This window comes from Haemorhous mexicanus, chromosome 2 (genome assembly GCF_027477595.1).
Source record: "Haemorhous mexicanus isolate bHaeMex1 chromosome 2, bHaeMex1.pri, whole genome shotgun sequence".
Lineage (NCBI taxonomy): Eukaryota > Metazoa > Chordata > Aves > Passeriformes > Fringillidae > Haemorhous > Haemorhous mexicanus.
In genome coordinates this window covers 296013-529597 of record NC_082342.1, presented here as the reverse complement: position 1 = coordinate 529597, position 233585 = coordinate 296013, and the positions used below count along the sequence as shown (strand labels likewise).

General features: G+C 53.6%; 13 protein-coding genes and 1 long non-coding RNA gene across 33 annotated transcripts; 9 read left to right on the top strand and 5 right to left on the bottom strand.

Annotated features, from left to right (window-relative positions):
* Nucleotides 1–19421: 19421 nt before the first annotated feature.
* On the top strand, nucleotides 19422–21280 carry TPBGL (trophoblast glycoprotein like). Its single transcript, XM_059870929.1, has one exon. It carries the CDS (start codon nucleotides 19422–19424, stop codon nucleotides 20487–20489), a length of 1068 nt encoding a protein of 355 aa, XP_059726912.1. The 3' UTR covers nucleotides 20490–21280.
* Nucleotides 21281–26248: 4968 nt separating this feature from the next.
* Nucleotides 26249–56347, bottom strand: PGM2L1 (phosphoglucomutase 2 like 1). Of its 4 annotated transcripts, none has more exons than XM_059870906.1 (14): nucleotides 55113–56347; nucleotides 43661–43828; nucleotides 40141–40247; nucleotides 38215–38299; nucleotides 37519–37602; nucleotides 35622–35815; nucleotides 34803–34992; nucleotides 34512–34609; nucleotides 33530–33710; nucleotides 31935–32028; nucleotides 31405–31534; nucleotides 30813–31002; nucleotides 30498–30631; nucleotides 26249–29666 (listed from the first exon to the last, which is right to left on the bottom strand). In XM_059870906.1, the coding sequence occupies exons 1-14, from the start codon at nucleotides 55131–55133 to the stop codon at nucleotides 29564–29566; spliced, it is 1779 nt and encodes a 592-aa protein (XP_059726889.1). In that variant the 5' UTR covers nucleotides 55134–56347; the 3' UTR covers nucleotides 26249–29563. The 4 variants fall into 4 exon arrangements, with proteins under 4 accessions (XP_059726889.1, XP_059726875.1, XP_059726884.1 ...); XM_059870892.1 differs by lacking the exon at nucleotides 55113–56347 and adding an exon at nucleotides 50274–50600; XM_059870901.1 differs by lacking the exon at nucleotides 55113–56347 and adding an exon at nucleotides 44113–44232.
* A 1231-nt stretch (nucleotides 56348–57578) lies between these two features.
* On the bottom strand, nucleotides 57579–58987 carry KCNE3 (potassium voltage-gated channel subfamily E regulatory subunit 3). Its single transcript, XM_059870917.1, has 2 exons — nucleotides 58829–58987; nucleotides 57579–57876 (listed from the first exon to the last, which is right to left on the bottom strand). The coding sequence occupies exons 1-2, from the start codon at nucleotides 58879–58881 to the stop codon at nucleotides 57579–57581; spliced, it is 351 nt and encodes a 116-aa protein (XP_059726900.1). The 5' UTR covers nucleotides 58882–58987.
* A 1657-nt stretch (nucleotides 58988–60644) lies between these two features.
* Nucleotides 60645–63286, bottom strand: LIPT2 (lipoyl(octanoyl) transferase 2). 2 transcript variants are annotated; one of them, XM_059870867.1, is made up of 2 exons: nucleotides 62577–63231; nucleotides 60645–61657 (listed from the first exon to the last, which is right to left on the bottom strand). In XM_059870867.1, exons 1-2 carry the CDS (start codon nucleotides 63070–63072, stop codon nucleotides 61425–61427), a joined length of 729 nt encoding a protein of 242 aa, XP_059726850.1. In that variant the 5' UTR covers nucleotides 63073–63231; the 3' UTR covers nucleotides 60645–61424. The 2 variants fall into 2 exon arrangements, with proteins under 2 accessions (XP_059726850.1, XP_059726861.1); XM_059870878.1 differs by having other exon boundaries at nucleotides 61569–61706; nucleotides 62577–63286.
* Nucleotides 63287–69144: 5858 nt separating this feature from the next.
* Nucleotides 69145–93952, top strand: POLD3 (DNA polymerase delta 3, accessory subunit). 2 transcript variants are annotated; one of them, XM_059870855.1, is made up of 12 exons: nucleotides 69145–69258; nucleotides 70324–70379; nucleotides 71852–71954; nucleotides 74951–74990; nucleotides 76409–76541; nucleotides 79246–79501; nucleotides 80643–80715; nucleotides 82503–82665; nucleotides 83945–84057; nucleotides 88221–88315; nucleotides 88400–88481; nucleotides 92330–93952. In XM_059870855.1, exons 1-12 carry the CDS (start codon nucleotides 69196–69198, stop codon nucleotides 92533–92535), a joined length of 1383 nt encoding a protein of 460 aa, XP_059726838.1. In that variant the 5' UTR covers nucleotides 69145–69195; the 3' UTR covers nucleotides 92536–93952. The 2 variants fall into 2 exon arrangements, with proteins under 2 accessions (XP_059726838.1, XP_059726833.1); XM_059870850.1 differs by having other exon boundaries at nucleotides 88218–88315.
* Nucleotides 93953–104965: 11013 nt separating this feature from the next.
* On the bottom strand, nucleotides 104966–126837 carry CHRDL2 (chordin like 2). Its single transcript, XM_059870838.1, is given in 11 exon segments — nucleotides 104966–105955; nucleotides 107594–107686; nucleotides 110956–111138; nucleotides 114088–114282; nucleotides 115219–115387; nucleotides 117165–117220; nucleotides 117563–117656; nucleotides 119122–119264; nucleotides 120024–120195; nucleotides 121410–121522; nucleotides 126725–126837. Coding segments are annotated over 11 exon segments (1380 nt in total). The 5' UTR covers nucleotides 126807–126837; the 3' UTR covers nucleotides 104966–105875.
* A 6711-nt stretch (nucleotides 126838–133548) lies between these two features.
* On the top strand, nucleotides 133549–154550 carry RNF169 (ring finger protein 169). Its single transcript, XM_059870764.1, has 6 exons — nucleotides 133549–133879; nucleotides 141946–142022; nucleotides 146440–146586; nucleotides 147263–147375; nucleotides 147991–148090; nucleotides 149812–154550. The coding sequence occupies exons 1-6, from the start codon at nucleotides 133549–133551 to the stop codon at nucleotides 151015–151017; spliced, it is 1974 nt and encodes a 657-aa protein (XP_059726747.1). The 3' UTR covers nucleotides 151018–154550.
* A 785-nt stretch (nucleotides 154551–155335) lies between these two features.
* On the top strand, nucleotides 155336–159021 carry SPCS2 (signal peptidase complex subunit 2). 2 transcript variants are annotated; one of them, XM_059870817.1, is made up of 5 exons: nucleotides 155336–155546; nucleotides 156785–156915; nucleotides 157186–157346; nucleotides 158327–158461; nucleotides 158763–159021. In XM_059870817.1, exons 1-5 carry the CDS (start codon nucleotides 155351–155353, stop codon nucleotides 158947–158949), a joined length of 810 nt encoding a protein of 269 aa, XP_059726800.1. In that variant the 5' UTR covers nucleotides 155336–155350; the 3' UTR covers nucleotides 158950–159021. The 2 variants fall into 2 exon arrangements, with proteins under 2 accessions (XP_059726800.1, XP_059726807.1); XM_059870824.1 differs by having other exon boundaries at nucleotides 155367–155546; nucleotides 156832–156915.
* Nucleotides 159022–159715: 694 nt separating this feature from the next.
* NEU3 (neuraminidase 3) lies at nucleotides 159716–163032 on the top strand. 4 transcript variants are annotated; one of them, XM_059870776.1, is made up of 4 exons: nucleotides 159716–160083; nucleotides 161003–161058; nucleotides 161148–161390; nucleotides 161480–163032. In XM_059870776.1, exons 1-4 carry the CDS (start codon nucleotides 159774–159776, stop codon nucleotides 162419–162421), a joined length of 1551 nt encoding a protein of 516 aa, XP_059726759.1. In that variant the 5' UTR covers nucleotides 159716–159773; the 3' UTR covers nucleotides 162422–163032. The 4 variants fall into 4 exon arrangements, with proteins under 4 accessions (XP_059726759.1, XP_059726766.1, XP_059726784.1 ...); XM_059870783.1 differs by having other exon boundaries at nucleotides 159718–160083; nucleotides 161151–161390; XM_059870801.1 differs by lacking the exon at nucleotides 159716–160083 and adding an exon at nucleotides 160208–160255 and having other exon boundaries at nucleotides 161151–161390.
* A 54-nt stretch (nucleotides 163033–163086) lies between these two features.
* Nucleotides 163087–168966, top strand: P4HA3 (prolyl 4-hydroxylase subunit alpha 3). The gene is made up of 14 exons (XM_059870194.1): nucleotides 163087–163128; nucleotides 163769–164121; nucleotides 164545–164687; nucleotides 164942–165156; nucleotides 165622–165771; nucleotides 165869–165920; nucleotides 166110–166267; nucleotides 166350–166526; nucleotides 167009–167073; nucleotides 167222–167381; nucleotides 167798–167860; nucleotides 168119–168187; nucleotides 168390–168486; nucleotides 168683–168966. Exons 1-14 carry the CDS (start codon nucleotides 163087–163089, stop codon nucleotides 168751–168753), a joined length of 1815 nt encoding a protein of 604 aa, XP_059726177.1. The 3' UTR covers nucleotides 168754–168966.
* Nucleotides 168967–169286: 320 nt separating this feature from the next.
* Nucleotides 169287–190359, top strand: LOC132340027 (uncharacterized). The gene is made up of 2 exons (XR_009489791.1): nucleotides 169287–169788; nucleotides 189987–190359. It is a non-coding gene; the product is annotated as an uncharacterized LOC132340027 (long non-coding RNA).
* PPME1 (protein phosphatase methylesterase 1) lies at nucleotides 172833–191809 on the bottom strand. The gene is made up of 14 exons (XM_059870730.1): nucleotides 191637–191809; nucleotides 185392–185485; nucleotides 183734–183826; nucleotides 182652–182709; nucleotides 182099–182150; nucleotides 180168–180322; nucleotides 179346–179436; nucleotides 178923–178988; nucleotides 178584–178716; nucleotides 178005–178134; nucleotides 177500–177544; nucleotides 176642–176706; nucleotides 175551–175618; nucleotides 172833–174901 (listed from the first exon to the last, which is right to left on the bottom strand). Exons 1-14 carry the CDS (start codon nucleotides 191732–191734, stop codon nucleotides 174883–174885), a joined length of 1167 nt encoding a protein of 388 aa, XP_059726713.1. The 5' UTR covers nucleotides 191735–191809; the 3' UTR covers nucleotides 172833–174882.
* A 209-nt stretch (nucleotides 191810–192018) lies between these two features.
* Nucleotides 192019–229258, top strand: C2CD3 (C2 domain containing 3 centriole elongation regulator). 11 transcript variants are annotated; one of them, XM_059870698.1, is made up of 32 exons: nucleotides 192019–192155; nucleotides 192950–193107; nucleotides 193676–193869; nucleotides 194588–194805; nucleotides 195337–195469; nucleotides 196149–196277; nucleotides 197409–197565; nucleotides 197962–198116; nucleotides 198795–199001; nucleotides 199412–199524; nucleotides 200115–200233; nucleotides 201050–201172; nucleotides 201890–202336; nucleotides 202612–202763; nucleotides 204033–204276; nucleotides 204983–205166; nucleotides 206491–206671; nucleotides 207673–207845; nucleotides 209101–209221; nucleotides 210387–210655; nucleotides 211022–211111; nucleotides 212171–212779; nucleotides 213531–213842; nucleotides 214794–214932; nucleotides 215593–215657; nucleotides 216344–216549; nucleotides 217269–217369; nucleotides 218174–218437; nucleotides 220675–220883; nucleotides 221649–222801; nucleotides 223422–223524; nucleotides 228577–229258. In XM_059870698.1, the coding sequence occupies exons 1-32, from the start codon at nucleotides 192140–192142 to the stop codon at nucleotides 228709–228711; spliced, it is 6879 nt and encodes a 2292-aa protein (XP_059726681.1). In that variant the 5' UTR covers nucleotides 192019–192139; the 3' UTR covers nucleotides 228712–229258. The 11 variants fall into 11 exon arrangements, with proteins under 11 accessions (XP_059726681.1, XP_059726649.1, XP_059726661.1 ...); XM_059870666.1 differs by lacking the exon at nucleotides 192019–192155 and adding an exon at nucleotides 192238–192544 and having other exon boundaries at nucleotides 198846–199001; XM_059870678.1 differs by lacking the exon at nucleotides 192019–192155 and adding an exon at nucleotides 192238–192544 and having other exon boundaries at nucleotides 201908–202336; nucleotides 218222–218437.
* A 1388-nt stretch (nucleotides 229259–230646) lies between these two features.
* On the top strand, nucleotides 230647–233002 carry LOC132340021 (putative mitochondrial transporter UCP3). The gene is made up of 7 exons (XM_059870745.1): nucleotides 230647–230711; nucleotides 231017–231155; nucleotides 231274–231484; nucleotides 231674–231871; nucleotides 232043–232144; nucleotides 232228–232408; nucleotides 232565–233002. The coding sequence occupies exons 2-7, from the start codon at nucleotides 231030–231032 to the stop codon at nucleotides 232668–232670; spliced, it is 924 nt and encodes a 307-aa protein (XP_059726728.1). The 5' UTR covers nucleotides 230647–230711; nucleotides 231017–231029; the 3' UTR covers nucleotides 232671–233002.
* Nucleotides 233003–233585: the final 583 nt, after the last annotated feature.

Below are 233585 nucleotides of genomic sequence, written 5' to 3'. Positions count from 1 at the left end.
AATGCTGCATCACACAAACACGAGGAGCTGCTCAGGTTCGGAAATAACCTGCCTGAATCCCTAATGAGGGCACTGAGTTTTGCAGCCCTGGCAGGAGCTGGTGCACAGGTGCCCAGTTGGTCTCTGGTTATTTCTGCTGCTGCAGAGCCGAGGAGCAGCTCAGGGGACCCAACCCCATCCTGTGCAGGTGCTGCAGGGACAGTCAGGGAGGTCAGGGAGGTCCCAGAGGGGTGGAGAAGCACCTGCAGCCAGCTGGAGCTACCAGGAGGCAGTTTTGGCCATTGGTGGTGGGTCACAGATCCTGGGAATCCAGCTGCTCCTGGGACTTCAGGATGGATCACAGCTCCAGACCCAGGAGAGGACTGAGGACAGGACAAGGGCGTGCCTGCACTGAGGTTCCTGCAGAAAAGTGAGGAAAAAATTGGGAGAAAACTCTGAGGATGTCCCCCAGAAATTCATCCATGCCTGCCACCTGCCAGGCCAAGCTGAGCCTGGCTTTCCATGGAATGGAGAGCAGGGATAGACAATAAAGGGGCTTAACCCAAGGGGGAGCAGCTCGTGGTGCTTTGGCAGAAGAAGTGTGTGCTCAGGGAAAGGCTGGCTAATCAAAAGGAACACGCAGCTAAAAATCCTGTTGATGACTTCCTGTTGTGTCCCGATATCCTTGGTGAAATCAAGGTCTTTGCTCCTCTTTTTTTTTTTTTTCCCTTCTCCAGCAAGTGGAAAGTACAAATATCAGTAAACAGGAGCCCATTTAACACCAGACTTTTAGCAATGGCTAAGCCTCTGTCCAGCTCTTAAATTCTGATAATGATCTGCTCCCCAAAGGCCTGCTTGCCAAAATAATCCAGCCCTTTTCTCCAATAAAGCACAGCCTTTAGGCAGCTTTAAGGGTGGTGGGGACAGAAATAGGACCAATTTGTTTCATGCCTGGAGGGATACTTCTTTTCTGGCAAATGAATGTCAGGAAGGCAGTGTGTGAAAATACAATTTTCCTGCATGTGGGCAGCTCTCCCTTCCCAGGCAACACCCCCACACTTCCCGGCCCAGTGCTTGGATGACAAACTGTCTGGAGCACTTTTGGAGCAGGTACAACGTCATATTTATGCAGAATTGAGCCAGGATGGGTTTCTCCACAGCTCAAGGCAGAGTTCCTGGTATCACAGAAGGGTTTTGCTTGAAAAAGACCTCAAAGCTCATTTCATTCCCACCCCTGCCATGGGCAGGGACACCTTCCACTACCCCAGGCTGCTCCAGCAGCTCCACCTCCTTCTGCTGCTGGCCCCAGGGCTGGAAAAGATGTCCTGGAGGAGCTTTTTCCCATGCACAAGGCCATTACAAGCCTCCTGTTCCCAAAAGTGTCCCATGCCAGGCAAGGCCCCGAGTGCAGGATAAGATTTCTCTGACTGTAGGGTTTTGATTCCCCCCTGGAGGAAGAAAACTTCCCCATCCCCATCTGACTGGCACACGCTGGCAGATCAGAACAATAGCCAAAGTCAGAAATAAATGGGTTGAATAATTCAGTGGGCTCTGGAACACGGGAATGGCAGAGAGCATCGTCAGGAATAGGAAAGCACAGCTAATAAAAGCAAGAGACAGAGGGAAATTTATTAAACATTTTTCAGACAAGAACATTTTGCCGCTCGCAGAAAAAAATATTAAGCTGGAAATGAGGGAAATTTTGTTCACAGATGGGCTCTTTGATAGGAACTATATAAAAAGCTGAAGAAACATTTGATTAAAGATTGGGAGAGGAAAGCTTTCCGAAAAACAAGCAAGCTTAATTTCAATTTTCTGAGGGCCAGATCCATTCCTTTGGGTCCTGCCTGTGGAAAGAAGCCCGGGTCTGGTGACTTTTGGGGTGCAATGAATTCCTCCCCCCTGACCCTGGAGCCTCAGTCCCATCTGGCACAGAGGTTTCAGCTCAGTCCCTCGGTGATTTTGGAGCCCTTCTGATGCTTTCTGGCACTTTGCCACTGCCCAGGGGCAGAGCACTGCTGTCCCCTGGGTGCAAACTTGTCGAGGACTTGTTAACAGGAAAATCCCTCATTAAGTGCAAGGAACATGGAGATCCTTCTTGAAGTGCCAGGGATTTACTGGCAGACACAGCTCTGCGTTGCAGCAAAGCTTCTCCATGTCTCTGTGAGCTGTTACCCCCATTTCTCCTCTTGCTTGTCCTTTTCTCACCCACAACCCTTCCTCTGATCCTGCAAGTCTCTAAATTTACTTCTAGTTCCTGCTCTCACATCAGAATGGGTCATTTCTATCACTCTTGCCCTCCCTGTTTGCAAACTCCACAGCTTGTGACATTTAAAAACTAAACAAAGCAGGCTAAAAGCTTCTGGTCTTTGCAGGAATAATGATTGCAAGGGTGATCAAACTAATCGATGCTTGCAAGCAAATATGTGTGAATAATCCCAAGTGCTTGCTGGCAGCCTTGCCAAAGCAAACCAGAGCAGGCACGGGCTGGAAACAAAGAGGTGGTACAATGGGAACAGCTAAATGCCTGGCATAAAATCACCAAAACCCAGGAAAATGCCTCCCTCAGGAGCAACAGCTTCACCTGAGCAGTGAGAGGAATGGAGGAGCTCCGTCTCAGCTGGGGCCACGAGCTTTCCAGGAGGCTGTGGTTTGTGGAGCAGGGATGAGTGGGAGGTTTAATTGGTTGTGGATTTATTATTTGGGCTGGCCTGAATGAAAATGAGAATTCCTGTCCCAGCAGCCTCTTTTCCTTTTTATTTTCCTGACTAAGTGCCTAGCTAGCTGGGAGGAAACAGGGCTCTCAATGAAACCAAGCCTTTGCCACCACAGTTAGATATCAGTGTAATCTTCCGGGCCATAAATCCAAATTTAATCTGACATGAGAGTACAACTGCAGTCCTTGTGAATTCACCTTCCTTGGTTACACGTGTATATAGAGGGCTGCCTGATTTATCCAGCCAGGAGGAGCTGCTCCGTGTTTCTTTTAACAGCTGAGGCTTTATCTACCAATTCCTGCTCCCCTGTGTCCATTCCTGAGCAGCTGATTAGAATTTATTGAGATCTGTACTCCACCTCAAAGCAGATCCACTTCCCCTTACAGTTCTTTCCCTTTTACCAAGGGAAATGTGAATATTCATCAGCCCCGGATGTAGAGACATCAGAAAAAATAAGAAATTGCCACTCTGAGGCCTTTTTTCATTGCTTTTATTTTTTTCAATGCCACTTTTCTGCTAAACCAAGAGTAACATCTCTTTCACACGACTGTGCTGTTCTGCAAAGCAGAGGGAAGGACTGATCACACCCAAACCTGGAGCTTAATTCCCTGGATCCCACCAAGAGGGAGGGGAATTAGGTGCAAACCATCCCGAGATGGGGATTTTAACTTCAAGGGGCCACTTTACAACATTTTGGAAAGCAAATTAATCAATTGTCTGTGTCAGTCTGCTGGCAGAGAGTCGCCATTTGGGGCTGATGTATGACCGAGGTGCAAAAGTTGCACTCCCTCAGCCCCATTCCCTCAGCGCCATTCCCTCAGCCCCATTCCCTCAAACTCTGAGCCCCATTCCCTCAAACTCTGAGCCCCATTCCCTCACAATCTCAGCCCCATTCCCTCACAATCTCAGCCCCATTCCATCATTCCTTCAGCACCATTCCCTCACAATCTCAGCCCCATTCCCTCACAGTCTCAGCCCCATTCCTTTAGGCCCATTTCCTTCACACCCTCAGCCCCACTTCCTCATTCCCTCAGCCCCATTCCCTCACACCTTCAGGCCCATTCCCTCAGCCCCATTTCCCTCACAGTTTCAGCCCCATTCCCTCACAATCTCAGCCCTATTCCCTCACAGTTTCAGCCCCATCCCCTCACAGTCTCAGCACCATTCCCTCACAATCTCCGCCCCATTCCCTCACAATCTCCGCCCCATTCCCTCACAGTTTCAGCCCCATTCCCTCACAGTCTCAGCCCCATTCCCTCAGCCCCATTCCCTCACAATCTGAGTCCCGTTCCCTCACAAATCTCAGCCCCATTCCCTCACAGTCTCAGTCCCATTGCCCTCTCAGTCTCATCCCCATTCCCTCACAGTCTCAGCCCCATTCCCTCACAGTCTCAGGCCCATTCCTTTAGGCCCATTTCCCTCACACTCTCAGCCCCACTTCCTCATTCCCTCAGCCCCATTCCTTCACATTCTCAGTCCCATTCCCTCACAATCTCAGCCCCATTCCCTCACATTCTCAGTCCCATTCCCTCACAGTCTCAGCCCCATTTCCTCACAATCTCAGCCCAATTCCCCTCACACCTTCAGGCCCATTCCCTCAGCCCCATTCCCTCACAGTCTCAGCCCCATCCCCTCACAGTCTCAGCCCCATTCCCTCACAGTCTCAGCCCCATTCCCTCACATCTCAGCCCCATTCCCCTCACAATCTCAGCCCCACTCCCTCAGCCCCATTCCCTCACAATCTCAGCCCCATTCCCTCACACTCTCAGTCCCATTGCCCTCTCAGTCTCAGCCCCATTCCCTCACTCCCTCAGCCCCATTCCCTCAGCCCCATTCCCTCACATTTTCAGCCCCATTCCCCTCACAATCTCAGCCCTATTCTCTCAGCCCCATTCCCTCACAATCTCAGCCCCATCCCCTCACAGTCTCAGCCCCATTCCATCATTCCTTCAGCCCCATTTCCTCACAATTTTAGCCCCACACTCTCAGCCCCATTCCCTCACAATCTCAGCCCCATTCCCTCACATTCCCAGCCCCATTCCCTCACATTCCCAGCCCCATTCCCTCACATTCCCAGCCCCATTCCCTCACTGTCTCAGTCCCATTCCCCTCACAATCTCAGCCCAATTCCCTCATTCCACCAGCCCCATTCCCTCACACCCTCAGCCCCACTCCCTCAGCCCCATTCCCTCACAATCTCAGCCCCATTCCCTCACAATCTCAGCCCCATTCCCTCACAATCTCAGCCCCATTCCCTCACTGTCTCAGCCCCATTCCCTCACATTCCCAGCCCCATTCCCTCACAATCTCAGCCCCATTCCCTCACAGCCCCTCGCTTTGGGGGCCATAGCTCCAGCTCCCCTGTCACTGTTGGAGCAGCCCTTCCAAAACCCACCATCTTCTTCACTTATCTTTGCTAACTTTAGATTAAATACAGGAGCAAAGTAACATCAAAGTATTATCTCAAGTGTTAATTGCCTTTTGAGGGGACAGTCCTGTTTCTGTGGCCATCCATAATCTCAGCGTGTCCTTTGATTTTTCCAGCTTGCATCTCCAGTCTCCGGCCACCTGCCTCATCTTTCCTTTTCCCCCTTCCTCCTTCCCCTCCTTTTCCATCAGCAGCACGCAGCAAGCACGTTTAATTCCTGCACCCACGTGCCTGTCACACGGCGTGGTGCAGCCAATTGCCCTTGGATGTGGGATCCCAGGGCATTTAACTGCCAGAGGGCAGGGTTAGGCGGGATATGGAGAAGGAATTCCTCCCTGTGAGGGTGGGCAGGCCCTGGCACAGGTGCCCAGAGCAGCTGTGGCTGCCCCTGGATCCCTGGCAGTGCCCAGGGCCAGGTTGGACAGGGCTTGGAGCACCCAGATTTAGTGGAATTGTCCCTGCCCATGGCAGGGGTGGAATGGATGTGCTGTGTCCCTCCCATCCCAAACCAGTGTGGCATTCCCTGATTTCTCTCCCAGAAGGGCCGCCCCAGTGCAGCTCTCAGGCAGAGCACAGTACATCATCCCCACTCCCGGACACTTTCCAGCAGGAGCCATTCTCTGGGCACTTCCCAACAAGTCCCCTGCAGCCCATCCTGCATCCTCCCCGCAGTGCTCGCTGCTACTGCCATTGCCCAGCACTTCACTTCCTCGTTAGGATCTGTTAACTCATTTAATTCTCTCTCAGGACAGAAAGTGCTCATGTTTAATGAACTCTCTGCAGAGCCAGAGCTGTCTGGGGAGATTTAAAACAAACCTCCAGCAGCTGGTCAGGGTGTGATTAATGTTGCTGTGGCCTCCAGAGGAGCCAAACTGAGGGGACAGAACTCCAATGCTCCCACACAGGGTTGCACGCCTTGCCCTGGTGAACAAAGCTCTTTCCTTCCCAAAATCCTGGACAGCTGCTGGTGAGGGATGCAGTCAGCAAGGACATCCATCACCTCTGCTGTTGTCAGAGGGTCAGGGTCAGGGTGAGGGTCAGGGTGAGGGTCAGGGTTAGGATTTCCAAGCAGAAATGGTGACCTAGAAGCTGGGCATGAACTCACCCAGGAACTGGCCCACAAGGATTTTCAAGCCTCTGGAAAGGCAGACTGGCTGCTGTGGCATTCCTGACCCACAAAAGCCTTTTTCTATGGAAGGGAGGATACTCTGGGGTGTACACCTGAGTCACGGTGCCATGGGATGGACAACGGGAGGGAATTCCTACCTAGACACTCTTATTTCTACTGCCTAAACTCCTGGAGGTATAAAGACAACCCAAAGATGCCTTTTCTTTGTTCCCCTTTTCACTTTTTCTGCCAGTAAGTAAGTAGTTAAATCTCTGCATCCTCCACGACTCCCTAATCCATCTGTCAGGAAGAAAGCAGTGCCCATGCCCCTCTCTGGGGTCCGGAGTAGCAAGCCCCTCTGCTGTGGGACTGTCACTGAGGCAGGGAGGAGCTGGGGTCACTGCAAGCAGCTCCACGCCTCTGATTCCCCCAAGGAAAGCTCTGACAGCCCCGCAGCCATCAAGGAGCACAAAATAATTTGGCAATGATCCTGTGTCACCAGCAAAGATAACGAAGTTGCAGTCAGCTCCTGACAGATAATGCAGGGAAATTCATTTAACAAGTCATGGCTGCTAACACATCTAACTTCCCCAGCACCTGGGGCACGCTCCGTGCCTCTCCGTGTGCACACCAGACCCTGAGCAGCTTTATTCCCTTTTTTTAATGCCGAAGCTTTTCCCCAGCTCTTCCTTTGTGCACTACAAATTCTGTACAGCAACAGATCACGGCCGAGCTCTGCTGTTTGACATCCACAGTGCTGAGGGAATTGTAGCAGTCAGCTGGAAGCACTGGAATATTGCCTGGGACACAGTTGCTGTCCAGTATGTGGCGGTCAGAATTTGGCCCTTTTGCTGCAGGGGGTGAGGCTCTCAGAGTCCTCCTCCGAGACCGTGCAACTGCCCCTGGATTTCCAGAGAGGTCATCAGACTTTACCAGCAGTGGCATTTACCCAGCGCCCCGCCAGGGGAATGCTGAAGCTCCAGAATGTCACGCTGCGATGCTGAGGCTGTAAAAGCACGGCTTTCCCCCAGATAGATCATATTTCTGTGTCACAAGCTAGCAAAGTTGTTTAACTCTGCAGTGCCTGGCAGCAGGGTCACCTTCCCACAGCACCAGCAGCAAAGCCAAGTGCAGGCATCCCTGCCTTTCCTCTCCTGACCCCAAAGGGGTTTTTCACCCATTCTTGTGCAGGAGCCATAATTTCCTTCAATCCACTTACCTCCCCCTCACTATCTCTGCCTCGGCTGTCTGGCAGAGCTGGGGGTGCTCACCTGGAGAGGAGAAGGCTCCAGGGAGAGCTCAGAGCCCTTGCAAGGACTAAAGGGGCTCCAAAGAGATCTGGACAGGGATTGAGACAAGGGATGGAGGGACAGGACACAGGGAATGGCTCCCACTGCCAGAGGGCACGACTGGATGGGATATTGGGATGGAATTCCTGGCTGTGAGGGAGGGGAGGCCCTGGCACAGGCTTGGAGCAACCAGGGATAGTGTAGGGTGTCCCTGCCCATGGCAGGGTTGGAACAAGGTGATTTTTAGGGTCTCTTCCAACCTAAGCCCAGGCAGTTTTACAGAGACCAATGCAGCACCTCCCAGCCTGTGGGAGCATCCTCTGTGCAGAGGGGGCTGTTCCCTCCATGCTGCCCAGAGAGGTGGTCTGCACCTGGCATTTCTGCATGCCCAGGAGCCCTGAGGAGCCATCACTGGGGATGGAGGCGCATTTCCCAGCAGGCACACACACAGATCAATCCCTCCGGCTGCTGCTGGGGCCGTCAGGCTGATGCAGCACTTTCATCCCCACTGTGAATTGCTCCCTTCCTCCTCATCTCTCTTTATAATATGCAGGTCTTCCCCCCCCAGTTGCTTATTCATGCCTTAATGCCACTTGATTTCCAGTGGGCTCTCAGAGCCCTTTCAGTGCATGCTCTGCAACGCTGCTGGGATTTTCTGCACTCCCTAAACAACCTCTGCCCGCCTTTCCTGCAGAGACACCTCACTGAGCCAGGGTTACACAGCTTACCCCCTCGGATTTGCCATCCAGCTGAACGTGGCCATTGTCAAAGTGGAATGGGAATAGCAGCAAAGCCTTTGGAATATATAAACAGGCTGAGTGAGCCCCTCTTGGTCGCTGCTCAAAGGCAGGGACACCTCCCAGCAGACCAGCTTGAGCAAGGTCTTGCCCAGGTCCACAGCCTCCCTGAGCAACCTGCTCCACTATCTCACCACCCCCACAGTAAAGAATTTCTTCGGAATATCCAGCCTGAGCTTCCACTCTCTCAGTTTGTACCCACTGACTGCAGCTCCTGCAGAGTTGGGAGAGTTTTTAAGCAGAGCTGGGGCTGGCAGAGTCCTCTCTGCCTGACCCAGCTGCAAACGAGGCACCCCCACCCCTGCCCTGCCTTCTGCATGTCTGCTCTGCACAAAGCCCTTTTCATCTCCCAGAGGTGTTTCCTGGAGGGATCCTGCTCCTTAATCCTCTACCTTTCCCTGCTCCTTTCCAGCAGATGTTCCACTGACTTCCTGTCCTGGATGAGAGGGAAGGAGGGATCACAAACCCTCCCATGGATATTGACACTGGTATTTGCTGATCCTTTTAACAGGCACTCTTTCCTTGAGCCATTTGCTGTCCAAGGGATTTTTTTAGCTGTTGCTGTGAGGTCTGGTGCACCTCCAGCTTTCACTTCACTAAAATTCCTCCTGTGGGAGCAAGGACTGAGCCTTTGCACGTGCCCATGGGTGTTGTTCCTTTTCTGGGGCTGACCAGGGATGGATGAAGATAAAACTCCTACAGAGGCAGCCAAAAGGCCTGTCTAGACTAATGTGATCTTCCAGCCTACTCAGTGAGGCTGTTTTTCCATGCCCAAAGCACAGATATTTTAACTTGCTCCTTAATTTGCTCCTTAAAGCAGTTAGCAGAATTCCAATCATCAATCAGTCCTGGCAGCCTATCCAGAAGGCATGGCCAGGAGCTGTGCATTAATTGTGAATGCTTTGCTGAATTTACTGCATGGCAGCACCGAATTTTTCACTCTGAGATGAAGCATGAATGTGCTGCTTGGCACAATCAATACTCTTCTGGGTTGCTAGGAAATTATCAGGGACTCGGTGCCCATGCCTGGGGTATTACCACCCTCCCTGGAAGGCACAGAAATGTGTCAGCCCCTTCCCTGCACTGGAGCATCTGTGGGTCAGGCTGGGCATCTCCAGCTGAGACAAAGGAGTCATTATCCCACTCAGCATTCCTCAGGCCACTCCTGGAATACTGTGCTCAGGTTTGGCCCATGCTGTACAGAAAAGGGGTGGGACAGGGCCCAGAGAAAGGCCCCAGAGATGACCCAAGGACCCAAGGGAAAGCTGCCAGGTGAGGAAAGGCTGAGCCCCGGGTTTTTCCAGCCTTGAGAAAAGAAGAACATGATCACCATATTCTGGGGTGGCTGCTGAGAAGATGGAGATTCCCTTGGACAGAAAAGATGAGAAGCAAGGGGTGCAGGTTTTTTCCCTGGGGATATTCCAGCTGGCACAAGAGATATTTTTTCCCAGTGAGAAGAATCAGCCATTGGAATAATCTCCCCAGAGAAGCAGAGGAGATTCCTCTGGACACTTTCAAGATTCATCTGTAAAGGTGCTGGGCTGTCTTGTCCCAGAAAGGTTGGACCAGCTGATCCCTGAGGCCCCTTCCCACCTGATATTGCAGGGTGTCCTGCACAACCTTTCCCTGACCTCTGAATCAGCTCCAGGGAGGCAGCCCAGGCTGGGGCCAGCAGGGAGACCCTCAGCATGTGCCAGCCAGCCAGCCGCTGTCCCCAGAGATGCCACGGCTTGGTTACAGCTTGCTGCACAGGGGCTGTGGTGTCTCTCCCACCCAGATCCATGGCAGGATGCTTGGGCAGCTCTCCATGCCCCTGGAGAGATCCTGGAGGAGGCAGGACACGTGCCGTGGCACTTGTGCTGTCAGGAGCTCTAAAAACAGTCTATAAACTACTGAGAGGTGAATCCAGTCCCTGTGTGGGTTATTCAGGAGGGCTTGAGAGAAGTTCCATCGTGGCTGGGTGAAGAGATAGAGAAGTTCCAGACATTTCTTGGTCAGAGTTGCAGGCGTGTTGGTTTTTTAGAACAGACAACAAAAACCTCTCACTTCCCAGAGAATTTTTTAAGGGATCACAGGTGACACTGCTGTGTCCCAAACACATGGGCTGATGCTGTTTTATCCTTGGAGCAGCTGCCAATCCATGCTGCTCCAGTGGGAGATGCTCACAGGAGATCGAGAGGCATCACTCCCTTTTCATCAGCCTTAGCTGGTCAGCTTATTAAATTTTGTTTATCTTAACTGAGCTGAGTTCAGCTTCAATTAAAATTATCCCAAGACTTTGCTCAGCCCTGAACCACCTTGCGAGTCCCCACGGATGTCCAGAGCCTCCTGATGGTGTCACTATGTCCCAGAGGGAGCTGTGTGCTCCTCTGCAGCCCCATCACAGGTCTGCTCTCACAGAAAAGCCTGGCCAAAGTCCACGACCTCTTGCTTTGCCCCAAAACTCCGGCCATCAGAGCCTGAGGATTTTGCTGGTCCCATTTCCAGCACTTCAACACTTTGCTGCTCAGCCTAACGGGACAGAGCAGGCATTTTTCATTCATTACACTAAACAGAGCCTTAATCCAGGCCCTTAAATCTGTCTAGATTTTGAAATAATTACAAGCAGCCTCCTAAGTTGTACGAAGTTTGATTTAAGCCTTAATGTAATGGTTTATCTGGAGAGCAGGAAGTAAGCTGCACTGCCAATTAGGAGCCATCTGTTTTCCCCTAATCTTTTGCAGGCCTCAGACCAGTAAACAAGAGCCACCACAGCTGGACCATCACTGGTGCCAGGCGGAAACAACCCACCAGGGCTGCCTCTGGGGAGCGTGTCCTGGGGTCCTCATGGATGAGTGACCCCTTCCAGCCCTGGGGACAGGGATGGGTCAGGGACCAGCATGGGTCAGTGCGGGACGGGAGGGAGAGCTTCCTCAGCAGAGAGGACAGAGATCGTTGCTTTGAGCAGGACCTGGCACGCTGGTACCTGGAAAAAAGCTTCTCTCCAGGGCACAGGGGTGGGACAGCAGGGGCTGGGCAGATTCCTCGTGCTGAAACAGCTTCCCACCCCCATCCTTAGAGCAGCCCAATCCAGCCTGGAGAGGTGATTGCAGCTGGGAGAGGAGCAGGCTGCCCAAGGCCAAACAATTCCCTGCCCAGAACAAGACACCAGGGACAGCCATGTGTCCCCAAGAGTGAACACAGGGACGTGGCTTTCCCTGCTGCCATTCCCTGCGTGCAACAGCCTCTGGCTGAGGATGGAGCTGGCAAGGGAGCTGGCTCTGCCCCTGGGCCAGCTGGTCCCACGGGGCATCACCAGAGCCAAGCACTTCCAGCAGCTCTGAAATTAATAACAGCTCTGGGCAGGAGCACACCAGGCTTGTTCACCCCTAAGGCCTTCTCCATGTAGTGTTTTTTTACAAAAACCTCTGTTCTAAGCCCAGCATCTGGGGAGCTCTTTGGGGCTGCTGAGAGGTACCTGCCCTCCCTGGTGCAGGGGCCCTGCACAGGTGAGTCTCCCTCAGCTCCCAGGGCAGCAGCAGCAGGGAGATCCCCGGGAAGGTGACTCAGAAATTGCCTTTGAAAAGTCAGAAGCTGGGGGCTCTCCCTGCCCCCCCTCCACGCAGCAGCCTCCGAGCAGCCCTTTGCTTCTCAGAAGATTTCACTGCAACCTTGATGAGGCTTGTTGGGGTTTTACACACCAGCCATCAAACTACCATAAAACAGCAATTAGAGAAGGATCATTTACCAGATGTTATCACCTGCCTTGTCTGCATTTTCTGCAGCATTTTGCTCGGGTGCCACCTGTGCTGCCCTGCCCAGGGTGGCAGAGTAAAACCCCCCAGCGTGAGGAGCAGCACAGGGAGAGGACCCACGGCTCTGCCCCAGCCCAGCCTTGGAGCTCTTTTGCCTGTTTTGGGCTTCAGTTCGTGAATCTCCTAAAGTGCAGTTTGAGCCAGCAGATTGCTGTGCTTCGTAAAAGAAGATGGGATGCATTTTTCTGGCTGGGTTTTTGCTGCTGTTGCAGCCAGCAGTGCCCAGCCAAGCCCCGGTGCTTTACAGCCCTCACTAATGCACCGGTGCTTCCCAAAGCACACTATTTACAGCCGTGCCACAGCAGGGAAGCTGGAAGGTCCCCGCGGCGGGTTATTTATCATCCTGCTGTGCACTGGGCTCTGCTTCTCCCCCTGAGCATCCCCTCTGCAGGCAGGACTTTGAAACATCCCAGTGAGCTCTGCTGTGACTCAGAAATTGTTACCAAGGCATGGGGGTTTTCAGTCCCTCGGGGATTCAGGAAGAATTCCCCACAAAGCTCCCGGCTGGGGCCAGGTTCCCTGCAGAGGAGCTGCTGGATGCTGCACATCCCCCCTCCCACCAAACCCCAGGTAGATCCAAACCCCATCAAATGAGGGAAAAAGGCTGAGCTATAATGTAGGGTTTTGGGGGACTGTGGGACACCCAGGTCTTGTGCTCCTCTTTGCAGAGGTCTCACACTGCTTCTCCTTGTCTCCCAGGAGGCCACATTTGCCCAGAGCAGGACTGGGACTGGTGAGGGTCACCCCCAGTCACCTTCTGCAAAAAGGAGCCTTGCCAAGGCTGTGCCTGCCGTTTTTTCCCCCTCTAGACTCAGGAGATTATGTCACCTGAATAATGCAAAACCAGGTCCTATCACAGTGCTTCAGCAGCTGGAGGACAGAAATTCCCTGAGGAATTCTCCGTCCTGCCCTCACCATGCCCACAGAGGAGCTCTGGGTTCAGCTCTGCCACCCGGCTTCAAAACCAGGACTTCACAGCTCCGAGCTCAGGGTGTCTGTGAGCATTAATTTAGTATTCTCCAGGTGCTGTGCATGTCCCAGGTGAGCGTGTAATCTGTCAGATCTCCATTATTAATTGTCAGCTCCAGTGTGAGGAATTGTGACCCTCCCCCAGTTCCAAGCTTGGGGAAATTTATATTTTTCCATTTGCTCGGTGTAGTAACGAGCTCAGCTGGCTGGCAGTGAAAAACACCCAGGGAAGCACATGCTGGAGCAGTGGGGAGAGCTCAGCAGCCCGGCAGCTGCCTGCTCTCTGACTGCATCACCCCCTTGGCTTCCACTTGGCTGGAGGATTTGGGATGCTCGAGCAGCTCTCATCAGCCACCACCTGGGAATAAAGCTTGGCCCTGAGTGGGCTCTGGGAGAAGGTCAGCTGCCCCAGGGGCTCCACTGCCCTCCTGCTCAGCCTCCTCTCAGCACCAACGTAGCCCAAACCCACACCTCCTACTCTGCAAGCGGATTTGACACCCTGAAAAGCAGGAAATAGCAGCTCTCCAAAGAAAGGCAGGAAGATAAACAGGCCTGAAGGGTTCAGGAAGGAGGGTGGGAGAGGGGGATCAGTGATGGACAGAGGTGCCTGGCCCCTGCACTCCAGCAATCCGGTTTATTATCTTTTTGGAATGTATCTTCATGGCCTAGGTTGTCTTATTAAACAGATGCACTCTTGCCATCACAGACTGGCCCTGGTGTTGGGGATGGCTGGGGGAGATCCAGGAAATACAATGCACATGGCATTTTATGGGGATGTTTTTCTTCTGCTTTTAGCAGCTCAAAGACACAAATCACAGAATCCCAGAATGGTTTGGGTGGGAAGGGGCCTTAAAGCTCATCCAGTCCCACCCCCTGCCATGGGCAGGGACACCTTCCACTGTCCCAGGCTGCTCTAAGCCCTATCCAGCCCAGCCGTGGACACTGCCAGGGATCCAGGGGCAGCCACAGCTGCTCTGGGCACCCTGTTCTCCTCTCCAGGAGGATGGTGGACCCTGGGATATATCATTAAGGCTGGTACCAGGAAGGTTTGCTTTATTTGGGGTTGTGAGGTCCCTTTGGAAGCAGAACGGGACCCCCCTGCTGGGCAAACCCTGCCTGACTCTGACCAGCCCTTCCTTCAACTCCCAGCACAAGCCTCCTACTGAGATGACCCCATGTCACATCCATACATTCATTTAATCCCCTTGTCTCTCTGCACATCAGGTGGGTGTCCATGCCACCCCTTGGGACTGTCTGTGGACAACAGGGACAATCCCCCCCAGCCTGGGAATGGGGCCACCTTCAGCCACAGGGCAGTGAGTTTTGGGGACCATATCCAGCCAGCATGGCTCAACACTTCAGCTGCATCCAAGGGTGATAAAACCTCCCAGGTCAGGGGCACTCCCGAGCTGTGTGCCAGGGAGAGGACTCTGACTCCTTGGGAGGGTCAGCCCATGCAGGCAGAGGAGCACCACAGCCAAAAACGCTGACGCAGGCGAATCCAGCACGCCATCGGGAGGAAGACTCTGCCCTCCGGACTATTTTTGGTTTGTTTTTGCCAACTCTGGAGCCACTGATCTATGATATTGTCACTGCTGTGACTAAGGGCTCTGCAGTTGGAGTAGCATCAAGCAGGGCTTGGAGAGAGGGATGCGCGTGGCTCTCGGGGGACCGGTAATGGGAGAGAGCCCTTCACCTCCTGTTTACACTTTAATGCCCATCCAGGTTATCCATTATTTATTGCCAATGTATTTATAGAGCATTTCCAGCACACACGGGGCTCTGCGGGCGCTGGGGAGAGGGTGCCCTCTCCTTTGGATGCCGTGGTTTGAGCAGAGCACTTAAACACCCCCGGGCTCTGCACCCAGGAGGGGCCATCCCTCCCCTCCTGCATCCCGCGGCTTTGCCACGAGGGATTTGTTGTTTCCCTCCTGGGCTGGGGAGGCGTTTTCCCCCTTGGGCCCCGGGCACAGCAAAGCCAAGCCTGGCTTGGCCTCCCAAAGCACTGTTCCCTCGGAAGGGAAGCCAGCACAGCCCAGCATTGCAGAGTTCCACTTATTTAGGATGGAAAAACCACCCTGGTGACTCCAGGGGGTCCTGATTCACTGCCTCCCCTTGCCCCCTCCACCACTGCAGGAAGCAGCTCCTGGCTCTGCAGGGCTGTGAGCACGAGGAGCAGCCCCCTGGCCCTGCCCACCTGCAGCTGCCCTGGCCAGTCTGCAAGGTTTAAATGCAAAAGCCCTGATACCATCTGAAAACATGCACCAAGCAGCTCAGCCGTGTCCAGTTCCAGCCAGCTCCCTGGATTAGCTCAGGGAATCCATCAGAGGGGCCGGAGCAGTGGCACCGACGGTGCCTGGGCCACCGAAAGGAGCCATCCCATTCCCTAAGTGACAGATGGGGCCTGGCTGGTGCCAGCTGGGACACACGGACACGGGAGCTGTGGAGAGGGAAGAGGAGGCGGTGTGGAGCACCCAGCCAGCAGTGGGCCTCTGCCAATCCCAGGGATGAGCTCTTCCTGCAGGGATAACCATGGCCAGCCACAACCCACACGGATGTGCTGTCCCCATCTGCTTTTGTCAGCCCAGCCTGGCCTGCCTTTCATTTCCCACTTTCTATCTGCTGGTGCTGGGGAAGGCAATTCCTGCCAGGTGACAGGGAAACAGGCTGGCCGTGGGACCAGGCAGGCCCAGCCTGACCTCCAGCCCCAGCACCATCCCTGGAGCAAGACACAAAATCTGGGAGTTGGCCTCCATCACCCTGAGCCTGGGGACTCTCCTATCTTGGCTTAAAAGCAGATTTGTAATCCCAAGAGGGTGTGAGCAAGGGAGGGAAAGAAATCACCTAGGACAAGGCAAAACCAGGACTTCAGTGCCAAACCTCTCCAAATACAGATGGAAGAATTTTTTTTTAAGTGAAAGAAATGTCATTTCCTACAGTTTTATGTGGGAAATGTCGAAAAAAATTATTCCTTATTTTCCAGCATTTTTCCAAACATGCTCCTGCAGGGAAATGAGCAGTTCCAGTGTCACAAGTGTGGGTTTTAAAGGGATGCTGCTGCCAGCACTGGCTGAGCAAAGGTCAGTGGCTGGGTTCAAATGCTGCAGTATTGGCATGGACACCTCCCACTGTCCCAGGGTGCTCAAGTCCTGTCCAACCTGGCCTTGGGCACTTCCAGGGATCCAGGGGCAGCCACAGCTGTTCTGGACACCTGGGCCGGGGCCTCAGCACCTTCACAGGGAACAATTCCTTCCTAATATTAAATCTAAACCTATTCTGTCAAATTGAAGCCATTCCTTGCGTCCTGTCCCTCCATGCCTTGTCCCCAGGCCATCTCCAGCTCTCCTGGAGCCCCTTCAGGCCCTGGAGGGGCTCTGAGCTCTCCCTGGAGCCTTCTCCTCTCCAGGTGAGCACCCCCAGGTGCTGCTGCTGTGTCCCCAGGGCTGAGGCAGCTCTGCAGGTGGGGTCTCACCTGGGCACAGGGGCAAAATCCCCTCCCCTGCTAGAAACTGTCAAGTTGTTCACTCATCAGCACCCCCCAGGTCCTTCTCCTCAGGGCTGCTCTCCATCCATTCTCTGCCCAGAGGAGGATGAGGAGAGCCTTCAGCCTCAGTCTGCAGCAGCAGGAAACACAGAGGGATGGAGAGGGAAGGAACTATGCCTTCTACCACTAGAAGGAACCAGCCAAAGCATTCACTGCCTTTTTGCTCCAGCCTTCACTAAAAAGCCATCTGCAAACAAGAGCAGCACCAGCAGCAAAACAGCCAGTGTGGGACACGGTGGGAGAGGACCCAGAGCTGTGCTTGCACATCCCCAGGGTGCAAGACCCAAAATAACCCGGGCCACCACTGATGAGGGGGAAAGAGAAGCAATGTCACAGAGCAGGTGGCCTGACAGAGGTTACCAGATGTGGCACAAGCCATCAATTCTCCTTGGAAGCACCCGGAAGATAACGAGGCAATGAGTGACGGTCTGTATGGAACTGTAGAACAAATCACATCAGCCTGACCTAATCTCATCCTGAGACACGGCAATGGCAGACGCAATCTCCCAGCCCTTAACCACAGGAAGTTTTCAATGCTGCCTCAAATGCAGAATTATGGTCAGGGGGGATGGTGGAGGAGGCTCTCAAATCAATCCAAGCCCGCCAAGGGTTTGAAGGTCTGTACACAGCGTGTTTGAGGGGCTCCAGGATGCAGCATGACAGCCAGGAATGAGTAACACCAGCCTGGTGGTGGGTGTGGGACCTGGGGGGCTGCTGCACACACTGGCACTGCCCTGGCTCCCCGAAGGCTCACAGCTCTGCTGAGCTGCAACTGCGGCTTCACCACCCCCAGCCAGCCCTGGGGGAGTCCAGGGTGTCTGCAGCAGGCAAGGAATTCACCATGGTGCCACCAGGCAGGAGCCCCCACGTCCCCAAAGTCACCCTGCTGCAGAACAGCCCTGGAACACCCTTCCCCTCCAAACCTTGGAGCATCTCCACCCTTCAAAGTCGAAGGGGTCAGCTGCAGAGAGCCTCATGCTCTGCCACAACCCCTAGCATCACTCAGCCGCCGTGTTTTATGGCTTTTGGATGGGGAGGGAAGGTGCCTGCCTTTTTTCATGGCAGCTCCTTGTCGAGGAGCCCGGAGAAGGACTGAGAGGTGCCGGGATCTTCGCAGCCCGGCTGGCAAGACTTGCCAGGACCTGCTTCACCTGGCCTGACCTCACCCACCCGCTGCCGTGTCTTCCAGAGTGCCATCAGTTCTTTATATATAGCAATTAAATGTGATAAATGGGCTGCAAAGCGCTATTTTGGGAGAGAGGAGGCTCCATCTGGGAGTGCTGCAGTGCTGGCTCAGCACGACCCACTGCACACCTGGCTCTCCCCACTCATCCGCCGTGGATGCTGCCCCACACTTCAGGATGTGATGGCACACAGCTATCTGGCATGTTCCCAGGTCTGCTTCTCTCCCCCACCCTTCCACGAGCTCCCTTGGTTTCTCTGGCCGCTGTTAGACACCGTCACTTTAAATACCCAGTTTGCCCAATTTCTGGGAGTGCAGCACAGGGTGGTCAGCAGCAGCATCCACGATTCACCTGGTCCCTGTAAAATTCAGGAGAGCTTCTGGAGAAAGGAACCCCAGTAAGAGGGGAAATACTTTGGAGAAAAGGTCAGGATGAGAGATAAGGACAGGGAGGAGGAGAAAAATCAACATCCACGAGACCCCCATCCCTGGAAGTGTCCAAGGCCAGGCTGGACGGGGCTTGGAGCAACCTGGGACAGTGGAAGGTGTCCCTGCCACAGCAGGAGGTGACACTGGATGCACTCCAAAGTCCCTTCCCACCCAAACCATTCTGGGACTCTGTGTGCCCAGGATGGGGTTTATTTAATGTGACCCCAGCTCAGGTCCATGGAGGAATTTAGGCACTGAAGGGGATCCAACTGCTGCTGCATCTGGCTCTGAACACAGCGCTCCCAGTTCCTGGCTGGGCATCGCTCCAGCATCCGAAAATCCCGTGCCCACCCCAACACCACCCTCCGTGCCCAGAGGCTTGTGATCCCCCAGTGCCCCGCAGCCCCGGGATGCCGGTGGGGACCAAGCAGGCTTGGAAGCAGGGGGAGATAACCCTGCAATGCTCAGGGATGCTGCGGGGTGCCCGGTTTGTGGGGAAGGTCGGGGAATGGGGACCGGGGCTGGAAGGGGAGTGGGACAGCCCCTCGATTCTGCGCGGCTGGAGGCGAGCTGAGACAACCGCCCAGCTCCTCCCTGGAATGAAAGGGGTCGGAGGTAATTCCCCGAATCCTCCCTGAGGTGGAGAGCCCCCGTGACAGCCCCCACTCCCTCCCCAGGGCTGGGGGGGCACCCCGCAGCAGCCCCCCAACGCCCACCTTGCTGGGAAAGGACCGGGACAGCCTCCAAATCCTCCCCGGGCTTGGCGGGGACCGCGGCATCTCCTGATCCCTCCTCGGGTCGCAAGGGGGCCGGGGCAGCCCCGTCCAGCCCCCAGGGCCCCGCAGCGGCGGGGGCTCGGTGGGTTCGGTGCCGAGCCCGGCTCAGCCCAGCCCGGCTCAGCTCCCCCCGACGGCCGCCGCCCGCGGCGCTCCCCAGCCCAGCGCGCAGCGCCGGGCAGCCCCAACCTGTCCCCTTCTCTTCTTCCTCCTCCTCCTTCTCCTCCTCCTCGCTCTCCTCCCCTTCCACCCCCCCGGTCCGATTTGGGCAGCGGCGCGCCCGGCGCTGCCGGCAGAGCCGCCGTGTGCGGGCGCGGCGCCGGAGGCAGCTCGGCCCCGGGGGGGCTGCGGCGAGGCAGGCGCGACCCCCCCGCAGCCCCGGCCCCGCTGCATGCCCGCGGGGGCAGCATGGCCCGCAGGCAGGCGCGGCCGGCGGGCGGCGGGCGGCGCTGGCTGCCCTGGCTGGGGCTCGCCCTGCTGCCGCTGGCCGTGCCCCCCGCCGCCGCCCCCGCCGCCTGCCCGTCCGCCTGCTACTGCGTGGCCACCCCGGAGCTGGTGCAGTGCCGCTACGAGAGGCTGGAGGAGCCGCCGAGGGAGCTGCCGGCCGCCGTCCAGAACCTCAGCATCGCCGGCAGCAACCTGAGCGTCCTGTCCCGCGCCGCCTTCGCCGCCCGCCCGCTGCGCGACCTCCGCCTGCTCCGCCTGCGCCACGACAACATCCACACCATCGAGGACATGGCCCTGCAGGGCCTGCCCGCGCTGCGCACCCTCGACCTGAGCCACAACCCGCTGCTCTCGGTGGCCGCCGGCGCCTTCGCCGGGGCGCCGCTGCTGCGCACGCTGCAGCTGAACCAGGCGCTGCTGGCGGCCCCGCTCGAGGAGCAGCTCGCCCTGGCCCTGCGCAACCTCAGCCTGCGGCGCCTGGAGCTGGCGGGCAACGCGCTGCAGGCGCTGCCGGCCGCCCTGCTGCCGCCCGGCCTGGAGGAGCTGGACCTGCGCAACAACTCGCTGCGGGGGCTGGCGGCCGCCGAGCTGCGCAGCCTGGACGCGCCCGAGCTGCGGGGGCTGCGCCTCAGCCTGGCCTCCAACCCGCTGAGCTGCGACTGCGGCCTGCGGCCCTTCCTGGGCTGGCTGCGCGCCGCCGCCGCCCGCGTGCTCGACGCGCGGAGCCTGCGCTGCGCGGGGCCGCCGGCGCTGCGCGGCACGGCGCTGCTCCGCCTGCGGCCCGAGGCGCTGGCCTGCGCCCGCGGCGACGGCGGCGAGCCCGCCGAGCTGGAGACCGCCTCCTACGTCTTCTTCGGCATCGTCCTGGCGCTCATCGGCGTCGTCTTCCTCATGGTGCTCTACCTGAACCGCCGCGGCATCAAGCGCTGGCTGCACAACCTGCGCGAGGCCTGCCGCGACCAGATGGAGGGCTACCACTACCGCTACGAGCAGGACGCCGACCCGCGCTGCGCCGGCACGCCCGGCCTCTGACCGCGCCCCGGCACCCGGCCCGGCCCCGGCACCACCGACCATCGGTGTGTGAGGACGAGCCGGCCTCGGGGTGCGCCAGAGCGGGGTGAGCCTCCCCGGAGGGCTCCGGACCGGCTCCCCCCTGCCGCGCCCTCTCCGACCCGACGGGTTCCCGCAGGGCGCCAGGCTGGACCGTTCCCCCATCGCGGTGCCCTCGGGCGGGGAGCACGCCCGGCTCGGCCCCGGAGCACCGGGAAGCTTCCACCGGGAAGCTCCGGCAGGCGGGATGCGCGGCTCGGCGCTCGCACCCGCGTGTTTGCTTGGCGCAGCCCGGGAAGCCGCGGGTAATACCTGGAACTGTCCTGGACGTTCCTGGAGCATCGACTTGACTTTGACCATGTACAGCTCTCTTTCCTATTAGATTTCTATTTGACAGGCGCAAAGTTTAACTCGATTTCTTTTTCTTTTTTTTCCCTTTTCGCTGGAAAGAGAACACGTCCAGCTGCTCCCCCCGGGTAGCGGCGTGCTTTTCCGAGCCCGTTTATCCATTAGGTTGTGTTCAGTGGCATTTCCAGCTCGTTCTAGGCACAAGGCGATGCAGCTGTAGGAAACGCCTCCGCCGGCTGCGTGCATGGTCCCCGGGGCACGCGGGGGCAGCCCTTTGACTGTAGAACGTAGCGTAGACCTGGCTGTCTCGGCACTTTGTAATTTAAAACGAGCCAAGCAGAAGCTCCCGCCCTAATTCCCCCGCCCGTGTTTGCTTTAGTGCCTGTTACTATATCCTAGAGCAAATATATTGAAAGCTGCACCCACTCCATCGTCTATTTTCTATACAGCTCCTTGCAAACGATTTCCGAATATCCCCGCGGCTGAGGCGGAGTAACTGTGGTCGGTTTGCCAGAGGAAGGGAGCTCTGGGCTCCTCTGCTTTCATCGGTGCTTAGGAACTTCTCTTGCTGAGCTGGTTTGGTGGCCAGGCATGCAGGGGGGGTTTGTGTGGCTTGTGCACAGATCTCAGGCTCTGCCAGTCCTGATCCTTCCCTGGCAGCAGCACAGGGTCTCGGGAAAATTATCCAGGTAACAGCTTTCTAAAGCAGTTTTTCTCTCGCGGGTGGTTTGGTACCTAATTCACGAGGTGCCGGCGCGCTGAGCATCTCCAGCTGCGGGGCTTCCCCAAAGGAAGCCGCAGCTTTTGGAGTGTGGCAATCTCAGAATGCCGAGTTTCGGTGCTGGGATGAAAACCGGAGCGTTGCGTTTTGAGGCGTCTGCGTTTGCCTTTCCCCACAGCGGGAGGCTGATGCGGGCAGGGCGAGGAGCGCGGCTGCCTCCAGCCGTGCCGGGTGTGCTCAGGAGCAGCTGGTGCCCGCTCTGCTGGCTCCGAAGTGAGACTTCTGTGGGAGTTGTGTTCCTCCAGCCCGGGTGCGTGTGCACTCAGCTGCCAGGTGGGAAGCACAGTTGTTTCCGTGCCTGGAAGCTCCGGGAGGGATGCAGCCTGGTGCGGGATCCTTTGCATTTTTCCCCTTTGAAATTCCTGCCCTTCAAATGCCGGTATCGAGGTGGGTCAGCTGGGAAAGGAGAGCGGGAGCAGAGCCTGCGGCTGGGCTGTGTTCGAGTGGGGATACAGCACTGGGAATCACAGTGATTTTCCTGGATGTTCTGAGCTGGTTCTGCTGAGCAGGGAGCTGATTTCCCTCTGTCCTGGCTCCTGGGGAATCCTGAGATCCCCACGCCTCAGCTCCTTGTGAAACTTGTTGCATTTTGAAGACCTTTTCCTGAGGTTTTCCCCCCACTGCAGGAGCTTGTTGGTTCCAATGCCACCTTGTCACTCCATGCAGCCAGCTACAAGGGGAGACATCTCATCCTGCCCTCACCTTCACCCACTTCCCCACCTCCCTTCCCCACCCCAGTGCAGCCAAACCGAGCCCCTGAGCAAAGCATGGGGCCAGCGGGGTGGGTTTGCACATCTGGCAGAGCACACCCCAGCTGTGACTCCAGCATCCCTTCATGGGGACAGAGATGGGGAGCCCTGGTGAGGGTGAGCATGGTGCAGGGAGAAGGAGGGTGTTGGAGCAGGGAGAAGCCTGGAGGAAGCAGGGAAAAGGAGGGTGTTGGAGCAGGGAGAAGCCCAGAGGAAGCAGGGAGAAGGGGGATGTTGGAGCAGGGAACAGAACACCAGTCTGGCAGCAGGCGCCAGGCTCTGGGATAGATAACAGGAAGGAAATCTCCTCCAGGCAAAAGGAGAAGTGGCCAAACACTCCCTGACCCCAAAGCCCTCTCTCTAAAGGGGTGGCTGGTGTGGGCAGCTGGTGGCTCCAGCTTTTCCTAAGGCCAGAGGGAGGGAGGTGGTGGCTTTTGGTGCCCAGGGATGAGGGCACTTCTCCTTTTGGCACCAAAAGGTTTGGACCATCCTGACCCTCCTGACTGAGTGCAGTGAGACCCCTCCAGGGATGGCAAGCCCCCAGGTGATGTGCAGGGGGTAGGATGGGGGTGGATAAAGCTAAAGCTGTGGGAGCACAGCTCCTGTGGCTTGTTAGCATCAATATTCCTCTGTGCAGCACATACCCCACACATGACAAAGGAGCAGGAGTAGGGAACCTCTGGATTAGGGCATTGTCACCAAGCTGAGACTCAAAATGTGCTTTTTGGGCTCTCAAAGAAGGCCCCGTGTTTGGAGAGCCCCAGCTGCCATCACATTTGCATGCAGTCCCTTTCCATGAAGGAATGTGGACCTCCCAGTGTCCCAAGCTCATGGCAGGAGCTGCTGCCCGAGCACAAAGTCACCCCAGCAGCTCCTGGAGCCGAGGGAAATGCAGGATAGAAACAGCAGCCGTGATGGGAACCAAGCAAAGCATGCTCAGAGCCCCCTGCAGTGGCTCATCACCGAAACAGAGGGGGAAAAAAGCCAAAAAACGTCTATTTATATGCCCTGCATATGAAATGCCACCGGTGCTTTGCAACCAGCACAGGCTTTGAGTTCTGCTTTTCCTTCCTTATTTTCCAAAGCTCAGATGTTCCCAGGGCTGCCCACCCACATCCCCCTCCCCAGCGGGCAGGCAGGAAGGTTTGGCTGGGGAGGGGGATGTGGGTGGGCAGCCCTGGCTGCACCCAGCCCTCAGAACATCCTGGGGGCATTCAGGAGCTCGTGTCACCAAACCAGGGTATCCCCTGGTGGCCCAAGGTGCTCTGTGGTGCCCAAGGCTGTAGGAAAGAGGCTGAGTGTGGTTCTTTAGTGCAGAAGAGGCCAAAACTCCCAGCGTGGTGATGGCAGCTGGATTTATCCAGGAGAAAGAGCTGGGCTGGAGCATCACCCTTGTCCTTGCTGAGCACAGGGCTGTGGTGCTCCTGTCCTGAGGCAGGGAAGAGAATCAGCCATGAGCTGCCTTGTCCTTACAGAAACACAAAATTAATGAGAATTAATTCTCCCCAAGCAACTTCACCCCTCACAGCCTACACACCAGGCTCCTAATCCTCACATTCCTTCCTCCCTCATTAACCCAAATTAACCCAAACCTTCAGAGGGAGGAAAAACAGCCTCTGCTTTTCATTGATTCCTTTAGGAAAAGCAAGACAGGGACACTACCCTCATACCTTGGGGAAACTGAGGCACAAACAGAGCAGGCTGGAGCTCCTGATAGCAGGGAAGGGTTTGCACAGGGGGATACCCCACAGAAATGGATTTCAGTCCTCAGCAGGGATCACTTGAAACACTGGTGGTGTGGGACCACCACACCCAGGACAGTGCTCTGTTTGTCCTTCCTCTGCTTCAGGGGTGGTTCTTCTCTGCCAAAGAAAGTGGGATTGTCAGTAAGGATTTCTCCTGTTTGCTTATGGATGTTTCTCATTAGCCAGGTTGGGATATTTCTGGGAGATGGGCAGTCCTTGCTGAGCACAGACCTGTCCCCGGAGCAAGGAGGGGCTGGAGGTGACACCACCAGGGATCAGGGACTCCTCCTGAGGGACAGGGGCTGGGGACACTCAGCTTGGCCAGGGGGCTCAGGGGGCAGGCCAAAGTCCCTGCGTGCTTTCCCCAAGCCTGGCTCCAGGCAGCCACTCAGGGAGCTGGCACAGCACTGTCCAGGCAGATGGGGAAGGACGTGTTTCCACTAATCTGCCCCAATCTGGATTATTTTTCCAAATAAACCTCTGTTCCCAGCTGTTTTAAGCAAGTTTTTGGCACGATGGGGACAGGTGGGATTCTGGGGAGGAGGGAGAAGCTGGCAGGGGTGGAGGAAATGGAGGGGATAACATCTGCTGGGTGTCCCTGTGCCAGCAGGCTCCCATCATCTGCACAGAGAGGGGGACTGAACATCTGAGGTGGTTTTGGCAGCACAGCACCAGACCCTGAGGCTGGGATCAGCCATGGGGCCTCAGGCCTTTGCTGAAGTTTCCTCCTGTAAAAAGCCAGTGGAACATAACTTGTGTTCAGGGCCTGGTGTCCCCCACCCAAAGCAGAGCTGGGACCCTCTGCAGCTCCTGTCAGGACCAAACAGCCAGAAGATAGCTCTGGTGCTGGCTGTCCAGCTGGCCCCCATCAGCCAGTTCTGAGGGTCTGGGAGCTCCCAGGGAGGCAGGCTCAGCGCAGGGCAGATGAGAGCAGGTCCCTGTCCTGCTAAGGACACACAGGCAGCCTGCAGAGCTGCTCCATCCTCCCAGCACGTGCCCCAGCCACTTGCCAGCCTGACATTTACAAATCCCTATTTTTAGATCATCTTCATCACTTCTAATTGTTCAGGCTGCCCAGCCTCAGAAATGCTGCTCTGCCTGGGTAGGATGGGTCCCTGAGCCCATTTCTCTCTCCCCTGTGCCTCAGTTTCCCTTTTGGCAAGCTGCAATTGAGGGGCTCCCCTTGACTCAGGGGACAGGTTTTGGGGCTGGTGGTCCCACCCCAGGCCCTCAGGTGGGATTTCAGGTGCTCCAGCAGGCTCCAGACAGCACTGCTCAGCTTTCCCAGAAGCAGAACAGGACAGCAGGGAGCACCCAGCCCTGCACCAGCCACATCGTCCCCCAGCAAGAAGCAGCTGAGCAGGGTGAATCCAGGAGGGACTGGCTCCAGAGAGGCCTCAGGAGGCAGAGGAGAGCCCAGCCCAGGGACAGCCCATGGAGGCTGGGCTCAGCCCATTGGTAGTTAATTTAGCTACTAAATTAACATGTAAATTGACAAGAACTGAATGCAAAGCCAGCACTGCTGCTTGCCAGGACTCATCAGCTTCCAGCAACCTGGGCTGCTCCCATCTCAATGTCCCTGGGTGCTGGTGCTCTGTCAGCAGCACAGAGGGACCCTGGAGCCCCCAGGAGCTGCTCTGCTCCTCCACATTGCTCCCATGAGCCCCACGGAGGCTGGACCAGCCCAGCCATGCTGTCCTGGAAGGAGTGTCTGTGTTCAGCAGGTGCCAGTCCTGGGCTCCCCCTCTCCCTGCTGAAGTGCACCCCAACCCTGAACTGCCAGGGTCCTGCCTGGCCCTTGGCTGTCCCCCACACTGAGCTGGGAGGAGGAGAGGGGCCCAGGGAGAGCAGCCTTGGCAGATAAAACATCATCAGGTACACAGGATCCCCTGGGATGAAGGCTGCAGCCAGCACTGAGGGGACACTCCAGCCCCCATCAGCCCCAGGGACACCCTCCACCATCAGGGACATCTCAGTGCCATCAAAAGGAGGAGGCTCTGAGCAGTCTCTTGTTCCCAGGCCTTATCCAAGTGACACGTGGATACCCCTCCAAGCCCAGCTCAGCTTCTTGGGCAAAAGTGTTTGGCTAAAGAAGACAAAGAAACCTGGAAACCTGGATTGAGACTACGAAGGGAATAGTTTATTACTTATAACACTTCATTCAGCTAAATCCACATAGCAGTACACAGAAAGTCTTCAGAAAAGTGCAAATTCTCACTCTGTATTTGTAATAGGCCCTAGCTTTACAGAACAGACATCAGGTAAACAGCAGTACAGATCCAGAACTCCCCAAGGTTCCAGGCAAGGGGAATGATGCAACTTGAGATACCTCAGTCACCTGTACAAAGCCATTCTTGAGCAGAGGGAATCAAGCTGGACTGCAACCACCCAGGCGCCACCATGCAAGGAGCCCCCTCTGAGTTGGGGAGAGGACAAAACAAAGTGATACCAGTTTTAAAAGGAGAGACCATCCAGGTGCTTCCTAAGGCAGCACACACATCCCACCCTGCCCAAGGGACAGACCCCATCGCTCCCCTCCTGGCTTCCACCAGTGTCACACAAACACTTCTGCGAGGAAACGGGAGCTGGAATCCCCAACACCCTCAGGAGCCAGGCAGGGAGGGCACACCAAGTGCTGAGCCAGGGAGCAACACCAGGGATGTGGGCATGCAGGTAACCAACCAGCAGAGCCCTGAACTCAGAGCTCCTGTCCCAGGCCCACAGGGATTAAACCTGCCACAGCTAGGGGACAAACCCCAGCCCTCTGGATTTCATCAAACACTGGCTGTATGACCACAGCTCCAGCCACTGCCCAGCTTTGACAAGGTGTGTTTTACCTGGGAGCACCTCAGAAACAACATCCACGGCGTCCTTTGATCTGTGACCTGCTTTCTACTCAAGTCAGAAAGGCCTTTGTTCTTATCTGGGAAGTGGGAAACAACAGCTGACAACTCGAGGAAGGCTGTGCACAAACCAAGTGAACTCTACCACGATGCATTACAAAGTTACAGGGCAAGGAAACGAGAATTCCAGTCCTTCACAGTAACAGAAGTAAGGGATGCGAGATCAGAGGGAGGAGATAAAGGAGTTCCACAAATGGAACAGTATAAATATATCCAACAGTTCCAATACAGTAGGAAAACAACAGTAGCAGCAGTTTCAAAACAGCAAATAGTTATTATACCCTGAAAGTACATTCAACACGCTGTGCCTGCTGCTGTCCTCCCAAAAGCATCACTACAGCTACAGCTCCCTGTCAGACCTACCCTGGGGAAAATCCCAGACACAAAACACCCCACAGCTGGGGTTTCTTCTTTAATTAAGGATAGTTAGACTAGGAACAGCTTCTAACAATGCTTCTTTGAAAACATTTTCTCCTTTTCTAGCACTTGCCTACTGACACAAAGCAGATGTCTGGGAAGCTGCAGATTCCTGCTCTTTGTAGGAGCACAACCATCACTCACAAGATGTGACTGCTACAATAACACACAGCTGGGCTCACCACACACACACACGCTGCTTTTTACAGTGTTTGTTCAAAATTATGTCCCACGTCACTTGTCCTCTTCACTGCCTGGAGAACAAAACCCTCAACACCTCAGGGTTTACTCTGCCAGTGGAAGGAATGGCAAAAGCTCCTTCGAGTTCAGTGCAGTGGGGATCCAGATCTGCACTGGATCTCCTTTCTGGGAGAGCTGAAGGCAAAGCAGGAGTCAGAAACACCTTCCCAGCCCTAGCCAGCACAGACAACAACAAAAGCATCCTCTGAGTGTATCTGGGTCTGCCTATTTCCCCCACCATGTCAGTCAAATGTACAATCAAGGTAAAAAAAAAAAAGAAAAAAAAAAACAAGCTTTTGGCATGAGATATATTTCACTCACTGGCAGAACAATTTGGAGATACTCTCTCTTAAAATAAAAAAATAAATAAATAGCAGTGACAGGTCAGAACTTGTGCAACACAGACCTTCTCTAGTACATGTACATTCATGGACACTGAAATACTTCTCCATGGACATAGTGCAAAGCTGCTGGCAGCAGGAAACCCCCAAACCTCAGGGCTCTCTGAAGCCATGGAGAGGCAACACACACAAACCCACCCCGTGCCATTCCTGTGGCATCCAGCTGCAAGGGCAGCAGCAGAGGGAGGATCAATCTGGGGAGGCAGCAAGAGTGGCAAAACACCAGCTGCAGCTCCAGGGCACCTTGGGCTCTTCCCCCATCATCTCCACATTGATAAAACCCAGCACTGAATTGCTGCTGCTTCTCTTCACTTGCTGCCAGTGACAGCAGGGAGCTTCCAGAACCAGCTCCCCTGTGCCAAAACAGGGCTTTTATTGCTCAAAATCCAATATAACCACAAGGAGAACTTGAGTACTGGTTTGGGTGGCTTTTTTGGAAAATGTGATTACAAGTCCCACTTGCTACTTGAGCAAAGGGAGAAAACAAATGAGAGAAGCAGCTAAAAATTTACCCTTGAATAACAGTATTTGCAAAGTGCTATTCTAATAAATTACCTGACAGGACATGACAAAAAAAAAAATTAAGAAATCACAATTTAGTAACTGTGTTAATCTCATCTTCACTTTCTTCCTTGGTTTTGTTTTTTCTTTGTAATGCACAGACAATATAAATACAGGCCAGCAAAAACCAAAAAGTCACTGAGTAGCATTTAAATCAAGTAATGAATAGAGAAACCCAAGAAAGTGTAAGACTCTGCAGAGATGGGAGACAAAAAGTAGCTACAGAGCCTGTGGTAGTCAGGAGGGGAAATTTTACCAAGGAATGACCAAGTTCCTGCTCCTCTGGAAGCCTTGGAAGGCACCAGGCAATTCCAACCCCAAGCTGCAGCTCTTGCCACTACTGTTTCACTGCCAATTATTTTAAGACACACAGAGGAAAGCTACAATGCCCAAGAACACCTTTACCAACAGAAGAATTCTTTAGTAGCTGAAAAATGCCAACAGTTTGCCTAAACAAGAAAAGCTGAGCTCTGCTTCGATGCTTTTGGAAGTGCAGACCTGTATGGAAGGTCTCAGAGCTGCAGGGAAGAAGCAGCCTTTGCTGTCAGTCTGGAGTGATCACTCCTTTAAAACCTTTTCACACACAAAAAACGAGGTGCTTTAGGTACCTGAACTGAGTTTAAGACAGATGTAGCAGCTAAGCTCAGCTGCCTCAAAGGTACTGGGGCAGTTCATTTGCATTGGTGTGGGTCAATTGAACTTTTGGTCACAAGGACTGAAAACTGCAACAATAAATCCCACCCTTTCCTCTGACCTCCTCTCCTTATCCCAATTTGGTGAAAAGCCTGACAAAAGAAAGCTTCTTCTGCACAGAAAAAGAATGCAGCTGCTGAAAACACACACACAGACACAGAGATGAGACTGGTTCTGCTCCTGGGTCCTTTGTTCCAAAGCCTCCTCCAGCCCGGGCTCTATGCAGAGCGCCAGGTCAGCCCGTTCTTGGCAGGCTCCAGGAAATCCCCAATCAGAGCCTCGATCAGCTTCTGCAGCTCTTCCTCCAGCACACTTCTGTCACTGCAGGAAAGAGCAGGTCCAGGTCAGCGGGCTGGGAAATACCCAAAATTAAACAAACAGCGAGACTGACGGGGATGGACTTGCTGGGCTGTGTTTCCCACCCCTCCAGGTGTGGAGACTCCTGCTTTAACAAGCTCCTTTTCGGCATTACCCTGGCCTGGGCTGGAAGGGACTTTAAAAGACGGTGCCCAGAGCCCTCTAGTGGCCTTTTCCCTCCTTTAATTAAATTAATGTCAATTAATACTGCAGTAGTCAGGTGGTGAGGCCCGGGCACAGGTTGCCCAGAGCAGTGTCCAAGGCCAGGCTGGAGCAACCTGGGATGGTGGAAGGTGTCCCTGCCCACGGCACGGGGGTGGAACAAGGTGGTCTTTAAGGTCCCTTCCAACACAAAGCATTCCATGATTCCATAAGCATGAAGAGGAGGTTTCTGTGGTGTAACACACCCTGGAGTCCCCCCACACTTTCAAACTGGAAGTGGCTCAGCCCAGGTGAACAACATCTGGTGCTCTCCCGCAGCTCAGGGTAACACAGCAGATCCCCAAAGGCAGTGGGAGCTCACCTGGCTGCAAACACACCCAGCAGCAGCAGCACAACCCCAGCAGAGAGAGAACAGCCTGGTTGTGACACTGGTCCCACTGACAGGGTGAGGGTTGGTCACAGGCTGGACTCTGACCTCAGAGAGCTCTCCTAGCCTAAACAATTCCGTGATTTTGCCACCTGAGCACTTTTTAACCCTACGTAACTGGGTCTGTCAGAGAAGCCTGCTGCAGCAGATGCTGAGAACCCCTCCTGGTGTGCTGCTGAGGGCAGCAGCAGGGCTGGGACACTGACCTGTGCCCGGGCAGAGCACACATCTCAGCGTAGTACTTGATCTTGGGCTCGGTGCCGCTGGTGCGCAGCGTGGCCACGCAGCCGTTCTGGAAGGTGAACGTGATCATCTGGCTGCTCTTGCTCACTGGCAGCACCTGCAAAACAGCAGCAGCCCCTCACTGCCCCTGCAGCAGCCCCTGGGGGCTCAGGAGCTGCAGCAGCAGCGGGCTCAGCGAGTGCACAGCGGTCTGTGTCAGAGCAAGCGTTCCCCACCCGCCTCCTCCCAGTGCACTGGGGTTTGTGCCCCCCTCCCCTGCACAACCACTCAGAACTCACAGCCTTGTGGTCCAGCTGGCTGCTGTCGTAGCCCGTGGTGATGTCCCTGACGTGCAGGATGCTGTGAGCCCCGCAGCACCGGGGGTACGACTCGGGGCCCTCGAAGTTCCGCAGCCTCTCAAATATCCTTTTGATGGTGGCAGGCTCGTAGCACAGGAAGTAGGAGGTCTTGGAGATGTGATAGCCATAGCTGCAGGCAGATTGATGCTCTCATGGTGAGATTCAGAGCGTTTGGGCTCATTTGGTACCCAAAAGATCTCAGTACAGGGCTTCATTCTGACAAACCCCACTCTTGTTTAATTGCTGGGAGTGCATCCCTAGCCATTCCTTCCTGCTCTGTTACAGACCCCTTCTGGCAGTGGGAAGCCAATCCCTGAGTCCTGCCCCAAACCCCTCTCCAGCCCTCCTGGAGCCCCTTGTGATATCTGCTGTGATGGGCTCTAATCCACCCTACACCATAAAAACCCCAAAACAACAATGAGAAAGCATCTGAGGGACACAAACATCTGCTTATATTTAAATAAATATTCCTTAGATGATTCCCAGCTCCAAAACAGCAGAGTAGAATACTCCAATGAAAGCCACCACTCACATTTCATAAATGTCAACGAGTTTCTGTGCCAGGGTCAGGCCCTGGCCCTGCAGGTAAGTTGCCATCTCAGCAATGACCACAGCTGCACTCACTCCATCCTTATCCAGCACTGATGTGCCACACATAAAGCCTAGGAAGAAAAAAGGGATGGTGGAAAAGTAACCTGACAGATTATTATCACACTGATTTACCTGACTAAGCTCTAACCTTTGGTCCTGGAAAGGAAAATTGACCAGCACATGGAAGCTGCTTTATTGCTGCTTATGCAGCAGAAACACAATGATTTCTCATCTAATCTAATGATTTTGGGGGTTATAGGGCTGGAAAGATAAGCAAACACCAGAATCAGCAAGTCAGACACAATTTATTATGGGAGTTGGCAAGCCAATTTGATGAGAGCAAAATATCAGTGCTATTAGGATAAAAATCAAGTACTCTCTGTGTGTTTTATTTCCTAGCCAAGATCAGCCCCTCCTAGTCACACTGCCCCCTCAGTCCTCAAAGGCTTAAAGGGACAGCAGCACTCATACCAATAGACTCCTCAAATGCAAAGAGAACTTCTTTCCCGTTGTCTAGGAGATTCTTTACTCTGCTTCCAATCCATTTAAAACCAGGGAGTGTTTCCTAAAAAAGAGGGGAGAAAAAAGGAGGGCTTAAAACATGTATTTTCAATTTAGATTCAATTCAAAGAAAAAAGCATAGCCACTGTTCACTCCTGACTGGAAAAAAGAAACAAACAACAAAACCAAAACCCCAAAGAGAAAATATAAGTATGTATTTTGAATTTTAGGGTCAGTGGGAAAGACTGCTGCAGAGTCAAAACACTACAGCCTAAGGATGGTTTTTCTGATCTTTTTCCAAGTGATTTCCTTAAACTTCAATCTAATTAATTGACAAGCAGAATAGGGACAGTAAAGAAGCCTCAGACAAGTCATCTCCTCAGTGTTGTGAGGAGCCCAAGGCAAAGAGCCACTGGAAAGGATTTTCCTAGTGGATACTCAAGTAGGACACGAGTACCAAACCAAGGGAGAAGCGTGTCAGGGGCTGTGCTGCTCAGACCACATCAGATCAGCTGTGCTGCTGACAGATGAGACACAGTTATTCAGGAGGAAAAGCTGCAGAAGTACCAAAGTAACACTTGCAGCTGCTGGCAGGGGAGAGCACTGCTCTGGGGGTTTACATCAATCAGGCAGCAGCAGTGGAAAGCTTACAAACAGCTTTTCTTGGAGAGAAGGAAGTTACAAATAAAAAGGAAGGGGAGCTTTTAGAGAAGGCCAAGAGGTTCTGTAAATTCTTGGCTTCTCTTTTTCTTTCAGTCAAGTATGTCCTTTTTCAGTTAAAAAAAACCAAAACAAACAGTGTTTAGAGAGAGAACCAAATCCACCACAGGGAACTGACATTCACCCTGGTTAGGCCTATCTGGGCACTCACTCAAAATGGTTTTCAGAGTTGCTTTCAACTCTAAATTCCTCATTTTTTTGGCAAAATATTTATTCCTATTGCACATGGATTTAATTAAGACATGTGTAAACAAGGTCTGGCCTTTTGTATGTTTGTGCTACAATTTCAGGCACTGACCTCTCTTCTGGCTAAGATCCAAGAGAAATCAGATTTAATTTGGATGCAGGAATTAAGTTGTCAGTCTGGGGGGAGCACCCCAGTTTCTTTTTTAGCAAGTTCTTCACAAAGCTGTGCATTAAAGATCTGAACACAGGAGCTCCTCTGCCTGAAGTGAACCCAACACCAAAACCCAGTGGCACAGGGCACCTGCAGGGCCATTGTGTAACCTCCAGGTGCTTCTTACAACTCCCCATCAACACTCAGGGAGCAGGGCAGGCTGCACAAATCCCCCTCAGATAACCACAGCTAAGGCATGCCTGTTACCTGCAATCCAGGTGTTCATTCTATCCCTGGGACTGAGCTTTGCCCACGCTGATCCCCCCAGCCCAGAACACTGAGGAGACTGAAATCAGGCTTGTGTAGGTGAAAGAACACCCTCTGCAGGCTGGAATCCCTCAGAACTCCCAGCCAGAAGCCTGGAAGCCCCCTGATCCCCTTTTACTCTGAGAGGCCAGCAGCAGGAGGATGGGGTTGGGATGGAGGCAGCACCACAGCCCACACTCACCTCAAAGTGAAATCCCTCTTTGAGTGCAATTGCCCTCAAGATCTTGGAGGAGACCGTGGTTGCCAGCATGTAAACATTCCTCACATCAGCATCCTGGGAGCAGTTCTCCTTCCAGCAGGAGAACATCCACCAGCCAAACAAGGCTGCCAGCTCATTGCCTGAGAACACCTTCCAGCAGCCACTGTGGGGAGAGGCAAGGAGAGCATTTCTGCAGGCACTCAGCACCAGCAGGGGCAGGGAGAGGAGCTCTGCAGGCACTCAGCACCCAGAGAGGCAAGGAGAGGGCAGGGGGACAGGAATTCTGCAGTCACTGAACACGGGGTGTGAGCACAGCACTGACAAGCTGCTCTAGGCAAAGCCACCCTACTGACAGACTGCACACCTATCACACCTCCAGGATCTACAAGGCCAGGGCCCAAAGACAGCCCCAGGGTCTCCTCTCTGGCACAGCCTGGATCACCCAGCAGAGGAGAGCAGTCTAGAACTGGCCCACACAGAGCAGTCTAGGCAACCTGAGCACTGCAGCTTTTACTTACACAGCCACCAGGACTGGGGCCTGTCAGTGGGAGAAAAATAACTTCTGTTCAATATGAACAAGCAGGGGAAAGCAAAGGATTTAAATTGAAAATAAAAAAAAAACACCAAAAAACCCACTCCACCAAAGAAGCCCATGATAACTACCAAGGAAGGTTTGCCTGATGTAAATGAAAACACAGCAAACAAAATGAGTTTACTGCCTTCAGTAACCACTCAGTTTTCAGCTGAGCTTTATTTGGCCATTTACTATTACTCCAGTAAGTATTGAACCTACTCTTTGCTGGGTGAATTGATTTAAGATGCATTTGGAGTTGATACCAAAGGATAAAACTCAAAGGAAAAGGGAAAGTGGGGACTGAAGGTCTGTGCCTGGCCATCTGGGGATGTTCTGTGACTGCCAGCACCTTTTCTGCAGGAAGGCACAAGACAGGCTCCCACCACTCACTTTTCCTGCTGCTCTGCCACTGCCAGCCGATCTGCATCTGGATCAGTGGCCACTACTACTCTGGCACCCTCCTTCTCTGCAAGCCTCAGGGACAGCTCCTGGTGGGAGAAGGAGGGGACAAAAAGCACCAACATGTAAGAGTAAATACACCCACAGCCTCCCTGCTTACCCCTAACAGCCAGTGAAAGAAAAACCCCCACGGGTTTCCCACAGCTGAGAGCAGGCTCCCCCTGTTCTCTCCCTCAGCTTGCTCTCCCCCACAGAAACCAGATGAATTAGAAACCAGAATACCAGCACAGATTCTCCTTCCTCAGGATTGGGGCACTTGACAGTGGAGAAGTCGGGGTCTGGATCCTTCTGCTCAGGAACTGGGATGGGGGGCTGGAAGCCAAAGGCTCTGAAAGCCAGCTGCACGTAGTCATGGCCAACTCCGTGGAAAGAGGTGTGCACAAACTTCAGCCTGCTCTGCACGTTCAGCTCCCTGGGGAGGAAACACAGCCTCAGCAGGACCCCAGCTCTCCAGGACTGCTCTCAGGAGGGAAAGCAAAGCAAACCCAACTCCTCTGCACACTGCTGCATTCATTTCAAAGGAATCAAAGTGCTTATTTTGCACTAGAAATCGCTGGGTTAAAGCTGCTTCTCCTGGCAGATGAAGTATTTACCTTCTGCTGAGACAGATCAAAGTCTCCCAAGAATAAACTGTTGATTTATACATCAAACTCAGGCTCTTCCACCACCTTAAAATGTTATTCCAGATCTGCTGCATGCCATCCATCTTTTATTCTCATCTTCTGCCCCACCTTACCTTTAGACTGAATCTATTTCATGCACGTGCACCTCGCTTTTAGTCTGAATTTCTGCATTTTATTCAGAACTCTGAGTGTATTCACTTGCATTACATGGTTTCCACTGGGGTGCTTCACAGTAATTAATTCCCAAAGGCAGCTGCTTTACTCTCAACCAAATGGTTTACCCCTGAGGATGGTGACCCCCTGAGTTTGATGACACCTCAGAGAACACAGGGGAGTCTGTCTGCAGTCAGTTTTTCCCACATGCAACCCACAGCTTCCTTAAAAGCACAACCCAGGTGCCTTTTGCTTTATACCATACCTGTGATAGCAGATCTTGGTCAGGTCCTCCATGTAGCTGTCACAAATTTTCTGCAGAGGATCCTGCCTGAGGGGACTGGTGTCCACCAGATTTTCATTCCAGGAGCCACTCCAGGGCTCCACACACTCTTCTATGCATTTAATAATCTCCTTATCATGGGGAGAGGTGATCTGTGCTCCATTTTCCCAATAAACCTGGGGTAAGAGGAAGGGAAACAAGACCCAGTTTATTTGCAAAGATTGTGAACCTGGTAAATTCTGTTAGCTAAAGGATTCCACCTGCTTTCTGCCTAAGCCATACAGGGGACTCAGCATCTGACTGGCTTGATTCTCAAGACATTTGGAGTCATCCAGCACAAACCTCTGAGCTCACAACTGATAAATGAGCTAACACAGCAACACAGCCTGCTTCCACAACAGCTGGTGTTGAACTACCACCACTGAAGTACCAGGATGTGAGAAACCAAAAGCAGGCACTTGTAGCTGGGAGTGCTGTGCAGACTAACAGTGGGAAAACACCACCTTCCCCAAGGCTGGCATTCCTCTGGAAAAAGGAATACAGCTTGGGTTGGAAGCCAGAGCAAAGCAGATAAGCAGGGTGCCAAGGTCTGTGTTTTTCCACAGCTGAACAGCCCTAATCTCTCAGCTGGAAACACCCTCCAGAGTGGAAACTCCATATCTAACCCCAGCTATAATAAAGCCTTTGTTAAAGATTTAGAGGCCACTTTTCCCACACTCTGCTGCCAACAGCATGGCTGAGCTCACTGGGCACACTCTGCCTCTGCCTCCTCACCTCTGGGCTTGTCACCTCCAGCTCACACTGCCCAAAACCTTCAGAACCTGCTGAAATCCACAGGGGAAACTGCCAAAGATGAAACAGCTCTTGGGAAAGGCCAGGAAACACACACCAGGGTGCTGGCACAAGCAAACCAGGAAACACACACCAGGGTGCTGGCACAAGCAAACCAGGAAACACACACCAGGGTGCTGGCACAAGCAAACTCTGTTCACTTCTTCTCTACTGAAGAGCAGTAAACTGTTCTTCACTTCAGTAAACTGATATGTTTGTGAGTTTCTGATATGTTTGCATCAGAGGACACAAACATAGAATTGCTTCCTGACAAATGAAGCACCTGGGAAATTCCTGTGGCTCCTCTCCTTGCTCATTGCTCCAGCTCAGCAGAAACAAAGGCTGGTGAGGAGCTTCACAGCGTGTTCCAGGGAAGGCAGGAGCAGCTCCATCACCCCCAGGAGCTCTCTCTGCCCTCCCTCACACTGCCATCACTCACTGACCTGCCACAGGGCTTCTAGAACGCTCAGCTAAAGTTGAGTTTAGTTCAGCCTCTTACAGAGCTGAGGAAGGAAATGCTCAGTCAAAACACTGCACTTGCTGTTGTGGGTGGTTTTATTGTCCCAAGCTTGCCAAGTGAAGCCAGCCACCCCTCTTCAGTGCCCAGAAAACCAGGGCAAAAAACCAATAGTACCAATGCTACTGTGTTTTATTAATCCACTCTTCAACCATTCCCCCCTTCAGCACAGCCCCCTGCCGTGTGCATGGATCCACCTCAGTGCTGGCCTAGTTTTGAACTCAGCTTTCAGCCTCAGCAGCCATCACACAAATGGCTGGGGCACTTCTTCAGCTGCTGATGAGCCTCTGTGGAATGTCTCTGCAGACTGATGCTCAAGGCACACAAACTGTGCTCTTCTGCTCTCATCACAGCCAGCTTGTGCAAGGAGGAATTATCCACATAACTTCTCCCTCTAATGGACACACACACACACACACACAAAGGGGGGCCCTGGCACAGGCTGCCCCATCCCAGAGGGCTCCAGGGCCAGGCTGGGAGCAGCCTGGGCTAGGGGAAGGTGCCCTTGGAGGGGTTTCAGGGCTCACTCACCTTGTAGCCGTTGTCCTCCTTGCGGTTGTGGGAGGCTGTGATCATCACCCCAGCCACGGCCCCCAGCTGCTGCACGGCGTAGGGCTGCAAGGGAACCAGGCACAGCTCAGCCCAGCGCTGCCCCAGCCCCCAGGGGTGCCCCCAGCCCTGCCCCAGCACCCAGGGGTGCCCCCAGCCCTGCCCCAGCCCATCTGGAAGCCACTCGGGTGAACACCCTGCCTCCCGCAGCCCGCGGCACAAAGCCGCTGCTCCATGAAAACATTCTTGATATCCACTGCAGAAATGGAAGCCCACACACAGATTGCAGGAGCCCCTGGCAACAGAACAAAGGGATTCACAGAAAGGCTTGCTGGAAAAGGAGTCACAGGCTCCTCCAGGCATTCCAGCCCTCCCCTCAAAGCAAGCTCCACAGAGCACACTGCAGCTCGTGGAGAGCTCAAGGAACACAAGCAAGGATTTAAAGCCATGCAAGGAAAAGCTGCTGTGACCACAAGAGCCTGGTTTTGAGGCATTAAAAGCAGAGGCACTGAGGAATTTGGTGACATCCTTGTCACAGCCTCCTTGAGGAGCCAGGCGTACCAAACAGCCTCTGTTTTTCTGTTAAATAACAGAATTAAAGAAAACTGCTAGCTCTTTTTCAGTAAATTCAAATACTCCCATAACTGTGAGGTACAACAGGAGGAGAAGGTGACTCACCACAAAGGGGGTAGGGACATAGGTGGAGAAGAAGTACACCAGCACATCTTTTGCCAGCAGGACTGCTGCAGTGAGCTTTGCAAGCCTACCAACAGGAAAAAGAAAATATTCAGTCAGCCCAGCTCGCCAGGGCAGCCCAACAGCCAGATGGAATTCCTGCCACCTCCAGGCTCTTGTCTGGCTTATGCCTAGAGTGGTACCCCACAAATTGCACAGTCAGGTCGGAGCTCTCAGGCTGCAGAATGTGAGCCAGCACTTCCAGCTGCTGCCTGGACAGGGCAGGCACTGCAGCCCGCAGTCAAACAAGGCAGACATCCCACACACAGATATCCTCTGCTCAAGGACAGACCCAGCTCCCCAGAGAGCCTGGAGCACCAGCTGCCTGCAGCTGCAGGTTTGGGAAAGGGCTGGGAATCCCACACAGAGCTCCTGTGCCAGCCCTGCCCAGCAGCTTCACACCATGGCCAGCAAGAAGAGCTACCCCTAAAAAATATCCCTGCAAAGCAGCACCCCTCACTGCAGAGTGTTTAGGAACAGTGCCCAGGGATCTGATTCTCACTTTATTACACACTGGCCCCTCCAAGGAGCAGGGAAACTCATTCTCTTCCAGGTAACTGATACCAAACTGCTTCTGCACAGCTCAGGAGGTGAAGGGAGCTCTCAGAGGCAAAGCAGAGGAGACATTAAATGGTGTAAGCTCACCTTGCTCTCACAGACAGGCATTAACACTGATGTCCTTCTCTCCACCACCAGCAACCCACCTCCCACTGACTCAGAACTCCCCTGCAGCACCTGAGACCACCTGCAAGGGTCTGAGAGCTCAGCTGGGAGCTGAGGCCACTGACATTCTGCTTGCTTCACAGGACACAGCTGGGTGACCTGCCATCCCCCAGGCCCTGCTGCCCACAGTGCTGGGAAAGCCCTCTGCCCCCACTGGGAACACTCTTCTGGGGGAGACCAGCTGGATTTCAGCTCTGCAGGATCCCAGGGGAAGGGAGGAACACACAGTCAGGAACTGAGGTGCTGCTGGGACGTGTGAAACACCTCTGTGGCCATCCAGGCTCAGCCCCAGGCTCGGGGGGGCTGAAAAGGAACTTCACTCTTGCACCTCCCCATTTTCAGACTGTGCCAAACCCACAGAGTCTGGGGAAAAATGAGCCACAAACATCTCAGGGGAGAGGAGAGGAGAGACTCACTGCATTCTGTGCCCTACTGCACCAGGGACTTCTTCATCCCCAAAATTAAATACTACTACACTTAAAAACAAAAAAGAACTGTTAGTTACAGCAATAGCTACAATAATTAACTCCTCCTTACCAAAACACTAACTAGCTACTGGCTTGGCTTTGTGCACAGCATGCCATTACCCACGGAGGTTTTGCTCCCCAGGGAGCAAGGGACTGGGATTCCTTAGAGAATTCAGGAAGCAGTTCCCTCCCCTTTCCTTGCCAAGAGCACAGCTGGCCGTGGCTGGAAGCCCACATTTGGAGCATTCCAGGTAAAAATCCCCCAAAATGAAGATACAGCAGGCTGCAGGTGGAATTGCCCTCCCCCAGGCAAGCTCAAATCAGGTGAGACACCAGGGCATGACAGTGTAAAAGTGAACCAATCTCCAGGGGTTTCCAGCTGCATGTTCTGATTTTACCTTCATGTCCCAATCTGTCTCCAGGCACATTAAGCCCACTGTTCTTGTGCATTTAATCTGTAATTCCTCTGCTGGAGAGCAAGCAGCCTTACACTCCTCCTGTGCTGGCAAACAAAGGATTTAGTCCCAGCCTCTCCTCATTACTGCTCCAGTGGACTAAGGGAGAGAGGAAAGAGTGTGCCCAGCTCATCCCAAACCAAAAGAGAAAGTGCTGACAGGACAGAAAGCATTTAAAGCCACAATTTCATTTCTAGTCTTGCAGATGTAATCAATACTCATACTTCTTACTGCTGCAGTTGCTGGTGACCTGACCTCGTGTGTCATATCCAACAACAAAGCCCCTCTGCTTAAAGTCTGAAAAGTTCCTCTCCAGGTACTTGTAGATCCCCTGGAGAAAACAAAAACAATAAAGAAAAAAGGAGAATTAGCTGGGCTGCAGCACACACAAACAGGGTGATCTTGCACAAAGGATGGATCATGTCAGCAGGCAAAACCCAGCTCAAGCACATCAATAACAATAATCACAAACAGCAGCAGTGGTTTTCCCCCAGTGGTCACTGAAAGAAAGCAACCAGAGAAATTGTTGTGGGAAATAAAAGGGAGCAGGACAACAACAAACCCTCAGAAGCAAACACTCATTTTCAATCCATACTGTGCTCCATTTATTCACATCACCCTCTCAAGGCTGAATAGAGAAAAAAAACATATTTTGGGAGCTCTGTACCAGAATTAAACAGATTTTCAGCCCAAGCAGTACTTGGTGCAATCCTTCAGGATGCTTTTCTCTGGCTGTCTGGAAAGGCAGCCTGCCTCCTGCCCCAGAATTCAGCCAGGATCCCTTTTCTTAAACCCTTCAGAATCCCAGGCTGTCAAGGCTGGGAAAGGCCTCGGGGATCAGGTCCAAGCAGGCACTCCAAGGATGTGCCCCAAAGCACGACCTGGTTCACCCAGAGAGGGATTTATTTACTCTCAAAATAAAGAGAGCCCTTGGAATGGTGGCAGGGCTGCAGGCTGTGATCACCTGCTGCAGTCACCTTCACCCTGAACCCCAAACACACAAAGTGCTCACCCTGCCAAGGACTTCCACTCCCAGCTGCAAGGAGAGGAGAGAACAAGGGGAAAACTCTTCTAGTTGACCTGAACAACGCCTGAAGACACCAACAGCACATTTCTTATGGCAGACCCCTTATGTAGCTAAGATTGTGGATGAAGGAAAACAGGGATGTCCTCACTGTCTGCTATGGAGCAGTTTGCTCAAAATCAGCCCCTAAAGCTCGGCCACAGACTCCACAGCTGCACTTACAGCTTGGCACTTGCTATGCAAGCATGGCTATGAAAGCTGCAGGAAATAAAAGTAAATCAATGAAGGCCAGTGGGGAAGTGAATGCAGAGGCTCTCCACTGCCCAAACCCTCTGCTGAGCTCACACCAATCCTCCTCCAGGTGCCCCAAGGGCAGTTTGGAATTCCAGCACCTCTGGGGTTAACTCCTCTCTTGGAACAGCGTCTCAATTTAAAGAATTTCCATTTCCCCTGCACAAGACTCAGGCTTTGCTGGTGTCCCTAATTACTTCTGCTGCTAAACCTCCACCACTTCTGAAGGAGGCACAAGTGCATCGGGTGGTGATAATTAACGGCTCATTAGCAGGTGCCAGCACTCAGATCTAAGCCCGAATTCTCCTCAGGTGACTCGAGTACCACAGCTGCCTCTCCCACTGCGTGGTTCAGGTGATTCCTGATGCAAAATCCACGGAACAGAACGAGTCCACATCTACAGCATGGCCTGTCCCTAACGCTCAGGGCCAAAAGAGAAGGGAGGGAACAGTGATGGCATCGAGAATAACACAAAGATTTTTGGCTGGTGAAACCCAGAGAGCTAGGAACAGCTTTATAAAGCCCAGCATTTACACTTTTCATCTTTTACCTCTGGCTTTGCTTTTTAAGCAGCAGGAAACCCCTTGATGCACAGCTGGCTGGTCTTGTCACTGTGCAGATCAGTGACAGTTCCTTTCCCACTCACAAAAGCACCTGGACATGCATCAAAGCAGGAGAAAAGACAGGGAATCAGGGCTTGACGTGGAGCTTAAAACTTGCCATTTTCAGCAGAGTCCACAGCAACTGCTGAATATTCTGTGCCTTCCTGGATCTGACTTTTCATAATATCCATACAATCAAATCAAGTGAAGATCAAATGAAAAAAAAAAATCAGCTCAAATGAAGGACACAGAACACAGGTGCAACTCCACTACAGCTTATTTTAACTGGAGGAAGTATTAATTACCAGTCTGATATTTGACTGGCCAGTTATTCCTGTCCCAGGCAAGGGCAAAGCCAGAGCCTGGGCTGACCATGCTCACAGCAGGACTGCTCCTGCCCTCAGCTTCTGAGAGTGCTCAGAAAGGGCTGAAACCCGCTGCAGTTTACTTCAGAAACTGCACAAAGCTCCAGCCCACTCCCCAGAGGCCACGTGCCCCAGCCTGACCTGCAGCTCTAATAAACAACCAAAAATAGCAGCAAATGTGCAGAGGGAGCAGAGGCACACACCCCGGGCTGCAGCTCCCAAAAACCAGCAGTGCCCACCAGACTCAGCCTGCCAACACATCCCCTGCCCAGCCAAGGGAATTCTCCTCCCTCTGGGCCAGCAGCCCCACAAAGGGAGCAGCCCCCCAAAGCCCTCAGCAGCAGGGAAATCACCCCCAAACCCCTCCTCTGCTGCCAGGGAAACAGGGCTTTTCAGAGCAGCCTGGCTGCTTTTAACAATCCCACCCCTGGCAACAAAACTCTGACTTTTAGAGCCCTTTGATCAACCTGCTCCCTCTGCAGCCAGAGCCCAGCTGGAGCTGCTGATGCCACTGCAGCCCTGGGGCAGGGCAGGCTGGCACACCTGGAGCAGCAAGGGCTGCAGCATCCTTCCAGGTGTGTCCAGCTGGCAGGTCAGACACCTAAGGGAAGCTTTTTGTGAGGGCCAAGGAGATCCTGCAGACAGAGCTGCCAGAGAGAAGGAAGGCTGGGTTTCAAAGCAGCCCTTGGACACAAAGGCTCCACAAAGAGCACTGGAATTGGGCCTCTCCACCCCTCTGGGGGCTCCAGGTGTACAAGTCAGACAGCAGGATGTCAAGCAGCTCTGGGGAGTCCCAAGTTCCCAGCACAGCCCTCCACCCCAGGCCAACAAAGTGCAATTCCAGCCACGTGTCCTGAGGGAGGTGAGAGCATCAGCCTGCAAAGAGAAACCAGCTGAAGAGCTCAGGTGCACAGTACTAAACGAGAGGCTTTACCAACCCTTGCTAAACCATGCCATAAAACAACTTTGACCACACTTTTTATGGAAAGGGAGTGTATCTGTCAAAATAGGTAAAATTCACTACTTTTCTCATAACAAATATTTTATTGGTTTCCCAAGCATTAGTGCTCCAAATGTACCAGCTCATCCTATTTTCAGTATTCAAGGCAAGAGGGGGGCACAAATAAAGTGTTGGAGTGACTGGCTCAGCCCACAGATGCCCACAACTCGTGCTGCAAACAGAAGAACAGGCTGGTTGGGTCGGGGCTTCGCTCCCTTCCCTCGGGTTATTCCTGTGCTTTGTTTTTGAAACACCACAAGTGTTTACACATTACCCTGCAAGCTCTTCAGGCAGCTCAGGAGATTTCCAGCCGCAGGGCTGTGCAGCACAGGAGCCCTGGCCAAGCTCCAGCCCCAGCTGCCCAAGCCACCTCACCTGCTCCGAGCAGCGAGCCCTCCGTGCTCAGCCCGGCTGGGGGTTCCCAGCAGGATTCCCCCGGGACCGGGGCTGCCCCGAGCTCACCTGGGTGGACTGGATGACGGTGAGGTCGTTGATGTAGCAGAAGCCAGCCCCCATGGCCGAGCGCAGCCCGGCCGTGCCGAAGCTCAGCCGGCAGCACAGGCGCTCCCGCAGCTCCCGGTGCTTCCCGTCCTGCAGCAGCCGCTCGATCTGCTCCTTGGTCTTCTGGTTCTGCAAAACACAGCCGCGCCTCCCCTCAGCGCCAGGAGCCGGGCTGGGCAGGCTCCTCGCTTCCCGGAGATTCCTCGGGAAAAGCCCTCCCATCCTCAAACCTCCACCGCAACTCACTTCTCCCAATATCCCCACATTCAGGAGCTCCTGCTGCCACCGATGGGAGTGCCTGGGCACTAGGACACCTCCCAGCCCCTCTGTGCCTCTGGAAGAGCCTTTCCCAAGGCAGATAACACCATTCCATTCCCAACCTCTGCCCCCGGAGGATGGACAGAAACACAAACCTGGAAGCAGCATTCCCTTCCTCCCCACCCACAGGAAACAGGCACAGTAAAACCCTGGAAAGCACAGGATGCCTCGGGCTGGAAGGGACCTTGGGACCAGCCCATTCCATGGGCAGGGACAGCTTGCACTGGAGCAGGCTCCCAAGCCCCTCCAGAGGGGAGAGGCTGGATTCTCACCCACTGATGCCCCAGCTCAGGCAGGATTTCCCTAAACCCCCAGCCCAGCACAGCTCTGCTCTTTGTTCCTCAGCCACCCAGCTCACACTGAATCAATCTGGGCACCCAGCAACCCAGCCTGCCTGCTGGACAGGGCACTCCCAGATCCCACCCACGGCAGCGCTCACCCAGCTGGGAAAACAGCCCCTGCAGAGGGGCAAAACTCTGCTCTGGAGGCTCAAGGCTGCCACTGACATCTTCTATGAAAATCCTTCCGCTAGGATCTTTTCTCCTGAGAGGCTGGGAAGTTTCAGCTTCTCCATGTTTTGCTGCTTTGGAATGTGATTTGGAGAATTGTTTACCCAGCACGTGAATTGTTTTCACTTGATGACCAATGACAGCCACCTGTGTCGAGGCTGTGAGCAGCCACAAGGTTTCATTATTCATTCTTTTCCTTTCTAGCTTTCTTTTGGTATAGTTTTAGTATATCACCTTCTTCTAACACATCATAAAAGAACAAATCAGCCTTCTGAGATGTGGAGCCAAGGCTGTCACCTCTGCCCTCGTCCTGGGGACCCTCAAAGCCCAGCACACAAGGGCTCCTCCAAAGCAGAGCTGCCCCAGGCAGGGTGGCAAGGAAAGGTCAGCAAAGGCAGATGGCATCTGCAGGGCAGGGGTGAAGCTGCCCTGACATTTAAATCAGAGGTCAGGCAGCTCCAGCAGCACTGGGAAGCACTCTCCAGGGAGAGGCTCTGCAGGAGGACTGGCAAAGTGCTGGGAAAGCACCAGGACACGAGCTGGGCACCCTCACTGGGAGGGAAAAATAATCCATAAAATGCTTTGAGAAAGCTGAAATTACTCCTGTGGCCTGAACGCTGGACATGTGAATTTCAAACAACTTTTTATTTCTTATTTTTGTGTCTGCCTGCTCTGAAATAAAGGGCAAGCCACTGCTGTCCAGGCTCCTGGAGGGGCTGGCAGCCAAAGCAAGGCACTGCTCACTGCACAGGCCTAGAAAGTAACCCCAGCCATGGGCACAACAGGCACCAGCCTGCAGGAGCCAGAGTCTCTCCTCCAGCTGTTCACAGCAGCCAACCAGAACACAAAGGGCTGATGTGCAAAGAGTCTGAGCCTCAAAAACCTCACTTCACACCCGGACACTGCATGGCCTGGCTTTAAAACACAGTTTTTAAATCACACAGCATCCTCTGCAGCCTCTCAGGACACACTGCACTGCTCCCCTGCAGGAAGGCAGCAAAAATCACACATCCCAAAAAACTGGGGCTGGGCTCCAGCAACAGCACAAACACCCCTTTTAAAAACAGATCAGCAAGCCCTTCTGACTGAGGCTACCCAATTTCCTAAATAATAAAATCCCAGCCTGGCACCACCCTTACTCCTTGCCCAGCCTGCCCTCTTCCCCCAGGCTGGAATTTCACACCCCACGGGCCAGATCTCCCTCCCTGCAGCACCCAGCCTGGCTCTGGGCACCCTCGGCCACCCCCACCTGGGAACTCCACTACTGCTGGCACTTATCCCCACTGCAGACCCCCAAAATCCCAAAAAACCCCAAAAACAGGGGTTCTGCTGGCTTGCTTGGCAGTTCTGACATCAGGGCTCACAGGGGCTTTTGTGATGGCTCCTCAAAAGAGATTTGAGGCCAAGTTCACACCTCCAAACCCTACCATCAGCACCAAAATTTCTGCAGAAAATCCAGACTATGGCTTATTTGACCACCTTCCTCAAGCACTAGGAACACTTCAGCTCCATAACACATGTATAAATAAATATATGACACCTCTCTAATAGACATAGACATGTGCACAATCAATCTAGGCTGCCTAATATAAATGGGCATATAATAAAGGAATGACACCTACCCAACAGAAATGTGTATGCAATAAATAGGTGATACTGACCTAAATGTGTATTTATAACTAAATGATACTGACCTAATGTAAATGTGTCTATAATAAATAAATTATAGACTCAATGTAAATGTTTATATAATAAATGATACAGACTCAATATAAATGTGTATATTATAATAATAAAAAATAAATGACACTGACCCAATATAAATGTGTATATAATAAATAAATGATAAAAAATAAATGACACTGACCCAATATAAATGTGTATTTAATAAATAAATAACACTGACCCAATATAAATGTATATATAACTAAATATGATATATAATAAATTATAAACAATATGATGTCATAGATGATATCATATATAACTAAATTATACTGACCCAATATAAATGTGTATTTAATAAATAAATGATACTGACCCAATATAAATGTGTATATAACTAAATATGATATATAATAAATTATAAACAATATGATGTCATAGATTATATTATCATATATAACTAAATTATACTGACCCAATGTGTATTTAATAAATAAATGACACTGACCCAATATAAATGTGTATTTAATAAATAATACTGACCCAATATAAATGTATATATAACTAAATATGATATATAATAAATTATAAACAATATGATGTCATAGATTATATTATCATACATAACTAAATGATACTGACCCAATATACATGTGTATTTAATAAATAAATGATACTGACCCAATATAAATGTGTATTTAATAAATAAATGATAAAAAATAAATGACACTGACCCAATATAAATGTGTGTATAATAAATAAATAATACTGACCCAATATAAATGTATATATAACTAAATATGATATATAATAAATTATAAACAATATGATGTCATAGATGATATCATATCTAACTAAATTATACTGACCCAATATAAATGTGTATTTAATAAATAAATGATACTGACCCAATATAAATGTGTATTTAATAAATAATACTGACCCAATATAAATGTATATATAACTAAATATGATATATAATAAATTATAAACAATATGATGTCATAGATTATATTATCATATATAACTAAATGATACTGACCCAATATAAATGTGTATTTAATAAATAAATGATATTGACCCAATATAAATGTGTATTTAATAAATAAATGATAAAAAATAAATGACACTGACCCAATATAAATGTGTATATAATAAATTATACTGACCCAATATAAATGTGTATATAATAAATTATACTGACCCAATATAAATGTGTATATAACTAGATATATAATAACTAAATTATAAACAATATTATATATCATATATTATAATATATAACTGATGCTGACCCAATATAAATGTGCATATAATAAATGATACTGACCCAATATAAATCTGTATATAGTAACTAAATGATACTGACCTAATATAAACGTATATATAATAACACCAACCCAATATAAATATATGTATAATAACTAAATGACACCTACTCAATATAAATGCATCTATAATAAATAAACGATGCTGACCCAATATAAATATGTATATCATAACTAAATGACACTGACCCAATACAAATGTGTCTATAATGAATAAACGATGCTGACCCAATATAAATGTGTCTATAATGAATAAACGATGCTGACCCAATATAAATGTGTCTATAATGAATAAATAAGTGCTACTGCCCCACTGTACCTGAGGAGACCCACCTACTCCATCTCTCTGGTGTGTGCAGAGCACACATCTGTCAACGTTCAGCACAGCCTAGCAGGGCCAAGGCCCCCATCAGGAGCCACCAGCTCTCCCAGGAGAAGGTGGCCACCACAGCAGGAGGTGGCAGATAAGGGACAGTGGCCCTGGGAGAGGCAGCTGCTGCTGCTGGGGCACAAAGTATTATTAAGCAAAAAGAAAAATACATATATATATCCCCCCAAACTTTCAGCTTGCCACGTGCTGCACAGTCACCTGCTGAGGCAAAATCACTTTTTGTGGCTCATCAGGGTCCAGCATTTGGAACAAGTGGAGAAGTAAAGACAAGGGCATGAATGAGTATTTCTTATGGCTCCTTCACACCAAGCATGTTAATCACCTGCACTTAACCACCAGAGTCAGGTTTCAAAGCTAATACCCTGTCAAAATAATTTACTACTCACAGCAATTTATTTTTTTCTGTTTGCACACTCCATGCATGTGCAGCTGAAGGAAGGGGGAAAGCCTCCAGCTGGTTTGAGCTGCAGTGAATTTATCTGTGGCCTTCATTTCCCCACATTATCCTTAAAAATCCACTTAGAAGTCTTCACAAGCAAAAATATTGCAAGCCAAGTAACTGGAGCAAGTCACTGGTCTCAAACCATCAATCAATTCCCTCTTGGAAAGCATCTCCAAAGCCACCAAAATGAGGAGAACAGCCCAAAAGCACCTCACCAGCAAGGAGGAGAAAACGAGACAATGACACTGAGCCATGGATTAGGAAAATTTAGGGAGGCTGCAGTGAGAGGGGCCTGCACAAACAGGGAAGGGAACTTGAGGGACAAAGAGGAGAACAATGCCCGGGAGCTCTGCCTCCCCGTGAGCACAGCACCCAAACCCCAGAGGGCACAGAGCTCGGCCCTGCTAATTAATTAATTACAGCCAGCCATCTCCAATTAGACCCCAGGACAGGAGCCTCGCCCAGCTGGGAACCCAGTGCATGGATTTTTTCCTCTACCAGAGGCACCAAAAATCCCTGCAGCTGGGGAAGATGGGGGTGGCAGGGGGGCTCAAGGCTGACAAGCAGCAAAGGTTTGCTCTGCAGAGGCCCGTGCTGGGAGCTGGGGCAGCAATCCCTGCTCCTGCCACATTCCCTGGCTCCCCCCACCCCCTCTGGAAGCTCCCACATTTTCAGGGAAGACAAAACAACCTGTTAAAGGCAGCAAAAGCCTTTCACTGCGCCCACGAGAGGCTGTAAAAATAAAACATGTACTGGGGCTCGAGCTGGGCTATCAAAGGTGCTATCAGGAATGCTGTTTCCTTCCTGCCCTCCTTGCCTCCCCCGGGTGTTTTCACAGCAGCAGCGCTGGGTGCAGGAGGTGCAGATGGCACCTGTTAATTCCTGCAGGGCTGGCAGGAGAAAGCCACATTTCCAGGCAGGAGAGAGAGAGAGAGCTCGCTCCTCCCGGAGCCATCAGGTGGCACCTGCCTGCGGCTCTGCCCCTTGGATCCCGGCAGGGTGATCTGGAGAGGAAACAGAGCCAGCACACTGCCTGCCGTGGTGATAAAAATAAAGGCAAAAGAGGCTCAGGAGAGAGGAGCCTAAAAAAAAATGAAGGAAAAGCAGCCAGAAGCCCGAATCCCCGGAGCACCGGTAGTTCACCCTCCCCCACCACCAAGGTGTTTTTTTAAAGCCCAGGCCATGATGGTTGGACAAAACACAGCGAAAAAAACCACAGAAAACCCAAAGTGACCCTCCCAGCGCCAGGGCAGGCAGAGCACCCTCCAACACCGCGCTGCTGCCGTGGCTTGGGGCGCTTTAACCCGAATTAACCGAGCCGGGGCGGGACAGGGGAACGCCGGAACGCGGCTGTGCATTCCCGGGAGGGGAAAACCGGGCAGCCGAGGGAACGCTCTCACACAGCACTCCAACCAGCGGCTGAGCCAGCCCCGGCCGGGCAGGAGCAGGTGGGGCGGGCACGGTGCTCCAGGTGCGGGGAGGGCACCGTCCATCCAGCCCCATCCCTGCCCAGGTGAGTGCCAGGAGGGCACCATCCATCCATCCACCCCCATCCCTACCCAGGTGAGGATCAGGAGGGCACCATCCATCCATCCCCAGACCCATCCCTGCCCAGGTGAGTGCCAAGCACTTCCAGGTGCAGGGATGGCACCATCCATCCATGCCCATCCCTGCCCAGGTGAGCACCAGGACAGTACCCCAGGTACCCGGAAAGCCCCACCCATGCCCAGGTGAGCACCGGGACGGCCCCATCCTTGCCCAGGTGAGCACCGGGCAGTGCCCCAGGTGCCAGGACGGCCCCATCCGTGCCCACCCCTGCCGGTGCCGGAGCCGGGGCCGCGCTGAGCTTTGCCCGGGCGGTGCCGCAGCCCCGGGAGGGGCGCGAGCGGTGTCGCCGCTGTCGCCGTCGCCGCTCGCCCACCTTGTCCCAGCTGAGCCACTGCCACACCGCCTTGTCCAGCTGCGCGTCCCCGGTGCTGCGGGACACCAGCACGTTGGAGTTCACGTCCCCGGGCGCGCCGCAGTCGCCCATGGTGGCGGCGACCAGGAGGAAGAGGAGGATGAGGACGGAGAAGGCGCCGCTCCTTCACTCCGCCGCCGCACCGCGCATCGCCCGCGGGGGAGGAGAGGCGGAGGAGGCCGAGGGGCGGCCGGGGTGCCCGCGGGGCCGGTTTTTATCGCTGCCGGCGGCGATTAACGGGAGCAACGGCGATTAACGGGGAGCGCCCGCCCCCGCCGCCGCCGCCGCCCCGGGCCGCGCCCCGCCGCGCGGCACCACGGGAAATGCAGTCCCCGCCGCGCGGAGGGCGGCGCAGGGCACGCGGCGGGAACTACAACTCCCGGCAGCCTCCGGGAGCGGCACCGGGCCGGGGGCCGCGGGTTCGCGTCCCGCCTCCGCCGCGGGGCGAAAACAACGTCCCGAAAATGTCCCGTGTGGCCCCGGCCACCGCCGACCGGCACTGCCCGGCCCGAGGGACCGCCACAAAACCCCCGGGACCGCCCGGCAGTGCCCACAGCGGCCGGCGTTCCCCCCGGGAGGGTGGCGGATAGGGCGCTGCCCGGGGGGTGAGCCGCTTGCTGAGAAGCGTTTCCAGATGGCAATCCAAAGCCACTAGGAGGGGGATCGCAGCCCTCCCCGGCTGCACCAGCTCCTACTGGATTGCCTGGCCCTGAGCAGCAGGCTTGGAGGGACCCCATCCTTCTGAGCATCCTCATCCTGCTGGGCATCCTCATCCTGCTGGGCATCCTCATCCTGCTGAGCATCCTCATCCTCCTAAGCATCCTCATCCTCCTAAGCATCTTCATCCCTCAAAGCATCCTTATCCTGCTGAACATCCTCATCCTGCCGGGCATCCTCATCCAACAGAATATCACACCCTACAGGGCACCCCAATCCCACAGAGCACCCCAATCCCTCAGAGCATCCCCACCCCACAGCATGTCCTGGCTGAGGTTGCCATAGTGACAGCAGGCACTGCAGAGGGATAGAATCATGGAATCACAGATGGTTTTGGTTGAAAAATACCTTAAAGCTTATTTCATTCCCACCCCCTGCCATGGCAGGGACACCTCCCACTGTCCCAGGCTGCTCCCAGCCCCAGTGTCCAGCCTGGCCTTGGCCACTGCCAGGGATCCAGGGGCAGCCCCAGCTGCTCTGGGCACCTGTGCCAGGGCCTGCCCATCCTGCCAGGGAACAATTCCTCATTCCCAATATCCCATACAGCCCTGCCCTCTGGCAGTGGGAGCCATTCCCTGTGTCCTGTCCCTCCATGCCTTGTCCCCAGTCCCTCTCCAGCTCTTCTGGAGCCCCTTCAGGCCCTGGCAGGGCTCTGAGCTCTCCCTGGAGCCTGATGATTGGTTCCCAAATGTGGGAATGCCAAGGCAGCCCGTGGAGGGTGCTCTCAGCAGCTCCAGAGCAGGGCAACCATGGAAAAACATTGTGGTGAAACAGCTCAGACCCCCTGATGGAGACTGCCTGGGTTCCTCGTGGGAGATGGCAGCTGAGCCCAGTGTGTTGGAGGGCTCATCAGCCTCCAGAAGAGTTTTTTAAAGCTGAAACCTGTTCCCAGGTGGAAGGAGAGCCGAGGTCTCTGTGCTTTCCCCTGAGTGCCCAGGGCTCAGCAGAAGGGCTGCCAGGCATGGAAGGAGCCAGGCTGGCAGGAGAAGGGCTGCCAGGCATGGAAGGAGCCAGGCTGGCAGCTGCAGCTCGTGTGCTGGGAGCTGCCAGGAGCGTGGCAGGGCTCAGCAGGAGGGAATGGCAGCTCCAAAGGCAGGGCAGTGTCACACGGGGCTGTGGCACCCTGCAGGCATTGTCCTGCGGCCAGGGAAAGCTGCTCTGGGCTCCAGGGCAAACACAGGGCCACCTCGGGACCAGGGCAGTGCCAGTCCCAGCCCCAACCTCCCACTGTGCCAGGCTGCTCCAAGCCCCATCCAGCCTGGCCCTGGGCACTGCCAGGGCTCCAGGGGCAGCCTCTCTGGGCAAAGAATCCCTCCTAATTTCTAACCTAAATCAATTCTCTGTCGGTTTGAGGCAGACTTGTCCTGAAGCCTTGTAAAAAGTCCCTCTGTCTTTAGTGTAGTTCCCTCCAGGTGCTGCAAGGCCACACCCAGGTCACGCTGGAGCTCCTCTAGCCTGGGCTGACAACCTCCATTCCCAGCAGAGGGGCTCCATCCCTCTGACCACCCTGGGGCCTCCTCGGCGCTCTCTCAGCAGCTCCAGGTGCTGCTGCTGTGTCCCAGGGCTGGAGCAGCTCTGCAGGTGGGCTCTCACCTGAGTGGGGCACAGGGGCAGGATCCCCCTTCCTGCTGCCCACCGGGAGGGCTGAGGCACACGTCGGGATCAGAAGCAGGAGTTCCAGCCCGTCAGCATCCTCGGGGGCTGTCCCAGAGCCCGAAGCCAGCGCACAGCCCACGGGACCAGCCCGCGCCGTCCCACGGGAGGAGCCCGGCGGGAGCAGCTCTGGAGCACATCCTGGGGTTTCCGTGGCGATTTGCAGCGTTTGTTCCGCACGGTGCAGCAGCAGCCCGGGGCTCCCGAGCCATCCCAGCCGCTTTTCCCGGTGTGTGCAGAGAGCCGGGGCTGCGCGGGGTGCGGCGACCCCCGGGTGCTCCCGCAGCCGCGGCGGCCGAGCCCCTCAGCGCCGCCTCCGGGGCACCATTTTTGGTTCGTAATTTCGTTATTTCTGCCTCCTGAGCACCCTGCTGGCTCTCCCTGGCGATGACACAGCAAATCCCGGCTTTCCCTTCCCTGCAGAGCCGGGCACGGTGGGGAAGGCAGCGCGGCGCTCCGGGCAGGCAGCGAGGGCATCCCCCCCGGCTGGGCAGGGCCAGCGCTGCCTTTTGGGCTGGAATGGCCGGGTTTGAGCAGAGCCGGGTGGCAGCAGAGGGGCTGTGTCCTGAGGGAGGGCAGAGCACGGACACAGAGCACGGGCTGGCCGCTGGGAGGGATGCGACGGGGGCTGCCGGCTTTAGGAATTGGCTCTTGGAGTTCTGCAGCTGCCCCTGGCTCGGTGCTTCATGGTGTGAGCCCTGGGAAGGGCTGATCCCACAGGCTCTGGCACGGGCAGCACTCTCCTCAGGAGCACACCGCTCCAAACACGCTCCAAAAGCAGTTTGGAACCTGCAGCTCCGAGCTGCTGGAGCACCTCTGCTCTGCTCCCACCCAGGGAGGGCAGGAGCAGCTCCCTTCATTCCCAGATCCCCAAAATGCTCGGATTCCCAAAGCCAGCCTTCCCCATCTTGACCCCTCTGTCCCTGCAGAGCAGCCCTGGGGATGTGAGCCTGGCTCAGCCCTTCCCTGGGCAGCACACACCCCTCGGGGCTCTGCCAGCTCCCCGAGCACAGCTTCCCATTCCACCCAGGCTGTGCCACCCTCTGCCAGCTCTCCTGGAGGAGCAGCACCCCAGAGCACAGCTTCCCTGCCCAGCCAGGCTGTGCCACCCTTCCCCAGCTCTCCTGGAGGAGCAGCACCCCAGAGCACAGCTTCCCTGCCCAGCCAGGCTGTGCCACCCTTCCCCAGCCAGCAGGACCCGAGGCAGCCCTGCTGGCAGCCCCATTCCCTGAGCTGCTATCATTTCACCTGGTGCCTTCCTTATCAGCATCAAAGCAGCCCCAGAGCAGGCTCCTGAGGTTCCTGCTCCCCAACAATCCAGCCATTGATCCGCTAAGCCAAGGTCAGCCCAGCTTCCCACAGGTTTCCATGTCCTTTTCCATGCCCCAGACACCCTCTGACCCGTGATCCACTGCTGTGTGCCAACACAAAAAGTCTCCAATAAATCAGCCTCCCAGAGCCTTATTTTTTTCCCTAGCTGCATTGGTTAAACCCCAAATGTAGCCAGCTACAATTTGCTCGGTTGGATGTGGGGATTCAGCCAAGACCAGCACACTCCCAGCCCCTCTCTCTGTGCGCTGAGAGCATCCCCTTGCTGGTGACAAAAGCTCTGTGAGTGTGACCAGGAGTGCCCTGCTCCTGGGGCTGCAGCCCAGGGAGCCCATCAGCTCCGAGGAAGAACCTCTGAGCTCTGGCATGAGCATCTAAAGACTGGCAAAATCCTTCCCCTGGCTCCTGAGGCAAACCCATTTCAGGGGGCTCCCAAACCCATCCCTCCCTCACATCTCCCTGTTTCCCCAGCCCTCGGAGCAGCCCAGCACAATCTGCTGCTCTGGAGGTTTGTCAAGCTGCCCCACACCACGGATCCCATGGGGACACCAGGCTGGAGCCGGGGAGCCACGGGGACAAGGACAGGCAGAGCTCCCGCGGGCACAGGGGCGCCGGGGTGTCCCGGGAATGTGACACCGGGACCCTGAGGCGGCTGCCACAAGGTGGCACTGGCATCTTGTCACCCAGCCTGGCGGCATCCAGCCGGCCACCCCAGGCTGGGGGCACCGGGGGCGTCCCCCCTGCCCTGCCCTGCCCTGCCCTGCCCCGCCGCAGGCTCTGCTCCGGATTTACCGAACTTTCCCTCCGCTGGATGGACAGTGGAGCTGCCAGTGGATTGCAGATCGGGTGGGCAACCACTGCTGCAGGAGCTGTGTCTGCCAGGAGGGATTTTCACCCTCAGAATCTGCTGGATTAGGGATGAGCAGCAGTTTTTTTCCTTTCCCCCCAATTTTTATGGCATGCTATCCTTCAACAGGGTTTTCCCCCTTGGGCCACAGCATCAGAAGAGATTCCAGAGTCACCAGATGCATCCCTCTCTCCGAGAAGTGGGAAAAGCCAGAATTCCACCTCACTGGGGGGATTTTGGGGCACCACACTCACCATCCAGCCCCATCCCCACATCCCGGCCGTGGCTGCTCCACGGCTGATCCCGCTGGAGGGGCTGGTGTTGGAGGGGGACAAACCCCGGGCAGGCGGAGGGGAAGGACCAGCACAGCGTGTCTCTGTCCCTGCTGGCCCCGTTCCCCCGGTGTGTTTGCAGATAAAGGTTTATTTTCCTTTCCCAGCGCCGCAGGTGCCGGATGAACAGAGCGAAGCCTCCGCTTCCCGCTCGGGCCAGGTGCCCGAGGACGCCTGCACCCAGAGAGCCCTGCCTGCCCCAGGAATCCCGCTGGGATCAGCCCCAGGACGGGCTTCCCATTCCCCCTGCTCCGGGTTTGTGCCCAAGCCGAGGGCAGGCAGACCAGGAATGGTCGCTAGGCTGCTGGGTGCCGCTGCCGCCGGTGCCAAGGTTTCCAGCCCTACCCCAAACACACTCACATCCACTATTATTCCTTGGATTAGGGCTTGGCGTCACTCTTTGGGCTCAGGATTGCAACTGCGTTTGACCTTGGAATGCAGGCGGAAAGGCCCCCGTGGGCCAGCTAATCTAGCTGCAATTAAAGGCACTCATTATGCCATTATCAACAGGTTAGGGCGTGCGAGACGCTGGCGCTGCCCCACGGCCTGTTCTGAAGGACAGGGACGTTTACTGTCCTGGACACGGCCACCCCACAGGCCGGCTCCAAACGCAGCAGAGCCGGAGCCAAGGAGGCCAGCAGGACCCCAGAACATCCCCTTCCCGTCCCCGCTGCACCCTCACCCCATGGAAAACGCATTTGGCACTGCGGCACAAAAGGCCAAAGCTGCAGCTGACAGCAGGAAGGAAGCAGGAAAGACTCCGGCATGGCCATCCGGAGCCCGGAGAGGCTTTGGGAGATGCCTGGAGCCACGCGGCTCCGGCCGGGCTGCGGCGTGCCCGCGGCCCCGGCAGCGCCGCCCGCACGGCAGGGGGACAGAGGGACAGAGCGTCCGGCTGGGGATGGGGAATCGCTCCAGCCCGGGGGTCTGTCCCAGCCCGGGGATCTGTCCCAGCCCGGGGATCTGTCCCAGCCCGGGGGTTTGTCCCAGCCCGGGGATCTGTCCCATCCCAGGGATTTGTCCCATCCCAGGGGTTTGTCCCATCCCTCTCCATCCTGGGGATGTGTCCCATCCCTCTCCATCCCATGGGTGTGTCCCATCCCTCTCCATCTCGGGGGTTTGTCCCATCCCCTCTCCATCCCTGGGATGTGTCCCATCCCTCTCTATCCTGGGGATGTGTCCCATTCCTCTCCATCCCGGCTGTTTGTCCCATCCCTCTCCATCCCTGGAATGTGTCCCATCCCTCTCCATCCCTGGAATGTGTCCCATCCCTCTCCATCCCGGGGATGTGTCCCATCCCGGGGGTTTGTCCCATCTAGGGGCTGTGGTGCCCCCGGAATGCTGCCCTTGAACCCCCCATGTTTAGCCCTTTCAGCACTCCCGGGCTCTGGAATGCCGTGCCCCACGGGCTGCCCCAGACACCCCCTTTGCTCGGGAAGCAAACACGGTGCCCCGAGCCCAGCAGCTCCTTTAATTCCCTGCCAGAGCAGCAGGGCCCATCCAGCTCCAGCACCGCCGCCTTTCAGCCCCAGAACCACCCGCTGGCCACAGCCGCGGCTGCTGGGAGCCCCGGGAGGGCTGATCCGAGCGGGGAAACGGGGAAACCTTCTCCTCGAAGGCTCCTGCCAGCCCGCGGTGGGAAAGGAGCTGCCCTGCCAGCCCCATGGACGCGCTGGAGCCCAGGTGGGGCTGCAGGACCAGCGCCTGCTTGCAGGTCACATTCTTCCAGCTCTGGGGGGTTCCCAGCAGCTTTTGGGGGTTCCAAGGAGCTCGGGGTGCGTTCTCAGCAGCTGTATGGGGTTCCCAGCAGCTTTGGAGGGTTCCCAGCAGCTCTGGGGGTTCTCAGCAGCTTTGGAGGGTTCCCAGCAGCTTTGGAGGGTTCTCAGCAGCTGTATGGGGTTCCCAGCAGCTGTATGGGGCTCCCAGCAGCTCTGGGGGGTTCCCAGCAGCTTTGGGGGTTCTCAGCAGCTCCATGGGGTTCCCAGCAGCTCCATGGGGATCCCAGCAGCTCTGGGGGGTTCCCAGCAGCTCTGGGGGGTTCTCAGCAGCTTTGGGGCGTTCTCAGCAGCTCCATGGGGTTCCCAGCAACTCTATGGGGTTCCCAGCAGTTTTGGGGGGTTCTCAGCAGTTCTATGGGGTTCCCAGCAGTTCTATGGGGTTCCAAGCAGCTCTGGGAGGGTCCCAGCAGTTTTGGGGAGTTCCCAGCAGTTTTGGGGGGTTCTCAGCAGTTCTGTGGGGTTCCCAGCAGTGTTGGGGGTTCCCAGCAGCTCTGGGGGGCTCCCAGCAGCTCCGGGGCCAGCAGCACGGCCGCATCCCCCGGCGAGCAGGGCGTGCCCAGCACGGTGAGCCCGAGCCCGGCGGCTCCGGGGGACGGGGCGCGGGCCAGGCTCAGATCATGGAGACCCTGTTCTTGATGTAGACGTGGTAGGGGTCGCTGCGCTTGTCCACCCTGCGGGAGCGGGTGTAGCCCAGGATGAGGCTGCCCACGGTGGCGGCGAAGAGCGTCATGACGAACAGGATGTACATGTAGGCGTTGGCGTTGCGACGCGTGTCCCCTGTCACCGGGGGCTGCCCGGGGCAGGACCTGGCCCCGTGCAGGGTCTGGTTCAGGGCGCTCAGCACCGCCTGCAGGCTGCGCTGCCACGGCTCCGTGCCGTTCGTCCCGTCCATGCCCTCCCTCGGCCGGCTGCAGGGGAGGACAGCGGTGTCACGGGGGCTGCCCTCACAGCACAGGGGTTCCAGGGCACAGCACCGACCCCAAATTGCTCCTCTGCCGCAGAGCAGGGTGGCCAAGCCCTTTGCATTCCCAGCAGCCAGAGCCTTTGCATTCCCAGCAGCCCTCTCCCTAAATTTCAGTCCTTCCATGGAGGAGAGGAAGCTCCCGGGGCTCTGGGGCAGCTGCCTGCCCATCTCTCCTCCCCGGGGCTGGGGACCATGTGGGGACACTGCTGTCCCGAGGGTTCACAGCCTGCTTTCCCCAGGGATGTGTGGGGATGCTGGGCACATATCCTGCCCCCCTGCAGGGTGCAGAGCTGGCACAGCCCCCCACAGATCACTGCAAACCCATCTTGCTGCCCTAAACCTCCCTGGAGATTTCCCTTCCCTTTGGGTGCCAGCCCCGCTCTGACCTGCCATCCTTCCTTCGGTGCCCCCCTGCAGCCCCCCTGGGCTCCCTTGTGCACCCTCACAGCTTGCCCCGGGGCAGGCACGGCCAGGAAGGGACAAGGGACACGGTGTGCCATCCTTTGGGACACGCCAGCCCCTCCTGTAGTCCCCCGGGGATCCAGCCTGTCCCCCCCCAGCTCCCCGGCACCCCTTGCCCGCTGCACCCGCAGCTCCACCCGCTGCTGACCCCAAACGGGCCACCCCACACTCGGGGTGCGCCTCCCAGGATGAGACCCCAGCTGCGAGGAGGAGGAGGAGGAGGAAGGGGCCGAGCAGCCAGGAGCCCGCGGGGATGAGGGCGGACCCGGCTGCCTTCCTGACTGAAGAGAATTAGGCTGAATTGGGGCGGTTTTGGGCAAGATCTGGGTTTATCCCAGGGGCGCACCCACAGGTGGGGCACGACTTGGGGGGACCCACCTTGGGGGGGTGTAGGGAGCGGGGCACAGGGCGCGGGAAGGGGGGCTCGCACTCACCTGGTGTGCCCTCCCTGCCCGCGCCGCTGCCAGGCTGAGCCGGGACTGAGCATCGCTGCCGGCGGGGAGGGATGCCGGCGGGCTGGGAGCGCCGCCAGCCTCCTCCCCTTCCCGGGCAGAGCCACCTGCGCAGCCAGCCAGCCCAGCCCCGGCCCCGGGACAGCTTTACGGGGCTTTACGGGCTTTTACGGGGCTTTACGGGGCTCCGTGGGGCGGGAGAGAGGCGCTGCCCCCGCACACGCTGCCGCTCCCGCTTTCCTGTCCCTGTCCCTCCTCGTCCGGCACCGCGGTCCCCGAGCCCTCACATGGCACAGAGCCTGCCCGGGCATGTTCCTCCTGCTCTCCGTGCCCTCCTGGAGCTCAGCCTGCCCCGTTCGCCCCTGGCCAGCCCCACCGGGCACCCAGGGGCTCTCACAAGGAGCTGCCGGTGCCGCAGCAGAGAGAGCCCAGGGCTTGTGGGGCAGGGAGAACACCCAGAGCAGCAGCCAGGGGCTGTGCCTGGGGGTCAGGGCTTGTGGGGCAGGGAGAACACCCAGAGCAGCAGCCAGGGGCTGTGCCTGGGGGTCAGGGCTTGTGGGGCAGGGAGAACACCCAGAACAGCAGCCAGGGGCTCTTGTGGGGCAGGGAGAACACCCAGAGCAGCAGCCAGGGGCTGTGCCTGGGGGTCAGGGCTTGTGGGGCAGGGAGAACACCCAGAGCAGCAGCCAGGGGCTGTGCCTGGGGGTCAGGGCTTGTGGGGCAGGGAGAACACCCAGAGCAGCAGCCAGGGGCTGTGTCTGGGGGTCAGGGCTTGTGGGGCAGGGAGAACACCCAGAGCAGCAGCCAGGGGCTGTGCCTGGGGGTCAGGGCTTGTGGGGCAGGGAGAACACCCAGAGCAGCAGCCAGGGGCTGTGCCTGGGGGTCAGGGCTTGTGGGACAGGGAGAACACCCAGAACAGCAGCCAGGGGCTCTTGTGGGGCAGGGAGAACACCCAGAGCAGCAGCCAGGGGCTCTTGTGGGGCAGGGAGAACACCCAGAGCAGCAGCCAGGGGCTGTGCCTGGGGGTCAGGGCTTGTGGGGCAGGGAGAACACCCAGAACAGCAGCAGGGGCTGTGCCTGGGGGTCAGGGCTTGTGGGGCAGGGAGAACACCCAGAGCAGCAGCAGGGGCTGTGCCTGGGGGTCAGGGCTTGTGGGGCGGGGAGAACACCCAGAGCAGCAGCCAGGGGCTGTGCCTGGGGGTCAGGGCTTGTGGGGCGGGGAGAACACCCAGAGCAGCAGCAGGGGCTGTGCCTGGGGGTCAGGGCTTGTGGGGCGGGGAGAACACCCAGAGCAGCAGCCAGGGGCTCTTGTGGGACAGGGAGAACACCCAGAGCAGCAGCCAGGGGCTGTGCCTGGGGGTCAGGGCTTGCTCTGAGCAGGGTGGGGGTACCTCAGCCTCGGGCTGACTCGTCAGCCTGGATAAACCCGTGCATTCACTCGGCCCGTGGTGCTGCAGCCGGGACAGCGATTTCAGGAGTGCTGACAGCAGCACCTCCTGCAGCCCCACAGACCCCGTGGGAGCAGGCCTCCACTGCCCAGCTGGAATGTGGTGTGGTCCCACAGGATCCATGGCAGCCGTGGCTTCTCTCCTGGTGAGTCTTTTCCCACCTCCTCCCTCCTTCCCACTGCCTCCACAGTGCTCCTGTGGCCTTCCCACCAGGGCTCACAGCCCCCTCCCACCCTCCCTGGCGCCAGGATCTCTGCCACCTGAGGACTTCCCTGGGCTCAGGGTGAGAAAAAGGCTGGCATTGATAAAGACTTGGGGTAAGCAAATGAGAAAAGGCTCGGCAGCCAAAGTTCCAGCAACTCTCTTTATGTATAAAATCTCTTTTTACCCGCCAGCAAGGGAAGAATGACCCACGTGAATTCCTGTGAATCCGTGAGCATTCACACAAACATTTTAATTTCTGTGGGGCAAAAAGCAGAAAAAAAACCCACAAAAGCACCTGTTTGGGTACTTCCCGAGCAAGTGACGTGGGGATGTAGCACCCACAGAGGTCTCAGCGAGGGATGGAGACTCACGGGGATGCAGAGAACAGCCCTGGGGCAGGTTTGGATGGTCAGTGGTACCCACGGAGGTGTCAGTGAGGGATGGAGACTCACGGGGATGCAGAGAACAGCCCCGGGGCAGGTTTGGATGGTCAGTGGTACCCACGGAGGTCTCAGTGAGGGATGGAGACTCACGGGGATGCAGAGAACAGCCCCGGGGCAGGTTTGGATGCTCAGTGGTACCACAGAGGTCTCAGCGAGGGATGGAGACTCACGGGGATGCAGAGAACAGCCCCGGGGCAGGTCTGGATGCTCAGTGGTACCACGGAGGTCTCAGTGAGGGATGGAGACTCACGGGGATGCAGAGAACAGCCCCGGGGCAGGTTTGGATGCTCAGTGGTACCCACGGAGGTCTCAGTGAGGGATGGAGACTCACAGGGCAGGTTTGGATGGTCAAGCAGCAGCCTGAAACCCTGTGCCACGGTTCACTCACAGTCCACAGGCAAAGGCACGAGAATTTATCTCAGCACAGAGACCCCCGGGGCTGCCCTGGGGCGGGGCACAGCCGGCCAAGGCAGCACAAGGATCCTAGACCCCGGGCTCTTCCGAGGAGACCAACGTGCACTCAAACACCTCCTGGAAGGAGTCGAGGAAGGGCTGGAGGACGTGGCTGACGGCGACGTGCTGTCCCAGCTCTCGGCTGAGCGAGGTGACGCCCTTGCCCTCCAGCCCGCAGGGCACGATGTGCTCGAACCACGAGAGGTCGGTGCAGCAGTTCAGCGCCAGCCCGTGCGAGGTGATGTGGTTCCCGCAGTGCACACCTGCGGGGCCGAGAGCATCCCCCCCGTCAGCACCTGCACCAGGGGTGCCCTGCTGGGAGACACCGAGTGACCACGCTGCCCAGATCACTGACAACATCCTCCCCCACCACGCTGTGCTCCCTTCTGCCAGGGGAAACCCAAAAATTGGGTTTCCTGCCAGGCCCCCCAAAACTGGGGAGGGGGGGAGCAGCGTGTCCAGACCCTCCACCGCAGCCCAGCATCCCCCAGCACCTCCCACCGCTGGAATTTCCAGTGGGCTAGGACATGGGGAGAGCTGCAGGACCCCAAATCCAGGCTGCAGGGAGAGGCAGGGGATGTGGAGGGGTGCAAGGGAAGGGGAAGGCTGGGGACTGGGGGCAGGCAGGCAGCCAGCCCCGGGAGCAAGGGGTGCCGAGTGCTGGGGGCTGGGTGGGCTGCAGGGGCTCCAGATTGTGCTGTGTCCTCCTCCTGGGTGCCAGTCCCACCCCTGCACGCTCCCTCCCTCCCTGCCCGGTGCCCACAGCTCCAGGTTCCCACAGTGCCCTGCCCTTGCCCAGGGAATCGCAGGATGGGCTGGGTTGGGCTGGGAGGAGTTCCATGGGCAGGGACACCTCCTACCATACCCAGGTTGGTCCAGCCTGGCTTTGGACCATTCCAGGGATCCAGGGGCAGCCCCAGCTGCTCTGGGCACCTGTGCCAGGGCCTGCCCTCCCTGACAGGAACAATTCCCAATTCCCAGTATCCCATCCATCCCTGCCCTCTGGCACTGGGAGCCATTCCCTGTGTCCTGTCCCTCATCCTTGTCCCCAGTCCCTCTCCAGCACTCCCGGAGCCCCTTTAGGCCCTGCAAGGGCTCTGAGCTCTCCGCGGAGCCTTCTCCTCTCCAGGTGAGCACCCCCAGCTCTCCCAGCCCGGCTCCATCTTCACCGTCCCCGCTCACCGATGGCACAGAGCTTGCTGTCGCCCATCCAGACCCCGGTGTAGGGCGGCGGCAGAGCCCGGGCCGTGCCCAGCCCCAGGCGGCGGCACAGCCGCAGCACCAGCGCCTCCAGCCCGGCCACGTAGGCGCGGAGCGGCAGGCGGCGGCGGCGCAGGTCGAGCACGGGGAAGGCGAGCAGCTGCCCGGGCCCGTGGAAGGTGATGTGCCCGCCGCGCCGCGCCGCCACCAGCGCCGCGCCCCGCGCCCGCAGCGCCGCCGCCGCCGCCGCGCCCGGCGCGCCCCGCAGCCCCCAGGTGTACACGGGCTGCGCCGGCTCGCTCAGCACCACGCTCTCCGCCGGCGGCTCCTCCGGGCCGCCCCGGGCCGCCGCTGGCACCGGCAGCGCCGCCGGGCCCCGCGCCGCCCGCGCCGCCGCCACGCAGCGCTCCTGCACCCGCAGCGCCTCCGCGTACGGCACCGCGCCCAGCCGCAGCAGGCGCACCGCCCGCCCAGACATGGCCCGGGGGACACACGGGGACACACGGGGACAGCGCCGGGACAGCGCCGAAGCGGGCAGGGGACGGGGATGGGGACGGGGGCACCGGCCGGGGCAGCGGACACGGGGACACGGAAAAGCAGCGGGCACGGGGACGGGAAGGAGGCGGGAACGGAAAGGAGGCGGGGATGGGACGGGAGGCCAGGATAGGGACAGCGGGGTCATGTGGACAGAGTCACGGGGACGGGCTGCGGTGGGGATGGGAGCGGAGGAGCGGCGGGGCACGGAGACAGCGAGGGGAGAGCAGGGCGGAGGGGAGAGCATGGAGAGGGGGTGCAGGGGCAGAGGATGGGGGACAGGGCACAGACATGGGGAATGGGACGTGGAGGGCAGGGCAGAGGGAGCAGCAGCACTCGGGATGGGGTTTGGGGTTGGAGAGGCGGGAGCAGGGCTGGGGACACGGGACATGGCCCAAAGGAGGGTACCGGGGATGGGGGGATTGGGGATGGCAGCTGGAGCTCAGGGACAGGGCTGAGAGATGGGGGACAGGGGATAAGGCACGGGGAGGAGGAGGAGGTCACAGGGCTGCAGGAGGGGCGCAGCGAGGAGAGACAGGGCCCCTCTCAGCTCGGGGTGTGGGACATGGGGCACTAGGGTGGGGGACAGGGTGAGGAGGGGACCGCAGGGGATGAGGGCAGGGAGTGTGTATGTGACATGCCAGCACAGCTGGGCAAGCACAGGCCTGCTCAAAGCGGGCTAAAATCGGGATTCCGGGGTACAATTCGGACAGTTGTGGATGCTCCAGCCCTGGAAGTGTTCCGGGGCAGGCTGGATAAGGCCTTGAGCAACCTGGTCTGCTGGAATGTGTCCCTGCCCGTGGCGGGGGTGGAACTGGAGGAGCTTTAAGTTCCCTTCCAAGCCCTTCCCTTTGTGTGATTCTGTGCTGGCACCTCAAGGTTGTGCAGTGTAAATAAAGTCCTTGTGTTGCCGAGGTGCTGGTGAGAGCTGCAGCTCTGGGACTGTGAAAGAGGAAACGTTCCCACTTCAGCTTCTTATTCCAAATGTAGGAAATAGACAGATCTGGTCGAACTGCTAATGAGTGAACCATTAAAACCTGAGCAAACTTCCCCAGCCTGCAGCCCTTCCAGCTCACCGACCGTGTGAAAGTATGTCCTGATTTTACGGAGCAGTCACTGTGTTACCGAGCTCCTGCTCTCACCAGAACACACCTCCCTGGTCATTTGTCACCACAGGTAACTCAGCCATCAGCTGACAAGGTCAGCTTCTGTGTTACTGCAAGGGAGGAAAGGTGCTTCCCTTTGTAAGGCCATTCTCTCAATGAAGAGGAGAAAAAAGGGGGGGAAAAAACCACCAGGAGTTGGGCAGCACCCGGCCTGAGGATCCCACCTGGGGTGGGGACACCGCCTCAGCCTGGGGTGGGGACACCGCCTCAGCCAGCTCCAGGAGAGCTGCTCCAGCTCTCTGCCTTGGCAGGAGAGACACAGCAGCGTGGGTGCAGCCAGCTATTTCCTTGTTTTTATGGCTGAGCCCCCCGCTGTTGGCAGGGGATCAAAGCCCAGGGCCCTTCCTGCCTGCGTAGGACAGGGGAGCTGTGTGCCACAGCCCTGGGACCCTGGTCAGCAGCACCCTCACTGCCCTATTTGCTGATCACATCCTGCACTGCCCTATTTGCTGTGCACATCCTGCACTGCCCATTTACTGCCCTCATCCTGCACCGCCCCATTTCTGTGCACATTTTCTGTGCACATCCTGCACCGCTCATTTACTGCCCTCATCCTGCACTGCCCCATCTTCTGTGCACACTTTCTGTGCACATCCTGCACTGTCCCATTTCTGTGCCCATTTTCTGTGCACATCCTGCACTACCCCATTTACTGCCCTCATCCTGCACTGTCCCATTTCTGTGCCCATTTTCTGTGCACATCCTGCACTGCCCCATTTTCTGTGCCCATTTTCTGTGCACATCCTGCCTTTCAGCCGGGCGGAAATTGTCACTTTAGGACACCAAACAGGAAGACACAGACACTGGATTTTCTAAGGCAGAAAAGAGGGAAGTTTAAGTCTGACTGGATGTGGCAACACTGGACAAACCAACAGTCCATCCATTTTCTTTTCCTCTGTAAAAGAATGCAAAACAATGAGTTGTTTACACAAAGCGTGTGAGAAGGTTCGTTACAGAAATGAAAACATCAGAAGGCTCAGAAAAACTTGAAAAAACAGGGTGACAGGAAACAGCGTGCCAGGGGCCACGGGTGGCTCCCCTTTTATCCTTCTCTCAGGGCTGGGCTGCTTCCCAAGCACGCTGGGCTTTTGTGGTGCCCATGATTTGCTGTCCTGTTGTACCTGGCTGCTCATCCCTCTGATATCCAGCTGGGTCCCCAGGGCTGGGGCAGGAGGAGGAGCTGGGAAGCCTTCCTGAAGCTGTGGCTTTAATTTTGGCTTTATTGGTTGCCATGGGATACCTTGGAAGCACCAAGCAAGCTCCCTACACAGGGCACCAGCGTGAAAAACGCCAGTCACTTGGTTTTTAAAATGTTAAAAGTTTAATAGGAATAAAATGGTTCTAAAAATAGTAATGCAATTAGAGTAATAATAATTTGGACAATTTGGATTAGGACAATATGAGACAATAGAAACAAAGAGCTAGGGACAGTCCAGGTACCTGTTTCTGGGCAAAATAAGCCCGAAAAAGGACCCACGTTAACAGAGGATTAACCCTTAAAAGCAACAGCCTGATGCACATTCACACACCTCATCCATGGTGCATCAATTCCATTCACACACAGGATTCTGTCTGGGCAGGGTCAGCTCCTTCCTTTGGATCCTGACGGCAGGAAGAAGTTAATTCTCCTGATAAGGGAGCAATAAATTCTCCTTCTCTGAAAGATTTGGGTGTCCTGTGGCTGCTATCTCAGTGCTATCTCACTTTCTTTAGAATAAAGTGTCTTACACAGCAGTTTCTATTTTAACATTTTGTTATAACCTTAAACTAGATTTACCACACTACCTCAGAGAATTAACACAGCACTACTCTAACACCACACATGTAATATTAATTTAATATTTACAAAAAGCCAGCCATAAACCAGGCATTTCCTCACTGCAGCAGCGTTCCCAGGGCTGTGCCAAAGGGGAAGGGAAGCGGGGCAGCACCTGTGTGGGGCAGTGCCCCACGGGGGCAGTCAGGAAGCGTTCAGGAAGCTCCTGCTGGCCTGGCAGAGGGCTGAGAGCTGTGTTCCTGTGCTGGCAGCCCCTCCCTGGCAGGGCTGTGCTTTGGCCAGTCCTGGGGCAGGCAGGGCAGGCTCTGCACTCCTCCCAGCTCCTGCTTCCCCGGGGAGCTCAGACGTGCTGCTGAGGGTGCTTTGGTGTCCAGCCTGTCCCCAGAGCCCGTGCCAGGGGTCACGGTGCCACCTGGGCAGGCAGCAGGACTGCAGAGCAGCCAAAATCCCCTCTGCTGGCCCCAGCACCCACCACAGCAGGGCTGGGAACAAAGGGGCCCCCGAGGAGCTCAGCCAGGGCAGGGATGGAGCTCCTCAGGAGCTCCAGAGGATGTCCAGGTGTGGCCCCACCTGCAGGGCTGCCCCAGCCCTGGGGACACAGCCCAGGAGGGACAGGAGATGCTCCAGTTTGGGAGAGCTGGGGGTGCTCACCTGGAGAGGAGAAGGCTCCAGGGAGAGCTCAGAGCCCTGGCAGGAACTAAAGGGGCTCCAGGAGAGCTGGAGAGGGACTGGGGACAGGGAGGGAGGGACAGGACACAGGGAATGGCTCCCACTGCCAGAGAGCAGGGCTGGATGGGATATTGGGAATTGTTCCCTGTGAGGGTGGGCAGGCCCTGGCACAGGGTGCCCAGAGCAGCTGTGGCTGCCCCTGGATCCCTGGCAGTGCCCAAGGCCAGGCTGGACACGGGCTGGAGCACCTGGGACAGTGGGAGGTGTCCCTGCCATGGCAGAGAGTGGAGCAGGATGGGCTTTAGGGCCCTTTCCAACCCAAACCCTTCTGTGATTCTAACCACTTCTCCTTATGTCCAGTCTGAACCTCTCTTGTTTCAATTTGTGCCCATATTTTTAATTTATACCCATAAATCTGCACATAAATTTATGTGTATAAATTTATAATTTATATAAATTATATTTATACATATAAATATATTTACACACATACATTTACACGCAGCTGATATTTTTCATTTACACACAGAGCATAAAGCAGGTGCGAGTGGGACCAGATGCAGACCCCACAGCACTTTAACACAGAGCAAAGGAATCCTCGGGAGGAGAGTCCTTTCCTCCTGCACCCACGTGTTCCCTTGAGCCAGCCCGCAGGACCAGCACAGCCGTGCCCCGAGGGTGAAAAGTGTCATTTTACACCCATCAGGCGCCTCAGCCCGGGTCGTGAAACCACCCAAAGCAGGAAACTTCGGGGGAAAATCAGAAGATGACAAAGAGACTCGGCACAATGAAAAGATGAGTAAGGTGTTGGAGAGCGGCACACTCCCTCTGCAAAGCAGGCAGGAATGTCACAAGCACGGCTGCAGGGAGATGGGGCACAGGAGACGGCAGGAGTGTGAGAAAAGGCTCCTGGCAGGCAGGAGGAAGAGGATGTGGATGGCTCTGTGACCAGCCAAACAAACCGGGTGCCAGCTGAGCAGTGAGAGCCATTGTGAGCCCTGAGACACAGGGTTAAAAAAACCTGATAAAATAAACCCTGAGTTTACTTTAGCACTCACCAAACGTGCCCAGTTTCCTCCCCTGACCTTTGCCAGGGGAAAAGCTGCCGTGTTCAGGTCAGGAGCCGCGTCCTCCTGCAGTTCCCACGGGGTGGGTGGCTTTGGCCAGGGCCAGGGACACTCCTGGTGACCGTGGGGTGGCACTGCCACCACAGCTGCTTCCTGGGGCCCCGCTGCTCCTGGGGTCCTGCAACCCTGGCCCGGGTATTTGCTGATAATTCGGTGTTTGCAGATGGCTCAGCTCCTTCGGGCACCTCCTCCGGGCAGGGGTGAGGGCAGAGGGGGTCTCTGCTCCCGAGGAACGGGGGACAGGGCAAGAGGGAATGGCTCCGGCTGTGCCAGGGCACGGTTAGCTCGGAGATTAGGGAAAAGCCCTCATGGAAAGGGCTGTCCAGGCGAGTCACCCTCCCTGGAGGGGTTTATAGCCGTGTGGATGGGCACCTGGGGACATGGGACAGTGGTGGCCCTGCCAGTGCTGGGGGAGGGATTGCACTGGAGCACCCCGGAGGGATTTGGGGTTCTCCCGGCTGGTTCTGGGGTTCCTCCAGCCATAATCCCGGCCGTGTCCCTCCGTGCTGCGGTGTCCCGCTGGCACCTGCCGACCCGGACAGGAACTGCACGGGCGGCTCCGGCAGCGGGGCAGTCCGGAGGTGCCGGGGCGGGAGTGCCCCTGCTGTCCCCAGCCCCTCTCCGGGCTGCAGCAGGGCTGCTTTGGAACTGCTGCGTCTGCCTGTCGCAGCTTGGCTTTCCCCAAACCCACCAAGGACCTATTATTTATTTTATTTTATTTTATTTTATTTTATTTTATTTTATTTTATTTTATTTTATTTTATTTTATTTCATTTTATTTCATTCTATTATTTTATTATTTTATTTTATTTTATTTTAATATATTATTTACTTTCATTTCATTATTTTATTTTATTATTTATTTTTATATTTATGTTTACTTTATTTTGTCTTATTTTATTATAATATTTTGGTTTATTTTATAATTTAATTATTTTATTTAATTTTGGTTTAATATTTTATTCAATTTTATTTTATTAGTTTAATATTTTAATATTGCATTTTATTTTACTATTTTATTTTATTGATTTCATTTTATCTTATTTTAGTATATTATTATTTTATTTTCTTTTAATATTTTGTTTGATTTTATTTTAATATTTTATTTTAATATTTTATTTTAATTTTTAAATTTTGGTTTCTTTTGTTTATTTCATTTTATTTCAGTCGAGCCCCGGTCGGCGGAGGGCCCCGAGGCCGCCGCGCCGCCTTCGCGTTTCCCGCGCCGTGTCCCCGCGCGGCCGCCGTCCTTGGCGGGCCGGTTGCCATGGCGGCGGCGCGCGCGCGGCGCTGAGGCGCGGGGCGGGCAGCGCGGGCCCGGCGCGGCCATGGCGGCGGACGAGCTGTACCTGGAGAACATCGACGAGTTCGTCACCGACCACAACCGCGTCGTGAGTGCCGCCGGGCCCGCCGCTGCCCGCCCGCCGCCTGCTCCCGCTCCCCCTGCTCCCCCTGCTTGCTGCTCCTCCCGCGGCCTGCTCCCCCCGCTGCCTCCCTTCACACCCCTTCCTCCTCTCCCACCCTCTGCCTCCCGCTATCCCTTCCCTTCCCTTCCCTTCCCTTCCCTTCCCTTCCCTTCCCTTCCCTTCCCTTCCCTTCCCTTCCCTTCCCTTCCCTTCCCTTCCCTTCCCTTCCCTTCCCTTCCCTTCCCTTCCCTTCCCTTCCCTTTTCCTTCCCTTTTCCTTCCCTTTTCCTTCTCCTCCTTCCCCTTTCCTCCTCCTTCTCGCCTCTTTACTTTATCCCTTCTCTTCTTTCTCCCCCTTTTCCTCCTTCTTTTCCCTTCCTTCTTCCTCTTCCTCCCCACTTCCCTCTCCCCTCTCTTCCTCCTCTCCCCCGTTTCCCCTCCTCTCTTCCCCTCTTCCTTAACTGTTTTGAAGGCAGTTCAGAAAGCTGATGGTTTTCTGCGGGGGTCTGTTCCTTTCCAAGTTTATTTCAAAAATTCGCTTGGAAACAAAATTGAAATGAAATGAAATGAAATGAAATGAAATGAAATGAAATGAAATGAAATGAAATGGGTTTTGCCTAGAAAATGGTGCGGCAAAGTTGGTGCAGCTTGTCTGGCAGTGTGAACGTTCTCAGCCTGTGGCTTCGTGGCTTGCTCCAGGAACAATGCAGACAAACAAGGATTTAATTGTTGTGTTTGCAGCCTGGGGCTTGGTTTAGAAGGGCAGAGCAGGAGCAGGAGCAGGTGTCAGGGATGTCCCTGCTCAGAATGACACGGCCGGGCTGGGATTGCAGCCCTGGCATCCTGAGATGGGCGCGGTGGTGTCCCCGGGCCGGGAGAGGGGCAGAAATTCCCCCCACAGCTTTTGGGACAGCTCCCAGGAGTTCAGAGTGCTCTGTGAGGCACGGGGGTCCATGGAAGGGAGGGGGGTGTCTCAGGAATTCATGGATCAAACTGAGAGGCCAAGGTTTCCTCACTGAAGTGGATTTTTTGTTGTTTTTTCCCTCTCCAGGTGACCTACAAATGGCTGAGCTACACCCTGGGCGTCCACGTGAACCAGGCCAAACAGTAGGTGTCCCTGCATCCCCCGGAGCCTGCCCAATTCCCCTCGGTTCCCTCTTCATTCCTGCTCCCACCCCCTAAAATTGTTCTCTGGAGAGCGTGGGCAGCCCTGCCCGTCCTCTCAGGCCGTGTCTCTCCCTGTGCCTGGCTGCCTTGCTGGGCAGGGCTGACCCAAGAATTCCCATTTCCTCCCTCAGGGGGTGCAGGAGTGCTTTTCTGGAAGAGGGGCTTGGGAACAACCTGCCCTAGGGCTGTGAGACCTGCTGTTAGATGTATTTCTGTACTAAAAAATACATTACCATATATATTATTATATATAATATACTAAAAATACATTATTCTATGTGTATGTATATATAATATACATATTACATATACATAGTATTATTACATATTATTATATATTATATTATAGATGTAATGTATATATTATATCTATGTATTATTATATATATTATATATAATATACATCTCATATATAAATATGATATATTATTATATATTATATTACTGATGTAATATATCTATGGAATATATTATATACTATTCTATTCTATTTATTATTATATGTAATATATACTATAAATTCATTTTTATACTAAAAATACGTTATATTATTATATATAATGTATATTTTATGCATACTTATATATTTGATATACTATAGATATCATATATGTTATTATATATGATATGATATTATTACATGTATTATATATTATTACATGTATTTTTATATTAAAATACATTATTATTTAAATTATGTATAATGTATTATGTGTAATGTATGTATAATGTATAATGTATATGTATAATGTATATATAATATATAATATATACAATATACATAATATAGAATATTTTGTATATTGTGTATATTATATATTACATATATAATATTACATATTATATATTATGTATTATATAACATTACATGACATTACATTACATTAATTATATGTACTATTATGTATTATTATATGTATTATATACTGTTAAATATATTTGCCCTTTGGTTTCTGTAGTTGTTGGATTGGGATTCTCCACAGTGGCAGAGGAGCAAGGGTCTCAGAAAATTAACCCTTAGGAAATTAAATTAATCCTGAGGAAATGGTGTGCCTCTTGGCAGGGGTGCTGGGGAAATGGAATGAATCCTGGGGAAATGGTGTGCCATTGGCAGTGTGCTGAGGAAATGGAATGAATCCTGGGGAAATGGTGTGCCATTGGCAGGGGTGCTGAGGAAATGGAGTGAATCCTGGGGAAATGGAATGAATCCTGGGGAAATGGTGTGCCACTGGCAGTGTGCTGAGGAAATGGAGTGAATCCTGGGGAAATGGAGTGAATCCTGGGGAAATGGTGTGCCATTGGCAGGTGCCCATGCCAGGCTGGCTTTCCATGTGTGCAGTCCCTCCCTGGCAGGGGGCTGCAGGCTCTCTGCTCCCCCCTCTCTCTGGCTGACCCTGGTCTCTTTTGTGCAGGATGCTCTACGATTACGTGGAGAGGAAGCGCAGGGAGAACTCGGGAGCTCAGCTGCACGTCACCTACCTGGTAGCAGGGAACCTCCTCCAGAATGGACACGTTGTGAGTGCTTCCCTTCTCTCTGGGCTCTGTCTGTCTGGGAGCCTCTGTTGTGGTGTCTCCTGCCTCGTCCTGTGCTCCTGGGGTCAAGGCTGCACTGGCTCCTTGCAGCAGGAGCTGCAGTGTGCCAGGGCTCCTGGGCAGGGACAGAAGGCTCAGGGTCTGCCCCAGCAGGCTGAAGGATCAGCTGGCCATGGTTTGGGAACACAGGGCTGGGTAACATCCCAGGGTTCCTCACTAACTCACTCAGATCCTGCCAGCACCCACCTCCACGCCCTCACTGCTGTGGGGTAGAAAAGATCACAAAACCTTGTGGAGGGGCCCTTCTGAGGTCAGCTTAGCCCCGTGCCAGGGTCTGCTGTGGCCTGGAAGGGCCTGAGGGGTGCTTGGAGGGACAGCTCATGTGGCAGGGAATAATAACCAACACAGCAGCACACCTGCAGCTGAAGTTCTCTTGTTTATTAAACCAGCTTTCTAGTCCTGGTGAACAAAACAAACAGGAATTTATTAACAGCATTTTACATTTAAAGTGCTTCAGCTGAATAAGCAAAGGAGCTGCTGCTTAAGGCATTTAGCTTGTCAGATTTTGAGGAATGTCAGCTAAAACTGCAGGCAGATACCCCAGAAGTTTTTAAAAGAAGATGAGAAAATTCAGTGTCTGCTCCCTTTGCCCACAGATAAATTTAAGAGCCAAACACTAAATGCCTGTGACATCCCACTAAGTGTTTTTAAATACCTATTACCATATATTACAAATATCTATTACAATATGATCCAGTCTTCTTTTAGGAATAGTAAATCTAAGGGTGTCCTGGCTTTTATTTGTAGATTGGAAAAAAAACCCTAACAAACCTTTTTTTTGTTCTGCTGAAGAATAAACTGGTTCACATGCATGAAATATTCTGTCAGTCTCCAAATCTGCCTGAATTAGAAGGTTATTATTTACTACATTAGTTCTGTATGATGGAATATTTAGAGTTGCACAAGCAGTGTCACATTTACAGCCCAAGTTTAACAGGTTTTCTCCCCATTTCTTTTGCAAATAACAAATCTCTTGGCTCACTAGAACTGGCCAGGGCATTGCCAAGCTGTGCTGTTATATTTAATGTATCTGAAACAAACAGGTGATTTCTGACATAGGAACAAATAATTATTTGTTAACTCTGTTGTAGCAGCTTCTGTGTTTTTTAAAATAAGATCACAGTGTCTCTGGATGGTTTGGGTTGGGAAGGACTTTAAAGCTCATGTCCTTCCAGTCCCTTGGCACAGGCAGGGAATCTTCCACCGAGGAAAGCTATAGGAAGGTGACTTTTGTCCCCCATTATTTTCAAATCTGCTGGAAGCCCTGCACAGCTGGGAGAGCCCTGCACAGCTGGGAGGGACAGCCCTGCACTGCTGGGAGAGCCCTGCACTGCTGGGAGAGCCCTGCACAGCTGGGAGAGCCCTGCACTGCTGGGAGAGCCCTGCACAGCTGGGAGAGCCCTGCACAGCTGGGAGAGCCCTGCAGTGCTGGGAGGGACAGCCCTGCACAGCTGGGACAGCCCTGCACAGCTGGGAGAGCCCTGCACTGCTGGGAGGGAGAGCCCAGCACTGCTGGGAGGGACAGCCCTGCACTGCTGGGAGAGCCCTGCACTGCTGGGAGAGCCCTGCACTGCTGGGACAGCCCTGCACAGCTGGGAGAGCCCTGCACTGCTGGGAGGGACAGCCCTGCACTGCTGGGAGATCCCTGCACAGCTGGGAGAGCCCTGCACTGCTGGGACAGCCCTGCACAGCTGGGAGAGCCCTGCACTGCTGGGAGGGACAGCCCTGCACTGCTGGGAGATCCCTGCACAGCTGGGAGAGCCCTGCACTGCTGGGAGAGCCCTGCACAGCTGGGACAGCCCTGCACAGCTGGGAGAGCCCTGCACTGCTGGGAGAGCCCTGCACAGCTGCCTGCTGGCAGTAGGTGTAGCCGGAATGCTGCGGATGCAGCTGCAGCACTCCTGCAGGGAGAGCCGTGGAAATCCCTCTGGAGTCTCCTCTTAACACTGCACGCTCTTTCCTTGCTGCTTTCTGCACTCAGGGGCCAGCACTGCCAGTCTTTGGTTATCCTCTTACCTGCCTGTGGTTTTTCTTGCCACTTGCTCTTTTGCTACCTAATTGAAGCAACTTTTTAATCCTGGTGAACAAAACATAAATTAATTTACAGTATTTTATATTTAAAGTGCCTCAACTTATTAAGTGAAGGAATTGCTGCTTAATTCATTTCTTTTTCTTCATTGCTGCTTGTCAGATTTTGAGGAATGTCAGCTAAAACTTCAGGCAGATACCCTGGAAGTTTTTAAAAGATGATGAGAAAATTCAGTGTCTGCTCCCCTTGCCCACAGATAAATTTAAGAGCCAAACACTAAATGCCTTTGACATCCCACTAAGTGTTTTTAAATACCTATTACAATATATTACAAATATCTATTGCAATATGATCCAGTCTTCTTTTAGGAATAGTAAATCTAAGGGTGTCCTGGCTTTGATTTGTAGATTGGGAAAAAAAACTCAACAAACCTTTTTTTTGTTCTCCAAAATAATAAACTGGTTCACATGCTTGGAATATTGTCTTTTAATCCCCAAATCTGCCTGAAGTGGAAGGTAATTATTTATTGCATTAGTTCTGTAAAATGGGATGTATTTAACTAAAGGCAGTGTCATGTTTATAGCCTGAATTTAGCAGGATTTTCCCTGACTTCACACAGGTCCATGGTATCTGTTGAACACAGAATTAGTGGTGGGGTTTTCAGTGTGTCTCTCTGCATCCTCCCAGTGTTAACCACAGCCTGTTAAATGTCCTGGAGCAGGTATAGACCTTAAAGGAGCAGAGAGCATTTCAGAGCTTTAAAAACTGATGTGTTTAAAGGCATTGGCAGTGCTGTGCTACAACAATCGTTAGACTTTCTTATTTAATAGCTGAAAGTAGCAGTCTTGCATACAAGCTCAGGTTTTAAGGTTGTGTTTCTTTTTTGCAGTGCCACAAGGTCGCAGTAGTGAGGGAGGATAAACTGGAAGGTAAGCAGGCTGGGAAAGTCGTGTGGCTTTAACTTTTTTCTTTGAAAGAACAGCAAAATGAGCAAAGCTCAGAACTTGCCATCTGCACGTAAATGCCCAGCCAGGCTCTTGGGGTCAGGTGTGTACTTTTTGTACCAGCTGTTTCTCAGAATCTGGAGTATCTGAGCCAGCAGCTGAAAACCTTCAGGCTTGTGAATTGGGTCAGATTTTTTTTTTTTTGGTCAGTGATTTTTTTCCACCTCCCTGCCACTGACAGCAGGGAGACAGCAACACACCAGTAGTGTCTCAGAACAAATGGGAGCCTTCAGGCCCCCAAGAATGCTGAAACTGGTAATTGTGGTTGTTGGTTCAATGCAATTGCTGTCTTTGCTCCGAGTCCTGTGGGTGTTAAAACCTCCTCATAGAGCATTTACCTCACTTTTGTCAGGGAAAGGTGGAAAAAACCCCATTGCAGCACTGCTGAGTGCACTGTCTGTTGTCTCACCATCTTTCTGGTCCTGCTGATGAAATCTTACCCACAGAACTGAGACGCAGCTTCAGGCTCTTCATCACTTTCAAACAACGTCTTTGGCACTTGAGAGCACGCTGTGGTATTTGTGACCTTAAGGATCTGAGCTAATGACCTCACTTTGTTTGAGGGACTTGCGTTGTTGGAAATCTGAAGTGGATTTCTAGCTCAGGCTGTTTTCCTCAGAGTAGGAGATTGTCAGGCAGTGCAACTACTCGGTGTCATGTTTGTTGAGTTATGTGTGCTGTGTAACACTGTTCTGCTGTGGAGGAAAGGGTTGCTCATGGTTTTTGTATTGGAAGGCAGGCCAAAGGTATGACTTATATTTGGAAGAGGCTGAGATTTTTGATGGGAGTAGGGCTGCATAGTCTAGGACTGGCCCCAAGAAATGATTACTGTGTGTATTTTTACAGTGCCTAGAAGCTCAGCCTCAGACCAGGACTCTGTGGAAAGAACAATATAAGCAATGAACAAAGAATTCCTGAAAGCCAGCCCTTGTCTCAAGGGGGTTGCAGTCTGAGTAGCATAAAAGAGACACAGTTTTCATTCCAGCAGGCTGGCAGGGGTGACACTGTGGTGCTGGACACAGCCCCAGGGGCAGAGAGCAGTGACCAGCTACCTTCTGCATTAGCTTTAGGTACTCCCTCAGCTATTCTGCATCCCAAACACTGGATGTTTGGAAGGCAAACACAGAGAGATCCCTCGTAAGTCAGTTGTGCAAGAACCAAGAGTGTGTAGTGGAAAACGTGACTGGCTTGTGGAGTTTGCTGCCTTGAATTCCTCATTGCTGAGCGTTGGGGGAAGGTGTGGTTGGACCTTTTTATACTCATGTTTTGCTGTCAAGTAGTCTGTCAGTCTTTGTGGGTGTGCTAACAGAGGGCTTTTCATTTTTTTCTCTCTTTCTCCCCAGCAATGAAGTCTAAGCTGTCCACAATTGCCAGTGTGCACGTGTACAGCATTCACAAGGCCCTGCTCAAGGACAGCTCCCCCCTCTACAACACCGACTACGACATCGTCAAAGCAAACCTGCAGCACTGCAGCAAGTGAGTCCTGCCTCCCTTTGCCTTCTGAAGCACTTCCACACTCCAGTGCTCACTAGATAGGCCGAGACCTTTAGAGAGCTGGGAAAAGATATCCTCACAGTCCTGCCAGAGCAGTGCCCAAAGAGCACATTGTGTGGTTGTTGTGTAAACTGAGCCAAATGTTGGTTCACTTGGTCCTTACTCTGACAAGGAGGCTGTTCCAGTACCTTGCTTGTCTGATGGCTGGAAAGATTTCTCTCTTTTCCAGGCCACGCTTAATCACGAGCATTTAAATCCAGTTCTCAGCCACACAGGAAGAGAAAATCGAAACAGGCTGATAAAACCATGAATGGTGTGCTCAGCAAAGCATTTACAGGAGTTTGCTTTCTGTTTTGTGAAACTGTGTTCTCATCTTCTGGACTCATCCAGTCCAGCTCTCTGAAGATGTCTCACAGGAGCTCCTCCTCCAGGAGTTGGGCTTTGGTCTCCGTGGGTTTGTTGCAGCTCAGAGTAGGCTGTGATCTCTGAGACTTAGGAGAAGCACACAGAGCAGTCCAGGCAGCACCATGTCCTTCCTGGTGGAGCTGGAGCGGAGCTGGAAGTGATGCAGCCCCCAGGAGTCACTGGCTCCCTCCTGAGCAGCGCCTGGCAGCTGCAGCTTCTCACTCCTGTGTTGTTCCCACCAGGACAGCTTCAGCTTGAAGTCATGGGGATGCACGGTGCCATGACCAATCTGGTTTGAAGGGGGATGCCTGAAGGGTGTGTCATAGGAAGAGTATAGGATCTGAGAGGAGAAATGTGGTTCTCTCCAAAGTGTTGACAAGAGAGTGGCAGAGAAAATAGGAGCTGTGTGTTTGGGTGGATGCCCTGGAAGGAGCTGGGTGATCCCACCTCAGCCGAGCCACGTGCCCCGGGTGTGGCTGCAGTTGCCTTGTTCCACTCTGTTAACTCTAAGCACCCCAGCACGGTGACCCTTGTGCCTTAGGGATACTTGTATCCTTTGGGATTTAAACATGCAGGAGGTTTAGATAATCCAGGTTCTGACACAGCTCTCTGAAGCCTGCCTGTAAATCCAGCTTTGAAGCAGGATTTCTCAAGGAAACTAAGAAAAGTTCTGCCTTCTTCATGTGTGACCTGGCTGAAGTAAATACAGATTGATCCAATTCCCCCTCTCTTGCCAGCTGCGTGGATTGTCTGTGACACTTGGGAAAAGATTCCTGCAGGACCTGCAAAAGCCAGAGGTTTTATTGTGTGAGGTTTGTAGCAAACAGAACCTCCCTGTCTGCACAAGTATTTCACAGCTCTGGGACAAGGATCTTTGTTCTCTGCTGGGTTTCTGTGAGACATCCTTTGCAGTGAAGACAGCAGAGGTGGTTAGATGTACTAATACCAATATCTGGGTTTAATGCCTGTTGCCACTGCCAGCTTTCCAAACAGAAGCAGCTCCTTGTTTGCAGAGCAGAGTCCAAGTATTGCCTGTTTTTTCAGTGGTTATTTAGTGAATTCTGGGTCAAGCCCATAAACGTATAGTCACACAGCAGCATCAAGGCAAGCTGACTTGGAAATATGGGAAGGTCAGCTGAGCTCTGCTGCACAGTCAGCATAACAATTGGCAATATTATTTGTGACAATGTTATATATTGGAGGGTTGGTGGTGTTTAGAGTAGGAGCTCACGCTGCCCCGAGAGCTGTATTAACCATGTTAAAAACAGATTGAAAGTGTAAAGGAGAGTAGGATTATTTTTGTTCAATGTCTGTTTTCCTTCCTTTAAAGGTTTGAATGTCAAGAGGTTGCTGCTGCAGGCTGGGAATGCTGTGGAGATGATGTTGTTTTGTTAATACAGATCCTGATGGGAGTAGAAGTGGACTGTGCATGTGAGCAGCTAGTGCTGAGGCACAGAAATGAACTGGCAGAAGGCTGCCTTGTTTCTTAGGCAAATGAAAATATGCTGTGTAATTCAGTGGGCTGGGAGGCGTGAGCTGGGCTCTTTTGTGGCATTTCTGTGGGAAATCTGGAAAGCGTCGCCTGTGATTTGCACAGTGGGGAGCAGAGTTCAGCTATTTTTGGGAGCTGCTATTCCTGACTGTCAGTGAGCTGTGCTGTAACTGTGGGCACGTCATTTAGTTCTTGTGTCTCCACATCCCCAAACAATGGAGTTTCAGACCATTATAATCCAAGCTGCTTCTCGCTCTCAGGGATTGCGTGGAAATGACTTTGTGTAGGTACATTGGAATGTCTTGGATATTTTCTGAGCCATTTCAATTGTTCAGTTTCAGTTGGGGTTTGCTTACCTGGCCGAGTGGGGCTGCTTGTTGCAGCAGCTGTGGGCTTTGTCAGAGCATCATGTAAATGTTTTAGATCCTCACACAGCCGTACAACTTCTGCCACGGGCTTTAGAGAGCGTAACCCGTTTAGGAATAAAATGCAGCCTGCTCCTTGTCCAGCCTGGGTGTGGAGAAGGCCTTTACCCCCCAGGAAAGCTGCACAGCTTATTTGATGTGTGAATGCTGTGGCTCTTGCTGACAGGTTCAGCTGATCTTTTCATCAGAGGTCTCTTGCTCCGTGCCAGCCTTTCTTTCTTGTCCCACGCACAGATCCAATTGCTCCTTTTTCCATAACAGGAGCGCGCGGGCCGGGAGGAGCGCTGGCACTGCAGGAGGGGGGAAGGCGAGGTGAGCACCCAGAGCTGAGGAGGCTAATGGGGTTTTTCCCTCCATCACACAGGTTCAGTGCCATCCACTGCGCCGCCGCCGTGCCCAGGACGCCGCCCGAGGCCCCCCGGGCGCCGGCGCCCGCGCAGAGCCCCCCGAGGCAGAGGGACCCCGATGCCACCAGCACCGTCAATGGCCACGGGCCCCGGGCTGCCAGGCCCCCCCCGCAGCAGCACAAAGGCATCATGGGCATGTTTGCAGCCAAAGCAGCGGCCAAAGCCCAGGACACTGCTAAGGAGGCCAAGGCAGAGGCCAGGGAGGCCCCAGGTGTAAGTTACCTCAGCCCGCACACCGCCTCGGGGAGCTCAGCCACCCCTGCACTGCTCCTCCTGCCCAGCCCACCTCCCACTGGGAGTGCTCAGGGATCCTTTGGAAGCGTTTCACTGTCACCTGGGGCACAAACCCCCACACTCTGGGTGTCTCCACAGAAGAGTATTTGCCACAGCTTTGACATTCCCAGTGAGCCGGGTCTCCTTATGGAGACAATGCTCTGCTGTCTCCAGCTATCCCAATGTACACACCAGCTGAGGATCTTGCTCTCTCCATTGTGCTTAAAAGGATTTGTTTTGAGCAATAAGTGAAACGTGAGAAGCCCAGGTCTTAAAAGTATCAAGGTGTTTAAACTTGATGGGTGAGGGAAGTTTCAGAGCTTGACCTGTGCAAGACTAAATTGTTTATCTTGTGGACTGCTGTGTTTCCAGGATAGGATTATGTTTTCATTTTAATTAGTTTAATTGTTTTTAAAGCGATGTGGCCAGAAAAATGGGTGTTAAAATGGTAATGCTCCCTGTGGATGGTTTGGCCTTTTTATAACAACTGAGAATGTTTGGATTCCTTTTTCTGATTTTTACAGGGAGTTTAAAACTGGTGAAATGTGCAGTGTTTGGGAACTTTAGTGTCTGGTTGCCTTTTCTTTGCATGAAAATAAGCTGGATTAGAGGCTGCACTTTCTTGTGTGGTGTGAGTGTGATTTCTCACTGTGGTGATTGCATTGGTGCAACAGAGCAGTGATGTTTCCTTGCAAACAGCCTACATGCCAGAGGAGCTGGATAAAGCCTTCCTGGTTTGGCCAATCCCTGTTCTTTCCTCTTGGCTGCTGTGACCTGAGGCACTGATGGTTTGCAAACAGAACAGTTCTTTCCTGGGGGCTGACTCCAGTCCCAAGCATTATTTCAGTAATGGAATGTGCCCCAAGTCAGATCTGAAGGCCTGGCTAAGGAGTCCTTAGGAACTCACTCTGACCCCTTTGATGCACATGGTGGCTAGTGAGCATCTTCAAACTCTCCAAAACAGAGAATTTGCTAAATCTGCTGAAATCTAAGGCAGTGGGAACAAATGCTATCTGTTATTTTGCTGTGCACCTTGAGGGCTGGGAGCAATTCCTGTGCTTATTCCCCTCTTTGCTTCCAGGTGTCTGCAGCAAGCAGCAAGCCACTAACAAAGAACAGCATCATGAACAACTTCTTTGGGAAAGCTGCTATGAGTAAGTGCTTTTTTGTTTTCAGAGGCCATCATGGTCTGGGAACAGCCTGTTGAAACAAACAGACAAACAAATGAAAAAAAAAACAAACCTGAGGATTATTTGAAGGTGTTTTTTTTAAATTATACTTTATTTAGGCTGAGTAGAAATTTAAAAATACTCAGTAGAATCAAGTGTTTTATACTAGAGCCGTGATGGGAGGCATGCAGAAAGGAGCAGAGCTCTTCCTCCCCGTCCCCACTCTGCCAAACTCATTGGATTTTCTTTGTATCCCCTCTTTCCTAACAGTTTTCCATACTTTCTTCTGCTCTTTTGCACTCAACGGGGTTAATGTTTTAGCACACAGCTTTTAAAGCAAAAATTAAGAGTTTTCAGTGGAATTTTTCAGACAAAAAGCTTGCTGGAGGGAGATCAATTAAAATGACATATTTGAGCAGACTAACCCAGGAAGGATTTTTAGTGCAGAAGAAATCTGATTTAAAGTGAGTTCTCCTGGCTGGAAGACCAGCTCTTGGTGAGCTGTTTGCCAAAACCTGTTTTGCAGGGCATGTTAATGGTGCTTGCTTTTCATCACACAGCACTGAGGAGCCCATTGTTAGTTTTAGGGTTAATTTCTTTCCTAAAAACTGAAGGACTGATGCATGGAGAATAAAAATGAGGGGTGGCCTGTCTCTTTGAGCAGAGGTTTGGACTAGGTGGCCTCTGCAGGTCCCCTCTGAATTACCCAAGTCAAAAGAAGCTATGCTGAAGCTTTTAAATATTGGAATATTGGAAAAGAGCTGTGGGACCTCCTTCAAAGACTCCCTTATAACAGAAAGCACAGGAGGCTTCAAAGAGGAATTTTGGGAGAGAGTAAACAGCAAAGTTCACTTTGTAACAGACATCTGTCAGAGCTTGCAGGGGACAGTTCCAGCTCTGAGCACACAAGGCACAGCCCTGCTGGGACTCTTGGAGTCCCTGTTTTGGTGAGCCTGGGGGAGCTGAGGACACTCTCAGCCCAAGGACAGTCACTACAGTTAACTGGAGTAAATTCTAGAGGTCTGAGAAGAGCCTTAGACCAAAGCTCATGTGCTGAGAACCCAAAGAGGCATGGCAAAGGTGACCCAGTGGGGATGGGGAAGGCTTTGGGGATGCACTTCCATCATTCCCAAAGGGTTCCCCTCTCTGCTAAGTCCTGTCAGGGAGCACACAGAGGAAACCTGTGAGGTGGCTGCAGAGAAGGAGCAGAGTGAGCAGAACTGGAAATGATTATGTGTATGGAACAGAGGGTGGGATTCCAGGAGAAAGATTTATTCCCTATGTGCATGTCTCTCCTGGCTTCAAAGGTTCCACCACTGCCAGAAAGTCCTGGGTTAACAGCACTGGGGTCCTTGGGCTTTCTGCAGCTGATCATAAATAAGAGAGCTGTTGTTCCAGTGCTGTTTGCCCTTGCCCAGGGAAGCAGCCAGCCTGTTTTCCCAGCACTCCCAGAAAGCCACTGGCACCATGTTGTGGCCCTCCCAGCAGCCTCTCCTGCCACTGCCTCCCAGTCCTCTTCCAGAGACTTTTAACTGCTGCAGCACACATGGTGGCTTGACATCAGGAACAGCAGAAGCATGGAAAATCACCTAGAAATTAAAGCATGCCCTTCTTTTTCCCATGTCTGATACAGCTTGGCCAGTCTAGATCCCTAAATACACCATGGGTAGTGTTGTCTGCCATCCTGGTGCACAGAGCTAGCCAGCTGCTTTGTAAGTTGTCATTCAGATTGAATGCTCAGTGTTTGTTCTTCTTGAATGGTTTGTTCACAGATAAACTCAAAGCCAACTCTGTGCCTGAGCAGCCAAAGGAGGAGAAAGAAGTAGTGAAGCCTTCAGTTGCTGTAGCAGAACCAGAGTCATCTCCTAATACTGTAGCAGAGAAACCTGGGAAGAAAACAGAGTCTGCCAGAATTCAGCAAAAGGACAAGAAAAGGTGGGTCTGCCTTTCAGGGTCCCTTTTTGTGTCCCCTGCTTGGGGACAGCCTGCATGGAGCTGGCTGGTCATACACTGCTGGCTCACCTCCTGTTTCCATCTACTAAACTGTGTTAAACCTGACTAAATTTATCTGTCAGGATTCTTTCCTGGTGTTTCTTTTCCATTTGCTGCTGTGGGTGCCTCGGGGCCGTGGGTGCCATTGCACATGGGAAGGGACAGGGCCCAGGTTGTCCTCAGTGGGAGGGGATGGCTTTCCACGAGACAGCCTCCCACTGTGAGCAGCCTGGGAGAGACCCTGCAGGCAGCGTGGGGAGGGGGGGCTGGCAGGAGCACCTGTCCTGCAGGGAAGGTGGGATATTCCCCAGCCTGTATGTACACAACTTGCAGCACAAAGTTGTGCTTGTTGATCTCCATAGCTCATGTAGGGCTGCTTTCAATGCCACGGGTTTACTTTGGGCTGAGGCTCCAAGTTAATTTTAAGTTCAGCCCTTTGTGTTTAATCCAACCCAAACTGACAGAGACAAAGAATCACTACAGTCTGATGGCTCTCTGGTGGCCTATGAGTAATTAATTGGTGGTCTCAATCCATTTCTAAGTGAATAGGTAAGCACACCACCCAGCCCACCATCGCAGCTAGCACTAACTGCTTGTCTTAGTGATAGTCTTGTCCAAGAAGCCAAGGGCCTGGAGGTGTTGGCAGCCTGGAGTTGGGAAGGCCACTTGGGCTGTCCCAGCTCTTGGAGGATACGTGGGCCTTTAGCCTCCAGGCTTGTTCGTCTGACACGTCTCGCCAACATTAAAAAGAAAGAAGCTATTTTATTTTTCCAGTAGTCTTTAAAAATGGCTCCAGGATTCTGAGACACTACCTCATAGTCAGTCAGTGGCAAGCAGTCTGTCAAAAGAGCTTCTGAGTGATGCTTTTGGGGACACTGGGAGCCTGAGCTAAAGAGACAAGATCAGAAGTAGGCTCTTGCCAGGCTGCTGTGGCCAAGCGAGGTGAGGTACTGGGCTGAACTGCAGAGGGGCTAAAGAAATCCTCCTTGTTTTGGAGAGCTGCATGTGGGGGAGGATGAGAGGCCTGGAAATGCTCGTGCACCTATGCCTGGTTGTGCAGTGAGTGTACAGCAGTTTGGAGTCTGTGGTGCTCAGGTTTTTAAGAGGCATTTGATTTCCTTCCACGAGGAATGTGCTCGTCCAAGTGCACCTGATGGTTTCATGCACACGTGAGAGACAAGGGGTGTTCATTCCCTTTCTTTTGCCTTTGCTTTTTGTGCAGTAAAACAAAGAGAGCAGATAGGTCAGATGATGAGGAAGAAAGAGATCCCGAAAATGTCAAGAAAAAGAGGAAGCGAATCAAACAACTTGTGTCTGACAGCAGTGATGAGGAAGGTAAGAAGATCTGTAAACAATCAGGCATGCAGGTCAGGGGCCTGCTTTCCAAAACATTTCTCTCCAAATCCCTTGGTCAGTGATTGAGGGAATAGTTTAAAGGACTAAAGACCGTGGAAATGGCTGTAGCCTGAGCTTTCTGTTTATCTTTGTGCTGCAAGCACTTGGGCATAGTGTTGAGATATCTCAAAACAAAGATTCAGTCTTTGTTTAAGCTTAGCTCAGACCTGGCTGTCTCCTCACCAAGTGTGCTGCCAGTGCCCCTGACGTGTGGGAAGGAGGTTCCCAAATCTCTTGTGAAAGATAGCGCGCCTTCCAGAGCCGTAGGGCTGGTCAGAGCCAGTTCATGTGGGGAGGGAACACTCACAAGCGGCCTCCCTCTCCCCACAGGGTCATTTTTAGTGTCTTTGTTCCTTCTGTTCTTAGAAGGGATTTGGAAGACAGTGCTGGAAGCAAGACATCCAAAAAGAAAAGGGATCATAGGGAAGTTGGAGGCAAAGCAGCTGAGCCGTATGCAATGCGACTGTGCGTCTCCTGGGTGGTGTGACAGGAGTGGGGTGCCCAGAACACTGCAAGATTTGGGCTTGTAATGAGGAACAGCAGGGCTGGATCCCAAAGAATTTGGATAATTGAGGTGACAAATGCCATTCAATGTAGATAACTGGGAAATAAATTGGAATTGAGCTCGGGAGTATGTGCTAAATGGAACAGTCATCCAGCAAGCTGCTCAGGAGAGGAACTAGGGATCATTACAGACCATTATGGAGTAATTGAAACCACCAGTTTGGTGTGGGGCTCCAGTAAAAGAAGGTGAAACAGCAAATGGGGTGTACTGGTGAGGAGGTGGAGTCCCTTGGGGGAGCCAGAGCTGATTCCTCATTTAGTGTGCCTGGCACATGGGCATCAGCCAGGACATCAGGAAGATCTGCAGTGCCAGGGAGAGGTGGCTGCTGTTGCTATCTTTGCAGTATCCATGCCACCTCTAGCCCTGTTTTCATCATTTCCCTGCTGCCCACATAGTTTCAAACTATCTTTGTCATCAGGGATGTATCACTTCTTAGACTATTCCACAGGATGATAAATCCCTCAGGAAGCTGTTCTTTGTGATCAGCCTTAATTCCATCACATTCCAGTGTGAAGCTCCTTGTTTGGCTATAAAATATATCTATATATACATATATGCCCACTCTCTTTGGTTTTTATTTCTTTAAATGTTTGTCTTTCCATTTCCTCATCACTCCCCTGCTGACAAGCTGAGTTGTTTAGCTCTGAGGAGGGAGTTTTGAAATCAGCCCATCCCTGCATGGCTGGAATCTCTCAGCTCATCCACATCCTGTGAGGTCAGGCAGGAGTTTGGAATGTTAGAGCTCTCTGGTCTCCTATGGGACACCTGTGTGACCTCAGCACATGTTTAACAATTAATGCTTTGGAGTGGGGTGCCTCCTGGTCTCATTTATTCCAAGGTTTGCATTCTCTTTAGAGACCAGGGATAGAACCTGAGGGAATGGCTGGAGCTGTGTCAGGGCAGGTTTAGGTTGGATGTTGGGGAAAAGTTCTTCCCCGAGAGGGTGGTCAGGCACTGGAGAGGTTTTTTGTCACTGCTCTTGCTGCTCCTGCATCAGAACCCTCTTTGTTCTACATTTCTTTGTGCTGTGCATTGGAATTGTAAATTTATGCAAATTACAGCACATGTATACAAATGTGGATATCACTCAGTTTGCCCTTTGAAAAGAGAAAAAGAGAATTGAGAGAACTCAGCCGTTTGGTCATGCTGCTTGCCCTTCTAAATCCAACCAGATGAAAGAAGACAGAATTGAATTGTTTGGAATATTTTTAATGGGTCCAAACTGGTAATATTATATTGAGTACAGAAGTAGAAGACTGTGAGTTGAATGAAAAAAAAATTAAAAAAAAAAATTAAAAAAAAAAATATATATATATGTACAGCAGCTGGACTAGAAGAGCATGTATCCTTGGAAAGGTTGGAAACAGGTTTCTCCAGAGAGCAGAGGTAACTTGAATCAGCAGCATCAGTGAGCAAAAGGGGGCTTGGAGTGACAGGCACACTTAGCAAGGTTCTGTGGCTGTGAAACTCAGCCTGCATGGCTGATGTGAAGTGCTTATGGGCAATTCTGTGTCAGGCCAGGGCTTCTGCCTTGTCCTGTGTTAGTCTGCTCTTGATGAACTGAAAGCAGCCCTGAATAAGCTCTCCTTGCAGCAGCATCAGCACATTGTACCACGCTGGAAACACAGAGAGGGCATAAGGCACAATCCTCTCCATTTAAATGATTTTTCATTAAAAAGTTATATTGGTGTGAGGGTTCCTTAGTCACTGCAGGTTGTTTTGCTTCCAGTGCCAGAACAAACTCCACAAATGCTCCCACAGAGGACAGGAGGTTTGGCAGCTTCAGCTGTACCAACACAGGCAGCTTTCTCAGTGTTGACAAGTGTTTTACAGCCACTTTGGAGGGTGATTTCAGTGGCACTGTGACCTACAAACTCCCTGGGTTTTGGAGAGCCACAGCAGAAGCACTAAAGCTTCTCACAGTTTTTCCAGGCAGGGTCAGAGCAGACCGAACAAAGCCAGGATTTACATCTTTGGTCCATCCAGTTGCCCAACTTGTATCTATTTCATGCAGCTGTTGCTGTTGAGCAAACTGTGGGCAGCAGCTAGGGGTTGACTCAGGAGTTATCACATGTCAGAGGGCTGTGTTGGCTAGAAGAGGATAATAAAGTAATAAAAGAGCTTGATAGTAGTCCTAAACACTGACGTGAGGAGAAGGTGCCTTCTGCCTGCCAAAAGCTGGGGAAATTGTTTGAAGGAAGCTGAAAAAAGCCCAAATTTCCCCCAAGGAATCCAGTGGAGCTGGCACACTGACAATGCCTTCAGCAGCCCCTGCTTGAGCGTGGCAGAGGCTTTTCACCAGGCTGTTTTCAGCCCTCTTAGCTTGTCCTCTCCCAGAGATTCTTGCAAAGGGCAGAGGCCAGGCTGGCAGTGGTGGTGCAGGTTTGGTGCTGGGCAGTCTGGGGAGGCCCTAGCCCAGGGTGTGTGTGGGACTGGGATGGGCACAGAGCCCAGAGCTGCCCGCAGCCCCTGGGCAGCGCGCGCTTCCAGCCGGAGCAGCCCGTGGTGCGGCTGTGCCCCCGGAGCAGGGTGACAGCCCAGTGGTGTTACCCCACTGTCTGCATTGCCCTGCCTCTCTCTCTGCAGTGCCTGGGAGGCCGAGCCCCCGCTGGAGCAGTGTGATTTATTGCTGCCTTGGCTGTCTCGCTGCAGCCCTCGGGAACCTGCGGAGGTCAGCTGGCCGCGTGCCCGGCAGCGCCGGCTCCTCACACGGCCCCGGTCCCCCGGGACAGCTCCAGATCGCGGCTCCGTGCTGGGATGAGGGCAGCCAGGCTGCCACATCCGTGTGGGGTGAAGCAATAGGTCACAGGAGCCGCTTGTCCCCGCGTTGCCAGCTCTCCCCGCAGCCCAGTGCTTGCGTGGCAGCCTTTCTCACTCGGGTCTCCCGCAGCTCTGTCCCCCTGCCAGCCCCGCGGGAGGGTGACCCTGCCTCGCTCCTCGCTCTGCAGCCCTGCTTGTCTCACTTTGGCCTGCCTGGTAGAGGCTCCAGAGCTCACTTTGCTCCGTACAAATGCCTGAAGGTGTTCTTGACTGCTTTGATCAGTCTTGGCTTTGAGTGGAGCCCGGTGTCCCTGTCCTTAACCCCAAGGAGAGCAAGGAGATGAAACAGTGAGAGAGTCAGCTTCTGGGTTTTGTGGTGGTTTGGATTTTTGTGGGGTTTTTTCTAACTTCTCCTCAAATGAAAGTTTTAGGATGTGTGATAGTGTACTGCACTTGATTCTTGTGTTCAGCTGATAGCATGGATTGTTTGGGATGTGTAGCACCACCAGTGAAGCAACAACTGTTTTACCACACCCCACCTCCTTTAATTTCTAAACAAAATACAGTCACTCTTTTTAACAAGTAAGTGAAATCTATAGCTAAAACCTGCCAGTTCCTGTGCCTGGTTTTTTTAAGTTTCCCTTGGTGGAACTGAATTTTCTGCCTTACCAAAAATCCTTGGGGTACTTCTCCCATCCTATCCCACCCTCCTTCCTTTGGGGACCACAGTGTGTAGCATCAGACCCGTGTGCCATCAAGGTGTTCTTCTTCTTAGCAGATGTCCCACCCTCTCCCACACCCGAGGAAGAGAGAGCTCCATCTCCACCCCCTGAACCTGCTCTGAAAACTGAGCTGGAGCCTGCATCCACAGAGGTAAGAGCAGATTGGAGTGATGACCTGCTCTCAGGTAATGAGAAATGAGCTCCTGGTCTCTCACAGTGCTGCCATGTCCCCCAGGTGTCAGCTGGAGGGAGGAAGAGGAAGCGGAAGCGCGTGCTGAAATCCAAGATGTTTATTGATGAAGAGGAAGGCTGCATGGGTAAGACTGGCTGTGCCCTGCACTCACTGGAGCTCACTTTATTGGCCATTTTAACAGGCCAGCCTCTCCAAGGGTAGAAAGAGGTTCACACAATCACTTAGTCATCCCACTTGGAGCTCCTGCTCCCAGACTGGGCTAACTGAGCCTCTGGTGAAGGCCTGGGTAGGGAGTCAGAGCTCTAGCTGAATCCTTACCCTTTTCTGATCATTCACAGATTTTCTTTCAGTTCTTTTCCCTCTTTTTCCTGCCATCATGATTACCACCCTCATTTACTCTCCTCTCCAAAGCTGCAAGCTTTTAAAGACGGTACAGAAAGAGATTTAGGGTCTGGGATGAATTCTGGCTGAGATAACTTTCTTGGATTTTTTTTTCCCCCCCTTTGAGGATAAATCCGGAGTTGTGCAAAACTTGATTATATGTTAAAGAAACATAGAGTATCCCAGATAAACAGGGAATAAGCTGGGGCTTAAATACTTCATAGGGTTTCTGTTTCTGGTAAGGGTGGCTCTGCTTTCAGAAGGGCAGAGAGTCCCTAGAGAAGTCCTGAGAGCCAGAGGCTTTGAATTCCAGCCTGACTGGACTCTGCTTCCTCCTGTGACCTGCAGAAAGCTGTGTAACACCACTGCATTTGTTTCCTCCATGTCCTGACATTGAAGTAGAGATGCAAATGTTCAGACTATGTCAGTTTGGGTTTTGGGGGATTTTTGGAGGCTTCAGACACATGAGAGCGTGGAGTGTGTTTTTTGTAATGCTGTTGTCAGCTGGATTGTGTGGATGCTTTGGTTCCCCAGCCTGGCTGGGCTGAGGAGATGTCAGTGGAGCTCAGGCTGTGCTGGGGAGGATGAGGTGCTGTGCCCCACTCTGTGGTGGTGCTGGGGAGGATGAGGTGCTGATGTCCAGCTCTGTGGTGGTGCTGGGGAGGATGAGGTGCTGTTGTCCTGCTCTGTGGTGGTGCTGGGGAGGATGAGGTGCTGATGTCCTGCTCTGTGGTGGTGCTGGGGAGGATGAGGTGCTGTGCCCAGCTCTGTGGTGGTGCTGGGGAGGATGAGGTGCTGTGTCCAGCTCTGTGGTGGTGCTGAGGAGGATGAGGTGCTGTGCCCCACTCTGTGGTGGTGCTGGGGAGGATGAGGTGCTGTTGTCCAGCTCTGTGGTGGTGCTGGGGAGGATGAGGTGCTGTGCCCCACTCTGTGGTGGTGCTGGCTGTGCAGACACTCGGGCATTCCTGGCCCAGCTCTGGAGCTGCCTGGCCCAGACTCAGCCTGTGTCTGTTTGCACCTGTCTGCAGAGCTGCATCTTCTGTTTCCCATTAACTCAGTGTGTCTCCTTTAGAGAAACACAAAGCTGTGGCTCTCAGCAGCTGGCTGCACTGGGACTGAAATCCCAAGTGCTGCTTTCTTGTCCAAGAATTGGACTTGCACAGAGTTACTGACAGCTTTGGCTGATTACCCTGTGGGGTGTTCTCCTCTCCCATCCCAGACAGAGCCATTGAATCGCTTGGAAGGAAAATGCAACAAAATAGCATTAGATGGGGAGCTGGGTTGTACAGGCTCTGCATCCAGAGCTCAGGAGTGTCTCTTCTGGGTTCAGCTGGGAATATTGCCTTTCTTTCTCTGCTCTTTGCCCCCACAGGGTTTCATAGTCCCTTGGAAAATCCAGACTCCTGGTTTTACAGTTCATATCCCCTTTCTGAAAGGGGAATGCAAGGCCCTGCTGTGCCCTTGGGAGACAGATCCTGTGGGATGGAGCTGGATGCTGAGGAACTGCCTGGGAAGGAGATGCTGTTTTCTCTACTACAAATCCTGCAGCCTGTTGTGCAGAACGTGCTGTCTGGCTATTGTCCAATTTCTCTTCTCCTTTCCATTCCACACCCTTTCCATGCACAGGCCTAACAATTCAAAGGCTAAATAACTTGCAAATGTCCCAGGCTAATGTGAATTTTAGTTATTCTTTGAAATAGTGGGTTTTTTCCCCTCTCCCTGTCTTTTTTATTTTTAAAACCAACACTAGGTTTTAAGAGGTTTTAATCCTAACATTAGAATGAGGCTGTACTTTATATTTCTCCACAATTTTAAATGATGGTTTTCACAATAGCTGCAATAGCAAGGAATTGGTGTCAAAAAGCAAAAGTAATTTGGGATTAGCCCTGAGGGAAATTGAGCAATTAAAGTGTGTGTGGAGTTAAGCACAAGAAACATTCCTAGGCATCAGCAGAAATCCATGGATTGAGGGCCTGCTCTTAGTCTCTAGTAAAGGGGAATTACTGAGGTTTAAGCTTGTGTGTTTCTACCTTGCACTTTCTAAACTTCAAAGGACACGCATGGGCTTGGAGATTGGAACATCCCCATGTGCATTGGAGGGAAATTTGTGTTACAGCATTTTAGAGCTCCCATCGTGTGAGCCGCTCTGATTCCGGGAGTCCGGCTGTGAGTGGGGCAGCAGTGACTGCATCTGTGCACCCACAGGTGCTGCACATACAGACTTCTGAGCTCAGCTGAGATTGCAGCCAGGGAAAGCTGACCTAAGCTGTGCTACTGCAGTTGGAGGGGTTAATGCACGCTTCAGGACTTCCCAGCGGTTCCTGACAGGGCTGACAGCAGGATAAGGGTTTTAAATTCACCAGTGGTCTGGGGAAGCTGCTCCCTGAGAAGCCGCTGAAGGGAGATTGCTTGGTTTGCAGTCCCTGTCTGAGGTCCTGCTAGCTCTGCCCAGGAGGATTTCATAGCATTCCTCTTCCCAGTCCCTGGTGACGTAGGAAACCCTATTTAATTTGATGCATTATTACAAGTGAAAGCCAGTTTCCCAGAAGAAGGGAAGTTAAGACATCTGTTTAAAAGAATACGGTTGCTAAAGAAAAATGGCTTACTAGAAGAATCCCAGAGCTCTGCTGGGAAGGCTGATCTAAGAGCATTTGCTGGGATCTGAGGGTGGCTCTCATCAGCGGAGCCGACTCCAGTGTCATTTCCCTGAGGGTGTTTTATATCCCCGGGCTTTCCACCGCCGGATGCTGACAGCAGCGAGCTGGCAGTCCCCTCCAGGCACAGTCCCTGATTGCACGCACGGCTTGGGCTGACCTTTCATCAAGCATGTCTTTGTATTTGCCCTCTTTGGCCACCTCTGTGGAAAGAAGCTGCCCCAAAGGGTTTGTGCCCCTGGAGACGGGCGGCGTCGGCTTTGCTCTTCCCTAGCTGTCCAGTGTGCTGGTGAGAGCAGCTTGGGGATGTCTCCAGGTTGTCTTGCCTGGATTCCTGGAAAATCTGATTGCTTTGGCCCCTGTGGAAATCAGACCAAGTCAGAATGGTGGGGTTTAGCCATAAAGTAGATGTTCCACTGCCTAGTGCCAAACTACTGATTCTGATCTCCTTCAGATTCATCACTTGCTGATGGCTGCTTGTCAGCCTTTGCCATATGAGTTAGAATCTCAGGATCACTGCACTTGGAAAAGCCCTCTAAGGTCATTGACTCCAGCTGTTCCCCCAGCACTGCCAAGGCAGCACTGGCCCATGTCCCCAAGTGCCACATCCACAGGGCTTTTAAATCCCTGCAGGGATGAGGACTCCACCACTGCCCTGGGCAGCTGTGCCGGGGCTGGACAGCCCTTTTAGGGAAGGAATTCTCCCTGACACCCAACCTAAACCTCCCTTGGCACAACTCAAGGTCTTTTCCTACTGCTTTACTTTGGACTTAATTCCTGTGTCTGACACGTGCTCCTTGAACCCAAAGCATTCCTTTCCAGGAGTGCAGTGGGAAGGCTGCAGTGGGGAGGTCTTTGGTGTAAAGATGGCTTAACCATCATCATCATCATCATCATCATCATCATCCTCTGCTCCCTTCCCTGTTGTTTCCACCAGTGACTGAGAAGGTTTACGAGAGCGAATCCTGCACGGACAGCGAGGATGAATTCCCCAAGCCCAAGGCACCAGCTCCACAGAAACAACCCATGCTGCCCACCAAGAGAGAACCAAAGGAGGAAAGGAAGAACCCAAAGAAAGGGGCAGCTCCTGCCAGCAGAGCCAACAAACAGGTCTCCATCATGGGCTTTTGCCAGAAGAAATGAGCTGGCTCTGTCTCCTCCTGGCAGCTTGGGAGTGTTGCTCCCTTTTCTCGTGTGGCTCTCTGCAAGCTGTGGGGCCAACATGCAACCCCTGGTTATGCAAGGTGTCCTGCTTACTGTGTAAGGAAGCCCTCTGGACTAGATTTTGTATCAGAGAAAAGTTTTTATTTGTTACTGCAATAATTTCAGTCATCTTCACTAAGTGCTGCGGGAACTGCCAGCTAGAGGCAACATCTAGAGGAGCTCCTGAAAGGCTGTTAAACCTGTTCACATGAAATTGTATTTTTTTAATCACCACTTTGGTGCTAAGTTAGGAGGGGAGTTGTGGTGTTTTCCTCCCCTCTTTGTACACCCCCAGCTCTTCAGATTGGTCCAGATGTTCACATTGGGTAGCAGCAGTAGTGTAGCAGGTCTTCAGGCACAGACACGCATATTGAACATCTGCTTTGGCTTTAACTGAATGAAGTGTACTTCATTTTCCCCCTAAGACTGGTAAATAGTTTTTTCTCTGCCTTTCATAATCTTTTTTTGGACAAAGCAATGCATATAAAATTCTCTTACTCTCTTCTTCCTTGAACTTGTATCCTCTGTAACTTGCTCAGATGCCTAATTATAGACTGGGACACTGTTGGTGTTCTGTCTTTACAAAAACATCCTTGAGGCTTCCCACCCAATTGGCTCCAGAGTAACTGGGGGAAGGCTTTGCTCTTATTGGGAAAGAACTGGATCTTTAGCCTTGGAGGCCAGTGAGTCAGAGGGAAGGGTGATGAGAGGGCACTGCTGATAACACCAGGCAGGTACCAGGGAACAGCACGAGCTGCATTGCAGGGTTTGGAAGTTTTGGGTTGCCTGAAGGGTTTTTTTACAGGCATAAACCAGACAAGAGAAGAGTTTTTCCTTGGACATCTCATCACCTGCCTGCTGAAGGAAGAGTGCCACGGCACATGGTCCTGAGGAACCTGTTGTGGGAGAGGAATAAAGCACAGCAATCCTGTTAACCACAAAGGAGCTCTTGGTCTGGGCCTCCTGCCTGGCTGGTGCTGAGGCTGACAGACAGATGTGAAACATTTTCCAGAGGGATGATGCCGAGCACTCCTGAAGCTTGGGCTGGTGAGTGCTCCCAGGCAGGGGCTGGTGTCCTCAGTGGCTGATGGAGAGGAGCTGCTGCACCCCAGCAAAACCTGTGCTGTGGCCTGGCAAGAGAATGATCAGCCTTATTCTGGTTTAATAAAAAAGTTTAACTGTGGAGAGCAAAACCCACCCTGCCATAGGGGTTCTGTTGTTTTTGGTAGAGTTGAGGGGTTATTTCTAAAGGCAGTGAGAAGTAACAAATCCCTTTGGACACAGTTTTGGTTTGTTGGTTTGTTTTTTTTTTATTTGTCCTTATTCATTAAATAATGTGTCAAATTCTGATTTCCAAGGGTTGTTGTGGTGTTTGACTGCATGGAAGTCAAAGACATTTGCCTGGTGAAGTTGGTAAAGATTTCTTCCATCAAAATAAGGGCTGGAAGCTGAGTGTTTGAGGGCATCTGAAACCTGGAAACAGCAGGATTTGTATTGCATTTGGACCCCTGGAGTGTCATTGCTATGGCAGGGGGACAGCACGGGGTGTCCTGGTGCTCCTGCCCCTCACCTCTGCCGTGGTCTCGCTGGAGCTGCCGGCTCCACCCCGACTCCTGCAACCAGCTGGACGTCATACGGCACTTCCTCCGGAAAATGACTTCATGTCTGCAGGAGCAGGACCCGGCAGAGCTTCACACTTGCAAAAGTCATGATCTCATACTCCCCACTCCCCGGGCTGCCAGCCCCAGGGGGGCTTCGGGTCCCTGGATGCTGCCTTGGCTGAGGCTGGAGTGTCCCCAGGTGATGCCTGGGAGCAAGGAATTGGGGCTGGAGAGAGGGAGAAGGCTCTCTTGTGGGTAGGGGTCACTCCTTAGGCACCCAGGGGCTGGAGGGGGACAAAATGTCTGGGAGCCAGGTTCTTGGAACATCGAGCACATCTCCCATCTCGGGACATGGTACTGGTGGAGCTCAAGGTCCCAAGGCTGCTCCTGGAGATGCAGAGGTCTTTATACCCATGTATGGGTCATTCATAGCTGGAAATCCAATCCCATGGGGATCTGCTCTCCTCTTCCCCCTGTATCTCCCTTCCCACCACATTTACACCCTCGGAGGAGCCTCAGAAGAAGCAGTGGGAGAGGTTCATCCAATGAACATGCAGTTTATGGTGTTTGCTCCCTAACAGCCTTATTTCAGGCAGAGGAGTCGTCATCCTTGTTCTCCAGGTGCACCGAGGAGTTGCACTGTCAGACACTTCGGGCTAGAACTACTGCTGCACTGGCCTCTCCTTGGACAAGGTGCTTCCGAGCCAGCAGCCCCGAGGGATGCCAGAGCCCCATCCCTTGTTCAGGAGATGGTTGAGCTGATTTATAACCCTCCTTCCACAGGACAGGACTTGCAGAAAAAGCCCTTCCCGCCCAGGCATCGGGCAGTGTGGGGATGAGAGCCGAGGATCCAAGGGGCTGGGCTGGGCTGGGCAGGGCAGGAGGGTGTCCTGGCAGCCCGCTGGGAATTGTTGTGCTCTCCCTCAGGCGATGCCAGCCCGGCTGCAGACACAGGAGCAGGGAACAGCAGGGCCTTATAAGGAAGCAAAATGCCTCAAGACAATCCCACAATCCCTGACAAGACAGCAGGACCTGCCAGGGCCGTGCCTCGGCGCCGGCACCGCAGAACCACCGAGCCCAGCGTGGCGGGAGAGCCCCAGGGGCCATGGAGTGCACACTGTGCCCAGTGCCCACCCTGTCACCAGTCCAGGGCACTGAGGGCCACACCAGGAGCTCCTTGGGCACCTCCAGGATGGGCTCTCCAAACCTCCCTGGGCAGTTCCAAGGCCTGAGCACCCTTTCCATGGGGAAATTCCTGCTGGTGCCCACCCTGAGCTCCCCTGGCCCAGCCTGAGGCCGTTCCCTCTCCTCCTGTCCTTGTTCCCCCCGGCTGTCCCCTCCTGGCAGGGACTTGTGCAGAGCCACAGGGTCCCCCTGAGCCTCCTTTTCTCCAGACTCAGCACCTTCCCAGCTCCCTCAGCAGCTCCTGGTGCTCCATTCCCTTCCCAGCTCTGTTCCCTGGACATGCTCCAGCCCCACCAGGGCTCTCCTGTCAGGAGGGGCCCAGAGCTGTTCCCAACACTGGAGGTGCCCCAGCAGTGCCAGCTCAGGGCCTTTGGCCTCTTGCTCACCTGGGCTCCCCTGGGTTTGTGTCCAGCCACTGGCACCCCCGGGACGTTTTCCAGCATTCCAGCCCCTCTGCCCCAGCCTGGAGCACTGCCTGGTTCTCCCTGTCTGGGAATGTGGTGCAGAGAGGTGTGGGTGTTCCTGCCCAGGTGAGCCAGGGGTGAGCACAGGGGCATGGCTGCTGCCAGAGCCAGCCCAGAGAGCTCCCTTGGCCTGGGAGAAGGGAGGAAAGCTGCAAAACCAAAGGTGGAAAAGCATCCGTGGGATTTTGGAGATGTCTTTTCCACATCCTTCCTCCCGCAGTGGGTACCACATCCCACTGCTGTGGTGGGATCCACGTGCAGTAGCCAAGCATCCCATCCCACGAGGGCAGCAGGGCTGTGACCCGTCCTGCCTGGCTGCTAAGCATCCCCCCAGGAGCTGAGCATCCCGCCTCGGGGCCGGGCATCGCCCTGGGCTGCGTGCTCCTCCTTCCCCTGGGGCTGGGCATCCCACCTCGCTGCGGAGCATCCTCTCTCGGGGCTGAGCGTCCCCGTGGCACGGAGCCCCGCAGGCTTATGCCATCCCTCATGTCCCTGCGGCCACATGCCCGGGTGGCTGTCGCCCGCTGTCCCCGTGGCCGGGAGCATCCCCGGAGCCGCGGCTCCCGAGCCGCCCGGCACGTCCCGCGTTGTTTACTGCTGCCGTCCCGCCGCGGCGCTTCACCCCAGCGCTTCCTGGGCTGGTGTCTGAAAATAGATATTTTTAACCTTTTAAAAATAGAAAGTCTCGCAGAACACCAGCTCCTGTTTTTCCATTCCCTGCTCGTTTCTTCTCAGGGCGACGGAACCCGAGCCGGCCGCGCCGGGGGTGGCGGGGAGGCGGCCCCGTAAACAGGCTCCCGCGAAAGGGGCACCGGGGAGAGCACACGTGTGCCTGCAGGACGAAAAGAAAGGTAAGAAAGAGAGGGAGAGGAAAAAAAAAAGCAACTAGAAAGGCCGGCCACTTTTCACACGGAGCCTTATTTGGTATTTTCATGAAAAGTTATATCTTCACACTGTAAAAAATGCCACTTATTACTCATGCTTTACTAGGTAAGTGTGTTTTCCTTGGCAGCAGGCGCTCTGGGGTTTTTTTCTCACTTCACTACTCCCGTACACGCTATTTCGAAGGTTTCATTAGTTTCTCCGTCAGAGCTGGCGCTGCTGCCGCTGTCTGAGGGCCGGGCTGTTAAACCCAGACACAGCCGCTGTTTGTTCGGGGCCTTTCGGGCTGTAAAACCCAGCGCGGGGCCCGCAGGGCGCCCTCTCAGCCCGCGGGGACGCGCCTGTCACCGCTGTCACCCTGCCCCGCACCGCCTGTGCTGCGCTGGGGACATCACTCTGTCCCCTGTCGCAGAGCAGGGATGCCACGCCATCCCCTGGTCGTTACAGGTGCGTGGATGTCACCCGACCCCACGAATCGCATCCATGTCACCCTTTCTTCATGACCACTGTGGAAAGGGGGATGCCACCCTCTCCCTGTTGTCACTGCGGTGTCACATTGTCCCTACACGTGTGGGTGTCACCAATGCCCGTGCACTGCACTGCCAGCCCGTGGGCCATCCCATCACTCTGGGCAGCCACCGCCTCGTCCTCGGCGTCACTCCCAGGGCCATCACCCTGTCCCCAGGGCTGCGACATGCCCGTGCGTGTCCCAGGCTCCCTGCACACACACCGATGTCACTTTGTCCCCGTGCCCGTGGGTGTCCCCGTGTCCCAGGCTCCCTGCACACACACGGATGTCGCTTTGTCCCCGGGGCCGCGACATGCCCGTGGGTGTCCCCGTGTCCCTGCAAGGCCCGCAGTGTCCCTGCAGCACGCTGGTTCCCCGGCTGGGGCCGGCGGGCGGTGGCACAGCCCCGTGCCCGCGCTGCCGGCCGCCACCGCCCCCGGGCCGCCTGGCCGCGCTCCCCAGCCGCTGTAAAAGCCAGCTTTGTGTTTCACAGCCAGGCCCTCGCTTGGCACACGATTTTAATTAGAGTCTGGTTACACGGCTCGGCAGATGTGGAATGTATTTCTTAGCCCAGGTGGAATAAATCTATTGCCATAAAAACCAACCCCCCTGTTATTAAATTCTCCCTTCTAAATAGCCCAGTATTGAGATGCACAGCCCCCCGGTCCCCCCCGCCCACTCCCCCTCAATGCAAACCCTTTTCTAAGTGCTTAATGAGCTTTAATTTTATTATATTCCCTGGCTGCATGGAACCGGCTTCTGGTGCTGGCGCGGGCTCCCGGCCCCTCTGCCAGGGGTGCAGGGTCTGCTCAGCCCCACGGCCGGGGGCTTGGGGTGCCCGCGGGGCTGTCCCCTGCCCTGCAGCCGCAGGAGGGGCTGCTCGGGCTGGGGGCGCCCGTCGTGTCGTCCCCGGTGACGGGGGACAGCTCCCCGCAGCTTGGAGCCCCGTGGCTGCTGGGGGAGTGCAGGGTGTGAGGTCCCGGTCACCGCAGGGACAGCCCTGCCCTCGGCGGGTCCCTTGTGGCGGCCGGGATGTCCCCGGGGATGGCAGAGGGTGTGGCTCAGTGCCGAGGCCCAGGTGACAGGGTTGTGTGCCCGGGATGTCCCCGGGGTGGCAGAGGGTGTGGCTCAGTGCCGAGGCCCAGGTGACAGGGTTGTGTGCCCGGGATGTCGCCGGGGATGGCAGAGGGTGTGGCTCAGTGCCGAGGCCCAGGTGACAGGGTTGTGTGCCCGGGATGTCCCCGGGGATGGCAGAGGGTGTGGCTCAGTGCCGAGGCCCAGGTGACAGGGCTGTGTGCCCGGGATGTCGCCGTAGTTCCAGCGGCCCTGCCCTCGCTGGGAACAGGGCTAAACGGGGGGACACACCTGCCGGGGGACGTTGGAGCTGGGAGTGCCCCCCTTTCCCCAGGGAATGCACCTGGGGTGCTCTCCTCACCCACACTCCCCTCCATCAGTCTGAGCAGTGCCATGGCCAGGGCTGGCAACTTCAAAACTCACTGCAGGGGGAAAACCAGCCAGGAAGCAGCACCTGCTTCCCAAGAGCCCATCACTCCCTGCAGGGACCAGGGCTGCAGAGGGGAGCAGGCTCTGCCCTGCTGGCAGCAAAGCGAGGACCAGAGCCCAGGGCAAAGCCTGCAGAGCTTTGTCACCCACCTCAGCGCTCTCCCGAGCCTCCCAAAAAGCTCCAGGATGTCTGAAAACTGAAACAAACCAGGAGAGGGGGAAAAGAGGAGGACATGGGAAAAGGAGCATGCAGAGTCCATCCCACAGGAGGAAAAGAGGAGGACATTATGGGAGAGGAGCATGCACAGAGTCCATCCCATAGGATCACCAGGATGTTATTTCCCACAAGTCTTCCACAGGCATCCCCCGCTGCATCCTCCCTAACCACGGCGTTTGAAGAACAAAATCCCAGGGATTTGTGCTTGCAGGAGATTCCTCCTCCCTCCCCATACCTCGGGGAAAGGGAATAAAGCTGCAGGCCCTGCGAGGAGCAGAGCCTGAGCCCTCCCCACCAATTCCCAGCTGGGAGACTTGGCTGTGGGCTCCCCCAGGACTTTTCCCCCAGCTGGCCTCTCCTCTGGCCCGCTGGCTGGGAATTTGCAGCCACTTGTGTGCCAAGGAGCTGTGGATGACGTTATCCCCCCTCCCCAGGCCAGGTGTGGGGAGCAGGGCTGCTCCCTGGGGGTGCAGAGCTCCAGGGCCATGAGGGGCCAGCCCCACCCTGACCAGGGACCCCAGGCTTGGGGAGAGCAGCACCCAGAGCTTGTCCTGGAGCCCCGAGCAGGGATCAGGCTGCTCTGCTGCTGGAATCTCCAAAGGAAAGAGCAGGCAGCCAGAGCTGAGCTGTGGCTGCCCATCCCACCTCTCAGCTCTTCTCCACGTGCAGCCCAGCACCTCTTTGTCCTGGGAGACACCAGGTCCCTTGGGGAGCCAAGGCAAGCCAGACATCCCCACCCCACCCTGCACATGTGCTGCCTGGCCAAGGAAGAGAGGAAAACCCAGCTTCTGTGATCTCACAGAGGAAATGACCGACTAGAAAGGGTTAAATTGCCATTTCAAAGGCAGATCCTTCCTCAAAATCCTTTTGGATGAATTAGGGTTAACCCTGGCCTTGCCCTTTTTGGGGAACAGGGTCAGCTTGGGCCAGCATTTGGTGAGGCTGCTCCAGAAATCCCACGCCAGCCCTGTGACCTCTTGCTTATTAGCAGGTCAGCACAACCTGGGGAGTTTGCCCTGGGAATTTTGGGTGTCCAAATCACCAGAATCACAGGCTGGGGGCTGCTTAGATGAAGGGCCAAATTTCATTCACCTCTAATCACGCTTTTTGTTCTTTTGGTAAATCACACTCAGCTCCAAAGGCCAGTAATCCACCCTGGGAAGGCAGCACAGCCCTCTGCAGTTTTCCCTGGACACCTCTTGGCCCAGGGGGTGACAGCTGAGTGATGCAGCCCTGGGCAGGCACTGAAAGCCTCCATCCCTGTGGAACTGGCTCTTGCTGCCCTCCAGGGAAGCCGTGGAGGGAAGGACAACGTGCAGCTCCCCTCTGTGTCTGCCCAGGCCACCCCAGGTTCCCCCTCTGCCCTGGGGAGGAGCAGGAGCCCACGCTGGTGTCTCTGTAACTTCTCAGGACGTGCTAAAAGCAGCTTGGAAGAGGATCAGTGTTTCCATTCATTTTTCAGGGCTGATCTTCCTGCCACAGAACAGGAGCCGGAAGCCTGACGGGGTTTGGGGGTCCCTCTGCAGCCCCCTGCCAAATCCTGCTCCCAGACTTCTGCCTCAGGCAGCCCTCAGTGAGCAAAACTCCCCTCTCCCGGGTTTTCCTGTGAAAACTGCACCCTCCAGCACTCAGCACCAAGCTAAAAACGGATGTATGGACAGGTGGGGTTAAAAATAAATCAAACCCCCAAATTCTGGCCTGTTTGGATGGACACTGACGTTGCAGGTGGGAACACTTGCCTACATTTCATATCTAGGCAGTTTTCCTGGAGACCTGCCTGCCCACCCCTTTTCAGACCTGTGGGTTTAATACCTGGTGTTTCCCCTTGCCTGGAGGCTGGAGGCTGGGTTTCTGGGGTTATCCTGGGGTTTAGCCCTGCGTGGGGCTCTGTTCCACTGGGGGTGTGTGTCTGTTTGGGGGTCTGGCTGGGGAAGCTGTCAGTACTCACCCCTCAGACTCAGCCCCCAGAGCTGGAAGAGGAGCCAGCCTGGGGTGCAAGAGATGTGGCCAAGCTCTTTTTCCCCTGCCCCTTGTCCCTGTGTCTAATGGTCCACCAGGATTGTTTGCATTGTCCGTGCAGCTGGGAGGCAAAAAGAGGTGTCTGGGCCAAGCACTCCTTCTTACTTCATTTTCAACTGTTTGCAAAGCCCCTGATCAGACGACCCAGATGGTGCTAAATGGCCATGAAGGACCATCAGACAGTGGGTCATTGTCGTGCTCCTTGAGTTAGATAATTGTGATGGGCCTGAACTAATTAATTTCTACCCAAAAAAGTAGCACTGAATCATGGTCTTTTGGCAGCACTGGTGAGAAGGACTTGTAATCAAGTTTTTGGATTTATCCAGCCTGTACAAACAGGGATCACTGCAGGAGCCACACACTTCCATGGCCAAAAACCAGGGGAGCAAGAAAAGGCACGCAGAGGTTCAGTCAGAGTGGATGTCCCTCATCCCACAGGGCAGAAGAGCCACGGGACCATCCAGCAGCTCCTCTGTGCTGTGGGTCTGTCCTACCTCCCCTCTGGAATGCCCACGTTTGGGAATGGGCCCAGGCCAGGCATCCTGCAGGAGGAAAGGAAAGGGCCTCTGGGGCTGTGCTCGTGCCATGCCAGCCACGTTTCCTGCATCCCTCCTTTGGCTCCAGCTGCCATCTCCAAGGGTTTCCCTGCTTTTCTCATCACCCCCTTCTCAGCACCAACCTTCCAGGAAGCCAGGGGCCTTTTCCAGTGTCCTGGCTTGCTGGCAAAGCTTCTCTCTGCAGGGATTTCTTTGTTTCCTGATTCTGGGGGTGTCGAGCTTTGACAAAGCTGGAGACAGGGAAATGTGATCCCGTTTCCCCAGCAGAGCTTGGACAACCTGCCAGATTAGGTACATCCTGAGCTGCTCCTGCGTCCAAAAAGGTGAAGGAACAGGAGAAAAGAGTGATTACAGACACATTTCTATGTGAGAAGAGACAGGAAATATTAGGACTGTTTAGTCTGGAGGGGAGGCAGGTCTGTGGTGGCACGAGAACAGCCTGTGAGCCCTGCAGCACTGACAGTCCTCTGGTTTCTCCATTTCTCGTCCCAGAAAAAGAAAAGGATGTGCAGAGGAGAGTGGATGCAGGGGAAATGTTCGCCCAATGGGTCTCTATGGAGAGATTTTAAGGGAAATCTTGTCCTTTTGGGGAGAAATCCCTCCCTTGGGCTGGGGGAAGGTGATACAAGATCCCACATCCCAATTCATTGGGAGAGGCCTAAAAATGCAGAGCTGTGGGCTTCCCAGAGGACACTGGGAGCAGCACCAGCCCCTCTTTGGTGTGCCTTTCCCCTGGTAGTGCAGGACACCCCGGGCTGAGCAGTGCCCCTCTGCTCCTCTGGGCAGCAGGAGGTGGCTTCCCCAAGGGAAGGGGAAATATGAAGGTGAAAGTGGATGTTCTGAGTGCCTGAAAACCCCATGCAATGGAAAACAGCAGGGCCAAGGAAGTGAGTGCAGCTGGCAATTGTGTAGACATATAGTTTGGAGAAGTGTTTTGACTAACCTGGTAATACAGCATGAAATAGCACGGCTCCGATGTAAAAAAAAGCCCTGAGACCCCAGAGGTGGAGCCAAGATTTCTGGTGGTGAGTTGCTGTCCATCCCGGAGCACACAGCCACGGGGTCATTCTGGCTGGATGGGACCCCAGCAGGTCCCTGGTCCAACCTCTGTCTCCAGGCAGGGATAACTCTGAAGGTACATCAGGTTGTTCAGGGTTGTGTCCGGGATAAGGCTGCGTTTCTCCAGGGATGGGACGCCCCTCCCTGCCTCCCTTGGTCCCAGTTCCAGCATTTCTGAAGGAGAGAACGTTTTTGGCATGTCTTCCAGCCGAGCCAGGTCCATGCAGTCCCTGCCTGCCTGGTGCTGGGGACCCAAAGTGGAGCCGGTGCCCAGATTGTCTCTGCAGAGACCGAGGGTGTCTCAGCACAGGCTGCACCAGCCAGGAGAGATCCGGGGCACTCTGCACTCCTAACACATCACAGCAGAGCACAGAGCATGGCAGGAGGGCTGGCAGGACACACGGCTCCCAGAGAAGGAGCAGCAGGAGGTCTGAGTCCTGCAGGACCCGCAGAAGCAGAGCCCGACCCCCCTGGCCGCCCCCTCCTGTCCGGGGCTTGCAGAGAGTGGAAAGGTCTTTTCCAGCCCAAACAATTCCAGGCTTCCGTGGCCATCTCTGCAGCCAGGGGAGCAGCCGGGGCTGCTCCTCGCTCACAGATGTGCAGACGGCGGGAGATGACAGAGCCGGGGCACGGTGTCGCACCCGCGCTCGCAGCCCGGGGTCCCGGCGGGGCCATGCCTGCGCACGGACGGACGCACGGACGGACGCACGGAGCGGGAGCGGGGCGAGCCAGGCGCTGGCTTCTGCCCCGCGGCTGCTGATCCGATTAAAAGGGTTAATCCCGGCCGTGCCCCGCTCTCAGGGGAGAGCGGGCTCCCGGCGGGGCTGGGCGTCGCTGGGAGTCACCGACACCGCCAGGGAATGCTCGCTGCATGCGCACAGCTCCCTCCCGCCCACAGCCTGTCCCTGTCCCTGTCACAGCCCCGTGTCCCCAGCAGCCCTGGCTCCCAGTCCCGGGGAAATGGAGCTCTCTGGCTCCGGGGAGCCAAGGGAAGCTGGTGTCCTTCCCCTCCCGTGCCCTTCTGCTCTGGGACAGGCCAGCAGAGCTGTGGTGTCAGGGGAGGATGGAAGAGCCACATCCCATTAAGGGCATTTTTGGAACTGGGATGAGGCAGCTCTGTGGTCACCTCAAAAACGTGGGGCTCACTGGCAGTGCAGCGTGCCACACTCTGGGCAGGGATTGCTCAGGGAGGGAGAGTGTCAGGGACCACATCATAGAATCACTGTGAGTGACTGAGCTGTTCCCACTGGGAGAGCCCCTGGTACCTTCCAGTCCAACCTTTCCCCCAGCCCTGCCAAGGCCACCACCACTGCCCCACGTCCCCAAGTGCCACATCCACAGCTTTATACCCCTCCAGGGATGGGGACTTACCACTGCCCCACCTCCCCAAGTGCCACATCCACAGCTTTATACCCCTCCAGGGACAGGGACTCACTGCTGCCCTGTGCCAGGGCTGGACAGCCCTTTTGGGGAAGGAATTTTCACAATATCCAACCTGAACCTCCTCTGGTGCAGCTTGAGGGCATTTCCTCTTGTGCTGTCACTGTTCCCTGGGAGAAGAGGCCGAGCCATGCAGGTTCCTGTGTTGCTGCCCACCAGAGGGTCTCTCCTGGCCACGGAGCAGCCAGCAGCCCCCAAACCCTCCTGGATGTGGCAGAGGAGCTCTGTGTGTGAGGCACTCAGCTGGGTGTGCCCAGGAGGTCTGTCTGTTCCTGGACTCAGTGTCCTGGCCCCAGGACAGCCTGTGTGGGCTCAGCACCCCGTGGATACCTGCAGGAGCCTCACCTGGCCCAGGCAGTGCAGAATTCCTGCTGCTTTCCTCCCAGCCTTCCCCAGGACCCCACCAGGGCAGCCTCACTCCAAACGCCTCCATGTCTGGTAAATGAGCACAAATTGGCCCTGGGCTCAGCTCCAGTTAGATCACACCAGGGCCAGCAGATCAGGCTGCCAAGTGAGGGGTCAGAGCACTGGCAGCATCCTCCCTCCCTGCCCGCAGGCAGCTCCAGCCACGCAGGCAGCCCTGGGCCAAGGAGGTGGCTCGGCCCCCCTCCTGTCACCTCCCACCACGGGGAGCCCCCCTCATGCTCAGAGCCCCACAGGGGCTCTCTCCTGGATAACCCTGGGCACCTCAGCCCCGTTGTGGGGCCCTGGTGAGCAGGGCCAGCCCAGGGCCCAAGCCCCAAGCTCTGTTTTCAGCCCAGAGACGTGAGCAGACCACCAGCAAATGGGAAGGGGTGATCCCCTATGGATGAGCAAAGCATCTGTGGGATTTCTCTGCATCCTGGCCCCGAGTGGGTGCAGGGGAACCAGACCCCACCAGGGCCCCCGAGCCTTAACACAGACCCTGCAGGGAAAGGAGAACCAGCACAGGAAGCTGAATCAAGAAGACTTTTAATCCAATTTGTCAGACAGAGTTGGATCTCCAAATAAATAGATTTATCAAAACAGAATAAAACAAGAATCCAGGGATAAATATATGTACCAAAACAACCTGAAAATCCCCCAAAGCTGTTTCCAGACAGGGGGAAGGGGATGCTGCTGCACACCCTCCTCCCCATGCTGCAGAAATGATCCTGTTTGCCCTTTGGGAGATGCTCCTCCTGTGAATACAGCCCGGTAGATATTATATAGGATAGATATAAATATATAGCACAATAAATGCTGAGCAGCGACCTTAGTGCAGTGCCCAGGGTCTCTGACCCTGCCAGCAGGTGGGTCCTCCCAAAACCTACATTTCCCAGTGACCTGCAAAGAGGGAAAAGAATCATCCCGGCTGGAAGAGAGGAGATTGTTCAGAAACTGCCCTTGGAGAGCATCCAGCCAAAGAAACCCCTTTGCAGCTCCCAGGGGCTCCGAGGAAAGAAGCAGGGATGAATTTTCTCCCTTTGCAGGTCACCTTTCCCCCAGCAGCTGGTGAGAAGCAGGGTCATGTCCCGCTTTGCTGCGCTCCTCAGGTGTCCGGGATGGATCCCACCTCCTCCTCCTCCTCCTCCTCCTCGTGTGGCACCAGGTCCCACCCCTCCGAGGGCCGTCTGTCCCTCCTCCCTGTGCTCATCCCACACCTCTGGGGCAGCGGGAGGTGCTGGCTCCCCCGCTGGAGAGGCACCTGCCCTCCCGGCTGTGGCTCCGACGGGTTGGGATCGTTCTCTGGAGTCGCTGGAATTTCCACTAGTGTAACCTGTATTGCAGTGCCAGTCTATGGAATAATGCAGCTCTGGAGTTGGTATATATGTGTATGTGTGTCTGTGTGTAGATAAATCGATAGCTAGAGGAAAGTTCTTGGCTTTACGAGGTCTTTGTCTCCTTCTCTGGGCTTTCTGTCATCCTCAGCTCCGACGTCTGCGCTCGGAAGATGTTCCAGTGACCTGGATCAGCAGGGACAGACACGCATTAGCACCAGCCTCGGGGCAGGCCGTGCTCAGAGCAGCTCCTCAGGGATCCCAGCCACAGGTACTGCAATTAAATTGATCCCAGCCACAGGTACTGCAATTAAAACAGGGCTCGGAGGGGCTCTCACCCTTGCAATGCAGTAATGGCACAGTCCGTGGCACTTACAGTGCTTTTTGTGCAAAACACTCACACAGTCTGAAAAGACAAAGGGCTCAGGCTGAAACAGGGACAAACCTCCCTCGGCACCTCTCTAAAGGGTGCTTGGACGTGGTGTCAGGTCCCCGTCCTCCCTGGCATGTCTCGGATTTGGGCTGACTTCCTGCCTCTCGGAAGCATTCTGCTTCTGTCTCAACCTCAGAAAGCCAAAATTTCAGTGGCATTGGACATTGGACAGGTATGGTTCTCTCCTCCCTTCTGTCAAACCCATTTTGGGGTGGGTTGCTCAGTCTCTCCCCATTGGGTCTTCATTCAGCTACCTACAGTAGGGGAAAATCCTGCTGCAGAAGAAGAGGGAAGGAATCCCTCTCAATCCCCCAAGGAGCTGCAGACTCCCAGCAAATCAAATATGGAGCTGTGAAACCTCCCTAAACCAGGACAAAGTGTCCCAGTCCCTCTCCTTGCTCCCCAAAGAATCCCCAGATGTGCAGGAGGTGGCTGGAGGTGCTTCCTTCCCCTCCAGGTGTTCTCTCCCCTCAGTGCGACCCCAGCAAGGATTATGCAGCCCCAATGTCATCAGCCCGGGGGTGGAGGAAATGTTTTCTGGCTGAATTAATCTTGTGCTGTGAGGAAATCACGGGTCAGAGCTTTCCTAGAACTTGCAGCCACGGCAGCAGGACGGTTTCACAACAGGGCGATTTGTCAGGGGAAACTGAGGCAAGAAGAAGGAGGCACGTGCCAGAGACTCCACCAGGGTGTGAAGCCCAGCCTGGGAGCAGGGACTGGAAAATCCCCCAGGGTTTGTTTGGGCAAAAGATGCTGTCTCAAAGGGACTGGGGCTGAGAACACCCCCCGGGGCACTGGGAGTGCTGGTGTGCCCGAGTGACCCCGCGAGCCCCGGCTGCTGGACGCTGCGGGCAGGGCACTGAGCCCAGCCTGTCCCGCTAAACTCCAGCCCAGCCAGCAGGGAGCAGCGAGGCACTCCCAGCCCCTGCACCGGCATTCCTGCTCTTTGTCATGTTTACGCACATCCTGGAACATCCTGAATGGCTTTAAAACACATTTCAACAGCTTGATTTTTTGCTAATCCCTTGCACCATTCTTTTCCCTTCCCGCCTTGCTCCCAGGAGCACCAGATGGATTAGATATAAAAATCAAACAGTTTTACGGGCTCTGGAGAGACAAAATCTCTGGATTTCACAAGAGTGCAGCCACTTTTAGAAAGCTGGCTGCCCTTTCCTATGCCATAAAGTGAAAATGTGGCTGTAACCGGGAATGTTGTGTGGGGTGTGAAGACAGGTCAGCCCCAGCACAGCTACACTTGCACAAGTGCTGTCCCTATGGCTCAGCTCCCCACGCCATGCTGGGATTCACACAGCCTTTTGGGAGGGCCAGAGCAGAGCAGGAAATCAGGAGAGTGCTGGAGGAGAGAGGAAAGGGGATTTTTCTCTCCTTACCTTCGTTTGTCCTAGTGATCAGCCTGAAGTTTTGTGCTTCTTGCTTGAATTCTTGCTTGCTGATCTTCTTGGTCTGGATCAGATGGAATATTCCTGCAGAGGGGGACACAGGGCATCAGATTCTGCAATGCCCACTTCAAGGCTCACACAGGGTTGGATTCTCTGTCCCCTCCTGACACTGCCTGCCCCAGGGTCCTGGTTTGGTGTAGGACCTGCTGCCAGAGCCAGGTGGGAGATGGCAATGGAGCCAGGGCTGGCCAAGGACAGGGGACATCTCATTTAATTATCAGATTAGATATTAGGAGGAAATTCTTCCCTGTGAGGCCCTGGCACAGGTTACCCAGAGAAGCTGTGGCTGCCACACAAGTGGGGAAGTGTTCAAGGCCAGGTTGAAGCAGCCTGGGATAGTGGAAGGTGTCCTGTCCACAGCAGGGGTGTGGAACAGGGCAGGCTTGAAGCTCCCTTCCAACCCAAACCTTGCTAAGATTCTGTGGTTCTATGAAAACTGCCACTGCTTGTTGAGTGAGGATGTTTCACCATGGATCAAGTGAAAGCAATAGGATTGTGTTGCTCCAGAAAACATCTTGCCCTGCACAGTTCCAATCTGCCCTGAAAGCATCAAAGAAATAAAGGTGAGAGCAAGGGCTTGCTGGGGTCCCCTCTGCTCACTCTCAAACTCCAGTGCTCCCCTCCATGCTCAGATGATCTCCTTTCCTGGAAGCAGCCAGGCACCAAAGGTTTCTGTCTCTTGGTCAGCAGTGCTGGAATTGCTCCAGGACAGGAAAAAACACAAGTGAGCCCAGCAGAGATGGACATTTCTGCCCCTGCCAGCATCAACCCTCCGTGGAGGAGCCTGACTCAGATGTTTGAGCCCTGCAAACCAGAACCTGTGTTTAGCAATGACAGTGCCCTTCCTGTGGGATCAGGGCTTCTGGTATTGCTGTTCTCCTGCAAGGCATGACAAAGCAGGCAGGTATGCCTGGAATATCCTTCCCCACCTCTCACTCAGGCTCCCGGAACATCCAGCCCCTTGCTGCCAGCAGATGTGAGAGGCAACGTGGTCCCCCTTATTTGGTTAAGAGACTTTCCCTGATTCCCAGCAGCAATTACACATGAAAAGGGTATGTAATGAAGGGGAACTGCCTCACAAGCCATGTAAATGAGATGTTATCAACTGTGGAAAATGAGTACAGGAAGTCAAAGGCAGAGAGAGAAATAGATGGAGTTTTGGACTGTTATTTAGTCCTGTCAGTGGGTTGGGTAAAGAAGTCCTACCAGTAACAAAAGAAGACACTGGATGGAGATAATAAAACTGTTATTGACGCAAGAAAGGCACAAGTGTTCAATAAATTTTTCTGGTCTATAATTAGAAAGGAGCAGGAGGGTGTGCTTACAGTCCCGGGGCTGATGAAGCACTTTCCAGCACATTAGTAACCAAGAGGATATTTTAAACAAGAGCTGCAAGAGATAAACATCTTTTAATCACCCGACCCAGATGATGCTCCCCGAGAGCTCTCAGAGAGCTGGCTGAGACCTTTGGGAGGGTCACTCCCAACATCCCAGGAGCTGGGGAGCAGCAGAGGAAGGCAGGCCGTGCCCCAGCAGGAACCAGGATAGCACAAGGACAGTCCACCAGCGGAAGGGCAGGATGGATGGAGCTGGCACAGGGCAGAGCCATTTCCTGGCACACACTGCCCATCCAAGAGGCAGGAGCTCTCCTGGCAGCCCTCAGGACGGGATGGAGTGAGCTGCTGGGGCACCGTTCTCGCTGCTTTAAAGGGGATTTGTGAGAGGTGGGCATGGACTTCTTAACAGGGCCCCTAGCCAGAGGACAACAGGCCGAAACCATCAAAACCATCAGACCCCTAAAAAGATGGGGAAGCCCACACTGCAACTCTTCTGGAGCCAGCTGTGCACCACCAGCCAGCTGGGTAAAGCTTTTGGCTGGAATTGGTGCTGGTTTCTCCTCCCAGCTCCTCTCCATGGAGGAAACCATCCCAGCCCAGAAATAGATGAGGCCACGTAGGTATCATGAGCCCATACAAAGGCAGATGGACCAGGTCCAGGTGTGACTTGCAGGCTCTTTGCTCCACACACGCTGCTCTGTTGGTAGAGCCATGGCCCACGGAGAGGTGGAATCCATGTGTGAGTGAGCTCATGCTCTTTCCCAACAACAACACTGCACTCTGCCAAGCAAAAGAGCTGTGTTGGCCTCGGGGACAAGGGCCTCCCCTGTCCCTGGCTGGCAGGGCTGGGGAGCTCCATGCAGACTGGAGCTGCTGGCCTCGGAAGGTGCCGAGAGGGGTTGGGTGCTGCCCCTGCCAAGGAGCCAGGGGAGGAAGCGGCGGGGCCCCGAGCTGTCCTCAGCCACAAGGTGCCATTGTGAGGGAGGCCCCGCTGAGGAGGGGCAGCACGGGCAGCAGGGAGCGTGGCAGGGGCAGGGTGGGAACCTGGTGGCACCAGGGCTCCATCTCTGCGGTTAATGGCTCAGGCGCTGTCCAGCCGTGCCCCAGGTCTCACCGGGGAGTGATGTGAAACATGGCCACACCAGGAGACCAGGATGGCTGCACAAGTCCAGCAGACACGGGGCAAGGGTCACTGCATCCATGGGAAAGGTACCACCCACCTGAAGCACTCAAGTTCTTTGGGGTAGAATGTGTCCAGTGGAAACTCAGGAATGGGGCACTGGGATGAGCCCAGTGCAAACTCAGGAATGGGGCACTGGGGTGCTTCCCTGGGCCTCAGAGAGACACAGCACAGGTATCTACTGGACCAGATGTCCCCAGACTCCCCCCATCCACAGGAGCAGAGCTGAAGGTGTGGGGAAAGAGCAGGAGATTGGAGCCTTCTGACAGCCTTGGCCTCCGGAGCACACACCAACAGGAAGGAGCATCCAAACCCAGCCATCCAAAAGTGGGCTGGGGACAATTCATCCCCCTTGTGTGCACCTTTGCAGCAGCTTTCAAGCTGTAGGTGGACTGGGGTGTAAAAAAAAAAAGCGAAAGCAGAACCACAGAGCCACCAGAACAATTCCTTTGTTTTCCACGTGCCTTTGGCATGAGAGCAGGGAGGTCTGGAGGAGCAGCCCCCAGGCCTTGTCTTGGTTGCCCATGTGCTGTGCCCCCAGATGGTGAGGCTGGTGGGGCCAGAAGTGGTTTCCAGCCCCCGGTCTGCACGGAGTGCAGGGAAAGGGTGTGAAATGGGGGAGTCAGGAGAGCCAGCCTGCTGTCAGCAGGTTTTGATTCACCACGCAAGGGGTGGAGCGCCTCGAGGAAAGCCAGAAAAACCGAACAAAGCTTGGAAAGCATCAGGTTTCCACACACACCTCCCGCTCTGCTGGCTGCTTTCACAATGGTGCTCACCTTTAATCAGCTTCCAGTTGTAGATTTCCACCTCTTCTGCCAGCTCCTTCTCGATGGCCACGGTCCTGAGGATCTCCTTGGAGGGCTCGGAGCGCGGCGGCACGAAGGCGTACACCAGGACACGGCTGGGGCCACTGCCACACCGGGGGGTGGCCACCTCCTCCGTGGGTTTCACTCTGCTTTCTGAGCACAAACAGGGACACAGCTCGTTAAAGAGGGGCAGCAGGGACCATCCCAGCAGCCAGGCCATGGAAAAGGCATCTCGTTGGCTTTGGTGCCGCGGGGCACAGTCCCGTGATCCGAGCCCCAGCCCCAGGAGCAGCAGCAAAGGAGAGGCTGATAAAGGAGCTGTGGACCTCCTCATCCTCATGTTTTTCATTCCCCCTGACCCCATCAGCCTCTGTGCCAGCAGGGATGGGGAAGGGGGGTTTTGTCCAGCTGGACCCCCCATACTCCTGCAGTGACCTTGATGCCACCACGGCCACCAAGCAGGGGCTGGGTTCCCCACTTCCCATCTCGCTCCTGCTGGGGAGGAACATCAGGGGAGCAGAGGGATGGGCCCACAGCAGGGGAGCCTGGGCTTAGCCCCACAGGTGGGCTCAGCACCAGCCCCAGCACCCTCCCCACACGGGGTGTCACCACATCCACCCTGCGTCCTACATGACTTTTTCAGCATTCTCGGTAAAGAAGAGATGCTAATTTTCCCCTCTTTTTTGTTTTGGTTTTTTTTTAATGTATCTGGAGTAATTAAGAATGCCCTGTGGTTTTGGAAGGAGATTTATTGCCTTTGGTTGTGGTCCTTGGAACGCAGAGGAGCCCAGCTCTGCTGAATTTAGCCTTGTTCTCCCAGTCAGTTTGGATGCTGAAGCTTTTCACACTACTCGAAAGAAAGTTTGGCTATAAATAGATGCCTGGGGTTTATTTTAGTAAGACAGTTATTTTAGGCCTGATTCTGCTCTCCCCCAGGCTTTCTGGGGTGCTCCTGAGCTCTTCTTCTCTGAGAGGCAATGGAAATCCCAGTTTAAAGGGAAGCAAAGCTATTCAGCAGCCAGAGGACAGGAGCTCAGCTCTGCAGTTCAGCGTGAGGAGGAGGAGGGTGAGCACAGCCCAGCACCCTCACCTGTCCCAGGGAAACCTCTGTCCCAGGCCTTCAGCTTCCCCTGCTCCAGGGCATTCCCAGAAGTGTGCAGTTGTTCAAGCTGGAAAAGCCCTTTGAGATCATGGAGTCCCTGACTGAAGCCCCACCTTCCCAGCAGGAAAGGAGCCCCTGGAATTCAGCGGGAATTTAACAACCCAGGAGCTTCACAGCCCCACAGCATGGGGAGGAGGAGCAGGGACACAGAGGTGGTGGTCACCAGCTCTGCCCACAGCAGTGTCCCCCCACCCACACAGCACATCACAGCAATTCCCAGGGTCTGGGTCCCTTTGGAAAAATCACTTGGCATTCCTAAGTCACTGGCACAAAGGAGGAAGGAAAGGACAGCCACAGAAAGCACCTGGAAAAGGACCTGGGCAAAGCCTCCAGGCAGTGAAGGAAAGGGCAAGGCTGGAACCTGGCTGAGCAGTGTGTGTGTGTGTGATGGCTGTCTGTGAGAGCTGGAAGGCAGGACCACAATCATTCTGGCTGCATCAGGGTGCTAAATTGGAAATAAAATGAAGTCTGAGCAGCAGACAAGAGATCCAAGCAGGGAAAGTTGTCGGATTTAAACCAGGGAGACCCACTAGAGTGGGAATGCAAGACTGGAAGGGTTCTGCTCAGTCATCACATCCCATTCCCACCAGGCACCACATCATAAATCCTGCTCATAAACATATCAAAAACCTTATTAAAACAAGCTGAGCTCCTGCCCTCCGCTCCCCCGAGGAGGCCATCCCAGAACCTCTCCCCTCGGGGGCTGGAAAACCTCGAAAATCTCGGCTCAAACAACATTCCAAAACGTGGCAGTGCCCTTTGCTGGTTCTCCTGGGGGAGACCCCTGCACAGAAACCCCTGGGAGCTGTGGGTCAGAACCTGCTGCCCCTCCAGCCAGGCCCAAAGACACTCAGGTACCTCTGGCCTCCCTGGGCAAGCAGTGGGTGGTCCATCAGCTGAACATCTCCAGATAAATGCCACTACAGAGAGGTGTCACCCACAAATCATTCTCCAGCGGGAGCAGCAGGAGCTGTCACACCCTGCCACATCTTTGCCAGCTCTGTGGCTTAAGGCAAACAGCTTTCCACAGACCAGGGAGCTGGGAGACCCAAAGCACACTGCACAGAAAGGGAAAAGAGGTCTTCTCCACCATGGAATTGCAGAATCATTACATTTGGAAGAGACTTTTGAGATCACCAGGTCCAACTGCTCCCCCAGCACTGCCAAGGCACCTCTGACCCATGTCCCCAAGTGTCACAGAGCCTTTAAATCTCTCTGGGGGTGGGGACTCACCACTGCCCTGGGCAGCTGTGCCAGGGCTGGACAGCCTTTGGGGGGAAGAAATTGTCTGTAACATCCAATCCAAGCCTCCCCTGGCCCAGCTTGTGGCCATTTCCCTTGTCCTGTCCCTGTTCCAGGAGCAGAGCCCGACCCCCCGGCTGTCCCCTCCTGGCAGGAGCTGTGCAGAGCCACAAGGGCCCCCCGAGCCTCCTTTGCTCCAGGCTGAGCCCCTTCCCAGCTCCCTCAGCCCCTCCTGGGGCTCCAGCCCCTTTCCATGTCCCAGCCCAGCCCAGTTCTGCCTGGAGCACCCTAAAACCCGTGTGTTCCAGAGATGGGGGCTCAGTTCCCACAAACAGCCCCTCTCCTGGGAAGTGTCCTCACTCCTCCCGTCACACCCACACCTCAGCTGGCACAATTCAGCCCTGGTTTTTGTGCCACCTGGGCGTTTGGAGAGCAGGCTGTGTGTCCTCTTCCCTGGAAGCACCTTCTGTCTGAGCACTCTCAGTCTGGAGCACAGCTCCAGACCTCACCTTCCCAACAGACAGAACCTTGTGGGGGTCTTGGGGATCATCCTTACCTTGGGAAAGCCCTGCTGCCCTCCAACCCTGCTGAACCAGTCTGGTGTGAATTCTAGCCACCAGCAACCTGCATCCCTGCCGGTCTCTCAGCCTGAGGCTTTAGTCCAAGGCTGGGGAAGGAGCAGGCAGGATCCCACCTACCTGGACATACTTTGCAGCATTTCCCATCTACTTTTTCTGGGTGTTCACAGGGGTACTCCTTGGGGCAGGTGACCTTGTGGCAGTCCTGGACGCCGTCCCTGCAGGTGCAGAGGATGCAGGGCAGCCGGCCGTAGAGCCGGAACACGGGGTGCCACACGTCCCCGTGGGAGTAGGTCTTCCCGTTGTACACACAGGCTGCAGGAGAGACAGAGAGGAGCTGCCTGGGGACATAAATCCTCCCCTTTGCCAGCCCAAGGCTCGGTGGAGGCACGGCCTTCGAGCAGCTCGGACATGGCTGCTCCTGCTGTGTGCAGGAGCCAGCACGGGACACCACAGAAGGTGGCACGGGACACCACAGAAGGTGGCACGGGACACCACAGAAGGTGTCACAGGGACCTAGCAGGTGTCACAGGGACCCAGCAGGTGGCAGCCAGCAGGTGCCATGGGGCAGAGCAGCAGCGGCAGGAGATGGCTGTGCCGGCTGTGAGCGCCCTGCTGGGACAGGGCAGGGGTGGCCGGAGCTCACCTGCCTGCCAACCCCGGGAGCCCAGGGTCCCTCCCCGGCTGTGGCAGGAGTGAAGCACAGTGAAGAGTGCCACCTGCTGACTCCGGCACGGAAATTTCTGGAGGTCCCAGGATTTCCTCCAGGCCTTCATCTCCAAGGCACCTTCCGAAGGCGTGATGGTGGGAGAGCGGCCACGGGGAGGAAGGAGCTGCTGTTCCCCCTCTGGATCAAGGGGCTGCCCTCCTCAGCTCACTTCCCTGCTCTGTGCTCCAGGAGGAACAGCTGGGGCAGCTCTGGGTCAGAGCCAGCCCTCGCACAAGGAGCAATACCCTGTCTTTGTCTGCCACGGTCCTGGAAGGTCCATGTGGAGTCTTCCAGCTGAGCTCCTTCCTTCCCAAGTCCCAGATCTCCAAACACTCCAAGGACCAGCCCTCTCCCAGCCCATTTTGGAGAGTGGCAGCCAGGAGACCGTGGGCATGGGGACTGAGACACCTGGTTGAGGCTGGCTGTGGAGCAGTGGGGAGAAGGACTTGCTGCTGGAAACCTGCCACGGAATCAGATTCCTGAAGAATTCCAAGCTCTGGAGAAGCCACGTTAAGTCCCTGCCTGGCCCCTCCATCCCTTACCTTTCTTGTGCTTCTCCTTCAAGACGATCTTCACAGTGGTGCCTCCTGCTCCCTTGGGTTTGAAGCTTCTGGGAATTAGCTCCAGGGAAGAGCTGAGAACCGTGGAGACGGTGGCTCCGGGGGGCTTCCTGCCCACCACCTCTCCCAAGCACTGGTCCTGGGAGTGCCTCTGTGAGCAGCCAGAGAAAAGAGGGGGCTCAGACTCCGGCAGTTGTTCTCATTCCAAAGCATGCTGGAAAAAGCCATGCAGTGTCCTGCACGCCTTCCCTCAGGAGTGGAAGGGGCAGAGACCACGGGGGTGAGCAATGGCCCACAAGCCACATCAATCACAGAATACTAAGGCTGGAAAATTCCTCTGAGATCATGGAGCCCAGCCATTCCCTCAGCACTGCCAAGGCCACCACTGTCCCATGTCCCCAGGTGCCACACAGCTTTTAAATCCCTCAGGGGATGGGGATGCCAGGCAGCTGTGCCAGGGCTGGACAAACTTTAGGGGAAAGAACTTCCCTAATATCCACCCTGAGCCTGCCCTGGCCCAGCCTGAGGCCGTTCCCTCTGCTCCTGTCCCTGTTCCCTGGGAGCACAGCCCGACCCCCCTGGCTGTCCCCTCCTGGCAGAGCCACAGGGTCCCCCCTGAGCCTCCTTTGCTCCAGGCTCAGCCCCTTCCCAGCTCCCTCAGGAATTCTCCAGCCCCTTTCCAGCTCCCTCAGCCTCTCCTGTGCTCCAGCCTCTTCCCCATCTTGCTGCTGCCACCACCCAGGGGGTGCTGAGCAGTGCCAGTGCTCCACACTGGTGTCCTCCTCGTGAGGGTCACCCTCTCTGGGGCACAGCCTTTCCCTACCCAAACTCAACCCAATGCCCTCAGAGAAGCGTGTGAGCTCCTGCATCCCTGAAGCACACAGGGAAATGGGCTGGTCTTTCCTAGGTGGGAAAAGGAGGGCCAGCACCTGTGTGGCTCAGGCAGGATAGAAAGGTGAGGGTGGGCCAGATCCTGCTCTCTCACCTGGGAGACACCAGGGCAGTGGGAGTGGGGCTGCCAGCCAGCAGGACTGAAACTCCAGGAACACCCCAGGAACATCCCAGGCTTCCAGGAGCAGAGTGCTGGGACAAGGCACGCAGCACAAAGGGTCCCCTTGTGTCTCTTTTGGAGGTTTTATAGGTGGTGGAGCAGTATGGAAAAGGGCAGAGCCAGGAGCTGAGTGACCTAATCCCACAGAGCTGGCATGGGCAGCCCAGCTCCGAAATGTGGCCCTGAAGGAACCCAGGAGCCAGGGAGTCTCTTTTCCCTGCTGGGGCTGCTGGTACCAACAGCCTGGGGAAGGCAGAGTGGTGGCCAGCCCAGCACTGCCCTCTCGGTGGGAGGCAGGACGCCTGGCTGCCCAAGGGGAGAGGAGACACCTTCTCCTGAAGGAAAAACCCTCCCAGGAGAGATTTGGGCACCTGGCTCTATGGGCAAGGGTCAGGCCTGGCTGCTGGGCAGCTCTGGGTCTGCTCTGACAGTGTCCTTTGGCTGGTTAACCTGGAGGGATTGGCCAACACGGAGGAGAAGTGTCCCAGATTTCCAGCTCCTGCAGGTCTTTTGCTCTTCCAAAGACCCCACAGAGTCATAAAGTGGAATTCTTGATGCTGGGAGAATTCTCTAAGGTCATCGAGTGCAAGCCTTCACCTGACTCTGCCAGGGCCAGCACCAAAGCATGTCCCCAAAGTGCTGCTGAGGGACAGCAGAGGAGTCTGTCCCTCGTGGCCTGAGCTCTCACCTAGGCTGGAATCTCCCAGCTAGACTCAATTCCACGGCACATTCACCTGCAAACCAGGTGTCCTGCTGGGCAAGGACCTGGGGGAGCTCCTAGAGCTGCTGGGGGGATCCCACTGTGCAAGGGCATTCTGTGAGCTGTTCAGGGGGCTGTGCTAGAAACAAGGAGTTTTAAAATGCAAAAGTCACGTACAACACCTCTGTTTAACTGCAGGGGCTCCTCTTCCGTGGGCTTCTCAAAGGAGCCATCTGCAAGGGAAAAACATTGTCCTGGAAGGTGCTGGGGGCTGAATGGAGCTTTGCTCTCTGTGGCTGAAAGCAGCTCTCCTCCACGTGCTGGCCAGCCCGGGAGTCTGGAGAGACAGGAGCCTTGCACATGCAATTCCTGTTACCCAAGGAAAACCCAAGCCTTGCACATGCAATTCCTGTTACCCAAGGAAAACCCAAGCCCTCAGCTTGTGCTTCCTGGTGCAACCAAGAGATAACAACAGCCTGGTTTCCAGCCCAGGCCTCCAAACTCCTGCCAGAGTGGCTGGAGATGGCTCCTGCTGTCAGCTGGGGTGTGCCAGCCCTCACTGCCAGCCCCATTACCTTTGCAGACCTGGCAGCAGGAATCTGGCACGCTGAAGGGAGAGGAGCACAGCAGCTCGGGGCAGGTCACCAAGCCACAGTAAATCTGGCCTTCCTAGGAGGGCAGGAGGGAAAAACACACTGTCAGCCTTGTAAAGGGCTGTATGTCCCCCACGTAGGTCCCTTCTGGCCCAAACCATCCCAGGATTTTATGAGTCCATGACCCAAAGCCCCCTGGTAATCCATCCTTGCAATGCCACCAATCATCCAGCACCTGCTGGCAGCTGGAGTCTGCCCTGCTGCTCTGTCTGTCCATCCTGCAGGGCTGTGTCCTCTCCTGGCACGGCTGTTCCGTGGATAACACATTGCTCTTCCCCAAAAAGGGCAGGCAGTGCCTCCCTGCCAGGCACCATTAGTGCTGCCAGGCTGGAACAGCCACCACACACCTCCCAGCCCTGCAGAACAGCCCCCAGCAAGATTTTCTTGGCATCTGCCAGGAAAAGGACGCGGAGGAGAGGGGTGGAAGTGGGAAGCAGGACTCTGAGCCCAGGTTCAGGTCCACACCAAAGCTCTGCCCTCCCTCTCCCTTGGTTAATTCCACAACACCAGGGCCAAGCACACAGAGGTGCAGGGATAGACCCGAGTGGATAGTTTGGAAAATAACAGGTGATTCAAGCTGAAAACCACAGGTCGAGGCCAGACCTGACCTTCGTGCATCCCAGTGCCACCTCAGTCAGTGGATCTGCACCAGTTTGTGTAGGAATAAGTTTTTGCTGCTTTGCCAAAGCGTAAAAGAGGATGTTCACAGCCAGACCTCGACAGCTAGGTCACCTTCTCCGTGCAGCAATTTTCTCTGGGATATCCACAAGTCAAGCAAGACCAAGAGGTCAGCCAAGGATATCCTTGGAAAACCCAACCACAGCTGCCTCTCCTCCCATCAGGAAGCCAAACTGCTGTGCAAGGAACACCAAGGGGACGAGGGGAGTTTGGTGGGTGACAGCACCTGGCAGATCCTGCTCTGCACTTGGGGAGCCCACACCTGCCTCTCCCTTCCTCCTCCTCCTGCTGCTGCTGCCCAGCAGCTCGCAGCAGTGCCCTGCCCCAAGAACCAGGGCCCAGAAAAGCAGGATTTATCCCAGAGGCTCTGCTCTCGGGGCAGTTCTCAAAGAGGGTTAGACCAGCTGTTCACGCAGCTGTTCCAGCAGCTGACAGCACCAGACACAGCCCGGGGAGATCCCGCAGTGAAGGCTGCACAGCCAGCCCGTGATTTTCCCTCTGTACCCGAGGCATTGCCCTGACAAATACACACAGCCCGAGTGACAGCCGGGAGGGACAAGGAGCCTGGGGACAGTGGCACAGGCAGCTGCATTGGAGGGCTCTTTCCCGGTGTTCACACCACCCAGCTGGGGTTCTTGAGAGGAACCAGCTCCCTCAAAACTGCATCATTCCCACGGGTCAGTCACTCCTCTTGCCGCCCCAGAGGCTCAGAGCAGCCATTCCAGCAGCACAGGTCACAGCTGATGTAACGCTGTGTGTGATGACAGGGGAGGAGGAGGAGGAGGAGGAGGAGGAGGGCTTACGGAGCAGCTGCACTGCACACACTGGTTGGGCTGGCGGCCGGGGAACAGCTCGCTGCCGCTGAACATCTCGCCCTGCTGGAACGTGGTCCCGTTGTAGCGGCACGACCGGGCGGGCGCCCGGAGCCCCGACGGCGACGGGGGCTCTGCGAAAAGGGCAGGAGAAAGGAGCGGGGTCACAGCCAGCCCGAACCCACCCCAAAGGGACCCTTCACACCCCACCGGCACCCTGAAGGGTCAGGGCAATGCATGGCCGGTCAGCACAGAAGGGTCCAAAAGGCTTTGGAGGATGGGGCTGCCTGAGCTCGGCGCGCAGGGAGGACCTGGAAGCCTGACCTCACAAAGCTCCTAACAAAAGTCTTGGGGTTTTCCCTCCCCTGGTTGTGACCATCGCCAGATTCAGATGGAGTCGGGTAAAAAGGGCTTGTCTCATGGGTAATTAGCAAAAACAAAATGAAAATTAATGAGGTTTTTTCCTATTTTTTCCCTAATTTCTCAAATCACTGGTGGTTTCCGACTAGCTCTGACAGCAGTCAGGTAGGGAAAGTTTTGGGACTAAATCTTGAGGTGAGAATGAACATATTGAGGTAAAATTAGGCAATCAGTAGTGGTAAGGCAGAAAAAGTTTTGGGGCTAAAACTTGAGATAGTGTCCAGTGCAGAGAAGGAAGTTGTTAAAAAACTATAATTTTTTTTTAAAAAATTTTTTTTTTCAATTTTTTTTTTTTTTTTTTTTTAATCCAAGACACTTAGCTGGCAAACGATCAGAACAAACTGGCAGCTCCTGCTCTGCCCCAGAAGTGTGAGCCGACACTTTGTCCCTCCAGAGCTCTCGGGATGGGGGCGAGGGGAGAAGGTGCTCTGGCGGAGAGCCCTTGTCCATCCAAATGGGAATTTTGGAGGGACAAAGCGGGCGGAGCTGGTGTCACCGCCCTGCGGGAGCGCGGCCACCCTGTCCCCCGGGCCGGAGGGATGTGCACGCACCGGGACAGCGCGGGCAGCACTGCTGCGGCTCCGTGACGGGGCTGGCACACGGCAGCGCCGGGCACTGGATCCGGGAGCACCTGATGCTGGTGTTCTGCACAGAGACAGACGGACAGACAGACAGACGGGGCTTGGTTAGTTCACAGGGAACGTTCAGCCCGCGGTTCAGCCCTGCGGGAGGAGGGACACGTTAATTGTGCAGGCTGTAGCTCGCCAGGGAGGGCTCCAGCCCAGCCTTGGTGCCTCACCCATCACCCCACAGCATCCCTCGGCCAGCTCCCCCCTCAGCCCAGCCACAGGGCTACAGAAGCACGGGATCACAGAGTGCTTCAGCTGGGAGGGAACCTTCAAGGGCTTGTTCCACCTCCCCTTATCAGCAGGGACACCTTCCACCATCCCAGGGTGCTCCAGCCGGGCCTGGAACACACCCAGGGACCCAGGGGCAGCCGCAGCTGCTCTGGGCACCCCTGCCAGGGCCTGCCGCCCTCTCAGGGACGGATTTCTTGTGAACATGTCAGTCTAAATCTCCTCTCTGCCGGTTTAGAACCCCTCCCTTGGCCCATCATTATCTGCCTGCATAAAAAATAACTCTGCTGCTCAAATGAGACAGCAGGGCCGATCTGCTTCAAAGCTGCCCAGCAAAGCCCCAGTGCAGCAGCAGCATTATCAGCAACATTATTATTATTATTAATATTATTATTATTACCATTATTACCATTATTATTATTATTAGCAGCAGCATTATCAGCAACATTATTATTACCATTACCATTATTACCATTATTACCATTATTATTATTAGCAGCAGCATTAGCAGCAACATCATTATTATTACCATTACCATTATTACCATTATTACCATTATTATTAGCAGCAGCAGCATTAGCAGCATTAGCAGCATTAGCAGCAGTATTAGCAGCAGCATTAGCAGCATTAGGAGCAGAATTAGCATTTGCAGCAGCATTAGGAGCATTAGCAGCAACAGTAATATTACTATTATTATTAATAATAATAATACCAGCAGCATTGGCAGCAACATTATTATTATTAACATTATTATTAACGTTATTATTATTATTATTATTATCATCATAATTATTATTATCAACATTATTATTATTATTAACATTATTATTATTAACATTATTAACATTATTATTAACATTATTGTCACTGTAATTGTTATTATTATTATTAGCAGCAGCATTAGCGGCATTAGCGGCATCATTAGCATCCTTAGCGCCCCGAGCAGCGCTCGGAGCGGTCGCGGGCCGCCGCCCGCCCCGGGGGTGGCCGTGCCGGACGTGCCTCGGCGCAGCTGCAGCGGATGCAGTACATCAGCCCCTGGGGCTCCAGGTACGGGTGCCAGCTCTCCCCCGGGCTGTACTTCTTGCCGTTGAAGTCGCAGAACGCCTCCGGCCCTGCGAGCAACCAGGAGAGGCCAGGTGAGAAAAGGGGCTGGCTCTGTGGGAGAGCAAGGACAGCCTGCGCCTCCTTCCCCACATCCTCCCACCACACACAGGTTTTGATTTTGTTCCCCCCAGTTTTATTTTTTTTTGCATGCGTTTTTTACACGGGGACCCATCCGACCCAAGCGCCAGCCCCTCTGAGCAAACTGGACTCCCTTTGCAAGGAAGGAGCAGAACGGGTGGTTTTGAGGCAGAAAATGGAGTTTTCACTCTGAAACAGAAATGCTCACTGCAAGATGGACAGGTGGTTTCGGGTGGAGTTTCCCCCCGTGAGATCAGAAGGGTTGGGAGTGGTGACAGAGATGGAAGACCCTGAATTTAGGGGACATTTTCACTGTTATCCAAAAAAAAAAAACAAAAAGAAGAAAGGGGAGGGGGGAAAAAAAAAACAGAAGAATTATGGGTGAAAACACATTCTGGGGAAAAACCTTTGTCTCCCCCTAAGAGCTTCAGCTCATTCTCTGGAGGATCCATGGACAAGCAGGACTTTGTTTGTGCCATCCCAGTGGGTCCCAGCCCTTTGGCTTCCCCTCCTTGATGCAGCACTGGTGAGACTCCAGAGAGCCCCAGACCCTGCAGGAACCTGGACCCTGTAAGAGCCAGGGTGCTGCCCCCACTGTCCCCTGAGCAGGCAGAGTGACCCCAGCCCTTTCTGAGCACACTCCTGTCTGAGGGTGATTTTCCTGGTGTGCCTGCTCCCAGCCCCGCTGAAAACTGGGGGTGCTTTTAAAGGTTATGTCATCCGGGGAGTTGGAGGTGGCTTGGGTGATTGCTCCAAGGCAGGTTACAGTTCCTGGGGCATTTTTGGGTCTTTAAAACCTTGCAGCACCCTGGAGAGGGGGAGGGCTGTTTGCCAAGGCATGATGCCCACCACGCAGGGCATGGACCCGGGTGAGACAGGAGGTGCTGACCCTGCCAGGCTGCTGGGAGTGAATAGCAGAGGGTGCCCAGAACTATCTCAGTGGTGTTCACCACCCCAAGAGCCATCCCCTGCCCCACTCCCTCCCCTGGGACACAGCAGGGGCTTGGAGGGCCCAGCTGGTGCTGTCCCACCTTGCTGGAGCTGGAGATGCCACCTGCTTGACGGATTTCCCCAACCAACCAAACAGAATTCACCCAAATTTGCTGGGGTGGGCTGCAGTCCCTCCTCAGCCCACGGCCACCCTCAGGTGATGCTCCACCACGGCCAGACCCGCTGGCCAGCAGGAAAGGCAGCCCTGTGGGTCCACAAAGATCTTGACAGGTCCTCTCTTTGGCTTTGAGCCTCTCCTGGGTGGCTTTAGGCCCTTGATTCTCCAAGCTGCACCTTCACAAGTGGTGACCACCAGCTGTCCAGGCTGGCTGGCCCAGGCACAGCACATGTGGGGGCCTGCAGTGACTTTGGGGGTTACCAGAGGGACAGGCAGAGGGGTTTTCCTTCCTTTTCCATGATCAGAGCTCCACATTGTCCCCACAGCTCTTGAGAGTCAGCATCTCCTTGCTGCTGGCCACGCAGGTCATGAGCTTAGAGCAAACCACACAGAACTGGTGAGCGTGTGGCTTGAGTATGAGGAAACCCAGAGGAGTGAGGAAAAAACAAAGCAAAACAAAACAAAAATTAAAAATCTAAACAAAAAAAAATCATGGTTTTGCAAAAGGGTGAGAAAATGACTTCATCTCTCCCTGCTTGCAGCATGCCCATGAATTATGCTGAGGGTGAAGAAATGGAGCTGCCGTGGTGCGACGCTCCGCTCGCAGGCTCCCATGCCAGTTGGCTGCTTCCTGCAAACATTTAATCACAAGTGGAGCCCTGGTTTGGGTCCAGCCCTCGAAAGCAGCCTGATTCATGTCTGCAGAGGGCCTGCTGGTAAAATTAAAGCTGGCTGGCGGGGCTGGGCAGCAGGAGACACTCGTTGGCATCTCTGCAGTGCTGGGGTTTTGGCAAGAGGTGCCAGCGTGCTTGGGCAGGAGCAGGATGGGGATGGATGATGGATGGATGGATGGATGGATGGATGGATGGATGGATGGATGGATGGATGGATGGATGAGGCTTAAAAGCTGGACCATTTTTTCCCATGCCAGGCTAATAATGTCATGTTCAGAGGTCAAACTTTGGACATCATCCTCGTTCACTTGGATGGAGTGAAAAGCCATTTGTGGCAGTGGATTCCTCCCGTGCTGATCAGCAAGGTGAGCTCACTTACTGCCCCTTCAGCAGCAGCACACAGAAAAGTCCTGTGGGTTTACTTGTCACTGGATCTAGAGCAGGACAAGAAGCTGTGGGGAGGCATCTGGTTGGTGGCTGGTGTCTGAAGCCGCTGAGGTGACCCCAAGGAGGTGCACACCCTCCTCGTGGTGTGAGAGGTGCAGCCAGGGTGGGTGTCTCCACACCATTCAGTCTGTCACCCTGGACTGGTGTCCTGGAGCACCTTGTGAAGATGCTGCTCAAAGCTTCTGCGACAGCCTCTGGTGAGGTTTCAATTTCCTGGCAGCTGGCAAGCTTCCCACAAAACCTGTCCTGAATCTTTAATGGCCTTTGCCGCCCGAGCCACGTGGGGGTCTGTCATCCTGTTTCTGGGAGTGTTTCCCATCTCAGTGTGATGGCTCTGCAGGAGGTTGTGGGGTCCTGCTCATCCCCCCTCACTCCTCCTGTCCCGTTCCATCCCGAGGCTGAGGGGGGAAGGCTGGCCCTGCGTCCCCAGCTGGCACCTCGGGAGCTGTCCCTGGAGCAGGGCTATCAGCTCCCAGCTTCTCTGGAGGTCACACACCTGCCAGCCAGGGCCGTGCTGGGCACGGGGGAGGCAGCTCGTGCAAACCAGCTTTGAGAGCAGCCATAAATAAAGTGTAAAGAGCACTGTCTGGTACACAGAGTCCAGGCGCTCCTGTGACAGCCTTGTATTTATGAAGGGCTTAAAATGCAACTTTGCTGAGAAGGGACTGGCTAAAACACACGGGGCCCCTGACATGTGGCATCCTAAAGACTCTGCTCACATCCAGATCAATTCCTGCACACTCGCCTCGCTCAGCCCTGGGCTGGAAATATCTTCTGGGCACTTCGGGAGCCTGGAGAGCTCGGAGCTCTGAAAATGCAGCCTCAGGAAGCACCTCTGAGCTCTCCAGAGTGGAGAAGCCAGGCAGACAGGGTCCTGCTTCCCCCCACTCCTTCCCAAGGGAATGCCTACCTATAGCAGGGCGTGCAGCCCTCACCTCTCCCTTACCATGGGTAGCACTCACTTCCCATCCTGGTCCTTGCCATCTTGGAGCACCCTTCATCCCTGCTGGATCCAAACTTGGAGAGCAGAGGGATCCCAGGAGCCCCCTTTTCTCCAGCAACCATGTTAAAAAGAAATGAAACAGCAGCTTCCAAGCTCCTGGGGAAAACCACTGCCCCGTGCTCTCCAGAGATGCTGGTGTCCAAATGCCTCCAGCCAAAACATCCTTGAGTTCAGCCACTGCCCCTGAATTGCTCAGAGTGCAGCACATTCGTCCCAGTAACCTGTGCCTCTGACACTTCTTTTCAGCTGGAGTGCAAATCCCCTAAAATAGCCTGTTTCTGTGGGCAAATTCTTCTTTTCTGACTTGCCTTCGAGCCCCAGCGTTTCTGCTTCTCACCTATTTTTAGCCACGACACTGTAGGTCCCTTGGCTGATGAGCCTGCTGGTAACTAATTCATTCCTGTCTTCACTCTCCCTGCACACCAGCCCTGAGGAAAGGGGGAGCCTGCAGAGGTCGGCAGGGGAGACAAGTCCACGGATTGGTGATGACTCCACGATTGATGATGACTCTGCCACCCCGACCAGCCTGCCCTTGACCTCGGGGCAAGTCCTCCACGTGGTGAGGTAAGCCCTGTGGCAAAGCTGGACCCTGCTCCAGCCCTGCTCCAATCCCACAGCCACCAGCTCTCCATCAGCATTTCAGTCCTGCAAGCAGCCCCCGACACTCCCCCCGAGCAGACAAACCCTTCCTGCCCCCAGCCAGCACAGCTCATGCCCAGCTCACGGGCTGTTGCCGCCTGCGAAGAGCAAACTCCTCTCTCACCCCTGCCTCACCTCCTGCCCTGGCAGCCCGGCAGGGGCAGGGACCCGCGCCCACGCCCTGCTCAAGAGGCAGATGCTGTGTGCCGGGTTCGGCAGCCTTGGATGAGCCCAGGGAAGGGAGAGGAGCTGGATTCTCCCGGAGTTTGCTCCCCACGGCTTTGCACGGCCCCGTCCATGCCCCCAGCACACCCAGGGTCGGGATGACGATGCAGGGCTCACGTTTTGGGCCCTCACCCCAGGAGGATGGTTATTTGAGTGCCTAATGCACGGCTGGCAGGCGGCACGCTGTAAATCACCCTGACAGAGCCACCGGCGGGCTCCGCTGGGATTCCAGGAGATTAAAGGGGAGAATAACTGCAGGGACGCAGCAGCTCCTGCCCCAGTTTGCCCGGAGCCCTGGTGGCTCTGCGATGTTGCCCAGCACGCACTGGGAGGGTCCCAGCGCTTTGCCCAAGCCAAGCGCACCCCCGGCCCAATTTACACCCCCAGCGCCCTCCAAGCTCCTGCGGAGCAGCTCTGGCCAAGTCCTTCAAGCTTTTCCGTGGCAGTGCCAAACCTCCCGTCCTTATCCCAACCCTTCTGTGCCTCAGCAGCCCGCTGGGAGCAAAAGTGGGAGAGACTGCGGGATGGACACGGGGTGGATCTGGAGGAAAGCCCCCAGGGGCTTTGTTTGGGGCGGGGGAGGCGCTGTCGCTGTCCCGTCCCCCTCGGAGGGGAGATGCACTCGGGCAGGGTGGGATCCGTGCAGAGGAAGGTCTGTGACACAGCCTCCTGCTCTGTGGCATTCCCAGCCCATGGAGGGGGGTCCCGGCCCTTCCTCCCGCCCCTGCCTGCCCCCGGAGCCCCCAGCCCCCTCAGCAGGTCCCAGAGCAGTGCCCGGTGCTCCTCAGCCCCGCAGAGCGGGCGGGGACAGCGGCGGGCACTGGGGACACGGCCATGCGTGTCCCCGGCAGTGCAGGACAGCAAACCCGGCCGGCTGGGACATCCCAGGGGGTCCGGCACCTGCCGTGCTCAGAAAGCTCCCTGTGCCCTCGGCCGTGCCCGCCAAGCACCCCGCAAAGTCCCGGGGAGCCCGGCGCCGGGGAAACTGAGGCACGGAGGGGAGCAGCGCGGCGGGACAAGCGCGGGTAAGACTTACGAGCCCGGGCTCGGCTCTCGGAGGCGAAGAGGAGCAGGAGGCACCGGAGGAGGAAGGCGAGGGGACCCGCCCCGGGAAGCATCGCAGCCCGCTGCTAGTGCCCTGGGGCTCCGGTCCCGGTGCCCGGGGCGCGCTGCCCGGTGATGTCCCGGTGATGTCCCGGTGATGTCCCGGTGATGTCTCGGGGTCTGCGCTGAGGGCTTCGCTCCCGCTGCCGGTGCCGGCGGTGCCGAGGGCTCGATTCCGGGGTCGGGCGCCTCGGAGCACGGTGCCCCGAGGTGCCGGAGCCGGGGATGTCGGTGCCCGGGGCTATCGGTGCCCGGGGCTCTCGGTGCCCGGCGCTTTCGGTGGCGGCAGCGCTCCGGTCCCGGTGTCAGGGCTGTCGGTGCCCGGCGGCGCCTGTGCCCGGGGCTGCGGGTGCCCGGAGGTCGCGGTGCCGGTGCCCGGGGGTGCCGGGGGATGCCGGTGCCGGGGGTGCTGCCGTGCCGGCGGTGCCGGTGCCCGGGGGTGCCGGTGCCGGTGCCCGGCGGGGCTCGTCTCGCTCCGATCAAAGGCGCCTCCTTTAGGGAGAGTCGAGGAGTTGTTTGTTGGTATTAAAGGCGGAGATCGAAGCGGGAGGGGGGATCCGCACGGTGGGTATTTTATATAATTTTTTTTATTATTGTTATATTCCCACTTTTCTGGGGGGGGGGGGGGGGTGTTTTAGGAAATTCCTCGGCGGCGGGAGGGAGGAGGGAGGGCGGGGAGGTGGTGCGGGAGCCGCAGGGTTAACCCCTGCAGCCCTGCAGCCCGGCCGGGGCTCTCCGGGCTGCGCCTCGCCCTGGGGGCTGCGGACAAGAGCCGACATTAATGGGGTACATCATTAATGGGGTACATCATTGTTGGGTACATCATTAATGGGGCACATCATTAATGGGGTACATCATTAATGGGGCACATCATTGATGGGGTACATCATTATTGAGGTACATCATTAATGGGGCACATCATTGATGGGGTACATCATTGGTGGAGCACATCACCGCCCCAAAGGAGGCTCAGCTGCACCCCTGCTCCCAGTCCAACCCCACCTGGACACCTGGGCAATCCCCCAGCTCCATAAAGCTCTTTAAATGCCCAGTGTAGCCCCTGCCTTCAGGAGCTCCCCAGCCCCAGACCCCCCTCCCAGCACCCCAGCAGTGCTCCCACCCAGCTGCTGTCTGTCTCTGCAGGATGGGTGTGAAGCACCATGGCCTGGAGCAGCCCTGGTCATGCTGTCATCCCTGGAGGAGCCACCTGGCCTCCACACAACGTGTCTCCTGTTCCTGCTGCTCCCCAGGTCCTGCACACAGTGGTCCAGCTCGGGCTGCCAGCCCTTCTCTGCCTGCCTGTGGGCTCAGCTCTCTGTTCTCCCAGAGCCTCCTGGAGAAGCTGGGCAGCACTGGATGCTCCCTGAGCAGCACTGGATGCTCCCTGAGCAGCTGTGTCCCCTCAGCCAGGCCACTTCCCACGGCCAGGATAAGCCAGGGCCACCAGTTCGTTGTGGAGGTGAATTTCTGCAGTTCCCTAGACCCGATTTTGTGTAGTTTTTCACCATTCCTCCTGTTCCACCCTCACAGCTCAGGGGTGCTCAGAGCAAGACATTTCATCAGCACATGAAATCCAGGATTTATTGCAGCAATAAACACCTCCATGTCCCACCACTGGGAAGGCTTGGATGGAGCTCCCAGATCTTGTAGAGCTCCTGGGCTTCTTCTTTGCAAACGCCTTCATGTCTGCAACACCAGGTCTCTCTCTTCCCATTATCTCCTTCAGCTTCCTCACACCACCAGGAAGGAGCTGTCATCACCTGAGGTCCCTCTGGTGACAGGAGATGTCCTCCATCAGCCAAGTTGTTCATTTTGTTCTTTAATTCAAGCTCAGGATTGGGCTTTCCAGGCTGTGAGATCTTTGTGCCTGCTGCCATCCCGCACTGAGAGTGGCACCAAGCCCCTGGTCTGCCCCGGTGTCCCCAGACCCCTTATCCTGGTCACACCATCCACAAGGCCCATTTCTTGCAGAGATTAAGGAAATCAAGGGCAGTTTCTGCAGAAAAAAAAATCCTCTTTCCATCCCTCTCCCGATTTTGTCTAACTCTACCCCAGGTGCCAACACTGCCCCTGTACAAACCATGCTTGCAGGTGCCTGCTCCTGGAGCTGGACACGAGGGAAATCTTTGTAATAAGAAAGCTTTACATGCCCCTCTAAATCACCAGCTTTGTTATTTTCTCTTTAAGCTGCAAGGAAAAGAATCAAGACCCATTTCTGTTCCCACATGGGCTGGCCATCTCTTCTGGGGAGAAAGGGGGAAGCACTGAATGCCAGGGATGAAAGGAGGTGAATCTTCACCCACCCTGGCCCTCCGAGAGCACAGCCCCGTGTGCAGAGCAGAGACAGCGCTGAGGCATCTGCAGGGATGGACACAATCTGTTCTTTGGCAGCTCCCACAACAGTTTCAGCACTCGGTGCCCTCCCCTGGGAATGGCCACAGGGATTCTGCTGAAGGACCAGGAATTCCAGGGATACAGGAGCCCAGAATCCAGGGACACTGCACACCGTCTGGCACCAACCTCTACAGAGAGCACGAGCTGTGCTGTCACATTCCAGGCCAACCACAAATGGGAATTCTTCTCCAAAGGAAGAATTTCTTCCCTCTGTCCATCCCTGCCCTCTGGCAGTGGAAGCCATTCCCTGTGCCCTGTCCCTCCATCCCCTGTCCCCAGTCCCTCTCCAGCTCTCCTGGAGCCCCTTCAGGTCCTGTCAGGGCTCTGAGCTCTCCCTGGAGCCTTCTCCTCTCCAGGTGAGCACCCCCAGCTCTCCCAGCCTGGCTCCAGCCCCGTGGCTCCTCTGGGCTCTCTCCAGCAGCTCCAGGTCCTGCTGCTGTTGGAGCCAGAGATTAAAATCATCACCACCTAAAGCCACTTCCCTTTTTTCACTCATTTCCAGCTCTCTGCAAGTCTTTTCTAGCAATGCCCCTCTGTTTTCCCCTCCTGCCCTGGTAAAGATGTTTACAGGGGTTTGGGTAAGCAGCAGGCTCCCTCCAGCTCCCACCAGGAAAAGCTGGGACCTCCTCTCCCAGCTCTTCCCTTGCACAGGGCTGACTTGAAAAGCCCATTTGTAGCACAGGGCTGAGAAAAATGGGGACACAAAGTCCAAGTCAATGGAGTTATTTTGTGCCTCTGCTGCAACACCAACAGCTGAATTGAGGACTGTAGATCCTGGCCCCACATCAGGGCTAAAACTCACGGGAAGGTTCAGGCCCGTCCCAAGTGCAGACCCAGGAAATAAAGGCCAGCCTTGTCAGGAGCAAGGTGCTGTGTTACATCTCTGCTGGGTCTCATAAAGAATACATTCACCCTTTGGCAACACCAAGGCTCTTCATCTTCATCTGTGGAGGAATCTGTCTGACAGTTCAACACTGCCAACACCAACCCATCTGTGATCATGAAGCAGGCTCCAAAAACCATGGCACTGGCCTGCAAATAATAACACGTGGGTGTGTTCTGTTTGTCTTCTGGTTCCTGAGTCTTTAGGTCAAACTCACTTCATGTTTTCTGGGCAACCAAGGGGACAAGACAATTCCCTTTTTTTCTTTTTTTTTTCTTTTTTAATGAGAATGAAAACAGAACCTGCTGTTATTTGGAACCACAGGCTGTGGCATGAGAGAGACCCTGAGCAAAACCATGACAGCCAGGTGGGAGCTGTGGCCAGCAGGAGGGCAGATGGGGCTGCCTGAAGCACAGGAGGGATTCCTGCTCTGATTCCACAGCCTTCCTCCACTGTTCTTTATGACTGGTGACCATGTCCTTCATCTCTGGCCTGCATTTGGGGAGGAGTCACTGCGCCCCACATCAGAAGTCCAAGCTGTGTCAGATGGGCATTCAATGGAATTATTTTCTCTGCCATGTTCCACAGGCTAGAGCTAAATCAAGCAAAGCCCCTATTTTCCTTTTGCCACACCTGGACACAAGTCCCATCCTCAGCCTGAAGCCTCAGGAGTTTCCCCTCCTCACCGGGGGATTCAAAAGCTAGAGGGCAGGGTTAGGTGGGATATTGGGAAGGGATTGTTTCCTGTGAGGATGGAAAAGCCCTGGCACAGGTGCCCAGAGCAGCTGTGGCTGCCCCTGGATCCCTGGCAGTGCCCAGGGCCAGGCTGGGCAGGGCTGGGAGCAGCCTGGCACAGTGAAGGTGTCCCTGCCCACCTCAAGGAATGAGATGAGTTTATTGTCCCTCCCAACCCAGCCCAGCCCGTGACTCCCTGCTCCCTTCCTCCTGGGTGACAGCGCTGGTGACAGCTCCTCAGGGAGGCCTCCCGAGGCTGGCTGTGCTCGGGGGATGCTGATCAGAGGGTTTCCCATGGATTCTTTCCGGGGTGTGGCACTCCCCCGTGCCCGGGAGCCGGTGGGCTCCGAAAGCCTCCAAGCCACACCTTCTGGAGGGTTTAAGGCACACACTGACTGGTGAGGCTTCAGAAGGTAATTTACCAATGGAAGCACCTAGTCCAACCTGGAATGGGAAACCCGGTCCTTTTTTAGAGTCTGAGCATGTTGCCAAGCCCAAACCCAAATAAATCGCTGCAATCTGTGCAAAGCAGTGGCACAGAGAGGACAGTGGTGAGAGATTCTCCTCCAGGGATGCAGATCAGCAACCAAGCAAGAGGCAGGGGTGGAGAAAGGCTGGATAAAGCAAGGGGGAAGGATAGAGAGGAAAAATGGGAGAGCACAGCGTGTATGCACCGTGACCTGTCCCACCTGCACCCCATGGAAGGTGGGACCCAGCATCATCGCTGGGAGCACCGGGAAGAGAAACTGCGGTGGCAGCTCCTCGGGAGGGGTGCGCAGCAGGGAAACGCTCCCTGACAGGCTGGGCAGGGCTGAGCTCTGGGCTGGGGACGGCAGGGTTTGGGGCTGGAGCCTTGCACGGGCTTAGGATTCCCTCTGCAGGCCAGCCCTGAGCTCGGCACATCCCGACCCGCAGAGCCACGGAGGGATTCGGGGCGGAAAGGACCTCAGAGCTCCGCAGGGCCACCCCTGCCCGGGCAGGGACACCTTCACTGCCCCAGGCTGCTCCAAGCCCTGTCCAACCTGGCCTGGGACCCTGCCAGGGGTCCAGGGGCAGCCACAGCTCCCCCGGGCAGCCTGGGCCATTTCTTTATGTCTCTTGTAAATGATTTGTTCCCAGTGTTCCGTTTAACCCTGCCTCTGGCCGCGTGAAACCGCTGCCCCCCGTGGGCTTTGGGTCGGAACACGAGCTGGAGGCACAGAAACCAAGGCTGGATGTGCAGGAGCAATTTGGGAGCGCAGCTGGCTGAGATCCCTTCCCAAATCCAGCCAGCCTGGGACTCTGCAGAGCCCTGCACAGCTCTGTGTCCGGCAGGTGGCTTCGGTGGGGAGGTGTCCCCTGCTGCCACGTCCTCTGTCCCTCCCCGAGGGCTCCCCAGTACCCAGCTCTGGTCCAGGCTGATCCTGGGAGCAGCAGGGAGCTCAGGAGTAGCACACTCCCTCCGACTCTGGCCAGCAGCAGCAGCGTCTAGGGGACAGACAGACTGCTGGACTAAGGCCAGTCCCAAACCGCTGCCATAACTCATCTCAGTACAGTCAGCACGAGCTTTTTGTTTCATGAGAAGCAACTTTTTTGTCAACTGGCTCTTCATGGAGCCCACCACAGCAGGGATGCACATGCTGGTATCCTTTTAGTCATTCACCAGCCAGAGACAACTAAAGATAGAAGTGTGGGTGAGATGGAAAGTTAATGATATCCCCCAGCAAGTTCCTGGCTCTCGTGCAGAGGCTGTTTCCTGGGCATGGATCGCCCCTTCCTCTCTCCAGCCCAGGAGAGAGGAGCCTGCTCAGGGGGGCTCAGAGGTGTAGGGCTTCGCCTCTGTCTCTCAGCCACGTTTTCCCTTCTGCCAACCCAATGCAGCTGAGAGGCTCCATCAGAGAGGCTGCTAAAATATGATGAGAAGACAGATTGGTTTGGTGCCCCAGTAAAGAGATGAGAAGCAGAAGAGGAGTGCAAGAGATTTCCATAGCAACTGGTGCAGAGGCTCTGCCTCCTCTGGTTTGCTCTGAGTCACCATCCACGGTGGTTTAACTCTGGCTGGACGCCGGGTACCCACCAAAGCTGCTCCCTCACCCCCTCCTCAGCTGGACAGCGGAGGGAGGACTGAACAAAGGGCTCATGGGTCAGGATAAGGACAGAGACACCAGCCACCCGCTACCATCACGGGCTGGCAGAGCTGGGGTGTTCACTTGGGGACACCTCAGAGCCCTCGAAGTGCTTGAATGGGCTCCAGGAGAGCTGGAGAGGGACTGGGGACAAGGCCTGGAGGGATGGGACACAGGGAATGGCTCCCACTGCCAGAGGGCAGGGATGGATGGGATATCGGGAATGAGGAATTGTTCCCTGGCAGGATGGAAAAGCCTTGGCACAGGGTGCCCGGAGAAGATGTGGCTGCCCCTGGATCCCTGGCAGTGCCCAAGGCCAGGTTGGACACTGAGGCTTGGAGCAGCCTGGGACAGTGGGAGGTGTCCCTGCCACGGCAGGGGGGGCACTGGGTGGTTTTAAGGCCCCTTCCATCCCAACCCATCTGTGATTCCATGATTTGTCCCCCAAAGCCGGGTGCCCAGACCGCCCCGTCCCGACCGGGACCGGCACCGCGCAGGGGGCGCTGCCTTCTGCCGCGGCGATGAATATTCATGAGAGGGCGTGGCCGGCGCGCGCTCATTACTATGCCCGCGGGGGGCGCCCCCTCATGAATTATGCGGGCTGGGCGTGGCCGCCGCGGCCCTTCAAAGTGTGGGAAGATGGCGGCGGCGGCGGCGGGTGCCGGCGGCCGGGCCGCGGTGCGGGGGCGGCGGCGGCGGGGCCGGCCCGCGGCCCAGGAGGAGCAGGAGGCGGTGGTGCTGTCGGTGGCCGAGTGCCCGGTGTGCCGGCAGGCGCTGGTGGAGGCGGTGACGCCGCCCTGCCGCCACTCGCTCTGCCTCTCCTGCTTCCAGCGCTGCCTGCAGGGCCCGGGCCTCTGCTGCCCGCTGTGCCGCAGCCGCCTCTCCACACGGGCCCGGCGGCAGCAGGCCGAGCCCGCAGCCACCACGGCCGCCGGAGCAGCGGGCGGGGAGCAGCGGCCGCCGGAGCAAGGTGCGGCTGCGGCGGCGGCGGCGGCGGCGGCGGCACCTGCGCCCCCCCCATCCTGCACCGGGAGGGGCGGCGGGGGCGCGGGGGCGGGGGCGTGGCCTGGGGGCGCGGCTGCCGCGGAGCCGCGGTGAGTTCGCGGGGGCTCAGCCCGGGGGGCGGGGCCGCGGGCGGGAGGTGCGATGAGCTCAGCCCGGGGGGCGGGGCCACCGCGGGACGTGCCGGGAATCCGCGGGGCCCGGGGGCGGGGCCTCTGCCCGGGGGCGGGGCCAGGCGCGGGGTGCGATGAGTTGGCGGGGGCTCAGCCCGAGCCGGGCGGGACCGGGCGGGGAGGGGGCACCGGGGCTGAGCCCCCCCGCTCGGGGCATCGGGAGGTGCCCCAGGGAGATGGAGAGCATCATGCCACGGAGGGGATGCCCCCTGCGGGGATGTTTCCCCACTTCCTCGGGTGCTTTTGTGATGCTCTTGGCCCAAAAGTGAACGGTTCCAGCAGTGCTGCCGGGGGTTGGGCGGGTTTGTGCTGCGTCAAGACAGGAGGGGTTTTGCACCGTGGGAAGTCCTAGTCGCTTGTTGACATAGAAAAAGTCCATCGTCCTTGTGTTCAGAGCTTTGAGCTGCACGTTTGCTCCCTGCCTCCAATGCCAGATGCCTTCTCGACTCCTAGAAAACTGCTCCCTGTGTTCCCTTCAAAATAAATCCTCGTCTGAGGCAGTGGCATTGCTGGAGATGCCCAGCTTGCTGCTGTCAGAACTCGGGATGCACTGTTGGATCTGTTGCTTGGAGAGGTGTTGCAGCAGTGCCCACTTCAGCAAGGCAGCAGCAGTGCTGAGGGCAGCCTGTAGAGCAAACAAGGATTTAAGCTGCAGATAAACATCCTTTTAGCCCAACCCGTTCCTTTCCGAGCGTGCTTCTGGTCTCCCGCTCCCTGCTTGTGTCAGCACCCTCTAATTGGCTGTGGGAAGAATTGGCAGGATGAGCTTAAGCAGCTCAAATTGGTGGTTTGAACCAACCCCTCTACCCTGGAAGAGATTTAGGGAGGATTTGCTGAATCCGTGAGCAGATGGGCTGTCCGGGGGGGCTGACCGAGCGCTGGGAGCGGTTCCTCCGGAGGAGGGACAGTGGGAACTGCCCCAGTCAGTCTCTGCTCCAGGGCAGTGGTGTCAGCCGTGCTTAGATGGACTCCTTGGGTGAGAGTGCCCAGCCGTGCTGCAGGAATGCCTGTGCACCGTCCGAGCTGGGCTTCTTAATGTAGAATTAGTTGTAAAAGTTCTCTGCTTGTCCTGAGTTGTGGGAGATGTGTGTGGGACAAAGGGGAGGGGCTTCTCACCAGGTTTGGATGGGATATTGGGATGAAGTTCTTCCCTATAAAGGTGCTGAGGCCCTGGCACAGGGTGCCCAGAGAAGCTGTGGCTGCTCCTGGATCCCTGGAAGTGCCCAAGGCCAGGCTGGATGGGGCTTGGAGCAGCCTGGGACAGTGGAAGGCCCATGGCAAGGGGTGGAATGAGGTGATCTGTACAGCCCCTTCATCTGCTGCTCTCTGCTCCTCCACTGAGCCAGCCATCTCACCATGGAAGACACTGGTTAGGCCTGCTTGCCCTTCCTTAAATCCAGCAGCCTGCCTCCCAAACACCTTGTCCTTGTTTAGAAGGGGTTTCCAGGAATAGCTGCTTCCCGGGAACCAAGGGGAGGCTGCACTGTTGTTCCTCCTCCTTGCCCTGCCTGAAGGGATGGGTGACATTTGCTTTCTCCCAAGGCTCACAAACCTGTCCCAGTCGCCGTGGCCTTATCCATGGATGTGTAATGTATATATTTATGTATCTGTTTATCAGTGTCTGTAGGCCCTTGAGAGGGGCAGCGAAGGCAGCAGAGCCCAGCTCATCCCAGGGGTGCCCAGTGCCAGGACAGAAGGCAGAGGACACAAACTGAAACACAGCAGGTTTCACTGGCCGTAAGAAAAACACCTTTTACTGTGAGGGTGACCAAGTACTGGCACGGGTTGCTCAGGGTGTCTTTGAAGTTTTCATCCTCAGAGAGAGTCAAATCCCAGCTGGACATGGACCTGGTCAGCCTGTTCCTCTGGAGACCTGGTTGGGTCTCCAAAGGTCTTTGCAACCTCAGTTATTATGTGATTCTGTTATCAAACACTGATTAAGATCAGGTATTTAATTAAGTCACTTAAAATGTGCAAAATCTTTAAAACTACTCAGTATGACCACTTGACATACCTTGATTATTCCAGCTTAAACCAGCTCATTAATCATGGTTTCATGTCCCAGTTTCCGTTATTCCCTTTGGGATTCTTCCATAGTAGTGGGCCGCAGGAGCCCTCAGACCCAGCCTGAGGCTGGGGATTCTGCACTAGGTGACCAGATGGGTGTAGAGTCCAAGTCCTTGTCACGACACTTGTCCCACAGCGCTGGACAGAAATCAGCAGGGACACGTGCTCCCTGCCCGTGTGGGTCTTGGCATGGCCTGGGCTTGCCCGAGAGCTCCTGGCGTCTGATTCCCCAGGAGCCGCCCTGCTGCCTTCAGCCTGGCCTCAGCTGCTGCCCCTGAAGGATGCAGGTGGCCCACGGGTCCCACGTCCTCCCTGTGGGCATCTCCAAGTTCCATGGAGCACCACCCGGGAAGGCGCCCCCGGTGCTGCTGCAAGGCCGGACTGGGAGCTAAGCTGCAGTGCTGGCTGCAGTGCTTTGCTGAGTGGGGTCTCTGACACTGAAACACTCGCTCGGTGCAGTTCTTGGAAGGCAGAGAGGAGCAGCAGATGGGAGGCTTGGAGACCATTTGAGGATTCACTTGGCCAATGAGAAGGAACAGGATATGTTTGCAGCGAGGTGCTCTGCCTGGTTGGTGAGAAAATAAGTACATTCCCATTTCAGAGCATCAGATTTCTCTTGTTTCTCCTCTGCCCAGTAGCAGTGCACAGCAGTCACTAGCTGAGCTCGTGCAGGAGGGGTGGTGTGTTTTTGCCAGACTTGTAAAATGACTTCCCCCTCCTTCCTCCCAGTCCTTTTTTGGCAGTGGTTTTCCCCTTTCCCTGCTGGACCAAACCAGTCTGGTTCTTGAGCATTTCCTGGTGATTCCTTGAGTTCCTGTTGTTTCTGTTGTTCTGTAGCCTGTCACTAGTTGTTTTTTTGTCTCAAGACCACAGCGCTACATGTTTGGAAGTGGCAATCCCAAAGAAGCCTTTCCCTGTCTCGGGAAAAGCAGTGATTTGCTCCCCACATCAAACTGATTAAAGCTGACACCATCCCTGTTTTCCTCCTTGTCGCAGTGTTGTATTGCTGGTGGGATGAGTTAAATTTAAGATTTCCTAGGAAGACAGGAGAGGGTGCCTCTCTGGGGGCAGTAACTGTGCCGTGAGGCTGTCAGAGGGTGTGCACCTCCATCTCTTTCCTCATTGTCCTCTCTCCAGCGTTCCACAATACTTAAATTATTTTTAATCTGCCATTCAGGCCGTTAATGAAGAGAGTGATTAAGGCCAGACCCAGAGCTAGCCCCAGTGGTCAGTGGGAGAGGCATGGCAGTGGATCATTAACTCTTGGAAAATAATTTTCCAGTTGAGTAGTGGTTACACCTGTGCCAGGGTCAGAGAAAACTCCTAACTTCTTGTTTTGTCTTTTGAAAACATTTAAGATTTCGTCTTCAGCTGCAGGAGTTAAAAGGAAAAGTAGTGAAAACCTCGAGGGAAAAGGAAGCTGCAGAGCCTGCTGAAAGTTTCCATGGAAGCTGGGGGCGAGGGGGACCCACTGCTGCTGGGGCAGAGCTGGCACTTGCCCGATGGCGTCGGTCTGGCAGAGCCCAGGAGCCTCTGAAGGACAGACAGGGAACCAGAGGGTTCTGAATCGAGTTCAGCTTTACTCTCAGTCAGCCCGTGTTGCTGAATTCACCAGATGGAGGTTTCTGAATCTTTTGCCAGTAAATGTAAGACGTGCTGGTCAGGAGTGTGGCTCCACGGAGATGGTGTGTAAGACACACTTCCGAGCTGGCGTGGAAAGGATGGGCTCGCTCAAGGGGATGCAGGCTGCGAGTCAGATGCCTCTTTTAAAGAAAACCAGTGTTAAATAATTAGAAAATCTTTTGTCCTCTCAAATGGTGCAGAAATTGGTTGTTTTTTCCAAGACTGAGCACAATAGGATGCAACTCTTGACTGCCAGCATGGAAAAGCAGGATGCCAGGTTTGATCTGCCACCACGACTGTTTCAGTGCTGTCACCAGGCTGGGAAGGAGCATCCCAGCAGCAGCCCTCCCAGCAGCCCTTCAGAGTCAGCTTCATTCAGGAACCACTTCTGCTGACCCACAGATCACTCGAGAGGAAGGGCAAGCAGGAGATTTGCTGCAAAATCAAGTAAAAAGCCTTTTCTTCCATAGTTTTGCCTGCTTTGCTGTTGTCCTAGGCTGTGGCACACTTTGAGCCAGCTGAGCAGCCTTGTCCTGGACCAGAACATCCAGAACTGGCACAGGGAAGAGTGCCAGAGAAAGAAATGGGATGCTGTGATCACCTCGTCTTCCTCCAGTGCAAGGACTGGTCTGGTTCCACTTGGGATGGAACAGCATCCTTGGGTGCAGCACCCTTCTGCCCGCTCAGCAGAGGGGATGCTGCCCCTCTGCCCAGCCCTGGAGGCACCTCTGGCTGCTGTGCTCAGCTCTGGATCCTCAGCACAGCAGGGCCAGGAGCTCCTGGAGCTCAGCAAGGGCCTGGAGCATCCCTGTGCCCAGGAAAGGCTGAGGGAGCTGGGGCTGCTCAGCCTGGAGAGGAGCCCAGGGAGAGGGGGCTCAGCCCTGCCTGGCCCTGTGTCCCTGTGTCTGTCCCTGTGTGCAGAGGTCAGAGCAGGGCCCAGGCTCTGCTCCAGGCCCAGCAATGGCACCAGAGCCACGGGCAGGGGCTGAGCCCAGGAAGTTCCAGCTGAACATGAGGCAGAACTTCTTTCCTGTGCTCTGAGCAGGCTGCCCAGAGAGGGTGTGGAGTCTCCCTTGCTGGAGATATTCCAGAACCCTCTGGGCACAATCCTGTGCTCTGGGATGGCCCTGCTTAAGCAGGGAGGTGGCACCAGGTGACCCACAGTTGTTCCTTCCAGCCTGACCCATTCTGGAGTTCTGTGGAATGCAGATGTACATCATTGCATACATTTTTGTTCTCATCTTCTAGGCAGAGTTGGAAATTTGGGGGCGTATCTCTCTTTGAGCCCTCTGTAAAATACACAAGTTGGTGCATAAAGATACTGTTGATAAAGTTGGCTCCACCTGGTGTTGGACCCCTTCAGCTCAACCACCACAACTCAGACATAAATGTTATTCCATTATTTAAAAGTTCCTCAGCTTGCTGAACCCAAGTGAGAAATGAGAGCACTGACGTGGCTCATCTTTGCTGCTGCATGGTTCCCTCGGGTTAGCTTGTGCCCTGGAGGGGAAAACTCCACCTTTTTAGCTCTGGAGACAAGCCTTAAACCTTGAGGAGTAATTGAAGTTTGCTGCAGGCGAGTTACAGATTGCTGCTGCTTTGGGACTGTCTCCGTGGCCATTTCAGCTTGATAAAGTTCACAAGGAACTGGAACTGCTCAGGGCCACAATTGAAAAAACATTCTGGGAAGCCAGTGGAAGGTTTCCAGCGTGGCTGGTTGCAGGAGCAGGAGCAAGGAACGCAGCCTGGCCTCCCCAGCATCAGCATCACTTGGGATTTTTGTCACATGTGTAGGGGCACCTGGGGTGTTGTCCTGTAGGAACAAGCCTGGCTGGTGCAGGAGTGTGAGTACGAGGAAGTAGCAGCTGTTTTATGAGAAAAAAGGCCTTATGATCTATATGCTTCATGTTTGCTTACATGAGATTATTGGTTCACCCACCCTGCCATGTACCTGTCATTTGGAGGCACACAGAAGCAAAGGGAAGTTCTGTGACAGGGGCTCAGCCTGGAGAAAAGGAGGCTCAGGGGGGACCTTGTGGCTCTGCACAGTTCCCTGACAGGAGGGGACAGCTGGGGAGGGGGTTTGGGCTCTGCTCCCCGGGAACAGGGACAGAATGAGAGGAAACAGCCTCAAGGGACGTTCACTTTGGGAAGCAGGAGGAATTTATTCACTGAAAGGGTGATCAGGCATTGCCTAGGGAGGTGCTGTAGTCCCCATCCCTGGAGGTGTCCAGAGAGCAACTTTGGATGGGGCACTCAGTGCTCTGGGCTGGCTGACAAGGTGGGATTGGTCTCAGTGGCCTCAGATGTCTTTCCCAGCCTAAATAATATTGGGATTGTATGAAAACCTGTGGTGGAGCTGCTGGTTTATATCCCTAAATTTTAGCAGGGTGGGGAAAGGAAGTACCCCTGATGTTTCCTCCTTGCCCAAACCTGCTCTGTCCTGACTCTGGGATGATGAGCTGTGCTGCACCCTGCCTGGCACACTGACAGGGATTGAGCCAGGATGGTTGTCCAGGGGCTGTTGTTTTGTTCTGGTTGTTCCCTTTGCCCCCAGGCTCCTCCAGCTGAAGTGCAACTTGCCCAGACTTGCACTGCACGGAAGTGGGAGGGAGCTTGGAGGCTGATACAAGCAGGGGACTCCTTTGGGAGTAGGAGACTCCAGGGATGGAAGTTGAGCCATAACCCTGTGCCAGTGTGCTTTTGGTTTCTGACTTCCCAAGGGGAAAGGGAGGAAGTGGGAGCAGGACAGGGAACTTGTGCCAGACAGAGCATCCTGCCCCTCAGACCCCTGGGCTGGGGAGTGCCCTGCAAGCAGGAAAGGCTGTGCTCACTCAGGATCCGCGGGACAGCCCTGCAGGAGCTGCAGGGGGATGAGGAGGAGGCATTCCCGAGCAAACAGGGAGCATTCCTGATCCTCTGGAACGGCAGAGAGGCAGGGCTGGGAATGCGGGGTGTGCTGCTGCTGCTGGCAGCCTGTGGGCCTGCAGCAGGCACCTGAATCCTGCCTTTGCTCCTGGGGCTCACATTCCCTGTGCCTGAATCCTGCCTTTGCTCCTGGGGCTCAGATTCCCTGTGCCTGAATCCTGCCTTTGCTCCTGGGGCTCTGATTCCCTGTGCCTGAATCCTGCCTTTGCTCCTGGGGCTCAGATTCCCTGTGCCTGAATCCTGCCTTTGCTCCTGGGGCTCACATTCCCTGTGCCTGAATCCTGCCTTTGCTCCTGGGGCTCTGATTCCCTGTGCCTGAATCCTGCCTTTGCTCCTGGGGCTCTGATTCCCTGTGCCTGAAGCCTGCCTTTGCTCCTGGGGCTCACATTCCCTGTGCCTGAATCCTGCCTTTGCTCCTGGGGCTCACATTCCCTGTGCCTGAAGCCTGCCTTTGCTCCTGGCACTCACATTCCCTGTGCCTGAATCCTGCCTTTGCTCCTGGCACTCACATTCCCTGTGCCTGAATCCTGCCTTTGCTCCTGGGGCTCACATTCCCTGTGCCTGAAGCCTGCCTTTGCTCCTGGCACTCACATTCCCTGTGCCCGAATCCTGCCTTTGCTCCTGGCACTCTGATTCCCTGTGCCTGAATCCTGCCTTTGCCCCTGGGGCTCTGATTCCCTGTGCCTGAAGCCTGCCTTTGCTCCTGGGGCTCAGATTCCCTGTGCCTGAAGCCTGCCTTTGCTCCTGGGGCTCACATTCCCTGTGCCTGAATCCTGCCTTTGCTCCTGGCACTCACATTCCCTGTGCCTGAATCCTGCCTTTGCTCCTGGCACTCACATTCCCTGTGCCTGAAGCCTGCCTTTGCTCCTGGCACTCACATTCCCTGTGCCTGAAGCCTGCCTTTGCTCCTGGGGCTCACATTCCCTGTGACATCCCCGGGCTGTTCCTTCAGCCCTGTGTTTACATCCTCCCAGTGCTCCCTGATTGCTGAACTGCTTGTCAAGGACTCTTGAGAATCTCGCAGGAAACTCGGGAAGTGCCAAGTGGGATTGCTTGGCCATCTCCTCCTGATGTTTCTGTATGTTAAACAGAGCTGTGATAGCAGTGGCAGAATATAAACATCTGGGGTTGAAAAAAGTGCTGCAGAAGCTCTCTGGAGATCTCACCCTCTTTGGGAAGTAATGGCCAGCACCCCTTATCCTGCACTGAAAAATAATTCCCTTTTTTTCCCTTTTCTTTCCAGACTTTATATTCAGAGCACCCATTAAATTAAGCAAAACAGGAGAACTCCGAGAAGAATATGAAAGCCAGCTAAGGAAGGTCAGTAGTTTTGGGTAATTGTGTTTTTTCTTCCAGAACAACTTGGATTTCCTGCAGGAATGCCATCCTACCTGTAGGGAAACCTGAAGGGCTCTTTTTTCCTGTTCTTTAACAAAGCTCATTTATTCTCTTTACACTGTCCAGCCAGTTCAGGAAATGGCTGTAATTGAGCATGTAGAAGCCAAATTTTGCTGTCTTAGCCTGCCTTCCAGAATATGGGAATGTACCTTCTTTGGAGTGACTGTTTGCTTGTGGATGGGATTCCATAAAGGCTTTTGCAGCATAAGGCATCTCCTTCTCCTCAAAAACAAACTATTCCAAACTACAGCTTTCTATTTATTTTTAGCCAAGAATTAAATATCATTAAAAAAAAAAAAAAAAAACAAGAATAAAGAAAACAACACCAAAAAACCAGAATAAAGGCTTTTCAGCTGGTTTGGAATTAAAGTCCATGAAAATATTTTTTAAATTTTTGATCTTTGTGATCTTGTTCTCCCTTGAGATGGGTTCAGCCCCTCACTGATTATTGTACCTGCTGGGCAAAATGAACCTGAGGGGTTTTTCATTGTTGAAGAATTTTCTTTGGGTTTTCACTTGTAGATCTCAACAAGTGTAAAAAGGGCTGGGAGGCTGATTGAGTTAGAAAAGCAGCCTTGTCTGAGTAAGAAAATAGCTGATATTTCAGTAGATAACTAGTCTGGGGAACACATATGTGTGAGGAGACAGTTAAAAAGCATGGAAGGGTCTTCCCTCGTGCTTCTCCTGGATGGAATTGGCAGTGGCACTGGTGGGCACTGTCACTGCAGGTTACTAAGATGGCTCTGGCTGACTGTGTCATTAACTGATCGTTAATGTTCATTGCAAACTCTTCTCCAACTGAGGTGCCTTGCCAGGGAGGCAGGGACACTTTGTGGGCAAAGTCGTGGGACTTGGGGCATTTCCAGCAACAATCCTCTGTCAAATTTAAGGAAGCACATTGGCAGCGTGGTCAGGCTGCAGCTGAAAAGGTTTTTACATCTACAGCTTGACTTGAGCAAAAAGATACCAGCTGCAGTCCAGTGCCAGCCCTCCTCCCTTCCCTTCCAGTCAGAAGGAAATGCCTGACCATGTGTCCAGCATTTGGACATGTTTTTGTCTTGTTCTCCTTCAGCCTGCTGCCTTCCTCTTCTTGCCCCCTGCCAGATGGGAGATGGGTTTCTTCCCCCTGCCTGCACAAACTTGGTTTTTGTGAAGCTCAGCTGAAAGGGTCGTGTGGGAGGACACTCTGTGAATCGTCACCCCAGAGGAAATGGCAGTGAGGTTTGGCTGGTAAAATGACAGCTGATGGTGCAGTCACACTGCTCCTTGTTCACAGAGTCACAGTAGAACCACAGAATGGTTTAGGTGGGAAAAGCCCTCACCTCTTACCTGGGATGAGAGACTGACTCTCACCTGCCTCTTCCCCCCTGGCAGGAAGCTGTAGGGAGGCTGATCTGAAAATTGTCACTGTTGCTACTTAGCAAGAGATTCTTGGTATCTCTGAGCTTCTGAAACTTGGAGGACTCAGGTTTGGGAATGTAAGCTTGTGTAGGATTTGGTTTCCTTCCCTGTCTCAGGACACAGGGTTTCATCCCAGCTTCCCTGCCTGTGGAACGGGGATAACCTGCCTGGGCTTTCCTCCTGAGGAAGGGACAGGAGCCTTTCCAAAGCTTTTTACATCTCCCAGATGTGAGTTGTTTCATCTGTCTGGACTCTTGACCCGACCCCACCCTTTTTGCAGTTGAAAACAAAGTGGTACCATAATTATGTTCTGAGGAGACTTTGTTTGACGTGGATTATCTCACAGCTTAGTTTTCTCAACTGCCTTTCAGAATGAGATAGATCTCTGCTGCCTGTGCAGGACAGCAAGATTGGGTTTTCCTCTGCTGTGCCCTTGGTGCTCTTGCATTTTATGTTTTCCCAGAGGAGGCTGTCATTTCTGTGCACTCAAACCCTAACTCATCCTGTCCAGCTGTCTCTATCACAAGCTAGTCTGTTGCTTGTGAGCACACACAGAGTGGGAGGGAAACTCCTACCTGAGGCATGTGCTGACATGCAGCCTCCCAGTGCCAGGGCAGGGGAGCAGGCTCCGGGAGGCAGCAGAGCTGGGCAGCTCCTGGAGGGAAGAGAAGATACCAAACGTGAGTTTGCCCAACTTTTGGAGCTAAATGTTAGTGTCAGGAGTGGTGGTTCTGAGTGAACAACTGTCCATTGCTTGTACATCTTCCCCCCGCTGCAGTTGCAGTATCCAAAAGGACTGAAATGCATTTTCTGATTGCTGTGCTGTTCACAGCAGCTGCTGCTGCTGCATGCAGTCTTTCAGAGATGCTGCTCAGATAGCGTGAGGTCCTTCTCCCAGGGTACATGTTTCACCCTGCATTGTTTCAGTTTCTTGTTCTCCTGTCCCAGCACAGCTTTACCATGTCTGGAAGGAAATCCTCTGGGAGACAATTTACATTAAGGCTACTTCAAATTATTATTTTTGAAATTAGTACAGATTTTATCATTAGAGTTTGATTTTGCTTGCAACCATAACTCTGGACCTAAATTCTTTTCTTTATTCTATTAATTAGGATTAGGATCCTGTTGTTGCCTTTTTGACTTCACTGTCAGCAAAGCTTGGGTTGTCACCTCACACTACTTGTGCCATGTATTTCCCCAAAATCCTCAAAATTCCTGTGTGTTGTTACATATTCTGGTGTCTTTCCATTTTATAATTTGGCCAGAAAAGTGAATTTTGCCATATAACTTTTTTCCACATGAGAAATATAGAGGCACATGAGTGCTGGGTGGTATTTCAGCCAGCCAAAAAAAAATATAAATCTTTATGATAAATCTTGGTGTGAATTTGTTTTTCAGATGCTTCCAAAAAGGTAGAAATGCTGTTGACTTAGAGCAGACTATTCATCATGTCTGCATCATGTGGTCACAATCTATGTTAGTCAGACACTGTTGTAGTTATTGCCTGAGATTATTAATAGATGAGGAATTTAAAGATACATCTTGAAACAACTCTAAGCAAGGAGTCAAACCAGTCTTTGAAAATATTTGAACACCCACAATCAGCCAAACAATGGAGTTTTTCCTGGTTTCTGCCTTTTTCCTCCTTGTTTCTCTTCCTCATCTCTGGGGCCTTGGATTCAGTAGGATTTGGGTCTTTGCCAATTTGAAAATCACCACGTGCATTTCCTGTAGTGCCTCATGAACTCTGTTTTCTTTGTCAGGCTTATGTCCATACTTCTGAAGTTTTCCCTTCCTCCAGCAGGGAAGGAAAACACTAAATATTTTTGGAAGGAGTTGTTGCTGCCTTTTTAAATTAGGGACCTTCTTAGGCACCTGAGATGCCTATGCCCAGAAATGAGGAAAAGCCCAGGGATATGAGTTCCTGGTGCTGTGGTTCATGAGCAGGACAAAGAGGTGTCAGTCAGAGGTCTGGATAACTTCTGGGCAGATGGAGGAAGGAGGGAGGAGCTGTTCTGTGTACAGATGGATGTAGACTATTCCTGGGCTGTGTCTAAGCTGAGGAAGAGGCAGGGCACAAGCTGGGGAAATGGCTGGGGGGTGAGGGAGAGCCTGGTTACCCTGGGCAGGGACAATCAGATGGTGCCCAGCCTGTTCCTCAGGAAAAGCTAGTGGAAAGGAGGAGAAAAGGGCTCTTGTTGGTTTTGACAGCAAAAACCAAACCAGCCTGGCAGAAAAGGGGAGTTTGATTCCTTAGGTGAGGAGAACAGTGCAGCAGGACAGGCAGCCCATCAGGGTCCATGTACCTTGTGTCCCAGATCCTGGCATTCCCTGTTGGAAGCTGAGCTCAAGCTTTGAGCCTGGGGTAAGCTGCCAGGGGAAAGGTGGCCCCTCTGGATCCCCTCCATCCCAACACATTGCTGAAACAACAGGATTCCACCTCTTGTGTGGCTCTCCACGGGGGAATTGCTGCATCTCACCTTTTATTTTAGATAAAAGCTGCAGCTTGTGTGTCTGCCAGACTGTGTGTGCTGCGTGTCAGGCCATTGGGGGGCTCAAACTGAAATACCACAGCTTGCCTGGAGCTGGTCCTGCACATTTTTATATGTAGTGTGATCACCTACAAGTAGGGAAAAGCTTTTGTCTCTCTATTTTAGAAAATACAGTGGCAGAGAAGGCTTTGTCCAGCCCTGGGCCTCACAGTGCCTTTGTTGTTTTGCAAAGAAGATAAAATCCATGATACTTGTGTGTAAAACACAAATGTGGTATAGAAGCAAACCAATCTTCACATTACTGTGAGAGAGAGGCAGGGCTCTACCCTGGAGTGGAGAAATGGAGGCACAAAATTAAATGATGGGACCAAAGTCTTGGTCTTTCCAGCCTGTAAGTGTAGGACTTCAAATTATAACTACACAACCTTCCTTGTCCTTATTTCCAGCTGAGAGAAGAGAAACTGCAAGAAGAAAAGACACCTGAGGATCTGATTCACAAGTTCATCCTAGATGACATGGACGTAGGGAAAAGAAGAATGGAGGACCAGCAGAAAAAAGATGAATCTGTGGTGCTGAAAGGGAACCAGGACTGTGTAAGTGAGCTCACGCTTCTCCTTCCTGCCCACATACCAAAATTTTCATTCTTTGGCTTTCCAGGATTCCTTGATTGAGTTTCTATAGTTTATGAAGGCTTTGAGCTGGCAGAATGTAAAGATCTTTGTTAATGAGAACTCTCTTCTAAGGTCTGTTATATTCTTTAGAGGTTTCTGTCCCCCTTTTTACATTCTGCTGTGTGACTCTTCCTGACACAGCAGATCCCCACAGCTTTGGTCTTCAGGCTTGCATGCATTCCCATGACTATTTCTCCATGAATGTTCTGCAGTGAAGTTGTACAGCTGAAGTTCAGCACATCCTTCATGCTGACTTCTGCCCATTTCCTATTTCATTGGGGAGGCTCTGCAGGAAACACTTTTAAAATTTCCATTTGGTAGGCTGACCCGTGGGGGCTGAGTAACCAACAGCCTGCAGAAACCTCTATGGCAGAATTTTCCCACATTTTCTTGATCAATGAATTACCTTTATTTGATGACTAACAGCCATGTATAGGAGCTATGTGCTAATTTTTGTATTATTTATGCCTTATGTCCTGTCATATAATCAGAAATGGGGGATCTGGGGATCTTCAGCCCTTTTGCAAGAAAGAGCTTTATTTTCCAAGTTACTCTTTTTGTTGTACATGTCAGCTAACTGTTCCTTGATTGACTTCAGTTTCCTGAGCGTCTCTCGGATTCCGAGAATGAGGAACCATTCCAGGGCAAGCAAACACACCGCTCAGCTTTTGTTTCCAAGACCAGTGCTTACTCCTTTGCTTTCCTTTCAGGGTAAGATGCTGAGACTCTGTTTAATGTCCTGTAAAAATGTTCTTCTGACTTGTTTTAAACACACCTGACATGCTCCAATTCAAATGGTGGATCCAATCTAAAATAAGTGGGTTTTTCCCCCTGGAGTTTTAGAACGTGGTAGTTTTGTCTGATTACTTCCTACCTGGAAGTTAATGTTCATCCCATGAAGGAAAAATCATTGCCTGTAGATTTAAACCATTAGTCATAAATCAAAATCCTGTAGGATGAGCTCAAGAGTGCTGGTTCCCTCCTGCAGCACAGATATGAAGGGATGGCATCAGCCCAGACTCCCTGGAAGGCTGTTGTTTGGCTCAGTGGAAGGCCCTGAATAAGCAGGTGTGTTTCCAGGGGAGAAGCAGAGGGCTTTCCCCAGCTTCCTCCTCAGCAGAGGCCTCAGTTCATCATGGGCTGTGGGCAGAGGTGTCCGTGCTCCGTGTGAGCCCCTGAACGCAGAGCAGGACTCCTGGATCCCTTTGCCCCAGGGGCAGGGGAAGTCTCTCTGCCAGGCACGATGCCTCTCCCACAGGGAGCAGCTGCCAGGGCTGGTGAGATGGTTGTTCCTCAGGTTCGTGTTCTCACCCATCTGCTTTTCAGGAATTTAACCTCCAAGGTGGAGAGGAGCCGGAGCTGCAACGACACCATTCAGGAGAGATCCAAGAGCAGGCAGAGATCAGCCCCAGCCACCAAAGCAAAGGTACAGGCAGCGTGTGGAAGCAGGTTCCTGTGTGTAAATGTCCTTATCTGAGGTTACACAGCACCAGCAATCTGGAGATATCAAATATGGGCTTTGTGGCCCTGTTATCACCGTGGGGCCAATCACCTCCGTGCGGCTCCCAATAAAACCTGCTGGCTTAGGAATTGCTAAACAGAAAAGCAGGCAGGTGTCAGGGTTCTTGTGTAGCTTTGGAGGCTAATTGGAAGTTGAAAGGGTTCTCATCAGGCTTTTGTTTTGTGATTCAAGGCTGAGTCCCCAGCCAGGTAACGAAAAATCTTTTTGACATTTAGGAAAATAATCCTCTCTTCCTTTCCTCTCCAAAGCTGTTTAAACAGAGCAAAACTCATTGCTTTCCTGACATCAGGGTACATTGGCACTTCATACTATAGAAGATACAAAGGCCTGGTCTTCATAGGATCATAGGATGGTTTAAAGCTTAAGCTCATCCAACCCCCTGCCCTGGGCAGGGACACCTTCCACTGTCCCAGGGTGCTCCAAGCCCCATCCAGCCTGGCCTTGGACACTTCTAAGGATGGGACAGCCACCCAGCTGCTCTTGCAGGATGTTCCCCCTCCTCGTGCTGACACCCCTCCTTTTTGGGATCAGTTTCATCCCTGATGGAGAAGGAGAGGGTTCAGGTCCATGAGGAACAGAAACCTGTGCAGTCCCACCAGGAGCTGCTGGGAGCCTGACTGAGCCCAAAGGAACATCCATGACTTACCTTCCCTCCAGGGACTGTCTTCTTTTTTAAGAGGATGCCTCATGGACATGACCAATAGATTTCCAGTACTGGTTCATCCTCTGTTACCAGGTGTCCTTTTTCCAAGCCCCAAAAAGGACCCACGTTAACAGAGGATTAACCCTTAAAAGCAATAACCTGTTGCATATTCACACACCTCATCCATGATGCATCAATTCCATTCAAACACAGGATTCTGTCTGGGCAGTGTCAGCTCCTTCCTCTGAATCCTGATGGTGGGAAGAAGTTAATTCTCCTGATAAGGGAGCAATAAATTCCCTTTCTTGGCTGCTATCTCAGTTTGAGTCCTTTCTTTAGAAAAAAGTATCTTACATAGCATAGTTTCTATTTTAATATTTTGTTATAACCTTAAACTATATTTACCACACTACTTAAGAGAATTAATGCAGGATTACTTTCTAACACAACACATATAATATTCATTTTAATGTTTGCAAAAAGCCAGTCATAAAATACGCATTTTTCACACCTTTGTTAGGAAAATTAATCCACAAACACCAGAGGTTTATGTCCAAAAAGGAGACAGAGGAGACCTTTCTGGCTTTATTCGAATAAAGGGAGAGACCATGGGCATTCCCCTGGGATCTCTCACAGTTTTGGAGGTGCAGCCTCCTTTTTATCCCAATTTCCCTCCTTTCCCTTCTCTCTTTCCCCATTGGCTGAGGTACTTGAGAGGTACAGACTCCCTGATCCCAGAGATTTCCCTCTAATGTACAACCCTCCCTTTTCATTTTTAATTCTCACAGAATTTAGGGGTTTTCCTTCCCCATTGTTTCTTTCACCTTTCACTGTCCAATTTCGTTTCTCAGCAAACCCGAAGTTTATCTGTAAAAGCAAATCCCTTTTCCATTCACCCATCAGTGGAACCCTTCCCGTTGTTCCTTTCCCTACCAGCAGCCCCAGAGTTGCTTTGTAAAGCACCATTCCTCTCCCCCTGCAGGTGCTGCCGGCGGCGGGCGGCTCGGCGCCGCTGCTGGGGGTGCTGTCGTGCGCGCAGAACCACCGCTGCCTGTCGGCGCCCGAGCTGACGGCCGAGCGGCGCCTGCTGCTCAGCGCCGCCTCCTCGCTGTCGGCCCTGCACCGGCCCGAGCGCTCCATCAGCCCCGAGAGCAACGACAGCATCTCCGAGGAGCTCAACCACTTCAAGCCCATCGTCTGCTCGCCGTGCACGCCGCCCAAGAGGCTTCCCGACGGCAGGGTGCTGAGCCCCCTCATCATCAAGTCCACCCCCAGGAACCTGAACCGGAGCCTGCAGAAGCCGACCACCTACGAGGCCAGTCCTAGAATACTGAAGAAATGGGAGCAGATATTTCAGGAGCGTCAGATCAAAAAGACTCTCTCTAAAGCGACCCTTACGTCCTTGGCTTCGGAGCCTGGGGAAGACGTGGTGGTTCCTGACATCACCAACTCCGGCGGTTGCCCCAAAGAGCAGCCGCAAGCTCAGGAGGATCACCTTCCACCTGACACAGCAGCAGAGCCTCGCCCCGAGCTGGATTTCCTCCCTTCTGTCAGTGAGGAGAAGCTGGGGAGGGGGAGTGAGAAGAGCAGGGGCTCACAGGCCTTAGCCACTGATGACGGTGCTGCTGAGCCAGACGTGAGATCGAACGTAACCTCCCTAAACACACGGGTGGCTGAAGTCCCCGACCTAAAAGTGAACACGTTCATGGACAAATCCTGCCTCGGCCTGGGCCCCAAAGTGCTGAGCAGGAGACTCATGGGCATCAGCGCCTCGCTGCCCGACAGCAGCACGCTGGGAGTGCCCCTCAAGCCGCCGGGGAAGAAGCAGCTGAAATACCTGAACAGCAGCGAGCTGCTGCACGTGCAGAACAGCACCTGCAGCTCCGTGGAGAACCTCCTCGGGGAGCAGGCACCGCTGCTGCGCCGCGGCCGCAAGAGACGCTGCAAAACGAAGCACCTGGAGCACAACGGCTCCGTCAAAAGACTGAGGCACGTGGCCTCAGGGGAGGCGGGCCTGCCCCCCGAGGTGCGGGACGTGGAGCAGAAGCTCCAGCAGGAGGAGGAGGACAGGAGGCTGGCCCTGCACCTGCAGCGGATTTTCGACAGCGAGAACAGGACGGTGGAGAGGCGGAGAGTCCGCGTGGATCGGTACCTGCTGCGCTCCAAGAGCACTCTGGGGGCCAAGTAGCACTGCTGGGCCATGCTGCCTTTCTAGAGGACAGTGAGGTTTATCAGATCTTCTTAGAGGAAAACTATTTTTTGCCCTACTTCACCCACACAGTTGTTTTTCATTTTGGTGGTAAGACATTTCCAGGTCCAGTTCAGAGAGAAGCCAGCGTCCTTTCAGGTTTAAAAAAAAAAAAAAGAGAGAGAGAATGAGAAAAAAGAAATCCTCTGGTCCGTTGGTCTGGAGGAATTGTCTGTGATCCCTGTGAATACACTGCAAGGCCTCCACAGGCAGGCAGGCACACCTGGGATCCCCAGCTAGGAGGGGTGTGAGTGTGTGGGGTATGAGGACCATGCCTTGCCAAGAGAAATCTGAGCTCTGCTCATAGAAATTGCCTGAGAGTCTTCTCCTCTCTGCCTGCCCCATTTTCTCCCTCAGGCTGCATCTGGCTGTGGGGTCAGCCTCTTACCCCTGCTCTGTATTTCTCCTGGGGAGTCCTAAACAGAGCCCCCCTGTAGTACTTCCAAATGAATGTATCTCACTGTCTGCAGCAGCAGCAGCACAGATCATTTGTCACTTTTTTTGAAGCAGAAAGCCAAATGCAGTGAAAAGAAAGACCTAAAATAGGGATTTTACTGAAAAACCTGCCCCTGCACCAGCTTCCTGGCTTCAGGCTCAAACCACTAAGAAAGCTCAGGTGAGTGATGCACTACAAACTTCCAGGCATGAAGCTGCCTGGAGCAGAGCTGGCTCAGAGCCTGGGCTTGGTGGAGCTTGTGTTCTCTGCCCAGATGTGGCAGGCCACCCTCTGAGTGTTTCTAACCCTCTTCCATGTATTCATTTCATGGATTATTTCCATATTGACATAGCTCAAAAAGTACCTTTCCAGCTCAGCCAGTGGCAGCTGCCTTGCAGAGTATTCACAGGGACCCTTGTCTGGGGCAGGGGTTGTGGCTTTACCTGTCCTGCCCCCCCGTGTGCCAGGTGGCAGGGCTGTTCTTGGGATGAGCACAGTGCAGGGGCAAACTTCCCTATGGATCCTGTGGAGGGAGGGCAGCCAGGCACATAAATAGGCAGATCTGCCCCATTTCCTCTATCTGAAATGGCTGCATTTCCTCCCTCCATCCTAAACAGTCAAAAAGAAAACAGGAACTGGTTTTCTTTTTCACTGCAAGGACCCTGGCAGGCTCTTTTTTCCCCCTAGTTGAACTGGATTTAAAAAAAAAAAAAACAGGAAAAAAAAAAGAAAAAAGAAATCTTATATTTTATTGGGTAAAATTTATATATTTTAAATACTATATTTCAACAGATCGACACTTTTGTTTTGAGAAATCTTATAGCAATGATTCCATAATATATATCTCTATCTCTGCATCTCCTTGCCACACAAACCACTGGATGGTTCAGGCTGTACCTGGGGCTGGTGGCACCGGGCCTGCCCTGCCTTCCTCTCCTGCACCACAGCCTGGCAGGTGCTGCTCCAAGAGGAGCTTTGGACCCAAACCAAAACCTGCTCCTCTGTCCAGCTGCGAGTTAGAAGGAAATTAAGGAATTAGAGCCTTGGCTGGGCCCAGAAGAACAGCACAGAGAGAAGTAGTGATGGCCTGGGTCTGCCCGGGGAGCTCAGGAGGGAAAGCCACAGCTTTAACTCGGGATCCGTGCTGGTTTTCCCAACATTCTGAGCTGTACAATGCACTTCCCAGGTGCATTCAGATTTAGAATTCTTTTTGCAGGCCCCCTTTTCTGCAGCTCTTCCCTGGAGCCCCAAACAGACTTCCCTAAACAGTTTCCTTTTTTCTCGTGGTGTTTGTGGAGATTCAGCTGGGGCTGGGCTGCTTACACCACAAAAAAATCTAATTACACGCTGAATGTATCTTTTCTTCCCCCTCTTGAAACAGATTTCACAGCCCAATGCACTATGCCAGTGTCTTAAATACCTTCTTTGGAAAAGATTTTATAAATGTTTAGGGGTTTGTGCGGTAATTTCCTGATCCCAAATCCAAGCTGGGCAGAAGTGTAGGAGGCAGTGCCTGGGCTGGAGCTTGTCCCTGGCCATAAAAAGCTTCATGGGACCCCCAGAAGAGAGATCCCAGCTCCCCAGGCCACGGCATCTACGTTCAAGGAGACCTTTGGATGTGCAATCAGTCCTGTCCTGGAAGGGCTGCGGCGACGCAAAGCCAGGATGAATGTTCTATTAATTTATCACTCTCCAAGTCTGTGTAAGCTTGCAAAAACCAACAAAAATTGTAAATATTTACACTCAAAAGAGCAGGAGCACCCAGCCTCTCCCCTGTAAAGGTCAGGAACGACAACACCTTTGGCAGAAATCATGCCAGCCGAGAAGGAAGATGCCTCCTGCTGAACGGTGGATGCAGCACGAGATCAAACCAAGTATTTATTCACGCTCCTCTGAAAGTCCTCTGTGGCCCTCAGCTGCCTTCCCTCCGGGATGAAGGCATTCCTGGCTGGCTGTGGGGCAGCACGGGCGTGGGAGTGTCCTCCCAAAGTGTCTCCTGCGGAGGGGCTGGGGTTGGTTCCCTGACAGAGGGATTGTCTGCCAAAGATGCACCGGCTCCCAGACAGCTGCTTTCCCACCCTCGGGAGCTCTGTGCCCGGGAAAAGCCGTGCAGGAAGGCCTGTGCTCGGAGTCAGCCAGATGAGACAAACGAAGGCAAAGTGCCAAAAGGGATCGTGCCAGGTGATTGATTGTATGACGTTGTTCTATATTGTCAGTATTTCTCTTCCAATGCTCTTGTACATGCAGTGCACAGCAGTCACGAAGTGTAGCTTGAACAAGCGCTTCTTTGCATTTTCTCAGCGCAAGCAGAGGGGGAGATCCAAGCCTTAAAGACTCTCAGAAAACAAGCCTTTAGCAATGCTGCGAGGGCGGGACAGCCCTGTCCTGTCTCCCGTTGTCCGGCAGAGAGCTCGTCCCACGGCCGAGGGGAGGCGTTTCGGCTGGGGCACACGCGACACAGCGCACCCGCCGTCCCTGCTGGAGCCCCACGGGATGTCACCAGCGTGGAGCTGGGCTGGTCCCCGTGTGCCACCCGCGCCTGGCACTGCCCTGTGCCTGTGAAACAGCCACGCACCCCAGCCAGCTCCTCCCCGTGCGCACGGGAGAGCCGCGCTGGGCTCCGCGGGGTCGCTGGGGAGCTCTCACGGCCTGGCTGTCGCTGCACTTCCCTCGGTCACGCTTTAAACCCTCGTGCTTTGTGTTCCCCCTGGCCAGCAGAGCTCCGGCTGGCTGCGGGCTCTGCTCTGCTCCCCGCCGAGCCCCCGTGTCACACGGAGGCACAGGCAGGCACCCCAGGACCGACCGCTGGCGTGCATGTGTGAGGTGTGCGAGTGGAATGACATGCAGGCGTCTGTCATGTTGTGGCTTCTGTTGTTCGAAACAGAGTAAACCCTGCTCGTGAAACAATTGTCACAAACCAGAAATACGCCGACAAATGTGTACAAATAACAGTGTTTGTTTTAACAGCAACCGGGACTTGAACTGCAGGGCAAAGGCCGAGGTTCAAACAGAATAAAAGCAGATTCTGACAGTGAAACTCCCTGCTTGTTGCTGTGCTTGGAATCAAGCAGGATCCTGCCGCTGCTTGTCCCTGACAGGTGACACTGGCCTCCATCCAAAGGAGGTTGTGGAGTAATCGTGGAATCACAAAATCATTTGGTTGGAAAAGCTCAGAGACCCAAGTTCCCCTTCCTCTGGGGACAAACCTGTTTTAATCCGAGGCTGATCTGCCAGCAGCTGGGTTTGGGCAGGGGTTAATCCAGCTGCAGGTGCCAGGGAGCCCAGCAGGCTCTGTGTGCCACCCTGGCAGAGCTGAGCCCATGCCTTCCACGTGGGCCGGGAGAGGCAGGTGCCCCTCGTCCCTCCTGCCCGGATCCCTGCCACCTGCAGCAGGACCTGCTTCCAGCTCCAGTCCCAGTGGCCATCTAGCTTAGCATGGCATCTCCTGCGGTGGAAAACGGGGCTCCTTGGCGTGGCAGCTGTACATGAAGGGTCTAATGACAGAGGAATAAGCAGCATGCTCCTCACGTGGCTCAGCCACACAACGGGGCTGGCTGTATGGTGTTGGAGATCATAGAACCATGGAAGAGTTAGGTCTCCAAGGTCACCGAGTTCCCCAGCGCTGCAAGGCCACCGCTAACCCCTGTCCCCAAGTGCCACATCCACACGGCTTCAAATCCCTCCAGCTGCGGGGACTCCACCACCGCCCACACTGGGCAGCTGTGCCAGGGCTGGACAGCCCTTTTGGGGTCGGGCGGGGCTTGGAGCAGTCTGATCCATTGGAAGGTTCGACTGGAGGGGTTTTAAAGTCGCTCCCAACGCAAATCCTGGGATTCCATGACGCGAGCACCTCCTGCAGGCCACGGGCATGGCGGGCGGGCGGACTGCATTTCCCAGCGTGCCGTGCGGCTCGAGGGGTCCGGACTTCCTGCCGCGCGGCCAATCAGGAGCGCCCAGGTGTCGCGGGCGGGGCGGGGGCGGAGGCGGCGAGAAGATGGCGGCCAAGAGCGGCCGGAACGGGCTCCTGGACAAGGTACGGCGGGCGGGGCTCCTCGGCCGCCCCGAGCGGCCCCCGCCCAGGCCGGGGCCCCGGGCAGCGCCCCGACTGCCCCGCGCCTGCCCCCGCCGTCCCCGGCTTCCACCTTTCACTCCTGGGTATCCCTCCCTCAGCCCTGGGCATCCTCATCCCTAGGCATCCCCATCCCCGAGCATCCCCCCTCATGCCTGAGCATCCTCATCCCTGAGAATCTGCCCTCAGCCCTGAACATCCTCATCCCTGAGCATCCCCCTCATGCCTGGACATCCCCATCCCTGAGCATCCCTATCCCTGAGTATCCCCCCTCATCCCTGAAAATTCCCCCTTATCCCTGAGCATCCTCCCCCAGCATCCTCCCTTCATCCCTGGTCATTCCCCTCCTGCTGTAGATGCTCGTAGAAGCAAAAATAAATAGTGGGAAGAACTCGACCCTGTTCTCTCAGGGCAAAGGCTCTGGCTTCCAGTTAACACGTGTGCTAATTAAGCCTGGAAGGAAATGCTTCAGGAGCAGCTCCCTGAAATGTTTGGTACCACACACCAGGGTGGGAGCTCTGTCCCAGTTCTCCGTGGTTTTTAGATCCTTCTGTGCCTCATAAACCTCGTGGGCACGCAGAGCAGGAAAATGACAGGAGTGAAACTGAGGATTGCTCTGCTGGCAGCTGAGATTCCAGCTCCAGTCACTGGCCCGTTTGAAATAGGGGATGGCTTGGGATACTCAGGGCTCGGACTGGTGTGTCACCAAACTATAATGCAGTTCAGGGGAAGGTGGGCCCCTTGGAAAAGCTGGGAATTGTTACTGGGGAGGGACCCATTCCTGCAGCAGATTTGAACGTGAAGAGTGACAGAGCCCTTCGCTTTTGTCCCACAGAATGGTTTTAACTGAAATTTCTTGTTGGTGCATTTTAATTCTCCCCTTGCACCAAGACACTTGGGGGCTCTCAAAATTCTCCTCATCCCCAAGAGTGCCTGTGGAGCAGTGTGGCTGGAAAGCAGGAGCACATCCAGAGGCAGGAATCCAGCCCAGCTGTCCTTCCTGGGGATGGCAGCGGGAGCAGCAAATGAGGGAGCAAAACTACACCTGCTGCCAGAGCCACATCCGACCTGTGAGAGTTGCATGGGCTGCAACCCAGCAGGAACTGCTCAGGCAGCTCTTGGGTGCACATCCCCTCTGTCAGCCAGGCTTTCCCAAGCAGCTTTGCTTTCTGCTCTGCCCCCTGTCCTGCTGCTCACCACAGGAACAGCTTGGGATGGAATTGCCCTCACTCCACCCTTCCCATTGCAGTGGAAGATCGATGACAAGCCAGTAAAAATCGACAAGTGGGATGGTTCAGCTGTGAAAAACTCCTTGGACGACTCTGCCAAAAAGGTGGGCCCTCTCTGTCTCTCTGTCTCTGCTGAGCTGCCCCTCCTGGGAATCTCCCTGGTTTCCTTCCCTGCGTTTTGGGGTCGGTTGTGCCCACAGCCATGGCAGGTCCGTGTGGCACCTCCTGTGATTCCCACCTGCCTGTGGGGCCCGACGCCGACATTAATTCCCCACAAACCTTCTGCTCAGTTTCCCTGTGCCCCTGGGGCTGCTCCCTTCCCACAAGCAGCACGTCACATTGCTGAGAAGCTCGGCTGCCTGTTTCTCCCACAGGTGCTCCTGGAGAAGTACAAGTACGTGGAGAACTTCCGTCTGATCGACGGGCGCCTCCTCATCTGCACAATCTCCTGCCTCTTTGCCATCGTGGCTCTGATCTGGGATTACCTGCACCCTTTTCCCGAATCCAAACCCGTCCTTGCCTTTTGTGTCGTCTCATATCCTTCACAGATTCTGTCGTGGCTATACCACAGGGGTTTGATTTTCCACATTTTCTGGGTGTTCCCATTTTCAGGCCTGCGGGAATTACGCTTCCTGCCGTGTGCGGATCAGCTGGCAGTCAGACAGTTCTCATGTGACAGGAAAGTTCCTGCCTGTCTGGCTGTAATGCCCCTAAATTTGGGTGGTCTCAGGCACATCCTTTTTTTTTTTTACTCCATCCACAGTCTGGTTCCAGACACGTGTGCTTTTCCCTAATACCACAGGTCAGATACGGAGAGGGGAAAGAGGAAATTCTTGCCAGCAGCTCTGTGCAGAGGGATCTGGACAGGCTGGATCCACTCCACAGCTCACTCCATGAGGCTCAGCAATGCAGAGGAGCAGTGGTGGCCTTGGCTGGAGGAATGGTTGGACTCAGTGGTCTCAGAGACATTTTCCAACCTAAACAATTCTGTGATGCTAAGGAATTTCACTGTTCCTGGCTGTTCTGGGTGGCTTTCAGAACAAATGGGTGACTTGTCTTGCAGCACTTGAAATTACTTAATTCCAAAAATGGGAAACAGGAATTGCTCAGTCTGTGCTTAGGAGGAATGCCCAGCAACTCCTTCTGTGGCTTGTTCAGTCTCAAGTTTTCCCAGCAAATGTCAGAGAATCCCAGGCTGGTTTGGGTGGGAAGGGGCCTTAAAGCTCATCCATTCCCACCCCCTGCCATTAGGGACACTGCCACTAAACCAGGTTGCTCCAAGCCCCATCCAGCCTGGCCTTGGACACTTCCAGGGAGTGAATAATAAATTACTAAAGTTTAAATTTATTTGTTAATTTCACACACTGATGAAGCATCAGCCAAACCGATTCTTGTTTGCAATGAACGTGTCACGAGAGGTGGTTGAACCACAGTGTCTGAGGGGATCCAAGCGACTCCTCTGCCTGATTTCTGCTTCTCCCTGCACCTTCCTGACTTCCTTAACTCCCTCTGCACGTATTTTGTGATGATGGGCATCCTGACCATCTATACCTCATACAAAGAGAAGAGCATTTTCCTGGTGGCGCACAGGAAGGACCCGGCGGGGATGGATCCCGACGACGTGTGGCAGCTCTCCTCCAGCCTCAAACGGTACCGCCTGCTCCGGGCTGCCCAGGGCACCCCTGCCCTGCCTCCAGTGCTGCCTGTTCCTGAGAATCCATCCTGCTCCACCAAATCCATGTGCTGGCCCAGGAACGGCAGCAGCCCCGAGTGGTTTTCTGCCACCAGGGTTCATGTTTCACTTCTCTCAATGCGGGGGGTAAAGGCCTTGGGTTGTGTTAGTTGGGAGTGCCCAGGTGGGGAGCTCCAGCCCAGGAGGGATTTCCCCCTGACAGGAGGGGGTTTCTGTCCCCCTGGGACCCTGCCCTGAGGTGTGTCTGCCCTCCCACAGGTTCGATGACAAGTACACCCTGAAGCTGACGTTCATCAGCGGGAAGACCAAGCAGCAGAGGGAAGCCGAGTTCACCAAGTCCATTGCCAAGTTCTTTGATAACAACGGGACGTTAGTCATGGAGGCCTACGAGCCAGAGGTGTCCAAGCTGCACGACAGCCTGGCCCTGGAGAGGAAAACAAAATGATTTCGGAGCCCAGCCGCCTCCCAGCAGCCTGCTAAAGTAACACCAATAAAGTCAAATGGCAAAGAAAGTGAATCATGGCCTCTGTTTTTGTCCTGAAGTCCTATTCCATTTTGGATAAGCAGGAATTTTAATACTGGACCCAAGATTTGTTGAAGCTCATGGCTAAGCTTGGTCTCTGTGCCTGCCTTCCAGGCTCCGAGGCGACTCCAAAACTGGATTTTGGGGACCCTCAGGAGGGGAAACACACCACCAATGCTGCCCCAGCGTCCCTGCTTTACCTGGCAGTGCTTTATCACATGGCTCTGTGTCCAGGGGGCTTCACCAATCCCACCTTTCCACTTCTGGTAGGAGTTCAGGACAAAACCCTTCTGTGAAACAACCATCCCCTGGCAAACCAGTTTGCTTTATTTTTGTATTTATCTAAGTGGGGGTAGAGGATTGTTTTATATAAAAACCTTTTATGTGTTGGGGGGGAGAATCAAATACGCTACTTCTGTGGGCTCAGCCACGAAGCTTCTCAGAAAGTGTAAAGGATTTTCCAAGCTCTGTCTGTCTGTCTGTCCTCCAGTTCCCTTCTGTCATCTCCTGTTCATGTGTCCCTTCTATAAACTGGCATTTTTTAAAAGAGAGATTTTTTGGGTTGTTTTTTCAATAAAAGGGAAGAACAGACATCAAACGTGTCCTGGAGCATCTCTGGGGTGTTTCACGCCTGGGGAGGGAATCCCAGTTCACAAAATCCTCAGGGCTGGAAGAATCCTGGCATTCTTGTGGCACCACCACAATCTTGTCACCTAAACCTCGTCCCCAGGTGCCACAGGACGAGGATGACTCCTCTTTTTATCTTGCAGAGCTGGTTGGGCCTGGCTGCCTCGCCTCAGGAACCCCCGGACAGACCTTCCTGGTTTTCCGGCCCTCCCTGGCCACACCTGTCCCACCGGAGCGCCCGGCAGGGGACTCTCCTGGCATCCCAGGCAGGATCCTGCCTCCATCCCTCTCCTGGCTCCCTCCCGCCTGCCGGGGAGAGGCTCGGGACTCCTCGGCAGCGGCTCCACCATCAATCTCCTCCTGGCATCCCACCATTCCACCTGCCCATTCCAGGAGCGAGGAGCGCATCACCTGCTCACACCTGCACAGGTATTGCCCCTGCTGCCCGCCGGCACCGGCGCCAGGCTCCGCGATCCCGGCAGCTGGGTCCCCGCCCGCCTCCTCGGCCCGCCGAGCGCCTGACCCGGCCCCCCCGGCTCCGGGAGCTGCAGGAAGAGGCGGAGCGGGGCGGCCCCGGCGCGGCGGCGGCGGGAGGAGCGGGGTCTGCGGGGATGCGGGGACCGCGGGGGATGGAGGAGTGCGGGGGGCCGCGGCACGGAGGGGATGGGGGGGGTCGGTGCTTGCGAGGTGTGGGGGGGTGCAGGGGCATCGGGACTGGGACGGGGGGTGTCACCGGGGCTGTCGGGGGGTACACGGCGAGAATCTGGGTACTGCAGGTGGATGGGGGGCGATCAGTGCCTGCGGGGCCGAAGAGGGGGCAGGACATGTGAAGGGGGATGCACGGAGGGGGGTCTGTCACTGGGGGGGTCAGGGCAGGGTGCAGGGGGATGCACGGAGGGGGGTCTGTCACTGGGGGGGCAGGACATGTGAAGGGGGATGCACGGAGGGGAGGTCTGTCACTGAGGGGTCAGGGCAGGGTGCAGGGGGATGCACGGAGGGGGGTCTGTCACAGGGCAGGGAGTTTGTGCTGTGGGCCAGCGCACGGACATGGGGGTCCCGGTGGGATCCAGGCGGGAGGGGTGCCGGGGGACTGGGGTTGCACGGGAATGGAGGGTGCACGGGCACAGGGACTCCGGGCCAGTGCCACTGGAGGAGCTTAAGGCGGTGGGAGCTCGGGGTTCCTGGTGCGGTGCAGGAGGTGCTCAGCCCTCGGGAACAGCGGGAGGCTGCACCGTGGGTGAGGCAGGGGAGCCTGTGCGGTACAGGGGAGCGGCACAGACGGGCAGGAGGGCGGGTGAGACCCCACCGAGGGGCTCTGCTCTCACCCCCACTCTCCCACCCTGCTCAGGTCCCCGGGGGAACCTCAGGGCGGCCACCATGTCCCAGGCCACCACCTGCCTCAAGGTGAGCCTTCATCCCTATCCCCCCCGTACAGGCCACCCCCTCCTTTGCCGGGATTTAACCCTTTACCTGTGACTTTCCCACCCTTCCAGCAGCAGGGGGATGGCGGGCAGAGCCCCCCACCGCTGCCATCACCACCAGGATCCCCGCATATTTTCCCTCCGGAGACGCTGTTCCGACAGGCAGGTGGGGTCACCTACCGCATCCCGGCTCTGCTCTACGTGCCCCCGGATGATTCTTTCCTGGCCTTTGCCGAGAAGCGCTCCTCGGCCCGCGACGAGGATGCCAAGTACCTGGTGCTGCGGCGGGGCCGCCGGCACGGCTCCTCGGTCAAGGTAAAACGCCCGCGGGCCGTAGGAACACGAGGTGGGCGCGATGCCGGCTGGCTCCCGCGGCTGAGCCCTGTTTTCCTTCCTGCCGGCAGTGGGGTCCCACGGAGGAGCTGTCGGCGCTGGCGCTGCCCGGCCACCGCACCATGAATCCCTGTCCCCTCTACGACGCCAGGAGCGGCACCGTCTTCCTCTTCTGCATCTGCGTGGAGCAGGGGAAGACGGAGCGGTGCCAGATCTGGAGCGGCTGCAGCGCCGCCCGCCTCTGCTTCGCCACCAGCGCCGACGGCGGCCGCGGCTGGAGCGCGCTGCGGGACGTGACGGACGAGGCCATCGGCGCCGACCTGTCCCGCTGGGCCACCTTCGCCGTGGGCCCGGGCCACGGCGTGCAGCTGGACTCGGGGCGCCTGGTGGTGCCCGCCTACACCTACTACGTGCACGGCTGCCTGTGCGGGACCCTGCGGCTGCCCTGCTTCACCCGCCAGCACTCCCTCGTCTTCTACAGCGACGACGGCGGGCGCCGCTGGCACAAGGGCGCGCTGCTGGGCGGCGAGCGGACGGGCGAGTGCCAGGTGGCGGAGATCCGCGGCCCGCGGCAGCCGCCCGTGCTGTACTGCAGCGCCCGGGCGCCGCGGGGCTGCCGGGCCGTGGCGCTCAGCACCGACCGCGGGCTGCGCTTCCAGCGGCCGGCGCCGTGCGCGGCCCTGGGCGAGCCGCCGCGGGGCTGCCAGGGCAGCGTGGTCAGCTTCGCCCGCTCCGCCGCGGCGCCCACCTGGCTGCTCTACTCACACCCCACCGACCGGCAGCGCCGGCGCGATCTGGGGCTCTACGTGAACCCCTCGCCGCTGGACGGGGCGGGCTGGCGGCGGCCCTGGGTGCTGCACGCCGGGCCGGCCGGGTACTCCGACCTCGCCGTCTGCCCCGGCGGCCTCTTCGGGTGCCTGTTCGAGTGCGGCGCCAGCAGCGCCTGCGAGGAAATCGCCTTCTGCCTCTTCGCCCTGGAGCCCTTCGGCGAGCAGGAGCTCAAGGCTTCCTAAAATAGACCCGTTTTAGGCAGCGCGGCCGCTCCTGAGCACTCCAGCGAGCGCGGCAGTGCCGAGAGCTCACCGGGACATGGCGAGCGCGCCAGAGGCTCAGCATCGTGTTCCTTTTATTTAATTATGTCTTTTTAATCACCCGTCAGATGTTGTCGGTGACCTGCGGCAGCGCAGGATCTGCTCTGGCTTGGCCAAGGGGGATGCCAGCACAGCGCATGAAATGCCGCTGCTTCTCCAAAAATCAGCATTTTTCACCTGGTAGCAGCTGAAAAGCAGAAGGTGCCAGCAAGAGCAGCTGATTCCCTGAGGAAAAAGTACCCAGGAATCTTGGTTTAGTTAAAAATATTCCAGTTCCTGTGTTCCTGCAGGTGGCAGAGGATTCCCAGTTTTTATCAGTTTTTATCCTGCTTTCTTCACTTGACTGCTTTAGACTGAGTTTCTCCCTGCCCCCTGGGCAAAAGCGCTCGAATCTTGATTGGGGGTGAGGGGAGAGGAGTGCTGGGGAGTGTTTCATTCTGCTCCATAGGGAACAGCTTGTAGCATCCCGACAGTGACAGTGACCTCACATCCCCGGGCTGCTGTCAAATAAAATTCTCCCAAAACACGTGAAATCCAGTCCATACAGGGAAAATCCCAAAGGAGCTGGCTGGCCCTGCCCCAGAAAGATGCAGGATGGCCCCAAGCACGGCACCTCCCACTCCATCCCGGTGCTGATTTGTGCAAAGGCGGGAGGGGGGCAGGCAGGATGGGCAGAAGATCAAATCGAGACGGGCACGGGCAGGATGTGGACAGGGACGGGCAGGATGGGGACAGGCAGGATGGGGCCTGACAAGAGAAGGACGGAAGGCAAAATGGGGACAGACAGGATCGGACAGGCAGGATGAAGCTGAGGACGGCGCAGGATGGGACCAGGAGAGAACAGGGAAAGGGGCAGGGACAGGCAGGATGAGGCTGGGGCAGGACTGGGACAGGGAAGAGGGGGACAAGCAGGGTAGGGACGGAGGGGCAGACTGGAATGGGGACAGGGACAAGCAGGACGGGGAGCAGCCCCACACCGCCCTCCCCAGCCAGCGTGGCGGATCCGGGGCCCCCCACCCCTTTTCCCCCCAAAGGCGGGGCCTCTCCGCCCCTTTTCCCCCGCTTCTCCCGGCGGCGGCGGCGGCCGGATGCGGGCGCTGGGGCTCGGGGCACGGCTGACACGGGGGTTGCGGGGGGCACTGCTGGGGCTGGGGCTGCTGGGGGCTCGGGGGGTGCTGCTGGCACCGGCGGCGCGGGGTGTACTGGGGGTGTTGGGGGTACTCGGAGCACCGGGGCCACTGGCGGTGCTGGGGCCACTGCTGGGGGTAGGGGCGCTGGAGGTACTGGGGAGACTGGAGCGGTGCTGGTGGCGGTGCGGGGACTGGAGGCACTGCGGGTACTTGGAGCGCTCGGGATTCGGGGTGTTCTGGGGGCGCCGCTGGGACCGGGGGCGCTGGGGCACGGGACGTGCTGGGCGTTCTTGGAGCACTGGGGGCGCTGGGAGCACTGGGGGCGCTGGGGGTGCTGGGGGCGCTGCTGGCGCTGCTGCCGCCCCCCGCCCCGGCCGAGACCTTCTCTGCGATGCTGAGCGTGCGGGGAGCGCTGGGCGCCGAGCGCCGCCTGCTCCGCCGGCTCCGCTCCTACCTGCGCGACGAGAGCTCCCGCCTGCGCCTCCTCCGCAGGTACCGGCACCCCCGACCGCATCCGCACCCCTCCAGCCACCCATCCCGCCCCGCGGCCCCAGGCGTGGGTGGTTCCCTGGCTGCGAGGAGGGGTTAGCCCATCCCCACCTTCCCCAACGCACACAATCTTTGGGGGTGGCCCTAAATAAGAGGGTGGTGGGAGGACGGGAAGCTGAGACCGGACATGGCTCAGGCCCCCCTTCCCCCAGCTGTGCCCCAGGAGGGGGACGTGACCCCCCACTCACGGGGATCTGGGTCACAGCATCCCCAAGGCACAGGCCATCCCCACAGACCCACCAGGGCTGGGTCGGACCATCCCTCAGCCCTGGCTTGGCCAAAGAGCAGACACTGAGGCAAAGCTGCCCAGCAGTGGGCTGTCAGCACCGGGGAGCACCAAAGTGTCCTCCCGTGGGTGCCTTGTAGGTTCTATGAGAAGGTCCAGGCACTGCACCAGGATCCCGAGGCCTCAGTGGACAACCCCTTGCTGGCCTTCGGCCTCATCAAGCGCCTCCACTTGGACTGGCCCAACGTCATCTACAGCGACGAGGCCACCAGGAACACCCAGGGTACGGGGAGGATGCCCTCCCTTGTGTCCCCTCTGTCACCGAGGCAGAGCCAGGAGGTGGTGGGGAGGGAGAGGATGGAGGAGCAGTACACATGGAAGGGTGGAACACGTGGAGGGGAAGGGTCGATGGGGCAGAGGAACAGAACAGATGGAGGAGCAGCATGTGGCGTCCCCAGGGAAAAGAGCTGATAAGGGAGACTGCACCTCATAATTTCATTTATCCCGCTGTCCCCCCACCTGTTTCCCACCCTGCAGCACTCCACGCTGGCCTGAGGGAGGTGGAGCCAGAGCTGCCTGGAGCCGAGGACCTGGAGGGGGCAGCCAGGGCGCTGATGAGGCTGCAGGATGTGTACGCCCTGAGCGTCAAGGGGCTGGCCAGCGGCGTCTTCCAGAGAGCCGGGCAGCCGCCCCTCTACAGCCCCGGCCGGCGCGCCTCCCTCTCTGCCGACGACTGCTTCCACGTGGGAAAGGTGGGGGAGAGCCCCACTGCCTCCACCAAGCTTCCCAGCCTGCTGGGGTGCTGCTTCCACAGGGATGGACACGGGGGTTTCTTCACAGGGGATGGGATGGAAGCGCAGGTGCAAACGGGGATGGAGACTGAGGTGGGGATGGAACAGGAAAGGGACAGGGTGGGGATGGTGTGGGAGGGGATGGGGATGGCGATGGCAACAGGAAGGCATCAGATGAACTGGTACAGGATGGGTGGGAATTGGGACGGGACGGGACGGGATGGGATGGGATGGGATGGGCTGGGATGGGATGGGATGGGCTGGGATGGGATGGGATGGGGTGGGATGGGATGGGACGGGACGGGATGGGATGGGACGGGACGGGACGGGACGGGACGGGACGGGATGGGATGGGATGGGATGGGATGGGATGGGATGGGACGGGGTGGCCCAGCTGGCAGGTGCAGGTGATGGGTTGCCCCACAGGTGGCCTATGACACAGGTGACTATTACCACTCCATTGCGTGGCTGGAGGAGGCTGTCAGCCTCTTCCGCCTCTCCTACGGCAGCTGGAACCTGGAGGACCGGAGCAGCCTGGAGGATGCTCTGGACCATCTGGCCTTCTCCTACTTCATGGTACAGCCTTGAGTCCCCTCCCCATCCCCAGTGTCCAGCAGAGCAAAACCATGGGCAGGAGGATGGATGCTGATGGGGTCTCCACTCCCCCATCCAGGCTGGAAACATCTCTCACGCCTTGAGCCTCTCCAGGGAGTTTCTCCGCTACGGTATGTGGGACAACCCTGGATGCAGCAGGAAGAGGGAAAAGATTTTGGGATGTCCCCATCGCCTCTGCATGGCAACAGCCTCCCTCCCCCCATTTCTTGCCCCCATCTGGGGTAATTCTCCAGGGACCGGTGCCAGGGAAGGGGGTTGATGGGGGTGCAGCACTCTGGGTGACACCACCTCCCCAGCAGATCCCAGAAACCAAAGGGTGTCCAGGAACGTGGCCAAGTACAAGAAGCTGCTGGAGATGGGGACGGGGGCAAGCACCAGGCCCCTGCAGCGCCCCAACAGCACCCGCCTGCAGAGCCGTGACGCCTACGAGGAGCTGTGCCAGCGCCCCAGGGCACAGGTGGGACTGGCAGGGCTGCCGTGGTCCCCCAGCACCTCTGGGGTCCCCCCCTCATGCCCTCCTTGGTCCTCTTGCTCCCCAGGCAGCCCCAGAGCAGCTCCTGCACCTCGGCTGCTCCTACGAGACCAACGGCAGCCCCTTCCTGCTCCTGCAGCCTGCCAAGAAGGAGATGGTCCGGATCCAGCCCCACGTGGCTCTGTTCCACGATTTCATCACCGATGCTGAGGCTGAGACTATCAAGGGGTTGGCAGGGCCCTGGGTGAGCCATCCCTGTCCCCAGGGATGTCCCTTTCCTGCAGCAGGGTAAAAGCAGAGATAGGAGGGGTTTTAAGGCCAAAGCCTCCTCCGGGGAGTTCAGATGGGACAGGGCTTGGAGCAACCCAGTCTAGTGGAAGGTGTCCCTGCCTATGGCAGGGCGTGGAACTGGATGATCTTGGAAGGCCCCTTCCAACCCAAACCACTCTAGGATTAGATGAGACCCTGGGGATGACGACCCCAGTTCCACGTGAGTCTTTTGAGTCCCCCAAAAGACCTTTTGGAAGAAACCAAGTCCAAATGCACCTAAACCACTTCCCAACCAGGCTTGACTTGGTGACTCCACCTCTGTCACTGCTCCCCTCACCCCAGTGAGACCCCTTGGGGTGGGATGTTTGGCAGCCAGCTGGCACAAACCCACCACGGTCCCTGCTTGCTGTGAGGATCCCCCTGCGTGGCAACACGCCTCCCCCATGTGTCCCTCAGCTGCAGAGATCCGTGGTTGCCTCTGGGGAGAAGCAGCAGAAAGCCGAGTACCGGATAAGCAAGAGGTAGCAGCCACCCTCCCTCGTCCTCCAGCCGCCGGGACCCCCGTGGCCACCTCTGGGGTGGCGGCAGGGCCCTGCTGGGAGGCCTGGCTCCTGCAGCAGGGCCCTGGGGGCGAGGCCCAGCCCCACATGAATTTGGGGTGTCCCGCAGCGCGTGGCTGAAGGACACGGCCGACCCCGTGGTGCGGGCGCTGGAGCGGCGCATGGCCGCCCTCACCGGCCTGGACCTGCGGCCGCCCTACGCCGAGCACCTGCAGGTGGTCAACTACGGCCTGGGAGGCCACTACGAGCCACACTTCGACCACGCCACGGTCAGGGAGCTGCCAGGCTGGGGCACCAGGGCGTCACTCCCGGGGTGCTCCTGGGATATTCCTGGGGGTGGGCCCCGGGATGCTCCTCATGGTGCTGCTGGGATGGTGCCCAAGGGAAGACCCCGCGTGTCCCGGGGGGTGTCCCCATGGTGATCCCGAGGTCATTCCCTGGGATGTTCCTAGTGGTGCACCCTGGCATGGCCCCTGGCAGGGGTGGGATGGATGGTCCCAGGATGCTGATCCCTGGGTGGGTGCCTGGGGTGTTCCTGGGGAGGGAGGGAAGGAGGGAGAGAAAAGAAGGGAGAAGGAGGGATTTTGTGGCAGGCAACAGCTTAGAGCTGCTGGGGCGTGAGGGGCCCCTGGGCCGAGCTGTGTCAGGGCAGGACTGACCGTGCCCACCTCCCCTTCTGGAGCAGTCCACGAAGAGCCCCCTGTACAGAATGAAGTCGGGCAACAGGATCGCCACTATCATGATCTACGTGAGTCCTCCCCCATTTCCAAGCCCGCAGGGATGAGCCTGGCTTGGCCCTCAGGGGATGGGATGGGTGAGGGCAGCCCTAAAACACTGGAGTGCATGGGAAGTGCCAATGTCTGTGGAGTGTTCGGGAGCTTGTGCCATGCCAAAGTGAGGGAACAGAGCTGGGGCCCAAGGGAGGTTTTGTGTCTCAGTTTCCCTGTGCAAAGGAGCATCACGGGGAAGGGGGGATCCATGGCTCCTGTTTCTGCTCCTCTTCCAGCTGAGTGCAGTGGAGGCTGGAGGCTCCACTGCTTTCATCTACGCCAACTTCAGCGTGCCCGTGGTCAAGGTGAGGGCTCGTGTGGAACCGCTGGGAGCAGGGAAGGGAGGCTGCTGCCCTCCGGATCTCAGCTCCTGCAGGGAGTTGTGGGCAAGGCTCCCCTGATACCAAACCCCAGCCCCGGGCTCCCTAATCTGTTTTGGGGTGCCAAAATTCAGTCTTGGGGATCCCAGCTCTGTTTTGGGGTACCAAACCCGTGTCTGCTCTGCAGAATGCAGCTCTGTTCTGGTGGAACCTGCGGAGGAACGGGAATGGTGATGGGGACACCCTCCACGCTGGCTGCCCCGTCCTGGCCGGGGACAAGTGGGGTGAGAGATGCTACCAGGGGTCACCCCGGGGTGACACGGGGCTGCAGCGACAGCTCCACCGACAGGGAGGCAAGAGGGGCTGGGAATGCACAAATGTCCTGGATAACAGGGGAAAAGTTCCCCGACAGCAGCACAGGATTAGAGAAAGGCGCTGAGGGAAGGGAACAGACAGGGTCCGTGTCCTTGTCCCTTCCAGTGGCCAATAAGTGGATCCATGAGCACGGGCAGGAGTTCCGGCGGCCGTGCAGCGCTGACCCCCAGGACTGAGCCGCCGTGGGACCACAGATGTGACATCTGATGTGACATCTGCAGGTGGCAGAGCCACCCCGGCACAGCACCTCAGCATCTCCCCAAGGGCAGAGCGAGGGAGGGACCGAGGGAGGGAGGGAAGGGGGCAGCAGCGGAGCAGGGCGTGATCGGGAGGGGCGCTTGCTCAAACACGGCCAGACTGGGTGGAAATAAAATCTTTTATCAACCGGAGTCTGTTCTGGGGTGCCAAACCCTATCCACTGCGGCTCCCATCTGTTTTGGAATGCCAAAATCCAGTCTCGGGGAGAAGGCAGCTCCTTCCAGCCAGCCCCATCGTCCCGGCGGGTTCCCTATTCCCTGCTCCTCGCTCCGTGCCCAGCGATGCCCGCTGTAGTTCCCGATTCCCCGGTGCTCGCTCCGTGCCCAGCGATGCCCGCAGCAGCTCCAGGGAGCCCCGGTGCTCTCTCCGTGCCCAGCGATGCCCGCTGTAGTTCCCTATTCCCCGGTGCTCTCTCCGTGCCCAGCGATGCCCGCTGCAGTTCCCTATGCCCCGGTGCTCTCCCCGTGCCCAGCGATGCCCGCAGCAGCTCCAGGGAGCCCCGGGGCTCGCTCCGTGCCCAGCGATGCCCGCAGCAGCTCCAGGGAGCCCCGGGGCTCTCCGCGGCCTTTCCCGGAGCCTCCCCGCCCTCAGGTCCGCGGGGCCGTGCGGACCGGGCTCCCTCAGCCCGCTGGGCGAGCCTGGCCTTTGTCAGCCTAGCCAACAGGGTTGGGTTCGGGTTTTTTTTTTCCCTTTCCCTGGCCTAGGAGACAGTGGGAGCAATTCCGCCGGTTTGTTTGTTTTGTTTTTTTTTTTTTTTTCCCGAGCTGTTCGGTTCGGTTTTGGCCCACCATCGCAGAGCCGGCGGGAGGAGCATCGGCCGGGGACGGGAGGGGACGGCCCGGCCCGGCCCGGCCCGGCCTCAGAGCTCGGCACAGCCGAGCCAACCGGAGAAAGGACTCCAAATCCAGCGGCTTCGTCTGCAGTGACGAGGGGGCCCGTCAGGAAATCCACAGGTTCCCTGTGTTTTGCCCGAGCTGCTGCGTGCCCCCTTTGTGTTCCCCCTTCCCCGGGACGGGAGCCGCTGCCATTTTCTTCCCTCACCCCCACATGCGGCCCTTGTGGGCTTTTCCCCCTTTCCCTTGTGGGCTTTTCCCCTTTCCCTTGTGGGCTTTTCCCCCTTTCCCTTGTGGGCTTTTCCCCCTTTCCCTTGTGGGCTTTTCCCCTTTCCCTTGTGGGCTTTTCCCCCTTTCCCTTGTGGGCTTTTCCCCCTTTCCCTTGTGGGCTTTTCCCCTTTCCCTTTGTGATTTTGTTTTGTTTTGTTGGGGGGGGGTGTTGTTTGGTTTGGTTTGTTTCGTTTTGTTTGTTTCGTTTCCTTTCGTTTCATTTCATTTAGTTTTGTTTGTATCCCGTGGGGGGGGGGGGCAGTGATGTTAACCTCGGACAATTCAATATCTAGCATTTATTCAGTTTCTTTTTCCTCTGCCGTGTGGGCACTGTGGGAATAAACGATTGGGGTTTTTTCACTTCCACCCACTGCTGTTACCCTACTATTGGCAGAAAGGGATTGTTGGAACCCTTTCTTTAGAGGACACACTCATTCCACAGCGTTTTTCTCCTAAACTTGTCTCTAAACCGAGACACTCATCTGGGCAGCATTTGGATAAGATTCAGATCTTCCAGGATGGAAACCCCACTTTCCAGGGAGATCACCCTATCACCTCCTGGCCTCTTTCCCGGCTGGAAGGGAAGGCACAGGAATCAGGGAGAGAGATAAAACACAAGGCAGAGCTCTCCGAGGCTCTCCTTGCTGTGGGGTCAGAAATGCGCCTTTATCGCTCCTTGGCTGTGTTCATCCACGTGGATTAACCCTGGGCTCGCAGGGATAGGGCTGAGCTGCAGGCCAGCAGGAGCTGGAGCACTGGGAAGAGGCTCCAGCAGCCCTTTGGGGCTGTTAAACCTGCTGGAATGTAAAACAGCCTGCAAGACTTCCAGTTTCTCCCAATTCCAGTCAGGAACAAGCACCGCAGGACTCAGAGAAGGCTGAACAGAGCACAGGTTACTCACCAGCCCCATGTATTACTTCCAGATGTTTCTGCACATATGGGAGTCATTGGTCACAGGAAGGAGGGGGAAAAGTGAAAGCTGTGGCTGAATTCCCCCCTCCTCCCCACACTGGGGTGCAGGGAAGGGATGGGGGAGCATTTTGGAGGACAAGAGGCTTCCGTGAGTCACCAGAAAAACTCAGTGGTTGGGTCTGGTGCAGGAACAGCTGAATCAACCCTCTTCCTCCACAGGCTGCTCCAAGGAGCCCGAGCATCACTGCTAAAGGGAAAGCAGGAATTCCTACTCCAGGCTTTTCACAAATGCTTCATTTGTAGGCGAGGGAGATGGACACAGAACAGGACAAGACCAGGATGAGGCTGACACGGGACATGGCGTGTGGTCTCCAGAGAACTGACACCCACCCACACACATTTTCCTTCTGGAAACAGCAAGCAGCCAGTCCCATTCCCGCTGTTCCAGATGCCACATGGACACAGTGCTGAGGGGGCAGCACTGTCAGATGGATGGCACAAGTGAGGGATGCAGCTTTGGGCAACACAAAGGGCACTTCCAGCCTGTGAGCAGAGCACCAGGCTCAAGGACGGGTGGGAGAATGCACCAGGGACAGGGGTTCTTGGAAGTGAAAAGCCATCAACTCAAGTTTGTGACCTTGCCTAAAGATCCAGGTCTGGATTTCCAAGAGTGTTGATTACCAGTTCAAACCAGTGGATGGCTGGTTGCCAGGCACCTCCACACAGCCCTTTTCCCAGGCCTTCCTGCTCCCAAAAAAAAGGCAGTAGTGGAGAAGAGGAAAAATATCAGTGCTAAAGTCACAGAATCAGAATAAATAGGGTAGGGAGCAGCCTTAAAGTCCACCCAGTGCCACCCCTGCCATGGCAGGGACACCTCCCACTGTCCCAGGGTGCTCCAAGCCCCATCCAGCCTGGCCTTGGGCACTGCCAGGGATCCAGGGGCAGCCACAGCTGCTCTGGGCACCCTGTGCCAGGGCCTAAACTGTACAAAAACTTAATTCTAATACCCAGTCAATCCTCCTGTGGGGGATTCTCCAAGGTCTGTGTTGCCCAGCTCTGCCTTTTGCAAGTCATCCCAACGCTGCTTGCAAATCACAAACACACAGAAAGCAGGGCTGGAATGGGCTTCCTCAGGTTGTCCAAGCCCTTCCCTTGCCAAAAGGGGAAAAGGAACAACTTTACCTACTGCTGCATCACCTCTGCAGACCCGCTGTCACAATGTGAGGGGAAAATTCTGGCTGGACAGCCCCAGGCCTGAATTTAATTCCTCACTCAAGGGCTGATTTATTCAAAGCAAGAGTACCTGCTTTGGCAATACAAGAAATAATCTTTTTCCAGCAATCCCAATGCTCCAGTTTTCTGCAAGTCCCTGATGGCTTTGTCCAGTGCACATAATCTGGCAAAACCCATCCTAGGTCTCAGACATTTGTTTATTTACTTTATTCAATTAAAATGAAGCCTGCAAGACACCAGCATCCCAAAGTGCATCTGCTGCTCCTGCCAAACCTTGGGATCCTCCATTGGGAAAGTTGCCACTGATCCTCAATCCAGCAAGTGAAACAAAACCTAAGTTTCTAAGTAATTAAAGTAAATAGGTTTCTAAGTAATCAAAAGGCTGCAGGAAAAATGCAAAGCTGGGAGTTTTGGGGATGAATTTCTGTGTCCCTGTTTCTCGTGAGCCAGAGAGAAGACTCCTTCTCTCTGCAGTTACTTTTACCACAGCCTGTGTATCCTTCACCAAATGCCATTTATCCCAGCCTGCAGCCCCCTGGAAACTGCAGCAGGAGCATTAATACTCCTCAGACAAAAGCACAATCTCAAAAATGCTCACGGCTTGACAGAGCCGAAAGGAATTTCCCTTCCACCCACCCCCACGGTGCTGCTGCTGTCCCTGGAATCCATCTTTTTAATCCAGCCCCACGAGTCCCTGAGCAGCCACCTGGGCAGGGCTGGGAGCTGGCACGGAGTGACGCACCAGTCAGTTCAACAGGCTCTTGAAATATTTATTTTCTTTTCACTCACTCAATGTTAACAGCAAAACAGAATCCCAGGCAGCCCACAGGATTTCAGAAATCATTCCTTTCCCAGCGGTGCTTCTGCAGAATACAAAACTGATTGGCTTTCCTCGGAGGGTTCTGTTTGGTCGGGCTTTTTTACGAGCTCACAAAGCAAAGGGATAACACGAGGAATCACTGGCTCCAAGTCAGGCTCTCCAAGTGACTTCACCACGGAGGAATGTGACTTCACCACGATCATTCATGAGCATGATCCCGGGAAGTGAGACTGGACAGGCACGCTGCATTAGTTCATCCCTAACAATCTGAACCAAGGAGTCTCCTGCAAAAGGGAATTTTGGCCATTTTGGGGACATGGCTGGGGAAAGAACTGTTTTGCATCCTGCCTACTGAAGATCCATTGAATCCATCAGGAGCTAGACCAGGGTGGACACTACATCAAATCAATGCACGAACACGGTGACTCACACCAATTGCTCCTGTCACACCTGACTGCCCAAAGTGCCAGGAGGGCATTCCTCTCTGGAATGAGGTTTTCCTGTCTCTAATCCAGGCGCTTCCCAACCTGCTGTGTCAGGGAAGGGACAGGGAGCAAGGCCACCAGGGCTGCTGTGCCCGGTGAATCACAGCTAAGTGGAGCTCCACCCCAGTTAAACCCTTTGTCCCACCTGCACCTCTCAAGTGCCAAGAATTCCTGATGGCACTTGTCATGGGATGCACAGGGCAGCTCCCAAATCACCACAGAACTTGCAGGGTTAAAATCACCTGGACAGCAGCAAGGGCTTATGGACACCAGGTAAAAAAAAAAAAAAAAAAAAAGAAAAAAAAGGGTTTCACACATCCACCAGCAAAATATTGAGGAAAACTGCTCCAAAACATGTCTGCTCTTACACTCAAAAGTGACTCTTAGGTGAAAGCAAGCCCAGGAACTGTCTGTGGATAACTGAACCCTGAAGAAAAGCTCTCTGTGCACATGGAATTCTGGAAGGCAGACAGCTAAATGATCTAGGAAGCAACAGTGGAAACAAGGTCCTTCCTCTACTACTGGGGAGAACAGCTGCCTACACCTCTGCATCAACATCAGCAGGACTGACTCCAAGCTCTCCCAGGGTTTTTCCTACAGCCCATTCCATGTTTTTCCATCCCAAAGGCGCTGATCTCTGCCAGCTGTGTGTGGCAGCTACAAGAAGGGAAGGACAAACACATTCCAGGGGCAGAAAACAGCCAAACTGCCTGTTGACCACGTTGTCCCTGCTGCTCTTGGGTCTTCCCCATAAAGGCAGGTCAGAGTCCTGTGGCCTGGGATGTGTCTGTAGTAGATAGAGTTATTCAGGCTCTTCTTCCCAGAGAGGACTTGAAACGAGCACCTGGCAAACTGCAAGACTCTGAAATGGAGCTCACAGTCCCCCCCCCCCCCACCTTTTTGGTTCACAGTCCCATCCTTTGCCCAGGAAAGTGGCCTCCAGGCTTTCCCCACAGCTTAACCCCTAAGGCTGGCACTGGTGAGATGAAACCTGAGCTCCCAATGAAGCTGATTCCTCGTCTGCTTTAGGGGGGAAAAAAAGTGTATGTATAAAACCCAAATCTAAGGGGCACTTCCAAGATGATTCAGTGATTCCACAGAGAAATCCTGAAGCCTTTGGCTGTGCTGCAATGCCCTCAGTGGATCTGGACTGCCAACAGCCCTTCTGCAGTTGGGTCCAAGAAAGCCTGAGAATCGGTGGAGATTGGTATGACTGACTACATGGGATTCCAGGAGGTCTTTCCTTGTGGCAGCAGAGAAGAGGATCCCAGTTCCGAGGGCCTGAAGAGCTTTTCATGGTCTTCAGTAGAAGCTGCTTCCCAGCAAGGAAGTCCCTAAGGATTTAGATATTCTGGAGAGCTAGTTCTAGGGAATGAATCTCACACCAACTTCTCACTGCTGCTGGACTGGGAGATGAGAGGATATGGATACATCACAGTGGCCTCTGGTGCAGTTTATTTACAATGGGAATCAGTGCTGGAGAACACCAGGATATTAACAAGCAGGAAACACACTAGGAGGCAAAAAAGAGAATGGAAGAAAGACTCCATGTTAGCTCAAGGTATTCTCTTCAAACTCTCTGACAACCTAAATTTAGCTGTAAAGTTCTTAGGTCTTCTCCCTCTCTCCCTATTTACACATCAACCTATACCATCAAGCTTATCAATCACACCCTTCTCTCACTGCCTGGCTGATCACAGGGGCCTGGCTTCCACAGGCCATTTTGATAAGAAGACACATGAGATAAGTTTGGAAAGTCTGCAGAGTGAAGCACACAGCTTTACCTGCCTCCTCTCACCAGTATTTCTTGGCCAAGGGAGTGTGTTGCAGGTTGTTTCCACAACACAGGGCCTTGGTTACTTAATGAAATATTATTTAAACTGACTGCCATAAAATTTGTCATTTTGCTTTCTGGCAGGCTATAAAGAAAGAAATCTGCTTTGCTCCTCCCTTCCAAGGAAGGAGGTTTCATCAGCACATGTAAATATGTGAGAAATGTAAAAGGAACACAAACACTGAATGTATTACTGGCTGTGATTCAGAGCTGTTTGTTTATCTGTGGCTTTTAGCACCATGCTAAAATTCCAGCCTCCCACCTCGAGAGCCAAACAGGCAGTGAGAGCAGGAGCTCTGCTCTGGGACACAACTCCATGGAGCCTTACCACTGGAATCCACCAATGGGCTCTGTAAACCTGTGACGGATCAGGAACGTTGCAACAGCTTCAGCAACCTGACAGAAGGGAAAAAAATAGCTCAGGATTTAAAGGGACACAAAGAGAAGATGAAACCCAGTCAGTCTTCAAAGCCTGCAGTTCACATCTTCAGGAGTCTGCTGCTGAACTGTTTGCTCCTTTAAAACAAGAGCTCTGTGTAACACACCTCCAGCTTTACTCTGACACCGAGCTTGCCATCAAGAAGGGACCAAACTTTTTCTCCACCCATTTCAGTAATTCTTGAAACAATGTCTAAGTTTAGCAGGGAGAAAAGGTAAATTCAGGATGCAAGACAGTAACCTGGAATGGTTTGGGTTGGGAGGAACAGTAAAGCTCATCCAGTTCCAACACCTGCCATGGGCAGGGACACCTTCCCCTAGACCAGGCTGCTCCAAGCCCCGTCCAGCCTGGCCAATATTGCTCAGAATGTATAAAAAAAGAGTAACAGCTTAAGAACTCAGTATGTTTAGATAAAAATACCTATTTCAGGCTGGTAAAGTGAAGCACAGAAAGGCTGAGTTTTAACACAGCTGTCAGTGCAGAATGAGCTTTAAAACCAGATGTGCTCCCAACCACAGGCTCCACTGGCTGCACCGCATTCCTGCTTCCATCTGGACACAAACTCCAGCAGTGCCCAGAAGCAGCACTGCTCTGTCAAAGCTGCTGCAGGAACATTTGGTTTCTATTTGGAAAATGTGAGCCACCCAACTCAACAAAACACAGACCAACCCCTAAAGCTGCAGCTTAGTGCAAGGGATAGTGGGGAACTGCATAAGGAAGGGAGAGCTCCACACTCCACATGGGTGGAATTAGGTACATCACCACGAGCCTGAGAGTTAAATCCATAGCCCAGCCCTGTGGCATGTAACATCTTAGCCTGAACTTTCCAGACTGCTAAAAAATCCAAGCTGCTTGTGAAAGCCAGTTGTTGTGCCAAAAGATGGCCCTGAAGTATGATCTCTGCTGCGTGGTCAGGAACAGATCCTTTTCTGCATTTCAGATCATGGCTTATGTAGCTTCAACCCCACGGAGGAGCTCACCTTGTCCGGAGCGTCCTCATGGACTGCGTGGCCACACTGTGGGAGGACCTGCATCTGGAACTTCCCTGTGGATTGAGAGAGTCAGCACACGGATCTCACACTCTGCACCAACTGATCTCACCAAGTGTAGCTGGAAAAGAGGCCCCAGGGACGGCAGGAAGTCTCAGCAGACTCCACACCATGCACAGCTCATGGTCTCCAAAGGAAACATGGACCTGCTGCTTAATTCACCTTCTCCAGGGGTAACTAGAACAGGTTCCCAGGAGTTTAAATGGAGCTGAACTTGTCAGAGCTTCTCAATGCAGGCAAGTGTCAGAGTTAGATCTCTCACCAGATTTACCTTAAGGTAACGTTTATCCTGCTAACCAATAACAGTAACTTTCCAGTACTGGTTGCTCTGGAAGGCTGGGATGGGGGGGAAAACCCCATCCCAAACCCCAAAACATTAATGAAGTGTTTAATCTTGATCTGCTGTCTGTCAGAAACACCGGGAGATGGGACAGTTTTGAATGGCCCCAAGTGTTCTATCTAGGAACATCGGGAATGTAGCTAGAAAGGGAAAAAATGGATTAGAAAGAAGCCCTCAGAGGCAATCATTCTGATCCAAGAGAAGTGTAGCAGCTCCACTGCTGGGAGCACGGAACACTAGATTGAACAAAACCCACAGCAACAGCCCTTTGAACTGAACCTTTCCCTTCTGACCTTCCCAAACTTTCCTTGACCACAGTAGGAGAACACTTCAGGATGGACGAATTCTTTAATGCCCATTTGTTTGGATATTGACAGTACCCATGGCAACAAGCTGTCATGCAAAAAGAGCACTACAGGAGGGCTGAAGTAACAATATTACATACTTACCTTGCATCTGTCCGATGGTCAGATCTTTATCCAGCCTGTCAACACCTACAAACAAATAAACAAATAATAACAATGAACAGATGTTTTGGAGAACAGCCAGAGAGAACAGAATTCTCTGAGCCAGGCTTTACTCTGTATTTTAAAAGAGACCTTAGCTTGAAAAACAGAAAATAAACACCTCTGACACCCAGACAAGGACATTTCACTGCCGCACCTTGAGAGAGTTAAGTTACAGGAAAGAAACACAGCCAAAAAATGCAGGAGCACAGCCCTCCCTGCAACTTAAAAGGATATTTACAAAAGGTATTTGCTATTAAGGTACAAAAAGAGCTTAAAGCTGTATTTGACTTTCACTGGAGAAGTTTAAATCACACCATGCTATTTTAGGAGACACAGAGAAGCCCAGGTATTCCCAGGAACCACTGCAGCCCAATGCTGACCCTGTCCTCTAAAATGCAAGTGTGACATCACTGAAGTGCACACCAGGACTGGAAGGGACACGTACCAGCTAAAAGCAAAAGCTTTGGAGTGGGACAGCTGAGGAAGAGGTTGGATAAACCCCTGAACCAGCCATCCCAGTACTTCTCTGTTTTGGCCAGTTCGATTCGCCACGTGTATAAATGCTCCTTCTTTGTCTGCAGGGAGGAGAGAGAGCTCTGCATTAGTGATCAGTAGAACAGCAGAGAGAAAACTAACTCAGGGAGCACCTGGAAATGCATAAATACATAGATATAAAAAATAAAAACAATACTGGCTCCCTCTGGTGGATTACATGCTTCCAGGGATGACCCTCCTTGCTTCTAAACCTCTCTCCAAATCAAAGTTCATGACTAGGGAACAAGAAAGTCGGCAAGAGCTACACCAAGAGGAGAAGAGCCTTCAGGAGAAGACTGCAGGATTCAGGGCAATCAATTTGCTATTTTTTACTGACACAAATAGCTCACAAATTGTCTGAACATTTGGGCTTGGCTCTCATCCAGTTTTCTCTCCCTGGAGTGGCTCCCTTTCATATCAGAATGATTTGGATAACCACAGGTGACAGCTCTTGCAGGGGAAGCTGAAAACACAGCAACAAACTCCCAACCTCTGTGTCATCCTCTTTCTTCCTTTTGTTGACAGAGCCTCCTCCTTCCTCATCCTCGTCCTCTTCCTCCTCTTCCTCAATAATTCCCTCTACTATGGCTTTAGGGCATTCAGGACTGGCAGCCTCTTCACACCTGTGAAAATAAAATCAGAAACTGATTCCCTGACAAAAGAAAAAAGTCCAAGCCAAAATACCACCCAGGATTAAACCATAGGTGTTCAGCAATTTTGCTTGAAGAAATTTTCATTTTCAATTGCACTCATGTAGCAGTGGTATTGTAAAACAGAAAAAAAAAAAAGATTTTAAAATAATAAATGAAATAAACCAAAGGCCACCTACTGTTTGACTTGACCGACCATAGAAACTCTGGCAGATTCAAGATTTCTTATCTGTCCACTTTTTACACTATGGAAAAAAGAAATCATAAGACAGAAATATTTACTGAAGAGTTTCAAGAATCAGCAGGCCCAGAAACAGGAGTTAAACTCCTCTGCAGCTCAGGATTTCCCCAAACCATTCCCAAAGCTCCTGCTCTCAGACTGAACAGAGTGGCTCACACTAAACTTCTGTGAACCTCTTGTTGTCACTGTAACTGAGAAGAGAAAGAGGGAGAAGTGCTGGTGGGGAAACAGTGAAACAGGGTTGAACCCATGGCAGGGGGCTGGGAGAAGGCCTGTAAACAGCCAAATTATATAAACTTTGTTTCCTTCAGGAGTCAGGCTACAAAGACAAGTGATTCTGGAGACTGAGCCCAAGCTTTACCTCCACTCAATGGCATTCTCGAGCGACTTGAATGTTTTGGGACGACTCCTTAGGAAGTTCTGCATGCTGTTCAAGGCATCCATGGCAGTACCTAAAAGCAAATGGCATCATCTTCATCATCTTCATGGCATCTGATGAAATTATGGCCACATCCCTCTACACAAAACTGGCTGCAACACCCTCAGAGAGCTGGAGCTCCCCAGTGATCTAATGCTGCTAAGGAAAGTACAGATTAGTATTTCTAAGCCAAGAGTCATATTGGAAAATTGCTATTTGAACAGGTAGGATGTTCAGACAGTAAGAGAAAGCAGCAGTCATTTATCAGCACCAAGCATTACAGCAAAAGCCACCCACTTCCCCACCAAGAAAGTGTTTCAAAGAAATTAGTGCCATGGTCTAGTTGACAAGGTGGTGTTAGGTCATAGGTTTGACTCAGTGATCTCCAAGGTCTTTTCCAACCTAGCTGATCCTCTGATTCTGTGACATTAGCAGGAAAAAAGCAAACAGAGAGTACACCTGGGAATAGGAAAAGGAAAAGGAAAAGAAAAAGGAAAAAAAGGAAAAGGAAAAGGAAAAGAAAAAGGAAAAAAAGGAAAAGGAAAAGGAAAAGGAAAAGGAAAAGGAAAAGGAAAAGGAAAAGGAAAAGGAAAAGGAAAAGGAAAAGGAAAAGGAGGGGTCACGCTGGAAAGATTTTTGTGCGCACAGGATCTGCAAGGAGGATGGCATGGGTTTGAAGGCGTGGCAAAGCCTTGTGCGCTGGGGGACGCGGGCTGAGGGGCGGGCTGGGAGGCAGAATGCCGGCGGAGGGGCGGGCACACTCACCTTCCACGACATCGATCATGCAGAGCCCCAGCAGGCTGGGCAGCAGGTTGGCCACGGCGGTGTGCACGGCGATGGCCCCCCCCATGCTGTGCCCGATCAGCATGATGGGCGGCGGCAGGTCCCCGTAGAGCGCCTCCACCACGCTCCCCACGTCCCTGCAGGCACAGCAATCCCGCATGGAGCGCCACCAGGGACACAACCAGCACAGCCCTTCTGACCCGCGGGCAGCACACAGGCTTGTCCTCTGGTCACTGCTTCAGAGCAGGAAACCCTGCCAGCCTGTGCTTTCCTGGACATCCATGCCATTTCTACCTCTATTAACAGAATCCTCATTTAAAAGATACTAATTGAAAAGATGTTCAAGCAACCTGGTCTAGTGGAAGGCGTCCCTGCCCACGTGGATGAAATTTACAGTCCCTTCCAGCCCAAATTCTGTTTTCCCATGTAGAAAACATTTTAGGCTGACACTCGCTGGTGGGGATGTTAAATAAAAGGTGAGAAAAAGCTGTCAAATCATCTTGCATGGAAGCACAAACCAAGAAGTTCATTGTTCATAAAAAAAGAAACTGGAATTAGAGAGAGGAAAATAACTGGGCCCTGCTGACCATGGCAAAGATGAACAACACTGAGCACGAGCAAAAATATTGAGACTCTCTGTGAGCACAGACAGGCAAGGGGCAATTTCCCCACCCTTCCCAAAAGGCACCTCCTGTTAAACTGAAGCTGTCACTTCTTGACACTTTTCCCAGGATGGGAGAGCTGGCTGGTATGATTCCCACACCCCAGAACAGCAGCAGAGCTAACAGCAGAAATCTCCTGAAGAGCAGTTTAAAGACACTCCCCCCCAGCTGGCTTTCCTGACTACAACCATTCAGAGGAACCTAAGAGCTGAGCAATTTTTATAGAAAAAAAATTATTCCATTTTTATTGAAAATGGAAAACAGGTGAAAAAATGAACAGGTTGACCAGCTTGTTTCCTCTGCTAGAGAAAATTGCTTGAGGATTTGATTTAAAAGAAAAACAGGAACACCAGCTATAATTTAAGGCTCCTATTTAAAAGATACTCAGGACTAAATTTCAAGCTCATTGCTAAGAATACGGGAAGGTTTCAAAACAAAAGGAACTTGCTTTTCCCCACAGCAGTGCTGCTCCAGATCTAAAATATTCTAATTATTTAATCCAGCATCTCCTCAGGACAGTCACACATCAGGATCTGACAAGGCATAAGCAGCGGGAATAAGGTATACAATGGAAGTCAGAATCCATTTCACACATGGCCTCCCCTCAACAAACCAAGTGGATTTGTCCATGGGAAGGTTACAAAATCCTTCATCATTTAGTTGTAGTCACAGCAAAGAGTCTCTTTGTACTAAATATGGGCAGAACATAATGTGCTTAGCAGTGGGTATTTGCTTTTCTTACAGTTTTGTCAAGAGGGGGATGGATTTGCATGTCAGAGCGGGTCATGACAGTTTGAAAAAGCAGCTCTGTGCTTGAAAATCCTGTGTCTGTGACCCAGACTTAGGGCTGTTACCAGGCCAGTGTGGGCCCGCCCTGAGCACTCACCCCAAGGGCTGAGCAAGAGTCAGACTGGTGATTCAGACTAAAATACCCCATGGATGTCTAAGGGAAGCATTCCACCTCTCTGAGGAACTCTTCTGCATGTGGCAGGTTTAAAGAGCTCAGTGTTTAAAAACTCAGGGTACTGGGAGAACAACTCCAGCTCTTGGAATCTGACTCAGCTGGGAGGGACATCACTTCCAACTGTCCCAGAATGGAAGGAAAGGAGGGATAACTACCAGAATCACATGAAATTAAACTATCTTCCAGCTCCTCTGAATGAAGGCTGTGTGCCCTCAAGTAGTTTATTGTTCAGCCAAGGAGAGAAAGGGGAGGTTTGTGAAAAGGGAAACAAGCATAAGTTTCCTTACTTTGCCATAGTCTCTGCAGACAGATCTTCAGGATTCCTTACTTTTGTTTCTCCTAAAAAAAAGCCCAACCCAAGTTAAGTTCACTTAAGCTGAAAAACTTCAGACCCCCTCAGGACTTAAGCAGTGATGGTACAAAGCTTTTAGGCACAGATACAAAGAGCAAGCCTACTGCAATGAGCATGAATAATTAAGAAACACAGAATTAACAGGAACACTTGGTACTTTGGGTAGGGAACACTGCCCATAACTGTTCTTTATGGATCTTAAAATGAAAGAACAGTCCTTATTTCTCATGGCAAAGACCACTTTAAGGTTATGGAAATATGAAAGATGGCTTGGTGGAAGGAAGTAGTCCACCACTGTCTCAAGCAAAAGTTCAGGGGGTCTCAGCTTCTGAGAGAAGCCAGTCTTCCATCCCTGCTTGTGAAACAAATTGGGATGCCTTAAGGATGTTTTCCTAGTCATCCTGAGAGGAATTCATTGCATCTCCTTTAAAAAATGGAAGCGTGTAACATGCTGATTTGACTCCAGATTTTTTTTTTTTTTGACTTACCATGGCCTCGGAGGTCTAAGGCCACAATCCTACACTGGATCCTGCTAATGATTGCAGACTGCAAGGAGAGACAGAGAGAATGTTGTTTGCAAAGTGGGATTAGCAACAACAAGCACTCCCTAAAAACCCAAAATGGCTGAACTGGACTGGACAGGGTGTTACAGAACACAAGCAAAAATATCCTGTAAGACTGTCCTTAATGGGCCAACGCCCCATCCCTGTGAGCATCCCACTGCTAAGGAGGACAGTCCTTTCACTGTGTGTAGGACATGACCTGGGTTTCCTGGGATCACAAATTCAAGCCCTGCAGCACCTCAGAGGACTGGAACAGCAGAGGGATTATGGACACCAAAGGGATTCTCTTGCTTTTCAAGCCCCACATGGTACCAAATTACTCTGAGCTCCGTGGCTGACACAGAGGTGATGCAGCTGCTGTGCAGTACAGGTTCAGTGTGCTCTCAAATAATAGAATTTTACAGGCTGAAATGTATAGAAATTGATCAGTCCAAAGAGGTCAGGGGAAACAGCTGAGGAATCTTTTTAAGGTAAGGCAGAGCATGATAACTGCAACACCATTATGCCTCAATTTCTCCCAGACAGATCAATTTAACTAAGTTATTTCAGGCATCTCAGAGAAGTGGCATGTTTGGTTGACAGGAAGACTTCTGTCTGAAGGAATCATTGATCACTTAGATAACAGCCCAGCAGAAGTGGAGGAATTTGCTGAGGGATTCTTAATAAAACCACCTACACAACTGGCAAAAGCTACCCAGACCTCAAAGCTACCCAGTCCTCTTATTCCGATTTTTCAGGAATTCAATTCTTAAGTGACTGGAGCAGTTGCTTTCCCCAAACCCACTGAATCCAGAGATAAGCATTTTCCAGCCCCTAAAGACAGCCCAAACCCTCCACCTGCAAGGTGCCCCTGCACCTAAGCAAGAACCCCAACCATGCAAAGCTAATGTTGTTATCTTTAAAATACTGTTTTCCCGTGTTTCTCAGAGGTGAATGGCTAACTGCCCTCCTCACTCAGGGAGCTCCATCTCCACAATTTACTGCTCCAGAGCAGCAGCTTTACTTACAGTAAACACAGCCCAGGACAGGGCAGAGTGGCCTCCACCGTGTAACAGCAGCAAGACAGGCCCCTCCAGGCCACTTTTGTAAATTCGAAAAGTGTATGAACAGTTAAGGACGTTTCTCAGAGTTACTTCAAGGCAGCAGAATGAACATTGGAGCTTGCAATACCAAACAGTATTTTACTTCTACCCTTCATTTATCTGACCAACAGGATTTTTCAAGCATTACCTGGACAAAAAGGTAACTCAGTTTAAGCTTCAGGAGTTGTATTCCTTTTCTTAGGTTTTCTCCCCCCCCTATAATTCTCTTATCCCCTGTCCTTTTCTCCCTGGGCACAACAGGGAAGTGACCTAAGAGAAAACTAGAAATCCATTAGGAAAAAAAGATGGGAGAGTTATTTTTTACACAGGCAAAATAATGAGAGGGCAAGGGAATGGTTTTAAACTAGAAGAAGGCAGATTTAGATTAAATCAAATTTAGATTAAATTCTTCCCTGTGAGGGGGGGGAAGGCCCTGGCACAGGTGCCCACAGCAGCTGTGGCTGCCCCTGGGTCCCTGGCAGTGCCCAAGGCCAGGCTGGACAGGACTTGGAGCAGCCTGGGACAGTGGAAGGTGTCCCTGCCATGGCAGGGGGTGGCACTGGGTGGGCTTTAAAGTCCCTTCCCACCCAAGCCATGCTCTGGTGACCCCATGATTCATGATGGACACCTTGTCCACATTTGATGATGGGCTGTGCACTCCCCCAGAGGTTTAATATAAAATAAAAAGTGTAATAGACCTATTTGGATAGGTTGTGCATAGAAGCATCCCAAATTCAAACAAATCCTAGCTGTTTAGGATTAATTTTGCTCCCTTGAGCAGACGCCTGAGATCCCACATGAAAGGCTGTGGACAGATGTGACCTGTGAACAGCTGAATGAGTGACTGGGTGGGTGCCCACTGCTCTGCCCCAGGGACCTGGTTAGAGCTCCAGCACATCCCCTTCGTGCACAAACCCCAGCTGATGGAGCCACTTGTCTTGGGTGTGGGTCACAGTGTCAGGCACTCAGCAGAGATCCCACACCTCCCAGTGTGTTTGGAGAGAAGTAACTTGGAAGCTTGCTTTTCCTAAAGGCATTCCTGATTTGAAGAGGAAACGTCTGCAGAAAAACCTCTGGCTGGCACTGCCAGAAGACACTGATGGCATCACAACCTCTGCCCTGGCCAAAAATTTGGAAGCATTTATTCACATCCACGTGTTTCTGTCAAGGTTTATCTGTTGTACTGCTGCTGTTAATCCTGAGCAGACAGTTCAGTGATTGCCACCTAACTAACTGTAGTTAATAAAAATCAATGAACAGCTTTGGGCCTGACATGCTGTGAATTATGAGAACCTGATGAGTGTTTCCCTGCAAAATATGCTATTGGACTGTTGGAAAGACTTTTTACAATTTAATGGTTACTAAAGAAGCAATATCAGGAATTGGCCTTGCTAGGCCCAGTTTAACTGTCAGCCTAGCTGGGATAGTTCTAGTTACTGACACTGAGCCCTGCAGGAGACATGGAAGATGAGAAGGAACACGTGAAAAAGTTGAGGAACCCCAGTAAACTAAACATAATGTGATACCTCCCCCACAATCTCTGAGATTATGACAAATTCAATACAGGGGGGAAAAAAGGATATATCCTTGCCAGTTTCATTTTCTACCACAACGTCCTCCATAGACTCAAAGTACTGGCTCCAAAGCACTGGTGAAAAATCACGCTTTCTTCCAGGGCTGCAAGACAGAAAAACATTCCATAAGAAAGAGTTATTTTTAAAGTCTTCCACTGAAATTGGCATCCAGGCCCACTCTTGCTGAAGAGAACATGCTGGTGTTACACAACAGCTCAGACTGAAGCAAACGGCGCAGCAGTGAAGTTCCCATACAACCACAGGATTCAGAATTTTACTGTCAGTGAAGGAATCCTCCCCTAAATTGTTGCTCCTATTGAGGAAATCTAGTGGGAACAGAGAAAAGAGTATTTTCCTCATCAGGTAATTCCAAGGAAGACTGAACAATGGTGATTTAGACTACACAGACCCAAGCCAAGGGAAAATAAACAAACAGTGATCCTGTCCCAGTGCCACCTCCGAGTTTGCAGTGACCCACAGACAAAAGGTGCCCAGCTGACAAACCAATTCATTTTTTGCTTCCCTCAAAAGGTGCAGCTGTGCCCTCTCCTTGTACCACCATTACTGACAAAAGGCTCTGCAATCAGAATTTTCCTGATGACTCAGTTGATGCAGAATTTGTTTCTCGGGCTGGTATTTACTCAGTAAGGCTAAAAGAGTAGTGCTTAATTTTGGAAGTGGCATAATTAGGCTCAATTCGAGCCCAGGATACAGGATGAGTAACAGTGCACCATTTTAACCATGTTTTTGCACTTCAACTCTTCTGGGGGAGGCAGGCAGGCAGCACAGAATATTAAAATCAAGCATGGGCATGAGGGGTGAAAGACCTTCAGAGCACAAAAATCCCTGCTGAAGTTTCTCCTGAATTCTTTGCTTCCTAAAGAAATACAAAATAACAGACAAAGCAGCTTTTCAATTTTGCAGAAACAAAATTTCTGTTTCCCCTGGTGTTTCTAGGATATGAAACATAAACCAGCCACCCCCTGAATGGACCAAATTCCCTCCTGTGGATTTCCAGACTTCTTGTTAAATCTCAATTAAATAAAATGAGAAGTCACACACCTACATAAATCCAGAAAATATTAATCTCTTTTACCACCTCAGCCTAATCTCATTCTCTGATCAAGGAAAAAAGTATCACAGTCAAAGCTTAATTTTTCCCTGGAAGCCATCCCAGCCCTGATCACATGCTCTCTCCATACCAGTTCTGGTTCTTTCTGGAGATGGAGAGAACTGCCCACAGCTTGGATGATTTCCCTTCTCTGGGTTTTGAAGAGGTAGGATATGCAGCTAGAGAAAATAAATTCCATCACCCTTTCAAAATGCAGCATTTCAACTGCAGCCAGGCTTTTGCACAGCATGTTACAGCTGCTTTTGGGTTCCACTGCCCTGAGCAGCTCCAGGAGATCAGTAAATGCTGTCATCTGCCTGGCTGCAGCCCTTCCCACCTGATCCATAAATGTGGTGGGCAGCAGGAACTCCCTGGTGGCCCAGCCTGGCACTACTGTGACACCAGGGGTCTGTAGGGAACGTGGCTGACTGATGAAGAGCTCTGGCTGTGAGCCACATGAGCCCATCTCTGTGGAAGCAGGGCTGCAGGATGGACAGCCACTGTTGCACAGGGGAGCACAGCAGCCTCTTGGCTGGTGCCCAAAAATCACCTTTCACCAGCCCCATCCAGCCTGGCTTTGGACACTTCCAGGGATGAGCACCTTTGTGTCTCCTTCCAATGCCATTTCTGACAGCAGAATTTTCATGCAAGAGGCAGGCAGGTGCAGATCCATGGAGAGAATCTCACAACCTGCAAGAGGAACCCATGGAACCAAGGCAGAGCCCTTCCTTCCCTAGGGGCTTGCCACACTGATGCTTTTAGCAATGCCTCAAATTCAGCTTAAGAGTGAGCACCTCCAGAGAAAATGTTAGTAGCTGTGTCACACGTGAAGTGTCTGGGAAAAACACACAGCAGAACTCCTGTGCTGGCAAGGGAATTGGAGCAGAAAGAGAAGAGGAGCTGGGAATTAAAAACTATCATCACCTCTGATGCAAATACCTGTTGATCATGATTTAAAACAAAATACCTGCATCCAAGCAATGCTGAGGAAACGTGAGTGAGCTCAGGTTTAACACTGAACCCCCAAAGGGGCAGAATAAATGTGCAGTTTTCTACTAAATCCCAGGTGACCACAGAGGGTTGAGCAAAAACATTTCTCCAAAGAAAAGAATCCTTGATTTTGAGTTTTTCTAGAGCTGCTTTTTTTAGTGAAGCATCAACACACATTCAAAATTAGAAGTGTGCCAAATAAACAGCAGCTGTGGTTTTGCACCTTCCTATGTTGAAGTCATATTTTGCTGACCAGTATTTAAGGTGACAGAACTAATTACAGCTTTTTTAAGTATCCAGCAAACCAAAACAGAAATGGATCTGACATAATAACTTTTCTAGACTGATCCTTAAACTCCAAGTCAGCCTATTAAACTGGAATTACAAAACAAATTCTGGGCACCCTCTGTTTTATCCTATTGTGCAGCTTGTCCTCTTTATCATGTCCTCAATCCTTAGGATGCCCACACGGCTCAGCAAATCTCTCCCCATTTTTGAAGGGGTTTTCTTTCAGGTATTTTCCTAAAATTAAAAAAAAAAAAAAAAGAAAAAAAAAAGTTGCCCCAAGCAGAAGGAACCATTTTCAGAAAGTCCTTTTCCTGCTGAGAGCCCCTATTTAAAACTACTAAAGCAAATATAGAACAAGTGCATGAATCAGGAGATTTCATTCTCACATCATATTTGAACCCAAGCAAATCAAACATCATCTACAAGTAAGAACTGCCACGGCTGACAAGTTGTATTTAGAAATTCTAAAAATTGACAAGGACAGTATCTTAAGTTCTGCCTTAGAGATGCTGAATACATAAATTTTTTTTTATTAAAAGGATTCCAAGGGGAAAAAGTGGATTAAAAAGGAAAAAATGAGTAGGAATTGCCATGACTGAATTACACAGATCTGATCCAATCATGCCCTTCTGGATAATTAAAAGATCTTCAGAGATTGTACATGATTTTTACTCACACATTGGAAAGGAACAGCAAACTGACTTTCACTTTTAAATCCCATCCAGGTGCTTAACTCTGAATGAGCCACTAGCAAAAAACAAGACAGGAAATGCAGAAGCTGCTACAGCTGTTGGGATCTGCTGCCGTGGGGGGTGACTTTACAAATCCTGTTATTTTATTTCCCCACAGAACACAGATTCAGACCATAAGCCTGATTGTGTTTTGTTTTGTGACTTTGATTTTGTGTTCAGTTTTCATTCAGAGGAATCACTTGCAATTCCCAACACAGCCTTGGCCATGAGTGCTCCTTAAAGAAATGGGCATGGAATTCCTCCCAGAGGCTGTTTCACATATTGCTCGAGCCAAAGAGAAGCTCCAGCCTCCTTTGGAAAGAGCCTTTTGGAACCATCATTTCTGTTGGAGAGCACTTAAATCCAGGGAGCAGAGGATTGTGCTAGCAAAGCAGGAATTGATGCCACGTGCCATTAAAATGCACTGAAATTCCAGCACATGTCCCATGCTCCCCCAAACCCACTCCAACCTATGTCACAGGAGCCACGCTGGATATCAGGGAGAATTCCCTCCCCAAAAGGGCTGCCCAGGGCAGCAGTGAGTCCCCATCCCTGCAGGGACTGAAAGCTGCGTGCATGTGGCACCTGGGGACGTGGGACAGTGGTGGTGGCCTTGGCAGGGCTGGGGGAAAGGCTGGACTCCAAGATCCTAGAGGGCTTTTCCAACCTGAACCATTCCATGACTCAGTTTGCTTCAGCCACTTGGACTTCTCAAATGAGACTCTCCCACAGAGAGACATAAGGAAGTGATTGTACTGAAAAAATAGCAAGAAAAGAATAAATTTTAAAGAAAAAGCTAGGAACAAGTTTATTTTCACAGATTTAAATGCAGCAACAGGTGCCATTTTTTTACCAACTACTGAAACACACATTAACCTTTCAACAGCTTATTGCCAAACATGTAAGACTTTATTTCTGTTAGCAAGTTCCCAGTAAATTCTATTTTTCTGTAGCAATCTCACATGCTTGACCCTCTGCTTCTCAAGATCTGCTTTCAGCTACACCACAGTCACATTAAGATGACCTGCATGGTGGAAAAAAAAGGGAATAAAAAGAAAGTGCCCCACACAGCAGTCAGAGGATTTAGCCATGGAAAACCCAAGTCGCTGGCATTCTTGGATATTAAGGTTAAACCCATTCTTTTAAAAGCCTGGCTTGCAACTCAAGGAATTGAAAGTGCAGAGATAAATCACACTTATAAATGCGAGATGCTTAATGCAGCAAATAACTATTTTCCTAAGTTAAGTTATTTTTGTTCCCTGTAAAAGTCTGAATTTTGAAGGACTATTTCAGTGCAGCCCTGTACATCTGCCAGCACTGTAAATCACACCGTGTTTTCCCTGTACAATTAATCCCTTTTTCTTTTGGTGGAATTCTCTTCAGGGGGAATCTTGCACTTGTTTGAACAGAACTGAACTTTCGTAAGGGTAAGCTCAGCTTAAGCTAAACTTTCTATCCCACTTCCTCTTGTCTCCTTTCCACAGAAGCCCCAAGCCCCTCTGGATGAGGCCGTTCCACGCTGGATGTGCAGCACCTCCCACAACAGGAACATCACCTGTAAAGGGATTTACTGGATGGCAGAGGGGTAAATCAAACGTGATTGTGAACTACTCCCCGCTGCTTCCAAAGGAAGATTCCAGGGGAATTCCTGATCCTTAACCACAGCACTGGATTTTGTTTCATTCATAATCATTTCCCTGACAGCGTTTAAAACCCCTACCAGTGCATGGTAAGAGAGGAAGAATTGTATAAATTAATACATGTTACACCCCTGGACACCGGTCAGACTTCTCCCACAGCTCCCAAAATGTGCTTCCAACCGCTGCTTAAGAGATTAAAGAGTATCCCAGACTCTTCCATCATCTCGAAATGCAGATTTAAGCAGGGATTAAAGTCACTTGGCAGTCCCTTCACATGGGTGCCTGCGGCTGAGAAATCCCGTTTCACAGAATCATGGAATGTTCTGACTTGGAACGGGACCCACCACAAGGATTACCAAAGTCCAACTCCGGCTGAGGAATTCAGCTCCTGAGAATTCCCACACACCTCTCCCCCAGCCACACTCTGAGGTACCGCCCACACGTGGTGCTGGACCCTTCCTCCAAGCACTGATGGCAAAAGATCCGGGAGGGAAGGGCTGGAGTGCTGATCCCGGCACCTGCCACCTTCCCCGTCCTGAGGATACACTGGGCACTGGTGCCTCTGTGGCTGGAGAAGCCTGATCCAGGTGTCACTCACCTGGAGCACGGGGAAGCAGGACCACCCCTCCCTCCAGATCCCTCAGTAGTGACCATTCCCTGTCCATTTCCCCCAGCAGTGACCATTCCCTGTCCATTTCCCCCAGCAGTGACCATTCCCTGCCCAGACATCCCAGCAGTGACCATTCCCTGTCCCGATCCCCCAGCAGTGACCATTCCCTGTCCATTTCCCCCAGCAGTGACCATTCCCTGTCCATTTCCCCCAGCAGTGACCATTCCCTGTCCAGACATCCCAGCAGTGACCATTCCCTGTCCATTTCCCCCAGCAGTGACCATTCCCTGTCCATTTCCCCCAGCAGTGACCATTCCCTGTCCAGACATCCCAGCAGTGACCATTCCCTGTCCATTTCCCCCAGCAGTGACCATTCCCTGTCCATTTCCCCCAGTAGTGACCATTCCCTGTCCATTTCCCCCAGTAGTGACCATTCCCTGTCCATTTCCCCCAGTAGTGACCATTCCCTGTCCATTTCCCCCAGTAGTGACCATTCCCTGTCCATTTCCCCCAGTAGTGACCATTCCCTGTCCATTTCCCCCAGTAGCGACCATTCCCTGTCCATTTCCCCCAGCAGTGACCATTCCCTGTCCAGATCTCCCAGTAGTGACCATTCCCTGTCCATTTCCCCCAGCAGTGACCATTCCCTGTCCCGATCCCCCAGGACGAGCTCCCCGCTGCCCAGATCTCCCGATAATGACCATTCCCTGACCAAACCCAGAATAACGTGCCTCCCTTCGTGGTAGATCCCCCCAGTAAAGACCCCCCGTCCCTCCAGACCCCCAGCCCGAGCCCCCCGCCCTGCAGAGCCTCCGCTCCGCTGTCACCTCTCCCCCCGAACTCCCCCCGCTCTCCGCATCCGCCCCTGCCCTTCCTCCGCCTACCCCATGCGCATCTTGGACCCGGACTGGCCGCCGCCGCCGGGCAACGGAGGCCGAGGCGGGAGGCGGCCCAGATGCAGCTGCTTCTCCAGGGCCGACATGACAGCCGGGGACGCGCCGGGAACACCGGGAACACCGGGACCCCCGACAGCGCCGCCCCCGCCGCCCCGCCCCGCCGCGCCGGAAGCGGCTCCCCCAACAGCGCCGCCGCGCGGCACCGAGCGCGCCCGCAAGGCACCAAGGGAAACGTAGTCCGCGCCCCCACCGCCGCGCCCGGCGGGACGCGGGGCAGCACGGGAGCTGTAGTCCCCCGCCGCCGCCGTGCCCGGCGGGACGCGGGGCAGCACGGGAGCTGTAGTCCCCCGCCGCCGCCGTGCCCGGCGGGACGCGGGGCAGCACGGGAGCTGTAGTCCCCCGCCGCCGCCGTGCCCGGCGGGACGCGGGGCAGCACGGGAGCTATAGTCCCCCGTCGGCGCGGCGGTTGCCGGGCGGGAGGCGCGGGCGGGATGCGGCGGAGGGGAGGTGCGGGGCGGGACGGGCGGCGGAGCGGGGCTCGGGGCATACGGCGGGGCTAGAGGCGTGCAGCGGCGGGGCGGGAAGCGGCGCGGGTGCCCGGGTGATGTACGGGCCGCTGACGCCGCCTGTCCCCGCAGGTCCCGGCGAGCCCGCCGCCGCCGGCAGCCTGCCGCCGCTGGTGCGGGGCCCGGCGCGCTGCTGGCTGCGCTGCTCCGTGCCCCGCGTGCTGTGGGCCGGGCCGCAGCCGGCCGCCGTGGTGCGGCTGCGGTGGTGGGGCGAGAGCTCCGGCGGCACCGTGCTGCAGCCCGCCGGGCGGGCCGGGCAGCCCGCGGGCCGCACCTGCGCCCGCTTCGCCGTGCGCTGCGGGCCCCGGCAGCTCGCCGCTTACCTGGCAGGTACGGACCGCGGCGGGACACCGCGCTGGCCCCGCGGGACGTGGGTGTGCCAGGGCGGGTTGGGCATCGGGAGCAGTTCGTTCCCGGGCAGCGGGGTCGGGCTGCTCTGGGGGTACCCTCCGGCCGTGGTAAGCCATTCATTCCCCTTTGTCCTGCCGTAAGCGTTCCTTTCCTGCGAATCCTTATTCCAAATACTCATTCATCCTGGGAATCCTTACTCCAAATTCCGAATACTTATTCATCATCATTTACTGCCAGGAGCAATGTCTGTATTGAGCCTTCTTTACCCGCTGCCCCGTTACCGTAATAGAGCATAGCGTTAATCTCTGGCATTTCTGTCATTTAGCCGAAAAAGTGTCACTTGTGACCGTGAGACTGACCCGAGGGCGTTCCTGATTTTTGCAGATATGGGTGTTCTTGTCCTGGAGGTTCTAACCAAGCGTGACCACCTGCCCCTTGGCCGAGCACAGATCACCAAGCTGTCCCAGCTGTCTCCCAGCCATCCCATCAAAGGCTCTTTTGCTGTGGTGTCACCAACATCGGATAAACTCGGAGAGCTGCAGGTAGTCCTGATGCCTTTGCTCATTATTACACTATACTGCAATATTATTATAAATTACGTGCTGTGACACTGGCATAATCAGGTGCAGGGTCAAGCTGTACATGGCACACTCTCTGTCCAAGGTAAGGTAACAAAGGAAAAAAAACCAAATACTGGTGGTGTTGGCTTTATTTTGTGTAGAGGGATGTGGGGTAGTTGAGCTTAATGAGGAACATGTGGTCATGGCTGCACTGCGAGTGGGTATTAGCAGTGGATTTAAAATGGATATTTGGTTCTTCCTCTTCACTGGGCTGGAATAATAGAAGATTTTGACATCTGGAATTAAGAAAGTTCTGTCTTGCAGACAGAACTGGCTCTGGAAATTTGATTATGAAAGGAAGTTGACTGGATTTGAAAATGTGGAATGAGAAATGAGTAGTTGTAAATAACTGGCATAGCTGTGTAATGTAAATATGACTTCCTGCAGAAAAGCAGCAGTTTTCCATTGCACAACAGCTGAAGTTGAATGCAGTGTTTGCTGCACTTAGATAGGAAAAGAACAAAGTGTATTTCCACATCTTGTTTCCCAGGTGTCACTGGTTCTAGAGCCCCTGCCAGAGCTGTATGACACCAGCAGCTGTGTGCCAGCCACACAAGGAGGTTCAGATGCTGCTGCCCAGGGAAGCAGCAAGTGCCAGCTTCCTGCTCCATGCCAGCAGCCCAGGCACACCCAGGTGACTGTTGAACAGGAGTCTGTTGACAGCAGCAAAGCCACATCTCCTAGGTACCTTTTCTTTTCTTTTCCTCATGACAAAACTCTGGTTTATTTTGCAGTGCACACAGAATTTTTAAGTAGTGGCAGTACACTTGTGAGTTATGGGATGCTTGGTCTTTTCAAACATACATTTTGTAGGAAATCCAGGATGTTGAGGGTTTCCAAGGTGACAGGGACACTTTCTGGTCTGATAGAAATTTGCTTCTTAGGTTGACTTAGTTCCAGTCATGCAAGACCACACAAGAGGTGCCTCAGATCATCAAATCCCTGAATAATTTGGGTTGGAAGGGATCTTAAGGCTCATCTCATTTCAGCCCTGCTGCCAGAACACCTTCCACTATCCCAGGTTGCTCCAAGCCCCATCCAGCCTGGCCTTGGACATGGATGAGGCAGGCACAGCTTCTCTGGGTAACCTGTGCCAGAGTCTCACTGTGCTCCAGCAGAGAACTCTCTCCTGAGATCTGATCTAAACCTGCCCTCTGGCAGTGAGTGGGGATCTGTTCCTCCTCGTCCTGTCACAACGTGCTCTTGTAAAAAACATCTTTTAAAAAGCTTTTTTGAAAAAAATCTTTTACTTGCAGCCTGGGTGAGTCTGGTGATCTCAGTGGCAGGAGAGGAATCATTAAAATAACACATCATGTTTCTTTTTGGAGAATTTGCAGAGCTCTGAATCCCTTTTCCCACCCTCTGGAGCTGTCACTGAAACGCAGTTTGATTTTTTCCCTAGAGGAAAGGACCCTTTGCTGTACCACGAGAGCTCTGAAGACAGGAAGGACACCTTTCCTGCTCCTCAGCCCTGTGTGATTTTGCCAGATGAACACATAAAAATGAGCCCTGAGAGTCAGCCCCAGTCGTTCCCCACCGGCAGCGATCCCGAAGCGCTTCCCAGACGGAGCACACGGGTGCTCTCCAGGCACAGCCCAGCTACCAAAGACCTGCTCTCAGGTTTGTGGGCAGCCTGCTTCATCTCCTGCCCTTCACTGCAGACAGCTCTCGATGGTATTTCCCCTGTCTGTTTTCCTGAGTGTCTGTCAGGCTCTCTGAAGGGAAGGAGAGACTTCGCTCCCTCTGGCTGCGTTATGCCAAAAAGGCTTTCCCAGCAGTGGAGCAGGGCCTGCTTCCATATGTGCTGTCTTTGGAGTTCCATATCTACAGAAAAGAACAGAAATTGGACATCCTGAAGTGGCAAACTGCCCTTCCCTAAATTATGCTAATGATGCCCTTCAGCACCTGCCCTGTGTGTGCAGACCAATTCCTTGTGCAGTGGAGTGGGACACGGATGGAGGATCCCTCTCCTCACTCCCAGCTCAGCTGTTTTCTGGTGTATAAAACATATTTAATCCCCAGTGAGCCAAGATCTCTTTTTAACAGCAGAAAACAAGTTTCTTGACTGTAGCTGACACGTTGATTGTGTCTGCTCATGGCTTTTAAAAGGCATTTGAATGCTGAACTGTAATCCTCCTGCTTGTTTCCCAGCTCTCTTGGATCAAGGCAGTAAACTCCGTGATGCCATGGTTGTTTCTGCAATGAAGTCCAGCCCAGACATGGAGATTGAACTGAATAAAATATCTCATTTTATAGAGAGAGGCAATTTTCAAGCACCAACAAAGTGAGTTTGGATTGGGGGAGGTGAGATTCAAGCTCCAAACCACAAATTTTGAGGCTTTATCCAAAAACTGTAGAAAATGAGATTAATAGGATGTGTTTAGGATTCATTTAGGGGGAAAGCAGCACATCATTCAAATGGGAAGTTAATTTCTACCTGTGAATAAATGCCTAAATTTTGTGAATTTATTTTAATCTTAATGTAGTAAGCCTTGATATAAGTATTTGATTTTCATTTCATTTCTTACTATATCTGTAATTAGTTCTAAGTTATTTGTCAAGGAAGTACTACATTTTGGTAGGGAATAAGAGTAGTGCAAGACAGTGCCAGTGAAATGGCACTGCATCACAAAAAACAGGTTTTCAGAAAAGTGTAAATAGTTGATGACCTAAATGCATGGTTTTTTCTAAAGAGATAAGAAATTTATGTTTCTTGGTTTTCCTCTGGAAAAATATGAATATTGCCTGTTGTTCTGTGATAAATGCCATTGTTTTTGACAGTCAATGATGCCATTGCAAACTCAATTTCTTTCTGCACACACTATTTTCATTTGTGTTAAAGTAGCTTATTTTGGACTTCACAGAAAAAACTGATCGACTGAATAATGGATTAATCTTGAGCATGCCTTAATGTCTTTATTTTTCCTTTTTCTGCTGTCTGTGCTTCCATTGCTGTTACCCAGGAGCCCAAAAGGCTTGAAGTCCAGTTTTGTGCCCCCTCCTGAAGATCCCCATCCCGTTGGATCTGAAGTTTCAGGTCAGCAGTTTGACCTAAGCTCTGAAGAAAGAGCAATCCAGTTACTGTTGGGCAGGTGAGTGTGATGCTCTGGAGGCTTCTGCCAATTGTCCTTGTCTGGCCACTTTGAAAAGTGGCTCTTGACCCTTCAAGTTGCCCACATTTTTGGGAATGTAACTCGTGTGCAAGTGATGGAGGTGTTTTATAGCTCAGCTTTCATGCATGATGTCCTGGATAGCTGCAGGTCACTTGGTGTGAAAGTGATGTCAGAAAGGTTAACCACAGTCTTCCATAAAACCAAGTTACTGAATAGTTGTGAGTGTTGTGGCCTAAAATATTACATAAAGTAAGCACATAAAACAAATACCATGTTTCTTGGAAGAGGAAACACTGTAAATTAAAACTAATGAGAAGCTGTAGCTGTTTTTAATCTTTCCCCAGATATTAAGTGGACCTTTTCCTCCATTTTGCGTAGCAGGAGCGTAAATGATGCTTCCCTGGTGTCCACATCTGCACCCTGAACACACAGCTTCTGGGTCAGAGATGGTTCAGAATTTAGGGCTCATGTTCCTTGTGCCCTGCACTCATTTTTCCACTGTGGTTTCTCAGTGGGTGACACTGTAGTGTTGCAGATCATAAAACGATTTTAAGCTCACGTCACAGAGGAAACCCTTTAGCCAAACTAACCCCAGGTTTTGTCTAAAGATACTTGCATTTGCACCTACTCAGGTATAGCTTGGAGGGTTTTTTTAATCAAAGTAACCTGCCCTTAGGTATTACTGGTGTCTTAAAGCATTCCAGAAGTTACAAAGTAGTGAAGGGTAAAAATTAGAGGTTGATATGCATAGGTGTACTTTACAATGAAAGTCATCAAGGTCTGGAGTGGGTTGCCCAAAGAGGTTGTGGAGTCTGCAGCTTCCAAGACGCCCAGAATCCAGCTGGACAGCTTTTTATTTGCACCCCTTCCCTCTGAGCAGGGGTTGGACTGAGTGATCTGCAGAGATCTGTTCTCCCCCAGGCTGTCCCTCCCTTCCCACACACTGCTTTCCCCTGGGGCAGAGATGTGCTCACAGACGTGCTGTGTGAGCACAGCGTGCCCCTGGCTGGGGCCAGCATGGCCCAGATCCAGGGTGGAATATTGTCCTCATCCCTTGGGGAGCAGCTGCAGAAGGTGGAGCACTGGGGTTTCTCTCTCTTGCACCCACAGCGCTGACTTCTCCCCGGGGCAGCTTTGGGATGGCACGGGCTCCCTGCAGGACTCCCTGTGGGACTCCCTCTCCCTGGGCAGCGAGGGGCAAGACAGTGAGCTGGGGGATCCCCACTACGACCAGAGCCTGCTGGAGAAGCTCTTCTACACAGCTCCTGTAAGTGGAGATCCAAAGGAAAACTGCCTTCCCTAATGGGCAGAGCAAGAAGTTTGCATGATCAGAAAAATGACAGATTTCAGTATTTTAGAGCTGGATAAGCATTAGGTATCATACAGAAATGCTTGTGAGTACATGTGTACATTGCTTGAAATTATTATTATTAAAAGAATATTGTTATGACTACAGAGTCAAGCATCGAGTTTGGAAATTGCTGCCATTGAGGCTGTCCAGGGAGACTTTTTGTTTTTTAAATTCCTGGAATTTTGATACCATTTTAATTGTTTCAATTGGTGCAGTGCACAAGTTGTTTTCCATTTATGTGTTGTGACCATTATGGAACTCTCTGCACAGTGATAATTAACTCCTAATTTATGTGCATTATTTCTGCTTTAGAAATCTGATTCCAGTTTGAGCGATTTCCTCAGTGACGATGATGTTAAAGCCTCAAAAAAAGCATCCAAGACAGAAACTCTCAGAAAAGCTGGTCCAGTGAATGCACAGAAGGATTTTCATGCCTTTGATCAGAATGTGACAGAAACTAAACCCAGGTAGTTACCTCAGTGGCTTTTGTTTTACCTCATCTAAACTGCATTCCCTTTTTTCATCTGGAGCCAATAAAAGTCTCCCTAAAGATCCAGTCATTAAGCTTATCTTGTACCACACAGTTAATGTAAAGGTTTTGTGGCTATTTTTTTTTCCACTTCAGCTCCAAACAATTATTTCTGATTATTCTTCTGACTAACACTGCTGTTTTTACATCAGGTAAAATTCATATCCCTGGAGGAACCAACACAAAATCATTTGCAACTCAAGTCTTGCAAATTAAACAAATGACATTTAAAACTATGACAAAAATCCTGTTGCTGTTCCTCTGCAGCAGAGACTTGTCCTTGTGTATTGCTGTTTTATCCCCCTGCTCTTGTACATGGCATTAAATGAAGCTTTTCTTTTGCAAGAGTTAGGATAAGATTTTTTCAGATCAGCAATGTGGAACATGCCCTTTCTGGGTTGTTTTTTTTTTCAGTTATGGACCCCAGATATTGCAAGATTTTTGTTACAAAGAATTACAGAGACTACCAAATTTGTTATAAAAATATGTTTTAAATGTATGTTCTAGAGAACCTTTGGCAGCTTTAAGTGACATGCCACCAAGCTACAGTTCCCCCTTTCCTGTGGTCATGTCAAGAATGTTTCTGCAGTCCTGAACCTCAGTTCTGTGTCTCCAGCTGCTCTCCCACTGCTCCTCCAGAAGACCACAGAGAAATGTCTCTTCTCAGATCCTTGGGTGCAGACAGGTTGGCACTGCTGCAGCAAGTACACCTGGCCAGAGTCACCATAGAGAGCCTGAAAATCCCTCCTGAGAGCATCCAGATCTCCCCCAGGAGGAAAGGTTTGCTGGGGAAGCCTCCACGGCCCATGTCTGTCCATAAGTGGTAAGGGGGATTGTTTCTTCTTCTTGGTTTGCTGTGCCTTCAGGGCAGAGCTCCCTGAGCTCTCCTGAGTAGTGCAGCTTCTCCAGGCTTCTGGGGAAATTGTATCCCATGGGCTTGGGAAAATTAAGGTGTGACTGATTTATCCTGCTGTGGGCTCACTTCAGGTGTGCCTTTCCCAGGGTTTGGGAGCTGCAGATGAACAGTGCACTGAAAACAAAAGGGGGTTTATTTCAGGAGAATCTGGCACACAGATAATCACTGGGAGGAATTCATAGAATGGGTGTTTCAGTTATCCTGAAAAAAAGTGTTGCAGTCAGCTGTGAATCTGGAACTTGCTGCTGTGCTCAGTTTCATGACTCAGGTCAGATTCTTGGTGGATTGTGGTCACCCTGCCACTTTTTTATTCCCAGCACCTTCTTTGTGGAGTACCACTTCCCTGTGAGAGTCTCCAAGGATGAAAAGGGACAGGTCTCCATAGCAACAGAAGCAATTCGAGTAGCCTCAAGTAAAATCACAGATGGTGGTAAGAGCATCATTTTCCCCCCTTAGACTGAGCTCTGTTGACTCCATCTCTTAGAAATTATTTAGTAGTGTTTTCCACCTATTTCCTTTGCTGCCTGAAAATCACAGGGTGATTAGTTGCCCTGCTGCAGGGGGAGGGGGGAATGATCCTCTCAGGGAGAAGGAAGCCAAGTGATTTTTAATTTTTTTTTTTCTTCCAAGAAGTATTCATTCTGGGATTTTCAATTTTCTTTTCCTAGGGAAAGAACAAGTTAATAAGCCCGTTCCTTCATTTGAAGGAATAAAGCCAATATTCTTTCTGCAATAGTGGGAGGATGATCAAGTACAATGTTATAATGTTGGTTTATATTAATGTATTTAATAATTTATTACTTATTTATATTAATTGCTTATGAGTTCATAATCTTAATTTTGTCCTGCTGGCCTCCTGCTGTTTGCTGGCCTTCAAAAATGAAAGCCAGTTTGCTTTGGCCTTGGTGTCAACAAACAGTGCAGAATTAAATTATTGTGTTTGTAACAGAGCACTCTACAGGGGGTAGTTTATTCATGTCAGGTAATTTTGGGTATTTGTTGCTCCTGTCTTCCTTGCAGTGGTGAAGTTCCAGCAGCAGTCTGTGTTCCCTGTGTGGCTGGGGGGAAGGATGATGGAGCACTGGTGGGGCTCTGACCTGGCTTTTAAGGTCTACATGAGAAAAAGCACACAGAAAAAGGTATTTACAACAGGTTGTTCCTTCTTTGTGTATTGAAAAGCAGAGGAATTCTTTGCATTTCCACTTCCCCCTGGCACTCAGTGCAGACAGTCAGACATTAGGGGGGGAAATGGCATTGCACTGATTGCTGCTCAGGCTTCACAGAATCACAGAACGTTCTGAGGGACCCACAGCACCACCCAGCCCAGCCCCTGGCCCTGCAGACACCCCAGCAATCCCACCTGTGCTGTCCAAACACTGCTGGAGCTCTGGCAGCCTCGGGGCCAGGGCCATTCTCTGCTCCAGGCTTGGCACTCCTGTCACTTCATTAAAGGCTTTTCTGAGACTGAGACTGGCAAGCAAAAAAATTGTACTTCCCTCATCTTTAGGGCGTTGTTTAAGCTGTGAAAAGCAGCTGTAACTTGTGCATTTTGGGGTGGAAAAGGTGTATTTCTGTCTGATAAGATGATTTGCATAACCATCTGCCTGTGATGAAGATGGTGAGAGGGGTTAACTCAGCATATGTTATTTTAATCAGCACCAAGGATATCTGCTCTTCTTTTAATGGGGGAGTAAATTGCACCTCTCAGTATGGAAATTGTGCTCATTTTCTAGGATTTAGGTTATGCAATTTTTACATTAATCTGGAACTGTTTACAATAGTTTCCAGGAAAATTTGTCTTACTGTTCTAGTGAGACTTGAAATTGGAACTAAAGGAGATTTCCCAAATCCCTGACGTTGGGAGTGGGAGTAGGAGCCAGACAGCTTTTTTTTCCCCCAAAAAATCTTTAAACCTGATAGAAATCATGCAAGATTAACTCTTTGCCTGCCCTCAGCCCGTGGCCATTGGCTCAGCAGCACTTCAGCTCCGCAGGGTGATTGAGGCTGAGCTGCTCAGTGTCAGCTGGGACATACCTGTGGAAAAAGAGGGAGATCACACACAAGTTGGGCCACTAAAGGTATGTGTTTTACCAGCTCTGCCTCGAATTGTTACTGATCTTGGCTCCACACTCTTACTTTTAACTCCTCTATTCTCTCTTTGTTTCAGTTTACCAGGTCTCAGATACAAAGGTTTGCAAGGCCAGTATGAAATAACATGAAACCTTTTTTATTCCTTAGGGTTTTGGAGAAATATTTTGAAACTCCTGCATGTCTAGGAATGTTGTCAGTAAGCTGGGACTTGAATACAGAAACCACTCTACAGGCAAATTTTGAGTGGCACATATTCAGGGCTCGGAGCTTTGGCTTCTTCACGTGTGGCAAGAGCTGAGGTCTCTCCTGCCATGGAGGCCTGGTCTTCCTTGTCCTTGTCACTTCTGGGATCAGCTTCTCCAGCCAAAGTTTCTCAGCTTCTGAATGAGAAGCACTAACAGTTTGTAGGATTTGGCAGTTCTGAGGATAAGCAGCTCTCTGTAGTAGCAGGTGAAGGGTTGAGAATGGGGTGAGCTTTAAGGTCCCTTCCAACCCAGACCATTCAACAATTCACCTGTAATTGTGTGGGTTTGCATTCCAGCCTGGATTGTACTTGTTAAAGCCACATGTAGTTTATTTTACAGCAAAAGCTGTAGCTTGCAGCCACCATAAAGCCCTGGGGTGAGTTGTGGAGCCAGAGGTGTGCTGTGTTTTCCTGAGTTTCTGTTGCATGCCTTGTTTCTGGACGGGGCACACCTGGCCAGCTCTGCCTTGCCTTGCAGGTGTCCCTGCAGCTCGTGGCCAGCACCACTGCCAGGTCAGCTAGAGCCCCAGCTCAGGCCGTGGCAGGGGCCCAGCTGGGCCTGCAGGAGCCCAGCAGGAGCAGTGGAGATGCAGGAAGCCCTCTCTGCTCCACAAGGAGCCCCGAGGAGGGCCAGGGGCCAGGAGCGGGCGGCAGGGAGGTGGCGCAGCCGCTGCGCCCCGCGCCAGCCCGGGAGGACTGGGGGGCACACATCCCCCCAGCTGAGGAGGGGGGCTTGCTGCTGCACGTGCTCCTGATGGTGCCTGATGGGAAGGACTTCACTGCTGAAGGCTCTGGGCTGCCCAGCTCCTGCAACGTGTATTTAAACTGCAAACTGCTCAGCACTGAGGAGGCAACGAGATCCGCTGTCGTCTGGGGCACGAGACAGCCTGCCTTTAATTTTTCTCAGGCAAGTAACATGTTCTCCATTTCCCACTGATGGAAGTGTGGTATTCCCCACTGAAAAACACATTTCCTAGTTAAGTTACTTTTTTGTACATAGAAACACTTTGCCTGTTCCTCTCTGTTGTGTTCAGCAGAGATGAAGGCACATTCGATTTTTAGCTTCTGTCTCTAGAATGCACAATTCTGTAGACTGGAATAAAGTAGCTTAGCAGAAGGCTCTGTACTTAGCCAATGATTTCCAGTGTATTGTGTGTACTAATTCTGCTTTAAACCTCTCAGGTGATGCCTTTTTCACTCACCTCCAAACACTTGGAGCGGCTGAAGAACAATGTCATGATTATTGAAGCCTGGAACAAGCTGGGAAGCCCTGGCTCTGACAAATTGCTGGGATTAGTGAAACTCCCTCTGCATCAGTTTTACATCTCGTTCAAGTAAACTTGGTTTTTTCCCCATTTTTTATTGGGTTGGGAAATATCCTAGCTGAAGCTTAGAGAAGGAAGTCGGTGATGGTGTGGGGGGGTTATGTGGGAGGGTTTTTAGTTACACTCCATAGCAGAAGGCACTTTTGCCCTGCAGAGCTTCCTGTAGCCCTTTCCTACGGCGAGCAGGGTGTGAGTTACACTGTCCTTGTCCAGAAGTACAGATAGAGTGGGACAAATAAAGTCACTGTGGTGCAGCAGGGCTGGTGCCTGCTTAACCTGTGGTGCTGTGATGGAATAAAACTAGAAGAAGTCAACGTGACTACACAGGGGAATGAAGTGTGGCTTCCCATCAGTGATTTTCCAAGATTGTGAATGGTTGGGTTTGCCCCTAATTATGTTTCTGCAGAGATCCCATAGGGATGCTGGGTGTCAGAAAGTCTCCAAAACCTTCATATTTTTATTGTGTTCTTGTCCAATGGGATTCTCCAGAGCTCTTTGTTCTTTTTGAGTTTAATCTTTTGGCTTTTTGTTCATTTAAGCAATATACCTGCTTAAAGCAGTTTAAATTGCTGGAAGTACTGGACAGAAGAAATTCTTCCTGGTGCAAAGGATTTATTCCTTTTATTTTGGTCAGACCTAGTGGCATGTGGGAACCAGGTGGTGCTGGAGCTGGCTGGCCACTACTTTGTTAGTCATTACTGTGTCATTTGTATCATTACTTTAGTAAGCCACTGGAGTTTATTTGTGTGTATCTTAGAATCCCAGGGTGGTTTGGCTTGGGAGGGACCTTAAAGCCTATTCAGTGCCACTGGTGCCTTCTGCTCAACCAAGGTGCTCCAAGCCCCATCCAGCCTGGCCTTGCATAACTTCAGTGTGTGATTGGAGATTTTTACATCTTTCTGGGAGGCTGTCACTGTTCCTTCTTTTCTTCCATGCCCAAAGGCACATAACTATAATCATCAAGGTATCATGTGGCTGCAGGGTGTTAATGGGAGTCTTGTTCCCGTTCATCCCTTCATTCACAGATCTCTAGGCTGGCCCCTAGCTAAGGTGCTGTTAGGTGTTGGGAAATTGTCCTTTGTCATTGCTGGAAGTAACTCCTTGCACCCAGCAGCTCGTGGGTCTCTGCTGAGTGAAGATGGGATATGAGACAAATTTCAGAGGAGTGGAGGCAGACTGGTTTTTATCATCGCACGAGTTGTGTGCGATGCTGTTCCTACTCAGATGGCTGCTGCTCACGCTGGGGCTCTGTTTGTTTGTTCTGGGCTTGTGCTGCAGGGATGCCAAGGTGTGCCAGCTGCTGCTGCAGGCTCGGTACCCGGTGGTGGCCGTGGACGGCCTGGTGCCCGTGGTGGACGTGTTCACGGGCAGCGCTCGCGGCAGCCTCCGGGTCACCCTGGCCATGGGATCTGCTGAGCAGGTGGTGGCCCTGCAGAGGCTCAAGGCTGAGCAGGGCGTGGTGCCTCCCGTCACGCTGCGGCCTCCCCCCTCCCTGGAGCACCCAGCTGCACAGCCCACACTGGTATTTACTCTTCAGTTCGCCCCATCCTCCCTGCTAAGGACAGGTCCAACGGGTTTTACCTCTGGGTTCATTAGCAGATGAATGATCCCCAGTCACTTCTTGGAGCTGTAGCCAATTTTGTTATTTTCTGCAAATTGTACACAGAATTATATTGTTTATACTCTTTTTTTATCAGCTTGCTCTCAACAGTCCTGGCTTTATGCCCTTTTTGTTGCCTTGCATATCCACTGTTTCTATCTTAACAAGTCCAGTAAAAACAAAAACAAACAACCCAGCAAAATTATAGAAAATCTTAATTCTCACAGCCTTATTGTCGAGGTTTTGCCACTACCTTGGAGTTGGATAGGTTGGAACTTTTATGCATTTTATATACTGTGCTAAAAAAAAAAAAATTCTTTCAGACTGTCAGTATTTCTGTAAACTCTAGGAGGAAAATGGTAGATAATTTTTCTGTCCCCCATCTCAGTTTTCTCAAATCCTTATCACGTGTAATGGTTTAGATTGGAAAAGGCCTCTATGCTCACTGAATGCAGCCTCTATCCCAGCCCTGCCAAGGCCACCATTAAACCATGCCCCCCAGTGTTACATTCACATGGCTTCTAAGTACCCCCAGGGATGACTCAACCACTTCCCTGAGCAGCTTGTTGAAATGTTCCCAGTTTTCTAAAGTCATCCTTTCCGTGTGGCTTCCCCTTTTTTTTGTTAGCAGTTGGACCCAGGAGGGGAGGAGCTGGTGGAGCATGTGTTTGAGATCCACGTGGAGAGTGTGAAGGGACTCACTCCCCTGCAGTCCACGGTCTGGGGAGAGGCTGACTGCTACATCCAGTACCACTTCCCAGTTCAGGAGCCTGGCTGTGGTGCACTGCAAGGACCTGGATTGCATGAGGATGGTAAGTTTGTTTTATAATTTTCCCTTATTTAGAGCGTTGCGATAATTAAATACTATTCAGTTGTGTTCTCTCTGCCTGAGTTAGAGGGGGCATGTTTTTCTGAGCTTTCAACAGCCAATGTTTATTTTCTTGGACAAACTGGGCTGGGGCTGTGTCACTGGATTCAAAGCCTTGTTTGTCTGAGGCTGGTGGCTAGTTCCCAGTGAAAAGAAAACCTAATTCCAAATCCCTTGACGTGGTACCTTCTGTGAAAGGTGCTAGGGGGCTGTGCCAGCTGGTCCAACAAAGATGCAGGAATGGCTCTGCAGGGAGTAGGGATTGTACACAGTGCAACCCAGCAAGGCCTTCCTATGCACAAGCCTTTCAGGGTGCTCATTTTGCTCTCCCCAACTCCCTGACAGCAGACTGCAGCCAGCTGGGGATCAGCCTCTGCTCCCAGGCACCAAGGGACAGGACAAGAGGAAACAGCCCCAGATCATGCTGGGGGAGGTTTAAGCTGAATGTCAGGGAAGATGTCTTCATCAGCAGGGTTCTCAAGCCCTGGCACAGCTGCCCAGGCCAGTGGTGCAGTCACCATCCCTGGAACTGTTCAGGAAGGGTTTGGATGTGGCACTTGGTACATGATTTACTGGGTGGCCTTGGCAGGGCTGGGTTAACAGCTGGCTTTGATGGTCTTAGAGGCCTTTCCCAGCCATAACAATTCTGTGATTTTCATGGATACAGAAGAGTTGATTGGGTTAGATCACTAGGATTAACACAGAATGGTTCAGATGGGAAAGGACCTTAAATCCCCTCCATTCCCACCCCTGCCATGGCAGGGACACCTCCCACTGTCCCAGGCTGCTCCAAGCCCTGTCCAGCCTGGCCTTGGACACTGCCAGGGATCCAGGGGCAGCCACAGCTGCTCTGGGCACCTGTGCCAGGGCTTCACCTTCCTTTTGGGAAGAATTTCTTCCCAATATGCAATCTAAACCCACCATTTTTCAGAATATAAAAGAATATTTAAATAACTGTAATTGTAGGAAAGATCACAGTGTGGTGTGCTTTGCATCACCACTGAACAATGACAGGCAGTGACATGGTTCCATAGTGAGTCCTGGGGGATTTCTGTACTGCCTCTGGTTCCCAGCCTGTGCCTCTCAGGGTCATGGGGCTGCAAGCATTGCTTGTAGAAGCTTTGTGAAGTGAAGCTCAGCAGAGCAAGCCTTGTCCCAGGAGGATTTCACTCCCTGTCCATGGGTCCTACCTCCTGAAGGATTACAAGCAGAAAAAGATTGAAAGCTGCAATTGCAACCATTTTTAACCAGTTCTGCTTGACTTCTAGGCATCACATTAAAGCCATTTAGAACAGCTACCACTCTGTGTGTCCCTGATCCCATCTTTAATGATGAACATCATCATTCCCTCTTGGTTCCTGCTGATGTCCCAGTCCAGAGGCTCCTGGTCAGTGCATTTATGGCACCAGGAGCAGCAGGAGGAGGAATCCAGTTTGAAGTCTGGTGCAGGTACAGAGCAACATCCAATTCTTTGTAGATAGCACAGCAGTACTGGTAGAGGTAGATCTGATCTTGAAAAATCTCCAGCTCTGGAAGGGATGTTTCATCATATTATTTAATAATAGCCAAAAAAGTACAGTAAGCTCATCCACATTTGGTGATGACTGTCTGCACTGAAAAACCATGAACCTTTTTCCTCACCAAGAGTCCCAGTTGCTCCTTTTTATAACTTAAAAAGTGTGTGCTATTAGTTTGCTTTCTTCCATCTTTTAATCGGCATAACAATCTAAAAGTAGTTTAAATGCTTGCCACATCTAAATTTACTCAGTAGCACCCTGAAAGTACAATTTCATGGTGCTGGATTTGCACTTTTCCCTCATACAAATCACTGAGTACAAGAGAAATAGTAAAAAGTGGTTTGTAAATTCAAAATGTTTCTTTGGCTACTGAAGCTAATTATTAGTAGTAGAGAGCAGAAGCCATGAAGACAAATAGCTTTAGAAAAAGATAATAATCTGTTATTTCTGCAGTAAACAAGTCAGGCTTTTTTAAAGTTGCAAAGTCACATAAGAATTACTATGGGCTGTTCTTAAGATACAGTGCCAGAATTTGTTTTAGGATGAAGCTGAAGCCAAGTAATGCACTAAGAAAAGGTTTAGAGTCAATTTTTTACACTCACAATCTGGTTCCTCAAATCTGTTCTGAAAGAGAGGGATTTTCATTTATTAACGAGAAGTGATAGCAGAGAATATTTGTTGCCAGATCCTTCTCTTGTTTTTCTTTGAGATGCCAATTTTTAGTGGAGGTCTTGCTTGTTGACTTGTTAGGACTAGTGCAAGTATGTATTTGTAGCATTGTCTGCATGAGCACTTAACCATTCTTTTCTTCAATGGAAATACATTTATTTTTCTCCCTTCGCTGCGGGGCTAATTAAGCTTTGTAAGACACTCAAAGCTGACTTCTGTGCAGTTTGAGAGAAATGTTGATGCTGGTTTTTTGTGTCCTACCAGGTATTATTACCCAAATGTCAGAGACCAGCTGGTTGCCAAAGGGGCCTTGCCTTTGTCACGGCTCTGTGCCATGGTGACTCTGCAGCATCGTGAAGAAATAGGGATTCAAACTTTTAACCTTCCTTTGGTCCCCCGGAGTGATTCCTCTGAGGAATTTCATCTGCGGTCTTCAGGTAAGCACGGCTTGTGGGCTTTCCCTCAGGTGGTAAAGCCAGGCTCAGCCGAGGAAACCTCTGGGCAGCACAGTGGTGTGTTAGCAAAGGACAAAGGAAATGGCCTCAAGTTGTGCCTGGGAGGTTTAGGTTTGATATTAGGGAAAATTTCTTCCCCAAAGCACTGTCCGGTCCTGGCACAGGCTGCCCCAGGCCATGGTGGAATCCCCATCCCTGGCAGGATTTAACAGGTGTGGGGATGTGGAACTTAGGCTGGGGAAGAGTGGTAGCCTTGCCAGTGCTGGAGGAATGATTTGGCTCCATGATTTTATGGGTCTTTCCCAGCCAAACCAGTTTTGATTCTGTTCAAAATTCTGTCAAATTCTATAAAAGTCTGTTTGCCTCCAGGGCAAATAAAAATATGTATTGGCATTGGCAATTGAAACCAGCCAGGAGTGGTTTTCCTCCCAGCTTTCACTAACACCATAACGAGTAAAAAATCAGTGAATGAACAGGGGAAACCCTCAAACTGTCAAAGAATTGAGTCAGACCCCAGGGTTGCAATGCTGCAGGTTGGCCACAGGAGGGCGACACTGCGGGCTCCGACTTGCAGTGCTGTAGTTCCGCCACAGGAGGGCGACACTATGGGCTCCGACTTGCTGTGCTGTAGTTCCGCCACAGGAGGGCGACACTGCGGGCTCCGACTTGCAGTGCTGCGCTTTGGCCACAGGAGGGCGACACTGCGGGCTCCGACTTGCAGTGCTGCGCTTTGGCCACAGGAGGGCGACACTTCGGACCCCCGACTTGCAGTGCTGCGCTTTGGCCACAGGAGGGCGACACTGCGGGCTTTGACTTGCAGTGCTGCGCTTTGGCCACAGGAGGGCGACACTGTGGGCTCCGACTTGCTGTGCTGTAGTTCCGCCACAGGAGGGCGACACTGTGGGCTCCAACTTGCAGTGCTGCGCTTTGGCCACAGGAGGGCGACACTGCGGGCTCCGACTTGCAGTGCTGCGCTTTGGCCACAGGAGGGCGACACTGTGGGCTCCGACTTGCAGTGCTGCGCTTTGGCCACACGAGGGCGACACTTTGGACCCCCGGCTGAAGCACAGCCTGCTGCGCCTCCAATCTCAGTGGATTTGTGGAGTTATCTTTTTTAAAAAATACTCCTTAATAGAGTAAATTTTGTATTAATAGGTATAGCTAAGTATTGAGTATGTTGAGTATGTTGCATTAAGGGCTGAGCGGTTTTTTTGCTCCTTCCTTTCATTTACTGCAGGTTTGCTCGATGTGAGTGTGAGGTACCAGCGATCCCTGAAAACAGGAGCTGGAATAACTGCTCAGGCCGTTTCTCTTTCTGTGCAAATACACAAGGCAGCTGGTTTGCAGGCAGCAGCCAGGTAAGGCCTAATTTAAAAAGAGCCACTTTTCACCCAAAACAGCCTTATCTGGAGGCAGCAGGCTGAGGCATGAGATTAGATCACAACCTTACTGGCCAGTTTTCCATCTGCAGAGACCAAGATTCAAAGTGGGTCCTGCTCCAAAGGGAAAATAACTCTATGAAGATCATCAGCAGCTATTCTGGTCCCTGAAGCTGCAGTACAGGGTGGTAGCATTTGCTCTGCAGAAGGATGCAGGTTGGAAGGGCATGTTTTCCTACATTTCCACATTTTTTTACACCAAAGACTGGTATAAAAATTGGCTGATATAAGAAGGTGCCTGTTTGGGCACTGGATCCTGGTGTTGCTGATGCTATTTAAAAGCTAGCTGAGGTTGTTTTCTTGCATTTCACTGTGAAAACCTCAATAAACTGACTAGAAAATGAAACATGTTCCTTTTCACCTTAGGGCTCTTGCTGCCGCTGTGTGGTATCAGCTAGATTGAGTTCCAGAATATGTGATTTTCCAGAGTCAGGAAAGGGCTAGAATAGAGGGAGTCAGTTCCACTAGAAAAGGTGGCTCCTGGTATTCCAGAGCCATGGTCTGACCCTTTCTCAGTGTTGCTGGGAGACCCTGGTCCATCCTAACTCAAGCAGACCCTGAAAGGTAAGGATCACTTTTGTATGGTGCTTGGAGAAGTCAGGGGAATGGAATGACCTCAGACCCCTCATCCTTCAGGTGTATGACCTGGGCAATACCTGGGTCTGGTTTACTTCTAAATTACTCCATTTGCTAATTTCATCTCCTTTTGCTGGTCAGTTCTGCTCTGTAAAAACGATTTGGCTCGGTCTTTGGCTTCTTCCTGGAGCAGGTCCTGTGGGAAGTTATTCTGTAGTACAGTGTATCCTTAAAGGTGCTGAGTGCTTTCTCAACCACAAATAAGAGCTCAGCCACCGGTGATGGACTCGTGAGTTCCTCTCACCATCTCATGTCTGTCCCTGGTATGTTCAGATGGAAAGAAAAGATGAAAATGCTCTGCAGCCAGAGCCCACAGGCATTCTGACTCAGAACCTTCGCTCTTAGTCCCATCCTTTCGCCTCTGCTTGAGCATGTTTGTTCCTAGATTCCTCACTCACTACCTGCGTTCTCTTCCTTCTTTTCTGTTCTTTCCCCACGTGGGATGAAGGGCTGTGGCCCAGAAGAACCCCTCTGTGCAGTGCTCTGCAGGGCTGGGGGTGAACGCCTTCGTGCGCGTGCTGCCGTCCTTCCTGCCCCCGGCGCAGGCGCGCCGCACGCGGGCCGTGCCCTGCTCCTTCTGCCCAGAGTTTGGCCATCACCTGCAGTTCCTCTGCCACCTCATCACGCAGAAGAGCAGTGGAGAAGCCTCTTCTCTGGGGGAGCTCTTGCAGAGTGGCAGTATTTTTTTCTCCATCTACCACCAGAGCACCAAGTCAGGTAAGGACAGCAGGGGCGGTTGCAAGGATTGAATGCTAGTGCAGAAATCCTCTTAATTTTAGTGTAGAAAAAAAAATACTCATAGAATAATGGAATAGTTTGGGCTGGGACTGGAAACATCCTCAGCAGTAAGCAAGGCCATCTTCCAGCAGGTCAGGTTGCTCAGAGCCCTGTGCAGGGAACTCTGCAGTTGCTAATAGATGTAATTATCTAAATTGTCTTTGGGAGAGACTGTTCCCCTTGTGCAAAGAGTTTTTGAGCCTCCCAGTGATGAAGATCACCTCTTACCAGCTGTCCTCCCCTAGTCAATCACCCCTAAACCTTACCTACCAGGTGGGTGTATTTACAGAATTATTTATTTTCCAGCCACCAACCAATTGGCTGACAGAACATCCAGAGATTATCTTCTGGGGACAGTCACGATCCCAACCAGAGACCTGCTGACAAGAAGATCAGGTAACCCAGCAGTGCTGTGCTGCTGGCAGTCTGTGTAAATGCTATTGCAGTTCCTTAAAATTATTTCCATTCCTGTTTTGGGGGGCTTGTTTTGGAAGTGGAGGGAGTTTCAGGGTTTTTTAGACCAAAATTCTTTCACATGTTCCCCACGTGTTCAGTGAAGATCCTGCATTAGGAAAGGCTCATAAAGGTTGTTGTTTGAAAATCTGTTTTCAGGATGTAGCATGTTTAGTGGCTGAATGAATATTCTGGGGCTACTATAAAGAAATTTAACTCCATGCCAGCTGAATCCAGCACCTAAAATCCTTAGGACTTTATTCAGTGCTGTTTATTTTCTAGATGAAAAGTCCAAAAAGGATGTCAAGTCATGAGTTGTAGTGTCTAGTGCAAGACCAGTGACTGCTTTTCAGATGTCAAAGATGGAAACAAAAGTCTTAGATAATTAGGAAGTAGTAGGATTCACTCTTTTTTTCTTTTTTCTTTTTTCTTTTTTCTTTTTTTTTTTAAACTGTGTGTGAAATATCTCAATGCTCCTTTTGGGTCCCTTCCACTTCAGAATATCTTTGAAATTTCTGTGAAAAAATTATTCATGTATCTGTCCCCTAATGATCTCCTCTATCTAGTATTAGTCTGGGATTTTTATACCTTGTAATAATCATGTTTTTATTATTTGCCTTGGTAATTTCTGCCTTATTTTCAGTGAAGTTCTCATTTTCTCCAGCCCAAGATTTTGAGGTTGTTTTTAATGGGAAGAGAGTAGGAAAGAAATGAGAACACATAATTTTATAATTGGGTGTCCCAGGGATATAGTTTTATGGTAAAATGGGTGTTGTTAATGAAGTGAAAATCCTTTGGGATCAGAGCTGCTGCTGAGGTTTTCAGAAGGCCAGGAAGTTGTTGCTCTTTCAGATTAGGAATTATTTAATGAAATTCCGAACGAGAGGTAAGCCCTTGGTTTATTTGGCATTCCAGTCCTTGGTGGGTGGCCAGAGGGGTGACCGTTCTCCAGGGGCGTTTTTGGGAGGCTGGGACAGTCTAACAGGCCCTTTCCTCCCGAAGGTGTTTCAGGCTGGTTCCCAGTGACCCTCTCCGAGGAGCTGCTGCCCCCAGCCTGCAGCACCCCGCTGCAGGCCGTTGTGGGAGGGCTGGAGCTCTCCGTTGCCTTTGCCCAGCAGGGTGACAGGGAGCGTGTTCTGGAGGCTGCCCGGCTCCTGGGGTGGGGCAGCGAGGAGCTCCACGAGCACAGCCAGGACTGGGAGCAGAGTGCCAGCCCCGTGGCTGTCACCATCTCCACGCCACGGGTGTGGCTGCCACTCCACTGCGTGCTGCTGGCAGGCCAGACACACCTGCACAGGAGCACTCACTGCTACCTCAGGTACAAACTGTACAACCAGGAGCCCACCTGGACGTGGCTGAGGCGGCCAGAACTGAGCGACGACGCAGAGAGTGTCACGGTGAGCTTCAGGAAACCCAGCAAGGTGACTCTCAGAAGGAGCCAGGGGCTGCTGTGGTTCTTCAGGGAGGAGAAGTTAGAAATCCAGGTGTGGTGGGCGTATGGCAAGGAGAAGGAGGTGGAAAGACCCCTTGACACAGATCGTCTCATTGGATGTGCCTACGTCGACCTGGCAGCGTTGGCAGAGAGATCCAGGGGAGCGCTGAGTGTTAGTGGTGAGTCTGAAACACAGGGTCACCTTCCATTCCTCCCTGCTGGCCAGTTACTGTGCTTCCCTCTCTAGTCACTTTGAACAAAATGCTCACAGCTTTGTTGTGTCCTGCAGAGAATCCCAGGGTGGTCAGGGTGGGAATGGATCTCTGGAGATCACCCAGTCCCACCCCCTGCCCAGGCAGGGTCACCTGCAGCAGGTGACACAGGAACGCGTCCATGGGGGCGTGGGATGTCCCCAGAGATGGAGATCCAGGCCCTCCATGGGCAGCTGTTCCAGGGCTCTGCCCCCTCCATGAGCAGAAGTTCTTCCTCAGGCTGAGGTGGAACTTGTGTTTTAGTTTATGGCTTCTGTCATCTACGTGGACTGATAAGCTTTTAACACTCAGGAAAGGGAAAAATAGCAAGAGTTAAAACAAATTTTTATTCAGGGTATGTTATATTCTCCATATATATGTATATAAAATTATGCATAGTCACTGTTCCCAGGGCTCTCAGGAGGTTGATGTGCTTTAATCTGAGTGACTGAGGGAAAATGAAGGTGTACCAAATTTGGGGATTGGTCGTGGTTTTTAATGTTACCAGGCTTGTACTTCTGGGTGATAACTCACATAGAAATTACACTGGGGATCAAAATTCCTTCTGGTGGGCTCGTGTGAGGTCTCTGCAGTAATGAGCTGGAGCAGCTGCTCTGCAAGCTCCTGCTTTTCCTTTGCTCCTGGCTCAGTTGCTGGCTGTCTGTGCCCTCTCCTGCAGGCGTGTATCCCTTGTTCAGGTGCAACGCTGCCGACCTGGCAGGAGCGGCCGTGCGCGTTCACGTCAGCCTCGGCCCCGCTCCCCCCGCCCTGCCCAGGGCTCCCTGTGCCGAGGAGGGCAGCAGCAGCAGCGAGGGTGGAGGCACGGGGGAAAGCCCTGCTCTGGGCCTGCAGGTCTCTGACAAACAGCAGGTGGATGTTGAAAGTTCAGGGATCACCCCTGGCCAGCCGCAGGAAGAAGATGTGATGTTTCTGGAAAACACAGTCGCTGTCAGCATCCTTGTGGAGAGAGCAATGCATCTAAGTCTAAAAGGTAACATCTCACACAATTCCTTTCCTGTCTTTCCTGCCTTTCTTTTTTCTTTCTTTGTTTTCCTCTGAGATCTGCTCCTGCCCCAGCACAGTGACTGGCAGGGATGGATTTTTAACGTGGCTTTGTGGTGTTGCAGTCCCAATCACTGTGTGAGTTCAGGGGAAGCAGGAGGCTGAACTACACAGCCTATCCTCCTGAATAAACTCCAAAATATTAAATAACTCAGTGTTACCTGTTAGAGGTGACAGCTGAATTCTGAAATTAGGCACTGTCTGAATAGCTAAACTCCAGGTTAAGCACTGAGAGAATAACTCAACCCCCAGATGTCCCTATCTCATAGACTCCTGTAAATTAGCACATAATAAATTTATAAAGCTGGCTCACTGTACTCAGTGTTTCTTCCCCTGATAACACAGCTAAGAGTCAAATGCAAGCCATGGTTTAAAGGTATGTAATTCTGAAAGAATCTGAACCCTGCAGATGCATTTTATAATCATTCTAGAATCTTCTGGAATCCATAGCCTTTGAAAAACTAATGCAATTTTGTTTGTTATTGCAAAGTTTTTGATGATATAAAGGAGGTTTCTTTTGAGTATTGCAGAAATATTTAAATATTTCTGTCTTTCAACATGGAGAGTAGCTCAAGCACTGGAATAGGGTCCTCAGGACCTGGGTTGTATTCCTAGCTTTACTTTTGATGATCTTGGGCAAATGTTTTTTCTGTTTCTCCATTCAATATTCCAGTTTCTGCTCTGTGAAAGGTTCATGTAATGTTTGCTTCCATTGTAAACATGACATGCCATCAGCTTCACCAGTGAAAAGGAGTATTTTCTAGATGGTGGATTTCTTTGCCAACTGTGTGGTCTTAATTGCTGAACTGCCTTTAGATTTTGTTGTTGTTGCTGTTGTTACTAATTTAAAAAGTCTGTATTTAATTCTCTGTCATTTCAGGAAGTCCCTTGACAGAGCGTGAAGTGGCAGCCCCCAGCAGCTGTGTGTCGTTTGCTGTTGCTGGAGCAGATGCTCCAGTCACCACCCCAGTGATAGCAAATACAGACTCACCAGTCTGGGACTTCCAGCAGCAAGCAAGGTGAGAGAGGGGCATTCACACAGACCCTCCCCACATCTCACAGCCAGGCAGGTGTGAAAAGGACGTGTGGCTTCGGGTTTTTTAGCTCAGACCTGGATATCTGAGCTTAAATTTAAAAAGATTAATTGACTGCTTCAAGGGCCCTCAGCAGATCAAGTCATACATGGCAGTATTCAGGAATTAACCTGTGTGATCCAACCTGGTGTCTCCTCTGGTGCTTTAAATCTGAGTCCCTTCAAAGAACTTCAAAACTGTTCTACATTTAACACTTCATTTTTCCATTTGTTTGTTTTTTATTTCCAGCACTGAACTTCAAACATTACAGCTTTGAACCATAACCCCAGTGCTCTGCTGCCACCGTGTTATTGAGTCGTGAAACAAACTGTGTTTCTGTTCCTTCACAGTTTCTTTGTCCCATCTTTTAAATGTACAGCAAGAGTGAGGAGAGGGAAATGCTTCTTGAATAAGCAGAAGCCCAAACCGTGCAGGGATGTGTTACAATTAGAGGCTCACTAATTTTGGGGTTTGTTTTGTTCCTGCCCCTATCAGTACAGAAAGAAACTGGTTTGCCTGGGTAGATAAAATGGCACTGAAACCTCAGAAGCATTTTGCTGCTTTTCCCTGCTTTGCATAAAATGTTATGGTTTTTGTTCCTAACAGATTATCCAAAGAGCTTCTCCTGGATCCACAGCAAACCTTGGTCTTCAAGGTGTGGCATAAAGCAGGTAAAGTTTGTGGTGCAGTATTAAGAGGAGTGTGTTTTCTGCATCCCCTTCCTTAGTTCCTTGTATTCATGCAAGGAAAATAGATTCTGTCAAGGGAATAGGAGAGTAGAGTTGTAATGCCATCTTTTGCCTTGTGCAAGAAGAATGCTAGAGATAAATACCTATTGATTTCCTGGCCCTTGGCATCCTCCTTTTCCCCATTAATCATCTTACAGGGTTTGGTTCATCCTTATACTCTCTGTGCTTAGAGAGGTGCTTCCGAGCTTGGATTTTCCTCCTGAAAGAAATTCTTACCTGCTTCCTTCACGTGCTGTTTGTTGCTGCTGCAGTTGGTTGAAGCGTGTCCAGCCAGTTGTAGCCAAATACTTTTATTTCTTTCTTTTCCCATACTGGAGTTCAGCTGTCTGATTTTTGCTCCAAAAATAACCTTCCTGTGTATCCCGAGCACTGCGTGCACCCAGTGGCTCTCCTGCCAGTCCCTCTCCCTGCTGTCCTGCAGGGACATTTTTAGCTGAGCCTTACCCAGGTCACCCAGATAATGTCCCCTGTTGGACAGGATTGTTCTGCACCTGGGGTCAGCTCCCAAGCCAAGTTTCAGGGCTGTGTTTTAGCATTCCTGGAAATGGCCGATGGCAGCGTGCTTTGTGCCTTTCGTGCCATCTGTGCTTTGTGTCCTTCTTCCCCAGAGTCGGAGCGAGTGATAGGATTTGCATCCGTGGACCTCTCTCCTCTGCTCTCTGGCTTCCAGCTGGTGTGTGGCTGGTACAACATCACCGACTTCAGCGGGCAGTGCCGAGGGCAGGTCAAGGTGGCCGTGTCCCCTCTGCAGGACGTCGGTGCTCTGCGGGAGGAGAGGCAGGCCAGGGCCCGCCGCCCGCCGGGCAGCTCCTCGGTACGTCCCTCTGCTCCCTCCCTCTCAGCTCACTGCATGGCTAACCACCAGCAGCCTGGGTTCCTGAGCAGCTCACAGCACTCTCATGGACCCCTCTGCATCAACACCACCTGGTTCCCTAGGAATTCTGATCCAGCTTTCCATGGTAGCTGCTGGCCAGTGCTGGTTACAGCACCTCAGCCAGGTCCTGAGCATCCCCTTGGCTTCACGCTGTGCTTGCTTCAAGGGTGTGTGGGATTTTTTTTTTTTGGGAGAATGTTCTGTGCATTGGATGTCTGGGAGCATGGCATAGGTCTGTTTGCTGCTTTGGGTGACAGCTGGTGCTCAAAAACATACAGTGGATTCAACTTTTCATTGGTTAGGAAACATCTAATTTGGCAGGAATCTGGTTTTCTGGGATATTTGCCTTTTTTTCTGGGTTTTTCTTTATTCTCTAGACTTCCCAGATGTGCTTGGGTGTGTTATAGGCCTGTAGTGCAGCCTTTATCCTACTTCCCATCATTTTAGTCTCCGATAGCATGGAGGGAGTTAACAAAAGTGTCTGAAATGAAAATGTTGTGAAATAGTACTTTGGCTCAGTGCTGGGAAATCATTTGAAAATTTAAAGCTATTTAGGAACCCTGAGGTTTTGTTAGATCAGCAGGACAATACCTCAGTTTCTTTTATTTTCTTCTTGTGAAAGACACACTTACAGTGTTCCTTTTTCCTTTTCATCCTAGGTGAAGGTCAGCTTTTCAGCACGTCCTAGTAATTCTGCAAACTTGTCCAAGCAGATGTTGAACTCCTTGTCAAAGGAAGTCAGCGTTCCTGCTCAAGAGCAGTAAGTCCACAGGCTGACAGCCTTTCTGGATATTTTCAGGTCTCAGAAAAACCTCCCTAAAGCCAATTGACTCTGCTGGAAAATGGAACACCCTGTCAGAGTGTGTCCACTGTGCTGGGGCTTAAAAATTAGTGGGCATTCCCTTTCCCAGTGAGAGAGAGGTGCAGGAGGGTAGCAATCCTGGGACAGGTTCCTTTTGGCACAGCCCAGATGTTCTTTTCCTTGTCATTGATGCTTCCTGATTTGTTTCATTTGCACCCTGGTAAATCAGGATTTAAGTGGTGCCAGTGTTAAAGCTGGCAGGTACTCTCTCATTCTGATGAGAGTGAGGGTTGTGTCTGTATTTGGTTTTATTTTTAGTGAGTGTGAACTGGAATAGGGAACTCCTGATGCATCCCCTTTATTTTGCCCTAATTTCTGTCCATGACCAGTGAATGAGAGCTGGTGAAACAGCTGCAGTGTTGGATTTTACAGGAGTAGGGCTGTCAGATATCCTGCAGTAATTCCTGCTTCCTGTCCCCTCGCACGGGTGAGGGTGTGGTGGTTTATTATTTGTTTATTTACCCCTCAGAGATGATCCTCTTCCCACGGGTGTCTCTGAAGTTCAGAGGGGCTGTGGGCCACCCCTCTGGGGTCTGAGCAGCTGGCTTGGGAGCTGCAGGCCAGCCCCACTGAGCCTGACCTTGGTCTAGGTCCGAGGCAGTAAGTGACGTTCCTGGGCACGCTTGGGAGAGCTCGTTGCACCCGCGGGTGGCTCCTCCGTGGCTCTCAAGACAGGGGCTGTTCTCGGGTGGCTTTGCACAGGGAGAGCTTCCCGGCTGGATTTGGAATCGAACAGGGGGCTGTTTCCAGCAGGGTGGGCACACAGCCCCCCCGGCACGAGGAGCACATGCGGAACGTGCGCCGCTTCCACGAGTCCCTGCAGCGGGCCGAGGGCAGCAGGAGCGCGCGGCGGCTCCAGGGACCCCTGCAGGGGGAGGACGGGAACGGGAACGCCTGCCGTGCCAGCCGGGGGGACACGGCACCGGCCCCGCCGGCCTCGCGTGCGGCGCTGCTCACCGCGCTCAGGTAAGGTCTGCAGCCCCTCCATGAGCTCAGGTCACCCCTCAGTGAGCTCAGGTAACGCCTGCAACCCCTGCAGTGAGCTCAGGTAATGCCTGTAACCCCTCACTGTGCTCAGGTAACCCCTCACTGTGCTCAGGTCACCCCTGTAACCCCTCAGTGAGCTCAGGTAATGCCTGCAACCCCTCCGTGAGCTCAGGTAACGCCTCACTGCGCTCAGGTAACCCCTGCAGTGCTCAGGTAACCCCTGTAACCCCTCAGTGAGCTCAGGTAACGCCTGCAACCCCTCACTGTGCTCAGGTAACCCCTCACTGTGCTCAGGTAACCCCTCAGTGAGCTCAGGTAACCCCTGTAACCCCTCAGTGAGCTCAGGTAACCCCTGTAACCCCTGCAGTGCTCAGGTAACCCCTGCAGTGCTCAGGTAACCCCTGCAACCCCTCCATGAGCTCAGGTAACGCCTGTAACCACTCAGTGAGCTCAGGTAACCCCTGTAACCCCTCACTGTGCTCAGGTAACCCCTGCAGTGCTCAGGTAACCCCTGCAACCCCTCCGTGAGCTCAGGTAACCCCTCAGTGAGCTCAGGTAACCCCTGCAGTGCTCAGGTAACCCCTCACTGTGCTCAGGTAACCCCTGTAACTCCTCACTGTGCTCAGGTAACGCCTGCAACCCCTCAGTGTGCTCAGGTAACGCCTCACTGTGCTCAGGTAACCCCTGTAACCCCTCACTGCGCTCAGGTAACCCCTCCGCGAGCTCAGGTAACCCCTGTAACCCCTGCAGAGCTCAGGTAACGCCTGTAACGCCTCACTGTGCTCAGGTAACCCCTCACTGTGCTCAGGTCACCCCTGTAACCCCTCACTGCGCTCAGGTAATGCCTGCAACCCCTCCGTGAGCTCAGGTAACCCCTGCAGTGCTCAGGTAACCCCTGTAACCCCTCAGTGAGCTCAGGTAACTCCTCACTGTGCTCAGGTAACCCCTGTAACCCCTCACCATGCTCAGGTAACCCCTGTAACCCCTCACTGTGCTCAGGTAACCCCTGTAACCCCTCAGTGAGCTCAGGTAACTCCTCACTGTGCTCAGGTCACCCCTGTAACCCCTCCGTGAGCTCAGGTAACCCCTGTAACCCCTCACTGTGCTCAGGTAACGCCTCAGTGAGCTCAGGTCACCCCTGTAACCCCTCACCATGCTCAGGTCACCCCTGTAACCCCTCACTGTGCTCAGGTCACCCCTGTAACCCCTCACCATGCTCAGGTCACCCCTGTAACCCCTCAGTGAGCTCAGGTAACCCCTGCAGTGCTCAGGTCACCCCTGTAACCCCTCAGTGAGCTCAGGTAACCCCTGTAACCCCTCAGTGAGCTCAGGTCACCCCAGCAGGGCAGGGCTGGGCTCGGGGAGCAGGGAGGAGCTTGGCAGCGATGGATCCATGCTGAGGAGATGGAAGGGAAGGGTGTGATGGCCACAAGGAGATTCCAGTGTCATTTGAGGCCAGGCTGGAAAATCAGGGCCTGGGTGGGGAGCTCCCAGCCGGGCTGAGCTGCTGGAGCAGCGTGGGGAGCTGCTGAGGGGAGCAGCAGCAGTGATTCCAGATCCAGAGGGAATGCTTGGGTTGTCCATCCTGGTGCTGCTGTCACAGAGCAGGTGCTGTGGAGGCAGGAGTCCCTTCAGGTGACTTCCACAGGTACAGGGCTGAGCCTCTGAGCATTTCTGGGGTGCACAAAGCAGCGTGTCCTTTCCCAGCTGGATGGTTTTCTTCTTGCTAGAAGCACTGTCCTCCTGGCTAGATTCTAGGTGTAAATGAGGTATAAATTTAGAAGAATAGTATTTATTATCTGTAGGAATACAGGAATGAAAGAGACTTCCTGAGGATTTCATCCCTACCACAAGCAATGTATCTTAAAATCCCTAGATCTTTAATACATAGCAATCCTTAGATTTTTATCAAGCCCAGCCATAAGCCACATAATATCCTTGGTTTTATGACTTTTATTGGAAGGTCATCTCGAATCCAACTCCTTTGATTAAGTAAGTTTAGGACTTAGCTCTTTTTTAGCTTCCAGCCCAAGTGTCATAGCCAAGTCAGGATTTGTTCTGGAATGTTATCCTCTTGCTTGGAGCAGCCTCAACACTTGCCTACTGATCTGCCTTTCCATAAAAACCTTCAGTCTTTTATTTGCATATCCAACTGAAACCCAACTGCCCCAGGCTTATTTTCCCCCTCTGACCCAATTTCTTACCACTGCTTGCAGAAAGAACTTGAGCGAGCTGGACGAGGTTCAAAGATACTTCAGTGAGAAGCTGACCAGGTCTTTTCCTGACTTCAGCACATCCAGACCAGGCCATGGGGAGTGGGAGAGTGACCATCAGGGCTCCCTGGGCAGAGAAGTGGATCCCAAAGGCTGCCATCTCTTGGAAAAATCCAGTCAGTTGGTGTCTCAGGTCAGCAGCCTAATCAATGGTGAGTTGTTGCTGTGAGTGGCAAAGTGACAAGGAAATCCAATCCCTGCTGCTGCTTTTAAAATAACTTACCAGAGCAGAGAATAAACTGGAGCCCACAGCTACAGTTGCTGTTGGAAGGTTATTCCATGCTTTTCCTGCCCATGGCTTCCTACAGGGAAGCAGCATTTCCAAGAGATGAAGGGCACATCCCTGTTATGCCAGAATTTGCCATTCTTCTGCCACTTTGATCTTCTCTTTTTCCCCCACTTTTTATTCTCCAAGGTTTTGCTCTTTTTATTTCCTTTCTCATCCTCAGCAATCGTTTTTACTGCTTTTTTACATGCCTTCCTCTACAATCTGTTCCAGACTCTTCCTTCTCTCTTTGCAAATGTCCCCCACCATTCCCTTGGAGCAGGACTTGCCTCAGGATACTTGGTCACTTTACCTAATACTGGTGAATTCAGTTCTCAGAGGATGCAAGCAGTGGATAGGATCTGCTCACTGGGAAGCAGCAATAAGTGATTGTGGGTTTTTAAAGAATTTGCAAAATTCCCCATTAATTTCATCCTTAATGCTTCTGGTTTTTCCTTAGCATTTCTGTTCTCCTGGCCTTGTCAGGGGGAAGCAGAGCAAACATGCTCACATCAGCAGTGATTGCAAAGCTGTGCATGTTTAGCTCCCAGCCATCCTTACATCTAGGACTTTTTGCCCAAAACCCACATGAATCAGACTTAGGCTGAATTGTTGCTCCCTGCATTCACTGATGCTCTTTTTTGTTAACCAGACTTGCAGACTATAACTCAAAACAGCAAGGCAGCTTCTGAGGTGCAGCAGGAGGGCAGCAGGAAGCTGGGTGCCTTGGATGTGCCCAGCTGGAAGGAGGGAGGAGGCAGCCCTGCAGCTCCTGAGGGCCAGCTGCAGCTGCCAGGTGTGCCCAGCATTCCCGGTGACTCGCAGCAGCCGTGCCCTGCTGGCAGAGCCCTGTTTGGGAGACACCTGCTGCACCAGCTCCTGGGCCCCATTGTCCCCGAGGAGGAGGATCCAGTGGGTGTTGTCCAGGAAGATGAAGGTGCTTTTGCCATCCAGCCACACAGTGAGGAGGAGTATGAAGAAGATGTAATAGAACCACGAGCTCTAAATGAAATAACCACCATGACAGACGGGACGAGCCCCTGGTCCAGCGTGGTCTCTGAAACAGGGCAGGGGGCTGAGCTGCAGCCTCTGGAGGCCAGGCCTGCAGAGCAGCCCTCCAAAGTGGGGTGTTTCCAAGGGGGGAACAGCAGCACCTTGTCCAGCATGCTGCAAGGGCACAGCCAGAGCCTGCTCAGCGCCCTGAGCCCACCCTTGAGCCCCCTCATGGGTGGGAACAGCCCCTGGGGAGCAGCAGGAGACTTGCAGGGCTTCCCCAGCAGCACAGGAGCAGCAGCAGGAGATTTCCAGGGCTTCCCCAGCAGCATGGGAGCAGCAGCAGGAGATTTCCAGGGCTTCCCCAGCAGCATGGGAGCAGCAGCAGGAGATTTCCAGGGCTTCCCCAGCAGCATGGGAGCAGCAGCAGGAGATTTCCAGGGCTTCCCCAGCAGCATGGGAGCAGCAGCAGGAGATTTCCAGGGCTTCCCCAGCAGCACAGGAGCAGCAGCAGGAGACTTGCAGGCCATAAAGAAAAGTGTGGAGCTCCATGCAGGCTCCAAGGAGCTGCTGCCATCCCCAGGAGACACGGGTTTGACCGATCAAAAAGCCACTGAGAGAGAGGAGGAGGAGGATGCTGAGGCTGTAAATGGAGATCATCAAGGCAAGGAAGGAAGTGGTTCTGATGAGAACTGTGCTCAGAGTGTATCAGCCCAAGCTGGCTCGGAAAGAAACAGTGAGAGCTTCCCTGATGACAGCAGTGAGGACCCAGTGGAAGGCCCAGAAAACCCCATCAAACAAAAAATCACTTTGTATCCTTTACTGTTCCCTTAAACACTCTTGCATTCGGTGACTCTTCTGCTTAGTCAGAGTCTCCCTGGCCTCGGGACAGAGAAAGTTGCTGTGTGAAGCTCTTCCCTGGGAAAAGAACCCAGAGCTGGTGATCTGGGAGGGTGTTGGAGGACCCCATTGCACTCTTTCACACGCTGCAGTGATGACTTTCTTGGAACCTGAAGCCAGCAAATTTTGTGATTTGTGAGAGTCACTTCATTGTGGGGAGTTCCCACGTGTCTCCTTGCATTTTCTCTCCGTGTTGTTTTTCCCCGTGTGTTAGAGCTCTTGTGTTTCTCCTGTATCAAAAGAAATGTGCTTTATTCTGCTTTTAAAATACTTCCTAATGTTTCTTGCACAAATTACGAATCTTGGATTGAGTGCTGGAATCTTTGCAGGATGAAGTCCTCTGCAAATTTTTTTAAGGCAAGTCTGTGTCCCGTGCTCTGCGAGCCCAGGTGAGAGAACCAAGTTCAGAGCAATGGAATAATGATTAAAACAAATGAAATTTACTATCTGGGACCTGTTAACCCCTGAGGCTTTTTCCACACCTGGACCTCTGTGCAGCTGCCAAAGGTTGTTCCTAAACAGCTGTGTCCAGATCTGATCCTGTGGTAGTTCCCAACTTCTTCCTTCCACCCCAGGAGATGGAAGCCTCCATGAGACTGCTCTGCACTTCTTCCTATCCCTCCACTCCTCCAAAAGTAAGTATGGGATGTCCTTTCCTTTATTGTCCAGCTTAGTCCATTCCTTGAGGCAGGAACAAAACTTCTCCCTTCCTTTGCCTGCCAGCTCTCAGCTCAGATGTGATGGCTTCCAGCAGTGTCAGGGGAATCTTCCTGACAGCTCTGCTCTCCATGAGGATGGGTTTAACATCCATGGCTGTTGTCTCTGTGATCCTGGTGCCTTTGTATCAGCCAGCTGTTGGGCGTGCTCAGGAAATGCTGCTCCATCAGGGTCAGGGGAAGTGGCAGGTGCTCACTCTGCAGTTCCTTGTGCTTTGGTGTGAGGTGACATTCCTGGTTCTGGGGAGTTCCAGCCTGGGGTTGTGGCTTCAGTTCATCTCTTTTAGATCAGGGTGAAATGAGGGAGTTTGCAGCAGGAGGGGGTTCCTGGAGAGGCATCCCTGATGGTTCTGTGACCCAGGGAGCAGTGCAATGGCTTGAGTGGTTGTTCCTCCTGCAGCAAAGCTGGGGATTGCTGAGGGTTTGCTTTTTTTATGTTCATAAGGGTTTATTTACTGCAGAGGTTTGTGGCTCAGTTGTTTCAATGTCTACATATTTATCTTATTTTCAGTTCATAAAGAGGGGTCATAAAAGAGAGAGAGAGACTTTTTACACAGGCATGTAGTGATGGGATAAGGGGCAACAGTTTTAAACTAAAAGAGGGCAGATTTGGATTGGAAATTGGGAAGTTTTTCCCTGTGAGGGTGGGGAGGCCCTGGCACAGGGTGCCCAGAGAAGCTGTGGGTGCTCCATCCCTGGAAGTGTTCCAGGACAAGCTGGATGGGGCTTGGAGCAACCTGGGACAGTGGAAGGTCCCTGCCTGTGGCAGGGGTTGAAATAAGATGAGCTTTAAGGTCCCTTCCCACCCAAACCATTCTGGAATTCCATGATCCTTTTCCAGCCCCAGCTCTGCTGTGGGTCTGGGTGTGCAGCAGCTGGGCTGCTTGCTTGCCACTCCCAGATAAGGTGATGCTTTTCTTCCTCTCTGTATGACCTATGAAATAAGGGGCCTCAAGGGACATTTATGTCACTGGGAACAGCTTGCCTGATGAATCCAAACAGACTCAGGCTCTGACAGCTCTGAAGTCACAGAAACCTCTGGTTTAACACTAATACCAGCTTTCCTTGAGCCCCCTCTCTGCAGCTCTGAGCTGAGTGGCTGGAACTACAGCCCTGCAAATTATTACTAATTAGGTAAAATGTTGGCATGGCACTATTTGGATATTTTGATCCTAAAGCACTGAATTTGAGGATTGGCTGGCACTAACCCTTTGCTGCAGCACTTGTGGGATGTGCGAGACAGGATTTGGTTGTGCCTTGTTCATCAAATTCTCTCTGTGAAGAACCAGTTTTTCACTGCTTCCAATGCATAGAGTTCAGGAAAAAAATGCTTCCTCATAGTTTTATTTTAATTGGCCTTTGGGACATCAGCTTCTAAATCTGGCCTTGGTTTAGTTCTGCACAGGTCAGCAGCACCAAGCGTGACAGCAGGGCTGAAACCCGAGCTGTGCTCTGGACACAGCAGAGCCCTGTCTCACTTGGCAGCTGGCAGGTGTCTCTCCTGGCCTTCCCAGGGCCCTGCCACCTCTCCCTGGCTCGTCTGGCTCCCTGCTTTCCCCAGCTTCCTCCCTGGAATGGCACAGCAGTGGAGCTGGGCAGTCACGGCAGAGGAGCTGGCAGCATTTGAGACAGAAGCGTGGTCTCAGCACTGCTGTGAGAGCACGGGGCCCTCAGGAGGTGCTGCAGCAGGTCAGGCTCAGCCTGGATGCTGTGACACCTCCCAGGGATCAGAGTTCTGTGGAGCCTCACAAAACCTCTTTGGTTTTTCCTCCTTTTTTCCACGACATCAAACTAATGCTTCCCATTCCTGGGGTCCTTCCCAGCTCTTGTCTTCCACACCGTGGGGGTTAGAGGACAGGTTTGAAAAATCAGAGCATTGATAAACTGTTCCATAAAATGCCAGAATCCCAGAATGGTTTGGGTGGGAAAGAACCTCAAAGATCACCTTGTTCCACCCCTGCCATGGCAGGGACACCTTCCACCATCCCAAGGTTGCTCCAAGCCCTGTCCAGCCTGGCCTTGGGCACTGCCAGGGATCCAGGGACAGCCCCAGCTGCTCTGGGCACCCTGGGCCAGGGCCTGCCCACCCACACAGGGAAGAATTCCTTCCCAGTATCCCATCTAGCCCTGCCCTCTGGCAGTGGGAAGCCATTCCCCCTTGTCCTGGCACTCCAGGCCTTTGGCTAAAGTCCCTCTCCAAATGCAGTGATATTTTCCCCCCTCACCTCTAGCAATATTCCAACAGGATAAGAAGCTTACATGGAAACCAGTTTTAGTCAGAATAATTCATATTTGTGTGTACATAGACTTACCTTCAGTGTGAATTAGAAATAGCACAGCCTTGGGCAGATTCACAAAAATGTTCCAAAAATGCCAACAGCAAAACATCCTTTCTTGGTTGTGTTGCTCTTCTTGGTCAGCTGGACCTTCCTGCTTCCCTTGCTGGAAGGCAGGATGGGGTGCCAGTGCCAGGGTGGGCTGTGTCCTGTTAACACAGATCTGTTTGTCCTCCATCCCTGAGCACAGACAGAGCTGCTGGCAAACTCGCTGGGCCACAGGGCTGAAAGGTCCTCTGCCTCCAAGCCTGGGATTCCTTGACCTTGGGAGAGGCTGTGCCAGCCCCTGGCACTCAGGCACAGAGAAATCCTTGGCTGGTTCCAGGGCCATTCCTGCAGAGAGCAGAGTGCAGCGTGACCCGCGGTGCACGAGTGCCCTCGCCTCCTGCATCTTCCCCACGGAACACGTGTGCTTCCTGGCTGAGCCCCAGGCACTTGGAGCTGGGAGACAGACAGGGGGACACCTGGGAAGGGCCCTGACCTGAGCCTGCTCCTGGGCTGAGGAGTGCTGTAAACACGGCATGTCAGATGTGTGCTCTGGAAACTATGCAGGAGGGTCAGACTGGCAGCCAGAAACTGCCTGTGAGGTGGGACACAGGGAGGTTTATGTCCAAAAAAAGAGCAAGGGAGCTGGGCAAGGGGCTGGAGCACCAGGAGGAGCTGAGGGAGCTGGGAAGGGGCTCAGCCTGGAGTCCAGGAAGAATGGGAAGTGTTTTAAAGTATTTTGCCTGTAGGGTCCTGGTGCTTTTTCTCTTGGGAGGGAGCTGGGCATTTTAGGAGTGTTAGATGTTAGGAGGGAATTATTGACTGTGAGGGTGCTGAGGCCCTGGCACAGGGTGCCCAGAGCAGCTGTGGCTGTCCTTGGATCTCTGGAAGTGTCCAAGGCCAGGCTGGACAGGGCTTAGAGCAACCATGGGATGGTGGAAGGCGTCCCTGCCATGGCAGGGCTGGCACTGGGTGGGCTCTAAGGTCCTTTCCCACCCAAACCATTCTGGGATTCTGTTCCTTACATTGGAAATGGGAGGTGCTGGCTCTCCATCCCTGGCTGTGCAAGACACGTGGGATATGGGAAAGGGGAGCTGTGGGAGGCAGGAAAAGCAGTTTCATGCACCTTTGAAATGGGGTTAGTTGGCAGGTTGGGGGAGTTTCCTAGGGAGATGTTTTCAGATGCTGTGCAGAGCTCAGGGATCAGCACAGAGCCTGCTCACTGCCCCTCTCCAGTCACTCCTGACCTTTGGGCTGCTCCTTGGGTGGCTGGGCAGAAAACAGTGTGGGAAGAATGAGCTGCTGTCCTGGTCTCTGGACAGCCCTGTCCAGGGGAGGTGCTTTGCCCAGCAAGCAGCTCTTTCTGCTGGTGTTTAAGCTTCCTCTGTGGCCAGGTCTGCGTTTAATCTCTCTTGGCTCCTTGTATTTTGGTTAAGGAAATTCATCCTGGAGAATTGTTTGGAAGAAAGAAGAGCAAAGCAAAGGTTCTCCTTGTTATCCATGTCTGTCATTTCAGTGCAGTAAGAAGGGGAAGTGTTTTGAAGTATTTTACCTGCAGGCTGTAATGCTCAGGCTGCCAGACACAAGGAGTCTCCTATTCCTGAAGAAGCCATTTCCCTCTCCAGACAGTGCATCTCAAAGTGCACCACAGCAGGCTCCTGGTGCTGTTCCCTTGGGAGGGAGCTGGCACCTCAGGAGACCTTTCCCCAGGCTCAGAGAATCAGTCCAGAGATGTAGGTGAAAGGCCAGCTTGGCAGATCAGTTTTCCAAAAGACATTCCTGGCCCCCCAGCTTCCTCCCTTAAAGGCTCCTGGAGCAGGATTGCTTTTCTCAGTCTCCACAGGCACAGCCCAGCTCTAACCTAGCTGGGGGGAAATGTGGTTTTGTGTGCTGAAATTCCTCATCTTCTGGTGCTGCTGGAGCATCAGGGACACAGCCAGGCTGCTGGGAGGCGGCTGGCAGGGCACAGAGGAGATGACACTGGTTAAACCAGGGCTTTTCCTCTGCTGGGCTGCTGCCTTGGGGTCCCTGCAGGCAGCTGAGCCTGGCCCATCCCATTTGTCATGGACTCACAGGGATGGTTTGGGCTGGGAGGGACCTTAAAGCTTATCCAGCCTCACCCCTTGCCAGGGCTTCCAGGTTACTCCAGGCCCCATCCAGCCTGGCTTTGGATATTTCCAGGGATCCAGGGGCAGCCACAGCTTCTCTGGGCACCCTGTGCCAGGGCTTCACCACCCTCATAGGGAAGAATTTCTTCCCAATATCTAATCTAAATCTCTCCTCTTTTAGCTTAAAGCCATTCCCTGCCATGTCCTGTCAGCAGGCTTACAATTTGTTGTTGACAGAGCATTGCCTCTCCCCTGTGAGATCTGGTCTTCAGGGTTCTGGAAATTATAAAGTAAAATAATAATGGAAAGCCAAAATGCAGTCAGGTCCCAGTGACTACAGCACTGCCATTCCTTTGGCTTCGTGCAGGGAGACTTTTTGCCCAGGGGTGGGCACTCACAAGTTCAGAGGTCACACACCAGAGCCCCATTCTGGGGTTCAGATCGTTCTCTTTCTCATTGGGGTGGTTTTTCCTGTGTATCCAACTTGTCACCCTCTGCACAACGCTGTGGTTTGCTCTCAGCCCTGGTGCCTCTCTCCCCAGGGCAGGAGTGGAGCAGTGCCTGGAGGGATCCCCTACCGAAGAGCCGCTCGTCCCAGGCCCAGCCCCCAGCTCTCAGAGGAGGAGGCCAAGAGAATCGCCAGGATCTTCTCTGCTCAGCTCTCCAAGAAGGAATAGTGCTGCCCAGAGACCCTGCACAGCACAGCTTCCTCAGCCAGGCATGGGCAGAGCCCCCCTGGGAAGGGGAGGTGGAGGCCACAGCTTTCAGGCTCTGCTTTTAGTTTGCCTAATTGGTTAGTTAATTAAGTCCCCTGTTTACAAGGGCTTCAAGCCTGAGGTCACCCACAGGGAGCTGTGTCTTGTAGGGGCAGGTCCCCAGTGAGACCCACCCCTGTGGGTAACCCGTGACCTGCTATCTGCTCTCCAAGCAGTCCAGTTTTAGGATTTCTTCCTGTGAAATGGCCCTTTCAAAAATAGTTGGTGGGCAGCACAATTCTCTGTTTCCTCAGGTGCCCAAAGTGCTTGTGTGAAAACAGGCCAAGGGGACCATAAAATCTGGTGGGTGTACAAATGAGGGTGACTAGAAAGATGAGACTTTTATATTTATATTTAAATTATTTTTGTACACCTTTCAGAGAACAGACTTTGATGCCAGCAGAGCTCAGTTATTTTTGTACTGCTCTCCCCAGTGTTTGTTTCAATAAAATTCCCTGGTTTCTTGTCAGCCTGTGCAAAGTGTCCCTATGCCGGGGCAGGAACCTTTCCTCAACAGTAGACAGGAGTCTCTCCCACACGAGCTTCCAGGTCAGAGAAATGCTGCTGGAAGCTGGGGTGGCCAGGAGCACATGGAAAGAGCAGGGCTTTGCCAAGGAGTCAAGTATCACCGTGCAGCACAGCCTCATGTGGGCTAAGTTGCTTCCAATCTGAGCTGCTTTTCAAGCCACGCCTGGAATTCAGGATTTCAGCAGCCAAAGGATCAGCATCCCTTTTTTCTCCCACTTCTGCAGTGTTGTTTTTCCCAGGGGACACCCTGAACGCGTCAGTCACTGATGGCACAACTTGCCCTGTGATTGTGGCCCCTTCCCCTGCCCTTGCTGGATGGGAATGGAAGGTAAAGGCACCCAGTGTCCCCTGGAAGGACGGGGGTGACGTGCAGGCTGCTTTCTCCTGGTGGCATCCCCAAAAAAGGCTCAGGCAGGATGCCAGCTGGGCTGGGATGGCTGCCTCAGAGGAGGTCACAGCACTGACCCCGAGCTGTATCTTGGGCAGGAGGTAAACAGCCCAAACCTTCCTTCCAGGTTTGGGTCAGCCGTGGAGCCGGGCAGGAAAACAAGGCAGGAGCCAGCTGGAGAGGGCTGTCAGTGCTGGCAGCTTTTGTCTGGAGCCCGAGGGATGTGGCAAAGGTGGCTCCAGGGTGTCAGGACCACTCAAAGTCCTCGTGCACGTGCAAATGTGGAGGCTCACAGCCCAGCCTGAGGGACCCTTCTGCATGTGGGGCTAAGGAGCACCAAGGGTTACACACATGGAGTTTTTAAAAAATGAGGAAAAGGGCCCTTTCTTCACTCCACCTTGGCCTCCAGCCTCTTGTCCTGAGCCTAGCCCCTCCTGGCCACGCTCTGAAGGTGCCATGGGTTTGCTGGTGGATTTCCCTCCAAAGTGCTCACCCAGCCCCAGCTCCACAGGAGCTTGGGGAACACGTTCCACCATGCAGGGACAATCCTGCTGGGAGCTCAGCAGCTCTCTGGGGTGGATTGAGGCTCGTGGTCTGTGTCGGGCAAAGGGATCCAACCTGCCCTGCACAAAGAGCTCAGTGCTGCACTGCCCCCAAATCCCTTGTGAGCTTTGGGGTGAGGGTTTTCTGCATCTCATCCTTGCCAGAGTGGTTTTAGGGTAAAAACCAACATTCCTTCCCAATCCAATGCAGGGGGTCTGGGCAGGACCCCCCTCCCCGTGCCTGAGCCCCTGGAGGGGGCAGAGGGCTGAAGCAGCCACCTCATTCGGGTGCCAGGTGACCCAGTCCCATCAACCGAAATGCCACCGGGGGAGCACTGTTTTCCTGTCACCCGATCCTGGCTGCTGGAATGTCCTGGGTGCTATATAAGGGTGGGGCCAGGGGCCGGCTCTGAGGCACTGCCTGTGCAAGGCAGGAGCTGGAACGCTGTGCCGAGGTCCCTACGGTGAGGGCACGGAGGGACGTGGCTCCGGGCAGGTCACTCGGGGGGAGGTGATCTCACCCAGCACCCCGGGTTATGGCTGGGGTGGGATAGGGAAGGGTGGGCATTGGTGATCCCGAGCTGAGCAAGCCCCGTGCCCTGCGGTAGACGGGAGCAGACAGGGCAGGATATGGATTTTGGGACTGACCAAACCACCAAGAGCCACCACGGCACATCATCAACACCTCTGTCGCCGAATAGGACACCCACGTGAAGCCCTGTCCTGACGCACCCCGCTGGCTCTCCCACAAACCCTCCTCTCCTTCCAGCCCCTGTGCCACCATGGTGGGTCTGAAGGCCCCCGAGGTGCCCCCGCCGGCCGCCGTGAAGTTCGTCAGCGCGGGGATGGCGGGCTGCATCGCCGACCTGTGCACCTTCCCCCTGGACACCGCCAAGGTGCGCCTGCAGGTACGATCCCAAAACCCCGGGCAGAGGGAGCGCCTGGCGACCTGACCTGGGACTGCCCCAGAGCTGGGGACACCTGGGGGGGAGCAGAATGGGGGGTGACGCAGTGGGCACCCCACAGATCCAGGGCGAGGTGAGGATCCCCCGCACCGTCAGCTCCGTGGAGTACCGGGGCGTTCTGGGCACGCTGAGCACCATGGTGAGGACGGAGGGAGCCCGCAGCCTCTACAGCGGGCTGGCAGCCGGGCTGCAGCGCCAGATGAGCTTCGCCTCCATCCGCATCGGCCTCTACGACTCCGTGAAGCAGCTCTACACCCCCAAGGGCGCTGAGAGTGAGTGTCCAGGGCTTCCCCGCGCACCCCCTTCCTGAGGCACTGCCCTTCCCCAGAGTGGAACTCAGCCCGGGGGACACAGCCCCCTGGGATGCCCCTCTGTGCAGCACCGCAGGCCGCTCACCCTGGGGTCCCTGAGGGGCTGGGGGGTCCCCCAGAGCCGGGAGTCCCAATACCTGTCCTCTCCAGGCACAGGCATGGCCACGCGGCTCCTGGCTGGCTGCACCACGGGCGCCGTGGCCGTGGCCTGCGCCCAGCCCACCGACGTGGTCAAGGTCCGGTTCCAGGCCAGCAGGATCCTGTCGGACAGCGCCCGGCGCTACAGCAGCACCGTGGATGCCTACCGCACCATCGCCAGGGAGGAGGGCGTCCGCGGGCTCTGGAGAGGTGGGCGTGGGAAAGGGATGGGCGTGGGCAGGGATGCGGGGCCAGTAGAATGGAAATGGCGTTGAGAAAGGGAAGAAGGATGGGGTCAGCAGGGCTGGGGCACCTGCCCAGGATGCTCCAGTCGGGGCTGTGAGCAGCAGTCCCAACGCCACCACCCTCCTTCCCGCGCAGGGACGCTGCCCAACATCGCCCGCAATGCCATCATCAACTGCGGCGAGCTCGTCACCTACGACCTCCTCAAGGACGCGCTGCTGCGGGCGGAGCTCATGGCAGGTGAGGACGGCTCGGGGGGGCACATGGCCAGGTGCCACCCCTGTCCCTGCAGCATCCAACCCCCGGCTCTGCCCCACCTGCAGACAACGTCCCGTGCCACTTCGTGGCCGCCTTCGGCGCCGGGTTCTGCGCCACGGTGGTGGCATCCCCGGTGGACGTGGTGAAGACGCGCTACATGAACGCCAGCCCCGGGAAGTACCGCAACGCCCTGAGCTGCCTGCTGGCCCTGCTCAAGCAGGACGGCCCCGCCGGCCTCTACAAGGGGTGAGTTGAGTTAAGCACCTGCGAACTCGCTGCGATCACCGCACGGGCCGCGGCGCAGAACCCCAAATGCCCCAACCCACGTGCAGGACTTTGGGGGATCCCCGCTTTGGGGATGTCCCCGGCACGTCCCCCTCAGCCCTGCTTTTGCCGGCACAGCTTCGTCCCGTCCTTCCTGCGGCTGAGCTCCTGGAACGTGGTGATGTTTGTGTCCTACGAGCAGCTGCAGCGCCTCATGGTGCTGGCACGGCCGGCGCTGGCCTGAGCCCCCGCCGCCCCTGGGCGGCCCAGCGAGGCTCAGCATCAATTATATTAATTGCCGGAGCGCCGGGGAGCAGCGGAGCCACACGCCCGGGGAGGGACTCGAGAGACGCGAGGAGGAAGGGCGCTGTTGGAGGAGAAGCGTGGGAGAGCAGAGGTTTTCAGAGAAGGGTTTTAAGGGACGGAGGAAAAAATGTTTGTTGGCTTTCCAGCCGGGAAGAACAGCACTTCCCGAGGGCAGTGGTGTGCGCAGGCGGGACCAAGCTGAGGGGCAGGGAATTCCCGTTGTTCCTTACTGGCGCTTCTAATAAATCGCCCCTATGGGGTCTGATCACAGCGTGGCTCGGGGTTTCTTTACTTTTTGGGGTGTTCAGGGTCATTGTCCCAGCTCTACGTGTGACACCATTCAGACTGACATTCTCTGCCTAAGAATTGCCGGTGCACTGAACAACTTCCCATTGATCTCTAATTATTCAGGTCACAATCACAAACAGCAGCTCCACCTCCTGCCCTGCCAAGGCAGCAGATCCTTGACCCACGGCAATCTCTCTAAAGCCTCAAATGGTCCCTTTTTAGGACAGTGAAAATGTACATCCCGAGCAGGAGAGGACGCAGAAGTCCCTTTCCCTGTTTCCCAAGCATAAGAAGGCTGGGAATTGCTTTCTTCCCATGGGTAACTGGCAGGAACAAGATTTCCTCTGCTACCACTCCATCTGTAGCACCCTCATTTGTCACAGATACTCAGTTCTATTTCAGGGACTCCCGTCAGACAACTGATGACTGTTATCAGAAGCAAATTCCCAAGGCGGCTTTTTCTCCCTGGGAGCAGCAGGAATGACCAAGGACAGCTGCTGCCCCGGGAGAAGGTGGCAGGGCTGCGGTTCCGCCCCTGCCCAGCCCCCTGCCCGCCCTGCAGCGC

Bases quoted from the DNA above. Each gene is read 5' to 3' on its own strand.
- NEU3 (XM_059870776.1), top strand. From the start codon at position 159,774: ATGACTCCTCTTTTTATCTTGCAGAGCTGGTTGGGCCTGGCTGCCTCG. The intron at 161,059-161,147 runs GTGAGCCTTCAT...CCACCCTTCCAG, and splicing joins AGGCCACCACCTGCCTCAAG to CAGCAGGGGGATGGCGGGCA. The intron at 161,391-161,479 runs GTAAAACGCCCG...TCCTGCCGGCAG, and splicing joins GGCACGGCTCCTCGGTCAAG to TGGGGTCCCACGGAGGAGCT.
- C2CD3 (XM_059870638.1), top strand. From the start codon at position 192,253: ATGTACGGGCCGCTGACGCCGCCTGTCCCCGCAGGTCCCGGCGAGCCC. The intron at 206,672-207,672 runs GTACAGAGCAAC...GTGTCCTACCAG, and splicing joins CAGTTTGAAGTCTGGTGCAG to GTATTATTACCCAAATGTCA. The intron at 216,550-217,268 runs GTACGTCCCTCT...TTTTCATCCTAG, and splicing joins GCCCGCCGGGCAGCTCCTCG to GTGAAGGTCAGCTTTTCAGC.
- LIPT2 (XM_059870867.1), bottom strand. From the start codon at position 63,072: ATGTCTGGGCGGGCGGTGCGCCTGCTGCGGCTGGGCGCGGTGCCGTAC. The intron at 61,658-62,576 runs GTGAGCGGGGAC...TCGGCCCCGCAG, and splicing joins CAGCAAGCTCTGTGCCATCG to GTGTGCACTGCGGGAACCAC.
- KCNE3 (XM_059870917.1), bottom strand. From the start codon at position 58,881: ATGCTCAGTCCCGGCTCAGCCTGGCAGCGGCGCGGGCAGGGAGGGCAC. The intron at 57,877-58,828 runs GTGAGTGCGAGC...CCTCCCCTGCAG, and splicing joins GGGCAGGGAGGGCACACCAG to CCGGCCGAGGGAGGGCATGG.
- TPBGL (XM_059870929.1), top strand. From the start codon at position 19,422: ATGGCCCGCAGGCAGGCGCGGCCGGCGGGCGGCGGGCGGCGCTGGCTG.
- RNF169 (XM_059870764.1), top strand. From the start codon at position 133,549: ATGGCGGCGGCGGCGGCGGGTGCCGGCGGCCGGGCCGCGGTGCGGGGG. The intron at 133,880-141,945 runs GTGCGGCTGCGG...TTTTCTTTCCAG, and splicing joins GCAGCGGCCGCCGGAGCAAG to ACTTTATATTCAGAGCACCC. The intron at 148,091-149,811 runs GTACAGGCAGCG...CTCCCCCTGCAG, and splicing joins CCCCAGCCACCAAAGCAAAG to GTGCTGCCGGCGGCGGGCGG.
- LOC132340021 (XM_059870745.1), top strand. From the start codon at position 231,030: ATGGTGGGTCTGAAGGCCCCCGAGGTGCCCCCGCCGGCCGCCGTGAAG. The intron at 231,485-231,673 runs GTGAGTGTCCAG...TGTCCTCTCCAG, and splicing joins CACCCCCAAGGGCGCTGAGA to GCACAGGCATGGCCACGCGG. The intron at 232,409-232,564 runs GTGAGTTGAGTT...TTGCCGGCACAG, and splicing joins CCCGCCGGCCTCTACAAGGG to CTTCGTCCCGTCCTTCCTGC.
- POLD3 (XM_059870850.1), top strand. From the start codon at position 69,196: ATGGCGGCGGACGAGCTGTACCTGGAGAACATCGACGAGTTCGTCACC. The intron at 79,502-80,642 runs GTAAGTTACCTC...CTTTGCTTCCAG, and splicing joins AGGCCAGGGAGGCCCCAGGT to GTGTCTGCAGCAAGCAGCAA. The intron at 80,716-82,502 runs GTAAGTGCTTTT...GTTTGTTCACAG, and splicing joins CTTTGGGAAAGCTGCTATGA to ATAAACTCAAAGCCAACTCT.
- PGM2L1 (XM_059870892.1), bottom strand. From the start codon at position 50,384: ATGGGCGACTGCGGCGCGCCCGGGGACGTGAACTCCAACGTGCTGGTG. The intron at 43,829-50,273 runs GTGGGCGAGCGG...TGTGTTTTGCAG, and splicing joins AGTGGCTCAGCTGGGACAAG to AACCAGAAGACCAAGGAGCA. The intron at 31,535-31,934 runs GTATGAGTGCTG...TTTTCTTCCTAG, and splicing joins TGCATTTGAGGAGTCTATTG to GCTTTATGTGTGGCACATCA.
- SPCS2 (XM_059870817.1), top strand. From the start codon at position 155,351: ATGACGCGAGCACCTCCTGCAGGCCACGGGCATGGCGGGCGGGCGGAC. The intron at 156,916-157,185 runs GTGGGCCCTCTC...TTTCTCCCACAG, and splicing joins TGGACGACTCTGCCAAAAAG to GTGCTCCTGGAGAAGTACAA. The intron at 157,347-158,326 runs ATATCCTTCACA...CTCCCTCTGCAC, and splicing joins CTTGCCTTTTGTGTCGTCTC to GTATTTTGTGATGATGGGCA.
- P4HA3 (XM_059870194.1), top strand. From the start codon at position 163,087: ATGCAGGATGGCCCCAAGCACGGCACCTCCCACTCCATCCCG. The intron at 165,772-165,868 runs GTACAGCCTTGA...TCCCCCATCCAG, and splicing joins TGGCCTTCTCCTACTTCATG to GCTGGAAACATCTCTCACGC. The intron at 167,861-168,118 runs GTGAGTCCTCCC...CTCCTCTTCCAG, and splicing joins TCGCCACTATCATGATCTAC to CTGAGTGCAGTGGAGGCTGG.
- PPME1 (XM_059870730.1), bottom strand. From the start codon at position 191,734: ATGTCGGCCCTGGAGAAGCAGCTGCATCTGGGCCGCCTCCCGCCTCGG. The intron at 177,545-178,004 runs GTACGTGTCCCT...ATTTGTTTGTAG, and splicing joins AAAGCTTTTGCTTTTAGCTG to GTGTTGACAGGCTGGATAAA. The intron at 176,707-177,499 runs GTAAGTATGTAA...CTCAATCCACAG, and splicing joins GACCATCGGACAGATGCAAG to GGAAGTTCCAGATGCAGGTC.